The sequence below is a fragment of the Anomaloglossus baeobatrachus genome, chromosome 6, assembly GCF_048569485.1.
Source record: "Anomaloglossus baeobatrachus isolate aAnoBae1 chromosome 6, aAnoBae1.hap1, whole genome shotgun sequence".
Taxonomy (NCBI): Eukaryota; Metazoa; Chordata; class Amphibia; order Anura; family Aromobatidae; genus Anomaloglossus; species Anomaloglossus baeobatrachus.
The window spans coordinates 140,606,224-140,886,923 of NC_134358.1; the positions used below are offsets into that span (position 1 = coordinate 140,606,224).

The 280,700-nt window shown below is 44.1% G+C and overlaps 1 protein-coding gene across 2 annotated transcripts; it reads left to right on the forward strand.

Moving 5' to 3' along the window:
• Positions 1-56,446: 56,446 nt before the first annotated feature.
• On the forward strand, positions 56,447-233,692 carry ALKAL1 (ALK and LTK ligand 1). Of its 2 annotated transcripts, XM_075316352.1 has the most exons (7): positions 56,447-56,513; positions 58,565-58,860; positions 203,958-204,011; positions 204,288-204,353; positions 223,035-223,118; positions 226,403-226,482; positions 233,453-233,692. In XM_075316352.1, exons 2-6 carry the CDS (start codon positions 58,581-58,583, stop codon positions 226,468-226,470), a joined length of 552 nt encoding a protein of 183 aa, XP_075172467.1. In that variant the 5' UTR covers positions 56,447-56,513; positions 58,565-58,580; the 3' UTR covers positions 226,471-226,482; positions 233,453-233,692. The 2 variants fall into 2 exon arrangements, with proteins under 2 accessions (XP_075172467.1, XP_075172468.1); XM_075316353.1 differs by lacking the exons at positions 56,447-56,513; positions 204,288-204,353 and having other exon boundaries at positions 58,332-58,860.
• Positions 233,693-280,700: the final 47,008 nt, after the last annotated feature.

The following is a 280,700-nucleotide window of genomic DNA, read 5'->3' on the forward strand; positions in this document are numbered from 1 at the left end:
TTCAGTGGCAGCACTTGTGCCCTAGTTGCAAACAGCATGTTTTGATTTGCATCAAGCACAATCCAAATCCACAAGCATTTACTCTCCCCAGGATGACACAGGGGTAGTAAATTCCTTGTGGATCCATGACTTGTTCATTTTGATGAACGTTAGTCTGTCCACATTGTCACTGGACAGACGCGTGCGCTTATCTGTCAGCACACACCCAGCAGCACTGAAGACACGTTCAGAGACAACGCTGGCAGCTGGACACGACAAAATCTCCAAGGCGTAACTGGAGAGCTCTGGCCATTTTTCAAGATTTGAAGCCCAAAATGAGCAAGGCTCCATTTGCAAAGTTATGGCATCGATATTCATTTGGAGATACTCCTGTATCATCCTCTCCAGCCGTTGACTATGTGTGAGATTTGTTGTCTCTGGTGGCCTTGCAAAGGAGGGTCTAAAAAAATTATGAAAAGATTCAATAAAATTGCTGTTAACAGCACCAGATACGGTGCTACTGGTACGGGTAGACTGTTGGAGATGACGAGACCGTCCCATGTTTGTCAAGTTACAACTGGGAGATTCACTCCCTGCACCTGCACGGTAGTTTGGTGGAAAAGCCGAGCTAAGATCGAGTAACAGCTTCTGCTGATACTCCTGCATACATGCGTCCCTTTCTATGGCTGGAATTATGTCACAAAATTTGGACTCATACCGGGGTCTAATAGTGTGGCAAGCCAGTAGTCATCATCACTTCTAATTTTGACAATACGAGGGTCATGTTGGAGGTAGTGCAGCAAGAAGGCGCTCATGTGTCTTGTGCAGCCATGCGGACCAAGTCCACGCTGTGTTTGTGGCATAGAGGTGCTAACCGTTCTTTCTTCCTCTGACATCTCCCCCCAACCTCTTTCAACTGAAATTTGACCAAGGTCTCCCTCATCCGCTGAGTCTTCCATGTCCATGGACAGTTCGTCCTCCATTTCTTCATGTTCTCCTGCACCTTCCTCAACATTTCGCCTGCTACCATGCGCCCATGTTGATCCCTGTCCCCCATGGTCCCATGCCTGCCGCCTTGGTGATGATGAACGTCTGGACCTTGGTGATGTTGTTGTGTTTTGCGCATATGAATCCTCCTGTAGTTCCTCCCCTTCCTGTTGTCCCACCCCCTGACTCAGAATAGTGTTTAGCGTGTGCTCAAGCATGTAAATGACTGGAATTGTCATGCTGATAATGGCATTGTCAGCGCTAAACATATTCGTCGCCATGTCGAAACTGTGCAGAAGGGTGCATAGGTCCTTGATCTGAGACCACTCCATCAGGGTGATCTGCCCCACCTCTGCATCTCGTTGGCCCAGGTTATACGTCATGACGTATTGCACCAGGGCTCGGCGGTGCTGCCACAGTTGCTGTAACATGTGGAGAGTTGAATTCCAGCGTGTCGCCACATCACATTTCAGGCGATGAACCGGCAGGCCGAAAGACTTCTGGAGTGATGCAAGTCGCTCAGCTGCGGCGGTTGAACGGCGAAAGTGAGCAGACAGTTTTCGTGCCCTGGTCAGAAGGCCATCTAGGCCGGGATAGTGTGTTAAAAATTGCTGGACAACAAGGTTCAACACGTGAGCCATATAAGGCACGTGTGTCACCTTGCCCAGGCGAAGGGCCGCACCCAGGTTTGCAGCATTGTCGCACGCAGCCATACCAGGCTGCAGGTTGAGTGGAGACAACCATTTATTAAACTCAGTCTCCAGAGCTGCCCACAGCTCAGTCGCTGTGTGACTCCTATTTCCAAGACATGTCAAGCTAAAGACCGCCTGATGCCGTTGCGCTCTGCTGCCAGCATAGTAATAAGGGGTGTGTGCTTACTTCTGCGCAGTGAGAATGCTGGTGGCCTGACCAGCCAGGCTTGGGGCGGAGGTGGAGGACACAGATGAGGTGGAGGAGGTAGAAGCAGTGGCGGAACTTGGACAGACAGAGGATTGACACACAAGTCGTGGGGACGGCAAGACTTGTGCAGCAGACCCTTCACCATCTATCACCATAGTTACCCAGTGCCCAGTCAGCGACATGTAACGTCCCTGTCCATGCTTACTGGTCCAAGTATCGGTGGTTAAATGCACCTGTTCAAACTCAGAGTTTCTCAAGGAAGCGGTGATGTTGTGTGCAACATGCTAGTGTAGCGCGGGCACACCTTTCTTAGAGAAGTAGTGGTGACTGGGCATCTGGTACTGGGGCACAGCGACAGACATAAGGTCTCTAAAATCCTGTGTGTCCACCAGGCGGAAAGGCAACAAGAGCTTACAGAGGGATAAAGTCAACCTCTTAGCTTTGTCATGGGTCACAGGAAATGGCCTTTTATTTGTCCACATCTGAGGGACAGAGATCTGGCTGCTGTGTGTAGACGGTGTTGAGTAGGGTGTCCCTGGAAAAATGCAGATTTGTGAGGAAAGTGCAGGCGGAGACATGATGTTGCCTTCATCCAACGTTGGTGCTATCGATGTCTGAGAGAGCTGTACACACGCACTTGTTTCCCCTTCCAAACCAACTGACGACCTACCAAGCAAACTGCCTGTTGTGGTTACAGAGGTGGAAGTTGTGCGTGGAAAACCAGTTGTGACAGCTGTCCCCACAGTCCTAGAAAATGAAGAGCGCGCGGATGCACTGGAAGGGGCAGGCGGTGGATGGTTCACTCCGCTAGGCCGCATTGCAGCACGGTGAGCTTCCACTGGGACATATGATATTTATTCATGTGACGATTCATGGAAGAAGTTGTCAAACTGCTGAGGTTTTGCCCTCTACTAACATAATCACGACAAATTTTACAGATCACATAATTTGGCCGATCTTTTGCTATGTCAAAAAAGGACCAGGCTAGGCAAGGCTTAGAGGGTATGCGACCTGCTGAGCCCCCCCAACTAGTGCTCAGAGGCAGAATGGTGGCTGAGGATGCAGTTGTAGACGTGCTACCAGTGCTCCGACTCTGTCCAGGAAGGCGCAAGGTAACTTCGTCGTCGGTTGCATCCTCCTCCACCGCCTCTGTTGACCTCCTCGAGTGCCTGACTGTGGGTTGACAGTAGGTGGGATCTAGAACTTCCTCATCAATTGTTGGGTTTGCACTCCCCTCACCCTCAGACCGAGCCTCTTCTTGCCCTGACCGAATATTTAAGTTGTCATCCCAATCTGGTATCTGCGTCTCATCGTCATCAGTATGTTCCTCATTGTCTATAACAACAGGTGTTACAGTTTGTGAAAAAGGGTCAACATTATGCTCAGAAACTTGGTCCTCACGGCCTGAATCAGAGTCACAAAGGTTCTGGGCATCACTGCATACCATTTCCTGGTCTGTACTCACTGTAGCTTTGGAGCAGACCTCTGATTCCCACGCTATAGTGTGACTGAACAGCTCTGCAGATTCACCCATCTCAGTTCCACCATACTGTGCAGGGCGGATGGAGAGCTGGGAGAAAGCAAGTTTGATTGGGATGACAACTCAGAGGACTGGTGTTTTTTGGTTGCGGTAGTTGAGGTGGCGGAGAGGGCACTTGTTGGACCACTTGAGATCCATTCAAGCATTTTCCTTTTTTGGCCATCATCTACCTTTGTTCCAGTTGTTCGTGTCCGTAAAAAAGGGAGCACATCGGATTGTCCACAGTAAGTAGTAGACATCTTACTTAGACTGCTGGAAGATGGTCTATCTTCAGCATATGTTAATGGAGCTTTGCCACCTTCCCCACGGACAAACCCTTTTTTTCCTTTTCCAACTCGCCTCTTCCCCTTTCCACCAGCATCTGTCATTTTGCCACTCATGTTGATTGCGACAAGATTGTGCACTTAGAATGTGGTAGTAAAAATTGAGAGGTGGTATAGATTTCAGCGGTGGTCTAGCTTTATTTTAACAGCAGAATAATAAAGAATAAATATCCCTGACAATGCAACTACGGCCCTTAAACTGGCAGCATAAATTGCTAGTATAATAGCTTTGTAACAATGAGCTTGGATGTTCAATGCAGACGTGCTGCAAATATCTTTGCACTAGTGGGACAATACAGAAGTCCAACAGCCACGTTTAGGATGCCACTAAGTTTACTCAGTGTTTGCTAGTATAATGGCTTAGTAACAATGAGTTTGAGTGTGCAATGCAGGCAGACGTGCTGCAAATATCTTTGCACTAGTGGGACAATACAGAAGTCCAAAAGCCACGTTTAGGATGCCACTAAGTTCACTCAGTGTTTGCTAGTATAATGGCTTAGTAACAATGAGTTTGAGTGTGCAATGCAGGCAGACGTGCTGCAAATATCTTTGCACTAGTGGGACAATACAGAAGTCCAACAGCCACGTTTAGGATGCCACTAAGTTCACTCAGTGTTTGCTAGTATAATGGCTTAGTAACAATGAGTTTGAGTGTGCAATGCAGGCAGACGTGCTGCAAATATCTTTGCACTAGTGGGACAATACAGAAGTCCAACAGCCACTTTTAGGATGCCACTAAGTTCACTCAGTGTTTGCTAGTATAATAGCTTAGTAACAATGAGTTTGAGTGTGCAATGCAGGCAGACGTGCTGCAAATATCTTTGCACTAGTGGGACAATACAGAAGTCCAACAGCCACGTTTAGGATGCCACTAAGTTCACTCAGTGTTTTCTAGTATAATGGCTTAGTAACAATGAGTTTGAGTGTGCAATGCAGGCAGACGTGCTGCAAATATCTTTGCACTAGTGGGACAATACAGAAGTCCAACAGCCACGTTTAGGATGCCACTAAGTTCACTCAGTGTTTGCTAGTATAATGGCTTAGTAACAATGAGTTTGAGTGTGCAATGCAGGCAGACGTGCTTCAAATATCTTTGCACTAGTGGGACAATACAGAAGTCCAACAGCCACGTTTAGGATGCCACTAAGTTTACTCAGTGTTTGCTAGTATAATGGCTTAGTAACAATGAGTTTGAGTGTGCAATGCAGGCAGACGTGCTTCAAATATCTTTGCACTAGTGGGACAATACAGAAGTCCAACAGCCACGTTTAGGATGCCACTAAGTTTACTCAGTGTTTGCTAGTATAATGGCTTAGTAATAATGAGTTTGAGTGTGCAAAGGGCAGGAGGGTACAGTGGCAGGGTTGTGGGTCTGGGTACAGGAAAGGAAGCCTCCCTTTCTATCCCTCCTAATGGGGAAATGCAGCGAGGAAATCCCTGACCTTAGCTACACAGACGCTGTCATCTTATGTAGCTGTTAAATTCTGTTTTCACTGCCCTGACTGTCACCTATGGCTCTGACCCTGCCGGTATTAGCCCTTAAAAGGACTAATAGAAATTTCTATCCCTATTCTGTACAGCGCTGTGTATAGAGCGTACACAGCAGTATCGGAGACAGGAGCTACGCCAGCGGTGACTGACACCAAGACGCAGAAGAGATAATGACGTCCGGACAGGCAGATAATCGTTTTTATAATGCAGGGACATGTGACATGGACATCCTATTACACATGCCATTGCTTCTCTGGCTAAAAGTCCACTTAGCTGTGTGTGTGTCTGGGATTGGCTGACATGCTGGCCCGCCCCACTACACCCGCGCGCTTAGGGAAGAAAGACAAGGAAAAAAAAAAAAATGGCGATCGCCATTATCCATACAGCAGTGATCTGAATGCGCTGTTCCCGCACACTATACGCTGAAATTTCATAACAGTGTGAGTCACAGAGTGACTTACACTATTACAGCGGAAAGCCAGCTAGTAATTAGCTGGTCTTTTTGCTGCTAGAACCGTTCTCGAACATATCTAGAACTATCGAGCTTTAGCAAAAAGCTCGAGTTCTAGTTCGATCTAGAACAGCCCCCAAAATCACTCGAGCCGCGAACTGGAGAACCTCGAACCGCGAACCGCGCTCAACTCTATCCATTAGTGCCCCACTGGTGCAAATCTATGTGCAGCACCTCTGCATGACACCCTCCTGCTCTGTTTTTAATAAGCTATAATGATAGCAAAAATGCTGCCATTTAGTGGCATACAAGAACTGGCTGTTGTACTCCATTAGTGCCCCACTGGTGCAAATCTATGTGCAGCACCTCTGCATGACATGACATTTCCAGGAGGGATTTTCCGGTCGTTGATTCCTATATTATTCCCAAATTACCCTTACCCGGTATCAATAATACACGGACACTGCTTGCGACTTGGTAAAATATGGCCACAGCAGCCCTTTATTGCCTATTGTTTACACACTAACACAAGGGGGCGCCGTCCAACGGGCGTCCCCAACATTTAACAATAGGTAATACCATAATAATAATAATAATACAGTACGTAATACAATACGTAACCCTGGGTAGGCCCGGTCCAGAAACCACCTTCCACCACCAAAACATGATCCCTGGCCGCAACACACACCGGGCCGGAGATGAGGTATGAATCACCTACGGATCAATACCCCCCACCTTGCAGGACCCATGCCTGCAAGATCCTTGTAACCGGAGCCACTATATCCTACAAGTGACTCTCCAATCAAACAACATTATCCGTTAAACCGCCTCTGGACCAGACCTACCCCCGCCATAAGTCCGGTCCAGAAGCCATACTCCACCACCAGAACACAATCCCTGGCCGCAACACACCGACCCAGAGATACGAGGCATTAATCACCTACGGATCAATACCCCAACCTTGCAGGACCCCATGCCTACAAGATCCCTGTAACCAAAGCCACAGTATTCCGCAAGTGACTCTTCAATCACACAAACCGTCAGAAAACACGATCCCTGGCCGCAACACACCGACCCAGAAATACGAGGCATTAATCACCTACGGATCAATACCCCAACCTTGCAGGACCCCATGCCTGCAAGATCCCTGTAACCAAAGCCACTATATCCTACAAGTGACCCTTCAATCACACAACCGTCAGAAACACGATCCCTGGCCGCAACACACCGACCCAGAGATGGGGGCATTAATCACCTACGGATTAAAACTCCCCCAAGAAGCATCAAGCATCAACCGTGTCTCAAAACCTTACATTCCTCTTTACCTCCAACTCAATATTATCCCCGGCTGCAACCTCCAGCCCAGAGATATGAGGCATCAATCACCTACGGATCAATCCCCCATGTGCATGACAGTAACTGTGACCTCAAAAACCTTAAAGCCCGTTAGCGACTTTAATCCAACAACATCCCCGGCTGCAACTAGCCCAGAGATAAGAGGTATTAATCACCTACGGATCAAAACCCCTATGCCTTGCAGAACCACGTGCTTGCACTGCACTTGGATCCAGAACCATGACCCCAACCAGTGACTCCTCCTGCGATTACCATTTCACCAAAATGGATCACTGACCATAACAATGGTCTCATATTTAAATGAGGTAAAAGTCACCAAAGGAGTAATACCCTTACCCAAACCAAAAACACCCGTACTTTCAATTACCTATCACCTGGGACACTATAGCCACCTGTGACTCCCTGGCAACCATCAACTCCTTAATATATAATCCTTGGCAACAACCCTGACCCATATATAATGCATATAAGGTATTGATCACCAACGGAGCAATACCTCCTCCCTGCAGACAACCTTGTACCTGCAGGTCACCAGTAACTGGAGCCACGGTACCTTCCCCAGTGGCTCTCCATCCAAACACCAGTAACAATTAGAGCTCCTCTGGACCAGACCTACCCCCGCTGCTGTGACAAAGGACATAATCCCCATTATTTATGCTGATCATACACATATACATCATACACATCATAAACATATACATATATTCCCACATTACCCCCATCTTATTCACCCACTTACAAGAATCCCAAATGACACTATACATCACAATCCACAAAGAAATCTCTTTTCTTTCGTTTTTGTTTTTTTTTTTGTTTTTTTTTTTATAAACGACACTTTCTCCAATCCTTTCTTTTCTCATTTTTTTTTTTTTGTTGTAATGGCTCTTAAAATTGAATAATTATCCATGCATATAAACACACCAATAATAACAATACACAATAGAAGGGAGGGTGGGTGGGAAGCTGTCATCCAGAAAGTGCAAAAGGAGGTAATTGACTCCCACCTCCTATTATATACACCATAAAGCTCCCTCCTTTCCTTCCACCACACTCCACCCCCTAACCAATCACCTTCTTTTCCTCATTCCTAAACCCCATCAACTCCCTACCCTCCGGGCTGTCATGTCGCCCCTACACCCTATGGGTTCCATGGCTTTCTTGACATTTCCAGGAGGGATTTTCCGGTCGTTGATTCCTATATTATTCCCAAATTACCCTTACCCGGTATCAATAATACACGGACACTGCTTGCGACTTGGTAAAATATGGCCACAGCAGCCCTTTATTGCCTATTGTTTACACACTAACACAAGGGGGCGCCGTCCAACGGGCGTCCCCAACATTTAACAATAGGTAATACCATAATAATAATAATAATACAGTACGTAATACAATACGTAACCCTGGGTAGGCCCGGTCCAGAAACCACCTTCCACCACCAAAACATGATCCCTGGCTGCAACACACACCGGGCCGGAGATGAGGTATGAATCACCTACGGATCAATACCCCCCACCTTGCAGGACCCATGCCTGCAAGATCCTTGTAACCGGAGCCACTATATCCTACAAGTGACTCTCCAATCAAACAACATTATCCGTTAAACCGCCTCTGGACCAGACCTACCCCCGCCACAGAACAGGCCCCACACACCCAACGCTTGCTCCCCCAACTTGCAAGCCAAACCAACCATTAAAACCTTTCCATCCATCACTTAAACTTTACCTTACTGCACCGCACTCCCCGCAATCCTTAGTGGCAGGAGTCCCTCTGAGGGCCACTCAGGCCCACCATGCCACAAGCTCCCAAACTATACCAGAATCCACACCATGCCGCGCTGGCCTTATTATAACCAATTAAATGCAGTACCGACTGTACCATCGTCCTCCCCAGTACCGACCAAAGAACCACTGTACAGTCACCCTGTACAGTCAGTCCTCCTCCTGTCTCCAGCTGAATTAAACCACCACTGGGGTTGAGATACAACAACAGGATGACACTCACACTGCTTATGCTACTGGGTCACCGCTGTAAAACGACTGCAATCCAAAGCCTTGAAATTTCCCCTACAGCTGACCTTGCAGCTTTCCCAGAGCCAAATATCACTACCAGTCTCCCCTGACCAATTTATTCCGCCATCACACCCTCTGACAACAACAGAGGCTCGAGCTGTCTTCCCCAGAAAATCCCAAAATCTTCCCACATACTCAACTACCACACTAATGGACCTTCTTCATCCGAAATCAGGCCCACTTAATTTCAACAAGGCCCACACGGCCTAACGGAACTATGCTCTACCCCAAAATTAATACGGCCTCAAAAAACAAAACAACCGCAATCATCGCCCTGTACCCCTTACTGAGGCGAAGATATTGAAGCATTACCTTCGATCCCAAGGTCCCCAACAACACCTCCAACCATAATGCATAGTCCGCTTGCCTCCGCAAACCGGACCACGACAAGCTCCCTGTACTACAATGCCCACCGGAAAATTGCAGCCACACCACTGGCCCGATTGACTCCATATGCAACTATGGGCATCAGGAGACACAACTTTACCAAACATCATGTCCGGGCCTTTCGATCTCAAGGAAAAACCTTGTGACACGCAACCCCCTTTGAGCTCTCATATTACACCACAAGATAAATTAAAACCTTGGCCACACCATAGTATCCGCTCAAAGCCGACCACCGAGGGGCGTACCACTATTTTCCCGTAACGCACAACTGCACCTTCAAACCAAATACCTTCGTGCCGTGAGACCAGAGCACCACGACTCCCTAAGCAAACCCTTACCCAGATGCCCATACCTACCACCGGGCCAAGAATTCCTTTTTTTTTTTTTTTTTTTAAATTGTATATGAATATAAAATAGACTCCACCAGCCCACAGATGCCAGGAGTCCACCCATGCAAAACACCCAATAATACCAGATGGCCCCAAGCTATCCGACTTACACTTTATGCACCACAAGTACCCAATCCTCTAGTCCAAACCATAACTCGCATAGTCCCCACCCGTAATCACGGCTGTCCGAAGAACTCTATTATTCCGTCCACAGCCCACCATTGCTGATTAACCGAGTTCACCCACAGCAGCCCAAAGCTGCCCAGCACCTACATTAACACCAATTCAGTCACGCTGGACTCAACATTCCTCCCAGCACCAACCTCCACAATGGGATAACATGCTGACTAGCCACAAATTAACCCCATGTTACCATTGATGCGGTTGCAAACCTACAAACCCATTACAGCAACCAACACCTCACCTTCTCCTACATTTCCGCTCACCTTTATTCCCTTATCCACAGCAACCCTCGCGCTATACCGGGGCCCCGCACCTACACATCACTCACAAAAACCCCCTGAAAACTCCTCGCACACACCGTACCGCGGGACCCCTCGCCCCTTTACCTTACCCACCATAATTCATCCAATAAGAACCACCATGCATCAGAAGATTAATAATGAAAAACCCCAGCAAACCTTCAATAACTGCGCCGCCTCACCCGTTCACATGTGCCGCAATCATCAGCACCCTTAACCAAGTCTTACAAGACCTAAACTGCGGCAAACGCCAAACCTCGCCATCCCCAACCTGAAACTGTAACCACCGGACCTGACGCCACCTGCACCCTCACGGCCCCGCTGCCATGAGACCACCCCGTCCGTAACTCTGCCCCTGGCCTCCAGAACATGAACCCACACCCCCCAGGGACCACGGCACTAACCGAACTATGAACTAACCACATGCTCCAAACCCCCCCAGCTGCTACCCATATCTCCAGACACTACTCCACTATAGCGACTGTCCCCCCACCACTACAAAAAGGCTGAAACTTAAATTGATTACCGCTCCAGGCTGCCTCCAGAGGACGCCCTCAGATCAGCCGTCACCATCCTTTTCGCCAGTCGTCCGTCGCTGATCCCGGGACAGTCCCTCAAGCTGCAGCCACCGAATGCCCGCCGGGTTCGCCCCCTGACGCCAGGAGCACCGTGTCCACATGCCCTGTTTGGGCCGATTGTCGCCTCCACAATGCTGGGCACTCCCCTCCTGGGGGAAGCCGCTACTGAAGAGAGCTGCACCCTTGTCCCAATGCCTGCTCCAGTATAGACAGCAGGCCTCTGTCTCCTCCTCGTCGCCACCTGGTGCACCCAGTCCTCCAGTCCCGATGATCCAGCCACACAGGCGAGGTGACCCTGCAGGCGCCTCCTGTCTCCTCCTCGCCGCCGCCTGCTGCGCCCAGTCCTCCGGTCCCGATAATCCAGCCACACAGGTGAGGTGACCCTGCAGGCAGCCGTCCTCCGGCCCCCCCGCGGAGGGAGGGGGGGGGTGTTGTCCATCCACCGCCGCTGGGCGCGCTCCCGGCCGGGAGCGGCCGCATCGCTCAAAAATCCAGGCTGAGGCCTCTCACCGGAAGTAGGACCCCGGGCTGGACACGCCCCCTTTTCGGCCGTCGCGGCCCTGCAGGAGATTCCTCCCGACAGCCAGAGCGGGCGCAGCAAGCTACCGCCGCCAGCCCAGCTGCGGAGGGTCCCCACTGGAGTGGGGGCTCTCACGTTGTCCTCCTCACCCCCACCTTCCCCAAAAGACCCCAGCGAGTCCTGAAACTGCCAGCACTGCAGCAAAGAGGGGGGGGAGGGGAAGGGGCCGAGGAGACACCCAGGCAGCCTGGGTGTGGGACTGCACTGCCTGGGCGCCCTGCACCGCCATGCTGACCAGATCCGAGGATTCCTCAGGACATCATGATGGAGGTTCCCCAGCCCGTCCAAGCTGCAGATCTGCGATGTTCGGATCCATCAGGCTGGATGTCATGATGGAGGTTCCCCAGCCCGTCCAAGCTGTCATCCAGGAAGTGCAAAAGGAGGTAATTGACTCCCACCTCCTATTATATACACCATAAAGCTCCTTCCTTTCCTTCCACCACACTCCACCCCCTAACCAATCACCTTCTTTTCCTCATTCCTAAACGAACCAACACTGTTTAACCCCATCAACTCCCTACCCTCCGGGCTGTCATGTCGCCCCTACACCCTATGGGTTCCATGGCTTTCTCCCTCCTGCTCTGTTTTTAATAAGCTATCATGATAGCAAAAAATGCTGCCATTTAGTGGCATACTAGAACTGGCTGTTGTACTCCATTAGTGCCCCACTGGTGCAAATCTATGTGCAGCACCTCTGCATGACACCCTCATGCACATTTTGTTACGCTAATTTTATAGCAAACTCAGGGAATTCCTTGCTGCATTTGATCATTCGGAGAGATAGAAAGTGAGGATTCCTTTACTGTCCTGGTACCCACAGAACACTGCCTCTGTACCCACCTGTCCACTTTTGACACGCTATTTAATTTGCCCAAAGAGCTGACTCTTTTTCTGCCTTCCTAAAATTGTCTGTAATACTAAGTTAGTGTTCCTTTGCTGCCAAGCAAGGTACAACACATGTGCATTCTACATTCCTTTCCATTTCTGGAATGCAATTATTAAATGCAGGTAGTCCAGCCAACCTGTGACGAAGGTGCAGGTGTGGATATACTGTAGCCTGCATCCAATGTTGGTTTTCTCGATGTCTGACAGCTCAACAATACCATCTGTTTCCACTTCCAAAACAAGTGATGACCTGCCAATCACACTCCCTGTTGCGTGTAAAGGGGTGGAAGTTCAGTGTGAAAAACCATGTGAGACTGCTGTCCCCACAGTCACAGAGAATGAAGAGCACGCAGATGCACTTGATGGGGCAGGCGGTGGTTGTGTGTCGCCCTGGGCAAGCCAGGGGACACAGGTCAAACACCACCACACCCCACACTCCAGGTAGGCACATCACAGCTAACCACAAATCCTTGTTGCCTTCCTCCAGAGGTTGATGATGCACACCAGGGGGTGGGCCAGGCGGTTGGCTCCGCCCACCGAGGAGCTCACAACTCTGGAGGCAGGAAGTAACCAGGCAGATTAGCCCAGGCAGGGCAAGTGTGAGGAGCTAAAGTAAACAACTAAGTGAAAGTGAAGGAAGGAAAGTAGTAAAGGAGGAAAGCAAGTAAAGTAACAGAAGAGGAAGACAGCCTGAAGGGTCCAGCTTTGTGAGGGCCAGAACAGCAAGGTCAGCAACGGCGGTGACTATCTGGAGGGGGACCGTTTGGAAGTTCCTGGAAGGACCCCGTTGGCTGTGTGCCCGGTGGTCTGGAGCAGTGTTCCGAAGGACAGTCAGCACCAGGGCAGGGGCCTCTCGGACCCCGGCAAGGCTAGGAGTCGCCAGATTTGCCAAATCCGTCAGTGACGGGGACGCAGCTCCCCCAACAACCAAGTCCCGATTGAAGGCAACAGCCCAACCCGTATTGGAGAGACACCGCCACCGCCACGGCACAAGTTTCTCAGGGCCAGCGCCTGCGGGCAAAGTGTAGAGCTCCTCCGGCCCAGATTGCAGCCGGGGAGCGGGTAACCGGAGGGAATCCACCGCTACCATCAGTCAACACAGGTGCAAGGAAGAGAGACATCACCGTCACCTACCGGGAGTGCAGGTGCAGCCGTCTGTGGGACCGTCCTACCAGCCGTTGGTTTACCGTACAAACTGTGTCCGTGTGTCAGGCTGAGTGAGTACCATAGTGCCGCAAGGCACAGCGCTGCCCCCGCGTCCCTGCGCCCTCCAGGCCCTACACTTTACATCTCATCACCGGGCCCCGGGATCACCAACCCCTACCCACGGAGGGGCAACACAACACCTGGCTGCTCCGCATCACCATCCCCGGGACCCCCACACTGAGCAGCGGTGGTGCAATCACCACAACCGCGGGTGGCGTCACGAACTATAACAATCCCCACACCCAACAAACACCCCCTTTCACTCACGGGCGAGGAGTGTCGCTCGAGAAACCCCGGGATCCGGCCCACCGCTCGAGCCACCACTGAGCAGCTGCCGGACCCGAGCAGAAGGGGTGAGCGCGGTGTGCCGACACCCTCCTCCCCGCCCGCGACAACTTGGCGTCACGAACAGGATCTTACCGCTCTGCCGTCAGGTAGAGGTGCGCCTTGTTACCGCCGGAGGCATCCGGCAGAAAAATTTCAGAAGCCGCCATCTTTGGCGCGAAAAGTTCCCTCTCGAGCGTCTTCTCGAGCAGTAGAGGCGCGAAGGCCAAAACTCCGCCCCGGGAGAGGAGGGGCCGGAAAGAGCTAAGGGGGACGCGATGGCGGCTGGACGCATGTAGTTGCAGCTCTAGAAGCAGAGACGCCAGGACTCTGCAGGAATACTGGGTTCCTGGAAAGCACGACTGCCGAGATGTCCGCCCCACCTAGTTCTGCGGAGACTACCGAGCCGGTGTCTGGAACAGCCGCATGGTTGAGGGCCCGGGCGGCGGGGATCTGCCGTCGCTACCAGAGTCAGATCGGCGGGCTGATGGCGCAGTGGTCCGCGGAGGTAGAGGCCCTAGTTGCTGTGGCGCGAGTGTATGGAGTGGAGGCCGTGATGGAGGAGCTGGAAAATGACCCACGCCCCTGTGTCCCCGAGGGACCGGTCGCTGCGGCTGAGGGACCCGGTCTACCCCTGGCTCCTGTGTTACCTCCGTCCTACGCACTCGCGTGCTGCACCGCACCCGGCCCGTCTGGTGTGCCTCCCTCTGTGACTGCGGCGGGGGAAGAAGATAGCGACCCCGGGCCTGACACCGAGCCTGTGTCGGAAGAAGAGGAGGAGGTCGTTGCCCTGCCTGGCATGGAGGCCACTTATATTCCCCGAACCGGAGGCAACGGGTACCGGGCAGCCCTTCCACGTCGTGCTTGTTATGCACTGGAGGGGCTAGTGCCCGTGTCCTTCCACCCCGAACCGGGTGAGGAGGACGAAGACACCCCGTAGGGCAGCGGATGTCCGCAGCAGCAGTCCCCGTTGGGACCATCACTGAAGTTGTTTGTTTTGAGAAAAGTTTGAAAGTTTGAAATGATGATAAGAAATGATTATACCGAGTTTGTCACCTGATTTGCTTTGTGATTTGTAACCGGCTGGAGCCGGCACCGTTGTCCCCGTGGGGACCGTTTAAAGTTTAATTGGCATGGGAACTATCCATGGACAAGCCCGTGAACTTGCAGGGCACCACAAACGTTAAGTGGCTTGTAAATATGTTGGTTACCGTTACCGTTTCCGCTATGCCGCCTCCGGAGAGGCAGGTTGGAGGGAGGGCCCTGAGCAGAGCAGGCCAGGGCCCAGCCACCAAAGGAACCGGTGGCCATCCTCTGGAGGGGAAGGACAGATCCCGCTCGGGTAACTTGTGCTGGACAGTGGGTCAAGGGGTGCTGCCTGGGTTTTAGGGGCAGCATCAGGGCCAGGTTGCTTGGGTGGGAGAGAGCGGAAACCGTGACCGTACACCGTTGCAACGTTTAAGTAAATGTGCCTCCCGTCTTGGGAAGAGTTATTAAAAATGTTATTTATGTTTTGCTTAACCCTGTTATCCCCTTTTTACAGAAAAATAAAACCGGTGTAGGACGGCAGCCCGCGGACGGTCTGCATTTTGCTAAGGGGGAATGTGTCGCCCTGGGCAAGCCAGGGGACACAGGTCAAACACCACCACACCCCACACTCCAGGTAGGCACATCACAGCTAACCACAAATCCTTGTTGCCTTCCTCCAGAGGTTGATGATGCACACCAGGGGGTGGGCCAGGCGGTTGGCTCCGCCCACCGAGGAGCTCACAACTCTGGAGGCAGGAAGTAACCAGGCAGATTAGCCCAGGCAGGGCAAGTGTGAGGAGCTAAAGTAAACAACTAAGTGAAAGTGAAGGAAGGAAAGTAGTAAAGGAGGAAAGCAAGTAAAGTAACAGAAGAGGAAGACAGCCTGAAGGGTCCAGCTTTGTGAGGGCCAGAACAGCAAGGTCAGCAACGGCGGTGACTGTCTGGAGGGGGACCGTTTGGAAGTTCCTGGAAGGACCCCGTTGGCTGTGTGCCCGGTGGTCTGGAGCAGTGTTCCGAAGGACAGTCAGCACCAGGGCAGGGGCCTCTCGGACCCCGGCAAGGCTAGGAGTCGCCAGATTTGCCAAATCCGTCAGTGACGGGGACGCAGCTCCCCCAACAACCAAGTCCCGATTGAAGGCAACAGCCCAACCCGTATTGGAGAGACACCGCCACCGCCACGGCACAAGTTTCTCAGGGCCAGCGCCTGCGGGCAAAGTGTAGAGCTCCTCCGGCCCAGATTGCAGCCGGGGAGCGGGTAACCGGAGGGAATCCACCGCTACCATCAGTCAACACAGGTGCAAGGAAGAGAGACATCACCGTCACCTACCGGGAGTGCAGGTGCAGCCGTCTGTGGGACCGTCCTACCAGCCGTTGGTTTACCGTACAAACTGTGTCCGTGTGTCAGGCTGAGTGAGTACCATAGTGCCGCAAGGCACAGCGCTGCCCCCGCGTCCCTGCGCCCTCCAGGCCCTACACTTTACATCTCATCACCGGGCCCCGGGATCACCAACCCCTACCCACGGAGGGGCAACACAACACCTGGCTGCTCCGCATCACCATCCCCTGGACCCCCACACTGAGCAGCGGTGGTGCAATCACCACAACCGTGGGTGGCGTCACGAACTATAACAATCCCCACACCCAACAAACACCCCCTTTCACTCACGGGCGAGGAGTGTCGCTCGAGAAACCCCGGGATCCGGCCCACCGCTCGAGCCACCACTGAGCAGCTGCCGGACCCGAGCAGAAGGGGTGAGCGCGGTGTGCCGACACCCTCCTCCCCGCCCGCGACAGTTGCACAGGCACGCTAGGCCGCATTGTAGCACAGTGAAATTCACATTGCGACTTATGCTTCATTTTAAGTCGTGTACAGGGTGGGCTCCCCAGTATGCAGCAAAACCAGGCAACAGGAAAAGGACTCTAGTCAGTTGGGTTGATAAATGATTGTTTAACTTTACCAAAACAAACAATAAGAGCCATGCATACAATTTAAATAATTGAACAATCTATTCTGTTGCCTACTACCTGCTAATCCCTCTGCGTAGCAGTAATTGTGTGTTTGTGCGTGTGTGTGTGTGTGTGTGCGAACACGACTTACCAGTGGCGCATCACAAGACCTTCCCAGTTATCTACGTAAACATAGACAAAACACATTACCCCCCCTGAATACCCTTGCTAGCTGAAGCCTCACAGATAAGGCAGATGATAACAGTGTGAATGCAAACCACACAGCTCTGCAACACAGTCATGGAAATCTTGAAAATCAACAGTCAATGCAAACGTGTCGCTGACCCTCTATGATTTAAACTGTGCGTGACAATTTGACAGTTTAGAGGCAGCAAGTCTTATTGTCTATAAATAGTCGGCCTACCCAGAACAGATATGTGTTTTGCTAATAAAATAAAGTGTTGCGTGCTCGCATTATTGTCTGGGCACAGCCTACCGTACCCGGGTACTGTGATGTCCAGTTGCCAGAAATACAGACTTTACGCTCCTCTCACGGTAAGCAGTATAGACAGCACCTTAAGAATGTTGGTCTGTGGCACAGGATGCTGCTCACTGGCGTTACGATACTCCTCACCAAACTCCAAAATGACTCCCCTCACAATTGAACGAAGTGTTTCCGCGGTGGCTCCTTGCTGTAAACACACCTTTAGCTTTTCCTTCTGTTCATAGACAGCATCTCCAAGTCCACACCCGAAGAGCAATTTCTCCTCCACGTCTAAGTGTGGAGGCAGCTAGTGCGCATGCGTGTGCCGATTTACCCCAGCCGCAGCCTAACTACAGTGTTTCGCCTAGTGAGTATGCTCAGCCTGACTGTGCCATTGCTGAGGCTAAGTCTTCATTTCGGGATACAGCGCATGCTCCCACACTTAGTGCGAAAAGCCTCTTTGCACAGGTACTTGCACTCCGTGCTGGGTCTAAGTCCTGTTTTGTGCCTAGACACCATGCCAAAGCTGATAGTCTTTTTTCAGAGACTGTATTTCATGCTACTGAGCATGCTCAGGCACTTACTGCATCAGAGACTAGGTCCGGTAATGAACTCTTTGGCCCTGCCCCTGATGTGGGGGGCCCATATAGACCACAGGGCATCAGGTGTCCTGACGATGTGGCCAGGCCACTCCCAAATGGCTTGCAGAGGCCCGTCCCTATGACTTGTCACCTCATTATTGATGGTCAGACGATGAATGGTGAGGTGTTTGTGTCGTGGCAGCCATGAGGTCATTATTGAAGTTGCGGTTCCAAATAGGGCGCTAGTTATGCCACTCATGACGTGTCACTCTGCTTTTGTCTCCAGGAGGTGCATTGTGGTCCACCCTGGTTTGGGGCGGACCCAGGTTATAAAACAGGCTGGAGCCAACAAGGAGGTGCGCAGTCTTCTATTATGCTACGAAAGAGCACACCTCCTTGTGTTGAACCCATTGCGGCTTTAGGCCAGAGGTAAGCAGGGATAGGGTGTCGATGCAGGCCGTCACCACAGTTGGTAACACAGAACGGTTAAGACCAGCTCCTGTCCTACCAGTACTGCTTGTGCAGCTCAGGCCTGCTGCTGCTGATGCGCCTGCTGTCCACAGGTGTGGCCCCAATGCACACGGTCAGTGTACTCAATGGCCCCTGTGATGCTAACAGGGAGTTCCTGGGCTGGGTGGGCGTGTGGACCCTGTGACGCTAACAGGGCTCCCAGTCTCCAGATCCGAGTGGCGTCTAACTCGGTTCAGGCTACTATTAGTTTCATAACCACACAGCTCTGTATCCTCCACCTAACCTTCCAGTTGCCAATCTCTCCTTTTCCATCTGGGAGCACGGTGGACACTGACTGCTGATGGGGATATATACCTTTCTCTTTCTTTTCTTATTAATTTTCGTTATATAGCGGTAACATAGTATATACCACCTTATCCAAATCTGCCAATCCCACCGTAACAGATGGTGTTTCTTCAGCAAATGTTACTTTTGCTTAACCACCAAACCCACGGACAAAAACTTTTTTCCCCTTTCCAACACACCTGTTCCCCTTTCCACCAGCATCTGTCCTTTTTCAACTCATTTTGTATATGACCAAAAGTGCAACTCTGCAGGGACACCGTACTCAATGCCATCTCAGCACAGCAGCCAGCGCTTGGTCCCTCAGATGTGGACAAGTAAAAGACCATTTCCTCCTATCCATGACAAAGCGTTGAGATTCACTCTGTGCAGCACTGGTGTTTAGTGGAAAAGCAGATCTAAGATTGTGTACCACCTTCTGCAGATACTCCTGTATACGTGAGTCCCTTTCTATGGCAGGAATTATTTTGCCAAATTTTGTCTTGTACCAAGGATCTAACAGTGTCGCAACCCAGTAGTTAGCATTACTTCGAATTCGTACAATCCGAGGGTCATGTTGTAGGTAGTGCAGCAAGAAGGCGCTCATGTGTCTTGTGCATCCTGGAGGACCAAGTCCTTGGTGTGTTGGTGGCAGAGAGGTGAGAATCGTGCCTCCTTCCTCTGTCCTCTCCCCCCAACCTCGCACAACCGAAATGTGAGCAAGCTCTCACTCATCTGCTGAGTCTTCCATGCCCATCGCCAGTTTGTCCTCCATTTCTTCATGGGCTCCTGCACCTTCCTCAACACTTTTTGCTGATACTATGCGCCCTTGTTAATCCCTCTCCCCCACCATGACTGCCGCCTAGGTGCCGCTGACCATCTGGACCTCGTAGATCTTGTTATCCCTTCCGCATATGACTCCTCCTGTACTTCCTCCCCTTCCTCTTGTCCCAACACCTGACTCCGAATAATGCTTACAGTGTGCTCCATCATGTACATGACCAGAATTGTCACGCTGAGAATGGCATTGCCAGTGCTAAACATCTTCGTCGACATTTGTAAACTGTGTAGAAGGGTGCATAGGTCCTTGATCTGACACCACTCCAGCAGCGTGATCTGCACCACCTCTGGATCAAGCTAGGCCAGGCTATATGTCATAACGTATTGCAGCAGGGTTCGGCGGTGCTGCCACAAACGCTGCAACATGTGCAGATTCAAATTCCTGCGTGTCGGCACATCGCATTTTAGGCGTTTAACCACCAGACCTAAAGACTTCTGGAGTGACGAAAGTTGTTGAGCTGCTGTGTGCGAACGATGGAAGTGAGCACATAGCTAGCGTGCCCGCTGCACAAGGCCATGTAGGCCGGGATGGTGTTTTAAAAATTGCTGGAGAATTAGATTCAACACGGGAGCCACACAAGGCACGTGTGTCACAGCGAAGGGCTGCACCCATGTTTGCATCATTGTCACACCCGGCCTTCCCTGTCTGCTGGTTGAGTGGAGACAACCATTGATGAAACTTGGTCTCCAGAGCTAACCGTCCACAACTTCTCAGCGGTGTGACTCACATTTCCCCTACATTTGAAAGTAAACATTTGACCGCCTGATGGCCTTGAGCTCTGCTGCCAGCATAGTAAGGAGGTGTGTTCGATTCCTTGGGCACAGTTACAAGGAAGGGTGGCCTGACCACAAAGGGTTTGGGCTGAGGTGCAGGAACAACACGAGGTTGATGAGGCAGAAGCAGTGGAGGAACTTGTACATACAGAGGAAGGATTAAAACACACAACTCGTGGGGACGGAAAGACTTGTACAGCAGACCCTTCTCCATCTCTCACCATAGTTTCCCAGTGCCCAGTCAGCAACATGTAACTCCCCTGTCCATGCTTACTGGTCCAAGTATCTGTGGTGAAATGCACCCTGTCACACACAGAGTTTCTCGAGGAATCGGAGATGTTGTGTGCGACCTGCTGTGGTAGTGCGGGCACGCCTTTCTTGGAGAAGGAGTGGCGAATGGCCATCGGCTCTTGGGGCACTGCAATGGGCATAAGGTCTCGAAAATCCTCGGTCGAAAAAGGGTGTAAAGGCAGCCTTTCTGTAGCCAACAAGTTGCAGATGCTGAAACTCAACCTCTTAGGCATGTAATGCCCTTCGAAAAGCATGTAAAACACAGCGAGGGGACTCCAACCACAGTCTCCCTCGTTGCCACTAATTGGGCCACACACACCCCACTTGACTGGCATCAGTTGACCCCCATTTTCAAGATGAAAAAGATGCTTTGCATGAAGCACTCTCAAAAATACGCGTGCCTTTCAGCTCCCCTGGCTGAGCCAGGGGAAGAAAAGTCCTCTGAGAGCCATGACTTGTTCATCTTGGTTCTTTTTTCAAAAGCGAGGGGACTCCAACCACAGTCTCCCTCGTTTCCACTAATTGGGCCACACACACCCCACTTGACTGGCATCAGTTGACCCCCATTTTCAAGATGAAAAAGATGCTTTACATGAAGCACTCTCAAAAATACGCGTGCCTTTCAGCTCCCCTGGCTGAGCCAGGGGAAGAAAAGTCCTCTGAGAGCCATGACTTGTTCATCTTGGTTCTTTTTTCAAAAGCGAGGGGACTCCAACCACAGTCTCCCTCGTTTCCACTAATTGGGCCACACACACCCCACTTGACTGGCATCAGTTGACCCCCCTTTTGAAAAAGAAAAAGATGCTTTGCATGAAGCACTCTCAAAAATACGCGTGCCTTTGGCCTCCCCTGGCTGACCCAGGGGAAGAAAAGTCCTCTGAGAGCCATGTCCACATTGTCAGTGGACAGACACGTGTGCTTATCTGCCAGCAGACCTCCAGCAGCACTGAAGACAGGTTCCGAGAGAACGCTGGCTGCAGGACACGACAAGATCCCCGAGGCGTACGTGGTGAGCTCAGGCAATTTATCCAGATTGGAAGCCTAAAATGAGCAGGGCTCAAGTTGCACAGTAATGGCATCGATGTTTCCTTGCATATACTCATATATCTGTGTCTCCTCCTCTTTTTCCTTGTCCAGCTCTTTTGTTTTCGCATGAGTATATGTCCTTGTCACTTTCCCATGTGTTTGTGTTGTGTTTTGAGTTGTTTGTCACCTTTTGGACACCTTTGAGGGTGTTTTCTAGGTGTTTTTATGTGTTTGTGATTGCCTGCCATTGTTTCCTATGCGGTTCGAGTTCGGTTCGTCGAACGTTCGCCGAACTTAACTCGAATGAGACCTCCGTTCGATGAACCGAACTCGAGCCGAACCACGGCCGGTTCGCTCATCTCTATAAATAACCCCATCAGATCACCCACACACAGGTTCGAACCAAGTGCACATCTACAGTAAGGCACATGCTTATACTTTGAAACAATGTCACACAGATGCTGCTGGACCCACTCCAATGTAAATGACAATGCTTGGACCAACTGGACCAATTGGTCCTCCCCAGGTACCTATGATGATTGTCCCTCCAGAAACATACAGAACTGGGGATGCCGACCAATCCTGAGGGACAAGAGTGAGATGACCTTGAGGGTTCACAGGTGGCACAGTCAGACACATAGGATACCACATCCTTCTGAATTCTGGGCCACCACTAGCGATGCAATAAAATCCAGAGTACCTTTAACCCCTGGGTGACCAGCCAGAACAAAATCATAATGTTTTACCAAAACCCTAAGACAAAGATTAAGGGGAACAAATGTCTTATTCACTGGAACCAGAGATGGTGCCACATCTTGAGCCTTAGCAATTTCAGATTCCACATCAGTACTGAGCGCTGACACCACCACTCCCTTCTGAAGTATGGGACAGGTTCCTCACAGGGTTCTTCCCCTGAAAAACTCCTGAACAAAGCATTGGCGTTAATGTTTTTAGAACCAGGGTGATAAGTACAAAAATTAAACCTATTGAAAAGCAATGACCACTGAGCTTGTTTTGTAAGACGCTTATCTGACTCAAGGTAAAGCTGGGGTCACACTAAACGACAGCGACAACGACGTCGCTGTTACGTCACCATTTTCTGTGACGTAGCAGCGACCTTGTAAGTCGCTGTTATGATCGCTGCTTAGCTGTCAAACACAGCAGCCGAAGCAGCGATCATAACGACAGTGCTGCAACATGTGCAGAGAGCAGGGAGCCGCACACACTGAGGGCTGGCTCCTTGCTCTCCTAGCTACAGTACACATCGGGTTAATTAACCCGATGTGTACTGCAGCTACATGTCACAGTGCAGAGAGCAGGGAGCCGCGCACACTGCTTAGCGCTGGCTCCTTGCTCTCTTAGCTACAGTACACATCGGGTTAATTAACCCGATGTGTACTGCAGCTACATGTGCACAGAGCAGGAGCCGGCACTAGCAGCAAGAGCGGCGGAGGCTGGTAACGAAGGTAAATGTCGGGTAACCAGGGAAAGGTCTTCCCTTGGTTACCCGATCTTTACAGTGGTTACAGCTTTCCGCAGCTGCCAGACGCCGGCTCCTGCTCCCTGCTCGCTTCATTTCGTCGCTCTCTCGCTGTAACACACAGCGATGTGTGCGTCACAGCGGGAGAGCGACGACCAAAAAATGAAGCAGGACATTCAGCAACGAGCAACGACCTCACAGCAGGTGGCAGCTCGTTGCTGGATGTCACACACAGCGACAGCGACGGGACGTCGCTGCAACGTCACAGAAAATGGTGACGTAGCAGCGACGTCGTTGTCGTCGTCGCTGTGTGTGACACCACCTTAAGGAAGGTTTTATGGTTGGTAATTACTGTAACCAGATTAATAGATCACTCCAGAAAGTGTCGCCATTCCTCAAATGCTATCTTGATCGCTAGTAATTTTAGATTTCTAATATCGTAATTATATTCTGCCGAAAAAAATTCTTAGAAAAGAAGGTGCATAGACGCACTTCACCAAGAGATGGACCTTGAGACAATACAGCCCTCACCCCTACTTCTGACACATCTACCTCCACTATAAAAGGTTGAGACACATCAGGTTGCATCTGTACAGGTGCACACGAGAAGTACTTTTTAAGGCAGTTGAACGTATTTAAAGCACCTTGAGTCCATTTAGAGAAGTCCATATCCTTCTTAGTCATGTCAGTAAGTGGCCTTGCTATGACAGAAATTCTTAATAACCTTCCTGTAATAAATAACAAACTCTAAAAAATATTGCAGAGCTTTAAGGTTCTTGGGACTGTCCCATTTCTAAATAGCCTGTAATTTAGTGAGATCCATCTGAAAACCTGCAGCAGAAATAATATAACCCAAAAAACAGAAGTTCCTGAATGGCGACCACACATTTTTGTATCTTAGCGTATAATTTATTCTCTCTGAGGATTTGCACTACTTGTCTCACATGTTCCATATAATACCCAAAATCCCATAAATATATGAGAATACAATCAAGGTAAATAATTACAAATTTCCTTAACAGATGAGAACACATCATTAACAAAATGCTGGAAAATCATTGGCGCTTTGGTTAGACAGATTGGCATCACTAAATTTTCGAAGTGCCCCTATGGCGTATTGAACGCTGTCTTTCACTCATTCCCTGGTCTGACCCAGATCAGATTATAAGCCCCCCCTAAGATCAAGTTTCGAGAACCATTTAGCACAGGCAATCTGATTAAATAGGTCAGTAATGAGTGGCATGGGATGCATATGACAAACCGTTAACTGGTTGAGCTCATAGAAGACCAGGCACGGTCGTAGTCCACCATCCTTCTTTTTAACAAAGAAGAAAAGAAGAAACCAGTAGCCACAGGAGACAAGGATAGCCTAATGTGTCTGTTAGCCAGCACTTAGGAAATTTTGACTCTGACATCAACTTTATGGTGCAGTCATAAGGTCTATGCAGTAACAACTCCTGTCAACCCTTCTCAGAGAACACATCACTAGGGCTGGACGGTCCCGGACGGAAAAAGTTTGGATCCGCGTGGTTTCAAAGTTGCCCAGGTGCCAGACTAGGGCCGGGATTCCGGGTGTTTGATATAGGCCCAGCACTCAAGAAAATAAAAAAATAAAATAAAAATAAAGAAAATAACAATGAAGCGAGCGCTTCATACTTACCCAGGCTCTATCCTGGCTGTACGCTGCTACCACACTGCTGTATGCTGCTCCTGCTGCCTCCCTGTGCCGCTCATTTCATATGCATGGCTTTCCCTGCCCACCAGCCGGCCTGGCATCTGTGATTGTTAACAGTCAGACACGACCCCAGCTTGTTTGATGCGTCTCCCTGCATCCAGTCACCGCTCACCGCGGTTCATTCATTCTGCACTCACAGCGGGCAGCCATGCTGCTCTATGGCCGCTCGCTGTGATATTCAGATGTAGCAGAGCTGAATCGTCATGCAACCTCATGTGGAATACTTCGGACCTGCAGGGTGTGTTGGGGTTAATAAAGTGGTGACAGAGGGAGGGTTTTTGTATTTTATTCCACATAAAGGATTTTTTTCGGTGTTTGTGTCTGTTTACTTTCATTTACCGATTAATGATTCAGTGTCATAGACACCTGGCATCATTAATCTAGGGTTTAATAACAGCTGTGCGCTGTTATTAACCCCTTATTACCCCGAGTGCCACTGCACCAGGGCATTCGGGAAGAGGCGGTAAAGCGCTGGGCTTGTCACATCTAATGGATGCGGCAATTCCGGGAGGCTGGAGGCTAATATTTTTAGGCTGGGTCACTCCAGCCTGAGAATACAGCCCCAGCTGTCAGCCTTATCTTAGCTGGGTATGAAAATTGCAATGACCGCACGTCGTTTATTTTAATTATTTATTATTATTTATTAACGCATGCGGTTCCTGTTAGGCTGGAGTCACACTTGCGAGGGAATTGCACGAGTCTCACATTGTATTACCCAGCATGGCTGCAGACTCTCCTGACAGGAGCGGTGCAGCTGCATGCTTGTGTCTGGAGAGCGTCAGGCTGTGGCGGTTGATGCAATGCGAGACTTGCGCAAGTGTGACTCCGGCCTTACGGTGAGCACACAAGAACCATAAGACTTGCACGAGTCTCGCATCCCATCACCTGGCAGCCGCGCTGTCTCCGGACACGAGCATGCAGCTGCATAGAACTACAGGCAGATGCACACTTCTGTCAGGAGAGTGTGCGGCTGCTGGGTAATGTGATGCAAAACTCATGCCTTATGGTGCGCTCACACGAGTCTCGCATCGCATCACCTGGCAGCCACACACTCTCCGGACATAAGCGTGCAACTGCAAAGAAATACATGCAGAAGCACGCTCCTGTCAGGAGAGTGTGCGGCTGCTGGGTGATACGATGAGAGACTCGTGCAAGTGGGCTTTATCTATGCTGGTATCAGAATACAGTTACCATGCACCAATTGTTTTACTTACTCATTTATTTTTATACCACGATTCTTACCCACAGACAGCTGCACTGCTTTCTCCACCCACTGGCCGTCCTGGCACCTGTGATTGTTTGCAGTCAGCTGACATGCTGCCTCTCAGGGTGGGGGCGTGTCTAACTTCAACCAATTACACACGCCATTGAGTGGGGAAAGCAGTGAATATTCAATGACGGTTAATTGTAGGTTCCGGAAAGGAAAGCGTGACCTGGAAGTAGCTTGCCGCCATGACAAAGGTTCAGTGAGTACACCGCGTGTGCTCCTATAACCATATAACTTCTACCAACATTTTTAACCTCTGGATTCTGGTTCCCATAGACTTATATGGGTATCAGATTCCGGACCGGAGTTGGCTTTTTTTAAACATTCAGCAGGGACTCGCCGGTCCACGTTTTGCGCTAGTTCGACCAGCTCTACACATCACCAAAATGTAATAGAGGATGCAGAAGACTACTGGTTATCGCCGAAATACAGGTTACTAGCCAGTGTTCCTGACAATATGCGCTCCATTTAAAGAGAACCAACCAGCAGGATTTTCATGTCTAAAATAAAACCAGTGCTATACTGGCACTAGGATGATGAATCTAGGCATACCTTCAGTTCTGAGATTGGATGTTTTATAACAGTATTATTTGCATGTAAACTTACAGAAATGCACTGTTATTTGATTGACAGGTGTAACAGGGGTGGGAATATGGGGCTCGGGTCTTGCTATCTTTTCCCGCCCCTATCTGCCTGCCTTACCTTCCTCCCCCTGTCGCTATCATAGACTTAATTCCGGCGCCTACTCATTAGCATTTATCACTATTGCAGCAAAATCTTCACTAAGATGGCATCAGACTCTGCGCCTGCGCATAGCGCTATCTCCGGCACCCTATTAGTGTTTTTGCTGTCCAAGAGGTACAATTTTTGGGGTACCTATGGTCTTCAGGTTTTAGGATGGATCCTGAGAAGATCCGTGCTGTACTTGGCTCAATTTGTCTGGTAAACCTGAAAGCGTTACAGCGGTTTCTAGGATTTACCAACTTTTATTGGAAATTTATTCAGAACTATTCGGTATTTGTAAAGCCTCTCACTGGCAAGACAAAAAACATATTTCTCTAAATGATCAGACTCTGCTCAGCAGGCTTTTTTCTCTTTAAAAGATGTTTTTCCACAGCACCTGAACTCTGTCAGCCTGATGTTTGCTGCCTTTTATCATGGAGGTCGATGCATCTGAGGTGGGGGTTGGAGCTGTGCTGTCACAAAGTCTGCCTCCTGGTATATGGCGTCCTTGTGCTTTCTTTTCCATGAAATTGCCTCAGCCAAGAAAAACTGATGTTGGTAACAGAGAGCTCTTGGCAATTAAGCAAGCTATAAAAAAAATGGTGCCATTGGCTGGAGGGGGCAGCTCATTCAATTACGGTAGTCACAGATCATAAAAACTATGATATCTCGAGTTTGACAAATGTCTTAATCTCAGGCTAGCTAGATAGTAAAATTAAACCTGGTAAAAAACAAAAACTATCACTTACCATCCAGGTATTAAAAACATCAAAGCAGATTCATTATCTTGGAGCTTCCCTGGTGGTAGTGATCATGTGAACCCAGAATCCATTTTGCAGAAGGAGGTGGTCATCTCGGCCTTGTGCCCAGGCCTGGAGGGGAGATGTTGGAGGTTCAGAGGGATGTCCCGGCCTCTTGACCTTCAGGGAAGTTGTTTGCGCCACCCAATTTGTGCCGTAAACTAATTGGGGAACATCACAATTCTGTACTTCCAGGTCATCCAGGTAATAAAGCAACCTCTGACCTCCTGTTTCATCGTTTTTGGTGTCCGAGGTTGCATCAGGAATTGCTTATCTATGTATTTGCTTGTAGGAGTTGCTCACATTCCAAGGTAAGGCATACCCATCCATCGGGATTTCTCCTGCCATTGACTATCCCGAATGGACTATAGACGCATTTAACCAAGGATTTCATTACTGACCCACCTTTGTCTTTGGGAAAGACTGTGGTTTTGGTGGTTGTGGAGAGGTTCAGTAAGATGAAGCATTTGATTGCATTACCAGGACTTCCGTATGCTAAGACTCTGGCTCAGGTGTTCATCAATGAGATTGTGAAGCTTCACGGGGTTCCTTCTGATGTGGTCTTGTGAGAATACAAAATATTTTTCTATATGCTTTTCTACTGTGAGAGTACAATATATATCTTTATTTCTATATGCTTTTTATATAACCACCATATACTTTTCTATAACCAAGATTTATTTTGTATAGGAGGAGCAAGATGGAGTTTTAAAGCCTGCAGCTGATGTCGGATATATATTTCAGTCTGCTTTCTGGTTACTGCAACATATCAGGAAAACAATGTGTACGTCAAGGTCACTAGCTGGACTGATACAAAGCAATGGAATGCAGATGTGGTAAGAAAGACTGGCTATCTGGTGCAAGTACAAATTTTTGGTCTATGTGAACCACGTGACAACGGCGCCATGAGCAATGCAAGGGACGGAGAAGAGGAAGTTCCCAAATATGGATATACACCTCATATGCTTTTGCATGTGCTTCTAGTTTTACCAATGGCACACCTAGGAATTTTACTAAAAGATTAACCCCATAACTGCTCTATAAAAGGCTGGTAAAAAAATAAACCACTGCTCTTGTGCACCTGCTCTTACTGAGTAGGGTTTATACCAGCTATGTGTTTGGTCTGAATTCTTTTGCTAGCACTCAGTGCTTTCCAATCTGAGATTTCAGCAGACATCTGCCGTTAGGAAGGAGGTTTCTGAAACTATGGGATTTCTCATTGACAGTCTCAGATCAGGAAACCCAGTATGTTTTCAAATTTTGCAAAGCATTTTGTGCTCTACTGGGGGTGCAGTTGTCTTTCTCTTCTGCCTTACATCCCCAGTTGAATGGGCAGATAGAGCTCATAAATCAAAAATTGGAAACTTCACTTAGGTGCTTTGTCTCCGAGAACCAGGTGGATTTGGCATCTTATTTACCATTGGCCGAATTTGCTTTAAATAATTGTCACCAGGAGTCTACTGGCAAGTCACCATTTTTTTGGTGCATACGGTTTTCATTGGCAATTTGGTACCTTTAGTGGTAGGGGTGCTTTGGGAGTTCCTGAGGGGGAGCGTTTTGCCTCATTGGTTTCTTCAGTATGACAAGGGGTTCAGTGTAATTTGAAGCTCATAGGAGACAGATACAAACGTATGGCTGACAAAACACGCTTGCTTGGTCCGGAAGTGTGAATGACTGTGTGGTTGTCTACCAGAAACATAACGTTGAAAAATGCTTCCTGGAAGCTGGGACCTAGGTTTATTGGTCCCTAAAAAATAACCGCCACCATTATCCCAGTAGCATTTCGCCCCGAGTTACCTCAGGCTCTTAAGAACCACAATGTGATCCACAGGGCACTGCTCAAAAAGTATGTGGAACCGTCTCTTACCACCGGCCCAACCATAGTTGATGATAATTTGGAGTTCCAAATAGCTAAAATTGTGGACTCTCATTTTCTATGTCGTTCCCTTCAATACTTGGTGCACTGGAGGGGTTACGGACCAGAGTAAAGGATGTGGGTCCGAGCATTGGATGTGAATGGCATAAGACTAGTTCATTCATTTAATGCTACCCATAGAAGTTAGGCCTGATCCTGAGTGTCCGGAGACCATTCGTAGAAGCGATGTACTGTCACGGATGTGTCACGGGTGACAGACAGTTCTGTGGTTTCTGGCCATGGAAGGTCATAGCGTTTGGCTACGCAAAATATTTCCGGACAATCCATTGTTCCTGCTGTCAATATTCATTGGTATAGGTAGCTTTCCTGCGGGATTCATCTCTCTCCCTTTTGGGCCCAGCAGGAGCTTGCCTTCTACTCAGTTGCTGATCATTAGTATTCTCTTGGTGCTTAAATACCCCTTTCTTGGACTGGTACTGGTGAAATTATTCAGTTAATTTAAGCCTTAGTTGCAAGTAGGTGGCTTGTGCTCCTCTATTGTACCTGAGTTCTACCTGAGTCATCTGTAGATAAGTAGTTAATGCATTTTCCCCCCTGTGCATCCTCCTTGTGTCTTCTATTTTGTTTAGTGGGGTTGATGATCAGCTCATCCCATCTGCTCGCTATTTAGGGCCCAACAATAGGGATACCTTGGGTCAGGTATCTGTCTCGGCGCATAGGTGCGAAACCTATCTAGAGTGGTGAGGGACCCCAGGGACCAGCAGTAGGTCCCTTTCCCTTCCCTAGACACAGGGTTTCCCTTCCCTTTTGCTTGGTACTTCCTCATACCTAAGGTGCCACCTGACGAGACAAGGCCTGCAACTTCCTTGATAAGACAACAACTGGGTCCATGCTGGAAATTTAAGTATAATCAGCTATAATGTCACCAAAACTACTGGATAGTGGGGAACCAGGGTTCCTAAGCTGTCCGTCATGCTAGAGGGCCATATGCTACCCCTAACCTAGGGGATACTCCTAATGATAGTGAGGCCTGAGTCTCTTTCTTGGCACTGCTCCTGACCAACCCTGATCTTTTTCCCTCTCCCTCTTCCCCAGGGAGGGATGGAACAGGAGCGTGTTGAAAACCACAGAAACAGATAGGGGAAACCAAAACTCTAACTCAGCACACACACAGAGGTATACAACAATAAGAGAATAGGAAGAAAACAAGAGCAGTAACAAAGTAAAAAACAACAGGGATACACTCCAGAACTGCACCAAGCAAAAGCAACACTTTCATCAGAATGTCTGGGACACCAAGGCTCACTGACTAACACATGATAACATATAGCTGGCATGGGTAAAAAATTTCATCCAACATAAAGAGGAGGTTAGCAGATGTGGTAGGATTCCCTACCACATGTGATCACAGGAGCCTAACAAGCAAACTAGCAGAGATTAATTTTTGCTAACCTGACTATGAATCAGCTCACAGTAGGCCAATGCCCATGTCTGCCTGTGTTGATCCAAGTCACCAGAGAAACCATCGGGTTGACGGTCAGAATCTGCAATGTTAACAGAGCCTGACTCATCATGATAGACAGCGAAGTTTGTGCAAAACTCTGTGTGATGTTGATTTTGACAAAATGTATCTAAAGTGGAAAGTAGAAGATAGGAAACAGGTGATTGGAGCAATGAGACAAAAGTCAATAGACCAGGCTTTGATGGGTGCAAATGGGTCTGGATGAAACAAAGGAAAAAGAGGCTATCGGATTGAGAAATTGAAGAAACTGTGAAGTTTGCTGGAGGATGCCTGACAATATGGGGGTGTTTCATAGGCAAAGGCATGGGATACTTGACCAGGATCAATAGTGGTCTCAATGCTGAGCTATATGTGAGTATCCTACAAGACAAGTTACTTTGTACACTTAAGTACTATGGGTATGAAAAGGACAACATAGTGTCCCAGCATGACAACAACCCGAAGCATGTCAAAATTGACAAAGAAATGATAAAGAAGTGGAAGTGATGGATTGGCCCCCACAGTCCCCAGATCTCAATCTAATAGAACACTTGTGGGTAGAGTTGAAGAAAAAGCTTTATACATACCCAAGTGAGTCATCCAGTATGCACCAACATTGGGAGCATGTAGAAGGGACCTGGGGTCAGATTTCAGTCGAGATATGCTTGAAACTGATCAAGAGCATGCCAAGAAGGATTCAGCAGTGTTGAAAGCCAAAGGTAGATTTCCAAAATACTAACAAAATAATAAAAATGCAAATTTTGAATTTTAGGAGCAAAACAGTAACAATGCAGTGACTTGACAAGTTGACATTAATCTGTATAACTAACCATAAGATGATTGTCTATAAAATGAAGATAGTCTCATGCTCAAAACTCTAGTGGATGGTGAGATATGGAGCCTGAAAGTCAAAAGTTCAAAACATTTTTAGCCTTTTTCTTGTCACTGTATTTAGGGATTAACAGAGGCTATCAGGGCCAGACTACGAGGAGCGGGGGTGCCATCTCTTGAGCTGCCAATTAAGATGCCAATAACAGAGAGCAAAAGAGAAGGGTGTTTGATACTGCGCCAAAGGATCACAGGAACAGATGTTTAGATTAATGCATCTTTATTTCATCCAGGTCTACGCGTTTCCGGAGCCACTGCCCCCTTCCTCAGGACCGTCAGGAAAGACAAAACATCAAACCTGTCCTGGTGGACACCAGCATGCAGATAAATAGACAAGATAACATCATGACACCACCCCTTCTTGAAAAAAAAAAAAAAAAAAAAAAAGGGGCGGGAGGAAACAGTAAAAAAAATGTCCATGCTGATGTACTAAATGTATCTTTACAAATAAAATTAAACCATGACTGGTATCACATAATCGCAAATGTCAGTCAGGATACACATATTGGGTCAAGAAAAATAATAAATTATGAAAAACCAAAAAACCTGTGTTTGTTCAGTGAAATGTACAAAAATATATATGAATTTATATATTCCATAGTGTATATATGTCAACATGTGTGTTTTATACATATGAATCTGTAATCAACAGAAGAGAGTCAAGAACCCACTCCTGTCGGGCGTTCAAATGATCACCATACATAAGAGAGTGGAGGCATAAACCAGTGCAGCCACCCCTGTGTGACACATTAAACAGGAAACGAAAAGACACAATCACTTAAATAGTGACAGTGAAGGATCAAGTGAAAGACAAGGATAACATGGAATTTAGAAATGAAAAAACCTCCAGATGGGCTCCAGACTATGAGAATCTACAGGCAGTTCACCAAAGTTCATAAACGTGGTTTATTCTAAGAAATATTTTTTTTACATTCCAAGACACTGTATATCACCAATGCTGCGGAGTTGCCATGGGATCGAAGGCAGCACCCACTTTCGCCAATCTGGTTATGGGGCTCTTTGAAATTCAGTACATATATTCCTCTGGGCTTTTTAAACATGTGATTTCTTACAAAAGGTTCATTATTTATGACAATGTTGAAAATAATTATTTGGGGTTTTTAGAAAATATAGAGAGCAATACCTGGGGTTTAACTTTTTCGCCCACGGTAGAGAAAGATGCCATTAATTTCCTTGATCTGACCATTTTCCATACCGGTGACTCTATCCACACAAAAACCTTTTTTAAGAGAGTGGACAGTAATGGTTACATCAACTTCACCAGCAACCACTATGACAAATGGTTGCTGAATGTTCCAAAAAAACCAATATCAGAGGATTAGGAGGAATTGCACCTCAGATGTGGACTTCAGAGATCAAGCTTTGGTCCTGCAGGAGAGATTTTTAGAGAAAAAATATCCCCCGATTGTTGTAAAAAAAGCCTATCAAATAAACAGAAACCTAAAACAAAGAGATCTGATCATGAAGGTTAGTTCCTCTGACAAAAAGTCTGCCAATGAAAAATGTACCTCTAATTTCCTCACCACCTATAGTTGTGATGGGGATGTCATTAAGGGCATCCTCAAGAAACATTGGACCATTTTACACAATGACCCATACCTGAAAGAGGTGTTACCTACCCATCCAGGGGTCACATTTCGTAGAGCATCCACTTTAAAGAACCAACTTGCGCCTAGCAGATTGAAAAATCATTGTAATCCTACTACTAATAATGTACTCATGGTTCTTATAAATGCTATATGAAAAACTGCCTATGTTGCAGATCCATCCAACACGGGAGGATCAATTTCGGTCAGACCATAGAGGGCACAGAATTTAGGATACAAGGACATTTGACATGTCTATCCGACTTTGTTATTTATTTAATTGAGTGTGACTGTAATAAAAGGTATATAGGCAGAACAATACAAGCTCTACATAACAGAATAAACTCACACAGACATAATATAAAGGTGGGATTCATGCTCCATGGACTTTCTCGTCATACCACTCTATTTCAGAATAAAAAAATCCAGTTGAAGGTTACCCCTATAGAACAGATACCCCCATATGTTCCCGATAGGATGGGACTTCTAAATAAAAAAGAAACCTACTGGATTTATAAGCTGAATACTTTAAAACCCCAAGGTCTAAATGAAATCACGGATTTATTCCACTAAAATCAAGTCTAGCATTGATCTGTTTCTCCGGATGGTTTTATTATGATTTTAATTGAGTTTTATGGCATACTTTTTTGTTTTTATAAGTTTTTTTTATATATATCACACCTATATCAGTGTGATTTTATTGTTATATTTTATGGTTGTTTTATGGTCCAGTACCATCAGGTCTATCGCTGTTTTTATTAATCATTATCATTGTATTTATATTTATATAATATTTTTATAGCGTAGTTTTAATGTAATTGATATAATATATATGATATGGGTATTACACTCTTATAATGGTTGTTTCAGAATGCATATTTTCCACTAATTTATTTATTTATTCACTTACTTATTTATTGATGGAGATGAACACATGGGTATACATACATATACACTAGTTTTAGTGACATATACATTCCTCCTTTTATGATTGTATACCAGCACACTATTAGTTTCAGGGTGATCTCTTCCTTGATCTTGGTGTCTTTTCACTCTTTTGCGCCTCGAAAATAGGGTGCGTTATACCTCTATTTTAGTTTTATGAACCCACGGCATAGTTTATATAAAAATTGTTTTTCCCCTATTTATTGTTTATTTCTTTTTCTTCTAGTGTCTCTGTTCCTTTTTTCACTTTAATCTCCTCTTATCTCTCAGTGTTCCCAGCACTCATCAACTGCTAGCGCTGTTTTTCTAGCGATCACTGCACGGATACTAATATGTAGGACTTGCTACTTGTAAGCTTACTACGAGTCGGGAATCACGCAGGCGTGGTAGGTTGGTTCCCACGGGCCTGAACTCCTTTGACCTGCGAGCTCTTGATGCAGACCTTGCACGCAGGCGCAGTCACTCATTTTTCCACGTTTATGAACTTTGGTGAACTGCCTGTAGATTCTCATAGTCTGGAGCCCATCTGGAGGTTTTTTCATTTCTAAATTCCATGTTATCCTTGTCTTTCACTTGATCCTTCACTGTCACTATTTAAGTGATTGTGTCTTTTCGTTTCCTGTTTAATGTGTCACACAGGGGTGGCTGCACTGGTTTATGCCTCCACTCTCTTATGTATGGTGATCATTTGAACGCCCGACAGGAGTGGGTTCTTGACTCTCTTCCGTTGATTACAGATTCATATGTGTAAAACACACATGTTGACATATATACACTATGGAATATATAAATTCATATATATTTTTGTACATTTCACTGAACAAACACAGGTTTTTTGGTTTTTCATAATTTATTACTTTTCTTGACCCAATATGTGTATCCTGACGGACATTTGCGATTATGTGATACCAGTCATGGTTTAATTTTATTTGTAAAGATACATTTAGTACATCAGCATGGACATTTTTTTTACTGTTTCCTCCCGCCCCTTTTTTTTTTTTTTTTTTTTTTTTTTCAAGAAGGGGTGGTGTCATGATGTTATCTTGTCTATTTATCTGCATGCTGGTGTCCACCAGGACAGATTTGATGTTTTGTCTTTCCTGACGGTCCTGAGGAAGGGGGCAGTGGCTCCGGAAACGCGTAGACCTGGATGAAATAAAGATGCATTAATCTAAACATCTGTTCCTGTGATCCTTTGGCGCAGTATCAAACACCCTTCTCTTTTGCTCTCTGTTATCTGCCAATTGGGTGGCTGCAGCCTTGGATCAGATTCTACATGCGAATACAGTTGTTGTGACTCTCACAACGACATCTGGTGAGTAGTTTCACCCTCCTCCCACCCCTTATATACTGGGGTAAGACCCTATATGCGCTTTTCTCTCCACAGATTTCTTGTCTGAATTAAGATGCCAAGGCAGGTGCAGTTGTAGGGCCACTTAGGGATCTCTCAACAGAATGGTAGCCTTGTTTCCCTTGGTTATCTCTGCTGACTACCTTTCCTTGATCGTAGGTAAAAAAAAAATGTTTGGTGTTTTTAATGCATACCCATTAAAATATTTGATGATTTTATTATTCATATAAAGGGAATTTTTCTTGTTTTAGTTTGCCCCATTGAATCCCCTTAAGAATCACAATTTGGGTTAGCTTGTTAGCACTAAATATGGGTTGCAATTTTGCACATCAATTATTTTCCCCATTGGGGGTCAATTTCTAAAATAACACATTCTTTTTTTCCATGATTTTTCTATGTCTAATTCTCGCCTTGGCTGTGAAAGCTCAGGATAAAAATGTGCCTTGCAAATATTAAGTATGGTTGTAGTTATCATGCAGTTATTAGAGACCAAATGTTAAAGCTTGCACCAAAATAGCACATACAGCTGTCTATTAAATATTTCTAGCCATAATAATTTATAGTATGCATAAATATGTTCCCGACATATCGCAGTGTCAATGAAAAACTTCCAAACATATAGCACTACCCTTAGACTACAGACAGAGCAGTGAGTTTGGAAACGGGGTACTAGCTAAGACGCAATCAAAAAGTACCAACAATCAAAAAATAGCACCCATTCTGAATTGGAAGCCTTAAGGGTGCTTTACACGCTGTGACATCGCTAGCGATTGCTAGTGATGTCGAGCGTAATAGCACCCGCCCCCGTCGTTCGTGCGACATTTGGTGATCGCTGCCGTAGTGAACATTACCGCTACAGCAGCGTCACATGCACATACCTGTGCAGCGACGTCGCTGTGACCGCTGAACAATCCCTCCTTCAAGGGTGAGGTGCGTTCGGCGTCACAGTGACATCACCGCGACGCCACTAAGCGGCCGTCCAATAGAAGCGGAGGGGCGGAGATGAGCGGGACGTAACATCCTGCCCACCTCCTTCCTTCCTTTTCCGGTGGACGCAGGTAAGGAGATATTTGTCCTTCCTGCGATGTCACACATAGCGATGTGTGCTGCCGCAGGAACGACAAACAACATCGTACCTGCAGCAGCAACAATATTAAGGAAAGGAGCAACGTGTCAACGATCACCGTTTTTGGACGATTTTGCGATCGTTGATCGTCGCTCCTTGGTGTCACATGCTGCGATGTCGCTACCGGCGCCGGATGTGCATCACTAACGACGTGACCCCAACGATATATCGGTAGTGATGTCGTAGCGTGAAAAGCACCCTTTAGGGCCATTTCACGCATCGGCATTTCGCCGGATTGCCGGATCCGGCACACTCCAGTACAATGTAATACAGTGCAATGGCATCGCGGCAACCTCCAGTCACATGCTGTCATGTGACCAGAGCATGTGACCAGTGCTTGCCACAATGCCATTGTGCATTATTAACACTGTACTAGATTGTGACGGATCCAGCGATCCAGCGATCCAGCGAAATGCTGCATGTGTGAAATGGCCCTTAGAAGTTCTCATTGCAAAAAATACAGATGTAAGAAAATAGTTGCATGGAAATTGTTATATCAAAAACTTACAGCTTTACTCCTTATTTGATGGGAAGAGACAAAGAAGGCATGACATTTTCATATCTGGGTACTAGACGTGTGCTTGAAAGTTCTACAAGTAGATCAAGAGAACCAAATCAAAGATGAGTTAAAAATAAGGTAAGTCTGGTGTTTTCAATCAAAAGGATGGCAATAAGGTGTAGTGTGGGACCTGTTTCATTTCAAGACCAGGGATCTATCACAATTTCATCTTCACAACACATTTGTGGAAGTATTTATTGATACAAAAAAAAATGATTTCTGATTATCTCAAAAAAAGAGTTGTTGTTGCTCATCAAGCTGGAAAAAGTTACAAAACTTTCTCTAAAGAGTTTAGACTCCATCAATTCACAGTGAGACAGATTGTTTACAAATGGAGGAAATTGAAGACTATTATTAACTTATCCAGAAGCAATCATTAAACAATCATTAAACAAAGATCCTTCTAACAGCAAAGCATAATAACAGTTCATAAGTCGATAAAGGAACCAAAGGTAACCTCTAAGCCACTAAAGGCCTCTCTCAGGTGTCTATGAGTCCAGCATCAGGAGGGCACTGAACAGTATTGGTGAGCATGGTAGCATTGCAGGGAAAAAGCCATGGTTCCGCTCCAAAAATTGCTGCCTGTCTAAAGTTAGTTAAACATCACATAGACAAGCCAAAATGCTTTGGGACTATGTTCTATAGATAAGGCTAACATAGCTATTGAGGTTAGATGAAAAGTGTTATGATAAGAGTTAGTAAAACACTGCATTACATAAAAACTTCATACCATCTGTAAAACAAGGTCGTTCTGCTATTATGTTTTGGGCCTGTTTTGCTGCAATGGGGTCAAGATGGCTTACTGTCATTGATGGCAAAGTGAATTCTGAATTATACCAGCAAATTCTAGATGGAGATGTCAGGACTTTTGTCCATAAGCTGAATCTATGTGAGTCAAGCAGCTAGACAATGACCCACTGCACACAAGTCACTCTAAAAACAATTTTGGATTAACCAAGTTAAAGTCCTGACCTTATTCATATAAAAATGTTATTGGAGATTCTTACATGAGCAGCTCAATGGGAGAAAGGCGGGCAATATATCAGAGTTGTTTTTCAGTAGGAATTGTCAAAAAACCCTCGAAGCCGATGTGCAGGACAAATCTATAATTAATGGAAACATTTAGATACAGTAATGAATGCAAAAGGCAGTCACACAGGATACTGAAATCAAATGTTCGCCATATGGATAATTAAAACTTTTGAAATTGAAGTTGGTCAGGTTAGGTGAATGCTTCCCAAAAATTTAATTTACGGTGAATAAATCTGCGCAAATCGCAGGCACAACAAATGCCCTACAAAGATGTGTATAATACTATGAGGTCTTCTCGAACTGTATCCACAGCATGCTCGATTTGTATCTGGAAAATGGGTAGGAGAAAAAAAATCCGGTGCCACAGTATGGCATCTGAATTTACAGATACATTGCAATTCTATGACATAGCGAACTGTGAAGAATTAATCGCTACTGCTGTAAAAAAAACATTGAAAAAAACCCAGTGCTGGGTGTGGTAAAGTATGGCACGTGACTTTCTACTGACATTTCTGATGCTTGTAGACGAAAACCCGTAGGACCACAAGAGCACCAACGCTGAATTGCTGTAGGAAAAAGTGGGTCATTTTTATTTTATTTTACAAAGTTTTTACTATTTTATATTAAATATGATAGAGCCGTATACATAGATTGAAACAAGTAAGAATCACGTCTCCAAAGAAACTTTCTTTAATCTTTTATAACATATTTCTTGTACCCTCTAGAAAGAAAAATAAAACAATCACAATGGAAAATGGTGGCTTTAATGTTAAAATATGTTGATTGAGTATATTTTAATTGATTAAAACAAATTTTGAACTTTATTTCTGACAGGAAAAATTAGAAAATATCAAACTGGTAGACGAGCTAATAAAGAATGAGTCTTCTACCCTGACATTTGCAATTCGCAATACTCTGATGCTATTATTGGGGAGCGGTGTTATTCTTCTAGGATGGTATATAGAAAGTAGTAACTGAATGGACCGATGCTGTGATGACAAGGGGATGAAAAATACACTTTGTACAACCCGCTGAGAGACATCAGGTCTTCAATCCTTTCTTTTCTAGCAAAAGGTCTATCACTGGTGGTACGCGGACCTCTCATTCTGTAAATGTGCGTGGGAGTTTTCTAAGGCTTTCTCCGAGATGTTGTTCTGAGATGTCTATTGTTTCGGTGTGTAGGTGGAAGAGCAATAAATACACTCAGAGGGTTTAGGTGATGGAGATGGTGAAAAGAAAGTATTAAAGATTTTCTTCTTAATGATCCACTCGGAAAAGATGAGAAGAGACAGTTGTACGAGTAGGAGAAATGTTCTATGTGAGAACTGTACAGAGGAGGAAAGCTGATAATTAATTGGGGTCAAAGTAAAAAAGAAAGTAAATAAAAAGAGGAATTATTAGGGTCCATAACACATAACTGCCTAGAAAAGTAATGATTTTATTAAGATATGACCAGACACAATAATGATACCAAGACATTAAAGAAAGACTACAGATTATTAAACTTTGATGGCTAATAATAATGATATATTTGTGCAATGCATGTATCAAACTGTTACTTACAATTCAATATCGGGCTACGAATGTACTGGTCATTGGTATTTAATATTGCAAACCTAGTACAGATGTGTTCTCACCACTGTAATGGGGGGCAAAAATGTAATCTGCTGTTTTGGATTTCTTTCAGCGGTTGTTGGGTGTTGTAATTGAAAAGTCATTTCATGCCAAAGGACAGATCTGCATCCCATTAATGGAAAAGCCAGACATATGTCGCCATGTAGCCCTAGCTTTATAGTACAAGGGATGGGAGGGGTTCAATTGTCTTAAAGTGACTGACTGCAATAAGAATTGGATGAGAAATGGAATTGGAAGCAGGATTCAAAGCATTATTACCAGCAGTTAACGTTATCGGCTAACCACTAGATAGACAATCACTTACTGATCATGTAAATGTTATCTATATATATAATTGCCTTATTCTGTCTGTCTGTCTGTCTGTCATGCTTCAAAATTGTGTCCTTCCGGTGACATTGTGTCCTTACGGTGACACAAAGCTGATTGGCCGCTGGGCTCGCCATGGCCCCGCCCCCCCACAGATTGGCCTCTCGCCCCGGCACCCTGCAGGCATTGGCAACTCGGCCACGCAACGCCCCGCCCCCCTCACGCAATGGACATTAGCTCTGCCCCCCCCCGCGCATTCCCCGAACTGACACGGTCACGGCTCCCAGGTGAGTACTGTACAACCCCCCCCAACGGGAGCCCACATCAGCGTATGCCGCCAACCCAGCCGACACTTACCCTCGCATTGCTGGCCTTGCCGCCGTATGCTGGTGTGGGCTCCCGTGCGAGTGGGGGACGTGATGCGCTGGTAACCATGGTAGCATAGTTACCAGCACATCAAGGTCCTGCAGCGGCGGAAGATCCACACGCACACACATAACAGCACACACACACACACATACACACACATCAGATCACACTCACTCTCACAAACACCTCACACACACATCGCATCCACACACTCACAGCATCCGGCGATATCGCTTGCTTCTCGGCCTCGATACTGTGCTTTTGTGACCTTCCAGGACCTGCCGGAGGATCACATGGCCAGAAGCATGTGGTATCTCCGGATGTTGTGAGTATGAGCGCGTATGTGCAATATAGTCAATGTGTGTGTGTGAGTGTATGCGATCGGGTGTGTGTCGGCGTGTGTGAGTGTATGCGATCGGGTGTGTGTCGGTGTGTGTGAGTGTATGCGATCGGGTGTGTGTCAGTGTGTGTGAGTGTATGCGATCGGGTGTGTGAGTGTCGGCAGAGGAGCATGGCGTGCTGGAGGAGGCTGGGAGGAGAGAGGCTGATCCTGGGGAAGGCTGGGATGGGGAGGCTGATGCTGGGGACAGAGAGGCTGATGCTGGGATGAGAGAGGCTGATGCTGGGATGAGAGAGGCTGATGCTGGGGACAGAGAGGCTGATGCTGGGGACAGAGAGGCTGTTGCTGGGGACAGAGAGGCTGTTGCTGGGGACAGAGAGGCTGATGCTGGGGACAGAGAGGCTGATGCTGGAGACAGAGAGGCTGATGCTGGGATGAGAGAGGCTGATCCTGGGGAAGGCTGGGATGGAGAGCCTGATGCTGGGGACAGAGAGGCTGATGCTGGGGACAGAGAGGCTGATGCTGGGGACAGAGAGGCTGATGCTGGGGACAGAGAGGCTGATGCTGGGAACAGAGAGGCTGATGCTGAGGACAGAGAGGCTGATGCTGGGGACAGAGAGGCTGATGCTGGGGACAGAGAGGCTGATGCTGGGGACAGAGAGGCTGATGCTGGGGACAGAGAGGCTGATGCTGGGGACAGAGAGGCTGATGCTGGGATGAGAGAGGCTGATCCTGGGGAAGGCTGGGATGGAGAGGCTGATGCTGGGGACAGAGAGGCTGATGCTGGGGACAGAGAGGCTGATGCTGGGGACAGAGAGGCTGATGCTGGGGACAGAGAGGCTGATGCTGAGGACAGAGAGGCTGATGCTGGGGACGGAGAGGCTGATGCTGGGGACAGAGAGGCTGATGCTGGGGACAGAGAGGCTGATGCTGGGGACAGAGAGGCTGATGCTGGGGACAGAGTGGCTGATGCTGCGGGGAGAGAGGCTGATGCTGGGAGGAGAGAGGCTGATGCTGCGGGTAGAGAGGCTGATGCTGGCGCAGCATGGTGGATGGAGCACGTTTCAGAGTGCGCAGCATGGCGGATGGAGCACGTTTGGGAGTGCGCAGCATGGCGGATGGAGCACGTTTGGGAGTGCGCAGCATGGCGGATGGAGCACGTTTGGGAGTGCGCAGCATGGCGGATGGAGCATGTTTGGGAGTGCGCAGCATGGCGGATGGAGCACGTTTGGGAGTGCGCAGCATGGCGGATGGAGCACGTTTGGGAGTGCGCAGCATGGCGGATGGAGCACGTTTGGGAGTGCGCAGCATGGCGGATGGAGCACGTTTGGGAGTGCGCAGCATGGCGGATGGAGCACGTTTGGGAGTGCGCAGCATGGCGGATGGACCACGTTTGGGAGTGCGCAGGATTGGAGATGGAGCACGATGGGGGGTGCGCAGCATAGGGGATGCAGCACGATGGGGAGTGCGGAGTATGGCGGATGGAGCATGTTTGGGAGTGCGCAGCATGGCGGATGGAGCACGTTTGAGAGTGCGCAGCATGGCGGATGGAGCACGTTTGGGAGTGCGCAGCATGGGAGATGGAGCACGATGGGGAGTGCGCAGCATGGCGGATGGAGCACGTTTGGGAGTGCGCAGCATGGGGGATGGACCACGTTTGGGAGTGCGCAGGATTGGAGATGGAGCACGATGGGGAGTGCGCTGCATGGGGGATGGAGCACGATAGGGAGTGCGGAGTATGGCGGATGGAGCACGTTTGGGAGTGCGCAGCATGGCGGATGGAGCACGTTTGAGAGTGCGCAGCATGGCGGATGGAGCACGTTTGGGAGTGCGCAGCATGGGGGATGGAGCACGATGGGGAGTGTGCTGCATGGCGGATGGAGCACGATGGGGAGTGCGGAGTATGGCGGATGGAGCATGTTTGGGAGTGCGCAGCATGGCGGATGGAGCACGTTTGGGAGTGCGCAGCATGGCGGATGGAGCACGTTTGGGAGTGCGCAGCATGGGGGATGGAGCACGATGGGGAGTGCGCAGCATGGCGGATGGAGCACGTTTGGGAGTGCGCAGCATGGGGGATGGAGCACGATGGGGAGTGCGCTGCATGGCGGATGGAGCACGTTTACGAGTGCGCAGGATGGGAGATGGAGCACGATGGGGGGTGCGCAGCATGGCGGATGGAGCACGTTTACGAGTGCGCAGGATGGGAGATGGAGCACGATGGGGAGTGCGCTGCATGGCGGATGGAGCACGTTTACGAGTGCGCAGGATTGGAGATGGAGCACGATGGGGAGTGCGCTGCATGGCGGATGGAGCACGTTTACGAGTGCGCAGGACGGGAGATGGAGCACGATGGGGGGTGCGCAGCATAGGGGATGGAGCACGATGGTGAGTGCGTTGCATGGGGGATGGAGCACGATGGGAAGTGCACACCTCCCCCCAACACACACACGCGCGCGCACTGCACAACACACCACACACACACACTGGGAACCACAAACAACTGTCCTACACAGACACCCACACACAGACAACGCTGCACACACAAATATACGCACATACCGCACAACACACACATTGCACAAAACATACCTCCCCCCAAAACACACCACACACACACAAACCGCGCAACACACACAACGCTACAGACACACAGCGCTCCACAAACAACGCAACACACATACAACACCGCTCTCACCCCCCGCCACACCCAGACAACACCCAGAACATGTACAGCGCCCTACACAAACACTTGGTAACCACACACAACAACATCTATATATATATATATATATATATATATAACAAAAATCATACATGAACTACACAATACGTAAATTCTAGAATACCCGATGCGTAGAATCGGGCCACCTTCTAGTAAATGATAATTACATACATAATCATACTTATACAGTACCTTGAAAAACTATTCCTACCGCATCAAATTTCAACTCTTTTTCATGTTTCACCCACAAAGTTAAATCTATTTTATTAGGATTTTATGTGATATACCAACACTATGGAAGTTTTATGTAAGGCTAGGTTCACACTGCCTTTGTTTTGCATCAGTCACAAGCCATCGCCTTGAGTAATTATGGTATCCTGCAAAATATTTTGCAGGAATCCAGTTTTTCCCCATAGACTTCTATTAGTGATGGATTGCGACTGATGATGCTGCGTTGCATCTGCTGCGTCGCGGTCAGTCGTTTTTTAACTGACCGCCGGGCGGGAGCAACGCAGCCTGTAGTGTTTTTTGAGCAGCGCAATCCGTAGGATTTTGCTGCGCATGCTCTCTCTGGCTTCCTGCACACATAACCAGGATACACATCGGGCAACCAAGCAATGCGCTTTGGTTAGTTACCCGATATTTACAGTGGTTACGTGTGCAGGGAGCCAGCGCTAAGCGGTGTACGCTTGTATCCAAGATAAATATCGGGTATCCAAGCAAAAAGTGCTTTGCTTTTAGTTACCCGATATTTACCCTGGATACGTGTGCAAGGAGGCCGACACTTCCCCACTTGGCTCCGCCCCCTCCTGCAATCAGCATGTGTACACACTCACACACACTCACACACACACTCACACACACACTCACTTGTCCCCAGCCCTGCAGTCCCCACGTCACTGACGTCCTCAGCGCCACGGCCACGCTCGGCTCCGCTCCCTCGCGCTCCACCCCCTTCCCGCTCCACCTCCCGCACACAATGGAGTCCGACAATGATTTCTGTTCTTTTTCATCCGTTGTACAACGCATCAGTCACATGCGTCAAGCAACACATGTGACTGATGCAAAACAACGGAAATGTGAACCTAGCCTAAAGTGTTAAGGAAAAGATACATGGTTTTCTAAGTATTTTAAAAATAAACACTACAGTTCAAAAGTTTAGGGTCACTTAGATGTTTCCTTATTTTTTAAAGAAAAGCGCATTTTTTTTCAATGAAGCTAACATTAAATTAAACAGAAGTATACCTTATATCTTGTTAATTTGGGAAATGACTATTCTAGCTTCAAACATCTGGTTTTAATGCAATTGTGGCGCCCTGGACAAGCCAGGGGCCACAGAGAAAAACACTAACACACCCCACACTCCCAGCAGGCACATTAGAGTCAGACACAAAACCCTTGTTGCCTTCCTCCAGGGGCTGATGTCCACACCAGGGGGTGGGCCAGGCGGTTGGTCCCGCCCACCGAGGAGTTCACAGTCCTGGAGGCAGGAAACTGAAGGCAGTTTAGCTCAGGCAGATAGAGTTTGGAAGTGAAAGTGGAAGGAGGGAAAGTAGTAAGAGAGCAGCCTGAAGTTGGTCCAGGTGTGTGGCCTGGACAGATCAGCAAGTTTGGCAGATGGTGGTGACCGTCTGCAGGAGTGGCCGATTGGAGTCTACCGTATAGACCGTGGCTGGGCGGTGGCCCGGCGGTACCGGACCGGTGCGCAAAGACAAGCCAGCACCATCTGGCAGGGGCTTACGGACCCCGGCAAGGCTAGGAGTCGCCGTGAATTTGCCAAATTCAATAGTGAAGGGAACCTCCTGGGTTTCCCAACAGCCAAGTCCCGACAGAAGGCAACAGTCCAACAAAGAAAGGGAGACACCGACTCCGCCAAGGCAACCGTTTCTCAGGGCCAGAGCCTGCGGGCAAAAGGGGCTCCCCCGGCTCATATCCAAGCTGGGGAGCAGGTTACCGGTGGGAACCCATTGGAACCATCTACCGTATCTAGGTGCAGGGAAAGGCAGTCACCATCAACCTGCCGGCAGAAAACAACACCGCAGCCATCTGTGGGACCCGTCCATCCAGCCGTGTATTTTACCGAGAACTGTGTCCTTATCATTGGCTGAGTGAGTACCACCGTTCCGTGCGGCACAGCGCTGCCCCCACGACCCTGCACCTCACCAGGCCCCGTAACCTGCCTGCCATCCATCCCTACCCCATCACCGGGCCCCGGGACAACCAACCCCCTACCCACGGAGGGGAGAAATAACAAACCAAGCTGCTCCCTGTCACCGCTCCCGGGATCCCCGTCCAGAGCAGCGGTGGTGTCACCAATATCACCACAACCGTGGGTGGCGTCACGGACAATAATCAAAACCCCCACAATCAAAGTCCCCTTTTCACTCACGGGCGAGGAGCGCCGCTCGAGTCCCCGGGATCCGGCCCACCGCTCGAGCCACCACCGAGCAGCCGCAGCAGCAGCAGCGGCCGGACCCGAGCAGTGGGAGAGCGCAGCGTCCCCTCCTCCGCCCGCGACAACTTGGCGTCACGAACAGGATCTTACCGTTCTACCGACTGGTGGAAGTGCACCTTGTGTGACCGCCGGAGGTGTCCAGCCGGAAAATTTGAAAGGCGCCATTTTGTGCCCGAAAAGTTCCCGCTCGAGCGTCTTCCCTGAGCAGGGAAGGCGCGAAGCGAAGCCCCGCCCCCAAGGAACGGAAGTGGTAGAAAGAACCAAGGGGGGGGCGGGTGAAGGTCTGTCTGATGTAGACCGCGGCTATAAAGTCAGGGACGCCAGGACCCTGCGGCCATCTTGTGGTTCCTGGAAGAGGCTGCCGCAGCAATGCACCGACCCGTTACCCCTGTTACCGGTAGCGGAGCCCGCAGCGTCTGTGGGGGAGGGCCCAGACCTGGGGTCCCCAGGCCTCACCTTTGTCACCGCCCTGCCACCGGCCCCGGCAGTCCGCCCGGCTGCAACGGAGATGACGACGGCTCCAGCAGTCCACCCGGCCGCAACGGCAGCAAAGTACCGGTCCCGTTAACCAATCTGGGCCCATTCCTGGACTGGGGTCAAGGGCTGCTGCCCGTTTCTTAGGGGCAGCACCAAGGCTAGGTTTGTTTGGGCGGGTGACTGAAGGACACGTTCCATTGTTATTATTAAAAGCGTTTTAATGTTTGATATGCCTCCCGTTGTGGGAAGTTTGAAAAGTAATGCTTGTGTTTAATGTTTTAATCTTTTACAGTTAAAAGAGAAAAATAAAACCGGTGATGGACGGGCAGCCCGCGGAAGGTCTGCATTTTACCAAGGGGGAATGTGGCACCCTGGACAAGCCAGGGGCCACAGGTAACAACACACACACACACCAACCCCCAGCAGTTTCACAGCAGACATCCCCAGTGAGACTTGATTTCTTCCTCGGGTTCAGACAGACACACCAGGTGGGCGGAGTCAGGAGATGGAGATGCCCACCCAGGAGTTTAGCTGGCCTGGGGCAGGAAACAAGCCCAGACAGAGGAAGAGAGAGGAGGTCTGCAGTGAGGCAGACGCAGACAGGGGCCTAGGTTGGAGCTTAGGTCCCTCGTGTAGAGAGTGAGGCAGACGGTAGTGGCCGTCTGCAGGGAGCCGGGCAGACAGTTGGTGGAACCGTAGGTAGCCGGGACTGGGCGGTGGCCCACCGGTACCGAACCGGGGAGCCAGCTGGAAACCGGAGCGCAGGAGGAGCTTGCACGAAGGTGAAAGAAAGGACTTACACTACCAACCAGGGTCAGGGGAAAAACTACCGCAGCCGTCTGTGGGACCCGTCCATCCAGCCGTGTGTTTTACCGAGAACTGTGTCCTCATCTTTGGCTGAGTGAGTACCACCATGCCGTGCGGCACAGCGCTGCCCCCGCGACCCTGCACCTCACCAGGCCCCGTAACCTGCCTGCCATCCATCCCTACCCCATCACCGGGCCCCGGGACAACCAACCCCCTACCCACGGAGGGGAGAACTAACAACCAAGCTGCTCCCTGTCACCGCTCCCGGGATCCACGTCCAGAGCAGCGGTGGTGTCACCAATATCACCACAACCGTGGGTGGCGTCACGGACAATAGTCAAAAACCTCCACAATCAAAATCCCCTTTTCACTCACGGGCGAGGAGCGCCGCTCGAGTCCCCGGGATCCGGCCCACCGCTCGAGCCACCACCGAACAGCAGCAGCCGCAGCAGCAGCGGCAGCCGGACCCGAGCAGTGGGAGAGCGCAGCGTCCCCTCCTCCGCCCGCGACAACTTGGACCACACAATATCTATATAGGTATAAAGAGGCCCATTTCCAACAAGCACCACTCCAGTGTTCTAATGGTACATTGTGTTTGCAAACTGTGTTAGAAGGCTAATGGATGCTTAGAAATTCCTTGAAAACCCTTCTGCAAGTTTGTTAGCACAGCTGAAAACAGTTTTGCTGATAAAAGAAGCTATAAAACTGACCTTCCTTTGAGCTAATTGAGAATCTGGAGCATTACATTTGTTGAAATAGACGAATAAAAAAAAAATTCCAGCGCAATCCTTAGGTTATAATAAAAGTCCAAAGGTTTATTTGAAGATTTCCATTAAAAATATAGCGGTTTAGCAGGTAAGTAAAGTTGGTATGTACCCCATTCAACTACGCGTTTCGACACATAGTCTTAGTCTGACTAAGAAACTACGAAACGCGTAGTTGAATAGGGTACATACCAACTTTACTTACCTGCTAAACCGCTATATTTTTAATGGAAATCTTCAAAGAAGAACATTTGTGAGATGCAGAACAACTGAAAAGATGCTGGAAGAGTGGCTGACACCATGTGTCAAGCATGGTGGAGGTAATGTGATAGTCTGTGTTTGCTTTGGTGCTGGTAAAGTGGGAGATTTGTACAAGGTACAAGGGATTTTGAATAAGGAAAGGTATCACTCCATTTTGCAACACCATGCCATACCCTGTGGACAGCGCTTAATTGGAGCCAATTTCATCCTACAAAAGGATAATGACCCAATGTACACACCCAAATTATGCATGAACTATTCTATCTGTAATGGAGTGACCAGCCCAGTCACCAGATCTCAACCCTATTGAGCTGTTGTGGGAGCAGCTTGACCGTATGGTGCGCAAAAAGTGCCCATCAAGCCAATCAAACTTGTGGGAGGGGCTTCCAGAAGCATGGGGTGAAATATCTACAGATTACCTCATCAAATTAACAGCTAGAATGCCAAATGTCTGCACAGTTGTAATTGCTGCAAAGGGTGCATTCTGCGACGAAAGCAAAGTGTGAAGAGAAAATTATTATTTCAAGTAAAAATCATTATTTCTAACCTAGTCAATGTCTGAACTATATTTTCTATTCATTATGCATCTCATTTGATAAATAAAAGTATGATTTTTCTTGGAAAAGACAAAATTGTCTGGGTGACCCGAAATTTTTGAACTGTAATGTAAATCTGAAAATTGTTATGTGCATTTGTATTCAGACTCCCTGAGTCAATACTATATAGGACCACTTTTTGCTGCAATTACTGCTGCAAGTCTTTTGGGGGTCTGTCTGTACCAGCTTTGCACAGCTAGAGACTGAATATTTTGCCTTTCTTCTTTGCTCTAGCCCAGTGAGATTGGATGGAGGCGTCTTACCACAGATTCTCAATGGGACTAAAGACCCCGTCACACACAGGGAGATCACTAGCGAGATCGCTGAAACAAAACAGGTTTTGTGACGTATCAGTGACCTCGCTAGCGATATCGCTGTGTGTGAAAAGAAGCTGTGAGTGGGCCCCTGCTGCGAGGTCGCTGATCGTGACAAAACGATCAGGACCATTTTTTACTCATTGGTCTCCCGCTGTGCAGCACACAGCGGTGTGTTTGACGGCGGGAGACCAATGAGCGCTCATTCTGAGTAAGCAGGGAGCCATCGTTACACAGGTCGCTAGCTGCTGGTGGCTGATCTCTGATCGCTGTGGAGATCTGCCTGATTGAAAGCTCACCAGCGACCATGTAGCAATGCTCCAGCGATCCCTGCCAGGTCGGATCGCTGGAGTGTCGCTACGTGTAACGGGACCCTTAGGTCTGGATTTTGACTGGGCCATTCACACACAGCTCTGGCAGCATGTTTAGGGTCCTTTTCCTGCAGGAAGGTGAACTTATGCCCCAGTCTCAAGTTTTTTGCAGCCACTAACAGGTTTTCCTCCAGAATTACCCTGTATTTAGCTCCATCCATCTTCCCATCAAATGTGACCTGCTTCCCTATGACTGGAAGCCAAACACTGTTCGGGGGAATAATGTTCATTTTCTCCTGACACTGAGGCTCTAAGCGCAGGCATAGGGCAGGTTCAGAATGCTTTGACCCTGCAGATTAACCCCATATCTGCAGGTTAATAGCGTTTCTTTGCATGACAAGTTCCCGTTAAAAAGTTACACCTATTATATGATTATTGATTGTCTGTTTTTGTTATTAAAACTAATAAAAAGGTTAAAAAAAAAAAAGTTACACCTACCAATGTATTATTGCAAAGCCTCAAAATTGTAAGCAAATTGAGATAAACAATTTAAAAATAAATGTATAACATTCAATGTAATTTAGTACACTGCCTAAGTGATGCCCAAAAAGACATCCTTGTTTTTAGTAGTTTCTCAAAAAATGTTTCCATGATTGTACAATTCTCCAGGTTAAACAATGAATACTGAATATTCTAAAAGAAAAAAGGGAAGTGTGCGTGTGTGTGTGCGCGCGTATGTGTGTGCGTGCGTGTGTGTGTGCTTGTGTGTGTGCACGCGCGTGTGTGCTTGTGTGTGTGTGTGTGCGTGTGTGTGTGCGTGTGCGTGGGTGTGTGTGTGTGTATGTGTGCGTGTGCTTGTGTGTGTGAGTGGGGTGGGGTCCCCAATGGCAGTGGCATCAGGCACCAAATTCTATGGTTGTGCAAGATTTTAACTCCTCTCAGCACCTATCAAAATAATTCAAGAATACCGACCCTGGAGTAGCACACCAGCACAGTTAGTGCCTGTCTGTGCCTGGCTGGTGATCTAGATGACTAAATCAGCTGCAGGCTACTTTGTAGATTTGATATATTTGTATATTTATGTTCTTTTTTCTGTATTTGTATAGTTTTGTATATTTATATTTTTCTTTTTTCTGTATTTGTTTATTTTAGTGTCTGATGATGACCCAAATATAGGGGTTGAAATGTTATGTTTATGTTTTACTGTGCTCTGCATAGGAAGAAACTGAAATGACTTCCAGTAACTCTGAATATAATGAAGTATGCATTGTCACCTCTGCAGAGTTCATCTCATTGCGACTGCTCCACCTTGCATAGGCAGCGACCTAGATGACAGTGACTGAGCAAAATAGAATGATAGGGCTAGGGTAGTGCTAGAGTGAGGGATATGGTGAGGGATATGGTTAAATTTATGGCTAGAGTAATAAAATAGATGGCAAAAAGACTTTAACCCCTTCAGCCCCAAGCCTATTTTGACACTAAAGACCAGGCCATTTTTTGCAATTCTGACCAGTGTCACTTTATGAGGTTATAACTCTGGAACGCTTCAGCGGATCCCGGTGATTCTGAGATTGTTTTTTTGTGACATATTGGGCTTAATGTTAGTGGTAAATTTAGGCCGATACTTTTTGCATTTCTTTGTGAAAAAAACGGAGATTTCGCATACATTTTGAAAATTTTGTAATTTTCAAACTTTGAATTTTTATGCTCTAAAACCAACGAGACATATGACACAAAATAATTAATAAATAACATTTCCCACATGTCTACTTGACATCAGAACAATTTTGGGAAAAAAAAAAAAATTTAAGGAAGTTATAGGGGTTCAAAGTTTATGAGCAATTTCTCATTTTTACAACAAAATTTACAAAGCCACTTTTTTTAGGGACCACATCACATTTGAAGCGATTTTGAAAGGTCTACATGACACAAAACACCCAAAAGTGACACCATTCCAAAAACGGCACCCCTCAGGCTACTCAAAACCACATTCAAGAAGGTTATTAACCCTTCAGGTGCTTCACAGTAACTAAAGCAATGTGGAAGGAAAAAAATGAACATTTTACTTTTTGCAACAAAAATGTTAATTTAGCCTCAAATATTGCATATTCACAAGGGTAGCAGGATTAAATGAATCCCCAAAATTTGTTGGGCAATTTCTACTGAACACGCAGATACCTCATATGTGGCGAAAAATCACTGTTTGGGCGCACGGCAGGACTCGGAAGGGAAGGAGCGCCATTTGACTTTTTTGAACAGAAAATTAGCTGGAATCGTTAGCCGCACCATGTTGCGTTTGGAGACCCCCTGAGGTGCCAAAACAGTGGAGCTCCCCCACATGTGACCCCATTTTAGAAACTAGACCCCTCATGGAATTTATCTAGATGTTTATTGAGCACTTTGAGCCTCTGGGGGCTTCACAAAAGTTAATAGAGTTGAGCCATGAAAATAAAAAAAATTTTTTTTACCACAAAATTGTTACTTCAACCAGGTAGCTTTTTTTTCACAAGGATATCAGGAAAAATTGCACCATAAAATGTATTATGCAATTTCTCCTGAGTACGCAGATACCTCATATGTGGTGGAAATCAAATGTTTGGGCGCACAACAGGGCTCGGAAGGCAAGGAGCGTCATTTGACGTTTCAAACGCAAAATTGTCTGGGATAATTAGCGTATTCCATGCTGTTTGGAGACCCCCTGAGGTGCCGAAACAGTGGAGCTCCCCCCCATGTGATCCCATTTTGGAAACTATACCCCCATGGCATAGAAAAAAAAAACAGCGGCAGATGGGGGGGGAGGGCGGCGGCAGCAGATGGGGGGGCAGCGGGATATAAAGGGAGCATCTGTGATTGTGAGACGGCGGCTGGGATAGGGTGGGGGCGGATAGGGGAGGGCGCAGTAAATTCAGGAGCAGCAGTGGATGCAGGAGCGGCAGAGGATGGGGGGAGGGGAGAATGGGGGGGATGGGTGGGAAGGGGAGTGGGAGGTGAGATTGGGGATAGTTACCCTACAGGATGGATCTAGGCAGCTGGATCACAGGAGATGAAGGAGGCAGCAGATCGGGGAGGGTGAGAGGTGGGGGAGGGAGCGCAGTGCAGATCACGGAGGAGACAGGTGAGCAGAGCACAGATCACGGGGGTGACAGGTGAGGGAGCACAGATCACGGGGTGACAGGTGAGGGAGCACAGATCACGGGGTGACAGGTGAGGGAGCGCACATCACGGGGGTGACAGGGGAGGGAGCGCACATCACGGCGGTAACAGGGGAGGGAGCGCACATCACGGCGGTGACAGGGGAGGGAGCGCACATCCCGGCGGTGACAGGGGAGGGAGCGCACATCACGGCGGTGACAGGGGAGGGAGCGCACATCACGGCGGTGACAGGGGAGGGAGCGCACATCACGGCGGTGACAGGGGAGGGAGCGCACATCTCAGCGGTGACAGGGGAGGGAGCGCACATCACGGCGGTGACAGGGGAGGGAGCGCACATCACGGCGGTGACAGGGGAGGGAGCGCACATCACGGCGGTGACAGGGGAGGGAGCGCACATCACGGCGGTGACAGGGGAGGGAGCGCACATCACGGCGGTGACAGGGGAGGGAGCGCACATCACGGCGGTGACAGGGGAGGGAGAGCACATCACGGCGGTGACAGGGGAGGGAGCGCACATCACGGCGGTGACAGGGGAGGGAGCGCACATCACGGCGGTGACAGGGGAGGGAGCGCACATCACGGCGGTGACAGGAGAGGTAGCGCACATCACGCCGGTGACAGGGGAGGGAGCGCACATCACGGCGGTGACAGGGGAGGGAGAGCACATCACGGCGGTGACAGGGGAGGGAGCGCACATCACGGCGGTGAGGGGACGAGCAGCCGATCACAAGGGAAAGGGGCCGGGCAGCAGATCGGGGGGGACCGGTGGCACTGTGGCAGATGGAGGGCGGCGGCGGCGGATCGGGAGGTGTGGGGGTGAGGGTGCGGGCAGCAGATACGAGGGGTGGGGGTGCGGGTGGCAGATCGCAGCGGAGGGCAGCGGCGGATCGGGAGGTGTGGGGGTGAGTGTGCGGGCAGCAGATACGAGGGGTGGGGGTGCGGGTGGCAGATAGCAGTGGAGGGCAGCAGCGGCGGTGGATCGGGAGGTGTGGGGGGTGAGGGTGCGGGCAGCAGATACGAGGGGTGGGGATGCGGGTGGCAGATCGCGGCGGAGGGCAGCGGCGGATGGGGAGGTGTGGGGGTGAGTGTGCGGGCAGCAGATACGAGGGGTGGGGGTGCGGGTGGCAGATCGCGGCGGAGGGCAGCAGCGGCGGCGGATCGGGAGGTGTGGGGGTGAGGGTGCGGGCAGCAGATACGAGGGGTGGGGGTGCGGGTGGCAGATCACGGCGGATCGGGAGGCCGGTTTCATACAGTGCAATGGCAGCGCGGCAACTTCCGGGTCCCATGCTCCGGTCTCATAACAGCATGGGACCGGAGCTTGTCGCCCTGCCATTGCACTGTGTACACTCACTGTGCTGGCGTGCTGCAGGGACGATGACCGGGGCGGTCACCGGCAACAGGTCCACTGTGATTGGAGAAATCGGTCACAAGGCCGATCTCTCCAATCAGAGCTACTGGAGCTGGGGGAGGGTGATCCAGTGAGGTCACCCAGCTCCAGCCAATGGCCAGTGCTATAGCTGCACTGGCCAGGGCTGGATTTCAATGTTTCAGTCACTTTAAGTGGCTGGAACATTACAGTGGCTGTGATTGGTTGAGCGACGTTCGTCAGCCAATCACAGCCTCCGTAGGTCCGGGGAGGAGGCACCACCCCTCCTGAGGTCAGGTACAGGTCCCCTCCTCCCCGAATCTGCGGTTTATCCTAACTTTTCGCAGTCACCGGAGGCTCCGGTGCCGCGATTACGCCATGACGGAAAGATCCGTCCTTGGTTGTTAAGGCCCAGGGCACCATGACGGATCTTTCCGTCCATGGTCGTGAAGGGGTTAAAGGGAAGCAATCACCAGGATTTTCGTATATAAGCTAAAGCCAGTGCTATACTGGCACTATCAGGCTGATTCTATACATACCTGTAATGGTCAGCTCAGATGTTTAGGTTTTGAAATCCAAAAAAGTAAAGTTTATAAAATTAGCAGCTTGTTGAGTGACAGCAGCTGAGGAGCAGCTAATATATTCATAGTTATCCCCTCCCTCTGTTAGAATTAGCATAAGCATTATACAAAAGATTCACTTTGTCTAGCAGGACCTGTGTGAGGTCATACCCATGTGACCTGGTATCCAGATTTGTTGGCTGAGGCCCCGCTCTTTCTGGTCACATGGGTATGACCTCACACAGGTCCTGCTAGACAAAGTGAATCGTTTGTATAATACTTATGCTAATTCTAACAGGGGGAGGGGATAACTATGAATATATTATCTGCTCCAGTGCAACTGTCACTCAACAAGCTGCTAATTTTATAAAGTTTACTTTTTTGGATTTCAAAACCTAAACATCTGAGCTGACCACTACAGGTATGTAGAGAATCAGCCTGATAACCTTTAGGTTATATATGAAAATCCTGGTGATTGGTGCGCTTTAAGTGCCTTGGGGCACTTCAACGCACATAGAAGAAGTAGCACAAATGCATTGCCATGCCCAGAGTGCCCTTTCAGCCATATTTCTATGCTCGATTTCTCATGACTGCCTCATTGGATCACTAAAAAAAAGATCATTCTTATTTGGGTACAAGCGCCTACACAGTCATACCACAAGTGCCATAATTATAAATAGTCTGACAGGTTCCCTTTAAATTACTTGCTTGGTAATGTTAAAGCAGATCTTGTCTGTAGACCATTCTTTATCAATTCAGACAATCCATTTAAGGAGTTATAATTAAATAATATTAACAATTATATATATATCCTTACCAGCAATGATTACCACTAGTGGATCATTTTTGCTGTTAGATCACGCTTTTCAATTACATTTTGTTTATAAAATCATAAATCAATAATTGCAATTAAGCTTCCACTAAATTAATAATGGCTTAATCTAAGGCGTAGATGTAACCTAACACAACATTAGTCAGCTCGTCTCGTTATCAGCGGGGAGGTATATTGTCTTGGGTCTTTTTGTTTAAATGGGAATAGGTAGAACTTGTCTGCATTTTTCAAAAAGTCTCAGGGGAAGGATACATTTTCTTTCCTCTTGTGTTGTCATTCTCAGTGAATCCCCATAAGTCCTTAATTCTGTCTGATGCTGTCAGCTTTATTAACAGGCACTTCCTGATCTAAAGGGAGAATCTAATTCACAAATATATCTGAGTCAGTCTAATAAATGGCTCTCAATTGCTATCCATGGGGAGGGGGTGGTGATACTGTATGCCAGGAAGAGCCATGGTGACTCAAAGAATGAATTACCAAAGATGTTTTCATTACCTGCCACCCACCTAAAGTCAATACTATTAGCTTGAGCAGCCACCTAGAGAAAGTATATATAAGACAGGTGTATGGATTTCCAAACATGCTCTTATTGTAACCTGTCTGCACTTGGCCGACCTGCACATCTTCCATCAGTGTTGGGAATAAGTCCAGTTTACCAAGGGTAAGTCACTGGAATATCTGCTATCTTCATACATGACTTTTCTTTCTTCTTTTCCTAGTACTATACTGTTTAGTATGTACAGCTTTAATGTTATGTCTTATGTAACATATACAACACAATGTACTGTCTACATGTTAGATTATATACAGCTATAAATTATGCTGAATATGTTTATACTCTAATGATGCACATAAATTATATAATCCAGTCTTCACTCTTCTTTGATTAGTTTACAGACACGAGCTATTGTATGTGTTATGTACACATGGAATATACAGTATGTGTAAGTGCATTGGGAAAGTTCAGTCATGGTGGAACTTATAGTACCCCACTCTATATGCACATATGACCTACCCCTGGTTTAAGACATCTAACTTCATGCTAGCTCCTATCTTCAATCCTGAAACAATCTATCTATCTATTTATCTATTATCTATCTATCTATTTATCTATCCATCTTTCTATCTATCTATCTATCTATCTATCCCTCTATCTATCCATTATCTATCTATCCCTCTATCTATCTATCTATCCATCTATCTATCTATCCATTATCTATCTATCCCTCTATCTATCTATCTATCTATCCATCTATCTATCCATTATCCATCTATCTATTTATCTATCTATCCCTCTATCTATCTATCTATCCATTATCTATCTATCCCTCTATCTATCTATCTTCCATCTATCTATCCATTATCTATCTATCCCTCTATCTATCTATCCATCTATCTATCTATCTATCCATTATCCATCTATCTATTTATCTATCTATCCCTCTATCTATCTATCAATCTATCTATCAATTATCGATCTATCTATTTATCTATCTATCCCTCTATCTATCTATCTATCCATTATCTATCTATCCATTATCTATCTATCTATCTATCTATCTATATATCTATCATCTATCCATCTATCTATACTACACACATAACTTCAATCCTGAAGCAAAGAAAATGTGTAATATATATATATATATATATATATATATATATATATAAATAAAGTCCCTCTATGTAACTTCAGCCCAGAAACAAAAAGAATGTGTATGTATATAAAGAGATACAGATATCTATATCTATCTATCTATCTATCTATCTATCTATATATATATGTGGATATATATATATATATATATATATATATATATATATATATATATATATATATATATATATATATATATATACCTTTGAGCTAAAGCACATTGCAAACCTGATACACACACACACACACACACACACACACACGTACATATATATACATGTGTGTGTGATATGTGTGTGTGTGTGTGTGTGTGTGTGTATCAGGTTTGCAATGTGCTTTGGCTCTAATGTATGTGTATGTATATATATATATATATATATATATATATATATATCTCATGTGTTTCGGGATTGTAAGGTGCTTTGCCTGTAGTGACTATGTATTGTGCTCCTCCTTACAGTGCAGCAGGTATACATTGTGTATACACATCTGGGTATGTCACATCCAGCTGTTTTTTGGATTGGGTCTCTTGCAGACTTTGTGACTTGCAGTTTTGTCTTGATAAACCCAGCAATAATGACAGAAGAAAACGAAGTAAATCCCAAACAAAGCCAGGATTGTATCATCTGTGCTGCATTGTTAATACCTTTTCTAATCCGAAGCTATAAATGTGCCCTGGAAGATGTGGGATGAGAGGCAGCCTGGAGGGTGGGGAGTCTGGCCACTCAATTAGGGAGGCTAGTCAGTGACATGCTGCTATTAGTTGCTGTGCCCTGTGAGGAGGAGTGTGTGCTCGGCTGCTGATTATAACAGTTGGGGAAAGAGATGAGTCCAGATTGTGGGATCATTAATGGGAAGTTAGCAGTAGTTATCAGCAGCAGCTCCTGAGCCTCCTGCGCTTTGCCTTTTGCATTTCTTCAGCACCCTTGTAGAAGTTCTTCCCAGGATCTTCCAGGAGTCCTGTGCTGGCCAAGATAACCATGTGCAGCCCGAAGATGAGAGAGGGCAGCAGCTAGCATGTGTAACTCTTGTCTCCCTCCCTCTCTCTTCCCCAGGATCGCAAAGGGAGAGATGCAGAGGGCGAGGAAATGGCAGGCAGTACTGGCCATCTCCTTACTGCTGGTCACCTCGACTGTTCATGGCATCAGTGAAGCGCAGGCAAGAGAGAGAAGAACTCTTCTAGATCTGATTGTGCAGGTCATTGGGGACAGTAGCACTAGCAGAGAGAGTGGCAAAGTCATTACAAGGCGGTACAGCGAGGGGACTGCTTACTCTGCAGAGCATGGTGGCCACCACAGGCTGTCCTCTAGGGAGAGGACTTCTCCAAAGACAAGCAGCAAGAGACCTTCAGGTAGGTGACCGTCCCTGAGGGTCCTGATCTCTGCCCCTTCCATTCATACCCAGGATAATCACCAAGTGTATGCAGTATAATCCATCCAGTAGTTTTATCTCCCTCCTGTAATCGCTTTAGAGGGGATTTCATGCTGATATCAGGTTGGGTTCATCTCTGCTCTATCTTCACACTGCAGAGTGTCCTGATAATTACAGTGAGGGCATATTCCCAGGGAAAGACCCCATTCTGTCATCTGCCCATAAGAGAAATAGGACAATTCCAGGTTATTGCATAGTACAGGAGTTCTCATGTCTCTGGTGCAGGAGTGATTGTGTCTTTCAGGTATTATGGTTCATCTTGTCACAGTAAATGTGGAAATGTTTACCTCCTGGAATAAGTCAGGAAACAATGAAGTTCTCACAGTTCTGAAGGGACATTATAGAGCAAATGATCAAAACTAGGAGGTTATTTCCCAACAATTCTTTTGAAGTTCTTCCAGCAGGATGTTATCAAACAAGTCTTATGATATTTCAATAAGTATTGATGCAACATTACAATTCACACTTGTTTGTCGCATCGCAACATGAATAAACAAAGGCATAAATCTGCATAAAAGGGACATAATAGTGTCATCTCTTCCAGGAATCCTGTGAATCTGACACTTTCTGAAATGCTCCATATAAAAGCATCATTTTTTAAGTTGCTCATATCAGTTTGGCAATGGTTTTCTGCATGAAATCCATTCGTCATGTCTATTAACACTTTACGTCAGGACCGGTACATTTTTTTTTTAAAGTTTAGAAAATTCAGCAATGAAATGTTGTCAGTGAGTGAATGGAAATGCAAATCTCTATGTACACCATGCATTTTAACTGATGGATTTGTGCTTTTTATGGCATTTTTGTATGGTGTGGTTTTTTTGTGAAACTTAAGGGGCATCGTTTTCATGGAATTTGTTGACCTCAATCAAAAACAAATCAGTGTGTCTTGTATTGGATTTTTTTCCATTTTAAGGCTGAACAAAGTGTTTGGTCAGGTCTTCAGGTTGTTAGTGATGTTTTTTTGTTTTTTTTTTTTTAAAGATTTGTTAAAAATAGAGTATGAAGTCCCTTTTTAAAGGCAATTGCTCTGGTTTTCTGCAAATTTTAGAAGTATAGATGACGACTTTATATTCACATGTAGAGCAATGGACTTAAAAGATTAAACTGGCACCTTTCTGCTGTTGTAGTAAGCTATGACAGGTCCTTAAAGGGGTTCTCCAGGATAAAAAAAATATGGTAGCTTTCATTCAGGGACATTGGCACCCCTGACGATAAATAGGTCAGCATGGTTTTATAGCTCTTCTACAATCACTCCAATAAAGCTGAGTGGCAATATCAGACACAGTTCATAGTCAGGGGTAGCACTGCTTCTGAACGGAGGCAGTCATGTTTTACCAGTCATGGACAATCCCTTTAAATTTTTCTGTCCTACCATAGTTGTGCCATATTCAGCAATATGGTATAGGTTCTCCTGATGAAAATTTGCACATGGCATAGAATATACAAATAAATTATCTGGTTGGTATTAAGAAAAATAATATTTTGTTCTTAACCTGCATCATTTTTTCCAAAATATAACATGGTCCGGATTAATCCAAAGACTGCACCCAATGTGTTGTGTTTTTGGAGCAGTTTCTAAGACATGCTTAGTACATTTCTAAATACACCAAAACCATGTGTGATGGACGCCTAAAGGCATACGAGAAAAAAATGTGTGAACAAGCCCTTAATGCACGCAAGACACTAAATAGCATTCTAAACTTGATTTTGTACAAAAGGGGATTTCTTATTAAAATTTTGCATCAGAAAATAATTATATATTAGGAAGATTTTGTGTTATGTGATATATCTTTTCCAAGCTTTGACATCAGTTTGTAAAGCCACACTTTCTACCCGTACATATATTGCTTCCCAGATTTTCAGTGATGACTGTTTTTTATGGATCAGGTTTCTGTTTTGTCTTTGGACCATCCAGGGGAAAATAATGATATTGCATAGTGAGGAAGCATTTGGGCTTGACGTAATGAGCAATTTACACCAGATTTCTAGCGTAGAAGAGCTGGAAATTTTGCAATTTTTTGTCCAACTTATACTAAAAAATACTGCAGGTTTTTGTTTTTTTTATGCCAGCTTTTCCAACTTTTTGAAAAGTGAAGTAAACTTCTTATGCTAATGCCTGTCAGCTAACAGCAAATCCACTAAGAAGGTCACATTTGTTAATGAATTTGGCGCACCATACTCTAATGAGACTGGTGGGCAACATAGCGGATTTGATGAATTGGAGCCTTTGTGCTAAAATTACATCCCCCCTCGAGTCAGTAGATTTGAATCAAAATCCAATAACGCGGGTCTAGTTTTTGCTTCACTTGGTAAAATCCCAATTTAGCGCTTAAGAGCGCCAAATCAATTACCAAGCCCTTTTCCTCAGCTAACATTTGCTCACACTGTTTGCAAAGGCCACCACAAGAGCCATCTTCTGCCCATAACTATACGTTCAGTTGTTCTTTGGTAGTAATGTCTAGTTTTCTTTTTCTACTTAACTTGTTTAGTTATGCTAGTGAAAGAAACCAGTTACTAAGGCAAACACACACCAGGTTTGGACCAGTAAAAAAAAAAAAATCTCATGTAACTATACGGTTGGATTGATTTGCTGTCCAAACTGGATAACTTCCTCCCCCCCCAAAAAACAGAATTGTCAAAAACTTGTGTAAGATTAGCCTAAGGCAGCTACTCCATGTATAAAGTGCAGACCAAAATTTTTCAAGGTCAGTGTGATGCAAGCGGTCAAAATGTACGTCCGGCATTATAAATCCATGCAGTTGACTTTACTTAAGCTTGTGTATGTCTAAGCTGTAAAGCATGGAAGCACATCGTGCTATCATACTAATAAGCATAGCAAATGACATATCATGCTTCATGAAAAGTTTACTACCCTAATCTCAGAATGTGAGACATGGAGAATTGGGAATGAACATAGTGCTACCAGCTGTACTTAATCTATGTCAAGAGTCTGGAATTGTTGGTTTCCAGGAAGAAAATTAGTGAATTAGCCAATTTCAGTAGCTACATCCAATGTTAATTTACTTTACAGATAATATCTACTGATTTCCCATTGCAATATTTACATCAGTATTTTTAAGCCAAAACCAGGAGTGAATCATAGAGAAAGCTACAATGTAAGCATTTCAGACTCTCCTGTATTTTGCAATCAATCCCAATTCTGTTTTTCTAGTGATGCAAAATTCTCTTGTTTAAAAGTTGTTTAAAGGACCACTCCAACTTTTTTTTTTCATTTCAGTGCTGGAGTGATACTTTAAAGGGGTTGTCCCCTACTTTTAAATTGATGGCTTATCCTTACGATAGGTCATCAGTGTCTGATTGGCTGGGGTCCAACACCCGCACCACCGCCGATCAGCTGTTCCAGAAATACTCACTTCCGGCACTGCTCAGTCTTCTGAAAGTTGCAACATCCAGGTACTGCACGTCCGCTTCCCTTTCTAATTCATAGGAGGTAGATGTGCAGTACCCGGCCACTATCAGACGATGGAGCAGCTCTGGAACTGAGCATTTTCAGCTGCATATTGCCACCGCTAGCACCGAGAATAGTTGATTGGGGGTGGTTTGGGGACCCCGGCCGATCAGACATTGATGACCTATCCTAAGGATAGACTATCAGTGTAAAAGTAATGGACAACCCCTATAAATCTAAGTCCCCTGTGCCCGGTCTCATGCTCATCCTCCATCATCTTCACTTTCTATCACCGCCGCTACAGTTGGTCTCTGACGATATGTGACCTATCAGCAACTCCAGTGTTTCATAAAGCACACTAGAGGTCACAACTCAATACAAAGTCTATAAGCACCTCATTCTTTCTTTCTTCTGGCTTTCATAGAGTTGTATTGTGTGCTTGTGAAGTAACTTCTGACTTCTAGTCAAATTTTACCATCAGGAAGGAAAAAGACAAACTCTAGTTCCATTTATTGGAAGTAGCAATCATAAAAGTCAAAAGTGGCCCTTTAATGAGCCTTTTCATATGACCTATGATTTGTGCCAGATCAGAACCTCAATTTGCAGACACGATGTTTCGGAATGATTGTCCCTCGACTTGTAGCCAGTCAAAAATTAAGGTCACAAGATGATTCTGTGGGACCAGTGTGACACTAAAACAAGGTGTAGCCACTGGAAGGTGAGTATAAGATAAGGGGGCAGTGGACTTACATTTAAAGCACCACTCCAGCACTGAAATAATACAAAAAAAAAAATGCTGGAGTGGTACTTTAGGCTGTGTACATACAATGTGTTTTTATTGCATTATGGATGCGGTTTTGCAATTCCTTATGCCAGCAAAGTAAATGAGAATTCTGAAGTGTTGTGTACATGTTTTTTTCCTTGCAGATTTGCAGTAGAAAATAATCTGCAGCATGTTAATTTTTTCAGAGTTTTTGCCAATATTTCACAACCCCAAATGCATAAAAAAATGTATGGAAGCAACGCATAGAAAACAAGTAGCAAAAACACAGCATTTTTCCTGCCAAGAGATGCAGATTTGGGGCAGCAATTTCAGTAACCAAATACACAGCGTGGGCACAGAGCCTTAAGGCTCATTTCCTACATCTGTGAAACAAGGACAAGCCTCACATCGGGAGCCCTGGCAGTTCCTTACCTGAGCTAACTACAACATATCTACTTATAATGCAGATAGGTCAGGTAGGGAGAACCTAGCGAATAGGTTGGGTTTTGCAATTCAAGAATAGTTTGTGTTTGACAGATGTGTGAAACAGGCGTAAGCATATGCAAAAATCATCCATTTTTGTTCCTGAAAAAGCTTTTTTTACATCTACATAACTAGTTGTATGTGTAAAAGTTGCAAGTCAAGTTTATGTATGAGATAGCCAAGATGATTGCCTATAAAATGAAGGTAGTCTCATGCTCAAAGCTGTAGCAGATAGTGAGATATGGAGCCTAAAAGTCCAAAGTTCAAAACATTGTTACCCTTTTGCTCGCCTATGTATCTTCACTAAATTCTATGTTCAATTTTAAAGTATGTATTTATGAAATATTTTCAATAGATATGTTTGAGTGTTTTAAAAGATGCTTAATCGTAGAATGCGCAACCATAGAAATCTACCATAGAAAACAAGTAGCCTAGCAGGCCTGCAAGGTCCCAGGTATGCGTTCTAGGGTTAATGGGTTGTCCCATCTGGCACTTTTTTGCCCGATTGGCTGCACTTCCTTAGGATGTAGTTGAGCCTTGTTCTTGAGATAACTACAGGGCTGAGAGGTGCATCCACATATATTGATCATTTATTGCATAACCTTTGTGTACGCTATAAATGTCCACGATGGGATAATCACCTGAACGTGAAAATCCATCATTGAATATTTTTTTTAATCCAAAGATGTAAAAAATTATGTAATACTTAAATTCCTTAGAAAATTGTTATCTCAATATTCCCCTAAATAAGTTTCGAGTCAAATTATACAATATTAGCTGCCTATGGTCCTCACTGGAGAAATTGCATACAATTTATACATTACAGAGAACATGTTGTCAGGTTTTTAGACCCAAACTAAAGTCATGTATGTGAAGTCTCTGTAATGTTGATTACGTCCAGACCTTAGTTTTATAAGTCTGTGGTTCTGTTTTAGAGAAATCCATTGGTAAATTTTTATACAAATGAGATGCAAGTGCAGGTGATTTGGCCATGCACGTACAGCTCTCCAGCCTATCTTGTTCTTTCCCCATCCACCAACAGCCTTCTTTGACTGTCAGGTCACTCTTCTTCACAACTTTCTTACATGCTTGAGATCTTTTAGATTTTTTGAAATTTTTTTTTTAGATCTTTTTACATCAGGATCACTAGTCCAGCTTTCATAAAATTATGACTTTACTTCACCTGCACCACACCCGGGAATGATGGCTATTGCACAAAGGTATGGATGTATTCAACACTATGAGGACTTTACATAGATGGGATTAGTTTGGGTTCTAAAAATATGCACAACCGAGATGCACAAAGTTTTTGATGTTAATGAAAAATATTGTGATTGTACCACAAAGGGTCATATAAAATATGATGGAGAATTGGAATTCAATAATACTATATATGTGATTGTTCCGTTCTCCCTACATGGGCCCTGGGGCATATGAAATTGACAGGCAGCTAAATTTTTATCCACTATAGCAATAAGGAGACTGCTGCTTGAAGGAAGTCTGTATTTATTGAACATTAGTAGATGTTTGTTAGGTGGAACTGGAATAATAAGATATGTACAGTCAGTACATGTATAATATAACAGGGTACTTATATACAGATCCTGACAATATACATACAGATGTAAGGTAGCTTGAACCTAACTTAATACATGCAGCTATCTAATATGGTGAGAGTTCACAGCTACAGATGGCAACAAAAAACTTATATTTTCTTACCAATGATGCTATCACACAGGGGATAAAATGGAGAATGTCCTCTGTTTGTGAGTCATCAGGAAATGGAGGCTTCCTACCCAAAATGCACTGCAAGGGGGAGGAGGAAGGAAGCATGAAATACAAAGCTGGTGCTAATAAATTTTGGTCACTAGAGGAAGCTAAAGTACACCCTGGTAAAGGAAACATTAGTGTAAAGCAAAGCAAACAATGAAAAACATGGATTGAATGCAGAAGGCAGAACAGTGATGTTCTTTAATAAGTGGGGGCTTTCATTTCTAGTTCTCCCACTATTATAGACAAGGGTGGTCTTCTGTTTAGAACTCCCGAAATAAAGGAGTCAAGATGACCACACAATGAGTACAGTTATCCACATAGTTTCTCAGAACTCTGGAAAACAAAGGTGTCAGCGTTGGCAGGGGACGGCACAGAATGGCATCGCAGACTGCATGTCGTGCACACCTGCTGTACAGTATGCATACACTTACTTCCAGACATACCCTTTGCTGCCAAATGAATGGTTAAAAATAATGAATGTTGCCTTGATTGTTAAATATTAAGATGCTCACTTAATGATTTGGTTTGAAACAAAAGCCACATATTCTGGTGTAAAAAAGCATAAATGGAGACAAATATTTCTTGTAATAACATCCCTTTCCCAATTAACCTTTGTGTAAACAGTAGATCTAGTAAATACACTTCACAGCTAATATCTGCCCGTCTTGTTTCTGCTAACCTTTGCATGGCTTGTGATATAAAGATCACTTGGTCAATAGTACATCAGCCTTAGACCTCATACACTTAGCAGAGCAGTGTGAATTTAGCACAGGCCAAGCACCAAGCCATGAATTTAGATTGTGAGCCCCAATGGGGCTGTAAAGTGCTGCGGAATATGATGGTGCTACTTAATTAATACAATCTATAGTCATGCAGTGCGCTCCAATGTGGTGTCTGCATGGCATCATCCAGTGGAGGAAATCTTGGCACTACAGTATCTGTTGGAGCCCAGCATCTGGAGACAACTATTGAAATCACATGTTGTGTGTCAGTAAGAAAATAAGACAAATGCATGCAATTGACCTCAACTATGCATGCTGTTCATTGAATTGTACGAGCCATGGAAGTAAATAATGGTATCATTCTAACAAGCATAAAAGGCATAACACCTCATAAAAACTTCACTTCCCGAATCTCAGAATCTGACACATGACAAGATAGTGATGGACAGAAAACGAATCCTTCACTAAGATTACAACATTTAGAATTTTAAGATCATGTTCTAATGTGTGAAAACGCTGTCTTTACCAATTAAGGGTTTGTTTTGTACATTTTCCACAGCAAAATTTACAGTAGCAGTCTGTTCTGTTTATTATGCTTTTGTTGCCTTTTTTGTTTTATACTCCATGGACTTAAAAATGCATTTGTGATTCTTCATTCATTCTTTTCTTCATTGAGGTGTCAATACATCAGGACAGTTACATGTCGCATGAAATTATCCTCCTAGGCTATCCTTGTATCAGTAATTTTTACAATACTTACCCTTTAAATGGAATCTGTCAGCGGGTTTTTGGTATGTAAGCTGAAGCCAGCATGTTGTAAGTGTTTACACAGAAAATTCAGAGAGGCCTGTCTTGTCACAGTATGATCTTTTCTTTATTTGTTATGTTTGTAAAAGCAGCAGGACCCTTATTATTACAACAGTCTGACATGCATTCTGCTGTGATTATCACCTCACTGTCAATGTACAATCTCAATAGACAGGTGGGACAGCTTCCCGGACTCAGCTTCATGTCTGAAGCTAAAAATTCAGATTGTGTCAGAATGGCAGCACCCATTAATCTAAGTGATGCAACTTTAGATTCAGAATCTCCTTGCCTACATCATGCTGCTCTCAGATGAGCAAGTAAAAACCTGCTGACAGATTCCCTTTAATAAGAGAAAAACTGCTTTGTCTAGTGCACCCCACACACTGTATTTTCTTGGAATTGTGTTTAATTATCTTTAAATAACAATTCATAGAAAGTATTTAAACTGTGGAGGCTAAAGGCCGCTTTACATGCTGCGATCTCGCTAGCGAGATCGCTAACGTGCATACCTGCCCCCATCAGTTGTGCGTCACGGGCAAATCGCTGCCCATGGCGCACAACATTGCTCGGACCCGTCACACTACTTACCTGCCTAGCAACGTCGCTGTGACCGGCGAACCGCCTCCTTTCTAAGGGGGCGGTTCGTTCAGCGTCACAGTGTCGTCACTAAGCGGCCACCCAATCAAAGCGGAGGGGCGGAGATGAGCGGGATGAACATCCCGCCCACCCCCTTCCTTCCTCATTGCGGGTGACCGCAGGTAAAGTGAGGTTCCTCCTTCCTGCGGTGTCACATATAGCGATGTGTGCTGCTGCAGGAACGACAAACAACATCATACCTGTAGCAGCAACGATATTTGGGAACTGGACAGCGTGTCAACGAGCAACGATAAGGTGAGTGTTTTTGCTCATTAGCGGTCGCTCGTATGTTTCACAAGCAACAACATCGCTAGCGAGGACGGATGTGCTTCACGAATTCCGTGACCCCAACGACATCGCTTTAGCGATGTCACTGCGTGTAAAGTGGCCTTTAGTTAAGAGAACAACTATATTCCCTAATATGCAGAAATATTTTCGGTATTAACTGGATCCTTGGATAATTGGACTGTGGGTGAACCAGGCACTGATAAAGAGCTGTAAAAAGTGCTGTGTATGGTAATCACAGCCGCTGGAGACAGGTTACCAGTGTTTTAAAATATTTGATGACTAAAGCAAATTTTTACTTTTCTATTCAGCATTGTTATCATTTGTTACTTCATCATCTCTCAATTTTATTTTTACATTTTTTCATGACACTTCCTGACCCAGCCAGAAACCATCTTTATCAAACGGTTGTGACTGAAGAAGAGCAGTCATTTGAGCAGAATTGAATTCCCCTTGAATTAAAAAAAAATTGTATTCCCCAGTATACAGATTTCAGTAGTCTACAAATTTAGCACAATGGAGACCAGCAGCAGCCTCCATTTTCCTAATCCATATAAGCCCAAAAGATAAAAAAAAATTGAATAAAAGAAATAATACCTCACCACTCACCTTTATCCCTACTACTGCAGCCCCATCTGGATCTCCGCGCCTCTTCTTTTCTTCTTCTTTTGCCTCCTTATCCTCTTTGTTCGCTTCACTCTATGCTGTGGCTTCCACAACACTGCAGCGCTTGTCGTGACATCACAACGTTACGTTACGAGGCCTGTTGCCTAGTCAGAGCAGTCATGTCACAGGCTTAGTCCAAAAAGGAAGCCACAACATGGAGGGAAGGGACTGAAGAAAATGGGGGCAGGGGAACAGAAGAGGCCTGGAAGCCCAAACGGAAGGCTGGGACGCTGGTGAGATAGGTCAGCAGTGAGGTTATTCATTTTTTTTACATAGAAAGACCTATAGATAGATCCATGAGCTTATCAAGGAACATTCAGTTTGTATCCAATAACTCGCTGTGAACAAAATTTTCCTGTGAATTCCACCCCCCTGAGATTTTCCATTTTTTCGTTTTTGTTTTTTGCTCCCATTCTTCCAAAAGCCATAACTTTTTTTTTTTTCTGTTAATATTGCCATATCAGGGTTTGTTTTTTGCAGAGCGAGTTGTACTTTTAAATGAAACCATGAGTTTTACCATAGAGTGTACTAGAAAGCAACAAAAAAATTCCAAGTGCGCCAAAATTGCAAAAAAAAGTGCGATTGCACAATTGTTTTGGGGTTATTCTATTCACCGTGTTCACTGTATGGTAAAACTGATGTATGGGTGTGATGCCTCAGGTCAGTAAAAGTTCGTAGACACCAAATATGTATAGGTTTACTTTTATATAAGGGGTTAAAAAATTCAGAAGTTTGTCCAAAAAAAGTGATGCACTTTTTGCCTTGTAGCGTTCTCATTTTTCGTGTCCTCGGGCTCAGTGATGGCTTGTTTTTTGCATCTTGAGCTGTAGCTTTTAATGGTAGCATTTTTGTGCAGATGCTATGTTTTGTTCGCCTATTATTGCATTTTGCGACGACCAAAAAAATGTAATTTTGGCGTTTGGAATATTTTTGCTGCTACGCCGTTTACTGATCAGATTAATTGATTTTATATTTTGATAGATCAGGTATTTTTGAATGCGGTGATCCCAAATATGTGAATATTTTTTATTTTTTTAACCCTTTAATTTTCACTGGAACAAATGTGGGTGGTTTGAACTTTTAGTTTTTTTTATTTTTTTAAAACTTTTTTTTACTTTTTTTTATTTATTTTACTAGTCCCCCTAGGGGGGCTATAAGGATCAGCAATCTGAACACTTGTTAATTTCTCCTGATCAAAGCTGCACATCTTAGATCAGCTGAAATGCTGCTCTCCTCTTACAACTACTCTTTCTGACAGCTGTAACAGAAAGGGAGTCATGACAGTGACAGGAGTCATCACATGACTCTGTGCTACCATGGCAACTATCGGCTCCCCATGATCGGCGTCCTTAGATCGCGCTGTCAAAATGTGATAAGGAGTTAACTGGTGCGGGTTTATTGCAGATCCACCTGCACCTGTGAGGTACACATGTCTGCTGTTTAAGTCAGCAGACATGTGGGAGGATCACCACCGTCTCACTGCAGCAGCCGGTGATGATTATATCGACATGAGCTAGAACATACTCAGTACGTCCAATGTCGGTAAGAGATTAATCTTCGTAGATTCAATGATTGTTAATCGTGCCATTTTTTAAGCAATTTACAACTCTTTTCACTTTTCATTGGGGGCATGATGTGACCTATTTTGGTTGTGTCTTGTTAGTCAAAGCTGTGTAATTTTTATAGAAATTTAGAGTTTTTTTCATATAAAAAAAATCCTATAAACTTTGAAGCACATGTACAACAGGTCATATATAGCTCTTGTCTGTTTTGGAGTTATTTTTATGAACTGTCTAAACATGTCACAGATATTGTTAAAATTAATAAGGTTGTCTAAACACCACCAAATCTTTCCACCTAAATATACATCTGCCACAATATGTCTGTGTTTTGAATTTGATGGTATATACGCATCTACTGTATATGCTAACATACACAAAAACTGTGCTATTTGACCACTAGACAAGCAGTCTAGTCACATCTCTCACTTGACAGGGCAATGCACTCCAGCCTGGATAGTCAAATGAGCTATTCACATGACTTGTCTTCTGGGTCTACTCATCCAGACACGTGAATATAACATGCCTAACACTCTAAAGCTTGAAGTCATTTATGAATCATTTGTAAAATACAGTATATGTCATATGGATTAGACTTCAGTAGTGCAAACAAAATGTGCTCATTTATCAAAGCCATATGATTTATTCCTGTTAAATACTTAAGAATAACTGCAGATCATAAATTAAAGAAAGATTTAGACATCCCAAGGCTCTAATGCACTTGTGATGCTATAAATACCAAAATGGTTCACCAAAAAGAATACCGTAACACATTGTGAGAAGTTGGTTTTTAGTTATTTTACTATCTAGATACAAAAAGTGAAAAAAAAGAAGCCTCTACAAAAATAGTAGCATAGTACATGTGGTCTACTAATAATAACAGGTTCTATACAGTGTTCATCAGCTTCACTATATGCTTTTGTAGCGTGAAGTAGGGCGGCAGTCATGGGCGAGGGATTAGCTCCAGATGCTACATGAAAGATATGGTTCTGGTTGGGTGTGTGGACTTGTGTCACGTGGGCTATACACTCGTATATGCCGTATGTTACTGGTGGTTTCGGCTGGTAAGGATGAGATGACGACTCGCTTCCACAAGGAGACCAAGGAGACTTCCAGTTCAGTTTCAACAAAATCTCTTTACTTACCGGTTCTTGCATAACAACTTTACTCACGAGGTAGCAGACACACAACATATCCTCAGAAACATTCCCAGCTCCATCTTGGTAGTTCTCGATCTTTCTGGTCCTGTGAGTCCCAGTGTAAGATCGCGTGGAGAGGTAGCTGTTGCGGGCGGAGGAGGGGACGCCGCGCTCTCCCACTGCTGCTCGGGTCCGGCTGCCGCGGCTGCTGCAGCCTGCCGCTGCTCGGTGGCTCGAGCGATTGGCCGGATCCCGGGGACTCGAGCGGCGCTCCTCGCCCGCGAGTGAAAGGGGGTTTTGGGTGTGGGGGATTGGTTATTGGCCGTGATGCCACCCATGGTTGTGGTGATTTGTTGACACCACCGCTGCTCTGTATGGGGATCCCGGGAAGGATGGTATGGAGCAGCCAGTTGTTGTGTTGCCCCTCCGTGGGTAGGGGTTGGTGATCCCGGGGCCCAGTGATTAGGTGGGTGATGCAGGGCTTGGAGGGGTGCAGGGACGCGGGGGCAGCGCTGTGCCTTGCGGCACTGTGGAACTCACTCAGCCTGAGACGTTGACAAAGTTTTCGGTAAAACACACGGCTGGAAAGACGGTTCCCACGGACGGCTGCACTTGCTTTCCCCAGTAGGTGACGGTCCCTCTGTCCTGCACCTAAGTTGATGATGGTTGCGATGGGTTCCCACCGGTAACCCGCTCCCCGGCTTGGATATGGGCCAGAGGAGCCCTACTTTGCCCGCAGGCGCTGGCCCTGAGAAACTGGTGCCCTGGCGGTGGCGGTGTCTCTCCGTAGCGGTCGGACTGTTGCCTTCAATCGGGACTTGGTTGTTTGGAGACAGACATCCCCTTCACTGACGGATTTGGCAAATTATGGCGACTCCTAGCCTTGCCGGGATCCGAAAGGCCCCTGCCCTGGTGCTGACTGTTCCTCGTATACTGCTCCAGACCGCCGGGCCACTACCTGTCCGCGGTCCTTCCAGCAACCTCCGAGCAGTCACCCCTGCAGACTATCACCGCCGTCTGCTGACCTTGCTGTCACAGTCCGGGGCACACACCCGGACCAACTTCAGGCTTCACTACTGTCACTTTTCTGTCACTTCAGCTTTTCTCCTTAGCTCCACTACTACTTCCTTCTACTTTCACTTCCTAAACTGAACTCTACTGTTTACTCCTTCACCTCCCTAACTGAACTGCCTGGTTCTTCTCGCCTCCAGGGCTGTGAACTCCTCGGTGGGCGGAGCCAACCGCCTGGCCCACCCCCTGGTGTGAACATCAGCCCCTGGAGGAAGGCAACAAGGATTTTGGTAGCTTGGGTGTTCCTAACTGGGGTGTAGGGTGTGGTGGTGTGATGACCTGTGACCCCTGGCTTGCCCAGGGCGTCACATAGCCATGGGCAAATGCTGGATTTTCTGCATGCTACAGACAATTGGGGTTGCTGGGTGTGTTTGTGTGGTGTGGTTACTACCATGCCACACTCTTTATGGCATTCAACCCCCTTATCCCCAGGATGAAGAAGCCAGACAAGTGTGTAAAAACAAAGTTCTCTTTCCTCTCACCTAGTTGTATGCAAACATTATAATACCTTACCAACACTGCTATGCTTTACACCTCAGCCTAATACATTACATTTATCAATACTGCTACATCTTATTCATTACTATGCCTTATATTATACATCCCTATAACGCTGCTATTCATAATGCTATTGCCACATACTTTATACAGCACAGAGTACATTTCACATGGCAATGCACAACATTATGCAGGCAAACATTAACTCTACAATGTCCAGCAAACCCATTTAAACACAACAAATCACAATTCACATTACTTTAAATCAATGCATTTGGTGTCTTTAGGGGGTAACATGACAGCCCATCTACCCCCTTACACCAGCGCAACAAAGCCCAGCGCAACAGTCTAATCCGTGACAATCACCTTCCTTGTTCATGGCTTTACATCTATTTTCTCGATAAGAGAGTTTGTACAGGGGTTTTGATCACTAAGGACAGAGTAGAACCTTATGCCTCCAGATGCTTGCCAGTAGTGTCAGAGAGGATCCTTGCGCTCTCAGACACTTGGGGAGACTCTGCCCGGGAAAATTGACTTTATTTATGTACCAATCCGTCCTGACCTGTTAGCTTTTAGGCTTGGGTCCTTGCCATTAAACTGAGACACCGGACTCTTCTGTTGTGGTCACTCAGTTAGAAAATCTGTCTCTAGACCCAACGTTGTCTTGTATGATGTGTCTCGGTCAATGCTTCAGGAGCATGCTATCCCAATTTGGTCTCCTCTCTACTTTTTGCTGCGGTAGGTCACCCACTTCATGCAGCCTTGACAAACTACAGACTATAGGTTTGTTTTTGTCACACACTGAGACTTCACCACATTCTTCAAGGTAACCATCTCTCTCCCTGTGAAGTAACCCCTCAACACTTAACTACTTCCTGCCCTACTGTCTGGCAACTATATATAGAAGTGTTGTATGATATACATGACAACATTGTAACACATTACATTTCTACATTACATTAAAATTCACATATTGTATCATTTACAAATACGCAGGACACAATTCACATGATATCACAATAATGCAATTGATGTATTCAGGAAAAATAAAGCAACAGCAACCAGTCCACCTCCCTACAGTTTCTATAGTTAACTGGGAGGGGATACAGATTGGTATGTATTTTTGACTTCTTCCTCTTTCCATTTCTCTGCCCACACTAAACATAGTGTACAGTATATGTTTTGGCCTTCCCTCCATGTGTCATCGTCATTGGCAGACCCAGTATGCAAATTAAATAGTCATTAATTTGAATGGTCAGAATTTAATATTACATGTCTGGCCAAAATCTGTGTCTAGATAAGAATTCTTTGGCCACATAGCTAATCACTGGAGGTGAAAGAAACTCAACTCAGGGTTATTTTAAGGTTGGGGTCACAGAGAGTATAAAAAATTGAACCTATTTTCATACAGGATACTAGGACAAGTGAAATCCATTAAACATTCCATATTTCATGCTAGTTGTCATGGTTATGATTTGCGGTGCATCTTTTGTGCTGTGACGTTCTGTTATGTTCTCCTGTGGAGTCGGTGTTCTTCTGTTTCTCAGCGCAGAGCACTTGCCTTAATGTTGTGCTGTCTTGCACTCCTGTGGACTAATTGCTTCCCTACACCGGGTCCTACGCTGGTGCTGGGAGGGGCTTGCTCACATACTCCTCATTCTAGGTGATTGCTCTGCTTTATTAGAGAGCGTGCTCAGCTGGAATGATGCCAGTCATATTTCTTGTTCTGCAGTAAGTGATTGGCTTCTGTTGTGTCTTGTTATTTGATCTCGGATACTCGAACCTGGACTGTATTGACATTCCTCTGCCTGCTCCCCTGGACCTTGTTATTACCTTTTGGCTTCTGACCTTGGACCTCCTCCTAACCATGTCCCCGCCTGCTCCTTGCATACCATAGTACTCTCCTGGTTGCCTGACACTCAGCCTGTATCTTGACCTTATTTCTGCCTACTCCCTGTTTTCTGATGTGTCCTCTTGGTTACTGATCCCGGCTAGTCTGACTCTCCCTCTGCTTCTCAGTGCACTAGTGCTTCCAGCACAATCTAGTTACTAACTTCATCCTATATCACATAGTGTTCAGCTTCTCATCCAGCACCACCTAGTGAGTAGCATCTCACTACTCGGTAGTGCCAAGCATTACACTAGTGCTATGCGAGTCTGCGATTTTTGCTCATTTAGCATCCATATGCCAGCCGTATGACTTGCGTATGCCATCTATATGCAATATGTCTTTTCTCTCAGCAACTATTATTCTACAATTATTTACGGGATCATTTACAGTGTCCTATGCCACAAAATGGTGATGTATTCATAAAAATTAGACAGGTACAGATAGTCCATGTGCTGTAGCTTTTTTGTGTTGCACTTGCAATCCATTGGTAAGTCTCTTCCGGTTTATGCATCCACCCACTGCATGCTGCAATTTTTTTTGTCATGTCGAATACAGGTGAGAGAAAAATCTCGGATCTGCTCTGCCTCATGGAATAACATTGGTCTGAGTGCAATGCGATAATTTCCCTACTTTTCCGATTTATACATTTATGTGAGTGAGCGCTAAAAAGTAGTTTTCTCGTGAGGCAATCCATTAACAAATGAATCATCTCCCATTATGCCAACCTTTAAGATTTAATTAATGCTTAGGCTATGTGCGCACGTTGCGTACAGTTCACTGCAGAAATTTCTGCAACGATCTGAAGAGCACATGTGCGCTTTAAATTGCTGCAGAAATGTCCGTAGTGAAGCCGATTCCATGCACTCTGCCTGCAGCTCCTGCCATAGACAGAGCAGGAGCTGCCGGCAAAGCGCAGGAAAGAAGTGACATGTCACTTCTTTTTACGCAGTGCTTCGGCAGTAGCCGAAGCGATGCGCTCTAAAACGCCACGTGCGCACGGCCCCTGCACAATCTCCATAGACTGTGCAGGGGACGCAGGACGCATGCAGTTACGCTGCGCTACAAAGCGCAGCGTAACTGCATGTATTTACGCAACGTGCGCACATAGCCTTAGACAGATAAACTAATTAGGGAAAATAAAACAGGTATACCATTGATCTAATGTAAGTGACACTGTGAATATATACTATAATACTGAATATGGGCATATCACCTATATAAAGAAACAACAAGAATAAAGAGGCATAGCCTAAAATGATAGCATTAGGAATGATCACTACAGAGTCCCATTACCAAATGACATACCATACATACTCGAGTATACGCTGACCCGAGTATAGCCAAGACCCCTAATTTTACCACAAATATATGGGAAGACTTATTGACTCAAGTATAAGCATAGGGTGGGAAGTGCACCAGCTACTGGTAAATTTCAAAAATAAAAATAGATTCCAATAAAATGTAATGTGCCCATCCTTGTGCCTCCTTGTAGTAATATGCCCATCCTATAGTAATGTGCCTATCCTTGTGCCCCCTTGTAGTAATGAGCCCATCCTTGTGCTCCCTTGTGGTCATATTCCCATCCTATAGTAATGTGCTCATCTTTGTGCCCCCTTCTAGTAATGTGCCCATCCTTGTGCCCTGTAGTAATATTCCCCATCCTTGTGCCTCATCCTGTAGTAATGTGCCCCATCCTTGTGCCCCATCCAGGAATAAAATGCCCCATCCTTTTGCCTCATCCTGTAGTAATGTGCCCATCATTGTGCCCCCTTGTTCATTATCCTCCCTTGTAGTAATATGCTCACCCTTGTCCCCCCCTTGTAGTAATGTGCCCATCCTTGTGCCCCATCCTGTAGTAATGTGCCCATGCTTGTGCCCTGTAGTAATGTGCCCATCCTTTAGTAATGTCCTCATTCCGGTCCCCTTATTGTTCTCTATTATACTATTTTTCACATACACACAAAAAACATATCCTCACCTGTCCTCCGTTCCTGCGGTGTCCTCTTACTTGCTTCTTATGGACCACAGGCACATAGACCCCCTCAGTGATTGCGGCCAGTGCATGGGGCCGATGCTGTTGTCGTCAGTTCTTTACTGCACTTGAATGATTTGGTGCTCCGCCTTCCTCTTAGGTTCTTTATAGATCATTCTGGAGATACCTTGTGATTTTTATAGAGTGGTTCTTTTTGGGGATTTAATATGCCCACCTTGAAGTAATGTGCCCATACTTGTGCCCTGTGGTAATGTGCCCCATCCTTGTGCCACATCCTGGAGTAATGTGCCCAATGCCTTGCATTTCAGATTATTTGAAAAAAGTCATAGATTTACAAACATAAGCAAATATGCTATGAATATTTTTGAGAGGGCTCTTGGTACTGTTTGTGCCATACCATCGCATGCCTGAGTATTCTCTGACTCACATAGCACTTCCACCCCTGGGAAGTTTTGCAATATATCATACAAGCCACAAACAATTGTGGCTGTGTTGTGGTCACAGTAAAAGGAAATGACTGTAAGACCACAGTAATTATTTTATGTGGTAATATCAACAAAAAAAAAATAGTACATCAAATCTTAATATCATTTGTAAGTGTTGGAAAAAAAAAATCAATATTTTGTATTAGCATGTGTCTACTGTAGAAAATGGCTTCTTTTCATAGTGGAAATATGTCCAAAAATAGCACAAACTGCTTTATGTCTTAAGTTTTCGTGCCTGAATATCTTTCTAATTCACACTATTATTTAGAGGAAAAGATCAGTGAGAACATTGGCATTTTCCTCATTTACTAATGTTACCGTTCCTGTCCAGGTGGCAGACTATGTTATTCTGTATATGCTGTGGCAGATTAAATGTTCAACCTAATCTACAACAAGAATGTGGAGTGATGGCTAAACTATTCTGAGAAATGTTTTGAGGACTATATTGAGTCCTGAGTAAGCTGAAGTGAAAGAAATGCTTTCCACTTAGAGGTAGTTCTTAAGTGTAGAGATGAGCGGACCCGTGGAAGTTCGGGTTAGCCAAGTTCAGCGGGACTTTAGATAAAGTTCAGTTCAGGACCCGGACTTGACTTGAACTTGATCCCGGAGCCGAACCCCATTGGAAGTCAATGTTTGGGCAGTTTAGCACTCTGCCCACATATAGCTAGCCATAGCATTCCGAGGGGAGGGAAATACTACATCCAAAAATGTTTGCTGGATAAAACCCCCTCAGATAAGAGTTGAAAAAAAGTGGTGCTTATCTGAGTGTAGCAATAGGTAATAAATAGGGATGATCGAATACCTCAATTATTCGGCTTTGCGAATATCCGACGAATAGTACACCACTATGCGAATATTCGATGTGCAATGTAAGTCTATAGGAAGCCTGAATAGTTCCGAATAGTTATTATTCGGGATTCCCATAGACTTACATTGCGCATCGAATATTCGTAAATAGTCGAATAGCGGCAACCTATTCGGAAAATATTCGCGAAGGCGAATATTTGAGATATTCAGTCATCCCTAGTAATAAACGATGGGTGAGAGGTTGGTTTTGCACTTACCAATTAGTTGGAATATAAGAATATATTGTGGTATTGTTGCACACACGCTGAGAACCAGTGACTGCAGTCCGGTGACCTGTAGGAATCCTCCAGTGGGTTTTGAGTAGAGAATAGGGAGAAAGCAATCCCCGGTAGCTGGCATCTGCTGTATTCGTAGTGTGAATGGGTGGATTATCTGGTGGAGAAACACATGATATCTCGCAGATCAGATAAAATAATTTTAGTAATATTATAAAAATTGTACAATGTTTTTCAGAGCCTTATCATACCTGAAGAAGGCCTCACAGCTGAAAACCATTGTGCAGTTTTTATAATATCATTAAAATTTTATTTTATCTGATCTGCGGGATATCATGTGTTTCCCAGTTGGATAGGCAAGCACCAACCACTGGGGATTGCTCTCTCCCTAAAAAAAGTTTGGCAATGTTTTTTTTTTCACATTACAATCTTTATTAAAAATAAAAATGTTAAATTTAAAATAGAAACCTTATCATGTGTCCTGAAGCATCTAAAGAGGTCACTGTGAAGGGAGGGGAGCCGGATCAGCTGTAACATCACTTATTGGGATTGGAAGATCAGCTGTGTATAGGGTGTTACTTGTCATTTTAATCCTGTCTCTGAAAAGGAGTCTTCTGGAAGGACAGGAAGTATGACCGTAAAAAAACAATCCTAGTGATCAGTGTGAAAATTGCAAGAATACAAATTTTGTTTTTAATAAAGACAGAGAACAGAGAAGAGTGAATTTTTTCGTTATTGAATTTTCTTTGAATTCTACAGAAATTGCATTCTCCAGAATGCAGATATTTTTCAAATCAGCAAAATAGTGGCCATCTGACCTCCATTTTGCTGAATTTAACAATGAAATTGTGACGCACAATGTAACATCGTGTCAACGATCAACGATAAGGTGAGTATTTTTGATCGTTAACACTCACTCGGAGGTGTTACACACATCGACGTCGCTAACAACGCCGGATGTGCATCACGGAATCTGTGACCCCAGCGATAGATACGTTGTTGCGTGTAACGGGGCCTTTAGACTATGCCAGAAAAAGGGTCTAAGACACTTGTGTCAGTATAAAACTGGTAGGAATAATTCTATAACTGTTACTTGTTTGTATATGATCCTCCTGAATTGTAAAGCGCTGTGGAATATGTTGGTGCTATAGAAATAAAGATTATTATTATTAACATCACAACATGCCTCTAGGTAGGACTTGGGCAACATCCATTGCAACGTCATGACATCAAGACATGCGCCATGATAGCACTGTGTACAGGGATTATCAGGGGCCTAATTGACCAGATGTATGTGAATGAAAAAACCCCATTGCTAAAGAGTGACCCTGAAACAGATAGATGGACACCACCAACTCTGTTAGGTAGAGTAAGTTATGCTAGCAGTTGCTTTGATCACTGTTATTGGAATTTGGGCTTTACAAATATCAAGAAATGTATTTTTATACAAATAAGAGGCATTTGATGTGTTTGAGAGACTTCCATTTTTATCCCTATAGTTGAATTGTGCCCCATTAGAAAACCACAAAGTATTGTGTCCACTAGCATGTGACTGCTTAACCCCTTCACGATCTTTGAAGCAGGTTTTCGTCATGGTCAGATAGGGTTTCAGAACCTATGACATAAGCTTACTTCATGGCAATCACATGACCACAGGACTGTGCATGCATGATCACCACTGGGAGCTCGGTGTAAGTTATAGCCTTGTGATCGCAGCATTTAAGGGCTAGCAGAGGGAGAGCGCTCCCTCCCCAATGCGATTGGAAACTCCTGCAAGGTGATCATGGGGGCACAATCATTGCCATGGCAATCCAAGGTTGTCATCTCCAGGTCAGCCAGCTACGGCAAGTGTCTTATGACCGCTTTACACGCAGCGACATCGCTAGCGATGTCGCTGGTAAAAACACCAGTCCCCGTCGGTTGTGCGTCACGGGCAAATCGCTGCCCGTGGCGCACAACATCGTTAGGACCCGTCACACTATGCTTACCTTCCTAGCGACGTCGCTGTTGTCGGCGAACCGCCTCCTTTCTAAGGGGGCGGTTCGTGCGGCGTAACAGCGGCGTCACTAAGCGGCCGCCCAATAGAAGCGGAGGGGCGGAGATGAGCGGGCCAAACATCCTGCCCACCTCCTCTCTTCCTCATTGTGGGCAGCCGCAGGTACAGTGATGTTCCTCGTTCCTGCGGTGTCACACATAGCGATGTGTGCTGCCGCAGGAACGACGAACAACCAGCGTCCTGCAACAGCAATGATTTTATGAAAATGAATGACGTGACAACGATCAACGATAAGGTGAGTATTTTTGATCGTTAACACTCGCTCGGAGGTGTTACACACATCGACGTCGCTAACGACGCCGGATATGCGTCACGGAATCCGTAACCCCGGCGATATATCGTTATATACGTTGTTGCGTGTAACGGGGCCTTTAGACTATGCCAGAAAAAGGGTCTAAGACACTTGTGTCAGTATAAAACTGCCAAGAATAATGTATTACAATGCTTCTGCATTGCATTACATTATTCCAGCGACCAGAACAATAAAAGATAATTTACCATAAAGGACTAAGTAAAAAAGTGGAAAAAAAAAGTGGAAAAATATTTAAACAAAATCAGAAATTAAAGAACAAAAAAAATATATATTATACCAATAAATATGTATAGTTGTGCAAAAACAAAAATTTACAAAGTACACACATTTGGTATCGCCGCATACGGAACAAACTGATCTATAAAACTGTCATACTATTTAACATCTTCAGTGAACACTGTAAGAAAAAAAGTACCAAAAACTGTCTTGTTATCATACAGTTGAAAAAAAAGTGTAATAAAATGTGATCAAAAAGTCATATGTAAATAAAAATGTCATCTTGCCCCACAAAAAAACGAAGCACTATACAGCTACATCACCAGAAAAATAAAAAAAAGCTATAGCCCTCAGAATACAGCAATGCAAATATTTTTTTTTAAATAGTTTTTATGGTGTAAAAGTGGCAGAACATAAAAAACAAAAAATAAAAAAAAACTATAGCCTTAAAAATTTAGTGATGCATAAAACTTTGTGTGTTAAAAAACATTTTTTAGTGTGATAGTAAGTAACCTAAAAAACTATATAAATGTGGTATTGCTGTAATCGTACTGACTTGAGAAATAAAGCCGCCCTATCACTTATGCTGCAAGGTGAACAGCATAAAAATAATAATAAAGCCATCTCCTCAAATGCTGTTGATTTGTTCTTTTTGCCTCTCAAACATCGCAATAATTTGGGCTCACAGTTATCCTGTGCACTACGCTGAGTGCTTACAGCAGTGATTAAGTGTAAATCTCTGAAAAACATAATGTAGACCAAATTTCCAATGAAAATTTAATTTTAATGAGCCAGATGGAGTCACTTTGACCTCCCATCTGGTCTGTGGTCTTACGATGTCCATCTTTCATTTCATCTTTTTAGGTGTGCACAAAAGTGCGGTCAACAGCAGTTTTGTTCATTTGTTAAAACATGGACACCGCTGAACAAAGCCCAAATGGAGTCCGGAGTAACTGCTGCCTCATTAGTGAGAGGAACTGTCAGAAGTTTCTCCGGAATCACGTATTTCAGAGAGGTCGATGGTATCTTTAATGTACAAGTAGTATTCAACCCTCTGCAGATTTAGCAGGTTTGATAAGATGCAAATAAGTTAGAGCCTGCAAACTTCAAACAAGAGCAGGATTTATTAACAGATGCATAAATCTTACAAACCAACAAGTTATGTTGCTCAGTTAAATTTTAATACATTTTCAACATAAAAGTGTGGGTCAATTATTATTCAACCCCTAGGTTTAATATTTTGTGGAATAACCCTTGTTTGCAATTACAGCTAATAATCGTCTTTTATAAGACCTGATCAAGCCGCCACAGGTCTCTGGAGTTATCTTGGCCCACTCCTCCATGCAGATCTTCTCCAAGTTATCTAGGTTCTTTGGGTGTCTCATGTGGACTTTAATCTTGAGCTCCTTCCACAAGTTTTCAATTGGGTTAAGGTCAGGTGACTGACTAGGCCACTGCAACACCTTGACTTTTTCCCTCTTGAACCAGGCCTTGGTTTTCTTGGCTGTGTGATTTGGGTCGTTGTCTTGTTGGAAGATGAAATGACGACCCATCTTAAGATCCTTGATGGAGGAGCAGAGGTTCTTGGCCAAAATCTCCAGGTAGGCCGTGCTATCCATCTTCCCATGGATGCGGACCAGATGGCCAGGCCCCTTGGCTAAGAAACAGCCCCACAGCATGATGCTGCCACCACCATGATTGACTGTAGGGATGGTATTCTTGGGGTCGTATGCAGTGCCATCCAGTCTCCAAACGTCACGTGTGTGGTTGGCACCAAAGATCTCGATCTTGGTCTCATCAGACCAGAGAACCTTTAACCAGTCTGTCTCAGAGTCCTCCAAGTGATCATGAGCAAACTGTAGACGAGCCTTGACATGACGCTTTGAAAGTAAAGGTACCTTACGGGCTCGTCTGGAACGGAGACCATTGCGGTGGAGTACGTTACTTATGGTATTGACTGAAACCAATGTCCCCACTGCCATGAGATCTTCCCGGAGCTCCTTCCTTGTTGTCCTTCGGTTAGCCTTGACTCTTCGGACAAGCCTGGCCTCGGCACGGGTGGAAACTTTCAAAGGCTGTCCAGGCCGTGGAAGGCTAACAGTAGTTCCATAAGCCTTCCACTTCCGGATGATGCTCCCAACAGTGGAGACAGGTAGGCCCAACTCCTTGGAAAGGGTTTTGTACCCCTTGCCAGCCTTGTGACCCTCCACGATCTTGTCTCTGATGGCCTTGGAATGCTCCTTTGTCTTTCCCATGTTGACCAAGTATGAGTGCTGTTCACAAGTTTGGGGAGGGTCTTAATTAGTCAGAAAAGGCTGGAAAAAGAGATAATTAATCCAAACATGTGAAGCTCATTGTTCTTTGTGCCTGAAATACTTCTTAATACTTTAGGGGAACCAAACAGAATTCTGGTGGATTGAGGGGTTGAATAATAAATGACCCTCTGAATAAACTTTTCACAATTTAAAAAAAAAAATAAAAAAAAAAATAACATTCTTTTTTGCTGCAGTGCATTTCACACTTCCAGGCTGATCTACAGTCCAAATGTCACAATGCAAAGTTAATTCCGAATGTGTAAACCTGCTAAATCTGCAGGGGGTTGAATACTACTTGTAGGCACTGTATGTGCTTAGTATAGAGCACAGCATAAATGTGAACTGATTCAATATGTTTTGTACCCCAGATTTCCATGAAAAAGCATTCAACTCAACCCACAAAAATACAATTTCTCACTCAGGTCAGTAATTTTTTAACAGAAATATAGGGTGCTTCCATATTACTGGTAGCACAAAGGCTCTGGAAAATCACTTTCCTTTCACCCACAAAAAGAAATCCAGCAAAATCTGCACTCTCAAGTACAAATGCCCCCCTTGACATATTTCCTTCTCAATATATGAGATGTGTATCCCCAGAAGTATGAGCTGGGCACAATCTATGGGTACTACAACATACTGGGCACTACAATCTACTTAGCACTGCAAGGCAGATTTGCAATTTTCACTCAGTAACATCCATTGCTGCTTATTTTAGGGAAACACAAATTGAATCAGTCATCATTACACCTGTAGATAAATACCTAGAGGTGTGTAATTGTAAATATGGGGTCACTTGAGGGGGAACCTGCTCTTCTGGTCCTTAAGGGCTCTATATGTGGAGTCTGCAAACTACTAATATTTGAACTCCAAAAGTTAAAGCTCCTTCACTCCTGTGTGTGAGTCTTGCTGTGTGGCTACACAGTACCGTATAGCCACATATGAGGTATTCCCACATTCAGCAGAAAATTTGTGACAAATTTTGGTGCGTTCATTACCCATTTGTGTGGTAAAAATCTCATTATTTTTTCTTCAGGACCAATGGTCAAAAATTCTGTGATGCATCTGTGGTGTCAATATGATCACTGGACCACTAGATGAAATTATCGAGAGGTGTAGCTTGTAAAATAGGGTCAATTATGGAAGGTTCTGCTATTCTGGCACCTTAAGGACTCTGCCAATGTGAAATGGCACCCACAAACTAAAACAGAAAAATCTGCACTATAATATACTTACTCAACCCAATGTTGTACAATCTTGTGAATCACCTACGGGTTAAAAATGCTCACAAATCCCCTGGATGAATTCAGTGAGAGGTGTAGTTTTGAAAATGGGGTTAATTGTGGGGGTGTCTACTGTTTTGGTAGGTCAGGAGCTATTCACATGTGACATGGCGTCCGTAATCTATTCCAGCCCAAATGGCACTTTATCCTTTCTGAACCGTGCCGTGATCTCCCCCTGAAGGAGTAATGCTGTCAGCTTTGCGAAACGTGCATTGGGGCTCTCCTTGATGTCTGGCAGTTGTGTGTGCATGCACTTTTTATGGGTGAGACTTGCTTTATCTTTCTCACTCTGTCTTTCTCTCTCTCTATGTATATATATATATATATATATATATATATATATATATATATATATATACACATAAATATCTGGCAAAAATTAAGCAACCACTGCATATTGTCAGTTTTTCTGATTTTTCTCTTTATAGGTATATTTTCACTAAAATGTAAATTTGTAAATTGCTTTTTTATTCTATAAACTACTGACAACATGTCTCCGAATTTCCAAGCAATAAATGTTGAATTTATTTTCTGAAAATAAGAAATGGTCAAAATAACAAAAAATGCATTGCTTTCAGACCTCAAATAATGCAAAGAAAACAAGTGCATAATCATTTGCATACAATACTAATAAGTTTTAACTCAGGAAGAGTTCAGAAATCAATATTTTGTGGAATAACCATGATTTTTAATCACAGCTTTCATGTGCTTTGGCATGCTTTCCACCAGTCTTTCACACTTGTTTTGCATGACCTTATGCCACTCCTCTTGATTACATTCCAGAGGTTTTCATTGGGGTTCAGGTCTGGAGATTGGGCTGGCCATGACAGGGTTTTGATGTGGTGGTCCTTCATCCACACATTGATTGAACTAGCTGTGTGGCATGGTGCATTGTCCTGCTGGAAAAACTAGTCCTCAGAGTTGGGGAACATTGGCTGAGCAGAAGGAAGCAACTATTTTTCCAAGATAACCTTGTATGCGGCTTGAGTCATACGTCCTTTCCAAAGTTTAATTTGCCCAATTCCAGCCTTGCTGAAGCATCCCCAGATCATCACTGATCCTAAATCACATTTCACAGTGGGTGCAAAACACTATGGCTTGTACACCTCTCCAGGTCTCTGTCTAACCATTAGATGACCAGGTGTTGGACAAAGCTGAAAATTAAACTCATCAGAGAAGATTACCTTACTCTAAAAATTGGGCAGATTAAACTTTGCGAAGGACATATGAATCCAAGCCACATACAAGGTTATCGCATTACAGTCAGCTCGCTCTCGCAGCAAATCAGAAGCCAAGATACATTAGCATTTCACATGCGATGCTCTCACATCAGATGCCATGTGCTAATGTGACCCAGCCTAAATCCTGGGCTTGCAGGAGTAAGACGCACTTAATTTAAAAGGCACATGCCACTTTGTGAATTAGTCAAATTAGTCATTGTCATGTACCTCAGAAGAAATGCTACAGCAGTCAGGTAATAAAGTACATTTCTGATATATGTTATGCCACTTGGCATTACTTTTGCAGAATGTGCTGGAAACTCTTCACCATGCACCGTGTTGCTCATCCTTTGCCAACATTGTTGATCTGGTCTGGACTGGTGTGAAAACGATACAAATAGAAAAAAAATTTGCACAACAATGAGACTTTTCATAGTGTTTAATGTCAGAATTCAGACAAAAACAAAAAGCTTTGATGAATCGGGGCCATTCACTACTAAGAATATGACTATAACTGCAACACTTTTTTCAAATATGAAGGGTTAATGAAGCACTGCAGATTTTTGGAACAATCTAAATTGCTGTATATCATTTCATCTTTTCCTGGTTAGAGATGAGAACTTGGCATAAAATAGTTTGTGGTCACTTTTTTCTTCAAATTAATTATTTACAGCTCTGGCTATGAAATGTAACTGACCTCTGGTGTGTCTCTTTCATGGCTGTTTGGGTGGCGGGATATTACAGAGCAGTATGTTCAAAGAAAATCGTAGAAATACTAAAAAGTGTCAACTAAAGTTACCAAAAGGAATGGCTTAATATCAAGTGAAAAAACTGTGGGTTACCTTCTTACACAACATCAAAATATACACTAGACAGATATTTCTTTAAAGTCAGTAGTAGAGATGAGCCACCCCCCCTAGAGTTCGAGTTCGGTTCGTCGAACGGAGGCTCCGTTCGACGAACGTTCGACGAACCGTTCGACGAACCACTCGAACCCCATTGAAAACAATGGGAGGCAAACACAAACACATAAAAACACATGATACATGTACACAGACAGTTAATAAACATTGCCAACAAAACACTTACAGGTCCCCGCGACGCGTCTTGCACTCTGTCTCCCGCCGCTTTTCCTTCCGATAATCGCTGCGTCCTCCCGGTAACCAGCACTGATGATAGGACCTATTGTGACATCAAAATAGCTTGTGACCAGTCAGGTGTCTATTATCTCATTAGCTACATACTGGTCACATGGTAGACGTCATGCTAGGTCCTGTAAGTGCATCTCTCCGGTACATGGTGATCATTCCAGCATCTCAGTGTACCGGCAAAATGCTCTGGCACATGGCAGCTTCCCCGTTCCTGCATGTGGGCGCTCTTTACAGAGTCAGCCACGTGCAACGACTGGCTGCCACAGCTAGTGAATTGCGGCACCGGGAATCATGTGATCGGAGCGCTGTTGCTATGGTAACCCGCCTGTCAGCGATGACGTCACTGCTTACAGCCCGCAGCTTCTGCTTCTTTTTTTCACGGATGCATCCGTGTGGCATCCGTTTCCGTTCCATATATGGTCCGTATGTCATCCGTTTGTCCTCCATGTGCCTTCCGTTTTTTTGCGTACTGCAAAAAAACTGAAGGAGGGAAAATACATAAATTTACCCAGGATCCATAGCTTCAACCTACATGAGACGGTCACATGTTCCCTCCAGTGCCATTTTCTACTGCTTTTCACAGCGTAGAGCGCTCTGGTGATTTTCCTGTGCTTGTACACTTCATACCAGTCTTTTCTGTCATTATAATGGCAGAAAGACACATAATGTCCCACTCTCCTGCATTTTGTAATTTTGCACCCTTTGGTGCCTTTCATGTGGCATTAAGGGGTGCTTAGCCTTTTATTTAGCCCAAAAAATAAATAAATATAAAAAAAATGACATGGGTTTCCCCCTATTTTTGACAGCTAGCTAGGGTAAAGCAGACGGCTGCAGCCTGCAGACCACAGCTGGCAGCTTCACCTTGGCTGGTAATCCAAAACTGAGGGCACCCCACGCTGTTATTTTAAATTAAATAAATAATTAAAAAAAAACACATGGGGGTCCCCCCAAAATTGGATCACCAGCCAAGGTAATGCGGACAGCTGGGGTCTGATATTCTCAGACTAGGGAGGTCCATGGTTATTGGACTCTCCCCATCCTAAAAATAGCAAGCCGCCGCCGCCCCAGAAGTGGTGCATCCATTAGATGCGCCAATTCTGGTGCTTCGCTCCAGCTCATCCCTTTGCCCTGGTGCGGTGGCAAATGGGGTAATATATGGGGTTAATACCAGATGTGTAATGTCCCCTGGCATCAAGCCTTGGGGTTCATGATGTCAGGCGTCTATCACATACCCGACATCACCAACCCAGTCAGTAATTAAAAAAAATAGACGACAAACACATTTTTATTTAAAAAAACACTCCCCAAAACATTCTCTCTTTCACCAATTTATTAGAAAGAAAAACAAATCCAGGTCTGGTGTAATCCAAGGGGGTCCCATGTTGATCCATACCCTAGTCAATGTCCCAGTCAATGAAGAACAGAATGTTCCATATTGGCAGGGAGAGCAATGCAGTGACCTGAGCTAACATCAATAGGTCAGCCCAGGTCACTGCAGGGCATGACAAGTGCTGCTGTCAGGAGGATAGCAGATACATTACCTGCGGTGATCGCATCTTGATAGCAGAGCTGTCACTGAGTTCAATGACTGCCGCCTTCACAACCAAGTATCGCGGGTGCCTGTGACATCACCGCTAGTGGCAGTCTCGGGTCGGCAGCGAGAGGAGATGTGACAAGTGGCGGCCATGGAGGACAGTGACAGCGCTGATGTCAGGAGGGCAGGACTTCATCACCACAGGTAAGGAACTTCACTAACCTCCTGACGGCAGCACTTGTCATCCCCACGGCTGCTGTCACTGCAGTGTGGGCAGCTGCGGACACCATACAGTGCCGGCAGCTTCGGACACTGCAGTGTGGGCAGCTGCGGACACCGTACAGTGTGGGCAGCTGCAGACGCTGCTGAGCGGGCAGCTGCGGACACCGTACAGTGCGGGCAGCTGCAGACACTGCAGTGTGGGCAGCTGCGGACACCACCGTACAGTGCGGGCAGCTGCGGACACTGCAGTGTGGGCAGCTGCGGACACCGTACAGTTCGGGCAGCTGCGGACACACTACATTGCGGGCATATGCTGACACTGCAGTGTGGGAAGCTGTGGACACTGCTGAGTGGGCAGGAGCTGGAGCAGGACACAGACTACAGCGGCATCCGACGGAAGTCACACGGAAATGCTTCTGTGTGGCTTTCAGGGATTTTTGCACATGTAGCCAGGGTATACATCAGGTTACTAAGCAAAGCGCTTTGCTTAGATATCCGATATTTACCCTGGTTATCAGCTTACCGCAGGCTGCCAGCGATGGCTCCCTGCACACGTAGCTGTAAAAAGCCACACTTTTGGCGTTCGAACCATTCTCGAACGTAACTCGAACTGCCGAATTTTTAGCAAATCGTTCGAGTTCGTCGAACGACTCAAACACCCCCCCAAAATCACTCGAACATGAAATTGACGAACCTTGAACATCGCTCATCTCTATTCAGTAGTGTAATATTAAACACAATACATGCAATGTGTTTTTTGAGGGAGCAATTTTTCTTACTTCACTTGCAAGTTTTGTGTTTCTGGTTTAGTTTTTTTCTGTAATATACAGAGGGTGAAATAGGTATTGAACATGTCAGCAATTTTTTAAATATATTTCTAAAGGTGCTATTGACAGAATTTTGTCACCAGATGTCAGTAAAAACCCATCTAATCTATATAGGCAAAGAAATCAAACCATAAATGTCTATAAATTTAGTGATGTGTAATAGTTAGAAAACAGCGAACCTATACGGTAAAATTCAGGGTTTCTACCTGATATAGGTTGTTCAGATTTTGGTTACTGTTCGCGTGCTAATAAAGTTTGTTGAAAGGCTTCAGTGCAGCCAATCAACAAGCTTTATGTTACGCTGTTGTGGACAATAAAGAATAGAAAAAATTACTCCTGACCCCTGATGCCAACATGAACACTGTTGAAAACAGCCAAAGACTGCCGAGTGACGAGCAGTGCAGTGAATACCCATGGAAGTTAATGATTGGACCCGGAAGCAGAAGCGGTAAGTATAATGACAATATTTATTATTAACTATATTTTTTATTTTACACAAGTCTGTTTACGCAATTTAAAAAAAACAGAGTGTGCATAAGATTTCTATCAACTCCACTTTTCTGGAACACCAATAAGCTGCTTTTTTGTGTAGTGAAAATACGCCACAAGAAAAATACTCCATTGAGGAACTTAGCCTAAAGCTATGCGCACATGTTGCAGATTTGTCACGTTTGATGTGTTTTTTGGTGCAGATTTGACACAAAACCTGAGGGGTTTCCTGATGTCAGCAAAGTGAATGAGAACCCTGAAGTCTCATGCACACATTGAGTGTTTTTTCTTGCAGATTTGGTGATGAAGATTTAAATCTGCAATAGGTAAATTCTTTCAGCAAAAACTAATGTATGGGAAAAATCTGCACCAAAAAGAAGTAGCAAAAATGGGAGATTTTGTTGCTGCATTTTTCCTGCTAACAGGTGTTTAATTTTTACCATGGTCTAAATAGATTATGTTTTCTAAAATGTATAAAGATTTGACTCCTAATGGACTTCTGCTACTCTAAGAACAATTAAAAGTCTCCCTTTGTTCTTGCAGATCCTTTATGAAGGTAAAATGATCCTATTTCACCAACCAAAAAAGTGATGTATGTCCAGTGTTATTGGGGATATACATATTGATGACCTCTCAGTTGAACAGGCCATCGATATAAGATTGGTGGGGGTCTGACACATAGCACTGCCATTGATTAGATGTTATCTGCTCTGGTCAAGGAGCGGACATACCACTGGTGCAATCTAGGGGCCCAGGAGGTAAGGTGACCCATTAATACCTCCAAAGCAGGTGTAATTTTGTATTTTTATAACCTCATTGGCTGCAAAGGGCCCATAAATTCTTCTTGCTCAGGGGCCTTTTTCTTTCTGTGTCTGCCAGGGGCTAATGACTGCTGTGAAGCACTGCAACCTTATCTCTTATTCAGAACACAAGTATAATTTTCGCTACTAATAGCTACATTGCGTTTTATCCCTCTTCTTCTATATCTGACTTTTTGCCTTTTTTACTACCAGTGGAATCATTTTGTAAATCCTATATATATATATATATACATACAGTGCCATGCGAAAGTATTTGGCCCCCTTGATTTTTTTCAACCTTTACCCTCATTTCAGGCTTCAAACATAAAGATAAAAATTTAAAATTTTATGGTGAAGAATCAACAACAAGTGGGACACAATTGTGAAGTTGAACAAAAGGTATTGCTTATTTTAAACTTTTTTAAAATATAAAAAGCTAAAAATTGGGTTGTGCAATATTATTCGGCCCCGTTAAGTTAATACTTTGTGGCACCACCTTTTGCTGCGATTACAGCTGCAAGTCGCTTGGGGTATGTGTATATCAGTTTTGCACATCGAGAGACTGAAATTCTTGCCCATTCTTCCTTTGCAAATAGCTGGAGCTGAGTGAGGTTGGATGAAGAGCGTTTGTGAATAGCAGTTTTCAGCTCTTTCCACAGATTCTCGATTGGATTCAGATCTGGATTTTGACTTGGCCATTCTAACACCTGGATATGTTTATTTGTGAACCATTCCATTGCAGATTTTGCTTTATGTTTGGGATCATTGTCTTGTTGGAAGACAAATCTACGTCCCAGTCTCAGGTCTTTTGGTTTTAGTTACAGGTTTTCTTCAAGAATGGTCCTGTATTTGGCTCTATCCATCTTCCCATCAATTTTAACCATCTTCCCTGTCCCTGCTGAAGGAAAGGAAGCCCAAACCATGATGCTGCCATCACAATGTTTGACAGTGGGGATGGTGTGTTCAGGGTGATGAGCTGTGTTGCTTTTACGCCAAACATATCGTTTGGCATTGGGCCCAAAAAGTTCGATTTTGTTTCATCTCACCAGAGCACCTTCTTCCACGTTTGGTGTGTCTCCCAGGTGGCTTGTGGCAAACTTTAAACAACATTTTTTATGGATATCTTTGAGAAATGGCTTTCTTCTTGCCACTCTTCCATAAAGACCAGATTTGTGCAGTGTACAATTAATTGATTGTTGTCTTATGGACACACTCTCCCACCTCAGCTGTAGATCTCTGCAGTTCATCCAGAGTGATCATGGGCCTCTTGGCTGCATCTCTGATCAGTCTTCTCCTTATTTGAGATGAAAGTTTGGATGGATGTCCGGGTCTTGGTAGATTTGCAGTGGTATGATATTCCTTCCATTTCAATATAATCGCTTGCACAGTGCTCCTCGGGATGTTTAAAGTTTTGAAATTTTTTTGTAACCAAATCCGCCTTTAAACTTCTCCACAACAGTATCACGAACCCACCTGTTGTGTTCCTTGGTCTTCATGATGCTATCTGTGCTTTAAATAAAACACTGAGACTATCACAGAGCAGGTGCATTTATACGGAGACTTGATTACACACAGGGGATTATATTTATCATCATCAGTCATTTAGGACAACATTGGATCATTCAGAGATCCTCAATGAATTTCTGGAGTGAGTTTGCTGCACTGAAGGGGCTCATTAATATGGCACGACCCACTTTTCGAGCTATTAATTTTTTAAAAAAGTTTAAAATAAGCAATACATTTCATTCAATTTTACAATTGTGTCCAACTTGTTGTTTCTTCATCAAAACAATAACATTTTGATCTTTATGTTTGAAGACTGAAATGTGGGAAGAGGTTGAAAAATTCAAGGGGGCCGAATACTTTTGCAAGGCACTGTATATATACTGTATACATATACATATATATATATATATATATATATATATATATATATACAGTCATGGCCAGAAATATTTGGACAGTGACACAAGTTTTGTTATTTTAGCTGTTTACAAAAACATGTTCAGAAATACAATTATATATATATAATATGGGCTGAAGTTGCACACTCCCAGCTGCAATATGAGAGTTTTCACATCCAAATCGGAGAAAGGGTTTAGGAATCATAGCTCTGTAATGCATAGCCTCCTCTTTTTCAAGGGACCAAAAGTAATTGGACAAGGGACTCTAAGGGCTGTAATTAACTCTGAAGGCGTCTCCCTCGTTAAACTGTAATCAATGAAGTAGTTAAAATGTCTGGGGTTGATTACAGGTGTGTGGTTTTGCATTTGGAAGCTGTTGCTGTGACCAGACAACATGCAGTCTAAGGAACTCTCAATTGAGGTGAAGCAGAACATCCTGAGGCTGAAAAAAAAGAAAAAATCCATCAGAGAGATAGCAGACATGCTTGGAGTAGCAAAATCAACAGTCGGGTACATTCTGAGAAAAAAAGAATTGACTGGTGAGCTTGGGAACTCAAAAAGGCCTGGGCATCCACGGATGACAACAGTGGTGGATGATCGCCGCATACTTTCTTTGGTGAAGAAGAACCCGTTCACAACATCAACTGAAGTCCAGAACACTCTCAGTGAAGTAGGTGTATCTGTCTCTAAGTCAACAGTAAAGAGAAGACTCCATGAAAGTAAATACAAAGGGTTCACATCTAGATGCAAACCATTCATCAATTCCAAAAATCGACAGGCCAGAGTTAAATTTGCTGAAAAACACCTAATGAAGCCAGCTCAGTTCTGGAAAAGTATTCTATGGACAGATGAGACAAAGATCAACCTGTACCAGAATGATGGGAAGAAAATAGTTTGGAGAAGAAAGGGAACGGCACATGATCCAAGGCACACCACATCCTCTGTAAAACATGGTGGAGGCAACGTGATGGCATGGCATGCATGGCTTTCAATGGCACTGGGTCACTTGTGTTTATTGATGACATAACAGCAGACAAGAGTAGCCGGATGAATTCTGAAGTGTACCGGGATATACTTTCAGCCCAGATTCAGCCAAATGCCGCAAAGTTGATCGGACGGCGCTTCATAGTACAGATGGACAATGACCCCAAGCATACAGCCAAAGCTACCCAGGAGTTCATGAGTGCAAAAAAGTGGAACATTCTGCAATGGCCAAGTCAATCACCAGATCTTAACCCAATTGAGCATGCATTTCACTTGCTCAAATTCAGACTTAAGACGGAAAGACCCACAAACAAGCAAGACCTGAAGGCTGCGGCTGTAAAGGTCTGGCAAAGCATTAAGAAGGAGGAAACCCAGCGTTTGGTGATGTCCATGGGTTCCAGACTTAAGGCAGTGATTGCCTCCAAAGGATTCGCAACAAAATATTGAAAATAAAAATATTTTGTTTGGGTTTGGTTTATTTGTCCAATTACTTTTGACCTCCTAAAATGTGGAGTGTTTGTAAAGAAATGTGTACAATTCCTACAATTTCTATCAGATATTTTTGTTCAAACCTTCAAATTAAACGTTACAATCTGCACTTGAATTCTGTTGTAGAGGTTTCATTTCAAATCCAATGTGGTGGCATGCAGAGCCCAACTCGCGAAAATTGTGTCACTGTCCAAATATTTCTGGACCTAACTGTATATATATATATATAAAAAACTATTGTGACTTTTGAAGTCTTGTCCAAAGGTCCAGTCACACTAAGCAACTTACCAGCGATCCCAACAACGATAGGGATCGCTGGTAAGTTGCTAGGAGGTTGCTGGTGAGATGTCACACTGCGACGCTCCAGCGATCCCACCAGCAACCTGACCTGGCAGAGATCGCTGGAGCGTCGCTACACGAGTTGCTGGTGAGCTCACCAGCAACCAGTGACCAGCCCCCAGCGCCGCGTGGAAGATGCTGCGCTTGGTAACTAAGGTAAATATCGGGTAACCAACCCGATATTTACCTTGGTTACCAGTGCACGGAGCTACACGTGCAGAGAACAGGGAGCAGCGCACACTGAGCGCTGGCTCCCTGCTCTCCTAGTTACAGCACACATCGGGTTAATTACCCGATGTGTGCTGCAGCTACATGTGCACAGAGCAGGGAGCAGCGCACAATGCTTAGCGCTGGCTCCCTGCTCTCCTAGTTACAGCACACATCGGGTTAATTACCCGATGTGTGCTGCAGCTAAATGTGCACAGAGCAGGGAGCAGCGCACAATGCTTAGCGCTGGCTCCCTGCTCTCCTAGTTACAGCACACATCGGGTTAATTACCCGATGTGTGCTGCAGCTAAATGTGCACAGAGCAGGGAGCAGCGCACAATGCTTAGCGCTGGCTCCCTGCTCTCCTAGTTACAGCACACATCGGGTTAATTAACCCGATGTGTCCTGCAGCTACATGTGCACAGAGCAGGAGCCGGCACTGACAGTGAGAGCGGCGGAGGCTGGTAACAAAGGTAAATATCGGGTAACCAAGGACAGGGCTTCTTGGTTACCCGATGTTTACATTGGTTACCAGCCTCCGCAGAAGCCGGCTCCTGCTGCCTGTACATTTAGTTGTTGCTGTCTCGCTGTCACACACAGCGATCTGTGCTTCACAGCAGGACAGCAACAACTAGAAAATGGCCCAGGACATTCAGCAACAACCAACGACCTCACAGCAGGGGCCAGGTTGTTGCTGGATGTCACACACAGCAACATCGCTAGCAACGTCACAAAAGTTGTTCGTTAGCAGCGATGTTGCTACCGATGTTGCTTAGTGTGACGGGGCCTTAATGCTATTGGATTTGTGGTTATGAAGACTGAAGCTTTGATTGTCTTTTTTATACACAATGATTTATTGTTGCATGTTGCAAATATGTGATCACTTATACAACTGCCATTAATTTTGTTTTTTAAAAAATCAATCAGATTCTTTGTGTCTATACATGTGGCAATTAGAAACACTTCTGCAATGTTTGCGGTTAACAGCAGGGAAGTGACAATCAAAGTAAAACTTTGAGCTTATATTCTTTTGTTTACCATTCGTTAATGAATAAAAACAACATCACATCACACAATGTCATGCTTTCATTGGGACTTTACCAGTACAGATGCTGTGCTCTTAATAAGTAATACATATGTCCTTCCCAATTTCACATATGTTGGGTCATAAATCACTTTGAACAACCGCCCACTTGACCTGTTAATCATCTTATGACCTTGGACATTCGCGTTTTCTCAGATCCTACACAAGATGCGCTCAGCATAATTATTTCATTCTACTATGATATATCCAGCTGTGAATTGCTTCATACCCTCTTGTGTGTGAAAAATTAATACTCTCAAATGAAAACAAATACTATTTTTATAAAGCAAACAACAACCGCAAAATCGTACATGTGGAAACTGTGTAGTGATTTTATATAAAGTCATGAGAAATGGTCGGAAAAACCTTTCACAATTTGGAGCGGGGCAGACAGATCAAAAGACTCCCAAGATATTTTTGCATGAAATAATGCAAGAAAAAGACACAAGAGCCTTGTGCTTTCGCCATTTTTCTGGCATAAAACACTTTGAAAAGTCATAAAGTTTTTGTGCAATGTGAAGTTGTGCAAAAATATAGCAATTTTGGCATTTTGGCCAGCTTCGACAAAATGGACAGTACCATTACCAGATAGGGCATATTTTGTCCACTCATCAAATTAATTCAAATCAATAATAATGTATTTATTCACTTATTCAGCACCATTAATTCCACAGTGCTTTAAAATGGCAGTGTATCTTACACCATAAGGCTTGAGTCACACGCGCGTATGACTTGCACGAGTGCAATGCAAGAAAATCTCACATTGTACTCAAGTAAATGTAAGAAAATGCTGCAGCTCAGATCTATGAGTTTTTTCTCAGCCCTAATTGGACTGAGGAAAATCACAGCATGCTGTGATTGTCTGTGAGTCTCGGATCACTCGCACCCATACAAGTCTATGGGTTCGTGTGAAACTGCAGTCGGATTTCATCCAAGTGCAGTGCAATATACCTACAGGTTGACAATGGAGGAGATTGAGAGATTAATCTCTCCTTCTCAGCAGTGATCCAATCGCAAGTTCGGATAACAAAAGAATAACAATTGGCTCATGCTCTTGCATCGGATAGCCATACACTAATGTGACTCCATCCTTAATGTTACTTAACTCCCTGACTGCTATGGCATTTTTAGCATGGCGCTCAGAGGCACCCGTCACTAAGCAGATGTTTCAAATTCATTTAGTGGCGCGGCCTCATAATGACCTCATAAAACATCACTCTTAAGGTCACTTTACACACAACGACATCGCTAACGAGATGTCGTTGGGGTCACGGAATTCATGACGCACATCCGGCCTTGTTAGCGACGTTGTTGCGTGTGAAATGCAGGAACGACCATTAACGATCAAAAGTACTCACCATATCGTTGATCGTTGACACGTCGTTCTAATCTCAAATATCGTTGCTGCTTTTGGACTCAGGTTGTTCGTCATTCCTGCAGCAGCACACATCGCTATGTGTGACACCGCAGGAATGAGGAACAACATCATACCTGCAGCTGCCGGCAATAAGGAAGGAAGGAGGTGGGCGGAATGTTACGCCCGCTCATCTACGCTCCTCTGCGTCTATTGGGCGGTCGCTTAGTGACGCCGCTGTGACGCCGCAAGAATCGCCCCCTTAGAAAGGAGGCAGTACGCCGGACACAGCGGCGTAGCTAGGATGTTAAGTATGTGTGACAGGTGTTAGCGATGTTGTGCGCCACGGGCAGCGATTTGCCCGTGATGCACAATCAACGGGGGCGGGTGCTTTCACCAGTCACATCGCTAACGATGTCGCTGTGTATAAAGTGGCCTTTACACTTACATGCCTATCATTAACGCCTGTTAACCATGTTAACCATGATTAAGGCATGCCCACTAGCACTGCTGAAACGCATCAGTTTTTAGGGGGTCACCCCAACACCTTGGCTGTTATTTTTTATGTCATTGTCTGTATTTTTGTTTTTTACTTGGATTCAGTGAAGCTGACAAAACTTACGTCTATCTCACTGGATTTCCTGAATTGCTTGATGTCCTTGTTTTATAAAATTTGTACATCCAGCTTGGACCGAAGACTTTTCAGTGCAGATATAGGAATCCTACAATGAAGGTGGAAGGGTGAGCTGATTTCTTGTCTGTGTTCACATTATCATTAACAATGGGGTGCACCATGCAGTCTTAATGAATAGGCCACAAAGACTGACATGAAGGAAAAAACAAAATGGGTAATGAGCTTGTGTGAGATGCCAAAGGATTGGTATTTTATGCAGACGACATGATAAGTAAATGCATTTCAGTAATATAAGTGCACAATGGTAGAAAAGGTGAAGAACCATTGCAGTAATTGTTACAACATTGCCGTTGTTATAAGGTTATGTGACAGCTGTAAAAAAAAGACATGGAAAGCAATCCAAAAATCATCAGTTGATCTAGTGACGGTATGCAAAAATTATAGAATAGAACATAACATTCTAATTGGACTGTATGAAGCCAACTACCACGTCATGGTGAACCTCGCAGTGGGTCCCTAACTGAATAGTTTTAAAGGTGCAGCACTATTTGCCATCCACGGGCTCAGTGATAGTGCACCAGCTGGGCAGGTGACTTGGTGCCCAACATCACCTATGCTACGAGTCCCATGACTCCAGGCCGCACTGTTAAGATCTCTCTATAGCTGTTCAATGGAATTTAGATCCAAACTCACTGCAGGCCTCTACAGAACTCTCCAGCGCTTTGTTTCAACCTATTTCTGGGCACTTCTTGAAGTATGTTTTGGGGTTTTTGTCCTGCTGGAAGACTCTTGACCTAGAACGTAAACCCAGCTACATTGTGACCCAAAATCCTTTGGTAATCTTCAGATTTCATGATGCTTTGCACATTGTCAAGGCATTCAGTGCCAGAGGCAGCAAAACAACCCCAGAACATCTTTAAACCTCCACCATATTTTACTGTAGATACTGTGGTTTTTTTTTGGAGGCCTCATTCCATTTTCGATGAACAGTTGAATGATGGGCTTTACCAAAAAGCTTTATCTTGGTCTAATATGCCCACAAGATGCTTTCCCAGAAGGATATTGGCTTACTCATGTACATTTCTGCAAGCTACTGTATAGTCTAGCTTTTTTATGTCTTTGTGTCAGCAGTGGTGTCCTCCTGGGTCTGTTTTATTTCACTCAGCTGTTGAGAATAGTTTGCACTGAAACTGATTCACTTTGAGCTTTCAGGACAGTGGCAAAGCTGTGGGTTGTAAATAGGAATGAGCGAACTTGTGGATATTTGGGTGCACTGGGTCTGGCCAAACTTTAGTTAAAAGTTCAGGTTGGTAACTGGACTTAACCCGAACTTGCCTCCAGACCATGAACCCCATATAAGCCAATGGAGACCCAAACTATTGGGATGTAAGCAAAATGGAGGTAACAACAGAACAATTACAGACTCTCTACACTTATCAATATCCCCTATCTCGTCACTTTCCTGTCCTAATCTGTCTGTAAAGCACTACAATGACACACTCAGAAGCACCCTGGACCAAGTAGCACCCCTCACCCTCAGAACCTCCAAACACCGAGTAAAACAGCCTTGGCTCACATCACAAACTCGATTTCTCCAGCGATGCTCTAGGAGTGCCGAACACCTATGGAGGAAATCCTGCACACCAGAAAACTTCATCCACTACAAGTTCATGTTAAGGACCTACAACTCTTCCCTTCACCTCGTTAAACAAACCTACTTCACCACCTTTATCTCCTCACTATCATACAATCCAAAAAAGCTCTTTGACACCTTTCACTCCCTCCTCAGTCCCAAAGCACAGACCCCTATCACAGACCTTCATGCTGATGACCTGGCCTCGTATTTCACAGAGAAAATAGAAAACATCTGCCAAGAGATCAGCTGCCAGCCACCAAGCTTTGTGAATCCCATCCCTCCCCATATCCCATCAAGCTCACTTTCAACATTTGACCCAGTCACAGAGGAAGAAGTCTCCAGGCTCCTCTCTTCTTCTCGTCCTACCACTTGCCCTACTGATCCCTTCCCCTCACACCTTCTCCAGTCCCTCTCTCCGGTTGTCACTACTCACCTAACTAAAATCTTCAATCTCTGTCTCTCTTCTGGTATCCTCCCTTCCTCCCTCAAACACTCTATCATTACTCCATTATTAAAAAACCTTCCCTTGATCTGTCCTGCACAAGCAACTACAGACCAGTCTCCAATCTCTCCTTCATCTCTAAACTCTTGGAGCGCCTGGTCTACTCTCGCCTCACCCGCTACCTCTCCTCTCACTCTCTTCTAGATCCTTTACAGTCTGGCTTCCGCCCTTTACACTCAACAGAAACTGCCCTTGTCAAAGTGACCAATGACCTATTGACAGCAAAACGTAACGGTGACCACTCTCTGCTTATTCTTCTTGACCTTTCTGCCGCCTTCGACACTGTTGACCACCATCTCCTTCTCTCTATGCTCCATTCTATCGCCTAAAGGACACTGTTCTTTCCTGGTTCTCTTCCTATCTTTCTGGACACTCATTCAGCATATAATTTGCTAACTCCACATCTTCTCCTCTTCCTCTCACTGTTGGGGTCCCTCAAGGTTCAGTCCTTGGCCCTCTTCTTTTCTCCCTGTACACTGCCCCAATTGGAATGACCATCAGCAGATTTTGCTTCCAGTACCATCTTTATGCTGATGACACACAGCTATACACCTCATCCTCTGAGGTCACCCCCGCTGTACTACAGAACACAAGTGACTGCCTGACTGCAGTTTGCAACATCATGTCTGCTCTCTATCTGAAACTTAACCTTTCCAAAACTGAACTGCTTTTCCCTCCATCTCCAAACCTTCCTAAACCTGACATCTCCCTCTCTGTGTGTGGCACAACGATAAGTCCTAGGCAGCAAGCCTGCTGCCTGGGGGTTATACTTGACACTGATCTCTCCTTCACCTCCCACATACAATCTCTTGCCCGCTCCTGCCGCTTGCACCTCAATAACATCTCTAGAATCCGCCCCTTTCTCACAATGGAAACGACAAAAACCCTCACCGTGGCTCTGATCCACTCTCGCCTTGACTACTGTAACTCTCTAATAATTGGTCTCCCCCTAACTAGAATCTCTCCTCTACAGTCCATCCTTAATGCAGCAGCCAGGGTCACCTATCTGGCTAACCGCTACTCGGATGCCTCTGCTCTGTGCCAGTCATTGCACTGGCTGCCCATATATCACAGGATCCAATTCAAACTGCTTGTTCTCACCCACAAAGCTCTCCACAGTGCAGCAACCCCCTACATCTCCACCCTCCTCTCTGTCTATCATCCCACCCGTTCTCTACGCTCTGCAAATGACTTTCGACTAACATCCACACTAATTTGAACCTCCCACTCCCGAATCCAAGACTTCTTCCGAGCTACACCAAACCTCTGGAACGCGCTACCCCAAGAAGTTAGGACAAATCACAACTTACTCAGCTTCAGACGCTCCCTAAAAACGCATCTTTTTAGGGCGGCCTATCACACTCCCTAGCCAAACTAAATTCACCTAATCCCTCTACAACTTCTCAGAACATAACCCCATGTCAAACTCCATGGCACCCAAATGCATCTCAAGGCTCTGGCCAACTGGTCCAGGAAGCCATTATCTATCCCCCATTTCCTTGAGATGGCTGGATTGTCATTGTAAATAAGCACTTGTACCTTGCCCCTCCCCCCATCTCATTGTAGATTGTAAGCTCTCACGAGCAGGGTTGCCTTTTTTTTCCCTTTAAATATTGTATCTTCTATAATTGTTACTTGTTTGTATATGTTTATGTATATGATATGTATATGTGGCTCCTGAATTGTAAAGCGCTGCGGAATATGTTGGCGCTATAGAAATAAAGATTATTAAGATTATTATTAACAATTGTCTTGCAAATAAATGTGGATGGGGAATAAATGAAGGATGTAAAAAAATATGGTGCCCCCAATTTTTGATTACCAGCCAAAGTAATGCAGACAGCTGGGGCTGCTATTATCAGGCTAGGAAGGCCCATGGTTATTTGGCCCTTCTCAGCCTAAAAATAGCAGCCCGTAGCCTCCCCAGAGGTGGTGCATCCATTAGATGCGCCAAGTAGCAATAGCAGTAGCAATCAGGGTAATATTGTTAGGGTTAATATCAGCTGTGAATTGACATCTGGCATCCAGCCCTGGGGTTAGTAATTGATAGTCGTCTATCAGACACTCTCATTACTAACCTAGTAAGTGAAAAGTAAAAAACACACATACAGGAAACAAATTGTTTTATTTTAATAAAGTCTCCCCCTCATTTCCTTGTTAACCAATGTATTAATTTAAAAACATCCTTGAAGTTCCCACCTAATCCAATGGTGAATAAAGACTCCGCCACACTTTCTTTATTCAGTAATTTATTAATTTTAAAAAAATCCATAATGTTCTCATGAAATACAATGGTGTAATGTCCCACAACGTCAATCAAATCCTATGGAGCCTAGTTCTCAGAATCAGGCTCTTTAGGTCAATCACGATCTGTGGCAGGCATGGAATATCTCACTTCTTGTTTACATTGTGCACTGCAAACAAAAGGAACATCAAGATCTCTGGAAATGAAATTGTAACTTTGAGATTGTTAATATTTCTCATCAACTTGGATTCTCAAATCCTCAGCAAGATCTTTTCTCTTTTTTATGTTTTTCATGCCTAGTGTGGTGCACATAGACACAAAATGCAAAGATGAGTAAACTCCTACCCTTTTTATCTGGTTTCAGGTGTGATTTTCATATTGTCCACACGTGATATAAAGAAAACTAACATATGTAAAACAAAAAATGTGTGACTTCAAAAATTTTCTGGGAGAAATACGGAACTAATTTTTTGGAACAATTTCAAGGGTTCCAACATTTTCAGCCATTAACATATAGCTTGTAATAATACATCTTCCAAAAAAGCCTTCATGCTCCTCTTTCAATAAATTACTATGGCATCTTTGTGAGGTAGTTCCATAGTCTCATTGCTGTTGCAGTAAATAATCCCTTTCTATGTTAGTGTGGAAACTCATTTTCCTCCGGATGCAGGGGATGACCACTTGTTATCGTTACTGTCCTGAATACAAGGAGATCACTAGACAGATATCTCTATTTATAGCTGTTTTCTCCTAGACTTTGATCTTGAATAAAATAAGTGACTATCCTAAGAAGAGTTTGCGTTGCTAGCCTTCAGGGTTCATATTAGTTATCATGTGGTATTTCTTTCTTACAGTACCCTGCCTATGTGCACTATTCCATTCAGGCGCAGAAAAAACATCTCCTAACATAATAGATAGCAAAAATACTATGGCGTACAGCACACAATACTGAAATGTGCGTATTGCAATTTAGTGTGTAGTATATTTAGCTAGTGCACATTGTAGTGTAGACAGTGTCAGACTGGAGTACCAGGAGCACACCAATAACATTTACGCTGGGTACCCACTGTTCAACTACGTGTAAATATTACGTGACCCTCATTCACAAATATATCTATTCTGCAATATAATAAACTTGATAGTTGGTTAATTGAATAATGAGATGCTTACTGTGGTGATCTCCCATTAGATGTCACTAGATGCAACTAGTGGAGCGGTAGTCAAACAAACTAGAGGTCAGAGCCAGAAAGTCACGTATGGTACATAGGGAAGAAAGCGGAGCTGAGATCAGGTTACGAGCCGGATGTCAGAAGTCAAGAAATCACATATGGTACACAAGGAAGAAAGTTGAGTCGAGGTCAGGATACCTGCCGGAGGTCAGAAGTCAGGAAGTAAAGTCAGAGTCAGGGGCACGGGTGGAGAAGGGTCACAAAGGTTCGAGGTAGCAGGACAAGATCAGAACAAAGCAATTACGGGAGCCAGAGCACTCACTGTAGAGCATGAACTATGACTGGCGGCGTTCTGGGCGAGATCGCTCCCTAATGAAGCAGAGCAATCACCTGGACCAAGGCGCCTGAAGACAGGTTTCTTCCAACACCAGCGCAGGACCTGAGGCCAGAAAAAACCCATCCACCAGAGCACAATACAAAACAGAGCATCAGCTCTGCAGGAGAGCAGAGCACTTCGGATCAGAACCATGACACTTACCTTGTCTGCACATAATGAAAAATGAAAATGTAAATTGTGCCAGCTACCGTTCATATAGGTGGAGTGGTGGGCTCTTTACTGCACAGGAGTCCCTCAGGGAATTCACTTGTTCTGCTTTGGGCCAGTCCAAGTCTGACTGCAAAGTGCAAACTTTAATACACAGTCCATGAAACTTATGGTTTCAATCAAATTTAAACATTTTGAGATTTGATTTGCAAAGAAAAAACAAGCAGTGCATTATTTCCCACATTGTTGAAGCATCAGAGATCAGGTTAACATCATTTTTGTATTTTGTGGGCCTTCCCATAAAATCCTGCAGCTATGACATCTTATGGATTATTACACCTTGTACAGTGGTGGTCAGTACTTGGTCCATCACAAATCAGCGGTTCCTAAAGCAGCACAGTTAATATGGCAGAGTCATTTTCTATCTCCATAGTCACTGGGTAAGTCTCTCTCCTTGGTGGGGTATTCTCTCTCTCTTGTCTATTTTAAGCTCTTATGACTAGCAGGGGCTTCTTTCTCTTTCACCTGTAAAGCGTAAGCTCCTATGGTGACTGGGGTCCTCTCTTTTTCTCCTCACCCCCATCTGTACTTTTCAATCAATTACAATCTTTCTAATATTGAGATTAAAATAAATGGCTTACCATGAATCATATAATGGGGTAAATTCGGCACAGGCCTCCGACGCACATCCGTTAAAATCACGCACGTGTAAAACTGGCCGTTTTTCAGTTCCGTGATCCGTTTTTATGTCCATTTTTATGGTACGTGTGGTATCCGTGTGAACAGCGTATGCTAGCCATGTGTGCGTGTGCAATGTCCGTGTGTGCGTGAGATACATAACTGACATGTGAGTGTGTTTTGTCCGTGTGAAATGGTACGTGTGTGATGTAAAATGTCGTTGATGCATACCCGCTGACAGCAGACAGTGTCGCACGTAGAGAATGAACTCAGGTGACCTTCACCCGACTTCATTGTCATACTGCGGCTCTGTCTGTGTGTCGCATACTGATTAGCGGTCTCCCGTGAAGGAATCACCGGTGACCGCTAATCCCCAGAGTAACTGAAGTGAGCAGCGCGATTTTCACTACTGTCACTCAGGTTACCCGTGGCCTGCTGGAGTCACCCACCCGAGACCGCAACTCACCTGTGACTTCATCGCTTTCACCCGGGCGACTTGTTGTCACAGTTGCAGGATCCAGCGGTTCCCGCGAGTTACCTGAGTGACGTCATCGCTGATCGTGATACTTACATCAGTTGCTGCATGGTGCTGCCAGGAGCGGTGGTGTTCTTCTGCAGTTCCTGTCACCTTCATGTAGCAGAGCTGGAAGTGACACGGGACCTCCGTGGATTACGCCGGACATGGATGGATTTTTGGGGGATAATAAAGTGGTGAACAAGGGTATTTGTTAGTGTTTATTATTGCAAATAAAGGATTTTTCGTTGTGTGTGTTTATTAACTTAAAATTACAGGTAAATCATTGGAGGAGTCTCATAGACGCCTTAAATGATTAATCTAGGACTTATTGGCAGCTATGGGCTGCTGCCATTAACTCCGTATTACCCTGATTGCAAACGCACCAGGGCAATTCGGTAAGAGCCGGGTAGAGTCCCAGAACTGTTGCATCTAATGGATGCGGCATTTCTGGGCGGCTGCTGGCTGATATTGTTAGGCTGGGGAGCTCCCCATAACGTGGAGCTCCCCATCCTGAAAATACCAGCCTTCAGCCGTGTGACTATACCCTGGCTGGTATCAAAATGGGGGGGCGGACCGCACGTTGTTTTTTTTAAATAATTATTTATTTTTTTTACTGCACATTATAGACCCACCCACTGGCGGCTGTGATTGGTTGCAGTGAGACAGCTGTCACTCAGCGCGTGGGCGTGTTTAACTGCAACCAATCATAGGCGCCGGTGGGCGTAGAAAGCAGGGAATACTAGATTGAATAATGAGCGGCTGGCTTTTTCAAAATAGTAAAAGCCGCCGGAGCAGTGTGAACGCCGTGCAGCGCCGCGCCGGTGATCGGGGATCGGTAAGTATGAGAGAGGGGGGAGACTGACCGACAGACAGAGAGAGAGAGGGACAGACAAGACAGAGAGAGAGAGACAGACAGACAGAGAGAGACCGACCGACGGACTGAGGGAGATTGACCAACATACACAGGAAAAGAAAGAATGACCTACATCGCTAGAAACAAGCACAAAACGTACACGGAGCATACGGAGATGCATCCGTGTCACGTACTTGTGCACACCAAACCATTGACTTTCATGGTGTCCGTGTGTGCGTGTTCCGTGCAGGAAATGGACATGCTGCCATGAAAAACAGAAACACATAGGGATCACGGACACGGACACACGGACATGATGAAAAATGCAAGTTTGACCACAAACATAGATTAACATTGGTGCATGTTTGTCCGTGTCTCCGGTATATACGGAAACGGACAAAACACGCACGTTTTTAACGGATGTGTGTCGGAGGCCTTAGTAACATCCTGAACCTGCCAGGAGACATTAAACTTTAAAATAAGCTTTACACCCCCTGGCAGCGTTCTGGTTTCAGTCACTGGAGCTGCGCCGGTGTGAGTTCAGTCACTGCTCTGTGTATGGAGAGCGGCATCTGTAACCACCTCCCGCACTGACTGACAGGTGGTTCTAATGCTGATTGGCTGTTAGGCAGTGAGAGGTGGGGTTACAGCTGCCGCTTTCCATACATAGTGCGGTCACTAAACTCATGCTGGCACCTCCATCGTGACTGGAACCAGAACGCTGCCAGGAGGATTAAGGTTTAATGTACAGGCATCGGGCAGGTTTAGAATGCTATTACCTGCAGACCAACCCCATTTCTATAGCCCCTACAGCATCATAATTTGGGAGCAGAGTCCTTAATTACAGTGATGTGTCACTTACTAGGCTGTGTTTTGCTCATTCAATGCAATTAGTGTTTTATCAGCAGGAGATTATCACTACAGGGAAACTAGCCTAGTGCACTTTTGTGGAACCCCACCCCCAGCACTGATTAGCAGCTCTCTATCACTCTACAATGCATACAAAAACCTGTGCCGTTGGTGGGGTTATAACCTGAGCTCTGCTAGATCTGTATCAAATAAAACTGTCACTCTATCATAACTGCTGTACCCAGTAAAGTGATACATCTCTGGAATTATTGTCTGTGTCCCTAAATCATGCTGCTGTCAGATTACACAGCAAAAACATGCTGACAGATTCCCTATAAAAAAAATGCAAATAACTGCTACAAAATATTGTAAATATTTGACAAACACCTAGAAAAGTAACAATTTATTGAATAGATTTGTATGATATTTTGCTCCTTAAGTATGGCATTGGTCACCACACTTTGAATTGTGCAGAAATTTTAAAATATACAGTTTTATAAAATGAATATTAGTTGCTCCAAAAAAATTGCAAGAAATATATCATAAATCTTTTTAAGTTAATTTTGCAGAAAGCTGCACTGCCCAAATTTATAAAATTGCCACCCATATTTAATGATTTTTTGCAAAACTTTAAATACAATTCAATTTAGAGCTATTTCTCCTATTTTAATACACCTGGAGTACGAATTGTGTCTCTTTGGCATTCTCTCATGTGGCCCAGAATGACTGTTAATGCAGCCTCAAGACAGATTTCCAGTGTTCCGCAGTGCTTATTTGTATGGCAGACTGAGGAAAATGATGCGCATACATGCAGTGTTCTGAACTGTCTCCTAAGTGATGTATATATAGCAGTCTCAGTTTCCCCTATGTGATATATATATATATATATATATCAGTCTCAGTGCCCCCTATTTGAGATATACAACAATCTCAGTGTCTCACATGTGATGTATTTACAGCAGTCTGAGTGTGTCACATGTGATGTATACAGCAGTCTCAGTGTATCCTATGTGATATATACAGCAGACTGTAAAGGCCCCGTTACACGCAACGACATCGCTAACGAGATGTCGTTGGGGGTCACTGAATTTGTGACGCACATCTGGCCTCATTAGCGACATCCTTGCGTGTGACACGTACCAGTGACCGCTAACGATCAAAAATACTCACCTTATCATTGATCGTTGACACGTTGTTCATTTCCATAAAATCGTTGCTGGTTCAGAACGCAGGTTGTTCATCGTTCCTTAGACAGCACACAACGCTACGTGTGACACTCCGGGAATGACGAACAGCAACGTACCTGTGTCCTGCCGGCAACAAGGTGGGCGTGTCTTTCATGCGGTTGCTCTCCGCCCCTCCGCTTTTATTGGACGCCTGCTGTGTGATGTTGCTGTGATGCCGCACGAACTGCCCCCTTAGAAAAAAGGCTGTTCGCCACCCACAGCGACGTCGCTTGGAAGATAAGTAGTGTGATGGGTACTAGCGATATTGTGCACCACAGGTAACGATTTGCCCGTGACGCACAAACGACGGGGGTGGGTGCTTTCACGAGTGACATCGCTAGCGATGTTGCAGCGTGTAAAGCCCGCTTAAGTGTTCCATATGTGATGTATACAGCAAGTTCAGTGTATCCTATGTGATGTATACAGCAGAGTGTAAGTGTACCATATGTACGTATACAGCAGTCTCAGTGTATCCTATGTGATGTATACAGCAGAGTGTAAGTGTACATATGTGATGTATACAGAAGTCTCAGTGTATCCTATGTGATGTATACAGCAGAGTGTAAGTGTACATATGTGATGTATACAGCAGTCTCAGTGTATCTTATGTGATGTATACAGCAGACTGTAAGTGTTCCATATGTGATGTATACAGCAGTCTCAGTGTATCCTATATGATGTATATATAGCAAGGTGACGCATATATCACAGTCCCAGTGTATACTTTGTGATGTATACACCAGCCTTAGTGTTGTGTTTAATTCTACAATTTCTATATTGATGATTACAATATTGGGACTTGCTCGACTATTGTAAAACACTCTTTGAATCGGCCTCTGCACAGTAAGGATTATTATGTCAGAACTATTTTTGCTTATCTGGGCTGGCAGGAATCATGAAAATCATGCACTGACCATTTTTGCTTTGCTCATCAACGTTCGTTAGTGTTTGTGTATTTTATGTGTGGCCCAAGACAACTATTCTTCTTCCAATGAGGCCCAGATATACCAAAAGGTTGGCTGCTCTATATCAAGTACTACTACTACCTAAACTACAATGGATTAAAGTGGTACCCCATTTTCTGATTATATAGAGAAACATGCTAAAGAATAATGTGGAGGCATTTGTGTATGCCTTGTGCATCCCTGTTTTACTTGATATGGCTATTATGGATTGTCTGCTGTGTTCATTTCCTCTTCTTCACTGATTTAGTTATCCTAATGTAAATAAACAAGGAGACATTTCTGGATTAGCAGAAGGAGCCGAGTCTCTCTCCACGTATTCTGGATCGAGTTCTGTTAAAGGCCAGCTATGACTATCAGTTACATATTAAGGTATGTTCACATGGTGTTTTTAGATTCTGAGGTACCTGATGGGTTTTCCATGGTGAATATGTTTAAGGAAAACATCGGCGATGTTTTCCTTGAAACGTCTTTTTTTTTACTTCTTTTTGAACTTGTGAGGTGGCTTTGTCGTCAGTGCCTTTTTTCTGTATTCTATATAAAACAAATCCTGGTGGCTTCCAAGTGGACGCTGCCAGAATAATGCATGGGTTACTTTGTTTTAGCTGCTTCATGGTTTTGAATTCTTAAACTGTTAAAAGAAGTAATGAAACATGGGACATATACACAGCAAATCATTTTGATATTACTGTGTTTTATGTTCATTCTTTGTTGCAGTTTTTTTAGCATTTTTTTAAACAGGTCCATATGAAATGGGAGTGAAAAAGATGCTGTGTGAGTGGGTTTGTTACACAAATATTCTGAGAAGGAAACACAGGGCACTGCTCAGCATCAAATGTATCTATAGAAGCAGTCATTCACATTTAACATATAGCTGTGGTTTTTCAACCATCCAAATGATTAGGCAGGGTCTTGCTGCTGCACCCCATGGTGCTCATTCTTAGATAAAGAACCATCCAAAAATAATATGTAGGAGACACGAAGGCACTCACCGGTTCTTGCTGTGCAGAAAAACTTTTATTCACAGGTGGAGGTTACATGCTGTGGCAGCGGGGAGGAGAAAGACAGAACAGCACGTCAGACGACGGCCGTTTCGCACTCTTTCTCAGACCCGTCGAAGCTCTGAGAAAGAGTGTGAAATGGCCGTTGTCTGACGTGTTGTTCTGTCTTTCCCCTCCCCGCTGCCTCAGCATGTAACCTCCACCTGTGAATAAAAGTTTTTCTGCACAGCAAGAACCGGTGAGTGCCTTTGTTTCACCTATGTCTTATTTTTGAGTGGGTTTGTTAGGTATCAGGCCAGGGAATGGCCACCACTCAGGTCACACTGCATGTTCAACACCTGGATTCGACCCAGAAGGTCACTCCAAATTAAAGTTATTGGGGTTTTCCTCCACCACGTCTCTCACAGATGCAGTCTGTTCCTCTCCTTCAGGGACTCTCCGCACACTAAGGCCCCTTTCACATTGCATTTCACTGGCTCCGTCAGGGCACACGTCCGAAATCCCGCCCCTCCCCCCACAAAACATCTTTCGGACGTATGCGCCGACAGGGCCATTGAGTATAATTGAGCAAACAGAGCAAGCGTATGCTCTGTATTGCACCATTTTCAGTTCTATATGCTTTCTACAGGTGGATGCCCAGACGTAGCAGATTACATTCGGGTATCCACCTGCAAAGAGCGTATGCACTCGAAAATGGTGCAAGACAGAGCATACGCTTGCACTGTCTGCTCCATTATACTCAATCGCCCTGTCAGCGCATACATCCGAAACACGTTTTGTGGGGGGAGGGGCGGGATTTCGGACATATGCCCCGACGCAGCCACTGAAACGCAATGTGAAAGGGCCTAACTGACTTGTTAACCGTTATTTTTCAAACTAAGCCCCTCCCCTTTACTAATTCCCCCTTAGCCCAGGAGAACCAGGGAAGCAGCTTACACATTGTGGCCACTTAGTGGCTGTTTAAACACATTACACCATAACATAAACTTAAAAATTGCATTTCATATACAGTGGATTTGCAGTCCTGGGGCAGCCGAGCCTTAAGGGTGCTTTACACACTGCGACATCGCTAACGATATATCGTCGGGGTCACGTCGCTAGTGACGCACATCCGGCGCCGTTAGCGACATCATAGCGTGTGACACCAAGGAGCGACGATCAGTGATCGCATAAACGTCAAAAATCGTTGATTTTTGACAAGTCCCTCCTTTTCATAATATCGTTGGTGGTGCATGCCGCAGGTTGTTCGTCGTTCCTGCGGCGTCACACATCGCTATGTGTGACGCCGCAGGAACGACGAACATCTCCTTACCTGCGTCCACCGGCAATGAGAAAGGAAGGAGGTGGGCAGCATGTTCCGGCCGCTCATCTCCGCCCCTCCTCTGCTTTAGTGACGCCGCAGTGACGTCGCTGTGACGCCGATTGCACCTCCCCCTTTAAGGAGGGATTGTTCTGTGGTCACAGCGAGGTCGCTGAAAAGGTATGTGTGTGTGACGCTGCCGTAGCAATAATGTTCGCTATGGCAGCGATCACCAAATGTCGCACGAATGACGGGGGCGGGTGCTATCGCGCACAACATCGCTAGCTAGCGCTGGCGATGTTGTAGCATGTAAAGCACCCTTTACACCTCCTTACAGACACTTCAGGAAAATGCTGGGAGGGTTTTTCCTGAAGTATCTGTTGTTACATCTTTGTTGATGTCTTTTGCGGCAGCATTGGTGCCCGTGACATTTTTCTACTTTCTATATATAATATAGCGGTGGATTCCAAGAAGACGCAGAGAGAACAATGGACAACTTAATTCTCTTAGTTGCTTCATGGCTTTCGAAGATGGAAGCAGTTAAACACAGCAATGGAAGATGTAACATATGATCAGTAAGATATAGCAAACCTGATTATAACTTAACCTTTATTTGAACCCATAAAAAAAAATGTGAATATTGTGCAAATAACTGAATCAGTGATTTAAAATCACACATACTATGTGAAACACACAATATAGTGATATTTCCGCACTGATACTCAGACAGGAACATCAACAATTACAAACATGCTGAACATATCACGTGAATGTGATCCTATGATATATGATCAGAAAGCAGATACGCCATTTGTCACTACTCCAGCGGAGTCTGTGTGTCGCCCTGGACAAGCCAGGGGACACGGGTCACACACCACCACACCCTACATCCCAGGTAGGAACATCTAAGCTAACCAAAAATCCTTGTTGCCTTCCTCCAGAGGCTGATGATTCACACCAGGGGGTGGGCCAGGCGGTTGGCTCCGCCCACCGAGGAGTTCACAGCTCTGGAGGCGGGAAAACCAGGCAGTCAGCTCAGGGACGAGCTTGAGTAAACAAGTAGTGAAAGTAGAAAAGTGGTAAAGGAGGAAAGCAAGTGAGGTGACAGGAAAGAAAGAAAGCCTGAAGGGTCCAGCTGTGTGTAGGACCAGGTCAGCAAGGTCAGCAACGGCGGTGACTGTCTGGAGGGGGACCGTTTGGAAGTTCCTGGAAGGACCCCGTTGGCTGTGTGCCCGGCGGTCTGGAGCAGTGTTCCGAAGGACAGTCAGCACCAGGGCAGGGGCCTCTCGGACCCCGGCAAGGCTAGGAGTCGCCAAATTTGCCGAATCCATCAGTGAAGGGGACGTAGATCCCCCAACAACCAAGTCCCGATTGAAGGCAACAGCCCAGCCAGTATAGAAGAGACACCGCCACCGCCAAGGCACCAGTTTCTTAGGGCCAGCGCCTGCGGGCAAAGAGCAGAGCTCCCCCGGTCCAGCTTGAAGCCGGGGAGCGGGTTACCGGTGGGGACCCATCGCAACCAACAAGTACACCAAGGTGCTAGGAAAAGGGACATCACTGTCACCTACCGGGAGAGCAAGTGCAGCCGTCCGTGGGACCGTCTTACCAGCCGTTTGGTTTACCGTAAAAACTGTGTCAACGTCTCAGGCTGAGTGAGTACCACAGTGCCGCAAGGCACAGCGCTGCCCCCGCGTCCCTGCGCCCACCAGGCCCTGCACCTCCTAAACCATCACCGGGCCCCGGGATCACCAACCCCTACCCACGGAGGGGCAACACAACACCTGGCTGCTCCGCAACTCCATCCCCGGGAGCCCCATACCGAGCAGCGGTGGTGCAATCACCACAACCGTGGGTGGCGTCACGGACAATAATCATCCCCACACCCAACAAATCCCCTTTCACTCACGGGCGAGGAGTGCCGCTCGAGAAACCCCCGGGATCCGGCCCACCGCTCGAGCCACCACTGAGCAGCAGCCGCTGGACCCGAGCAGAAGGGGTGAGCATAGTGTGCTGACACCCTCCTCCCCGCCCGCGACAACTTGGCGTCACGAACAGGATCTTACCGCTCTGCCGTCTGGTAGAGGTGCGCCTTGTTACCGCCGGAGGTATCCGGCAGAAAAATTTCAGAAGCCGCCATTTTTGGCGCGAAAAGTTCCCGCTCGAGCGTCTTCTCGAGCAGTAGAGGCGCGAAGGCCAAAACCCCGCCCCGAGAGAGGAGGGGCCGGAAAGAGCTAAGGGGGACGCGATGGCGGCTGGACGCATGTAGCTGCGGCTATAAAAGCAGGGACACCAGGACTCTGCAAACATACCGTTCCTGGAAGCCAAAAGAAGAAGCCATCATGTGGATGCCGTCCCGCGACACCGTAGCCCCCGCGCCTGGAACCGCGGCGTGGGTGGAGATCCGAACCGCGCAGCTCTACCAAAGGCTGCAGGTCAGGATGCAGCTCCTCATGGAGGAGTGGGAGGCCGACATGGCGGACGTTGTAGCCACCGTGCGGAGACGCGAGGAGGAAGCGGAGAAAGGGGGGGTGAGTGACCCACATCCCGATGCCCTTGAAGGGCCGGTCATCGCGGCTGTGGGGCCCGGTCCAAGCCCTCTCCCCCCGCTGCCTCCCTCGCCACCCGTCCCGGAGGCCGTGACCCTGCCACTAGGCCTGCTACCACCGCAACCGGTAGCAGTACCCAGCGTCCCCGCCCAAGCGGGCCGACCTGTAGCCGGAGCCCGCGGCACCCCGGAGGTGTTACCGTGGAAGACTCCGAAAGTGGAACCGGAGGCATCCCCCGAGAAGTTCCCCGAGCCGGAGCCGATGACTCGCTCCGAGCCGAAGGCCCAGCAGCGGAAAGCCCCTATGCCCATCCCCCAGACCTCGGCTGAGGTAGCGCCGGGTTGTTGCTGCAAGGCAGCGCCCAAGGCCAAGACACCGCGGGACATGCCGCCCAGAGTCCTGACAGTGGGCAACGTCCTGGATGTCCCGCGGGGCCCGACCCGTGCGCCGGCGCTGGCGGCAGCACCGTATTGGGATAGGGAGCCGGTACCGCTGGGCCTGGAGATCGCCGAGAGAGAACGAAAGAAGGCCGAACTGGTGGCCCGAGCGATCCGGGAGAAAGAGCACCTCCAGCAAGCAACCTCCCGTGTCCGGGGACCGTTGTACGAGGGGCAGGTGAGGCAGTTTGATGTCCGTCGGGGCTACGGGTTTATCTACGAACCGGGCCTGGAGGCCGAAGTGTTTATAGCCCGGCGGGATGTGAATGCCCACCTGCCCGAGGAGCATCCCGGCCGCAATCTGATGCCGGGTGACATCGTGCAATGCACCCAGTTCTTTGGGGAGCGGGGGTGGTTCGCGCTGGACGCTAAACTGAGGGGCAGCCCAGAGGCCCGAGCGAGCGCCGCGCCCCCTCCCTGGGAAGGAGCACCTGAAAATCCGGAGTAGGGCCGCAGATGCCCGTTGCACCGTCCCCGTTAGGACCACCATTTTGTTGTTTGAAAAGTTGAAAGTTCTGAGAATGATGAAAAATGATTACCGAACAGTAACCAGATTGTCTTTGTGATTTGCAACCGGCTGGAGCCGGCACCGTTGTCCCCGAGGGGACCGTTTAAAAAGTTATGCATGGAGGACTATCCATGGACAAGCCCGTGAACTTGCAGGGCAACCACAAACGTTAAGTGGCTTGTAAATATGTTGGTTACCGTTACCGTTTTCCGCAGTGCCGCCTCCGGAGAGGCAGGTTGGAGGGAGGGCCCTGAGCAGAGCAGGCTAGGGCCCAGCCACCAAAGAAACCGGTGGCCACCCTCTGGAGGGAAGGACAAATCCCGCTCGGGTACCGTGTGCTGGACTGTGGGTCAAGGGGTGCTGCCTGGGCTTTAGGGGCAGCATCAGGGCCAGGATGCTTGGGTGGGAGAGAGCGGAAACCGTAACCGTAAACCGTTTGCAACGTTAAAGAAAATGTGCCTCCCGTCTTGGGAAGAGTTATTATTAAAAATGTAAATATGTTATATTTCTATGTTATCTTTTACAGAAAAATAAAACCGGTGTTGGACGGCAGCCCGCGGACGGTCTGCATTTTGCTAAGGGGGAATGTGTCGCTCTGGACAAGCCAGGGGACACGGGTCACACACCACCACACCCTACATCCCAGGTAGGAACATCTAAGCTAACCAAAAATCCTTGTTGCCTTCCTCCAGAGGCTGATGATTCACACCAGGGGTGGGCCAGGCGGTTGGCTCCGCCCACTGAGGAGTTCACAGCTCTGGAGGCGGGAAAACCAGGCAGTCAGCTCAGGGACGAGCTTGAGTAAACAAGTAGTGAAAGTAGAAAAGTGGTAAAGGAGGAAAGCAAGTGAGGTGACAGGAAAGAAAGAAAGCCTGAAGGGTCCAGCTGTGTGTAGGACCAGGTCAGCAAGGTCAGCAACGGCGGTGACTGTCTGGAGGGGGACCGTTTGGAAGTTCCTGGAAGGACCCCGTTGGCTGTGTGCCCGGCGGTCTGGAGCAGTGTTCCGAAGGACAGTCAGCACCAGGGCAGGGGCCTCTCGGACTCCGGCAAGGCTAGGAGTCGCCAAATTTGCCGAATCCGTCAGTGAAGGGGATGTAGATTCCCCAACAACCAAGTCCCGATTGAAGGCAACAGCCCAGCCAGTATAGAAGAGACACCGCCACCGCCAAGGCACCAGTTTCTTAGGGCCAGCGCCTGCGGGCAAAGAGCAGAGCTCCCCCGGTCCAGCTTGAAGCCGGGGAGCGGGTTACCGGTGGGGACCCATCGCAACCAACAAGTACACCAAGGTGCTAGGAAAAGGGACATCACCGTCACCTACCGGGAGAGCAAGTGCAGCCCTCCGTGGGACCGTCTTACCAGCCGTTTGGTTTACCGTAAAAACTGTGTCAACGTCTCAGGCTGAGTGAGTACCACAGTGCCGCAAGGCACAGCGCTGCCCCCGCGTCCCTGCGCCCACCAGGCCCTGCACCTCCCAAACCATCACCGGGCCCCGGGATCACCAACCCCTACCCACGGAGGGGCAACACAACACCTGGCTGCTCCGCAACTCCATCCCCGGGAGCCCCATACCGAGCAGCGGTGGTGCAATCACCACAACCGTGGGTGGCGTCACGGACAATAATCATCCCCACACCCAACAAATCCCCTTTCACTCACGGGCGAGGAGTGCCGCTCGAGAAACCCCCGGGATCCGGCCCACCGCTCGAGCCACCACTGAGCAGCAGCCGCCGGACCCGAGCAGAAGAGGTGAGCGTAGTGTGCTGACACCCTCCTCCCCGCCCGCGACATCTGCAGCTGTGATTTCTTCTCCGGCCACCAGGCACCACCAGATTCCCATGGTGGGCAGTGGCAGTGATAGAGGCGGAGTCAGTACTGGTAGCTCTGGTGAGCGCAGTCTCCACCCATCCACCAAGCTTGGTAAGGCTACTTTCACACATCCGGCTTGAGCTCTGCGGCTCAATCCGGCTGTGCAAGCTATGCAACGGATGCGGTGAAAACACCGCATCCTTTGCATTAGTTTTTCCTTTGCGGCCAGTCCGGTTTTTGCCGCTTGCGGCATGCTACTGAGCATGCGCAGTGGCAAAAAACGCATGCGGCGGTTATTGCCGCATTGCGCCGCATCCGGCGGCCATAGGCATGCATTGAAAAATGCGCCGCATCGGCCGAATGCGGCGCGATGCGGTTTTTTTTGCCGCACGAAAAAACGTGCCAGGCAACGTTCCATCCGGCTGCCGCATCGGCTAAATCTGCCGCATGCGGCAAAAACCGGACGGAACGCAAGGCCATTCGGCACAATGCGGCACTAATTAAAGTCTATGCAGGAAAATCGCAACCGGCAGCAAAAAAAAACGGTTGCGATTTTCCTGCAAAGTGCCGGATTGTGCCGCATAGCAAAAACCGGAGGTGTGAAAGCAGCCTAAGCCTGGGACTTTCAGTGCCACTGGCTGACTGTGGTGGTGTGTACCTTCCAGGTGAATTTATCAGCTTCCAGCTCCAGCCTATTGGAAGGCACCACACCCTTCTTATAACTTCAGTGGTCTGCTGCTCCTTGCAAGATATAGTCTACTTATACTGCTTTTCTCTGGTTCACACCCTGATCTGTATATTTAATCTCTGCGTTTTGACCACTGCTTGCTCTCTCACGGCTCTCCTACCTGACGTGTTTGTACTTCCCTGCATCTCCAGTTTGACCTCAGCTTGATTTCCTGACTACGCTCATGTCTGTTGATTTTGTCCCTTTTCTGTACCTCCTGGTTTGACCCTGCCTGACAACTACTCTTCTTGGGATTGCAGCCTTCCTTAGGGTATGTGCGCACGTTGCTTTTTACCTGCTTTTTACCTGCTTTTTTGCTGCTTTTTCTTCTGCGCTGTTTAATGCCAAAATGGATGTGTTCTTCTATTCAAGCAAAGTCTATGGGAATTTGGGTTTCTTGTTCACACTATGTTGTTCAAAATGCTGCCTTTTTGTGGCAGAACTTTGGTCAAAAACTCAGCTTTTCAAAGAAGCAACATGTCAATTGTTTTTGCCATTTGGGTTTTGCACTGCAAAGCTGAGTTTTTGACCAAAGTTCTGCCACAAAAAGGCAGCATTTTGAACAACATAGTGTGAACAAGAAACCCAAATTCCCATAGACTTTGCTTGAATAGAAGAACACATCCATTTTGGCATTAAACAGCGCAGAAGAAAAAGCAGCTAAAAAGCAGGTAAAAAGCAACGTGCGCACATACCCTAAAGGCCCCGTCACACTAAGCAACATCGCTAGCAACATCGCTGCTAACGAACAACTTTTGTGACGTTGCTAGCGATGTTGCTGTGTGTGACATCCAGCAACAACCTGGCCCCTGCTGTGAGGTCATTGGTTGTTGCTGAATGTCCTGGGCCATTTTTTTAGTTGTTGCTGTCCTGCTGTGAAGCACAGATCGCTGTGTGTGACAGCGAGACAGCAACAACTAAATGTGCAGGCAGCAGGAGCCGGCTTCTGCAGAGGCTGGTAACCAATGTAAACATCGGGTAACCAAGAAGCCCTGTCCTTGGTTACCCGATATTTACCTTTGTTACCAGCCTCCGCCGCTCTCACTGTCAGTGCCAGCTCCTGCTCTGTGCACATGTAGCTGCAGGACACATCGGGTTAATTAACCCGATGTGTGCTGTAACTAGGAGAGCAGGGAGCCAGCGCTCAGTGTGCGCTGCTCCCTGTTCTCTGCACGTGTAGCTCCGTGCACTGGTAACCAAGGTAAATATCGGGTTGGTTACCCGATATTTACCTTAGTTACCAAGCGCAGCATCTTCCACGCGGCGCTGGGGGCTGGTCACTGGTTGCTGGTGAGCTCACCAGCAACTCGTGTAGCGACGCTCCAGCGATCCCTGCCAGGTCAGGTTGCTGGTGGGATCGCTGGAGCGTCGCAGTGTGACATCTCACCAGCAACCTCCTAGCAACTTACCAGCGATCCCTATCGTTGTTGGGATCGCTGGTAAGTTGCTTAGTGTGACTGGACCTTTAGGCAGCGACCTCCTGGGCCACGTTGTAATTCCAGATCCCTGAACAGGTGTTAAAGGGTTTTGGAGTTCTCCAGATCCTGCTTAGTGGGCGGATAGCCTCTAGTCTGTCTGTGATAGCCATCCTGAGACTGTGGTCCTGGGCAGACGTTACAGGCAGATTCTAAGAAAGATCTATGTTCAACCCATAGATCTTAGTTAATTTAAGTATTAAAAAGTGTACTTCCCTGGAGTAAGACATGAAATCACAGACCACAAGTCAAGTTAGGTGTCAAGCTTCACTTTTCTACACCAGTATATCTTGCTACATCATGGCAAGATGATAGGATTAAAGGGTGTCAAACAGATATATACTACTGTATATGATCACATTGATAAATTCAAAACTTGAAAATTTAAAGGGGTATACCAATAAACGTGTATCACCATTCCACAGGACATGTAAATAATTTTTAATCATTGAAAGTCTGATTACCATGAACCAAATTCAATCACAGGAACGGGAGTCCTAACGTGCTGGATTGAATGGGGTGGAAGTGCAATTGTGGGACCAAACTTGTCTCCTGTGTGACGGATGAAGAAAGTTGAGTCATCAATCCCATAAAAGTGAATGGAGCAGTGGTCAACCAGTCCATTTAGTGATTATGTATTTAGCACTTATTGTCTGGATGGGCGATAAACATTGTCTATGGTAAACCCATTTAAGTGCAATTATAATGTTTCTTATGCAATTCTCTATTCTCTGCAATACATAAACTCAGTTTCTGAAATACAGTAACATCTGGGTTTGGCACTGACAGTTGACAGCAGAAGTAAAATTCATGAGAAACTTGAGTCACAATGCAAGTAAGCAATCAATCATAATTATTTCTGATCAACCAAATTTTAACAGTTGTTTTTAGAATCATTAAATTAGCACACATCACATTATCACCATTCATATTAGGTTTTTTTCAGTTTTTCATGTGTTTACTATCATATGAACTGCATGTTTTCAATTTAAAGGGATATTCCCATCACTAAGGCGGGCTTTGCACACTACAACATCGCAGGTGCGATGTCGGTGGGGTCAAATTGAAAATGACGTACTTCCGACATCGCATGCGACATCGTAGTGTGTAAAGGTTTGATGATACGATTAACGAGCGCAAAAGCGTCGTAATCGTATCATCGGTGCAGCGTCGGCGTAATCCATAATTACGCTGACGCGACGGTCCGATGTTGTTCCTCGTTCCTGCGGCAGCACACATCGCTGTGTGTGAAGCCGCAGGAGCGAGGAACATCTCCTTACCTGCCGCCGGCGGCTATACGGAAGGAAGGAGGTGGGCGGGATGTTTACATCCTGCTCATCTCCGCCCCTCCGCTCCTATTGGCCGCTTGCCGTGTGACGTCGCAGTGACGCCACACGACCCACCCCCTTAATAAGGAGGCGGGTCGCCGGCCAGAGCGACGGTCGCAGGGCAGGTGAGTGCATGTGAAGCTGGCGTAGCGATAATTATCGCTACGCCAGCTATCACAAGATATCGCACCTGTGACAGGGGCGGGGACTATCGCGTGCGACATCGCAGCATCGGCTTGCGATGTCGCAACGTGCAAAGCCCGCCTAAGATGCTATCCCCAATATATGGTAGCAATAATAATAATAATAATAATAATAATAATAGCAAATACCTCCAATAAGGAATGTAGTATGGTTCTCCTGATAAAACCATGTCTCTTACCTCATGTGCAGGGCATTGCACTTTAGATTACTCCAGACTACACCTTTTTCTGTGTTTAACATTCATGTGTATGCAGTCTTTCTGTTGTGCTGATAAGATAGCAGCCCCTAGTGGTCGAATACCAGCAAAACTGTATGACAATTACTACAGAAGATGAAATTAACATACCACTAGCACAGTATTACATTTATATGGACACAGCAAAGCATATCTGTATCCCACTGGTGAGCAAGTACATACAGTGGCATGCAAAAGTTTGGGCACCCCTGGTCAAAATTACTGCTATTGTGGACAGTTAAGCAAAATGAAAATTAAATGATCTTTAAAATGCATATTGTTAAAGATGACACATTTCCTTTGTATTTTAGGCAAAAAAAAACATTCATTTAATCTTTTACATTTAGTTACATAGTTACTTAGGTTGAAAAAAGACCTGGGTTCATCTAGTTCAACCTTCCTCCACCAGTTCTACATTTGGTCACTAAGTGATTTATAACCAACAATGTTGTGTGTACTGAGGAAATCATCCAGCCCTTTTTTTAAAAGCTGTTATAGTATCTGCCATTACTACCTCTTGTGGTAGGGCATTCCACAGTCTGACTGCTCTAACTGTAAAGAACCCTTTCCTATCCTAGCTGTCGGAATCGCTTTTCTTCCACTTGCAGTGTATGCCCCCTGGTCCTTAGTATTGTCTTTGGAAGAAATACGTCATGTGCCAGTCCTTTATATTGACCACACATGTATTTATACATATAAATGAGATCTCATCTGAAACGTCTTTTTTCTAAGCTAAACATTTCTAACTTTTTCAACCTGTCATCATATGGGAGGCCTTCCATTCCTTGTAATAGTCTAGTTGCCCGCCTTTGAACTGACTCTAACTTCTGAATGTCCTTTTTAAAATGTGGAGCCCAAAACTGGATCCCGTATTCCAGATGTGGCCTTACAAGTGATTTATAGAGGGGTAACAATACGTTGGGATCACGGGATCTAATCTCTCTTTTTATACACCCTATAAAGGGAGCATTCTTTTACCCTGTATGGTATATCAGAAGTAAAGCTGTCAATGCAAGTATGAGCCTTTAACTTACCAGCTTGAAGAAAATCTTGACTTCCTGCATAAATGTGAAGGAGTTTAATTTGTCTTTACAACCCTTGCCAAATATTCATTTCCACGCTAAGATTAGGAACCATTTTATTATTAAGGCTGTAAGGCTACTTTCACACATCAGTTTTTTGCCATCAGGTTCAATCCGGAAAAAAACGGGTAAAACGGATCCGGTACCGCATCCGTTTTTTCCCCATAGACTTGCATTGGTACCGGATTGTACCGGATGGCTTTGCGTTGCATCCGTTTTTTTCCGGATGCGGCAAAATTAGTTAAAGCGGCGGCCGGAGGCAACGTAGCTTGCAACGTTTTTTTGTCCGGCAAAAAAAACGCATCGCGCCGGATCCGGCGCGATACGGCGTGTTTTACAATAGAAGCCTATGGACGCCGGATCCGGCGTAATGCGGTAAAAAACGGATGCGGCCGCCGGATCCGTTTTTCTAAACTGAGCATGCTCCAATGTAATTAACAAAACGGATCCAGCCAAAAAACGGACGAAAAGGATGCAAAAACGGATGCAAACCGTATCCACCGGATCCGTTTTTTAACGGATCCGGCATAACGGATCCGTTAAAAAACGGATCCGGTGGATACGGTTTTCACTTTTTTTTCAGGATCCGTTGGATCAGGAAAAAAAAGGACTGTGCCTGAATACAGAAAACTGATGTGTGAAAGTAGCCTAAGCTACAAGTGTACAAGTTAGTAGTATATATAATATCTGATTATGACTGCAATGAATTAGTGCAATTTCACATTACAAAAATGAAAATATATTTCTAATTATTTCCATTGATGTGTTGATGAGTCTGCCATTGATTTATCAATTACAATATAAATTGGAAAACTGAAAAAAAATGGGCCGTCACACTTGTTGGTATAAGTGCAATATACAGGTGCACATACACACTGTGGCTGTTAGCATACAAAACCTAGAATAAAAACCATGAGAAAATACCCTCCAGTAATGACACAATGTGCCTGCCGGATAGTGAGAGACATGGGGTTTCTATACTGTCCCTTACTGTAGGGAAGACTAGGCAATCTCTAACCTCAGGGACCCCTAATGGTGTAGGTGCCTGAGTCCCATGCCTGGCTATTCTCCTGACCAGAGCTAATCTGTCCATCCTTCAGGGAAGGAAGGGGCAGGAGTATGATGGGAACAGAGATGTAGATGTGACGCCCTGGGCAAGCCAGGGGTCACAGGTCATGACACCACACGCACCCCACATTCCCTGCAGGAACACCAAGGTCAGAACACAAATCCTTGCTGCCTTCCTCCAGGGGCTGATGTTCACACCAGGGGGTGGGCCAGGTGGTTGGCTCCGCCCACCGAGGAGTTCACAGTCCTGGAGGCGGGAAAAACCAGCAGTCAAGCTAGGGAAGTGAAGGAGTAAACAGGGAAGTTGAGAGTTGAGTAGAGAGTAGAAGTGAAGTGGCAGTGGAGCTAGTGACAAGAGTGGAAGTGAGAGAAGAAAAGTGACAGTTTGAAAGCCTGAAGTTGGTCCGGGTGTGTGTCCCGGACTGAGACAGCAAGGTTGACAGACGGCGGTGACCGTCTGCAGGAGAGGCTGATCGGAGGTTGCCGAAAGGACCGTGGACGGGTGGTGGCCCGGCGGTACCGGAGCGGTATACAAAGAGAAGCCAGCACCATTGGCAGGGGCCTTTCGGATCCCGGCAAGGCTAGGAGTCGCCATAATTTGCTAAATTCGTCAGTGAAGGGGACCTCCGGGTCTCCCAGCAGCAAAGTCCCGATTGAAGGCAACAGTCCGACCGTGAAGGGGAGACACCGCCACCGCCAAGGCACCAGTTTCCCAGGGCCAGCGCCTGCGGGCAAGAGAGGGGCTCCTCTGGCTCATATCCAAGCTGGGGAGCGGGTTACCGGTGGGAATCCATCGCTACCAAAGAACCGTACTTAGGTGCAGGGAAGTGACCGTCACCGCTAACTGCAGGGAACATCAGCACCGTAGCCATCCAAGGGACCCGTCCAACCAGCCGTTTGTTTACCGTGAACTGTGTCATCATCCTTGGGCTGAGTGAGTACCTTCGTGCCGTGCGGCACAGCGCTGCCCCTGCGTCCCTGCACCTCCACAGGCCCCATAACCCGCCTGTCCACCATCCTGACCTCCCCATCATCGAGCCCCGGGACTACCAAAACCCCTACCCACGGAGGGGTAAACCAACATCTAGCTGCTCCATATCACCACTCCCGGGATCCCCAGACAGAGCAGCGGTGGTGTCCACACAATCACCACAACCGTGGGTGGCGTCACGGACATTAATCAAATTCCCCACCAACAAATCAACCCCCCTTTTACTCACGGGCGAGGAGCGCCGCTCGAGTCCCCGGGATCCGGCCCATCGCTCGAGCCACCGAGCAGCAGCCGCGGAGCAGCGGCGGCCGGACCCGAGCAGTGGGAGAGTGCAGCGTGACACCCTCCTCCCCGCCCGCGACATAGACAGACAAGGAAAAACAAACATTAAGATACACTACAAACTCCCAGGAAAAAACAGTAAGAAACTGAGGAGAAAAGCAAGAGAAGAAAGGCAGCAATAAATGGACAACAAGGGTTAAGACCACAACTGATCACTGATAAACTATAAGCTGACACTAATGGAAGTGTCCAGGCAGCATATATAGGAGGGGAGCGAATGTGAATGGCTCTCCCACAGCATGTGACCAAAAGAGATTAACAAGCAGTCTAGCAGACTTCTTTTTACAGTGAAGTCTTATAGAGGCTCATGCTGACACTCCATTGACTTACATTGTAAAAGCCCCTTCCAGGTCATGCAGATGGCAGCATGACCCAGAAAGCCAGCAGATGGTTGACATTAAAGGCAAGTGGAGCAGAACAACGCTGGATATCAGAGAAATCAGCGCTAGGTGAGAAATTTAATATACTCACACATTACATGCACATAACTTCACCTTTAATAAAAAAACACAATACTGCTTTGATGCATTTTTTTTGTCAGGAGGTGCAGATTTGGTGCAGGTAATTGTTGTATAAATTCCATCGCCAAATCTGTATCTCTTGTTAAAAAAAATTCGGTTTTGATGCCATTTTGGTGCGGTTTTCTGCCAGGTGATGCAAATTTGGCACATAAATCTGGTGAAAACAGTTTAGCACGAAATTTGCATCTCCTGGCAGAAAACCGCACTGAAACGACAGTTCTTTTTTGCCTGGAGATGCAGATTTGGGGCCGAAATTTACACAACTAATACATCCACCAAATCTGTGTCTCCTGGCCAAAAAAATGCATCAAAACCACATTGCGTTTTGTTGCTGTTTTTTTTTTTTTTACAGCGCATGCAATATTAGTGCAGTAATTTGATTTATAAATTTCAGCATCAAATCTGCATTTCCTGGCAAAAAAACGCAGCTTGGGTGCAGTTTTCTGCCAGGGGATGCAAATTTGGTGCTGAAATGTCTGCACCAGATTTCTGCACCAAATTTCCATCTTCTGGAAGAAAACCACACCCTGCTTCATTTTTTTAATTCATTAATTTATTTTTACACCACTATAGGGATGCAGACAGTGTGTGGGATTCCAAACAAGCACAAACACTGTCACAGAGGGTAGTGGCATGGTTTGACTGCAAGCAATCACAGATTCGGGGACTAACAGTGGGTGTAGGAAGCAGTAGATATGTTTGAGAGCTAATTATTGGACCCGGAAACAGTGTTACAGCCACAGGGAAGTTTGGTAAGTATACAGTGGGTACGGAAAGTATTGAGACCCCTTTAAATGTTTCACTCTTTGTTTCATTGCAGCCATTTGGTAAATTCAAAAAAGTTCATTTTTTTTCTCATTAATGTACAGTCTGTACCCCATCTTGACAGAAGATAACCCAAAAAATGTAGAAATTTTTGCAAACTTATTAAACAAGAAAAACTGAAATATCACAAGGTGATGAGTATTCAGACCCTTTGCTCAGTATTGAGTAGAAGCACCTTTTTGAGCTAGTACAGCCATGAGTTTTCTTGGGAATGATGCAACAAGTTTTTTACACTTGGATTTGGGGATCCTCTGCTATTCTTCCTTGGAGATCCTCTCCAGTTCCGTCAGATTGGATGGTGATCGTCAGTTGACAGCCATTTTCACATCTCTCCAGATATGCTCAACTGGGTTTAGGTCAGGGCTCTGGCTGGGCCAGTCAAAAATGGTCCAGAGTTATTCTGAAGCCACGCCTTTGTTATTTTAGCTGTGTACTTAAGGTCATTGTCTTGGAAGGGGAACTTTTTGCCAAGTGTCAGGTCCACAGCACTCTGGAAGAGGTTTTCTTCCAGGATATCTGTGTACTTGGCCGCATTCATCTGTCCTTATATTGCAGCCAGTCGTCTTGTCCCTGCAGCTGGAAAACACCCCAATAGCATGATGCAGCCACCACCATGTTTCACTTTTGGGATTGTATTGGGCAGGTGATGAGCAGTGCCTTGTTTTCTCCACACACTCTGCTTAGAATTATCACCAAAAAGTTCTATCTTTGTCTCATCAGACCAGAGAATCTTATTTCTCATAGTCTTGAGTCCTTCGTGTGCTTTATTGCAAACGTTCATGTTTTGCACTGAGGAGAGGCTTTTGTCAGACCATTCTGCCATAAAGGTCCGACTGGTGGAGGACTGCAGTAATAGGTGACTTTGTGGAACTTTCTCCCATCTCCCTACTGCATCTCTGGAACTCAGCCACAGTGATCTTGGGGTTCTTCTTTACCTCTCTCATCAAGGCTCTTCTCCCATGATTACTCAATTTGGCTGGATGGCCAGGTCTAGGAAGAGTTCTGCTGGTCTCAAACTTCTTCCATTTAAGGATTATGGAGGCCACTGTGCTCTTAGGAACCTTGAGTACTGCAGAAATTCCTTTGTAACCTTGGCCAGATCAGTGCCTTGCTACAATTATGTCTCTGAGCTCCTTGGACAGTTCCTTTGACCTCATGATTCTCATTTGGTCTGACATGCACTGTGAGCTGTGAGATCTTATATAGACAGGTGTGTGCTTTTCCAAATCAAGTTCTATCAGTTTAATAAAACACAGATGGACTCCAATAAAGGAGTAGAACTATCTCAAGGATCACAAGGAAATGGACAGCATGTGACTTAAATATGAGTTTCTGAGAAAAGGGTCTGAATACTTATGACCATGTGATATTTCAGTTTTTCTTGTTTAATAAATTTGCAAAAATTTCTACATGTATTTTTTTCTGTCAAGATGGGGTGCAGAGTGTACATTAATGAGAAAAAAATGAACTTTTTTGAATTTACCAAATGGCTGCAATGAAACAAACAGTGAAAATTTTAAAGGGGTCTGAATATTTTCCGGACCCACTGTAATTGTCCTGCTTTATTCCTTGTCTGTTTTTTGTATCCCCCTCGCCCTTACTAACAATATTTTATAACACATACGTTCGGGTCTCTTAGTCTTATATGGGATTTGGTGTCCGTGGCAAAGTTTGGCTGCAGAGCCTGATTTTGTTTTTAGTCCGTGCCTTTCGCCGAACCCAAATATATGCTCATTACTAATTAAAAGAAGTGACATATTTGTTTTTTTTGTGAGGAACCTGACTGCTCTGTTGACTTGACAATGTAACGTAGATATGAATAGATTGATTTGCAGAGGATTGGGTTTGAGTAAAATTTAGTGAAATTTGTGATATCACAAGAAATAAAACATATTAAAATTAAATTTATGGTTTGCATATAAAAATAAATCTTGTCTGGCATTATTTCCCACACTGCTGGAGCATTAAAGAGCGAGCTAACATAATTTTGCTCTGCCATGCGGGCCTCCCCATAATACCTACAGGTATGACAGCTAGCACATATCATACCTTGTATAGTAGTGGTCAGTACCGTGACCATCACAGATCATCAGTTACCAGTGGAGCACAGTTTGCATTATAAAGTTGTTTTCCATCTTCAGAGTTACTGTATAAGGCTGGTTTCAGACGTCCGTGTTTCAGGTACATGTGACATCCGTTTTTAACACGTAAGTGATTCTGGTACATATGTGCTAGTTTTTATACGTACCAGAATCACGGACATATGCAGACCCATTAAAATCAAAGGGTCTGCGCACAAAACAGTGATTTTTCACTGACCATGTCTCCATGTGGCGTACACATGTGTCCGTGATTTCCGCACAGAGACATGTCCATTTTTTTCTGGCATCACTGATGTCCCACGGATCACACTATGGTGTGGTCCATGAAACACATACCAAAAAAACCCAGACATTGAAAATAAAAAGCATTTTATACTCTCCTTCTCCAGCGAAACTGTGTTCTACATCTGCTCTTTGCAGCTTCCTGCTCTGCCAATTAGTGAGGACAAGTGAGTTTATCTCCATGTTCAATCACATATCATGGCGCATAGATCACGGATTTCACATGGACAATACACATGTGCCTTGAATCATGGCACATGGAGAGACATATGCGTTCTTTACACGTCAGTGAAAAACATCTGTGTTTTTCACTGAGATGTGAAACAGGCCTAAAACAGCTTCACCTCTGTCATGTTGGTGCATTTTCTCAGATAAACTGCTTGCATCTGGCCCTTCCACATCATTTCTGAAGGATTAAGGTCAAGAGTCTGACTTGGACATAACAAAAGTTTAAATTTATTTGTGTTTGGGTAATTATTATCTTGTTGCATTGTCGCGGGCGGGGAGGAGGGTGTCAGCACACCGCGCTCACCCCTTCTGCTCGGGTCCGGCAGCTGCTCCTGGTGGCTCGAGCTGTGGGCCAGATCCCGGGGTTTCTCGAGCGACACTCCTCGCCCATGAGTGAAAGGGGGTGTTTGTTGGGTGTGGGGATTGTTATAGTTCGTGACGCCACCCACGGTTGTGGTGATTGCACCACCGCTGCTCAGTGTGGGGGTCCCGGGGATGGTGATGCGGAGCAGCCAGGTGTTGTGTTGCCCCTCCGTGGGTAGGGGTTGGTGATCCCGGGGCCCGGTGATGAGATGTAAAGTGTAGGGCCTGGAGGGCGCAGGGACGCGGGGGCAGCGCTGTGCCTTGCGGCACTGTGGTACTCACTCAGCCTGACACACGGACACAGTTTGTACGGTAAACCAACGGCTGGTAGGACGGTCCCACAGACGGCTGCACCTGCACTCCCGGTAGGTGACGGTGATGTCTCTCTTCCTTGCACCTATGTTGACTGATGGTAGCGGTGGATTCCCTCCGGTTACCCGCTCCCCGACTGCAATCTGGGCCGGAGGAGCTCTACACTTTGCCCGCAGGCGCTGGCCCTGGGGAAACTGGTGCCCTGGCGGTGGCGGTGTCTCCCCGGTAATGGTCGGGCTGTTGCCGTCAATCGGGACTTGGTTGTTGGGGGATCTACGTCCCCTTCACTGACGGATTTGGCAAATTTGGCGACTCCTAGCCTTGCCGGGGTCCGAGAGGCCCCTGCCCTGGTGCTGACTGTCCTTCGGAACACTGCTCCAGACCACCGGGCACACAGCCAACGGGGTCCTTCCAGGAACTTCCAAACGGTCCCCCTCCAGACAGTCACCGCCGTTGCTGACCTTGCTGTTCTGGCCCTCACAAAGCTGGACCCTTCAGGCTGTCTTTCTCTTCTGTCACTTCACTTGCTTTCCTCCTTTACTACTTTCACTTTCACTTTCTTAACTCCTCCACTTTAGCTCCTCACACTTGCCCTGCCTGGGCTATCTGCTGTTACTCCTTCCACTTCCTCCTCCTAGACTCATCTGCCTGGTTTCTTCCTGCCTCCAGAGTTGTGAGCTCCTCGGTGGGCGGAGCCAACCGCCTGGCCCACCCCCTGGTGTGCATCATCAGACTCCTGGAGGAAGGCAACAAGGATTTGTAGGTTAGCTGTGATGTGCCTACCTGGAGTGTGGGGTGTGGTGGTGTTGTGACCTGTGTCCCCTGGCTTGCCCAGGGCGACACATTCCCCCTTAGCAAAATGCAGACCGTCCGCGGGCTGCCGTCCTACACCGGTTTTATTTTTCTGTAAAAAGGGGGTAACAGGGTTAAGAAAACATAAATAACATTTTTAATCAAAACTCTTCCCAAGACGGGAGGCACATTTACTTAAACGTTGCAACGGTATACGGACACGGTTTCCGCTCTCTCCCACCCAAGCAACCTGACCCTGATGCTGCCCCTAAAACCCAGGCAGCACCCCTTGACCCACAGTCCAGCACAAGTTACCCGAGCGGGATCTGTCCTTCCCTCCAGAGGGTGGCCACCGGTTCCTTTGGTGGCTGGGCCCTAGCCTGCTCTGCTCAGGGCCCTCCCTCCAACCTGCCTCTCCGGAGGCGGTATTGCGGAAACGGTAACGGTACCCAACATATTTGCAAGCCACTTAACGTTTGTGGTGCCCTGCAAGTTCACGGGCTTGTCCATGGATAGTTCCCATGCAAATCTTTTAACGGTCCCCACGGGGACAACGGTGCCGGCTCCTGCCGGTTCAATCACATCAGCAAATTAGGTTAAACTTCGGGCATTTTCATTTTCCTTATCATTTTTCAAAACTTTTAAACAAACAAAGTGGTGGTCCCAACGGGGACGGTGCAACGGACATCCGCTGCCCTACTCCGGATATTCAGCTAACGCAGCTCCATCCCCCTCCATCAGCATATCCAACATGCACTGACATGCCTGCGGTGACAGGGGCACCCGGTACCCATTTCCACCGGTACACGGGGCATGGACGACCACTGGGGCTCCTACATAGTGGGAACGCTCACTTGCTCCTTCAACCGCAACAGGGACCCGGAGCTGGGGCAGGAGTCGTCATCTCTTGTTTCTGCGTCAGGCGGGTTGCCGCCAGCTGTCGCAGCCTCCTGGCCTCCAACATCCAGAACTTCAGCCCCTTCTGCGGTAGCACGGAGCAACAGATTAGGCGAGCTGACATTAAGGCGCCCCATAAGTAACGGCAAGGGTGATGCATAGGCCGAGACTAGGCCGGGCCCCTCAGCCGCAGCGGCCGGTCCTGGTAGGACATAGGGACGTGGGTCACCAGTCGGCTCTGCTACATCCATTCCCCCTCCGTACCTCGGGGCAGTTGTAAGCAGCTCCTCCACCTCGTTGGTCCACTGCTCCATCATCTGGAAGATCTGATCCTGTTGACGCTGGTGGAACTGCATCACCCGGGCCTTCATCCAGGCCACGGTCTCGGGCTCAGGGTCTGGCACAGTCTCTACTGGGACTTCCGGCACCATGTTGTTAAGGGGTCGCGGTTCCAGCGGTTCCCCTTGGTACACTTCAGGACCGTCTTGGACGTCTGCAGCCGGCTGGTCCGCCGAAGCGGCTGGGCAGGGTATCGCTACCGGTTGGGCAGGTAGCGGGTCTAATGGTGGGGCGGCAGCAGCTATTACGGGTAGCAGGGAGAGAGGCAGGGTGAGCGGAAGCCGGCCGGGCCCCTCAGCTCCAACGGCCGATCCCTCAGGAATACAGGGGTGTGGGTCGCTTACCCGCTCCTCCAAATCCTCTTCTGCCTCGCGTCTCCACATAGCAGCCACCACGTCTGCCATGTCGGTCTCCCACTCCTCCAGGAGGAGTTGCATATGAGCCTGCAGACGGTTACTCAGCGGGACGGTCCGGTCCCTCAACCACGTCGCCGTGCCAGGCGCGGGGGCTTCCTCGTTGTGAGCAGGGTTTTGCATCTTGATAACGAGGTCTTCCAGGAACCCAATATCGCTGCAGAGTCCTGGCGTCCCTGCTTTTATAGCCGCAGCTACATGCGTCCAGCCGCCATCGCGTCCCCCTTAGCTCTTTCCGGCCCCTCCTCTCTCGGGGCGGAGTTTTGGCCTTCGCGCCTCTACTGCTCGAGAAGACGCTCGAGCGGGAACTTTTCGCGCCAAAGATGGCGGCTTCTGAAATTTTCCTGCCGGATGCCTCCGGCGGTAACAAGGCGCACCTCTACCTGACGGCAGAGCGGTAAGATCCTGTTCGTGACGCCAAGTTGTCGCGGGCGGGGAGGAGGGTGTCAGCACACCGCGCTCACCCCTTCTGCTCGGGTCCGGCAGCTGCTCCTGGTGGCTCGAGCTGTGGGCCGGATCCCAGGGTTTCTCGAGCGACACTCCTCGCCCGTGAGTGAAAGGGGGTGTTTGTTGGGTGTGGGGATTGTTATAGTTCGTGACGCCACCCACGGTTGTGGTGATTGCACCACCGCTGCTCAGTGTGGGGGTCCCGGGGATGGTGATGCGGAGCAGCCAGGTGTTGTGTTGCCCCTCCGTGGGTAGGGGTTGGTGATCCCAGGGCCCGGTGATGAGATGTAAAGTGTAGGGCCTGGAGGGCGCAGGGACGCGGGGGCAGCGCTGTGCCTTGCGGCACTGTGGTACTCACTCAGCCTGACACACGGACACAGTTTGTACGGTAAACTAACGGTTGGTAGGACGGTCCCACAGACGGCTGCACCTGCACTCCCGGTATGTGACGGTGATGTCTCTCTTCCTTGCACCTATGTTGACTGATGGTAGCGGTGGATTCCCTCCGGTTACCCGCTCCCCGACTGCAATCTGGGCCGGAGGAGCTCTACACTTTGCCCGCAGGCGCTGGCCCTGGGGAAACTGGTGCCCTGGCGGTGGCGGTGTCTCCCCGGTAATGGTCGGGCTGTTGCCGTCAATCGGGACTTGGTTGTCGGGGGATCTACGTCCCCTTCACTGACGGATTTGGCAAATTTGGCGACTCCTAGCCTTGCCGGGGTCCGAGAGGCCCCTGCCCTGGTGCTGACTGTCCTTCGGAACACTGCTCCAGACCACCGGGCACACAGCTAACGGGGTCCTTCCAGGAACTTCCAAACGGTCCCCCTCCAGACAGTCACCGCCGTTGCTGACCTTGCTGTTCTGGCCCTCACAAAGCTGGACCCTTCAGGCTGTCTTTCTCTTCTGTCACTTCACTTGCTTTCCTCCTTTACTACTTTCACTTTCACTTTCTTAACTCCTCCACTTTAGCTCCTCACACTTGCCCTGCCTGGGCTATCTGCTGTTACTCATTCCACTTCCTCCTCCTAGACTCATCTGCCTGGTTTCTTCCTGCCTCCAGAGTTGTGAGCTCCTCGGTGGGCGGAGCCAACCGCCTGGCCCACCCCCTGGTGTGCATCATCAGACTCCTGGAGGAAGGCAACAAGGATTTGTAGGTTAGCTGTGATGTGCCTACCTGGAGTGTGGGGTGTGGTGGTGTTGTGACCTGTGTCCCCTGGCTTGCCCAGGGCGACACAGCATAACCCCTATTCTCTTCAGATTCAGCTCAGGAACAGATGTCCTTATATTTTTCTTTAGAATTTGCTGGTATTCAAAATTAATTTTTCCATCATTTATGGAAAATCATCATGGCCCAACTGCAGTTAAACTGACCTAAACCATGATACTCCCACCACTGTGTATTCCAAATGGTTTACTTTTTTGCTGTAATGCTGTGTCTTTCTTTCACCAAATGTAACACTTCTCATTAAAATCAAAAAGCTTTATTTTGGTCTCATCTGTCCATAGAATATTTTTCCAGTGGTCTTGTGGCTTGTCCATGTGATCTTTAACAAACTGCAGATAGGAAACAATGCTCTTGGAGAGAATAGAGAGTGTGCCGCCCCTCCAGCCGTCGAACCGCTCGGATCCGGGGGTTGCTGTGGCTTGAGGGTATCCAGACCCGGGGGCTCGCGGCCACTTCAAATGTAAAGGGGGTATTTACAGGGGATAAGAGTTTGTGATGCCACCCGTGGTTTGCGGTAAGGGTGAGATGGAGTGAGGCAGCCAGATGACGTTCCCTCCACGGATAGGGGATTCCCTGGGACTCTGCATGGTGGAGGAGGTGTAGGGGAGCGTGGTGCAGATTGGAAGCAGGGGAAGACAGTGTACTCACCCAGGCAGTGTTGGTAGTGATGTGACCACAAAGCAGACTCTGACACAGAAGTAAACCAAGTCTCTGGGTGCCGCTGCCACTTCACGGGAGCTCATCTGGGATTCAGCTCCCGTTGGTATTGCTGATGGTCTGTACCTCGCCTCCATGCACTGTATTTTAGATGTTCTGAGTCACCCCTCTGCTTGAAGCTTCCGGGGTCCCGCTCCCCACTGTTAAGTAGGGAAGCTGTGCTTGGGATTTCAGTGGGCCGCATAAACTGGAAAGCCCTATCCCCCTCTTTGTGTTGATGCCTTCGATCTCTGAGCTCTTGGGGAAAATTCATAAAGATACTATCCTCTGCAGGTTAATTATCAGGTTGTGTGAAGCTACTCCCTGATTTAGGGTCCAGTACGTGCTCAGTACCGGTTCGGTTACTAGGTACTCCGGTTCCAACCGTTCCCCAAAACTAAGCCTGGCACCTTTCTCCAATACCCTGCGACCGGGTCTCTGACTCCTTTGGTCCCAGACCACCGTCCACGACCTAGCCAAAAGTCCCCAGGAAGCTCCAACTCCCAGACCCTCACTCTTTGGGAGCTACTACTGCACTGCCTAAGCTTTGCTCTCCACTTCCTCTTTCTGACTTCCTCTCTCCCACCAGTCTGCCTGACCCCTAGGAAAGTGGCCCTATTCCAGCTAGACCACCCACTGGTGTGCCTGATAGGGTGTGGTCTGAGTTGTGACTAGGATTTGCATGCTGATGGAGCAATACCAAAGGTTAGGATCCCAGAAACGTGGGGGGGTTGAGTCCTGCACCAGAAGAAAAGGGGTGCAGTACCCTGTGACACCCTGACTAGTTCAGGGGCGTCACAAGAGCAGTGACTTTTTTCTTACAATCCTACCATGCACATTATTGTTGTCTTCCGGATGATGGACTCATAAACATTAGAAATAACGAATGTGAAACAGGCCTTTAGTTAAATAGAGGTTGCCTTAAAGAAGTTGTCCAGCCACCAAAACTGATTTTTATTTTCTCCTAAATCTTGCTATTATGTGCCTTTCCACACATCTGTTATGTTATTCCAGCAATATTACCTTTTATAGTGCTCTAGCAGCACTTCCTCATTGCTTGCTCCAGCTCTGATGGGGTTAATCTCTCTCCTGACATTCTGGGTTCAGTTCCTATAACTCCCATAATCCTTTGCAGTGGCACCCTGGACTCTGATCATCCTCCCACCCCCATCCCCTCATGCGATAACATACTCACCCGACAGACATGACTCCTCATCTCCTCTCGCTCCTGCTGCCGGCCCCACATACAGCTACAGAATGGTAAGTAAACCCTCCTTTCTTTCTCCTCATGCTGGGCTGTGACATGCGGTGATCACCGCTCACAGCCCAGTCACTAAGGATCAGAGTCTGCTTCTGATGTAATGTCAACTTTCAGAGCCCGAAAGTTGACGTGACATCAGCGGATCCCAGAGGCCACAGCACCCGGGGGTCATGTGACCGGCACTGAGCTAGAAGAATAGCGCCGCTCAGTGCGAGAACTGGAAACAAGGCAATTAAGAAGAAAACTGAAATGATAAGTTACACTGATATAAAGATTAAAAAAAATGGGTGAACCACCCCTTTAACTCCCTGCATTTAGAGAGTGAGAAATTCAATTCCTTCCAGAGACTGGCAGTTACCTATGGAGCCTTGTTCTGAGTACGATCTCAGCAAGAAGCTGAATAGGAATTAATAGGCATCATAGGACATTACTCCATAGGATTTAGTCAGAACTTCCAGGATTATGGGGGAGTGTGGAGGAGTGTTCATTCACCATTGGATTACGTTGGAACAGTGAGGATTTTTTTAATTCAATATCTTTTTGAACAAGGGCATGTGGGGGAGTGTTTATTCAAATAAACATTTTTTCCCTGTGTGTAGTTTTTTATTTCAGTTTGTTTTCATCCATCCAAACTGTATACATGCGCATGTAGCTCTTTCTAAGACAATTTCAGCAATGGCTTTTATATTGCTATTTTCTTTACCTCAGTCACTGACAATTTGAATTGATATGCAAATTAGGTGGTAGATCTGAAGCCTGTCACTTCAGTTCTATTCCTTACCATCGCTGCCACCGTCTGCTTGTGTTGCGGGCAGGGGAAAGACCGTGGCAAAGGGGAAGGGGCTGCTCAGGACACTCAGATCTGGGGTCGTTGCGGTGGCTCGCGGGGGGAATCGGATCCGGGGCCTGAGCACCCGTCTGTCGCCCACAAGTGAAAAGGGGTTATTTACAGGGGAGAGATTGTCAGTGACTCAACCCTTGAGTTGCGGTGATGGTTGGTGACACCGCCGCTGCCTTGGTATGGGGTGCCCGGGGCTGGTGGAGCGGGGCAGCAGAATGGTATCCCCTCCACGAGTAAGGGAGGTGTTGTCCCGGGGCCCAGGTGTAGATGGGATAGGGTGCTGGGGGTCAGTCTGCAGGGCTGGACCAGATGGTACCGGTGTACTCACTGTTTGAATAAAGTCACACAGAGTCCAGATAGTAAACCAAGTATCACTAAGGTTGACAAATCTCCGGGCCCGGATGGCATACACCCCAGAGTACTACAGGAATTGAGTTCTGTGATAGATAGACCATTATTTTTAATCTTCTCAGATTCCTTAATAACAGGGTCGGTACCGCAGGACTGGCGCATAGCAAATGTGGTGCCAATATTCAAAAAGGGGACAAAAACTGAGCCGGGAAATTATAGGCCGGCAAGTTTAACCTCTACGGTTGGTAAAATCCTTGAGGGTTTCTTGAGAGATGCTATACTGGAGTATCTCAAGAAAAATAACCTTATGACAGAGTATCAACATGGGTTTATGAGGGATCGATCCTGTCAAACTAATTTGATCAGCTTCTATGAAGAGGTAAGTTCAAGCCTGGACCAGGGAAATGCAGTGGATGTTGTGTATATGGACTTTTCAAAAGCTTTTGATACGGTGCCACACAAAAGGTTGGTACATAAAATGAGAATAATGGGGATAGGGGAAAATATGTGTAACTGGGTTAAAAACTGGCTCAGTGATAGGAAACAAAGGGTGGTTATTAATGGTACGTACTCGGACTGGGTCTCAGTTCATAGTGGGGTACCACAGGGGTCAGTATTGGGCCCGCTTCTTTTCAACATATTTATAAATGACCTTGTTGGGGGCATGCGGAGTAGAATTTCAATATTTGCAGATGATACTAAACTCTGCAGGGTAATCAATACAGAGGAGGATAATTTTATATTACAGGGAGATTTATGTAAATTGGAGGATTGGGCTGAGAAGTGGCAATTGAAATTTAATGTAGATAAATGTAAGGTCATGCACTTGGGTAGAGGAAATAACATTTATGATTATGTACTTAATTGTAGAACACTGGGTAAAACAGACACAGAAAAAGACTTGGGTGTATGGGTGGATGGTAAACTTCACTTTAGTGGACAGTGTCAGGCAGCTGCTGCCAGGGCTAATAAAATAATGGGATGTATTAAAAGAGGTATAAGTGTTCATGAAAAAAATATAGTTCTACCTCTGTACAAGTCACTAGTGCGACCGCACGTAGAATACTGTGTACAATTCTGGTCACCGATATATAAGAAGGACATAGCTGAACTGGAGAGGGTGCAAAGAAGAGCGACCAAGATTATTAGAGGAATGGGGGGGCTGCAATACGAAGACAGGTTATTAAACTTGGGGTTATTTAGTCTGGAAAAACGAAGGCTTAGGGGAGATCTAATCACAATGTATAAATATATGAGGGGACAGTACAGAGACCTTTCCAAAGATCTATTTACACCTAGGCCTGCGACTGGAACACGGGGGCATCCGCTACGTCTTGAGGAAAGAAGGTTTAATCATAATCACAGACGAGGATTCTTTACTGTACGAGCAGTGAGACTATGGAATTCTCTGCCGCATGATGTTGTAATGAGTGATTCACTACTAACATTTAAGCAGAGCCTGGATGCCTTTCTTGAAAAATTTAATATAACCAGTTATGTATATTAGATTTTATGACAGGGTATTGATCCAGGGAACTAGTCTGATTGCCGGATGTGGAGTCAGGAAGGAAATTTTTTCCCCATTGGAACTTGTTTGCCACATTGGGGTTTTTGCCTTCCTCTGGATCAACATGTTAGGCTACGGGTTGAACTAGATGGACTTAGAGTCTCCCTTCAACCTTAAAACTATGATACTATGATACTATGATACTATGATACCGGATACCGGTAGCCTTCAGAGGGATGTGCTCGGGTCCCACACACCGGTAGACAGGACAGGGACCCTTCCTCCTGCACTTCTGTGTTGTTTTGTGTGTTGACTAGTCCACATAAAATGGGAAAAGTCCTGTCGCAGGCGGCGGGGCGCGGCGCTCGCCAACGCTCGGGTTCGGCGCTGCTGCTGCTCGGTGGCTCGAGCGGTGGGCCGGATCCGGGGACTCGAGCGGCGCTCCTCGCCCGTGAGTAAAAAGGGGGTTGTTTGTTTGGGGATTTAGTCCGTGATGCCACCTACGGGTTGTGGTGAAGATGGGCAATACCGCTGCTGGTGACGTGGATCCCGGAAGCGATGGTGGGGAGCAGCTGGGATGTTGTTTTCCCCCTCCGTGGGTAGACGTTGGTGGTCCCGGGGCCCGGTGGTGTGACGGGGAGGCAGGGTTGGTGAGGTGCAGGGTTGCAGGGACAGCGTGGCGCGGTGCCGGATGGCACTGGTGTACTCACTCAGCAACAGATGCACACAGTCTCCGGTAAACCAAACGGCTGGATGGATGGGTCTCTCCCCGGACAGGTGATGGCGGCTGTCTTTCCCTGCACCTTAGTACTATGTTGGATCCGATGGCTTCCCAACGGTAGCCCTCTCCCCAGCGTATGGGTGCCAGAGGAGCCCGTTTTGCCCGCAGGCACTGGCCCTTGGATCTCTAGCTTGTGGTGGTAGCTGTATATCCTCACGGTGCGGACGGTTGCCTTCTAACGGGTCTTTGGTTGTTAGGAAACCCCTGGGGTTCTGGTCACTATCGGATTAGACCTTTGTCGGCGGCTCCAAGCCTGGTCGGGGTCCGAAGGCCCTGCCTATGTGTGCTGGCTTCACTTCGCTCCCCGGTTCGGTACCGGCGGGCCACCGCCCGACCCCGGTCCTACGGTTCCGCATTGATCCACCACTCCTGCAGACGGCCACCACCGTCTGCCAACCTTGCTGTCAGTGCCTGGGCCACAAACCCAGACACGGTCAGTTTACGTCTTTACACCTTCACTTCCTAACTGAACTGCCTTCTGTTCCTGCCTCCAGGACTGTGAACTCCTCAGTGGGTGGGGCCAACCACCTGGCTCCACTCCACCTGGTGTGGACATCAGCCACTGGAGGGAGGCAACAAGGATTTTGTGTCTGACTAGTGTTACTGTCTGGGGTTGGGGGTGTGTGAGTGTCTTACCTGTGACGACCTGGCTAGTCCAGGGCACCACAGTCCACTCCCGGTATCTTTGCTGTGGGAACTGTGGCCCGCAAGATCTGACCCTTGGGATCTTTACAGGCACTTGCAGATGCCCTATCCCCCGTGTTGGGCTTCCGTCTCGCTCTATCTGGGCTGCTGGTGGGACAAGACTTGGAATCTTGTCCCCTGCTGGTCAATTGGAAAGGTGCATGAAGCGGTCCTCCCCCTAGGGTCCAGGTACCCTGACTGTACACGACCTCCAGACCGGATCCCCGCTGTTGGTACCGGTGGGATACAACCCTACCCCGGTCCATGTAAGGTCTCCCGCGACCGGATCTCCGTCGCCTGTGGCCCTGCTCTGCCATCTGCCACCTAGTCAGCTCAACTAGTCTGGTAGTCTGGGAGCTACAACCCCCGACTACCACTTCACTCCTCTCACTTCCACTGTCCAAACTACACTAAACTGTCTCTGTTCCCTCCCCTGAGACCTCAGAACCCCTAGGTGGGCGTCACCATCTGCCTGGCCCCACCCACTGGTGTGTCCCTATTGTCCTTGGGGGGTGACTAGGCTTTTGTGGCTGGTGTTGTGTACCTGTGTGTGGGTTGTGATGGAGGGCCAAGGAGGAGGAATCCTGCATCTGGAAGATGGATGCAGTCTCCTGTGACAACCTGATTTTGTCAGGGCATCACACTTGACTGACAGCCTCTATGCAGTGTGAATTCAGCCAAAGCAATCCAGCATGGGCAGGTGGCACTGGATCTAGAGTAAAGCTAGAGTGACAAAAGCTTCAGATCTAGTAATAGATCTTCAGCCTTATGGCATATTGATTCAGACAATGAACAGACTGGCTTTATAAAAGTATTGATAAACCTATCTGTGAAAAAGCTACATTCACATATAAATAGTTTGTGTTGTAAAATTATGCAGAGAGGCTCATTTTAATGCTTAATTTGGCAATATAATGGCTCTTACAGTTTTCATTAATTTAAATATGTGAGGCTCTATTTTTGCAGGGTAGTGTGAATATTTTTTTTTACATTTTGAATAAATATTTAATTGTGTTTTTATATGAGCTTTTTTGATGGGGTGAGACATTTTTCAAAATGAAAACACCAGGCTGCATGCTGAGAGCAGCATAATGTAGGCAAAGATTTCCTGAATCCAACAATGTATCATCTGATTTACTGGGTGCAGCTGTTCTGACACATTGAGATTTACATTAGATTTAACCATGTAGCAAAGCGGAGAGAGCTGACCCCGCCCACATTAGGCTTTCCATAGAGCTTGTACAATGACAGTGAGGTATCAATCAGAGGTGGGGCATGCCAGACTGCCATGTGCATGACATTGTAGTCCGAGCAATGAGAAGTGTTGCTATTTAAATAGACATAGCAACTAAACAACCAATTGGACTGTGACAAGACAGACTTCCCTGAATTCTGTATTTTAACCCTTGCAGCATGCAGTTTTCAGATTACATAGCAAAAACATGTTGACTGATTCCCTTTAATAACCTCATTGACAGCATGCCAAGTCCGTATTTCCGTATTTCTGTATATGGGGCTCATATTCAATAGTGAATAAATTGAAATATGAAAATTTTGTTTCCATTTTTTCACAATTGGCAGATCACTAAAATGTCTATTGATGAGAATTTTGTTCTTAGGTTTTGTTGAAATAAACTCTACAATTTTTTTAAATATCCTCTTTATTTGTTGGACTTTAGTAATTGATATTATTGGGTTATTACAAATAGATATGTTTTTCTTAATCATAATTTTGTGATAATTTTGTGATATTTTAGTATTAGCAGTCTTCTGGCCCCTAGGTGTCTCTCTACTTTGTAACTTGCTGTCTACTGCCTTTTGCCAAGTGCAATCTTCCCCTAGCAGCAAAGACACCAAGAAACAGGCTCAGACTGGCCCACAGGAGAGACGGAGAATCCTCCGGTGGGCCCCTTTGCTGCAGTATTTCACTTACTACTTACATTTGTTTCACTATGTACGCACAAAGGAAGAATCTCATCATGAATTTTACAAACTATACCCAGTCTATTACTATAAAGAATCATAGGGAAATATGTGAATGTAATATTTGCATGTAGTTGATCAGTGGCCCCTGCTGCCCCAGTCTGACACTCCACCAAGAAACAACACAAAGTGGCAGTGGGCTTTTATCTCTCTGTTTATTTTCTACTCTAATGCATACTGTAAAGTGATGGAAAAGGAAGTTTCAGAACATATAGTGCTGGTATAATGCTGTCTAAGCACAGCCCTCACAAAAGTTTATGGCAAATTACAGGAATTACAGCAGGGACTAAAACTTAACTTTTACTAGTACATAGATAAAATCAGTAATAACAATAATAAGGTGCTTGTGCATAAATTGTGCAAACAACAGCAAAGTGCCACATGGCAGCGCATAGGCTTGATCTCACCCAAGCTTCATCCATGGGCTGGACTGCACATCGGTCCCAAGGTGAAAGGTCACAGGCCGGAAGGATCAGGTAGACAGGTATATTACAAACCCTGTTGTGCCCCGTGAATGAACTTCCGCCCTGACAAGGGCAGCACCCAAGTAGAATGTCTGCCCCACAACCAAAAAACAAACAATTCCTCCCGACGCGTTTCCCTCTCAGTAATGAGAGTTCCTCAGGGGAGACGGAGGAAAAAATTGGGAGAGATCAACCTGCAGTGGCAGGGATCAACACAGGCCAACAAGGTGATGGACCTATGTGTGCTAGGCAAATGGTGGCGCTCAGTCTCTGATAGAACTAATGCCTTTATACACCCTTAAACCATGTAAATCCCCACATCTGTGCAAAAAGCTATACTTACTGTGGGCATGATGGAAACCGATAATCAGCACCATGCCGGCGTCTGAGATCACAGTCAGAGCGACAGGTACCGCCCCCTTGCGTTCCAGGTTGGAGCGCATCGCGCCCAGATTACACGCAGTCACAGACTGCATACCACAGTGCCAAACGCATATTACCGCGCTCCACACTGGGGCGCAGAAGAACCAATAGGAACCCTGCATGCGAGCCCTCCCACAATCAGATACCATTCTGGGAGATCCGGACCTGAAGTCAGCGCAGATCCATCAACTGACGGCTAAATTCACCAATCAGAGATGAGCATTGGAATAGGTCATTTCCGGTTATACTGACAGGAGCATCCCCAGTGATATGTAAATACGTCACAGTGGGCAAAATCCGGACATAGCCACTCAGTGTGCATCCTAAACGCAGGCATGATTAACCCCATAAGGATCGATCATGCACAAAAATATGAGGCACTTCTTGCAGTGGTCGCCAACGGTAACCAGCGACCAGAAGGCACAGTGGTGCATGATTAACCCCATAAAGGGCGATCATGCACAAACGTATAGACACTAATTGCAATGGTCGCCAATGGTAACCAGCGACCAGAAGGCACATTGGTGCCCATGGAAATCATGTAAAAAGGACGCACAGTAAGCATGCCTGCCATATATTAGACAGACAGATGGGGGGGGGGGGAAAGGGGAGAAAGGAGGAGACTGCCACAACATTTATGAATGGAAACATGCAGGTGAAACACAAATATAAACAACATGGTAAAACAACATAATAAGAGGGAGAGCAAATAAGGAGAGATTTCTACCCTTATTATATCCATAACTGGACCTAATCACAATAAAGAGAAGCCCAGCTAAAATACAGGCTCCCTAAGGGCCCCTGTCACCTTATAATAAAGAAGGGACAAAATAGAGGGCTGGAAAATTGTTTTTGGTTAGAAAGCAAGGCTAAACCTTCCACACGAGCGGAACGGCCAAGCAGCCAAACGGAGACCTGTCAGATAAAGCAGCCATAGTTGATTTGATCATTGAGGCCATCAGGATGACAGGTCTTAAGGCGAAAAATCATCCTGGCCTCTTTTTGTAGTAAGACACGATCCAGATTACCGCCTCTGGAGGACATTTTGACTTTGAGAATACCCATAAATTCAATGGCTTCCTTGTTGGAACCGTGACGTGTATTCATGTGCCTGGCAATAGGGGTGTCACGATCATTTCTGATGTCCCCCATGTGTTCGCCAATACGTCTGCGGAATTCCCGCACAGTTTTGCCCACGTATTGTAAGTCACAATGACACGTGGCAAGGTACACCACCCCTTTCGTTTTGCAGTTGATGAATTCCCTAATGGTCAGGGACTCACCCGTAGAGGTACTGGCGTATTCTTTACCTATCCTGACGTTTTTACAGGCAACACATGACCCACACTTAAAACAACCAGACGGTTTACCTGGAAGCCAAGTGGTTGCCGCATGGGGGACATCAGAAATGATCGTGACACCCCTATTGCCAGGCACATGAATACACGTCACGGTTCCAACAAGGAAGCCATTGAATTTATGGGTATTCTCAAAGTCAAAATGTCCTCCAGAGGCGGTAATCTGGATCGTGTCTTACTACAAAAAGAGGCCAGGATGATTTTTCGCCTTAAGACCTGTCATCCTGATGGCCTCAATGATCAAATCAACTATGGCTGCTTTATCTGACAGGTCTCCGTTTGGCTGCTTGGCCGTTCCGCTCGTGTGGAAGTTTTAGCCTTGCTTTCTAACCAAAAACAATTTTCCAGCCCTCTATTTTGTCCCTTCTTTATTATAAGGTGACAGGGGCCCTTAGGGAGCCTGTATTTTAGCTGGGCTTCTCTTTATTGTGATTAGGTCCAGTTATGGATATAATAAGGGTAGAAATCTCTCCTTATTTGCTCTCCCTCTTATTATGGTGTTTTACCATGTTGTTTATATTTGTGTTTCACCTGCATGTTTCCATTCATAAATGTTGTGGCAGTCTCCTCCTTTCTCCCCTTCCCCCCCCCCCCCATCTGTCTGTCTAATATATGGCAGGCATGCTTACTGTGCGTCCTTTTTACATGATTTCCATGGGCACCAATGTGCCTTCTGGTCGCTGGTTACCATTGGCGACCATTGCAATTAGTGTCTATACGTTTGTGCATGATCGCCCTTTATGGGGTTAATCATGCACCACTGTGCCTTCTGGTCGCTGGTTACCGTTGGCGACCACTGCAAGAAGTGCCTCATATTTTTGTGCATGATCGACCCTTATGGGGTTAATCATGCCTGCGTTTAGGATGCACACTGAGCGGCTATGTCCGGATTTTGCCCACTGTGACGTATTTACATATCACTGGGGACGCTCCTGTCAGTATAACCGGAAATGACCTATTCCAATGCTCATCTCTGATTGGTGAATTTAGCCGTCAGTTGATGGATCTGCGCTGACTTCCGGTCCGGATCTCCCAGAATGGTATCTGATTGTGGGAGGGCTCGCATGCAGGGTTCCTATTGGTTCTTCTGCGCCCCAGTGTGGAGCGCGGTAATATGCGTTTGGCACTGTGGTATGCAGTCTGTGACTGCGTGTAATCTGGGCGCGATGCGCTCCAACCTGGAACGCAAGGGGGCGGTACCTGTCGCTCTGACTGTGATCTCAGACGCCGGCATGGTGCTGATTATCGGTTTCCATCATGCTCACAGTAAGTATAGCTTTTTGCACAGATGTGGGGATTTACATGGTTTAAGGGTGTATAAAGGCATTAGTTCTATCAGAGACTGAGCGCCACCATTTGCCTAGCACACATAGGTCCATCACCTTGTTGGCCTGTGTTGATCCCTGCCACTGCAGGTTGATCTCTCCCAATTTTTTCCTCCGTCTCCCCTGAGGAACTCTCATTACTGAGAGGGAAACGCGTCGGGAGGAATTGTTTGTTTTTTGGTTGTGGGGCAGACATTCTACTTGGGTGCTGCCCTTGTCAGGGCGGAAGTTCATTCACGGGGCACAACAGGGTTTGTAATATACCTGTCTACCTGATCCTTCCGGCCTGTGACCTTTCACCTTGGGACCGATGTGCAGTCCAGCCCATGGATGAAGCTTGGGTGAGATCAAGCCTATGCGCTGCCATGTGGCACTTTGCTGTTGTTTGCACAATTTATGCACAAGCACCTTATTATTGTTATTACTGATTTTATCTATGTACTAGTAAAAGTTAAGTTTTAGTCCCTGCTGTAATTCCTGTTACTTTTTGGACTATAGGGCATCACTTTTTCTGCTTAGCAGATTTGCTGTTGTATTTTTTGGCAAATTACAGGCCATGATAATTTTGGACAGATTAGACTAGTATGAACACCAAAATGGTGTTACACAAAATGTTTTTGTTATGGTGGGGATGAAGGGTGGCAAGACTGTACTTTTACTATGGTTTTGTTTGAAATGACAGGTATGCTTTAAACATTAGACTTTAGTGTATTATCACAATATAGAATTCGTAACTGAGCACAGCTCTTCACATTCTTCATCATTATATGGAATTTAGACATGAAAGGAATCGCCTACCACATTCAGACTGAAGATTAAATGTGCTTCCATATTAAATCCATTTAAATCAACTCAGCATAATGTGTAGCCACTCATAAGAACATGAAGAGAACAAGGAAAGTGCAAGAAAACACAAAACTTTGACCTGCAGGTATTCTCGAGAAGCCAATCATATTAGGAAAAAAAAAGGAAGCATCAATCTCCAACACTGGGAGGTATGTTGGATTGATAAAAGATTTCAGATTTTTCACCAATAAAAACTTGTTTTTAAGTACCATATTTTTCATTTTATAAGACACACCCCAAATTTAGAGAAAAATGGGGGTCCGACTTATAATATAGTCGTGTATTATAATCCAGTGGGGAGTGGGGCAGCAGCGCCGGTGGAGCAGGTGTCCCAGATGCTCGCAACGCTATGAGGCAGAAAAAATATCCAGGAAGTGTTGGCAGTGCGGGCGTCAAAGAAATGGCGCCCGGAGTTGGCGTGTGCGCTAATTGGGCTCTCGACTAGTGCTGAGCGGGCCCAGACTGTAAATGTCCGGATCAGCGCGGTTTCAGCACTATTTCCAGGCCTGACCCGGGCGCAGGATTCCGGCTGCACGATCCGGAACCGGCAATTAATAAAAATGATAAAAAACAATAAATAAATGATACAAGTAAAATATATCTTTGTACCGTGTTAGCCAGTAGAGATAAAAAAATTGTTTAAAAGAACAGAGAGTCCTCAGTGGTTGATACCTTTTAATGGCTAACTGAAAAGATGGTAATAATTGCAAGCTTTCGAGACTACTCAGGTCTCTTCATCAGGCATGGTATAACACAAAATCTGAAGAGTCACGTATTTATACACAACAGGACTTAGAATAGTGCAGTAAAAAAAAAAAAAAAAAAAAAAAAAAAAAAAAAAAAAAGAACAAGTTATATGAAACAGAACTATCTCTATCTTAGAGATAGTTCTGTTTCATATAACTTGTTCTTTTTTTTTTTTTTTTTTTTTTTTACTGCACTATTCTAAGTCCTGTTGTGTATAAATACGTGACTCTTCAGATTTTGTGTTATACCATGCCTGATGAAGAGACCTGAGTAGTCTCGAAAGCTTGCAATTATTACCATCTTTTCAGTTAGCCATTAAAAGGTATCAACCACTGAGGACTCTCTGTTCTTTTAAACAATTTTTTTAATAAATAAATGAGCATTTCATACTTACTGAGACTCTGTCATGGTGGCACACTGCTTCCGGGTCGCGTTTTCACTTTCTGTGCTGTGCACGCAATCACACAGCTTTCCGTGTTTTCCCCGCCCACCGGCCGTCCTCTCAGCTGTGATTGGTTCCTGGCTGACGCGCCCCCAGCCTGTGACAGCTCTGCCGTGCAGTCATTGCTTATCGCGGTCAGTACTACGCTGCACTCAGAGCGGGCAGCCGTGCTCTATGGCTGCTCACTCTGACATGTAGCAGAGCTGGATTTGTCTTTGCTGGATCTCGTGTGGATTACGCCGGAGCTGGAGGGCTGTGTTGGGGTAATAAAGTGTTGAAGGAGGAGGCTGCATTTGTATTTTATTCCTAATAAAGGATTTCTCTCTGTGTCTTATTTATTTACGTCATTTACAGGTTTGTGATGCGGGTGTCTCACAGACGCCCGTGCGATCACAAACTTGGGGTTTAGTAAAAGCCATGCTCTGTTATTAACCCCTGCTATTACCTTGATTGCCACCAGGGCAATCAAGATGAGCCGATAATGCCCCGGAATGGCCACATCTAATAGTTGCAGCTATACCTGGCGGCTGCGGGCTGAGGATATACCAGCCCCCAACCGGCGTTATCATGGCTGCGGATGAAAATTGGGGGGGACAGCACGTCGTTTTTTTAAAATTATTTGTTTAAATTTAAAAAAAAAACGCATGCGGTTTATCTTAGGCAGCAGTCATAGCGAGGGACTCCCACAAGTCTGACATCGCAGCACAGCCGCACACACATCTGACAGGAACGTGCATGTGTTTCTAGGTACATGCACTTTCATGTTCACACAGTGGCAGGCTGTGCCGTGTGATGTCATGTCAGACCCGCACACATCTGACAGGAGCGTGCATGTGTTTCTAGGTACATGCACTTTCATGTTCACACAGTGGCAGGCTGTGCCGTGTGATGTCATGTCAGACCCGCACACATCTGACAGGAGCGTGCATGTGTTTCTAGGTACATGCACACTCATGTTCAGACAGGGGCAGGCTATACGGTATAATGTCATGTCAGACCCGCACGAGTCTGACATCGCAGCACAGCTGCACACATCTGACAGAGGCGTGCATGTGTTTCTAGGTACATGCACGCTCATGTTCAGACAGTGGCAAGCGGTGCCGTGTGATGTCAGACCCGCACGAGTCTGACATTGCAGCACAGCCGCACACACTTCTGAAAGGAGCATGCATGTGTTTCTACGTACATGCACTCTCATGTTCAGACAGTGGCAGCCTGTGCTGTGTGATGTCAGACCCGCACGAATCTGATATTGCATCACCCGCACACGTCTGAGGGCTCTTGTACACTTGCGTACTGCTTTCGATGCGACAGCATCGGAAGCAATATGCAAATGACCCTCTGCTGCGGGTGTCAGCCGAGGGTCATGCGACTGTGATGCGATCTTGCAATCGCATCACAGGAGCGGAGAAGATAGAGGGAGCACTTTCTCCCCATCTCCTCCGCTGTCTGTCTCCGCGTGCACCGGTGCGATTTTACACTGGTGCGATCCCATCGCATGACACACGGCTCACGCTGGCAGTACAGCAGAGCCGAGTGTCATGCGAGTGTCCCTGCTAGAGGTCAGTGAGAGCGGATCTCTGCTGTGGCGAGGGGGGCGGCACTGAGGAGGGGTGGGGCTGGAGCTGCGGAGGAGACAATGTCACAGCCCAGCCTGTCACAGCCGCTCAGTCAGTGTCTACACTCAGAGCGGGCAGCCATGCTTTACGGCTGCTAGCTGGGACATGTAGCAGAGCCGGATGTGTTGCCGTGGGACGTGTGGCTTACGCCAGAGCTGCAGGGTGTTGGGTAATAAAGTGGTGAACGAGGCTGCAATTGTACTTTATTGTAAATAAAGGATTTTTCTCTGTGTGTTTATTTACATTCATTTGCAGGTTTGTGATGCGGGTATCTCACAGACGCCCGTGCGATCACAAACCTATTACCCCAACTGGCACCGCATCACGCCTCTAGGAAGAGCCGGTAATGTACCGGTATAGTCGCATGTAATACATGCGGCAATACCGGGCGGCTGCGGGCTGAAATACCAGCCCCCAGCCGGCATTACCATGGCTGGGGATGAAAATTAGGGGGGACTGCACGTCGGATTTTTTAATTATTTATTTAATTAATATAAAAAAAAAAAAAGCCGGAGTCACAGTTGCGACGGACACACTGCTTTCCCCGCCCACCGGCCGTCCTGCCGCCTCTGATTGGTTGCAGTTAGCTCACACCCTGACACTCAGGGTGGGGGCGTGTCTAGCTGCAACCAACACGTGCCGGTGGGCGGGGAAAACAATGAATATTGAATTGTCAGCTCCGGAAGGTAACAGCATGACCCGGGAGGAGTGTGCCGCCATGACAGCGCCTCGGTGAGTATGCCGCGCTCGCTCCTAGCCCCCTAGCCCCTCCACAAACGTTTTTAACCTCCGGATTCCGGTCCCCATTGACTTATATGGGCACCGGATTCCGGAGCGGATCGGACTTATTTTTAAGTCTGTTAATGATCCGCCAAACCTGGATTATTGGCATCCCGCTCAACTCTACTCTCGACTAAATGACAAGCTGAGATCTCATCTGCGCACAAGCCACCTATGGGCACCATTTTCCTTAAGTCTGCTGCTGGGACATCAATGGGCCGGAGGCGGCACATGCGCAGATGAGATCTTGAGCTGAGATCTGACTCCAGGTGCTATTATTTGAAGCCTGCACAGAGCAGCTCACAGCTCGCAGCATTGCCCCTGTCTCCTGCGACCCCTCTCCACAACATTTGCATTATAAGATGCACCCCTCATTTATCTCCCAAATGTTTGGGAGGAAAAGTCTGTCTTATAATCTGAAAAATACGGTACTGAAAGTTTATTAAACACAATGATAAATCATGAAGATTTATTGAAATCCCCTTCATATTGTATTTGGTCGGTATGCTCAATTTGTCTCATAAGTAAATATTCCCTCTTTATCAAATTGTCAAATACTTCCCCCAGTAATAAATGTAATTATGAGTGCAGGATTGCAGTTGTACGTACTTCATGGGGGCGGGCTGCCTGATGTACGTTGCTGTCCTGCTGCCGATTTACGCCGCCCCCGAACGCTGAATTTCAAACCTCAGGACGCCGCCCCTGGGCGCCCGTGGTCCCGCGCATGCGCTGTGCTACTGTAGCGGTGCCATGCACTGTGTGCACGTGTGACCGCTAGTGACACTTTGCGCGGGCACGAGGTTATGGGCGGCGCTGTGAGTGTCATCAGCAAGTGCCGCCCATAACATCGTGACCGCACTTTCCCCTCTTCCTCCAGCATTCTGCGCAAGCGCTCGCTGGCCAGATGATCGGACGTCACCTCCTTCCCATCCTGCTCAGCAGCAGGAAATAGATGGGAGGAGCGGACGGAGCAGTCGGTGCCCGCGCAAAAGCGTCACCAGCGGTCACACGTGCACGCAGTGCACGGCACCGCTACAGTAGCACAGCGCATGCACGGGACCACGGGCGCCCAGGGGCGGCGTCCTGAGGTTTGAAATTCAGCATTCGTGGGCGGCGTAAATCGGCAGCAGGCAGCAACATACATCAGGCAGCCCGCCCCCATGGAAGATTTAAGAAATTTGCATACGAAAAGGTACAAGTTTGTAAAGTATTTATTTTGGAATAAAAGGGGCCACAAAAACTATAGGAAGCTTCCTAGAATGCAGCCCAGGAGCTGCAGAGGGGGAAACTTTTAGCTTTATAGCTAAATTTCTGATGACAGGTTCACTTTAAATAGTTTAGGACCACAATTATATTTACCAGAAACCCCATTATAGGTCATGCAGTATGGATCATCATTATGATCTGTGGCTGGCATTATGTGCATATTCTATAGATACAACTTCATTAAAAAGAAACGTAACACTGCAAGAGAAAAAAAAGTGCAAACTATTTGGCATGATATAGCATTTGAATTATTTATTTTTTTACTGTAAAAATACATTTTATATCTGCAGACACTAAGTCTGGAAGTCTGGACAGTGGCATATATATATATATATATATATATATATATATATATATATATATATATGCAAAAGACTTTCAGTAAGGTAAACTAAATGTAATAAAGGTTGATGGCTGTACTTCCATTATTTTTCAAATTGCTAGCATTTCAATGAATGAAAAGGTCAGACTGGCCATAACAAGTTTAAGTAAACAGGAGAATGATAATGTCCTATATACTATGTCTCCTTGTTGCTAAAAATGTGTCTGCTGTTTTTTAACTTTCAGAATTTTGTAGGGAAAGACAGAACTAAATAAAAATATATGTCTCAAACTAAGGTAAACTAACCACTTGATTATTTTTTTTACCAAAGATCTACAGAAATGGAAATCAGAGAAGTGAAAGTTTTTTGTCTGTGCTACATCTCTTCCATGTGACACAACATCTGAGTGTAGAACTTCTGGATCACTGAACACATAATATCTAGTAAAAATTGCGTAATCCTGGTGGGTAGAGTCAAGTAGAAAACTTCTCATCTATTTAGTTTGTGTGGTGGACACCATAACCAATTGAAACAGAGCATTGCCTTAGGAGATGCTCTGCTACACTTTCCTGAGTTAGTGAGCTATCTGCAAGTTTGACAGTGCAAGATTCCGTGTTGGTGCTGATCTCTCATGTCTTCAACCTTCCTACTAATTGCCCAGGCTTCTTTACTGAGCATGCTTGCCCAGAAAGAACCTTGCCAGTTGTATTCTTTGGTTCTGTAGTTGTGCTGTTGGCTTGTGTCTTAGTGTTCTGATCTTGGTTTTTTGACCCCGGACTGTTATTTGACTTCTCTCGGCCTGCTTCCTGTTCCTGTCGTGACCTCCTGCCTTCTGACCTCGGACTGTTTCTTGACCATGTCTTTGTTTTTTCCTGAACCTATTACGTGCTCTCCTGGATTTCTGACCCTTGGATCCTTGGACCTGACTACGCCTTTGTTTATTACTTGTGCTCATACATGTCCTCCCATTACCAGACCCCAGCTTTCCTGACTACTCTTCCATCCATACTACCCGTAAGTAGTGACTAGCATCACACCAATGCATTCTTGCGATGTAAATATTTAGATACAGGCACATTCATGAAGGGTCCTCAGTGGTGTGAAGATGGCCCTCAGTGATGCAAACAAATGCATGTACAACAAGTATCATGCCACTTTTGTAGGTTGTGGTGCTCATGTCGGATCCTATCCCGTAATCTACTAAATCAAAACTTGGCACTCAAAATGTTAGTGAAATGGAAATATATTTTATGAGGTGCTCACAATCCAGACAATAGACATTTCGGTCCACCCCGGAACTTTATCAGAACTGATTGCTAAGGGAATGCTGTGGCAGTGAGGTATAGCTGTACGACATCCTCCTCTGACAGAGAGTTGCCGTCTCTTTGTCAGCGATCAATGTTGCACAGTTGCATCGTACTGTAGCAGAGAGGTGCAGCTGTGAATTTTAAGCAGCTGCAGGCTGCTAATTTTAGGCTGGGGGGCCAAATAACCATGGGCCTCTTCAGCCTGAGAATACAAGCCCACATTTTATGTTCTCCAGGTGAGCAGAGATTTTAGTGAACCTACTGAGCCACAGCATACAGGAAACTCAGAGGGGCTTAACTATGAACTTACACCTGGTTTTCTCCAAAGACCCTGATGGTGAGGGTGTTACATTGCAGGTGTCAGTCTGGGTGACATTCGTGAAGACTGGTGCTGCAGTGACTGGCCCCAGTGGTACAAGAAAACAAGCAGTCTCTGGTATAGACTACAGCAGCATCCAGTGTAGAGGTTCTGTCCGGGATGGAGGGATGCAGCAGCACCATTACAGCAGCATTACAGTCTTGTCTTTACTTTACATTGTAACATCATGCTGACAAGTTTTCTTTAACCTTTGTACTTTTTATTATGTCAAGACATTTCCCGTCTCTCTGAAGAGTGAGAGATTTAGAAGTTACACTCCTTAGCCTTGAAAATCCAGACTGAAATTTTAACATGTTTTTGACTATGCTTTTGAATATATCACATAATGGAGAGCAGAGGGCACAGTTATTGAACTGCATACTCTCACAGAACATTTACTCAAACATAGCGGAATTAGTTTTATTATGCGCATGTCTTACACAACCACACTTCTTTTACCTTGTTCTGTCTAGGAAGAAGTGATTGAATACTGATATGATGCAATAAGAGCATGCTGCTAACCTGAGGCTGACCTGTTAAGTCTCAGGTATATTTGTAGAGAAATGTCCTTCAAACAAGCCACTGAGTAGGTCTAACAACAGACGAAGTGGAGGAAAGCATGACACGCCCAATGGAATAGGTCACCACACATCCATGGAGTGCAACGACCCTAAAGGGTCTTCTGAATATGGATGGACTTTTTTAATACTTTGTGAAAATAAAGAAAGAATTATTTTACGTTGGATGTGCCGATATTTTTTCCTCTTACTGAGTAGGTCTAATTGATCCAATTGGGACCATATATATTTTTAAATGTCAGCATTTAATAACTCTAAGTAGCAAATTAGATTCCAGCTTAAGTATAAGGAGAATTTTACATTTAAATTAACAACTTACGGTATTTGTATAAGATGTTCTTTAAATGTATATAGCATATAGCAAACTGGCATTGCCATCTCTATTCTATATGATATAGTGCCATCTACTATTTGTAATAGTATAAATTGTTTCATTATCTAATTAGTAAAATCGGTATTGACAAAATAAATCCTGTAAAATAGTTTAAATGCACATTCATGAGGAAAAAACCCCTCAAAACACTATAGTAAAAAGTCATGAAGAGCTTACTTCAAAGAGCAGGCCTGTAAAAGTCACAAGTCACACGATGACCTTTGCCTCTCAGCCATGTCCCAGGAATGTCACAGTCACCTATTTGTGACCTTTCGTTAAAATAACAGAGGAATGTCACAATGCAAAGCAGGATCTATAATTATTTTATGAAAGTATGTACTAAACCAGAGGGGCAAGGAGAGTTAAGAAAACTTTTTTAAAATCAAAATTGCTTAAACCCCCAACAAAAACCTACTAGGAAGTCAATAAGGGACCTTATTTTTAAGAGCCATGTTACATAGCGCACTAGAATAGATTTCCACCGATGTTTTGATGTCTAATGTGTCTAACAGCCGGGATCTGAGTTTCTTCTGATCCCAGATTTTTACCTTTAAAGCGAACTAATCACCAGGATTTTCCTATATAAACTAAAGCCAGTGCAATGTGTAGCGCCCCGCGGACTCGGCTGCGACCGCCGAGCCGCTCGGATCCGTGATCGTACTGCGGGTGGTGGCTTGAGATTTTCACGGACCCGGGGGTCACGTTGCTCTGCAAGGGAGTTGGCGCTACACGCGGGGACTTGGGTCAGGAGTTCCATAGCCGGGGCCGCGGTGGTTTGGTTTGGATTGTAAGTTCATGACGCCACCAACGGGTTGTGGTGAATGGATGGATACCACCGCTGCCATTAACTAGGCCTCTCGGGGATGGTGATGCGCAGCTTGGTGTTGACCCCTCCGTTGGTAGGGGAGCAATGGTCCCGAGGGCCCGAGGGAGGTGCTGAGGTGGGGGAGCGGGTTGGACGCTGGTGCAATGCAGCGCGGTGCGCAGCCTGAAGGCAGTGGTGTACTCACTCTGACACAATACACTCAAGTCTCTGGTAAACCAAACGGAGTGATGAATGGAGCCCGCAGCTGGCTGCAGCTTCTCCCGGTATAGGTTGGTGGTTTTCGCCTTTCTTCTGCACCTCTGTGTGTAAATGTTTGACTCCTATGCCTAGACACTGGTAGTCCGCTCCCCGACTTGTATATGCCGTAGGAGCCCATTTGCCCACAGACGCTGGCCCTTTGGGTGTCTATGCCTTGGCGGTGGCTTTACCCTGTATGGTTGGGCTGTTGTCTTCTAACAGGTCTTGTGTGGGACAGGTCCTAAAGTCCAGTCAACAATCACTTGATTTGACTCGGCCCTGTCAGTTTGGGGCTTCGTCTGGGTATGAGTACCCCTCCTGGTGCTCCGGTTTCCAATCGGTTCCCCGGTTCGGTACCGGCGGGCCACCGCCTGACCCCGGTCCCTACTGTTCCACAGGTTGTAATTCCAGCTCCTGCAAGCGGCCACCACCATCTGCCTCCTTGCCGAAGGTGACTGGGCTCCGACCCAGCCACCGGAATAGTCTATGGCAGGCCTGGGCTCAGGTCTGCCCTTGGACCCAACCTTCCTCCTTCACCGTCAAAACTACTCTCCATTGTCAACTTGAACTTGTGTCTGTGTTTTCCCGCCTCCAGGCCTGTGAACTCCTCGGTGGGCGGAGCCAACTGCCTGGCTCTGCCCCCCTGGTGTGGACATCAAACCTGGAGGGTGGTGACAAGATTTTTAGTTTGACTGATGTCACTTACTCGGGAGGGGGTGTGGTGTTGTGTACGGCTACCTGGACGACCTGACTAGTCCAGGGCATCACATTATACTGGCTCTATCATGCTAATTCTATACATACCTGTAGTGGTCAGATTGGATGTATAGGTTTTGAAATATAGGCAATTAAAGTTACAGAAATGTACAGCTTTCTGATTGACAGCAGCTGATGAATAGCTAATATATGGGTGGGGTTTTGCTATCTATTCTCACCCCTGTCTGCTGCCTGGCCTCTGCAGATGCCAGACTGTATGGACTGCATTTCTAACACACCCCTGAAATGACTCATACCTGGAAGGAATCCATATAGTCTAGCATCTACAGAGGCAGCAGAACTGAATTTTTATTTCAGAAAGTACACATACAAATAGGAAACTTTGTAATATATCTTTTCAGACAAATTTGCTTATTTATCTTCCAGAATTGATCAGTCATTATAAATATTCTCAATTCTGAGGTAAAATCTGTATTCAGTGATGACTTTCCCATTACTGAGATAGGAGATGACAGCTGATGCTGATGAGATTCTATGTAGATAGAGAAGGAGAGGGTGGGACTCTGCCTCTATCTCCTGCCTCTGCCTCTAGCTCCTGCCTCTGTCTCTAGCTCCTCCCACTGCCTCTAGCGCCTGCCTCTGCCTCTAGCTCCTCCCTCCGACTCTAGGTCCTGCCTCTGCCTCTAGTTCCTCCCTCTGTCTCTAGCTCCTCCCTCTGCCTCTAGCGCCTGCCTCTGCCTCTAGCTCCTGCCTCTGACTCTAGCTCCTCCCTCTGAATCTAGCTCCTCCCTCTGCCTCTAATTCCTCTTGTAACCAAAGAATCTCATCAGTAACAGCCGCCATCTCCATTCTCAGTAATGGGAAAGTCTTCACTGAATACAAATTTACATCAGAATTTAGAATTTTGATAATGACTGATCAATTCTGGCAGAGAAAGAAGCAAATTTCTCTGATAAGATTAATTACAAAGTTGCTTATTTAAATGTGCACTATTGATTTATGAAATTAGAATTAAAATGACGTTTATGCCTTACCACAAATGCAGCCTGTGTAATAGTGAAACAGGGCATAATGTATTAACAATACAGACATACAAAAATATTAAGCTGTCAAGAATCAAATAAAATAGCAAACCATTAATCAGATAAAAAGAGCACTTAAATGAAATAATATGTCTAAAAAAAATTGTTATAAAATATTTTTTCTTTCTCATACATTACATGAAAAAATGCTCAAAACACTGCACATACTGACATACATGGCCCAAATAGCACTACGTTATAAAATGTAGAAGGGGATGAGAGAAGTAAGTATCAATGAGGACAAGATACTGTTATTGTTAGACTAGCAAGATGTGAATTTGCCGGATGAATTAGTCCCAAGGATATGCTTACGATTAGAGATCAGCGAACCCTTGGAAGTTCGCTTCGGCAGGTACAATCAAACATTAAAAAAAATAGTTTTTTGACGTCCACTTGATCCGAACCTCAACGCAAGTGTTTAATTGGGTAGTTCCTGGCTCCACCCACATTCAGCCAGCCATAAGCAGAACACTTCCCAGTGAGGGTGGGTGGAATTTAAATTTATTTTTTTTTGCGTGAGCACACTACATCTGATCAATCTGATTTTATCCCCTGTGTGAGCCAATCAAACACTGCAAGTGGCTCACACAGGGCTGAGCATCACTCATACCCAAGTACAGCACTGCTCACTTGAGAGGTTTGCATTTGTAACTTCAAACCCAGAATTTGTTTTTTTGGTAGTCAGTTTCAGAACCCAAACTCCGATTATTGAACCTTAGGTTCACTCATTTCTACTTTCCATAAAAGCAGAACATGTGGCTGTGACAAGTATTAGTAAATAGGATAGTGCATCCATGGTTGACCAGGTGCATAACTATAAGAGCTGCAGTTGCACTAAAGTCCTGGAGATAGGTTCAATTGGTCCCTTTTTCCCATACTATTGGACTAATATTATTACGGTACAGTGATATTAGTTTCGACTCTAAGCTTAACTCGTTTGCCATTGGGTGGAAGTATCTATTTAGGACTCTCCTCTAATGTGTCAGATATGTTATATACTTACTCACCAAACAGGTATCCTGAGGTTGACCCAATTAAAACTTTCAATCACATGATATATAATTTAAGTCATTAGGAACATCCAAATGGGTAAAATCACAAGGAAACTAAACCTAGTGACATTTTGGGGGATTGGAAATGCTAAATTAAAAATTCTGCTCACAGTACTGTCATGCTTTATTCATAAGTGAACCATAACTTCTATTTCAGACCTGTTTGCCAGTGCTTACAAATGGATTGTAATGGACCTTACTGATGTTCATTGGAGTTTATTTGGTTTTAGTTACTTATTGCTTAAGTACCAATTCTACTACTGCAGCTAAAACCAGTTTTCTATACTTTTATTGAAAACAAGTGATATCATAAAAAAATATTTGAATGAAAGTTAAACATTATGGGTCGATTTCAGCCATTTTTCTAAACAATCTCTGGGGATTGATACAATGCTTTAGTGATTAACTACAAAGTTGTGCTGACAATTTAATCTGCTGCACTAGCCATCAATGACCTACTGCCACAAGGGGAATTTGGTGTTATGAACTCCCCTAATTAGGAGCAGATGTATTACTCAAAGACTCAGACTCTTTGATCATTATGCTACTTATCAGCTTAAAGTCCACAACTATGATAGACATAAGTGACGAGCTTCAGATATTTCTCAATTACTTTTGCATAACTAGTCATTCACAACTAGTAAAGTTCTGTATGTCATGCATGGTAGATTAGATAATGTAGTCATGAAAATCTTCGATTATTCTATTTTCCCAAAACAAAATCACATTTAGATAGTTACCATAAAAAATACCCATTCCCCAAAATGAAAGAAGATTGCATCTGGCACAAAAGTGTTACATGAGCTTGGGCACAGTGGGTTTATTTTTTTCGAAATGCCACTTTCAGCTATAAAATCAGAAGAAGGAAATGCAGGAGGAATTTTTGGTGAATCTGGATAATGAGAAGATGTCACGGCTCACAGCTTAGCCATCGAGTTAGAAAGAGAAAGCTATTAAACACTGAGCAACTTATCCAGATATTGTGCATGATAAAAGTGAAGAAAATTGTGTGAGAAAAAGAGAATCATCCAAATTGTATTTGTGCCACCCAAAAGGCGTCTGATGTCACGGTGGTGGCTCCAAGTGGTGATGTGGCCATACTGGGCGCAAGTGACAGGCTTTTTTTGTAATGGGGAGTAAAAAATAATATTTTAAAAGGGGAGAAAGAAAAAAAAAAATAAGGAGTTTGTGGTGCCAGTTGGGATGTTTGGCTGTGGTATGGCCGGGCACTACTGGTGGGCCCCAGGAGTCAGGAGGTGAAAGGCAGTGCCAGACGGTTGTCCTCTTGCCCCCCCCCCCCAACTAGGGCTCGGTCCCTGGGAATGTGTTGAGATAGGGATGGTGCAGCAGTGAATAAATCAGCCAGAGACAGACGGGGAGCTTTTACCTTTTGCTGAATCTCTGCATAACAGTCCTGGACACTCTTTACAGTCTTCACAATGATGATGGTTTTCTCTGCCCCAATGGGAGAATGGGTTCTATGCTGTGTGGTAGTAGCATACTCTTGATGCCACTATTTCCCTACCTGGGAATAGGTATCTTGGTATCCTTGGATTTCCAAGACAAGAACAATCTGGACTTTTGATCCCTTCTGGTGAGCAGGTGACTGGAATCCTGTAGGAAAACTCTCTACTTCTTCTAGAAGTTTCCTGACTCACATGTGCTACTGTGCTCCTAGGCAAATGTCACTGCCCCTTATAAAAAGGCTGCAGTGTCTCAGTTTTGTTACCAACCTTGAAGGCACCAATGACCTGGGGGCTGATACCCTGACAAATGTAGCTGGCCCCTCCAGAGGTTTCTAGAAATCACCTCAGGACAGGACTTCTCCTCAGTACACTCCTCACTTCAACTCACACATCGACTAACTGCTCCTCATTGAAATTTACCTCACAGCTAAGCTCCTCCCCTTTTTCTTTTAGGGCTCATCACTCAAGAGTTGGTTTTCTCTCAAGTGACAGCCTCACTAAGGGAGTGTATGAAAATGTGTTGTGAGCAGCAGAGATAGCCAAATCCTCATTAAGGCTCTGTGCGCACTGGGAAATGAAATTTCCTTGCGTAAATTCCGCATGCTCTCAAAGATTACCGCACCCGCGGTAAAAAACCGCGGGAAACCGCACCCGAAAACCGCATGGCATTGTTCGCGGTATTGCCGCGGTTTTGCCGCGTGCGGGTTGGGATGTGCTTTATTGCATTCAATGCAATAAAGCACATTGAAAAAAAAAAAAATACATTTAATTCTGATAGTGGATAGACAGAAGAATAGATAGAGGGATAGATAGATAGACAGACAGATAGATAGAGGGATAGATAGAGAGATAGATGACAGATCGCTGCATTTCCCACAGTCGGCAGTGAGTTCACATTACCGGCCGTGGGAAATGACCGGTAATTACCTCTGCTGTCTGCTGCATTCAGCGCTGTGTCTGTGACAGTCGCGGCTGGATGTCAGCAGTGCAGGACGTCGGAGCCGGAGCTGTGGACTACGCCGGAGCTTTGTTTGGGAGGGGTTAATAAAATGGTGAACGAGGCTTGTTGGTTTTATTTAAAATAAAGGATTTTTCTGTGTGTGCTTTATTCACTTTACTTACGGGTTGATCATGTCAGCTGTCACATAGACGCTGCCATGATCAAGCCTGGGGTTAATGGCGGTGGTCCCCCATCACCATTAACCCCTTGTATTACCTTGCCACCACTGCTACACGGTGGCAAGAAGAGCCGAGGACACGCCGGTATTGTCGCATAATGCATGCGACAGTGCCGGGGCAGCTGCGGCTGATATTCTCGGCTGCGGGAGGGGGAGTGAGGCGGGGGACATTAACCCTGCCCCTCTCCCTCCCCAGCCTGAGAATACCGGGCCGCCGCTGTGTGCTTACCTTGGCTGGAAGGTAAATATGCAGCGGAGCCCACGTTCTTTGTTTTCTATATTTCCGTTTTCTTTCTATGTGTGTTCTATGTGTCTGTGTCTATGTGTTCTGTGTCTGTGATGTGTTCTATGTGTCTGTGATGTGTTCTATGTGTGTGTGATGTCTATCTGTGTCTGTGATCTGTGTGTTTGTGTTTACTCTGCACTGCTTCCTCTTCCTGTAATGACATCACTTCCCTGCAAACCGCAGACAGGCGATGCACATTACCGGAGGTAAACCGCGAAATACCACAGGGAATAACGCAGGAAAACGCAGTGAACCGCACAGAATTTGCTGCCTGCGTTATTCCCTGCGGGATTTCATGATTAACATTGAGTCAATGGAGTGAAATCCCGCAGCGATGTGCGGAAAAGAAGTGACATGCACTTGTTTTTGCTGCGGGATTCCCGCAGCAAAACATGCAGCTGTCAAATTCCGCCCAGTGCGCACAGGATTTTTTTTCTCCATAGGATTTGCTGGTGATTCACTGCAGAGATGTTATGAACATTTTCTGCAGCGAAACATGCAGCAAATCCGCGGAAAATCCGCGGCAAAATCCGGTAAGTGCGCACATAGCCTTAGGCTTACAATACATGTTATACAGATGGCAATATACATGTAGTTATCTGTGGCGACTAGCCACAGGGCAACACTTATAGATTGTGAAAGAGACAGGAGAATCTACATTTTAAAAAGGAAATTCAGAATTAGAGCCAGTTCAGAAGCGGGCAACTAGATTATTTCAAGGGATGAGAGGTTGGAAAAGTTGGGCTTGTTTTGCTTAGAAAAAAGACATTTCAGAGGAGATGTCATTTATTTGTATAAATACATGTGTGGTCAATACAGAGGACTGGAACATGAATTATTCCTTACAAAGAAAAAAACTAAGGACTTGGAGCAGTCACTGTGGGTGGAAGAAAAGTGATTCCGGTAGTTAAATAGAAAAGGATTCTTTACAGTTAGAGCAGTCAGATTATGGAATGCCCTAGCACAAGAGGTAGTAATGGCAGACAGTATAACAGCTATGATTTCCTCAGTAGACCTAACATTGTTGAATATAGCTGATTTAGTGACAAAAATGTACAATTCATGGAGAAAAGTTGAACTTGTTGGACCTAGGTCTATTTTCAACCCGTGTAACTAGGTAACCTGTTACCATCCGATCACCCATATCTATATATGTCAAGGTCACTTTGCTATTAATAAGGCCTGCAACACACAGTCATGCCTCCGGTACGTGTTTGGTATATTTTTGCATGTACCGGAGACACGGAGACACGTTGACCAATGTTACCCTATGGTAGATGGCACACACATATAAAATCACACGGAACGTGTGTCCGTGTGGTAATTACGTGTGTGCGTTTTCCCACATGGCCAACATGTCCATTTTTGGTGGTCAGCACGCAGGCACAGACCCGCCAAAGTCAATGGGTCCATGCCTGCACGGACGGCACATGTAGCATGTCCGTGTTCAGCACGTACCGTCCGTGTGCGTTTTTAAACAAACGATGTTGGTTTTTTTTTTGTTAAATGTCAGTCTACTTACCATTTTTTCTGCTGTTCTCAGTCATCATCCCTTTGGCGCTCAGTCTGTATCTTCCTCTGTCGCATACTCACCGATCCCCGATCATCAGTGCAGCGAAGAACAGCTCTTCCAAAGATACGCGGCTTCAATTAATTTGAAAATGCCGGCCGCTCATTAATCAATCTACTATTCCCTGCTTCCCCCGCCCACAGACGCCTATGATTGGTTGCAGTTAGACACGCCCACATGCTGAGTGACAGCTGTCTCACTGCAACCAATCACAGCCGCTGGTGGGCGGGTATATACTGTGCAGTAAAATAAATTAATGGATTAAAAAAAAACGACGTGCGGTCCCCCCCAATTTTGATACCAGCCAGGGTAAAGCCAGCAGCTGCCCAGAATTGCCGCATCTATTAGATGCGATAGTTCTGGAACTCTACCCGGCTCTCCCCGATTTACCCTGGTTTGTTGGCAATAAGGAGTTAATGGCAGCAACCCATAGCTGCCACTAAGTCCTAGATTGATCATTGCAGGCATCTATGAGACACCCCCAATGATTAACCTGTAATTTAAAGGTAATAAACACACACAACGAAAATTCCTTTATTTGCAATAAAAAACACTAACAAATACCCTCATTCACCACTTTATTAAGCCCAAAAAACCCATTCATGTCCGGCGTAATCCACGGAGGTCCCACGTCGCTTCCAGCTCTGCTACATGAAGGTGACAGGAGCTGCAGAAGAACACCGCCGCTCATGTCAGCTCCACGCAGCAACTGAGGTGAGTAGCGCGATCAGCGATGATGTCACTCAGGTAATTCGCAGCCACCGCTGGATCCTCTAACTGTGAAAGCAAGTCGCCCAAGTGACAGCGATGAAGTCACAGGTGAGTTGCGGTCTCGGGGGGAAGAATACCAGCTGGCTGCGGGTAGCCTGAGTGATGGCAGCGCAAATCGCGCTGCTCACTTCAGTCACTCAGGGGATTAGCGGTCACCGGTGAGTCCTTCACGGGTGACTGCTAATCAGTACGCGACACCCAGACAGAGCCGCGGTATGACAATGAAGTCGGGTGAAGTTCACCTGAGTTCATTCTCATCGCGCAACTCTGTCTGCTGTTAGCCGACATGTATCAACGACATTGAGCATCACACACGGATCATTTCACACGGACATTACACATACGCATACACAGCTATTCCACACGCACACACGGCTAGCATACGCCATCCCACGGATGTCATATGTACCGGAGAAACTACCATAAAAAACGGAACACGGACCCAAAAAACGGAACGTGTCACACGTACGTTTTTTATGCGGAAGTGTGTTTTAGGCCTAATGCTGTGTTTGCATTAAAGAGCTTTAACAATGTTGGATATAGTCCTCTGATAAGAGTGTCATACACATCTTTTTAGGGCAATTAGAGATTTTTCAGTGCTTTCGAGTTTCCGTGAATCAAATTTTACTCATTGCATTGTTGAGTTGATTTAATTTGTATTTACATGCATTAAGGGTATGTTGAAGTCACTTAATGAGTCCCAGATTAATCTAATTTACAGTATCAAATGACGAATGTATTTTTGGAATTTTTCATCTTCACATTCAGCTTGAGCCCAAATAACATTGGAATCTATATAAGTTTATACAGTTTCCAAATCCCACAACTTTACAACATCATAGCAAGAAAAAGGCACTGGTCATTTAAGGCAGTAAATCACTATATCTCTGGGCATCCCAGACTTGGCCCTATCTTGGATATCCTCATACCTAACCGACCGAACTTTCAGCGTCTCCCATTCTCACACCACTTCCTCATCTCGCCCCCTATCTGTCGGTGTCCCCCAAGGCTCAGTTCTTGGACCCCTGCTGTTCTCCATCTACACCTTCAGGCTGGGACAGCTCATAGAGTCCCACAGCTTTCAGTATCATCTCTATGCCGATGACACACAGATCTACCTCTGTGGACCTGACATTACCTCTCTACTAACCAAAATTCCACAATGTCTGTCTGCTATTTCATCCTTCTCTGCGCGATTCCTAAAGCTTAACATGAACAAAACAGAATTCATTGTCTTTCCTCCTCTTCACTCATCTCCTCCAACAAGCCTTTCCATCAAACTTGATGGTTGCTCACTCTGCCCAGTCTCACAAGCTCGTTGCCTTGGAGTAAAGCCTGCTTTACACGCTGCAATGTATCTTACAATGTGTCGGTAGGGTCACGTCGAAAGTGACACACATCCGGCATCGTAAGGTACATTGCAGTGTGTGACAGGTACGTGCGATTGCGATTGAACGGTAAAACGTTCATCGCATACACATCGTACCTTTCTCTACAATTGCACGTCAGATTGTTCATCGTACCCGGGGTAGCACACATCGCAGCGTGTGACACCCCGGGAACGATGAACAGATCTTACCAGCGTCCTGCGGCTCCCGGCCCACAATGCGGAATGAAGGAGGTGGGCGGGATGTTTACGGCCTGCTCAGCTCCGCCCCTTAGCTTCTATTGGCCGGCTGCCACGTGACGTCGATGTGATGCCGAACGTCCCTCCCACTCCAGGAAGTGGACGTTCACCACCCACATCGAGGTCGTATGGACGGGTAAGTACGTGTGACGGGGGTTAATCGTTTGTGCGGCACGTTCAATAAATTGAATGTGCCACACATACGAAGGGGGCGTTGCAAATCGCATACGATATCGTATGCAAAATTGTAACGTGTAAAGCAGGCTTAACCCTCAACTCTGCTCTATCCTTCAAGCCACACATCCAAGCCCTCTTCACCTCATGCATACTACAACTCAAAAATATCTCCCGGATCCGTGCTTTCCTTAACCAAGAATCAGCAAAAACATTAGTGCATACCCTCATCATCTCCCTCCTCGACTACTGCAACCTCCTGCTCTCTGGCCTCCCTTCCAACACTCTTGCACCCCTCCAATCTATTTTAAACTCTGTGGCCTGCTTAATCCACCTCTCCCCCCACTATTCCCCAGCCTCACCACTCTGCCAATCCCTTCACTGGCTTCCCATCGCCCAACGACTCCAGTTCAAAACATTAACCATGACATGCAAAGTCATCCACAACCTGTCTCCTCCTTACATCTGTGACCTAGTCTCCCGGTACCTACCTGCACGCAACCTCAGATCCTCACATGATCTCCTTCTCTACTCCTCTCTTATCTCCTCTTTCCACAATCGTGTACAAGATTTCTCCCGTGCCTCCCCCATATTCTGGAACGCTCTACCTCAGCATATCAGACTCTCCCCTACCATGGAAAGCTTCAAGAGAAACCTCAAGACCCACCTCTTCCAACAAGCCTACACCCTACAATAGCCCTCAGTCCAGTAGACCACTGCGCGACCAGCTCTGTCCTCACCTATTGTACCATCACCCATTCCCTGTAGACTGTGAGCCCTCGCGGGCAGGGGCCTCTCTCCTCCTATACCAGTCTGTTTTGTACTGTTAATGATTGTTGTATGTATACCCTCTTTCACTTGTAAAGTGCCATGGAATAAATGGCGCTATAATATTAAATAATAATAATAAATAATAATAATAACTTTAAAATGGAAAAAACACCATTTCAAACAGTAATACTTTGTAATAATATTTGTAGTTTTTTGATATAGACACCTCTAAAAAGGACCAATCACTTGTTAAAAAAAATTAAATATTTTTTAAAAATCCCTGAGTTCCCCTAATTCTATTGTTTTTTTCTTTTTTTTGCTGCATCTCTACATTGCAGATATATTTACAGTTATTCCATTTTGCAGTGCAGCATATGAAATCTTTGCTTAAAGCGTAACTAAACTGGGCATTTCTTCATAATCTTGGGCAGACGTAACTGCCAGTGTCTGAGAGAGAGGAGTGAAGCGCCCCCCCCCCCCCGCTAGACTGCCAGCCTGTGATTGACAGGGTCTGAGAGGAAGGTGTCAAAGCCCATACTACAAGAGAAATTTTATGGGCCCAGTTGCACTACAAGCAGAGATTTCATATACTGCTCTCTAAAGCCAAATATATGTTAATAATAATGAGAGAGCACTACCATACTTGGGTGCTCGATATTTGTTAGGAGCAGTTGGATGCTTGGATGGACACTACTCGAACAATCGAATATAATAGAAGTCAATAGAGGACTAGGGCATTTTGATTTGCTGGAAAAATGCTCAAGTCCCCATTGACTTCTATTATATAGGGTACTCGAGTTGCACCCATTTGAGCATCCAACTGCTCTTAATGAGTACCGAGCACTATGGCATGGAACTGCTCCCTCATCACTAATGAATATCTTTGGAACAAAATGACAAATAACAAAATGGAAAAAAGGCAGACACCATCTGCAAGGAGTTTGTATGTTCTCCCCGTGTTTGCGTGGGTTTCCTCCGGGTTCTCCGGTTTCCTCCCACACTCCAAAGACATACAGATAGGGACTCTAGATTGTGAGCCCCAATGGGGACAGTGTTGCCAATGTATGTAAAGCGCTGTGGAATTAATAGCGCTATATAAATGAATAAAATTATTAATTATTATTATTAATTAGGTTTCTGACTCAATTTATTGATGAAGGGACAGGTGCTCTTTTATCCTTGCAGATTTTTAAAAATTGGCTACAAAAATGCAAGACAATTTCATATATTCTACCTTTCAAAAACATTAGGTTAGATATTTATCAGAACACTTACCATATAAGAACTTATTCACCTGTTCCTTTTGCAGGCAACTGTCATACTACTGATGTATTCTCTAGAACAGGCCAAAATATGTATGAGAAAATACAGCCGTAGCACAGATAGTTAAACCTTCCCTTTATAATGCTAGTGCTTCCTGTGTAGTAGTGTGCAATTTAAAATTCTGTTGTATTTGACCTCATTATGTACTAAGGTCTATCCAAACCCCACAACATTATAAATGTAAAAAACATATAAAAATTATACTCTCCCAGTTTCATCCAGCAGTGCATCTACTCTCTTCTCCAGTCTTGTCACGAATGTGACAAAAAGGGGGTGACTGAAAGGGAGCCCGTGCAATACCCCTCAGAGTAAGCATATCCTCCTAGGTTTTGGCTCAGCTCACGGATACGCTTGAAGGTAGCGAGGTCTGAGCCACCAGCATCTCCCTATCTCCTGTCCTTGGCCCTGATGGTAAGACCCTCTCTACAACCCACCACCCATGGGGAGGTCAAGGACAGAAGACAAAACCCCCACCGACAAATACAGACAGACAGGGGTAACAACAAAACACACACACCTTTAACCAACATCAGGGAGTGACAAAAGGTGTAAAGGGAGGGGTAACAAGGAAAGGATAAAGTAACTAAATGGACTACTTTTCATGCACCAAAGCAGCAGACAGCAGCAGCAGCAGCAGTAACCACCTCCTCACAGTTCCAAGCCAAGCTCCAGACTGAACTGAATAACCAGCAACCTCCGTAGAGAGCTTTTTATCCAGGCCAGAAGTCTTCAGCAGAGAAAACACCTGGGCAGGGTTAATGAGCTTGTTGCTGGAAAAGAAAATTGACATTAACCCTGGGACTGCCAAAATAATGTGTATGGCATCACAATATAAAAGAGACTCCAAATTTGAGCCTGTCACAAATCTCAGAAAGCGATGACCGTGACAAGTCTTCAGGGGTTTGTCTGACCATTTCCCCATATTTTCTGGCCGGACATTAACTGGGCCTCAAAATCTGCCCAGTGACATCATTGGAATCACCCTAATACCTGCCATCGCATGAGACCTAGTTCCTGATCACTTTTCCAGCCTCTAAGAACTCAGCAAAAGAGTGGCAAACCACTAAAGCAAATTCCCTAAAAATTCAAACTCGATTGAATAAACTAGGTTTTGGAAATTTGAAATGAATTTAATTAGATTAGCATCAATTTGTTTATGTCTATTGTCAATAGATATTTTAAATAATCATGAAGTTTAATGTTGTGTGCTGCTGTATAATACCTGTGCAGAGTAATGGTGCTCAGTGGTACAACAATCATGTTCCCATTGAAATCACTGTGTCATTTCCAGATGCCCATTTTTTTGCCTTAATAATGTATCTCTGGTTAAAAATGTAAGTTTCACATTGCTGTATAATACAATGTGTTGTGTGTGAAATAGTTTTTTCAAACTGTCATTGTTTTCCTTTGAAGTCCTTCATAATCAAGAAGTTTGTGAGAAATGTTATATAATGATGCTGTAGTCTGGTCTCCTGATCTGCTAAACACATTATAAAACTAGTGATATTTTTCATTTCACAATCTAGAAAAATAAAAAATGAAATCTGATAGTTGTGTTTGAAGTGGTTATTGTCTAGCTTCTTGGCATGCTTGCCACCAACTCTGATTTAACCTGTCACTGTTGGGAAAGTGGTCTCCCTTCGTTCTGGAAGCTTGTTCTGCACAATATATTTTCTTTCAACTGGCAAATTGCTGAAGCTAGTCAGAGAAATATGAGCAGGTCAGCTCGCTAAACAGCTCAAGTCCGTCTATTGTTGATACCTGCTGGTCACCACTGATCTGCCGGTTATTGCACTGTAATATTTGGTCATGGTGCATTTCATTGACCTACCATTTTGCTGCATAGCCCATTGGTTAGCTTATTGAATTTTACCAGGACTGTGTGATGAGTTCAGTAATTGACCACAGCTAACTCTCTGGCTATGTCTCTGGTCTCTGATTCCTCATGGCCCTTGTAGTGATCAGTCTTGTTGACCTTCCCTACCATGATCTACCATTTTACTGCATAACCCATTGGTTAGGTTATTAAATTTGACCATGACTGTTTGATGAGTTCAGTAATTGACCATAGCTAACTCTCTGGCTATGTCTCTGGTCTCTGATTCCACATGGTCCTGGTAGTGATCAGTCTTGTTGACAATTTCTACCTTGCTTTACGAGTCAACAGCTAGTCTGAGGACACAACCCAAACTTCTTTTCAATGAAGACAAAATCCATGTAAACTGCAATCTCTGAGTCCCCGATGAAGTAAAGATGGAGAGCTACAACCCATCCGCCCAATCATATTAAAAAAATGTAACAACAATATACTGTATAATCTGAAAATGCAAACAGATCAGAAAAAATATTATTATTAACTATCTGATTTTAATTAGTAAAAAAAAGTTATCTTCTTAAAAAAGCTAAAACTGGTTTTGACTGATTTGCTTAATAACAATCAGCATCTGAGAATCCAGGCTGCCTGGCCATGAATTGAGTCATTTAGAAAACAAGGATACAATACGAAGATTATATTTTTACTACCCCTACAGAACAAGTCTTATATAATTTCATGAGATTTGGAAAAAACTGCTTTGTGCAAGTCTTTTTCAGTTTTAACCCTTTAGTGACGGAGCTAATTTTCACCTTAATGACCAGACCAAATTTTGCAATTCTGACCAGTGTCACTTCATGAGGATATAACTCTGGAACGCTTCAACGGATCCCGGTGATTCTGAGATTGTTTTTTCGTCACATATTGGACTTTATGTTAGTGCCAAATTTAGGACAATATTTTTTGCGTTTATTTATGAAAAAAATTGAATATTGGCAAAAATTTTGAAAATTTAGCAATTTTCAACTTTTGAATTTTTATACCGTTACACTAGAGATTTCAGTGACACAAAATAGTTAATAAATAACATTTCCCACATGTCTACTTTACATCAGCACAATTTTGGAAACAAATTTTTTTTTTGTTAGGAAGTTAGAGGGGTTCAAAGTTTATCAGCGATTTCTCATTTTTACATCAAAATTTACAAAACCATTTTTTTAGGGACCACATCACATTTGAAGTGACTTCAATAGGCCTAGATGACAGAAAATACCCAAAAGTGACACCATTCTAAAAACTGCACCCCCCAAAGTACTCAAAACCACATTCAAGAAGTTTATTAACCCTTCAGGTGCTTCACATGAACAAAACCAATGTGAAATGAAAAAAAGCAAAAATTAAATTTTACCTAAAAATGTTGCTCTAACCCAAATTTATTCACTTTTAGAAGAAATAACACAACAAAATGGACCCCAAAACTTGTTCCCCACTTTCTTATGAGTGCGCCGATACCCCACATGTGGTCAGAAACCTCTGTTTGGACAAATGGGAGGGCTCGGAACAGAAGGAGCAATATTTGAATTTTGGAAAGCAAATTTGGCTGAAATAGATTGCGGGCACCATGTTGCATTTACAGGTCCGCTAAGGTACCTAAACAGAAGAAATCCCTCACAAGTGACACCATTTTGGAAACTAGACCCCTCAAGGCTTCTATCTAGGGGTATAGTGAGCATTTTAGATCCACAGGTACTTCAAAGATTTTGTTAACGTTACGTTGTCATATTGAAAATTTTAATAATTTTCTCAAAAATGTTGCTTTAGCATCAATTTTCTCACTTTTTGAAGAGGTAATTCCAAAAATTTGACCTCAAGGTTTGTTAACCACTTTTTTATGAGCGCGGTGATACCTCACATGTGGTCTGAAACCTTTGTTTGGACAAATGGGAGGGCTTGGAACGAAAGGAGCAATATTTGAATTTTGGAAAGGAAATTTGGCTGAAAAAGATTGCGGGCACCATGACACATTTGGAGGACCCCTAAGGTACCTAAACAGCAGAAACCCCGCACAAGTGACCCCATTTTGGAAACTAGGCCCCTCAAGGAATTTATCTAGATGTTTGGTGAGTACCCTGAACCCCCAGATGCTTCACAGAATTTTATAACGTTGAGCCATGAAAAAAAAATAAATAAAATTTTACCACAAAATTGTTATTTCAACCAGGTAGCTTTTTTTTTTACAAGAGTAAAAGGAAAAAATTCAGCATAACATTTATTGTGCAATTTCTCCTGAGTTTGGCGATACCTTATATGTGGTGGAAATCAACTGTTTGGGCGCATGGCAGGGCTCGGAAGGGAAGGAGTGCCATTTGACTGCAAAATTGGCTCGAATCAATAGCGGACGCCAGGTTGCATTTGGAGAGCCCCCGAGGTGCCTAAACAGTGGCGGTCCCCCACAAGTGACTCCATTCTGGAAACAAGACACCTCAAGGCTTTTATCTAGGTGTATAGTGAGCAGTTTGAATCCACGAATACTTCACAGAATTTGATAAGCTTAGGTTGCCATATTGAAAATTTTCATTTTTTTCACAAAAATGTTGCTTCAGCATCAAATTTCTCACTTTTTCAAGAGACAACAACAAACTGTGGACCCAACAGGTTGTTATCCAATGTCTTATGAGCACAGGGATACCCCACATGTGGCCAAAAACCTCTGTTTGGATAAATGGGAGGGCTTGGAATGGAAGGAGCACCATTTGAATTCTGGAAAAGTTGAAATAAATTGCGGGCACCATGTCACATTTGCAGGGCCCCTTGGGTACCTATACATTAGAAACCCCCCACAAGTGACCCCATTTTGGAAACTGGATTTTATTCAGGAGTATAGTAAGCATTTTGAATCCACAGGTACTTCACAAAAATGTTGCTGTAGCAACAAATGTCTCACTTTTAGGCTATGTGGCCATGATCCAGCGACACGGCGTCTAGTACACAGTGTCAGCCTCCTGCAGAGATGTGAGTGTTGTCCACGGGAGAACGCAGCTGCCCATGCCCACTATTTGGGTTCAGGCCGCTGTGGAGCTCTATGCTACCTGCAGAGAACACTCATCTCCGCAGCATAAATTGACATGCTGAGGCTCGGGAAGCTGCGCCACACGTCAGTGTATGCTGCGGAGAAAAGAAGCACAGTGGGCATGGGATTTCTAAAAATCCTTCCACTGTGCTTCTACTGCACAATGCAGCGTTATGGACGCAGGGAAAACACTCTACGCCCAAAACGCTGCAAACCCCGATTGTGGGCACATAGCCTAAAATGCTACAGTGGATGAATGGATAGATGTCAAACATATATAACGTCCCACCCCCTGCATATTCTAAGCTGGCGCCCTTTAGTGCCTTTCATGTGGCACTAAAGGGTGCCTAGCCTTGTATTTAGCCCCCCAAAAAATTAATAATTAAAATAAACGACGTGGGGTCCCCCCTATTTTTGATAGCCAGCTAGGGTAAAGCAGACAGCTGTAGCCTGCAAACCACAGCTGACAGCTTCACCTTGTCTGGTGATCAATTTGGAGGGCTCCCCAGGCATTTTTTTTTAAAAAAAAAATTGTGGGGTCCCCCCAAATTAGATCACCAGCCAAGGTGAAGCGGACAGCTGGGGTCTGGTATTCTCAGGGTGGGAAGAGCCATGGTTATTGGACTCTTCCCAGCCTAAAAATAGCAGGCCGCAGCCACCCCAGAAGTGGCGCATCCATTAGATGCGCCAATCCTGGCGCTTCGCCCCAGCTCATCCCGCGCCCTGGTACGGTGGCAGACGGGGTAATATATGGGGTTGATACCAGCTGTAATGTCACCTGGCATCAAGCCCTGGGGTTAGTGATGTCACGGCATCTGAACAGATACCCGACATCACTAACCCAGTCAGTAATAGAAAAAAATAAAGACAAAAAAAAATTTATATAAAAAAACACTACCCGAAACATTCCTCTTTCCCCAATTTATTGAAAATAAAGAAATTCCGGTCGCTGTAATCCGGAGGAGGGGTCAGGGGGAGGACATTTCCCTCCGATCTGAAATGTTTGATCATTTCAGATCGGAGGGAAATGAATGCAGAGCCGGCGGCGGCTGCAGTTTTCTGTGCGCTTCGGCGCCATTTTGAGTGCTCCGGAGGGGGGGTAGGGGTGGTGGGGGGACTCTCTGGTACCGGGGGCTTTGGGGGCACTAGAGGTTTAGATTTCTTTCTCATCTGACATGTTTGATCATGTCAGATGAAAAAGAAATCAGTTTTACCGGCAATTTCTTTTTTTTTTCATGTGTTCGTCGGTATACAGTGTATACCGCCGATCACATGATCGGGGTAAAAAAAAAACACCCCGATTCATAATCTGGGGGGTCTCAGCTACCCCCGGTAGCTGAAACTCCCGAGATTTTCGGTCGCTGGGGGGCGCTACAGGGTTTTTTCGGGCCGCCGCTTTAAAGCGGCGGAACAGAATAAGTACCCTGTTTTGCCGCCGCTTTAAGTCGTACGGCCGTCGTTATGAGGTTAAGAAATTATTAGCTGCAGGAAATAATTTGCTGCTTACGTCAGTAGCATTCAACTTTCATATTTTGCCCCAACATTCCTCTGAAATGCAAGTACGAGAGATGAAAAATAAGTCCTCCACTCTCTAAAATACCCTCTTAAAAAATTAGAGTGTTGTCCACCAATGATGATATTTTTCAACTTTCCCAGATCTAACGGTGTGTAATGCATACACTAGGATTCAGTTTCTCTTGCCAGTTCCTGTGGTTGCCACATGACCATAATAATGTGATTTGAATAGTTGCGATCACTTGCCGATTAGAGTATTTGAAGTTTTTAGCGACGCTTTTTGGACAAATGTAGCTGAGATGCTAGCCGGCACTTGACTGCAAATCCTGTAGTTGTGGTCAAGTGACAGATCTGAATCCTAATGGAGTGTGCAGTTCACACCATTAAGATTTGGCAAGCTGCAGCACTTGCTGATGATTTTACCAGGGGTGGACAAGCCCTTTAAGGAATGATATCACATAAACACTACTGTTATGTTTTGAACTGTCCAGGACTGTGATGTCCTTTGTTGGTGACTACAAGTTACCATTGCACATATTGTGTTGAAATATCACCTGATTGCTATGGAAATGCCTTTCTATTGCCAATAATCTGCTATTATGCTAAAATCAGTGTATGTTTTAGCATGCTTGCTGCGAATGACTACCTAGGATTGTTGCTAGGTAGTATTATAATCTCTTACACATGTGAAACACTATTATCTTATAGTTTAGGTTTGCTATTTCATAATGAATGTAACATAACAGATTTGTGACAGATGTGCATCTTATAAACATAATGTGCTGCGTTAGTAGTGTAAGTGAAAAATGATGTCATATCTGGTAATTATAGGGGAGATATATCCTGAAGCCTCCACTCCTGTCATAGTTGTTTATATTAATGTTGATGGAGTTCAATTTGGTGGTTCCCCTTTTGAAAATAGAAGTCTGTGTGTACTTGTTGTTGAGGAAACACTCTGGGCCACGGAAGAACAGATTTAGATCAAGGCTTGGGCCTCTCAGTCTTCCAGATGGTTCTCGATTACATACAACACTCTGAAGAGTGAGATGTGAGACACAGACATAACATGTTATACAAACTTACGCTATCATATTTGTGATGTGTACAAGATTTTAGACTTTTTTGGAGGCATACAAAAGCATCCAATAGAATCATTCTGAGAATAATGTATCAGGGCATAGAGTTGATTGACCAATGATCTGTAATCTAAAAAGACCAATAGAAATGTAAGGCTCATAGTACAGAAAAAGTTCTTGGTATTTTTGGTTTACCAGAAATACTAGTTCTCGTCAACACCCTTGTAAAAGCTTACTGCCCAATCTTAGGCAGCGGCGTGATGGGCTATCAGTATTGTGAGTGAGAGCTCAGCTACCCAATCTGGTCAGGTCTGCTAGGTTTCCTCTGGGTGTCACCCGATCACGATAAATATTTGGATATTTATTTGGTTGACTATTGAAAGACCTTTATCACTCAAAGCATTTATTAGTGGAGTGTGTGCCTCTGATTTAGCTGTTCGGATGCATTCCTGCCTGACCTCAAACCTTATCTTTTAACAAAAGCCTTTGTCTCCGTACATACTTTTTGTATTTGACCACGAACTATGACTTGACTACTCTTTTGCCTTACCCCTTTGCATTTATGTGCTCTCCTGGTAATTGCCTCCTTGACTCCCCTGTCAACATGGTGTGTCGTGAAGGTGACTCAGCATCACATGATCATTTATTCTCATAGTTTTTAATTGATAGGCAAAATCTGTATTCAGTGAAGACAAGTTATTAGATTACTGAGATAGAAGATGATAATTGCCACTGATTAGTAGGGAGGCGAAGTAGGGAAGAGCTCTGCCTCTAGCTCTCATCATTTTTTCCCTTCTCTACTACATAGACTCTTATTAGTAGCAACTTTTATTTCAGTAATGTAATAATCTGTGTTCACTAAAAACATACTTTCCCTATGAATTGAGAATCCTGAAAATGAATGATCAATCCTGCATGAGAAAGAAGCAGATTTCTCCTATTAGATTTATTTCAAAGTTGCTTATTTCCATGTGTACTACTGATTTTTAAATAAAAAAGTGAGGATTACTCTATAAGCTGTTGACGCGCCCATGGGGTCGGGGGGTGTACTCATCACCGGGCCGCGGTTCTTCTCCTGGTACGCCGTGGTGGCATTGCCTGGTTCCCTGATCAGCATCAAAAAAGCAGGGGATGGTGATGATGGGGGTAGTTGTTCGTGACGCCACCTGTGGTGCGCGGCCAATATTAGCTGCCGCTGCGGGAAGTCTCTCTGCTGGGGCGGATGGTAATGCAGCTCAGGTGTTGCAGCTCTCCACAGGCAGAGCTATGTCCCAGGGAGGATGATGGTGATAGTAGTAGTCGTCTATGGCGCAAGGGTGCAATGCTGGAAGCGCTGGCAGTAATGGGATGACACAGATGGTGCAGTTCAAGGTCTTTTACTCACTGGTCACACACTGCCGTTGGAGTGCAAGGCTAAGCTGTGATGGGCCTCAGCCAATCCCGGACACTTCGGAGGTCAAGGCCGGTGCTTCCTTCTGTGCGTCACCTTTCGACAGTTTCCCTCCACCCCAGCTCCTGGACCGTGAAACGAGTCAGTGGTGCCTTCCGCACTCCCTGTGAAACCTGGGATCCCCCTTCTTTCCCTCTGCGCCCGGGTCGAGCCTCCAGCTCCAGTCAATGGCCCTGAACTATTCGCGTCCTTGCTTGTTGGTCCAGCTGCTTTCTGTGCATCCTGACGCTTGCTGCGCCCGGAGCCAACTCTCTAATTTTCTGTGTGATGGCTCTTAACACCTCTGTTGGTGTCCCGCTCCCGGGTTCCTGAACTAGTGGGCATAAGGTCCCATACCTCATGATGGCCAGGCCTGCTCATACCCTAGCTGGGTCCCAGTGATAGACAGTGATAGTCAACCAGTTATGTGTTGGTTGAGTGTGGTTGTGGTTGTTACCAGCGACGGCCTCCTTCGCATCCGAGATGAATACTGTATCTCGGTTGAGGTGCAGTACCCTGTGGCGCCTCGAGCCGCAGGGGCGCCACACTGTTTCAAATTGATTTTAACGTATAATATTGATTCATGAGATAAAAATTTAAATGATGGTTACGTTTTAAGCTGTTCCAAACTGATAAAGTGATAAAAGGCACAGATTGACGTGTTGTATAAAAAAAATGGGAAATGAGATTAAAGAAATTGACCAGACTACTCTTAATTTAAATGTTATATTGTTGGGAGGATAGGGTTCATAAAGAGGTGTAACTTACTCTTTACTGTCTCTTACTTTTTCTCTCACCAGAATAAAAACATGTCTACTTTCCTCACCCATTTTCTTGTTTTCTTGTTTATTTAGCGGATATTTAATTGTTTTTTTAACCTGTTTACTTTATGTATTATTGCATCTTTTACTTATGTGTAATCTTCTTTTTGTACATATACTATCATGTAATTTTAAAAACATTACATAATATATATTTTGTCATTAACCTTCTAAGCCCAAGGGAAAAAAAAAGCCTTCAGCCATGTTTTCTCTGAAGTTTCCTCCCCTAGAGGATTTTTTTTCCGCTCTTGAGTACTATAGGATTACTTTGTGAGTTGGGGGTTTGGTGCTTTTTATAGATGCTTACCTGATTGTATTTTGATATTTAGATTTTAGACCATTAATCAACATAAATCAAAAGGAGAGTCAAATCATCAATTAATCAATTAATTCAGACTAACCCTGCTGTTCTGTTCGGGTTTACTATACACTTATAATGTTCTAGTTATTTTTAAAAAAAGTAAACAAAAACAAATGCCAAAACATAGTAAGAACCCCTCAAATGAGGAAAAGTCAATTAACCACAAGTTTCAGAACCGCATAATGAATATTTAAAAAAAAAAAAATTTAAACTCAGTCATTTATGACTGAGCAGAACAGCTGGGTTATATCAACTTAGTTTATTATTGTCACATCTATGATATATGGCGGTTGTAGAGTAGCGTGATGTTTGCTTCAAGCTATGTTGGACTCATTTTAATTAAAAGAAGTAGTTAAACAATTGTCATGTGCTAATGAATGAAGGTCCAGAGGGCTCAATAGCTATGCCTTAGGCGAGGTGTCAATGGGAAGCTGAGTAGATGTCTGAGGAACTTCTAGAAGAAGCAAGGGTTTTACATTATTTTTTAAGTTAATGTCCACTGAGTTGCTGATGATATGATTGTGGATTTACCTGAATGAAATTATGGGGAGGGTTTGAGAGAACTAATTCATGTACACAGAAAAGAGTGTACTTCATAATGCGTCACAATTCAAAAGCATGATTGATCCACCCTCATTTTTAATTATTGGCGAGATGTTCTTTTCCTAAAATTCTGGGTCCTTTCTTCTCCACCCATACATTTGATCATTGTGGCCAAAAAAGTACTATTTTAACCTCATTAGCCTACAGGACTTGTTTCTAAAATGCTTCTTTTTTGTTTAGATGTTCTTTTGCATACTTTTGACACTGAATTGTATCATAAGGATGCAGGAGGGGTTTTCTTCTGATGATTCTTCCATGAAGGCATTATTTGTTTAGGTATCTCTGTACAGTAGAACAATGTACCACCAAAGTCTTTTGCAGTCAAGTGAGGATTCTGATTTGCCTCTCTAACAATCTTACGAGCAGCTTTTACAGATATTTTGCTTGCTCTTCCAGACCCTATCTTGACCTCTACTGTTCCTGTTAACTGCCATTTCTTAATTACATTTCAAACTGAGGAAAGGGCAACTTGAAAACTCGTTATCTTTCTCTAGCCTTCTCCTACTTTGTGGGCCTCCACCATTATCATTTTCAGAGTGCTATGAAGCTGCTTAGAAGAACCCATGGATGCTGTTTTTTGGCAGAAAGTTAGAGGAGATTGGGTTTTTATAAAGCCATGAAATTTGCATCATTTGGCCTCTCCTAATGATGATAGTCAACAAACCATAACCTTAAATAGGCTAATTAAGGTCTGAAGCCTTGGTCAAAGTTTTGTGGGTTTTTTCAACAAAATGACATTTACACTTTCACAATGATTCTGTGAAAACTCTTAGGGGCACTTTGCACACAACGAAATCGCAAGCCGATGCTTGCGATGCCGAGCACAATAGTCCCCGCTCCCGTCGCAGCAGCGATATCTTGTGATAGCAGCCGTAGTGAACATTATCGCTATGGCAGCTTCACATGGACTCACCTGCCTTGTGACGTTGATCTGGCCGGCGACCGCCTCCTTATTAAGGGGGTGGGTCGTGCGGCGTCATAGCGATGTCACACGGCAGGCGGCCAATAGAAGCGGAGGGGCGGAGATGAGCGGGATGTAAACATCCCACCCACCTCTGTCCTTCCGCATAGCCGGCGTGAGCTGCAGGACGCAGGTAGGAGATGTTCCTCACTCCTGCGGTTTCACACACAGTGATGTGTGCTGCCGCAGGAACGAGGAACAACATCGTACCTGTCGCAGTCGCGTAATTATGGAATTCCCAGACACTACACCGATGATACGATTACGACGATTTTGCGCTTGTTAATCGTATCATCTAGGATTTACACACTACAATGTCGATTGCGATGCCGAAAGTGCGTCACTTTCGACATGACCCCTCCGACATCGCACCTGCGATGTCGTAGTGTGCAAAATGCCCCTTACTGTCGCTCTTATTCTTTCTCGTCTGGACTATTGCAACTCTCTACTAATTGGTCTTCCTCTTATTAAACTCTCCCCTCTCCAATTCACCCTGTATGCAGCAGTCAGGGCTATATTCCTCTGCAACCGCTGCACTGATGCTTCTATGCTGTGCCAGTTATTACACTGGTTGCCTGTCCACTACAGAGTACAATATAAACTTATCACTTTAACTTACAAAGCTTTCAACTGTTCTGCACAGGCCTTCATCTCCTCCCTCATCTCTGTCAATCATTCTACCCACGCCCTCCGTTCTGATAATGATCTAACACTGACATTCTGTAGAATCCGAACCTCCCACTCCCGTCTCCAAGACTCTTGCGAGCTACACCAATTCTCTGGATTGCACTACTAAGAACAATTTGCTTAGTTCACAATACCCACAGTTTTAAATGCACCCTATAACCCAATTTCTTTAGATTAGCCTATTACCTCACTTATTTAACTATTCCCATTTTACCCTTACAACATTTTCTTCCAAATCTTGTCCTTTTTATCATCTGTTTACACTCCTTTCATGCACTTAATAGCTCTGTATCTGTACACATACTGGTTGGTGACCAGTTCATGCAGCGTTATTTCAATCCCCTATTTATTATATTAATGGCTGGACCAGACAACACAAGCACTTTTTACCATGTATCTTTTGTTTCTCCCCTATTTCCCCATAGCTTGTGAGCATGGCTCTCACTCCACTTGGTATATGTTGAATTATGTTACTCTGTAATGTCTTACATTGTCTTTACATATCCCTTCTGAATTGAAAAGTGCTGGGAAATATGTTGGCGCTATATAAATAAAAATCAATGTTATTATTATTATTATAATCTAAGTTTATGTAGAATTTCATGATCCTTTGTTCCCTGAAACTTAGTTTATGGAGGTTGCATGGTTGTTGAAATTATAGGGTAATTTTCTACCTAATCAGTGTGAAGTATTTAATGGTTAATAGAGACACGGTTTATTTACGAGTCAAGTGGAGACCTGTAAAAGGGATCCAAGTAAGTTTAGTTACAGGCAGCACTTTAAAAAGGAACCATCATAAAGATCATCTTTCCCTAATCATAGAGCAGCATTTTTGAGAAATCATACTTTTCAATATTGGTTTCCTATGCCACTATTCATATTGTGTCTCATACCAAGGGCAGCTTGATGCAGGACAGCAAAATATGTCACCACATTGCAATGGCCTGAACTGTGATTTCAGCTAAGTTCTTGAATGTTTTCTCCTCCAAGCTCTTGACTTACCTGGGTAACACAGCACACAGCCAAGGCAGAAGAGTTCTGAAAAAAAAAAGAGAGTGCAGGACTAGGAAGATACCATCGAAAAGAGACGTTCAAGGTTGAGTGACAAGGACAGAGGGCAAGGTTCTTCTATTCTTATAGGATCTGACATAATGCTGAAGCTGTGTCTCAGGAAAAGTTGGGAGTAATCTATTATGAGACAGCAGTTTGCCCACCCACCATCTATTATTGTGTGGTGGATTTAGATTTATGGACTTTCTTATCCTTTAGGTCACAAAATTAAAGCAGAAATTCTGAGGTTAAATAGCTAAACTGTTACATACTAAAAAGACACACAGTGATTTAATGAATATCACATTGGTCTTTTTCACAGGAGAATTTTGGTTTTGGACAAACCATAGGGCCTGTTATTAATAATATTTTTGTGTATTGTACCAAAATGCCAATACTCATATAATCAGACATATCTCAAACACGTTTTGGGCTGTAGTCGTTAATGGATGTCAGCACAAGACACTTCTAGAATTCTGCGAAGGTGCCATCCTATTGTGGTCATGTAACATGACCATGAATCAGTTTCATATGTTGCATAATTATGGAAGAATATTGTCTATCACAGCAATAAAGCATCACTCCCTTTCTTACAATGTTCATTGTACAGTTTATAAATAAATGTCTACATGACCACCACTGGCAAACCTAGTTGGCTTCTACAAGGTGCATAATAGAAACAAGAAACCTACCGTATTTTTCGGTTTATCAGATGCACCCCAAATTTAGAGGCCAAAAATAGGAAAAACTAATTTTTAATGTTAAAATGAGGGTCTGTCTTATAATCGTAGTGCATCTTAATACTAATGCTCAGCATGTAGTAGAGCAGCTGAGGAAGGTCCCAGGAGGCAGTGTCAGTGATGCTGCAGGGTCAGAGGTAGGGGTGTTGTGGCTCAGGAGGGTCAGCAATACTGTGGGCTCGGGGGTGTCACAGTGGCGGTGGGCACCCTTGATCTGCCAGTGGGCTGTAGGGGTATTGCGGCGGTGGCAGGCGCCATTGATCTGCTGGCGGGCTGCAGGTTTGTCACTGCAGTGGAGCGACTCAGGAGGGTCACAGCATCGATGGGGTGTCTTGGCAGCAAGTGCCATTGATCTGACTTCGGGGTCCGTTGAATTGCCTGCAGTTAACGAGATGGACTTCAAGAAAATGGCCACAGAGGCAGCGCATGCGCAGATAGGACTCCACGGCCATTTTCTTGAAGTCCATCGCGTGACCCATGGGCGATTCAATGGAGCCTGCAGTCAGATCAATGCACCCACCACCGAGACACCCCATCCTGTGACCCTCCTGAGCCGCTCCACTACTCATCCGAGCCCTCAGTATCGCCGTCCCTGCCTCCTATGACCCCGCTCCACCACCGCCACCCCGGTAAGCCATATGTGGATTGTAAGACACACCCTTTTACCCGTAGTTTTGTAGGAGAAAAAGTGCTTCTTATAATCCGTAAAATACGGTACTTCCAAAAATTGGTTTCTGTTGTAGATGCCTTAATCTGAGCTACTTGTGAGTATTATAGAAGGGGTAAGTCTCTTGTACTGACACTTTTGTCATACATTTGCTGCATACAGCATGTCTGCTATTAAAATTCCCTGCTCAAAAGGATTTCAAGAACTGGAATGTATTTGAAGGTTACACGTGGGCTAGAATTTATGATAAAAAGGCATTCCTGGAACTATGTTCCTTGATTTAGTGAACTTTGGAGCTGAATTTTCATTCTGTGTATAATTTCAGCTATCACCTTGTACCATAATGTTCAAATCATTCATAGCATATTTGTATGACGTTTGCAGTGTACTTTTATTTTTAACTACCTTGGCATTGCTTAATATTAATAGATTATGTGAACCTTACCTACAGTACTGCAGAATCGCTCAGGTATAGACTTTAAGCTATGGTTAGCTAAATTCCTTGAGTATTTATATTGTTAAATTGAAATGAAGTGAACTGGACAGTGGAAAAACTGCAATAGTTACATAGCTGATAGTGCTGAAAAAATAACACAGGTCCATCAAGTCAAACCTATTATTCTACCTTGCTGATCTCTGGGAAAGAAAAAAAAATACAAGCTGATGCCAAATCCCCCATTTGAGGGAAGAATTCTCTCACCGCTCCAAATATAGGAATCTCAATAAATCCCTGACTCTACATCCAATCCCCCCAAATCTAGTACTCATAAATAACTCGTGATATTATTACGTTTAAGAAAGGCATCCACGCTCTCAACCATCTCGAGATTTTGTAGCACAGAAGTCTCTTCTTGACATGATAACAGTGTAAAGTTAGAGAATATACAGTTGAAAAATGCACAAAAAGTATCATAATGAATGATAGCATTTGAGCATCTTTACACTTTTGTCAAACTTTACAATATATTTTGTTTGTCTTAATTTATGCCCATACTTTACACTAAATAATTGAGAAACATCAGATTTAAAAAGTCACAAACCTTTCCCACCAAGTCAATTTTTTTTTTTAAATAATATGGTGCAAGGCAGTAATTTGTATAGAGGCAAAACAATACTCTTCCATGAATATCTAAGCCTATTTTGACTGATGCTATTACTTTATTTTCCCAAGAAGCAGCAGCTCAGCACAAATTAATAAAGCTGTATATCAGTGTCAGGTATTTTTTTATGTTACCTTATAACGAAATCATAACCATACATTTGCACACATTCAATTTAATTGTTTACTGCTCTACTCAAGCTTTCACCTTCCCCACATTCCTCTTCAATATTAGATTACCCTATTATATTGTGATTACTTTTCAAAACTTAGTATCATCTACAAAAAAAATAAAATTCTGCTCTTAAAGTCCTCAGCAAGGTTATTATTAAACTTATGAAAAAGAGGATGGCCCAATACTGACCCCTGTAATACATTACTGGTGATGGGGCCCGATCTGTGGATGTACCATTATTTACCACGTTATATTTTGTCTACAGTTCAATGACCTCAAACATTAAAGTCAGACAAACCCTTCAATTTCAACAGGACAGGCCAACTACTGTGTGTAATTCCTTTCTCAATGAGGTCAGGGGAGACAATGATAAAGCGATTTGAAATAAATTGCCCAATCCTTTTGTTGTTCTGGAAGATAAGACACTGCCAGAGCAGAGCAGCTGTCTTGCAGCTGCTTACTCCCTTATTCCCACTAAAAACAAACACCAGAAGAAAAAATTGTTGGCCAACAAACAACTATCTAAGGTGAATAGGTAGGTTTAGAACTTTTAGCTTTAAAGAAGGTTTTAAAAAAAAAAATGCTCTTGGGGACATCATTTATTCTTTGACCTTAGGCTAAATTGATCTAAATTTTATTATGACTGATGCAAAACTACATGAATTTTTGTTGCTCTGTTTTCTTAACAATACACATATGTGACCAGGTCAAAAATAATCACATAAGTCACAACTATTTCAAATTTAGAATTATACTAATTAATGCATCAGAAACCGTTTTCTGTTTGGCATCTGAACACTAGACTGTGGCTTTTTAGCTTTATCAGATTTGATATTGGCTGAGCAATCCTGCTGTAAATCTAACACATAATAATAGCCTACAAATGGTTTGTCAGACAAAATAAATAAATGAGGCGCGTGGTCTATAAAATGGGACTCCAGAGATATGTCGCTAACAGATACAAGGAAATGTATAACAAATTGTTTCCTGGTGAGGAAAGAAACATTCTTTCGCTTTGAAATGATGAAATATTTAAGTGACTATATAAAGTGAAGAATACGATACTTGGAAAATTACAATTCAAATTAGATAAGTAAAAAGTGATATTGATTCAGCAAAACTTGCAAAATGATTGCATTTCTATACACAGACATAGATCACTTGCAGCTATCTGCCTAATATTGTGACTTCCTCAATATTGCTAAAACAGGTGTGACCCATGGAGGAATGGACTGTCTCCTGTGATATCTGACTCCAAGGCAGCAGGTCTATAAGTTGTGTGATAGGGCCATCATGGATCGGACATTTTTAACCTCTTCCCAAAGATGCAATTTAGAGGCCAAGTCAACACCTTAAGCTTTTTCCACATTCTTAAAATCATTCTTGAATTATTTTTGAAATAGTATTGATGGTATTTATCAAAGCGAGTTCCACATCTATAGTAAATATTCCCTATTTCAAATACATTAAAGGAAACCATGAAAATGCCATCCAATCTGCTGGTACCATGCTATAGAGCAGGGGGAGCTGAATTTTGTGAGAAAACATTCAGTATAATATATGTTTTAATCATTTAATCCTTTGATGTTTCTGGGATTTTTGGTCCAGTGGGTGGTCCTATCAGTGATTGACAGCTGTATCTCTATGCACACTTATACAAAGAAGGGTGCCAGTCACTGGCAGAGCTGCCCACTGGAACGAAAATCCAAGAAAGAATTTAGGATTAAGTGATGAAAATACAAGTTATTTTAAGAGGGCTACCATGACAGAGTGGCCTCTCCTATTCTAGGAGTCAGAGGAGAGTGGTGGCGTGTGGCTACATTTACACCTGTACTGGTGAGAGCTGTTTTACTTTCATGTTAGTGGTGTAGACTGTCATTGTCCTGGTGCTGCAATGGCAAGGGTTAAAACTGTCTCCTAAGGCTTTCTGTACTGGGCTATATCAACTGTTCTGTTTTCTCCACTCCCTTCTGTATAAGTACTCATCTCTTAGGTTGGGTAATTGACTGTGATACCCTGCAATACCTTGATATTGATGTGGAGGTGGGAGTCATGGAAAGAAAAGTCACTGTTTACTCGTTTCTGAAGATAGCTGCCTGAAATGTTCTTTTACTCTTGTCTGTTTTTATCTCTTTGTGTCCTTGTCGTAGAGCAGAGACTAGTACTCCTGCTGCCCTGCACACTAGTCAGGGCTGAGTTTAGGGTAATAAAGGAGTAGGGACGTGATCTAAACCTATCTAGGGAACTCAGGGTTACCTACAGCAAGTGTAAAGGGTTGCCCTTCCTGTCCATTACTAGTGGCAGTATTTCCTTTCTCTTCTGTCTCACAGTGCACCGTTTGGCTCTCTTGTGGAGCTTGACAGCTATACTGAATCTTTACTTTTATATATATATATATATATATATATATATATAAATATATATATATATATATATATATATATATATATATATATATATATATATACAGTAAAGACCAAGAGTTTGGACACACCTTCTTTTTCAAAGAGTTTTCTTTATTTTCATGGCTCTGAAAATTTGTAGATTCACATTGAAGGCATCATAACTATGAATTAACACATGTGGAATGAAATGCTTAACAAAAAAATGTGAAACAACTAAAAATATGTCTTATATTCTAGGTTCTTCAAAGTAGCCACCTTTTGCTTTGATTACTGCTTTGCACACTCTTGACTTTCTCTTGATGAGCTTCAAGAGGTAGTCACCGGAAATGGTTTTCACTTCACAGGTGTGCCATGTCAGGTTTATTAAGTGGGATTTCTTGCCTTATAAATGAGGTTGGGACCATCAGTTGTGTTGTGCAGAAGTATGGTGGATACACAGCTGATAGTCCTACTGAATAGACTGTTATAATTTGTATTATGGTAAGAAAAAAGCAGCTAAGTAAAGAAAAACGAGTGGAAAAGAAAAAAGGAGTGATTTACTTTAAGAAATGAAGGTCAGTCAGTCCGAAAAATTGGGAAAACTTTGAAAGTGTCCCCAAGTGCAGTGGCAAAAACCATCAAACGCTACAAACAAACTGTCTCACATGAGGACTGCCCCAGGAAAGGAAGACCAAGAGTCACCTCTGCTGCTGCGGATAAGTTTATCCGAGTCACCAGCCTCAGAAATCGCAGATTAACAACAGCTCAGATTAGAGACCAGGTCAATGCTACACAAAGTTCTAGCAGCAGACACATCTCTAGAACAACTGTTAAGAGCAGACTTTGTGCAGCAGGCCTTCATGGTAAAATAGCTGCTAGGAAACCACTGCTAAGGACAGGCAACAAGCAGAAAAGACTTGTTTCGGCTAAAGAACACAAAGTGGACATTAGACCAGTGGAAATCTTTGCTTTGGTCTGATGAGTCCAAATTTGAGATCTTTGGATCCAACCACCGTGTCTTTGTGTGACACAGAAAAGGTGAACGGATGGATTCTAAATGCCTTATTCCCACTGTGAAGCATGGAGGAGGAGATGTGATGGTGTGGGGGCTACTTTCCTGATGACATTGTTGGGGATTTATTCAAAATTGAAGGCATCCTGAACCAGCATGGCTACCACAGTATCCTGCAGCGGCATGCTATTCCATCTGGTTTGCGTTTAGTTGGACCATCATTTATTTTTCAACTGGACAATGACCCCAAACACACCTCCAGGCAGTGTAAGGGCTATTTGACTAAGAAGGAGGGTAATGGGGTGCTATGCCAGATGACCTGGCCTCCACAGTCACCAGACCTGAACCCAATCGAGATGGTTTGGGGGTGAGCTGGACCGCAGAGTGAAGGCAAAAGGGCCAACAAGTACTAAGCATCTCTGGGAACTCCTTCAAGACTGTTGGAAGACCATTTCTGGTGACTACCTCTTGAAGCTCATCAAGAGAATGCCAAGAGTGTGCAAAGCAGTCATCAAAGCAAAAGGTGGCTACTTTTGGCTACTTTGAAGAACCTAGAATAGAAGACATATTTTCGTTTGTTTCCCACTTTTTTAAGTATTTAAGGTTGCACCAGTGATTGGCTGGAATCACAAATGCTGTCTGTTTCCTTATACTGATGATAAATAAATAAAAATGTTGTAGGGTCTCCACTGTATTAATACCAGCACAGAAAAAGCCACAGCTACACAATGGGTAACAAGTGAAAATTGGGCACTGCTTACCGCTCCTGTAGTCCGATCAGAAATCTCCCATTGAGTTAGAGAGCCACGCCGGTACACTCTGCAATCTCCGGCTGTGTATATACTCCCAGTCTTCCACCACTACTAGGAGTAAAGCAACTCAGTGGTGCTCATCCAAGTAAAAAGATCCAGAAAATTCCTCAACACTAGAAGGCTGGAGGCACTCACTAAGTGAATTTTCGTTGCTTTATTCAGGTGTTAACTAATAGCCATCAGGAGGAGGGCAGGGAAAGGAAGCATTCCACAGCTACAGGTTGCAGAACCCAGGCTATCTTGGCTGTATATCAAAATAAGAGGAACCTCTTGCTGCTTTTTTTAAAAAACGTAAATAAATAATTTTAAAAAATGCCGTGCGGTCCCCCCTAATTTTGATACCCAAACAGGATAAAGATTGACAGCTGGGTGCTGGTATTCTCAAGCTGGGGACACCCATGCTTAATATGCCACCTCAGGTGAAAAATAGCAGCCTGCAGCCACCCAGGACTCCACATCCATTAATGGCAGCTCACAGCTGCTACTAAGCCCTGGAATAGTAATGGGAGGCATCTATGAGACCCCCCCATTACTACTCTGTAAGTGAAAAGAAATAAACACTAACACATTTTACGATCTTTGCCGATCAGGATCGCTCATCTCTAGTGCAGAGGTAGTGGTCACATCATATTCTGGTGCCTTACAGGGCTCATTGATGCTCGCTGCCATGTTGAAAGACAAAATATCATAAATGGCACATGGTCAATCTGGACTAAAAGTAGACAAAGTATAAAATCTGTGAAAAAAAGGTTGTTCGGGAACTTCTCTAGTTTGATGCCAGAGTTCACATGTTCAAAATAATTCTGTATTCCTAAAAATGTATTATACAGTATATGCTCTTTCAATGCGGTAACACATATGCATTTTACAAGAAGTGATCATTTGCAGCATGAACATAGAAAAGGCAAATATGGTCATTGAGACAAATCCTGTATAGCCAAGCAGGTAGGAGGCCGACCTGGCCTTTACACCAATGTCCTGAAAATGTTTTTGCCCAACTCTACTCACAATATAAAAAGTAAACTATACAAATAATTAAAAAAATATGTAAAAAAAAAGAATGAATGATATGTGTGTCGCGGATGTTGTTCTTCCCCTCCGTGGGTAGGGGTTTGGTTGTCCCGGGGCCCGGTGAGGGAGGAATGGCAGGTGGGTTACGGGGCCTAGTGAGGTGCAAGGTCGCGGGGGCAGCGCGGTGTCGCACGGCACGGTGGTACTCACTCAGCCAATGATGAATGCAAAGTCTCCGGTAAAACAAACGGCTGGATGGACGGGTCCCACAGACGGCTGCGGTGGTTCTTCTCCCGGTAGGTTGGCGGTGACTGCCTTTCCCTGCACCTGTGTTATGTTCTGGTGGCTTCCCACCGGTAACCCGCTCCCCAGCTTGGATGGATGCTGAGGGAGCCCCTTTTGCCCGCAGGCTCTGGCCCTGGGAACTGTAGCCTTGGTGGTGACTGTATTTCCCTTCACGGTTTGAACGGTTGCCTTAAATCAGGTCTTGACTGCTGGGAAACCCCAGAGGTTCCCTTCGCTAATGGATTTGACCAGTTTTACAGCGACTCCAAGCCTGGTCGGGGTCCGTAGGCCCTGCCTAATGGTGCTGGCTTCTCTTTGCTCCCCGATCCGGTACCGGCGGGCCACCGCTCGTCCCCGATCCTTACGGTTCACGTCAATCAGCCCCTCCTGCAGACGGTCACCACCATCTGCCAACCTTGCTGTATGTGCCCGGGCCACGCACCCGGACACGGTCAGTCTGCTCCACTACCACTTCACTCTTCAACTCTAAAACTGAACTGCTCTACTCTCTCTTCCTTTTCCCGCCTCCAGGGCTGTGAACTCCTCGGTGGGTGGGGCCAACCGCCTGACTCCACCCCCTGGTGTGGATATCAGCCCCTGGAGGGAGGCAACAAGGATTTTTGTCTGACTTTGATGTGCCTAGCCGGGGTGTGGGGTGTGTTGTTGCAGTACCTGTGACGTCCTGGCTTGTCAAGGGCGCCACATGTGCATTTCTGATGATAAAATAAATGCTGTGAGTGTACCTGTCACATCAGTCGCACGACACAGCAATCCTAAATGAAGAACAGGCACACATACACATATGTATTATATATAAAAATGGAAACAGATCTGTCTGTCTTAAGCCTTTTTTTCAGGATTAAAACTAGGTCAAATCAGGATTAACATAATGAAAAAAAAAATATTTCAAGCAAACACTACCGATACTATTCATTGTAAGACCACACAGTGTTATGTGGGTCTATTTAATGCATTAAAAGTCCAACAATTTGCATTCAATAGTCATCTTCAATTTAATAGATACTCTTCAATTATAGTTTTCTAATGCAAGGTATATCACATAATGTATACTATAGAAAAATACCTGCTGGTTTCTTAAAATGTTACAAACAAAAAAACAACAAATAAACACCCTTGTACAATTAATGCATTACATTTATTATAAATGTAGACACTTTTGGTGCTTGTCAGAGTGTGGTCTTAAAGGGAACCTTTCAGTATATTCGTGCTGCCCAATTTCCAGGTAGCCTACAGTAAATCAGAGCCTGGTGGAATTAATTAAGGTTTGTTTTTCTCTAAAAAGTTTAATATGGATTGACTGATCTGTCTTATGTGTGTACATAGGAAGAAACTTGGCAATCCACTAATCTGGTGCAGGAGAAGCTGGACTGGGGCGTCGTCATATGAGTCTAATCTGTTCCTACGGTCTTAGGACAGCTCTTTAACCCCCTCACGACCAGCCGATTTTGCGGTTTCCGGTTTTTTTTTTTCGCCTTCCTTCTTCCGAGAGCAGTAACCTTTTCATTTTTAAGTCAATCTGGTCATGTGAGGGCTTGTTTTCTGCAGAACGAGCTGCTCTTTTAAATGATATATTTTACCATACAGTGTACTTGAAAACAACAAAAAAATTCCAAAAGTGATGCCTGAGGTCGGTGTGAGTTCTTAGACACCAAACATGAATAGGTTTATTTTTATCTAAGGGGTTAAAAAAATCAGAAGTTTGTACAAAAAAAGTGGTGTACGTTTTGCTCCAATTTCCGCGACCCATAGTGGTCTCATTTTTCAGGATATGGAGCTTAGTGATGGCTCATGTTTTGCATCTCGGGCTGACATTTACCCCCTTAACGACCGCGGGCTGTAAAATTACGTCCTTGCGGTCATAACGTTACTGCCCGCGGTCTGCCGGCAGCATCATGCTGCAATCGGCACACATCTCAGCTGATTTTCACAGCTGAGATGTGTGCCTGCTAGGCATGAGCAGAATCGTTATCTGCTCGTGCCATTTAACCCCTTATATGGCGCTGTCAATATGTGACAGCACCATTTTAAGCACGATAGTGGTAAAGTTTTACTTACCGCCCGATACCGGAAGTCACGTGACGCGATCACGTGACTTTTGATAGTTGTCATGGTAGCACAGGGTCATGTGATGACTCCTGTACTACACCTAACTTGCTTTCACTTTCGCTGTGCCAACGCCAGACAGTCCCTGTATAGGGGTTCGCTCCTGGTGGTCTCCCTGGGGGAGTCCGGTGTGCGGCCCCGGGAATTCCCCTTTGCTCCAAACCTGGCAGGTATTTACTGTGTTTATGTTCTACTGTGTTTATGTTCTGTTCTGTGTACATATTGTTGGTTGCATATTATAAACGTCTTTGCACCAAGAACCCGTCTCTGGTTGTCATTGCCCTAACGCAATCGAAATCCTCAGTTCATACAATAGTATTACACAGATACTGCAGAGCGATCGGATTGCTGATCGCAATAGCCCCCTAGGGGGACTAGTAAAATAAAAAAAAAAAAGTTAAAAAGAAAAGTTTTAAAAAAAATTAAAAAAAAACCTAAGTTCAAATCACCCCCCATTCGCCCCATTGAAAATTAAAGGGTTAAAAAAATAAAAAATATACACACATTTGGTATCGCCGCGTTCAGAAATGCCCGATCTATCAAAATATAAAATCAATTAATCTGATCAGTATATGGCGTAGCGGCAAAAAAATTCCAAACGCCAAAACGACGGTTTTTTGTCGCCACAACTTTTGCGCAAAATGCAATAAGAGGCGATCAAAACGTAGCATCTGCGCAAAAATGGTATCGTTAAAAACGTCAGCTCGAGACGCAAAGAATAAGCCGTCACTGAGCCATAGATCCCGAAAAATGAGACCGCTACGGGTCACGGAATATGGCGTAAAACGTGCGCCATTTTTTTCGGACAAACTTCCGTTTTTTGTTTTTTTTTTTACCCCTTATATAAACGTAAACCTATACATGTTTGGTGTCTACGAACTCACACTGACCTGAGGCATCACACCCACATATCAGTTTTACCATATAGTGAACACAGTGAATAAAATATCTCAAAAACCATAGTGCTATCGCACTTTTTTTGCAATTTTTCTGCATTTGGAATTTTTTTGCCGTTTTATATACACTATATGGTACACTATATGGTAAACCTGATGGTTTCATTTAAAAGTACAGCTCGTTCCGCAAAAAATGAGCCCTCACATGACCATATTGACTGAAAAATAAAAAAGTTACGTCTCAGAAAAATGGTGAAAAAAAAAAAACGGAAAGCGAAAAATCGGCCGGTCGTGAAGGGGTTAATGGTACCATTTTTGTGCCGATGCTACTTTTTGATTGCCAGTTATTGCATTTTCCGCTAAATCTGTGGCAACAAAAAAACATAATTTTTGTGTTTGGAATTTTTTTGCCACTACACAGTTTACTGATCAGATTAATAGATTTTGTATTTTGATCCGGCATTTTTAAACTCAATGCTACCAAATGTGTGTATATTTTTATTTTTTTAACCCTTTAATTTTCAATTGGGCGAATGGAAGGTGATTTTAATATTTAGGTTTTTTATTTTTTTTTTTTACTTTTTCAAAACTTTTTAAATTTATTTTACTAGTTTCCCTAGGGGACTATAAGGATCAGCTGTCTAATTAATTTCTTCCAATCAGAGCATCATTGCTCAGACTGAGAGAAATGAAAATTTCTTATAACCTGCAGTACTCGGCTGCTTCTTACAGGACCTGAGTCATGTGAGCTACAGGAGTCATCACATGATCCTGTGCTACCATGACAACCATCGGATCCACATGACTTCTGGTGGCAGCCTGTGAGTATGCAATGACCGCGATCGCCTTAAAATGGCGCAATCACATCTTGACAGCGTCATATAAGGGGTTAACAGGAACGGGTGGATAGCGATTCCACTTGTACCTGTGAGCCAGAAATGTCAGCTGTACATATCAGCTGATATGCATGGATCCTCGCCTGCAGCCCGCGGCAGCAGGTGGGGATTAACACTATGAACTCAGGGACGTCATATTACTACACGCGGTCGTTAAGGGGTTAAATCATGTTTATTCTCAAAAACATCCGAATTTTTCAGAGAAAAACATGCTTGCCTGCAATCGTTCAGCCAGGCTCTGAGTCATACTGCCCATGGTTTGGGCTCCAACTCTAGAGGAAATCTGTTAGTAGGTTTTGCTATATAATCTGAGGACAGCATGATGTAGAGGTTAAAATACTGATTTCATAAATGTGTGACTTATTTGGCTTAGGGCCGTTGTTTAGTTAAAATGATTGCTTTATCACTAGGAGATTATCACTGCCAAGACTACAGGGCTATTGAACAGTTGTCCACACCTCTCCCTTCTCTGATAAGCAGCTTACTGTTTGTAGACAATGTACACAGAGTGCCTGGTGTGGGTGGGGTTAGCTTCCTGAGCTCTGCATGCTACATTGAAGAACTCTGATTATATTACAACTGTTGCAGCCAGTAATCTAAGTAATACATTGTTGGATTCAGGAACTGCTTTCCTACATTATGCTGCTCTCGGATGTGGTAGCAAAAACCCGATGACAAATACTCTTTAAAAAAAACTTGTTATTTTTTTATTTCCTAAACCTGTGTAAATTTTAGTGTAGTTTTAGTGTGTTAATCTACTCACTGATCAGCATCTTCTACAGTTTCAAGCAGCGTTCCAGGATTTTTCTGAGTCTCGGGATGATTTTTCAGACTTTTGCTGGCTCACATATTGATCTCAGTGTGGCTGTTACAATGAAAAGCTATGGATCTACAGAACGAAGCTCCATACAGTTGCATTGTAACAGTGACTTATAGCATACAAATAGCACCCAGTGCGATCTTGCTAGTCAAAATTGCCATCAGTTAACTCATATGAGGACCAGAGACGTGCTGGACACTAGAGAAGACATTGATCGGTGTGTGTGTGTGTTAGCATACGTTTAGCCTAGACTACACCAACGTTTACACAGCATCCCATTTAAAGTAGCACTCCAGTAATCCTTTTTCTCTAAACCTCTGTTTGAAAATTTCAGTCTAAGGCTATGTGCACACGTCTGCTTTCTGCCTTGACAAATATTCTGCAGCGTTTTGTCACTGCATGTGCATTTCAAAACGCTACATTTTAGATGCATTTTGAATGCATTTTGAATGCAGAATGGATGATTCTGGATGCTTGCTCTGCCATAGACAGAGTAGGAAAAGCATCCAAAACGCACAAAAGAAGTGACATGTTGCTTTTTAGAACACATCGATTTTGTAAAAAATTTGGCATCCAAACCGTTGCGTTTCAAAACACAACGTGCGCATGGAATTTGCTGACTTCTCATAGACTTTGCTGGGGAAGCAGAATGCATACATATACGCTGCAGTTTAAAACACTGCGTAAACGCATGAAAAAACGCAACGTGCGCACACAGCCTGAATGCAGGATGGGTACGTTCTACATTCTTGCTCTACCATAGGCCCCCTTCACACATCCGTGAAAAAACACGCACGTGTGTTACGTCCGTTTTTCGGGTCTATTTTCCGTTTTTGTGTCCTTTTTTTGTGTCCGTGTGCCATCTGTGTGAATGTCATATGCTAGCCGTGTGTGCGTGTTGATTGTCCGTTTATGCGTGAGAGAAATAACGGACATGTGTATGTGTTGTCCGTGTGAATTTATGCGTGTTTGTGATGCACAATGTCGTAGATACATACCTGCTGACAGCAGACAGAGTAGCACGTAGAGAATGAACTGGGGTGAACTTCACCCGACTTCATTGTCATACCGCGGCTCTGTCTGTGTCGCGTCCTGATTAGCGGTCACCCGTGAAGGACTCACCGGTGACCGCTAATCACCAGAGTGACTGAATGGAGTACCCCTCTCTCATACTTACCGTTCCCCAATCTCTGGCGCGGCACTGCACTGCTGTTATAAAAGCTCCAGCAGCTTTTCCTCTTTTGAAAAAGCCGGCCGCTCATTAATCAATCTCGTATTCCCTGCTTTCCACGCCCACCGGCAAATATGATTGGTTGCAGTGAGACACGCCCACACGCTGAGTGACAGCTGTATAACTGCAACCAGCTGTATAACTGCAACCAATCACAGCCGCCGGTGGGCGTGTCACTATGGAGCAGAGAAATAAATAAATAAATAATTAAAAAAAAACGGCGTGCGGTCCCCCCAATTTTAATACCAGCCATACGGCTGCAAGCTGGTATTCTCAGGATGGGGAGCCCCACGTTATGGGGAGCCCCCCAGCCTAACAATATCAGCCAGCAGACTCCCAGAATTGCCGCATACATTATATGCGACAGTTCTGGGACTGTACCCGGCTCTTCCCAATTTGCCCTGGTGCGTTGGCAAATCGGGGTAATAAGGAGTTAATGGCAGCCCATAGCTGCCACTAAATCCTAGATTAATCATGTCAGGCGTCTCCCCGAGATACCTTCCATGATTAATCTGTAAGTTACAGTAAATAAATACACACACACACACACCTGAAGAAATCCTTTATTTGCAATAAAAACCACTAACACATACCCTCATTCACCACTTTATGCAGCCCGATAAAGCCCTCCATGTCCAGCGTAATCCACGGAGTTCCAGCGTCGCTTCCAGCTCTGCTACATGGAGGTGATAGGAGCTGCAGAATACACCGCCGCTCCTGTCAGCTCCACACACCTCCAAATGAGGTGAGTAGCGCGATCAGCTGAGCTGTCACTGAGGTTACCCGCGGCCACCGCTGGATCCAGTTACCTGACTCACAGCAGCTGATCGCACTAGACTTTGCTGGGGAAGAAGAATGCATGCGTTTACGCTGCAGTTTAAAACACTACGTAAACGCATGAAAAAAACGCAACGTGTGCGCACAGCCTCAACAAGCTCCAGATCTACGAAACAATCAGCTGCTTTGATAAATTTTATTGTACTTTAGGACTGGCTAGTCTTAGTTTACATTGTCTAAAAATTAGGCAGATTTAGTAAGTGCCCAGTATATCTAATAATGTCATTCTATGTAGCATACAGTGCCTTGAAAAAGTATTCACACTCCATTAACTTTTCCATGTTTTTAAATGTTACATTCACAAACAAATGTATTTTAAGATTTATGTGATATACCAACACAAAGTAGAAAGTATTTGTGAAATGATACAGGGTTTTCTAAATATTTAAATTTGAAAATTGTAATATGCGTTTGTATTCAGCCCCCTGTAGCCTGACATCCCTCAATAATCCCTGAGTGACCACTTGCCACCAGAAGTCATTAAATTAGTAAATGGAGTCCACCTGTGTGTAATTTATTCCCAGTATAACTACAGCTGTTCTGTGAAGACCTCAGAGGTTTGTTAGAGGCCATTAAGGAACAAATAGCATCATCGGAAAAGTATTCACAGGGTATGAATACTTTTTAATAGCACTGTATATTTTTGGCTGCTTTCTTCAACTTTCCTATCCATAGTCTACAGTATGTCTTGTTATGCAACAAAGCTCCAGTAAAATGGATGAGTATGGCCGGTCATTCTCCTTCTAACTCGGAGACCGGGTCAACAGTATTTTTTTATGAAGTTGCTAACTGCTGTTTGGTCTGATAACTGATCTTGGGTTGGGTAAAAGCACATTGAATGTTATATTATTGTGTTGTGATATTACTATGTGCATTAATATTGTACAATTATAAACCCCTTCACCACCCGGTGATTTTTGTATTTTTCCATCAATATAGCCATATGAGGCCTTGATTGTGGGACGAGTTGCACCTTTGAATGATACCATTCATTCTGCCATATATTGTGCTTGAAAATGGGAAAAAAATCCAACTGTGGGGAAATTGCAAAAAAAAGTGCAATTCCACAATTGTCTTTGATTTCTTTTTTATTTACCGTGTTCACTATATGGTAAAACTAACCTGACTGTGATTCCCCAGGTCAGTATGAGTTTGTAGATACCAAAAATTTTGAGGTTTTTTTTTTAATGTGGTATAAAAAAATTCCGAAACAATTGCCCTTTTGTGGCCATTTTCCGAGACCTGTAACTTCCTCATTTTTGCAGCTGGGTGACGGCTTACTTTTTGTGGACTGAGCTGACTTTTTTAATTATACCTTTTCTAGGTAGATGCAATGTTTGGATCTCCTTTTATTTCAATGTAGCTAGTTACATAGTTACATAGTTACTTAGGTTGAAAAAAGACCTAGGTCCATCTAGTTCAACCTTCCTCCAGCGGCAACCATATAAATGTAATTCGGGCACTTCAATTAATTTATTTCATAGTTTGATAGATTGAACATTTCTGAAAGCGGCGATACCAAATATGTGTATTTTTTATTGCTTTATTTTCAATTGGTCAAATGGGCAGTGTTTGAACTTTTGTGGTTTTTTTTAAATGTTTTCATATTTTTAAAAACTTTTTTACACTTTTTTATTGTTTTCACTAGAAGCTGTGATCTTATGATTGCTTTTACTGTACAGAGCACAAATGTTGTCTTCCTATGAATGCCAGGATTCAGCCAGCGTTCACAGGAAATATGTCATTACAGTGACAGGGGTCATCAGCTGACCTCCAGCTGTCAAGACAACCTATTGGCCTCCCTGTGAACACATCATCTGGATGCTGATGGGTGCAGGGAAATATGCTCTTCCCGACAGCACACGTTATTTCTCTTTGCAGAGATTGACAGTGAGATTTAACTAGTTAACATGCTCTAGTGGATCTCAGATCCACCCACACCTGTTAGAGGCACATATCGGCTGTGTGGGGAACCATGTGGGGTCATTGCGCAGGCCTGCATTAAAGGTAGTGACATGGCCTTGGACTTACCGGTATGTCCAAGGTCGTGTATGGTTTAAAGGGCACCTGTCAGGCAATTCATGCTGTCCTCAGCCAGCTCTTCTCAGGATTACTGCAGGTGATTGACAGGTCTCTGCCTCATGTGAACAAAGGGTGAGTCCTGACAATCATCTGCAGCAGCCCTGGGTAGACCAGCATTTTGGTCAGAGCTGGACTAGTTTGACCTCCTGCTATGGTGCCTGGCTAATTGTTTAAAGTGTATTTTATCTAAAATGCCAAAGAAAATAATATACCTAGCTGCAATCATGCAGACAGACGATAGTTCGGGTAGCATAAGCTGTATGACAGGTTCCCTTGAAGTGCATTTTTAGCTCCATGGTAACAAAATGTGCAGTATTATTGTGAAATAACTGTATTTTTTTGTGCTGTGTGTTTTTGCCATTAGCTTAGTGTGTCTAATTACTTTTTGCATAATTCATTTGCTATGTCTTTGCTCAGTAGATTTTCCTTGTGCCAACACACAGCACATTACCTCTGGCATTACTGTGTACATTATCACATTACTGTGACATCACTGTAAACTGGATTCCTGTGCTATAAGTTCATCCCTTTACTGTAACACTACTATATATATTATATCAATGCTTGGAACATTATAGTAGACTTTATTAAAAGAAAGACTCAAAGCAAAGACCAAAATGTGTATAAGGCATTAAAGAGGATCCTTCATCAGATTTAGCAAGTTAAACAAGCCACATTATAGCATAGTGTCTGCAGAGCTAAAAAAAATGTAATTTTTATTTTTTAATTTCTTCTCTCCATTACAAAGATATTATCTTGTAAAGTTTAAATAATCATTTTTGTTGTCCACCCCCTTCTCATTCCCCATGGTTGCCCATGTTTGGCCCCATTAAAAGAAAAAAAATAATATTTATCTCTGCTGCCAGTGCAGTTCTAGGGGTGTTGGTGCTCATGTGCTCAGGGCTCATATGAGGTTGTGATATCATCACCGCCGGCTTCTGTCTCCTCGCCTTCAGGTGTAGAAATAATCAAAAGGAAGTGAGAGCTGTGACTAGCCACTCACTTCCTGTTGATTGTTATATGTCCAAAGGCAGGGAGAGAGAAGTTGTCAGTGATCTCGTGCAGGACTTGCATGATGTCAGAAAATCAGGTGAGCCCCAGAATATGAGCACCGACACCGCTGGTATGGAAATATAGCTGAATATTGTTTTTTTTATTTTTATGGGGCCAAACATGATAAATGAGAAGGGGTTGGCCTAGTAGTGGGCAATCCTGAGGGGAATTACTAAGGATTTTTTACTTTGGGTATATATTTTTCCCCTTTTTGACATAGACCAATCAAAAGCTTGCAGGAACATACAGGGGAAAAAAGAATACACCCCACAATACATGAGAAAAGTGATCTCCTGTGTGAGACATGTAATAACAGGCAACTCTACTCTCCTCACTTGTGTCACTGCAGAGTAATTACAAGTATCAAACACCTCCGCAGTTGCAACTCTTCTTTCACAGTTCTGTGAGCTCAGCTGTCTCACATTCCACCACATTGACTGCTGTGAGAAGAAAGCGAAAAGCTCATATTGAGCTGCAGTGAGACCAGTGAGGAGAGTAAGGATTACGGTTGTTGCATACCTCCCACAAGAGAAAAATTGTCATAAACTACTGTGGCAGAATGTTCCTACCATGTTAAAAATAACATACCAAGAGAAATAATTTCCAAACTTTTTTACCTTTAATGACAACAGAAATTATTTTTGGGGGGAGAAAACACAAAATAACAAAACTAAAATAATGTGGTTGTATATGTTTGAACATCCTCTTATAATTGGGGATGTGGTTGGTTGTCTCTCCATAATTGATGAAAAGACAAAAAGAAAATTGGAAGCTGCCAAGAGACCTACACCAACATTAAAGGAGCTGTGGACATTTCTGGCAAGTGTTGGTTGTGTACTGCTTGTTACAACAATCTCCTGTATTCTTCATACTCCCAGGTTCTGCAATAAATGGGGTGAATAGTAGCATTTTCTTACAAAGAAAAAAAAACCAAGACAAACTATTTTTTGACAAAGCTACATCAAGTACTCTTAAATTATTTTGTTGCTAAACTTGTTATTGTATGATGAGATTATGGTAAAACATTTTAGACTTAATGAAAAAAAATGTATGTTTGTTGCAAAGCCAGCACTGCATATCACTTACATAGTACTATACCCACAGTTGAGCATGGTGGAGGTACAACAAGAATACAGCACAAGAACCACAATCAGTACATGAATACAGCACTAGAACCACTATCAGTACATTAAAACAGTATCAAAACAATCATCAATACAAGAATATTACTCCAGAACTATCATCACTACATGAACATAGAACCAATCTTAGTATACTGATCAATTGCAATTGCGATAGTCAATTAATCAATTTGATAATGATTCATTAACTAAGGGCGCATATCACAATAAATACATAGAACTTGCATCCCTGATATCATGACGTTTTAACAATATTACAATAATAAAATAATGTTTTTAAAGGGATTTGCCTGATCCAGTATATTTTTGCTTTCATCCCATGGTCCGGGCTTCTGGCTGGAGTCCCTAAATAATATGAATCCGGTCAGTATCCATAACTTACACGGTGAGGCTCTTTTTTCAAAATTCATTTAAATCAATTGTCAAGTCAGCTTGCGACATTTATTAATTTATTTATTTTACCAACTTAAATAGTGCTATTAATTCCACAGTGCTTCACAGACATTATATCATTACTGTCCCCATTGAGGATTGCAATCTAAATTCTCTATCATAATGTCTTTGGAGTGTGGGAGGAAACTGGAGTACCTGGAGGAAACCCAAGCAAACACGGGAAAATCATAAACGCTTTTATCACCAGATCTACCATTAAGTACAAGAATACAGCACTAAAACCACTATCAGTACAAGAATAAACATCAGATTTACTTTCAGTGCATGAATACTGCACAAGAATCACCATCAATACATGAATACAACACCACAACTACCTTCAGTATATGAATAGAACACCAGATCCACTATGAGTAGATGAATACAACATCCAAACCACCATCAGTACATAAATACAAAACCAAAACCACCATAAGTACATGAAAATAGCACCAGAAACATCATTAGTACATGAATGAAGCATAAGAACAATTATCAATACAAGAATACTACACCAGAACTATCATGAGAACATGAAATAAAATCAGTCTTAGTACAGTAATCAACTAAAATGGAAATGATCAATTGTTAGGTCAACAGCCACCAAACACATTTGTGTTACATGAACCTAAAACTACCTGTATGTCCTTGACAAGGAGATGGTGGGAGTTGTTGATATCTGCCCTACACAGAATGTAGACTATACAGTAGCCACAGCATTGATTACATGCATTCAGTATTACAAAAAACATTTACATTCAGGTATCTTACTGGTAAGTTATGTCTTCTTTAACTTCTTCTTTAATGAGAAGTTATTCTCATTAAATCCTTTTACTTCTTGTCTTGAAACCATCTCTTTAGACTTCCATCTTCCCCTGTCTTCTTGAGACATCCAAATACAATGCTCTAAAAATAACAGTATCATTATAATATTCCCAGTATAAAAATATCTGCACATGTTGTGTATTTGAACAGATAACTGCCCCGCACTGTACTTCCTGGACAAAATATGACCCCCAAAATGTCTCTCTTTTGGTACATTACCTCCACACTTTCCATCTTATGGTACTTTGGCCCTTAACTGGTTTTTCCTATAAAATATTGCCTGCACACGTCAAAATGAAATATAACTATAACACTGTCTTCTTTTATGAAGTCAAACTTCAGTTAACAGGACCTCCAATGACGTCATAGTCATGTGACCAGTCTGAAAGCCAATGTCTGTACAACATTCACACCAGACTGGTCACATGGCTATGACGTTATGGAAGGTCCCTTTGGCAGTGGTACTTACTGGGGCAATGATTTGACGCGGAAGCAGAAGCGGCTGGAAGATGAAGTCTGCAGGATGCGTCACGGGACCTGTAAGTATAAACATAATGCTTTTAATAATGTGCTTTTTTTTTTACAGCCCCTGAACCCGAACTGGACCTGATCTGTAACACGAGCTTCCCAGGAAAGCTTGTATATTGGGATCATGTACTCGATCACTATGTGATCGGTACGATCGCTGAACTTTACAGTTTGGGATCGCCCATCACTAGTAACCACCATATGCCAGTCTGCCATCTGTCCTGTACAGTGAAAACCAAGATTCATCCATGAAGAGAAAACCTCTTGAATGTGCCAGATGCCATTGAATGTGAGCATCTGCCCACTCAACTCGGTTACGACAATGAACTGCAGTCAGGTGGAGACCCCAATGAGGACCACAAGCATGCAGATAAGCTTCACTGACATGGTTTCTGATAGTGTGGTTGGATGTACTGCCAAATTCTCTAAAACACCCTTGGAGACGGCTTATGGTAACGAAATGTCATACGGAGTTTTGCACAAACTTTGCCGACTGTTATAGCAGTGTTGGGCGCTGTTCAAATTGCATATTCTGACTCTCTCCCTGATGTTTTCTCTGGTTTCTGGGATTAGCATAAGCAGACGGGCATTTACCTGCTTTGTGTGCTTATTTATAGGCAGGCTAGCAAGAGCTAATCTCTGCTGGTCTGCTTTTTCCTTTAGCCACATGTCGTGGGAAGGCCTATCACATCTGCCCCCTTCCTATTTATGGTGGTTGAAAACTTCCACCCATGCCAGCAGTGGTTTATTCTATATTAGTCTAAGGGGTACTTTGCACACTACGACATCGCATGCCGTGCTGATAGTCCCCGCCCCCGTCACAGCAGCGATATCTTGTGATAGCTGCCGTAGCGAACATTATCGCTATGGCAGCTTCACATGGACTTACATGCCCTGCGACGTCGCTCTGGCCGGCAACCCACCTCCTTCCTAAGGGGGCGGGTCGTTTGGCATCATAGCGATGTCACACGGCAGCCGGCCAATAGAATCGGAGGGGCGGAGATGAGCGGGACGTAAACATCCCGCCCACCTCCGTCCTTCCGCATAGCTGGCGTGAGCTGATGTTCCTCGCTCCTGCGGCTTCTCACACAGGGATGTGTGCTGCCGCCGGAACGAGGAACAACATCGTACCGTCGCTCCAGTGAAATTATGAAAACATCGGACACTACACCGATGATACGATTACGACGCTTTTGCGCTCGTTAATCGTTTCAAAAAGGATTTACACACTACGATATCGACAGCGAGGCCGGATGTACGTCACTTTCGATTTGACCCAACCGACATCGCAGCTGCGATGTCGTAGTGTGCAAAGTACCCCTAAGAGGTGTGGTGTCCCAGACTTACTGGTGAAAGTTGAGCTCTTTGCTTGGTACAGTTATGGAGTTTACCCTTGTTGTTTTCTAGCTTTAGTCCAGCTCTTGCTTTTCCTCCTGAACCTCTTATTGTCTTTACCTTTTTGTGTGCTGTGTGAGAGTTTTGTTTTTCCCTCATCTGTGTTTATCTGTGAGTTTTATCACACTCCTTGCCCATTCCTCTTAGGAAGGAGGGGGAATCAGACCAGGACTGGTCAGGAGCTGGGCCAGGAAGGGGACTTAAGCCTCCCCACTATCAGGAGTAACCCTAAGATGAGGGACAGCTGAGGAGCCCCAGTTCCCTGCTATCCAAATGTCATCATGACAAGAAAGTAACATTCAATTCATAGGGAACAGCTCTGTTGGACATCCTGCAGTTAGCATGCCAATTGCATGCGCCGTCAAAACTTGCAACTTCTGTGATATTGTGCTGTGTGATAAAACTGCACATATTAGAGTGACCCTTTATTGTGGCCAGCCTAAGGCACACCTGTACAATATTCATGCTGTCTAATTAACATCTTGATATGCATCACTTGTGAAGTGGATGGATTATCTCGGAAACGTGCTCCTTACCACAGATTTAGACAAATTTGTGAACAGTATTTGAAAGAAAAAGGCCTTTCATGTACATAAAAAGTCTTAGATCTTTGTGTTCAGCTCATGAAAAATGGGAACAAAATCAAAAGTGTTGTATTTATATTTTTGTTCAATATATTAAAATATGCAGTAATAATTGAGCACAATATGGGCAATAAATCTTGGAACTTCAAGCAATTATCTTATTTTAAAATGTCACTATGATGCTTTAGGGTTTAATGAATGATATGCATAATTGCAAGATGATGACTTTGCAAAGTCATAAGATTTATTTTTAAAAATATCTGGAAGCTGTAAAAAAAACAAATACATACCATTCTAGATAATCAGTATGCTGATTATGATTCCTATTAATCTAATGTATTTTCAATACATCATAATTTTCCATTAATCCACAACTAACTTCTCTTTAGATGTTATAGGGTCATCTTTGGTGAACTTCAAGTTTTATGTAAGGTAATTATGCAACCGGAACAACTCCCTTTTTAGTGCAATTGTTGCTACTTCCAGCCCTGTGTCATGAGTGCATTACAGCCTGATGTGATCTTGGGGGATTAGGAATCAGAAAGTCACAGAGTATAGTTGATTGCAGATCCTTATTAGTGCCGACTCATTGTTTACTCTGAGTTGGAGCTTATATAATTCCATTCTGGGGTGAAGGAGTTATGATTCCTTTCATGCCTGCTGTGATATATCAGGTAGTTGTAATCTCAGCTGCAGCCACTCCCTTCTGCTATAAATATCGACTCCTCACTCTTCCTTTGGTTGGATATAGTTCATACTATACTGTCCACTATGAAGGAGCATGTCTCTGGAAAAGCTTAGCTGTTTGTTTCTATTGCAGCTGAGAAGTTTCCTGTTGGAGAGGCTGTGAAGTTCTATTTGTTGTGTTTTTACCATTCTGTTTGTCTTACCTACCTCATGTTGTCATGTTCAGTGGTCAGACTAGCATCTTGCACACTAGGCAGGATGAGTTCAGGGCCAGCGAAGGCCTAGGCATGTGATGACGCATGGGGGAAGGACCCATTTAGGGATGTTAGGGAGTGCAGGGATCAGCCTCAGGTGAGTATTAGAAGATTATCCCGGTTCCCTCTCCCTAGCGCCAGGACCTTCTGTTTTATTGCTTACATGGTTTTCCCTCTGTTTTGCGTCTCTCGTCGGGAGTCCTCTCACATCTGACGTGACATCAGCAGTCACATTGTGACACCCTGCAAATCCACCAGCAAGACTAAATCTAATGACCACCTCTCGCTTCAGCCTGTCTCCAGATGTGGTTACCTTACTTGGTTTGAGTACTCACATTTAATTTTTTAAGATTTGGGTTCTCAGTGACGTGTTACTACTAACTATCAAAATCTATTATATAGCCTATAAAAAAAAACCTTCATTCTAGCTATTTTAAATAGTTTCGTACATGAAAGCCAGAAATAGTTTTTCAAAAATTTAAGTAAAATACAGATATTGATATTGAATAAGAATTAAGTTAAAATCAATTGGCATTTGTACATCTAACTTTATGATTAAAACATGTAAAAAGTCTCTGTTTAAGTTCATTTCTTTCTTCTTTTTTTCCAGAAATATTTTCCAGAGATTCCACTCTTAAAGAAAAGTTCATAAATCATTTTGCAGGTAAGGATTATTGTGATAATAATCGTGCCAATTGTTTGGAATTTGAGCTAATAGATATACAGTTGTTAATCGATTACCAATGCAACTTCATGTAGAGATGGGATAACCTGCTTTAGGGGGTTAATTGGATCGGGGATAACTAATTGATCGCTGGAGGTCTGACCTCTAGGATTATTAGTTATCCATAGATCAAGACTTTAGAACCCTAAGAACATCCCGAATATAGCGGAGATGAGCATGTATAATCTCTTCTCCATTTATTGTCCATGTGACTAGCCAAGCATCATGCCAGAAGTCAGTCCCCCAGTGATCAGCAAGATATCCCCAATACTATGGATAGGGGTAAGTTGTTATTTTGATAATAACTCTTTCACTATTTAGAAAAAGCATTAGCTATGAGATTTATATATTACCTAAGCATTGTTTCTTTAACTACTCGGGCGGACAAATTTTATACACAGTTTGAGTATCCCAAGCAGGAAAAATCTGATTCAGTCTCTTCATTAGTATTTAGGCTATGTCCGCACTTTCTGTTTTTACCTGCTTTTCAGCTGTTTTTTAGGTCCATTTTGAACTGCAGCGTTTTCATGCCGAAAGGCATGCTTTTTGATTTTACAGCAAAGTCTATGGAAAATGGGGATTTCTTGTCCGCACTTTACGTTTCCCAAACGCTGCGTTTAATTTGCATATTTTGTGGCAAAAATCATGCGTTCAAAGAAGCAGCATGTCAATTGTTTTTGCCATTTTGGCTGCGTTCTACAGCCATTGAAATCAATGAATTGTAGAAAATCGCTGCCAAAATTTGAAGCGGTGCGCTTGCATTGCATTATTATTGCAATCAACATGTTTTTTTTAACATAACAAAGGCAGGTCTCTCAGTCTCTCACTCTCTGTCGGTTGGTCTGTTGGTCGGTCTCTCTCTCTATGTCTCTATCTCTCTGTCTGTTCATGTCAGTCTCTCCCTCCCACCCCCTTTCTCATACTCACCGATCCACGATCACCGGTGCTGAAAATGCTGGCCGCTCATTAATCCATCACGTATTCCCTGCTTCCCTGTTTTTTTTTTGCCTTCCTCTGGATCAACATGTTAGGCTACGGGTTGAGCTAGATGGACTTAGAGTCTCCCTTCAACCTTAAAAATTATGACACTATGATAACAAAGGCAGGTCTTTCGTCTTTCTCTCTCTGTCGGTCTGTCGGTTGGTCTCTCTCTCTCTATGTCTTTATCTCTCTCTCTCCCTCCCACCCCCTCTCTCATACTCACCGATCCACGATTACCGGCGCTGCGCAGCACGGCGTTCTCACTGTGGCGGCTTCTTCTCTTTTGAAAATGCTAGCCGCTCATTAATCCATCACGTATTCCCTGCTTCCCCCGCCCACCGGGGCCTATGATTGGTGGCAGTCAGACACGCCCCCACGCTGAGTTACAGCTATCTCACTGCAACCAATCACAGCCGCCGGTGAGCATGTCTATATCGAGCAGTAAAATAAATAAATAAATGAAAAAAAAATGACGTGCGGTCCCCCCCCATTTGGATACCAGCCAGGGTAAAGCCACACGGCTGAAGGCTGGTATTCTCAGGATGGGAAGCTCCACATTATGGGGTGCTCCCCAGCCCGTAATAAGGAGTTAATGGCAGCAGCCCATAGCTGCCACTAAGTCCTAGGTTAATCATGGCAGGCTTCTCCCCGAGATACCTTCCATAATGAACCTGTAAGTTAAAGTAAAGAAACACACACATCCAAAAAATCATTTATTTGTAATGAAGGACAAAAAAACACCCTCTTTCACCACTTTATTAACCCCTCAAAAACACCTCCAGGTCCGACGTAATCCACGCAAGGTCCCACGACGCTTCCAGCTCTGCTACATTGGAAGCTGACAGGAGCGGCACTAGAACACCGCCGCTCCTGTGAGCTCCATGCAGCAACTGAAGTGAGTCGTGCGATCAGCTGTGCTATCACTGTCGTTACTCGCGGTCACCGCTCTCAGGTGGAGGACTGCAGCTGTGGCCATGGTGGTATAAATTGATTTTGAAAGTCAGGATAGGGATTTGGTCTTGAAATACTCTGTGTTTGAGAATGTGACTCCATAATTTCTTAGGTGGGATTTTTTTTTTTCTAAAAAAGATCGTTCTAAAATATTTAAAATCTCACCACCAGATGGATATGGACCCTCCTCTTCATAGCAGCTCATCATTCCACATATTGCAGTCATGCAAGTGGTTTTTTTTGCAATCTTGAATTTTCCTCAAACGTCCTGCTATGCTCATTGCAAAATTATCATATTCATCATCCTCAGTGGCTGTTTTGAGAATATTTAATGTTTGATTACTTATTTCATCTTCTTCTAATTTTTTTTTTTTTTAATTTTTTTTTTTTTTTTTGGTTTTGTGTAGGATGATCTCAAATTTGGTGGTTGAACCAAAGTAGTTGCACTGGTTTCTCCAATTAATGAAGTCTGTTCACACTCCTCATTTCCTAATGATTGTTGAAGGCTGGTGGTCTTCTCTACATCATCATCTTGGCTAACTTGTGTTTCAAGTACTTGTCCTTCAACAGGTGTATCTTCAACAGGAGGAATATTGCCTGAAGTTCTACAATATGGAACACTCTATTAATACATATAATGTAGTTTTGTATAAAATATGTGTTAATTTAAAAATTACAAATTTAAATTAAAATATAATTTAAAAAAAAAAATAACCAAATAATTACTGACGGAATTGTCGGCTTGTACTTAAAAAACGCAGATCATCATAGTAAATAAAATTTGGCTTTTTAGGTGAAGACCCACTTTTAAATCCTTCAGTTCTTATTTTATTATACCTGTCTTTTACAGACCTCCAGCGCTTTCTAACATCTTGTTCTATAATTTAAATGAGAGTAATTTTAAAATGTTATTTTGTATTGAAATATAATATTAATCAATATTTTGTTAATAAAAATTGATAATTTAATTTATATATTAAAAAAAATACCAATGTTATGTTGCATTGCTTGATCAACCTTATGCCATTGAGGAAATAATTCGGTACAAATGATTCCCCAACAGTCTGTCCTTTTTAATTTCAGCATATATTCAGGTGAAGCTGGGTCCCACAAGCATGGCATTGATTCTACCTTTATTAACCAAAGCCAAAAATAATAGATTTTAGAAATAAATAGTATTTCTAGCTTAAACAAAAATAATTTTATTCTAAACTGAAATCTGGAATAAAATAATAAAAGAAAACCCAAAATAAAATGTATAACTTACCAGACTGATCAATTTAGGGACATCAATTTTTAGACGTTGATACCAAGCCATTGGATATCTATTATTTCTTCCAAAAATAAGGACTGTTGTGCTAAGCTTACTGAGGCACAATAATCTATCCACTTGCCTCCTTTTTATTTCCAAACGGATGTGATGTTGATGATGACGTTTTTGATATCATTTACATCATCCATTACCTGCGTTTTTAGCGCTCAAAACGCAGTGAAAAAGCAGGGAAAATGCATTTGAAGCGCATATTTCTTATGAAACCATGATTTTTGACAATTCTCATAGGAACCTATGTTAGCAAAACGCTGCAGAAATGGCAAAAACAACTGGCATGCTGTTTCTTTGAACGCATGGTTTTTGCCACAAAATATGCAAATTAAACGCAGCGTTTTAAAACGCAAAGTGGGGTCTGGAAATCATCTTTTTTATAGAATATAATGGAAACGCAAAACGCAGGCCATTTGGCATGAAAACGCTGCAGCTCAAAACGCTGCAGAAACGCAGTTAAAAACGCAAAAGTGCATTCTTAGCCTAAAGGTTGTTCCTCCTGAATTAGAACTTTACCAGGATGGACACAGCCATTAAGGTTAGATAAGCTGTAACGTTTAACATTGTGAATTTCATTTTTATATATAGATATTTAAGTACATTTGTTAGAATAAAGGTACACTGGTCATCCCCTTAATTTAATTTGTGTGTGATCTATAGCTAACAAGCAGCACTGGAATGTATGAGGGTCCCATTAGACTTAACTGTCTTCACATCAAGCCATGTGAACTGCATTTTTTTGCTCTTTCAACACTTCCAAGTTGTTATGCAAGGATAACATTGAAGTATGTGTTCATTTTCTGAATTGCTAGGGTTTTTTTTTAGTTCTTTTCCTGAAAGGAATTAATCAGGATGTACAAAAAGAAAAATGAAGGTTTATGCAGTCCAGTGGTTTTATGATCCCAACATTACATGAATCACAACAGGCAGTTCTACTGTGCATTGTCTTATCTTGATTAAGCAAGTCTTTGTTATGAGACCAACCAGGCTCAGATTTGCAATACTACCCACCAGGCAGATTCCCGGTGGGCCGACTGTACTTCGGTATGATAGGGCCACAAAGTTCTGAATAATCATTAATCTTGTGCGGAGCTCAATGCTACCTTCAGCACTGGCTCCTCCTCGGTCTTCTCTTCCCCTTTGGCCAATAAGCACAACAGTGACAGAAGCCGACAAGAAGAGACCAGAGCTGGAAAAAGTCAGTAACTTTGTCTCCTATTTGGGAGAAGTCATAATTACTGTTGCCAATAGGTGACATAGTCTCAATTTCATGAAGCCTCCTTCTGGCTCTGGAACAAAGGCTGCTGAATGGGCTGAAGGAGGGACTCCAGCCCCCACCATTACTGAGGAAATAGCTGCTGCTACCGTTGCTTCTGTACACAATGTCCTCTATGACTCCTTCTGCCACAGCACCTATCATAGCACTCAGGAGGCAGTCGGTCTGAGAAGAAGGGGAGAGGTCGACAGTGCCTGGAAAGCCTGAAAGAGGGGGCAGCACCTCTCAATCTCCTCCTGTGCTGGGGCCTGTACTGACCTTTGACCTCTGAACTCTGACCTGTTGTCTCCTGTCCTGAGATGGGGGAAGTGGTGAAGGCCCCCGTTGCAGCATAGTATGTAACATACTATAGTGTGCAGTATACAGTTGAAAACAGAAGTTTACATACACTATCTAAAAAGACACATATGCATGTTTTTCTCACTATCTGACATGAAATCGGAATAAACCTTTCCCATTGTCAATTAGAATCACCAAAATTATTTATATTTGCTAAATGCCAGAATAATGAGAGAGAATGTTTTAAGATGTTTTTATTACTTTCTGCCAAAGTCAAAAGTTTCCATACACTAAGAGTACTATGCCTGTAAACAATATGGGACAGCCCATATGATGATGTCATGTCTTTGGAAGCTTCTAATAGGTTTATTAAGTTAATTAGAGACACACCTGTGGATGTATTTTAATGCACACTTGAGGCACACTGTAGCATCATGGGAAAGTTAAAAAAAATCAGCCAAGATCTCAGGAAGAGGAGTGTGGACTTGCACAAGACTGGTTCATCCTTGCATGCAATTTCCAGTTATCTGAAGGTGCCTCGTTCATTTGTACATGCAATTATATGCAAGTACAAATAAGATGGGAAAGTCCAATCATCATACCACTCAGGAAAGAGACGAGTTCTAAGTACCAAAGATGAAAGTGCTTTTGTCAGACATGTGCATAGCAATCCAAGAACAAAAGCAAAACACCTTGTGAAGATGCTGACGGAAGCTGGTAAGATTGTGTCATTATCCACAGGTAAACGAGTACTATATAGGCTATAAAGGCTATATAGGCTGAAAGGCCACTCTGCCAGGAACAAGCTGTTACTCAAAAAGAAACATAAAAAGACAGATTAATGGTTTCAAATGCACACAGGAACAAAGACCTTCATTTTGGAGACATGTCCTGTGGTCTGACGAAACTAAAATTGAACTGTTTGGCCATAATGACCATCGTTATGTTAGATGGAAAAAGGGAGACACTTTGAAGCCTAAGAGCACCATCCCAACTGTGAAACACGGGGGTGGCAGCATCATGTTCTAGGGTTGTTTTGCTGCAGCAGGGACTGGTGCACTTCACAAAATAGATGGCATCATAAGCAAAGAAGATTATGTAGCAATACCGATGGACAATGAACCAAAGCATACTGCCAAACTGGTTACAAAGTCCTGATCTCAATCCTACTGAAAATTGTTGGGCAGAGCTGAGAAGACAGGTGCAAGCAACGTGATTTCCAAAAATGGGTCAGTTACAGCAGTTCTGTCAGGAGGAATGGGCCCAAATTCCTACCAATTATTGTGAGAAGCTTGTAGAAGGAGATCCAAAATGTTTGACCCAAGGTATACAGTGTAAGGGCAATGGTACCAAACACTGAAGAAATGGATAGAAACTGTTGACTTTGCAGAAAGTAATAAAAATGCCTTACAACATCTCTCTCTCATTACTCTAGCATATGGCAAATATAAATAATTTTGGTTCCTAAGTGACCTAAAACGGGAAAGGTTTGTTCTGATTTCATGTCAGATAATGATAAAAACATGCATATGTGTCTTTTTAGATAGTGTATGTAAACCTCTGGTTTCAATTACATATGTTTAGCTGTTTAAAAATGAGTGTATCTAGATATACTGCCTATGACTCCTGTGTGTGTGATCATCCCTGAACTCACAATTGTCCATGCCTGGCAGATTCCCACATAGACCCCAGATTAATAATCCCTTCAATATATCCAGCACAGTGTGATATGTAATCCCCTTGAGTACTCGGGGTCCTGTCCAGTGCACATGTTGAAATCCTGTGATGTGTTAATGGTGTCGGTAAGGTGTAGGCATATGTGGTGCTTTCAGTGTGTAAGAGGGTGGACTATGGTCCTTCCCTGAAGACACCGATCGTGTTGTATTATAGTAATGAGAACTCTGTCCATGTATCTATTGTATATGTAATGTGTTCATGCATAGAGTATGTGTGGCTATCTAGTGGTCAGTTTTAAGTAGTTCTCCTAGGTGTAAAGATTAGACTGCCTAGCAATAGTAGGAGTATAGGCAGGAAACAGTTAATCTCTTTGGGTAGCCCACAGGAGGAGAAGCAAGCCACAAGAAACAGGCTGTATCGATCTTTGTTCAGTCATTGAAGAGAAAGCTGTTCTAGTGGGTAGTATAGATGCGCCGCCCCCGCAACAGCCGTCGGGCTGCTCGGACCTGGATCCACAGTGGCTCGAGGGGTTTCCGGATCCGAGGCGGGGTTGGGCGGCTACCTGGAAAAAGGGGGGATATTTTGGGTGGTGAATGGGATAATGTTCGTGACGCCACTCACGGTGTGTGCTAACGTGAGGGACCACCACTGCTGTTTGGGGGTGAGCCCAGGGACAATGGCGTGGCAGCTAGAGATGTTAACCCCTCCATGGGCAGGGGGAGTGGTGTCCCGGGACTCGGTGATGGATGGAGTGGGGAACCCATCGGGGTTAAAGTGATATCGGGTACTCACACAGACTAAAGTCACTGACGCTGACACCAGGCAAACCAAACTCTTGAATGCTCCATCTCCGTTGGTTGAGCACGCTGGGTCCATGCCCCTTTGGTGTTGCTGGTTGGTCTGAAGCCTTGTCCCTTGGCACTGTGTGTCCTTCGTGTGGATCCCTTTCGCCTAAAACTACTCGGGTCCCGCTTACCTGCGTGGCTAGCAGGGTGAGCTTGCTCTCAGGGTTCACACTTGGGATTTTCTGGACGGTTGTGGGAAGTCCTATCCCCCTCGTTGCGCTAGTACCCCAATTCTGGAGTGGGTGGGGAATGGTTCCGGAAGACTCCATTCCCATCGGGTAAATTACTGGGCTGCGTGAAGCTTCTTCCCAGCCTAGGGTCCGTGTACCCCGTTGTGCCCTGGCCCCTGCCCGGTTGTAGCACAAGCCAGCTGGCCTGCTCTTTGTAGCAGCACCGTGGCCCCTGTCACTACTCTCTGCGACAGGGGTTCCAGCTCCTTCTGGCCAGGCCAACATCTGGCACCTGGGACGGGTACAAGAGCCCAGCTCCACAGCATGACCTGTCCTGTCACCGCTGTCTCACTGCTCAACTACTACTCCACTGACATCTCTGCCCTCCCTCTTTCATACCTCCATCTGGGTGGCCCTATTCCCCTCAGGCTGCCCAATGGGTGTCTGGTGGGTTTGGTGCAGAGTGTTCCTCAGGATTTAGGTATACCTGTTGGTAGCAACACCAAATTGATGGGACCCTTAACCAAGGAGGAGCGGGTACCATGCAGAAGGGCAGATTGCACGGCACCCTTGTGACGACCTGATAGGCCAGGGCGTCACATAGCGAGTAGGAGAAGAGTGCAAGCCAGATAGACACCTTAGACCTTAGTAAGTGGGTATTTGTGGCATCAGTTACCTGAACTTCAGTTTATAGCAGGAACAGAGTGCTCAGGAAGGTCTCAAGTCAGGCATGAGTAGAGGTTTACCTCCGTCCTGTAGTTGCGAGTTCCAGGAGAAAACTCTACCAAGGTTCTCGGTTCCCTTCGTAAAGACCTGGGACAACAGGTCAGCACAGAAACCTATGTTAGACGAGGCAAGTCTGACAGTGCTCAACACCATTATAGAGAACGGGTCAATGTGGGTAGAACGAGACCCTGGCCAGGTATGACTATATGACTTTAACGTGCAGGACTGTGGTGCTAAACAGTAAGGAGGAGGACATACGAACAACGGCTGTAGTACCAGGAATGATGGAGCAGTCTAAAGTAAAATTACACCTTAAAGCTGAACATGCCATGAAGAACTTATTTGTGTGTTCATGGTCATGTGCAACATGTTAAGTAAAAGACTGTGCAGAAAGAAATCAGTATCTGTATCTGTAATTCCCCAGTGGAAGAATCCTTGCTTGCACAATTACCTAATCACAGGTTTGGCTTGCGCACACCAAGTCCACATACCCAGCAAGAATCATCACAAACAGTCTCTTCCCCCTTGCTCTGTGGAGTTGGCTATAATAATAATAATAATAATCTTTATTTCTATAGCGCCAACATATTCCGTAGCGCTTTACAATTCAGGAGGATCATATACAAACAAGTAACAGTTATAGAAATACAATATTTAGAGGGGAAAAAAATACAACCCTGCTCGTGAGAGCTTACAATCTACAATGAGATGGGGGGAGAGGCAAGGTTCAAGTGCTTATTTACAATGACAATCCAACCATCTCACGGAAATGGGGCTGGATAATGGTTTCCTGGACCAGTGGGCCCGAGCCTTGAGATGCCTTTGGGTGCCATGGAGTTTGATGTGGAGCTATGTTGTGAGAGGTTGTAGAGGGACTATGTGAATCGAATCTGATTAGGGAGTGTGATAGGCCGCCCTAAAAAGATGCGTCTTTAGGGTGCGTCTGAAGCTGAGTAAGTTGTGATTTGTCCTAACTTCTTGGGGTAGAGCGTTCCAGAGGGTTGGTGCAGCTCGGAAGAAGTCTTGGATCCGGGAGTGGGAGGTTCGAATTAGTGTGGATGTTAGTCGAAAGTCGCTTGCAGAGCGTAGAGAACGGGTGGACTGATAGACAGAGAGGAGGGTGGAGATGTAGGGGGGTGCTGCACTGTGGAGAGCTTTGTGGGCGAGAACAAGCAGTTTGAATTGGATCCTATGATATATGGGCAGCCAGTGCAATGACTGGCACAGAGCAGAGGCATCCGAGTAGCGGTTAGCCAGATAGGTGACCCTGGCTGCTGCATTAAGGATTGACTGTAGAGGAGAGAGTCTAGTTAGGGGGAGACCAATTAATAGAGAGTTACAGTAGTCAGCTATGTCATGGACCACCGAAGGACTAAGCCCTTTGCCCATGATTACCGTCTCGGACCACCCCCCACTAGTGCAGAATGAACCAACCAGCTATGTCTGCAGATGAGCACTGTGATCCCATGCCTTTATGTTCAACAGGTATAACCCTCTGAGCCTCATATTATCATTTCTTTTCCATAAAGTTCCTGTCACACTCCATCTTTGTACGTCAGACCCCTGTGTAAAGATATGTACAGATATGTGAGTTGGTATATGTAACCTGCTTTCACTTCTATGATTTTCATAAGGGCCTGTTTATGTGGGTGGAGTGGGGCAGTAGTTGGGGTACCTTGGCAGTCCTATTTCTTTGGTCCGCGCCCTGGACACCTCGACAGTGCAAGGGGAATGGATAAGTCACAGTGACCCTGAATGGGTGTATGGTCTTTGTGTGTGCAAGCTATACTTGTGTTTAGGCCCTTGTGCAGACCAGAGCTCTTCCACTGGGGAGTCACAGACACAGATACTGATTTCTTTTTCAACAGTTTTTTGTTCAACATTATGCATGGTACCAACACATCGTCACTGTGGGCACAATACTTGAACAAGTCTTTTACAGTATAATAGACTTTAAAGCATAGTTTTACTTTAGGCAGCTCCATCATTCCTGATACCATTGCTGCTATTTGTCTTTCCTTCTCCATACTGCCTGGCATTCCAGTTTCACACAGTCATAGAGTCCCACATGGCTCTAGTCTCGTCCCACCCATAGGGACCTCTTCTATACAACAGTTTCAACCGCTGTTGGACAAAGTTTGTCTACTGCATTCTCTGTACCGGACTGTTCTCCCAGGTCTATTCCTTCATTTGAGGACTCGTACCATTGGAGTCAATACACTTACTGGGAAACTTTTCTTGAGTTCGAACCTGGTACTCACATCTTGGGAACAGAGGTGACCCTATGGACGTCCCCAACTGGAGTCCTTCCCGCTTGCTCTGCTCCCTGCTTGACCCTGAAGGTCAGGTCTCAAATACCACAAACATCCACTTTCTTTGGGCTAAGGTATCTGATGGGCTTGCACACTTCCTCTTCTCGCTATACCACCCACTAGTACAGTTTTCTAGCTACTTCTCCTTGTCTGACTAGACTAAAGCCTGCTTTACACCTTACAATTAAGCATATGATATCGTATGCGATGTGACACGCCCCCATCGTATGTGCGACACGTTCAATTTGTTGACCGTGTCGCACAAACGATTAATTGCCGTCACACGTACTTACCCTTCCATACGACCTCGATTTGGGCGGCGAACATCCACTTCCTGGAGTGGGAGGGACGTTCGTCGTCACAGCGACGTCACACGGCAGTTGGCCAATAGAAGCAGAGGGGTGGAGATGAGCGGGACGTAAAAATCCCGCCCAACTCCTTCCTTCGGCATAGCCAGCGGGACGCAGGTAAGATGTGTTCATCGTTCCCGGGGTGTCACACACTGCGATGTGTGCTGCCTCGGGAACATTGAACAACCCGACGTTCAATTTTTAGCAAATGAACAACGTGTATGCGATGAACGGTTTTACGTTCAATCGCAATCGCACGTAGCTGTCACACGCTACACACCACTAACGATGCCGGATGAGCGTCACTTACGACGTGACCCCGCCGACACATCGTTAGATATGTTGTAGCGTGTAAAGCCCGCTTAATATGGAGTCAGGCTGTATCCTGCAGCTGACTCCACCCCTGTTGGTGACCTATAGAACTTAACTTTTTCCTGTCTAAGTCCTATCATTAGGCAGAACCTAATACCTTTACCAGGGAGCGGTACCTAACCCAACCACTAGCTGGCCAAATTTATACTTTATGTATAACCGCATTTCATACATAAACACAATTCACACCATTATAATTCACTGACGATTAGTGTCTTCAGGGCAGTAGCACATGGGCATTGTCACCCACTCTCTTACAGCTTCACACAAACCCTTCTTTTTTTAAGTTAATGTGTTTTTTTAGGCCTCATTCCAATGTGTCTGTCTTACATACTGTACACATTCTACAGAACATATGCACATTACAGTCTGCTCACATCTATATTTTTTTCAGGCTATTTGAGGCAAACATTAGAGCTATGTCTGGTTTTATCTGTCACAGATCCATATTAGACCGAGGTCACAATGCTGTATGGCATCAGATGTGAGAGAATCAGTGGGATATGTGCGATAATTACACTCGGCTCAGACACGGTCTCATGCGTGAGCTGAATGTCATTCACTGTGATGTGATTCTCCCACATGCAGAAGCACAGATGAGGAGGAGATGGAGAGATTAATTTCTCTATCTTCTCCATTGTCTGTCTCTACCTAAATCGGACTGCACTTGGATATCATCCGAGTGAAGTCCAATGTTTTCACACGCGCCCCTAGACTTGTATGTGTGTGCGTGAACCGAGATACGCTGCCAATCACAGCATGCTGAGATTTTTTTCCTCAGCCCGAATTCAGACCCTGAAAAAATAGCAAATCTGCACTGCCCCATTGATTGGCACATGACTAAGACCATGTAATACGGTCGAAAGGTGTCGCTAGTCATTCTTTCCCCTGCCTAGGGGCTGTCTGTACCTACCTTCACATGTGTGCAAATGAAAAAAACCATATGCAAATTTATATTGAAGAGTGCCTTCCTTTCTGCTCTGGATCTCTTCTTACATGCTTGCAGCTGCCCAGCGATTGTCCGTGCTGCAGAGAGAAGGCCTGGAGACTTGGAGTGGGTGAGCTGAATTCCTTTGTCATTCATTGATTGGCATTGGTGCCCGGGCAATGCGATTTTTCTTAACCTGATGTTACGCACCGCATTTTATCACAAGTGGGAGCAAGGCCTTAAGGCTGCTTTACACGGTACGACCGATTGTGCAATTGCAGAATCGATCGTACTCGCCCCCGTCCTTTTTGCATCACGGGCAAATCGCTGCCCGTGGCGCATAAAGTCGGTAACCCCCCGTCACACGTACTTACCTCCCGTCCGACCTCACTTCCTGGAGTGGGAGGGGCGTTCGGCGTCACAGCGACGTCACATGGCCGCCGGCCAATAGAAGTGGAGGGGCGGAGATTAGCGGGACGTAAACATCCCGCCCACCTCCTTCCTTCCACATAGCCGGCAAGAGCCGCGGGTCGCAGGTAAGCGATGTTCATCATTCCCGGGGTGCCACACGGAGCAGCGTGTGCTACCCCGGGATTGATGAACAATTAAATTAAACGATATTATGAAACCTAACGAACAGTACACGACTCACGATTTGTGAGCGATACTGCGTCGCTAGGACGTGTCACACAGGCCGGCATCGCAAGCGATGCCAGATGTGCGTCACAAAAACCGTGACCCCGACGATCTATCGCACGATAGATCTTCTGGTGTAAAGCAGCCTTTACCCATACAAGTCTACGGGTCTCTGACAATCAGGAACAGCGTACTTCGCCTTCCATATACTTTTTAACATTGTAATGGATTGCAGAAGTTTTACTATATTTTTTTAAGCAAATGAAAAAAACAACTGATGAAACACTGATGGTAAAAAACAGACACATTGACTAAACACTGATGGAAATCTGATCCAGGACACAGATGAAAATTGGTCTCTTTTAACGTACAAAGAAAAAAAAAATCAGATCTCATAATGAAGTCTTATAGGAATTTTTTTAAATATTTAAAAAAACAACCCAGCAAGGAGTTAGCTGGGAAAATCTGCAATGTAAATTTGATGTGGATAGAAAATCTATACTTCAGGTCAGTTTAGGAAGATTTTTTTGTTATATAGCACGTGGATGATTTTTTGGTAAAATCACTAATGCTAATGAACTAATGGTCCTATAAAATACAGCTAAAATATCTCCAACAAATCTGCCATGTAGTTACTATGTGGGAACATACCCTTTAACGCTTTAATGACCACAGGCAGTAAAATTACGTCCTTAGCGGTCATAGTGTAATCCCTGCCGGCTGCTGCCGGCAGCCGGCCAGGATCCGCTCACATGTCAGCTGATTTGTACAGCTGACATGTGTGCCTTGCAGGCATGAGTGGATAGATGTTCCACCCATGCCTGGTAACCCTTTAAATGGCATTGTTAAAATGTGACAGCGCCATGAAAATGCAGATCGCGGTAAATCTTTACTCACCTGGCTCCATCGGCGGCGCAGTGACATGATTGTGCCGCCCCTGCAATGATTGAACCGCTCGTATTCGGGGGTGCTGCTACTGTGGCTCGAGTGTCTCCGGACCCTGGGGTTGGCGACCACTCTCAAATGTAAAAGGGGCTATTTACAGGGGAGAATAGTTTGTGATGCCAGCCATGGTGTGCGGTAATAGGGAGTACTGCCGCTGCCTTTGGGAGTACCCGGGGTGATGGAGTGGGGCAGCTAGATGACGTTACCCTGCATGGGTAGGGAAAGGCCCCGGGACCATGGATGGTGGTATTGAGTGCAGGGGGAGCGCAGGCTCGCTGGTTGCAGGGGTTAATCAGGTACTCACTCAGCAAGAAAGCAGACGCTGACAATGTAGTAAACCAAGTCTCTGGGTGCTGCTGCCCTCTTAGGGAGCTCGTCCGGGTCCCGTCCCCTGCAGTACTGCCTGGTGGTCTGTAGTCTGCCTTCTGGCACTGTATTTTAGAGTATTCAGTTGGCCTGTCAGAGGAGTTTGCTCTCAGGAGCTCATGCTTGGGATTTCAGTGGGCTGCTAGTGCCCCCAATCTCTGACCTTCGTGGGAACAGTCCATATAGGCCCTGTCCTCCGCAAGTAAATTGCTGGGTTGCTTGAAGCTTCTCCCCGACCTAAGGTCCATGTACCCTGACGTGCCTTTGGTCCCAGCCCTGCTATTGAACTGCAGCTGCTGGCTATCCTCCAAGACTAGCCAAGCACCAAGTCTCAATCTACCGCGACCGGGTCTCCGATTCCTCCTGGTTCAGACCACCGTCTGCGACCTAGTCTGCTTCTCCCCTGGGAGCTCCAACTCCCAGCTTCCTCTGAGCTCCTCACAGCTCGAGGGCTACCACTCAACTATTTGCTCCCCTGGAGCTGACTGCTCTCTTCGCTCCCCTGGAGCTAACTAACTTGTCACCTCCCACCTCCCTGCCTGACCCCTAGGTGGGGGGCCTTATTCCAGATTTGCAGCCCACTTGTGTGCCTGACAGGGTGGTGTGCGAAGTGTAACTAAGATTTGTGAATGCTGATGGAGGCAGTACTGCAAGATGGGGACCCAGATCCATGGGGGGTTGAGTCCTGCACTGGGAGAGAAAGATTGTGCAGAACCCTGTGACGACCTGACTAGTCCAGGGTGTCACATGATCACTGTGAGCCAATGGTTGCCATGGTAGCACAGGGTCATTTGATGACTCATGTAGCTAGCATTAGTCACTTCCTGTTTCACTTGGCTGAGTACAGCCAGTGCTTAAAAGTGAGTATTTTTAGTGATCACAGCTGTGCAGCTCTGATCAAGAGAAATGCACAAGCGATCAGACTACTGATCCTTATAGTCCCCTATGGGGACTAGTAAAATAAAAAAAAGTAAAGAAAAAAGTTTTAAAAATTAAAAAATAAATAAAAATAAACGTTCAAATCACACCCCATTCGCCCTATTGAAAATTAAAGGGTTAAAAAAATAAATATACACATATTTGGTATCGCCGCATTCAAAAATGCCCGATCTATCGAAATATAAACCAAATAATCTGGTAAACGCTGTTTTGGTCGCCACAAATTTTGGGCAAAATGCAATAACAGGCGATCAAAATGTAGCATCTGTGCAAAAATGATACCATTAAAAATGTTAGCTTGACACGCAAAAAAATAAGCCATCACTGAGTCATAGATCCCAAAAAATGAGAACGTTACGGGTTTCGGAAAATGGCAAAAAGGGAGCCAGTTTTTTTTGACAAACTCCAGATTTTTTTTAACCTCTTATAAAAGTAAACCTGTACATGTTTGCTGTATACGAACTCGTACTGACCTGAGGCATCACTCCGACACATCAGTTTTACCGTATAATGAACACAATGAATAAAATATCTCAAAAACAATCATGCAATCACGCTTATTTGCAATTTTTCCGCACTTGGAATTTTTTGGCCATTTTACAGTACATTATATTGTAGTACTGAAGGTTTTGGGGGGGCAGGGTGGTTCAGTGGTTAGCACTGCAGTCTTGTAGCGCTGAGGTCCTAGGCTCGAATCCCACCAAGACAACATCTGCAATGAGTTTGTATGTTCTCCCCATGTTTGCGTGGGTTTCCTCTGGGCACCCCGGCTTCCCCCCACACCTCAAAAAACATACAGATAGGGAATTTAGATTGTGAGCCCCAATGGGGACAGTGTTCCTGATGTATGTAAAGCGCTGCGGAATATGTTAGCGCTATATAAAAATAATATTTATTTTATTTATTGTTTTTTTTAAAGTACAACTCGTCCCGCAAAAAACAAGCCCTCATATGACAAGATTAGCTGAAAAATAAAAAAGTTATGGCTCTTGGAAGCAAAAAAACAAACACAAAACTGAAAATCGGCTGGGGAGAAGGGGTTGATTTTATTTTATCAAGCCATATTATGCTGTAAGCATAGCGTTTTTTTCATGTGTTTTTATTGTTTTCTTCAAAGTGTTTGTTTTAATAAAAGCAAAAACAAAACAGAACAGTGTCAGAAGGAATCTTGGTCACACATAGCACTTTTACTGTATTTTTTATGATTTTTTTTTTTGCATGGAAAAAATAAGATTTTACAGTAGTAGCAAAATAAAATATTTATAAAGTCATATTTACAGTGTTCATTTCCTTCCTTTTATTTATTTATTTATTTTTTAACTACCGTAATTGGCATTATTTTTAAAACCACAGCATGTCAATTCTTTTAGCATTTTTGCTGAATTTTTTTCTCCATTCAAATGAATGTATTTCCAGATAATGTCCGAACTCCTGAAGGCACGGGCGTGATTAGCTCTGGATTCACATATTTATTGTTATGGATATTATATAATGGATCTAATATACCGTGCAGTCAAGCCCGTGGTTATTTCACCATATATAAGTTTAGTGATGAGTTAGTAAAGTCTATGAGATTCAGAAATCTCTCTCACACACACACACACTTGCTTTTTTTTCCTGACTGAAATGGCAACCTGATTGATTTTTGCTGCATTTTTGAAAAAAGCAGCATGATAATTCTTTCAGCGTTTTTGCAGCATTTTTTCACCTATACAAAGCAATGAGAAAGTGCAAAATCGTAGCAAAAAGGGCCAGAAAAACTGCACCAAAATAGCAGGTTATTCCCTGCCAAATTATGAGGTTTTGTTACAGTATTACTCCAGAAAAAAATACTGCAAAAACACCCTATGTGAACATAGTATTACAGGCAAGACGTGTAGGTCGATATCATTGAGTTTTCTGTTGACAATATGTATTGCTGACATTTTTATTTTCAGAGTGCTAGGCAGCTGCTTAGAAAAACCTACAGCTGCTGTTTTTTGGTACAACGTTAGAGGAGGCTGGGTTTTAATAAAGCTATGAAATATACATCCCCTAACCTTTCATAAAGATGATAGTGAACAAGGAATAACCCTAACAGAATAATTAAGGTCTGAGCCCAAAATCTCCCAGGGTGTCCAAGCTTTTGCATTGATCTATTTTTCTTTTTTGTAATTTTAAAAATGTAAAAGATGAAAATATTGTATTATTTTTTTTACCTAAAAACAATGGACATGTGTCATCTTTAACGTTATGCTTTTTAGAGATCATGTCATCTTCAACTTGCATAACTGTTCACAATAACAGTAATTGTGACCAAGGGTGCCCAAACTTTTGCATGTCACTGTATAACCAAGCAAAGAGCCTCATGGTTAAACCTTATGGTCTCAGTGGGGTCATGCTGGTAAAGGGTACAGTTTAACCCACCAGGATGTCCCAGAGACTGCACACTCCAAGATACTAATATACAAACACGAAGGAGGGAGTAAATATGTGCAATTAATAGATAATTTTAATATATAAATAGTTACAAAAATGTACATGACATAAAGAAGCATCAGTCAGGGAAAAGATGCATACATGAAGTCCCCGTAAAACATCCTAAATGCTGGTATGTATATAAAAAGAGGATAACTGAGGTATATAAAGTAGTATAGCAAAAAACTGCCGCTAAATAGGGTGTAAGGCAAGTAAAGACAATTGCTGGGGGGCTATGTCAAGAAAAAGTTATAGATGGAATGATTGAGTCATAGCAAACACCCTTAGTACCGCCAGGAATAAATGCTGCATGGGTGAAAATATCCAGCCATAAAAGGCAAAAGGGTATAGCGCAAGTGCATAAGTTAAATAGCATGGAGTCAAAACCCATTCAGTAAAAACCAGCAGACTGGGCCAGCAAACATTTGCTTACCAGTGGAGGAAGGTTCAGGGGGACAACAGAGGGGGTCTCCGACGGCCGTTTCGCGGTGCAAGGACCGCTTCTTCCAGGAGGAAAGTAGTGTATGAAAGAAGAAGAAGTGGTCCTTGCACCATGAAATGGCCGTCGGAGGCCCCCTCTGTTGTCCCCCTGAACCTTCCTCCACTGGAAAGCAAATGTCTGCTGGCCCGGTCTGCTTGTTTTTACTGTATGGGTTTTGACTCCATGCTATTTAACTTATGCACTTGCGCTATACCCTTTTGCCTTTTATGGCTGGATATTTTCACCCATGCAGCATTTATTCCTGGCGGTACTAAGGGTGGTTGCTATGACTCAATCATTCCATCTATAACTTTTTCTTGACATAGCTCCCCCAGTAATTGTCTTTACTTGCCTTGCACCCTATTTAGCGGCAGTTTTTTGCTATACCACTTTATATACCTCAGTTATCTTCTTTTTATATACATACCAGCATTTAGGATGTTTTACGGGGACTTTATGTATGTATCTTTTCCCTGACTGATGCTTCTTTATGTCATGTGCATTTTTGTAACTATTTATATATTAAAATTATCTATTAATTGCACGTATTTACTCCCTCCTTCGTTTTTGTATATTTATGTCCCTTTTTAAGACTGCACCAAAATCTCCTCATTTGCATTTGAAGTGAATGTGAGGGAGGGGTGAAATAGGGTATGTGGGCGGGAGGGGTAAGTGTGAAACGGCTGAATTTTAGTCCCAGTCCATCTCTGGGACCAACTAAATATTCTGAAAATTAAAATGGAATTAAAAAAGAAAAGTAGACGGTAAATGCATCAGGTGAATAAATCCCATGCAGCATTAGTTAGTTGATGGTAATTGTAATTAAGGTGTGGTACATTTTGTGGGTAGTCTAAATTTACTCTACAATTTCTCTGCTTTAATATTACAATAGCTATGCCATATTAGGAAAACATATAGCTAATAATGATTTTCATGTGATCCTTACAGCAGGTCCAGTAGTAGTCTCAGCAGAATGCAGCCATCAATTCTATCGACTTTACCACAACATGAAAGACTGTTCCACACCAAATAGTAAGTAGCCTGATATATTAAATGTATGCAATAATAAATTCTACTTTGGATAACTACTAATCACTACAAATCTGTAACAACAACATAAATTGTGCATATAATTGCCTTTTTTCAGAGGTTACCGCTTGGGCATGCCTGAGTCAATGGGTTTTCCATTCACTGTCCTTTTGTACTCCATGCATTAGCCAAATCAATTATATAAAATGTTTTTATTTTTTTAGGTAAATCTTAGTTTCCAGATTAGCAAGGTTCCTTTTGTTCAGTAAAAGTGTGGCATTTACATGAGAAACTTTTTTTTTCCACTTCCTTATCACTGCAGGACTAGCTGTCTGTGTGATTCCTGGCACAGCCACACCCCAGCACTGATTAGCAGCTTACTATTAATATACAATATACACAGGAAACTGCTAATCTGGGGTATGGAGGGGTTAGCTTACTGAGCCCTGAAATAAGCTACAGTTAGGTCCAGAAATATTTGGACAGTGACAAAATTTTCGCGAGTTGGGCTCTGCATGCCACCACATTGGATTTGAAATGAAATCTCGACAACAGAATTCAAGTGCAGATTGTAACGTTTAATTTGAAGGTTTGAACAAAAATATCTGATAGAAATTGTAGGAATTGTACACATTTCTTTACAAACACTCCACATTTTAGGAGGTCAAAAGTAATTGGACAAATAAACCAAACCCAAACAAAATATTTTTATTTTCAATATTTTGTTGCGAATCCTTTGGACGCAATCACTGCCTTAAGTCTGGAACCCATGGACATCACCAAACGCTGGCTTTCCTCCTTCTTAATGCTTTGCCAGGCCTTTACAGCCGCAGCCTTCAGGTCTTGCTTGTTTGTGGGTCTTTCCGTCTTAAGTCTGGATTTGAGCAAGTGAAATGCATGCTCAATTGGGTTAAGATCTGGTGATTGACTTGGCCATTGCAGAAGGTTCCACTTTTTTGCACTCATGAACTCCTGGGTAGCTATGGCTGTATGCTTGGGGTCATTGTCCATCTGTACTATGAAGCGCCGTCTGATCAAATTTGCGGCATTTGGCTGAATCTAGGCTGAAAGTATATCCCGGTACACTTCAGAATTCATCTGGCTACTCTTGTCTGCTGTTATGTCATCAATAAACACAAGTGACCCAGTGCCATTGAAAGCCATGCATGCCCATGCCATCACATTTCCTCCACCATGTTTTACAGAGGATGTGGTGTGCCTTGGATCATGTGCCGTTCCCTTTCTTCTCCAAACTTTTTTCTTCCCATCATTCTGGTACAGGTTGATCTTTGTCTCATCTGTCCATAGAATACTTTTCTAGAACTGAGCTGGCTTCATGAGGTGTTTTTCAGCAAATTTAACTCTGGCCTGTCTATTTTTGGAATTGATGAATGGTTTGCATCTAGATGTGAACCCTTTGTATTTACTTTCATGGAGTCTTCTCTTTACTGTTGACTTAGAGACAGATACACCTACTTCACTGAGAGTGTTCTGGACTTCAGTTAATGTTGTGAACGAGTTCTTCTTCACCAAAGAAAGTATGCGGCGATCATCCACCACTGTTGTCATCCGTGGACACCCAGGCCTTTTTGAGTTCCCAAGCTCACCAGTCAATTCCTTTTTTCTCAGAATGTACCCAACTGTTGATTTTGCTACTCCAAGCATGTCTGCTATCTCTCTGATGGATTTTTTCTTTTTTTTCAGTCTCAGGATGTTCTGATTCACCTCAATTGAGAGTTCCTTAGACCGCATGTTGTCTGGTCACAGCAACAGCTTCCAAATGCAAAACCACACACCTGTAATCAACCCCAGACCTTTTAACTACTTCATTGATTACAGGTTAACGAGGGAGACGCCTGCAGAGTTAATTGCAGCCCTTAGAGTCCCTTGTCCAATTACTTTTGGTCCCTTGAAAAAGAGGAGGCTATGCATTACAGAGCTATGATTCCTAAACCCTTTCTCCGATTTGGATGTGAAAACTCTCATATTGCAGCTGGGAGTGTGCACTTTCAGCCCATATTATATATATAATTGTATTTCTGAACATGTTTTTGTAAACAGCTAAAATAACAAAACTTGTGTCACTGTCCAAATATTTCTGGACCTAACTGTATATCTACAAACGCTGATTGTGTCACATCCATTGCAGCCAGTAAACTAAGTGATACATCATTGGAATCAGGGCCTCTTTCCCTACATTATGCTGCTCTCAAAAGAGTTAGGAAAAACTTGTTGACAGATTTACTTTAAAGTAGTTTTGCCAGAGCTGCAAGTACAGAAGTTTCCACAACCTATGGAAAGCTGTGAAAAAATTGTTTGAAGGAAGCAGCCATGTTTTTACAACCTTGGACTACTTCTTTAAGACTGGACTCACACAAGCGTATGGCATCTGATGCGAGAGCATCGGATGCGATATGCTAATGACTCCCGGCTCTGGCTCTGCTGCGAGCGTGAGCCAAGTGTCATGCGACTGTAAACCGATCTTGCCATCGGGTCACAGCTGTGAAGCTGAGGGCGGGTGCTGCGGAGGAGAGGGAGGGGTTAATCCTCCAATCTCCTCCATTGTCAGCCTGTGCGTATATCGTACTGCACTGGGATAACATCCGAGTGCAGTCCGATGTATCTCTCGCATCCATTCACTTGAATGGGTGCGAGAGATACGGCTGTAGCAGAAAATCGCAGCATGCTGCCGCTTTTCTTGCATTCAGAATCTGGATGCGATAAAAGCTGCCCAACTGCTGTCCCTCATTGCCTAACATTGGTTAGAGTGCAATGCGAGATTCCGATTTTCACGCTCGTGTGAGCGTACCCTAAAAGTGAGTGTTTGCTGACTTCATAGACTGGAGTCACTTAGAATCATAGAATGGTAGCATTGGAAGGGACCTCAAGGACCATCGGGTCCAACCCCCTGCAAGTGCAGGCTCTCCTAAATCATCCCAGCTATATGTTTATCCAGATTCCGCTTGAAGATTTCCATTGATGGAGAACTCACTACCTCCCGTGTTAGCCTGTTCCACTCTCTGACTGCCCTCACTGTGAGAAAGTTCACTTCCATGTGCTAATGAGAATAGGATGGAAACCCTACCATTGCTTAAGCCTAAAACTGTGTCAAATTTGGCTATTGGCCCAACAGGTTAGTTGGTTGTCTGTTAATGTTGCCCCTGGCAATGGCAGCTTTCTCCAGGGCCTGATACATGAAAGATGATTTTATATATCTATAGTTAATATGATTTCAAAAGAAAAGCCTATTTCTTATGTCTCTTTTTGTTGTTTTTATCTTTATAAAGTGTACAAAAGATGTGCAAGGCTGCTATCACGGTTGGCTAAGAACCCGTTGTGTGCAAAACAACTCTAAAACGTTAATGTTGTAAGTAAATGTACATTTAATTTTTTTTTTGTCTGTACCATGATATGATGTGATATTAAAATAGAATCTTATGTTATAAAAGTAGATGGTTTAACACAATTTTTTTTTTATAAAATGGGACACAGCAGTTTGAATCTAAGCCATGAGTGGATTCAATGGGAAACATGAAAAAATGAATTACATTTCTTCTAGCTGGAGCCACTTCAATTTGATTCAAAAACCTGCAGGGGTGTTTCATTACCCCACCAAAAAAACATCCCAAGGCCAGATTCACACAACTGTACAAAAAGTTGTCAGAATTTCATCCAGAAAAACTTGGATAATTTTTTTCTCCCTCGTAATCCATGTGCAATAGTTTCTTTTTTCTTGTAGAGCAGCAACTCTTAATAATTTACACAACCACTTATACAGTAGCACCCCATGTAAAAGAACTGCAATGCCTCCATAAAAATCAGATGCTATACTGTGGCTCTGTATGGTATCCAGTTTTTTCACATACCTATAGACTTCAGTTGGCGAGTCTCATCTGATTTAGGCTATGTGCGCACTTTGCAGTTCAATTCTGCAGCGTGTAAGTCATTGCGTGTGCGCCTCAGAACGCAGACAAAAAAGCTGCGTTTTGAGACGCATTCGGCAGAACGCAAAGTGCGGACATTCCTGGAGAGAATTCATGCATTCTGGATGCTTTCTCTGCCATAGACAGAGTGGGAAAAGCATCCAGAACGCACATTTTTCACAGTACGCACCCACTCGGCTCTGCAGCATCCCCATAGACTTGCAGCAGAGCCGAGTGGGACCGCACTATCACTGTCATGGCTGGCTGCGGGACAGTGCTGCGAGATCAGAATGAACTCGGATTAACTTCACCCGACTTCATTGTGATCACGCGGCTATGTGCGTGTGCCGCAGCTTGATTTGCGGTCACACGTGAAGGACTCACCTGTGATCGCAAATCCCCTGAGTGACTGTAGTGAGCCACACAATCAGCTGTGCTTTCACTCAGGTTACTCGCGGTCACAGCTGCAGTCCTCCACCTGAAAGCGGTGGCCGCGAGTAACCTCAGTGACAGCACAGCTGATCGCGTGACTCACTTCAGTTGCTGCATGGAGCTCACAGGAGCGGCGGTGTTCTAGTGCCGCTCCTGTCAGCTTCCGATGTAGCAGAGCTGGAAGCGTCGTGGGACCTTGCGTGGATTACGTCGGACCTGGAGGTGTTTTTGAGGGATTAATAAAGTGGTGACATAGGGTGGTTTTTTTGTCTTTCATTACAAATAAATGTTTTTTTGGATGTGTGTGTTTATTTACTTTAACTTACAGGTTAATCATGGAAGGTATCTCGGGGAGATGCCTGCCATGATTAACCTAGGACTTAGTGGCAGCTATGGGCTGCTGCCATTAACTCCTTATTACCCCGTTTGCCACCGCACCAGGGCAATTCGGGATGAGTCGGTAAAGTCCCGGGACTGTCGCATCTAATGGATGTGGCAATTCCGGGCGGCTGCTGGCTGATATTGTTAGGCTGGGGAGCTCCCCATAACGTGGAGCTCCCCATCCTGAGAATACCAGCCTTCAGCCGTGTGGCTTTACCCTGGCTGGTATGCAAATGGGGGGGACCGCACATCGTTTTTTTTTCATTTATTTATTTATTTTTTTTACTGCTCGATATAGACACGCCCACCGGCGGCTGTGATTGGTTGCAGTGAGACAGCTGTCACTCAGCGTGGGGGCGTGTCTGACTGCAATCAATCATAGGCGCCGATGGGCGGGAGAAGCAGGGAATACATGATGGATTAATGAGCAGCCGGCATTTTCAACAGAGAAGAAGCCGCCACAGAGTGAGCACCGTGCTGCGCAGCGCCGCTGATCGTGGATCGGTAAGTATGAGAGAGGGGGTGGGAGTGAGAGACCGACATGGACAGAAAGAGAGCTAGAGACATAGAGAGAGAGAGAGAGACCAACCGACAGACCGACAGAGAGAGCAAGATGAAAGACCTGCCTTTGTTATGTTAAATAGAAACATGTGGATCGCAATAATAATGCAATGCAAGCGCACTGCTTAACATTTTGGCAGCGATTTACTACAACTCATTGATTTCAATGGGTGTAGAACGCAGCCAAAATGGCAAAAACAATTGAAATGCTGCTTCTTTGAATGCATGTTTTTTGCCCAAAATTATGCAAATTAAACACAGCGTTTGGAAACGCAAAGTGCGGATAAGAAATTCACATTTTCCAGAGACTTTGCTGGAAAATCAAAACGTATGCCTTTTGGCATGAAAACGTTGCAGTTCAAAACGGACCTAAAAAGAGGCTGGAAAGCAGGTGGAAATGAAAAATGCGGACATAGACTTACTGAGGAAACTAGTGCATGCTGCAATTTTTTAAGTTTCTATGATGAGTATTTGGTGAGGTTTTTTTCCACTGAATATGGGATCTCTTTAAAATCCTCAGCGGTTGATATTTTTTAATGGTAAACTGAAAAGATAGTAACAAATATCAAGATTTCGTGATTTTTCCAAATCTCATACCCACTGTGCTTTTTAAACTCAGCGTAAACTGACCTGTGGTAAGTTTTTTAAACATGTCTGCAACATGTCAATTCCCCTTGTTTTAAATATGCATTTTATTTGCAAATCTTTTCCCATATATTTGAATGAGAAGGGGAAAATCCACACGCATAAAAAGAAAATGTTTGTAGTGCCTTTTGTCAGCAAAAACACATTAAAAATACTTGTGATCCTCACATAACTGTATGAATAAAGTTTTATGATCTGGAACAGCAAAGTAGTTTCATTTAAATATGATATACCAAAAGGAGACTAAAAAAGTTGAAAAATACATGTAAAAAACTGAACTCAAAAATGCAAGTTACATAATTTACCGTACATTCTAGATTGTAAGATTCACTTCCCCCCCCCCAAACTGGGGTAAAATAGGGATGGGTCTTACAAAATGGATATTGCATACCAGGGCGGCAGTAGTGGAGAGGGGTCATAGGAGCCAGCATTACAGGACGGGCTCGGAGGTGCCATGGCAGGTGCCATTGATCTGCGGGTGGGCTGCAGGGGTATCACTGTAGTGTAGTAAAACAGGAGGGTCACAGGACTGGGTGTCTTGGCGATGGGTGCATTGAGCGCCGTTGAATTGACGCGATGGACTTAAAAAAAATGGCTATGGAGGCGGCGCGTGCGCAGATTGATGAGATGGACTTCAAGAAAGCAGCCTTGGAGTCCTATCTGCGCATGCGCCGCCTCTGTGACCATTTCTTGAAGTCTGCAGGGGATTCAATTGAGCTCGCAGTCAGATCAATGGCACCCGCTGCCAAGACATCCCGTCCTGTGACCCTCCATCCTGTGAGCCTCCTAAGTCGATCTACTGCAGTGTCACCCCCACAGCCCGATGGCAGATTAATGGTACCTGCTGCCGCGACACCCCAAAGCCTGCAGTATCGCTGATCCTCCTGAGCCGCAACACCCCCTCCCCTGAGCCCACAGTTTCGCCCTGCCTCCTGTGATCTTCCTGAGCCACTCCACCACCGCCGCTTCCCCCTGGTGCACATTAAGTCGCACCAGGACTATAAGACGGACTCACATTTTAACATTAAAAATAATTTTTTCCTATTTACATCCTCTGCATCATCAAGAATGCTCCAAAAGTCATTGTGGTAACTTAGCCTAAGGATATGTACAGTACACACGATGTCTGTTTCAGCCGGATTTTCCCCGAAATCTCCCTGAAAAAAAATCACTTAAAAAAAGAGTCAACAAAATGCACTGCAAAGTCAATGTTTAGGCTATGTGTGCACGTTGCAGATATGGTGCATGAAATCTACACCTTCTGGCAGAAAAAAGCACCAAAAATGCATCAAAACACATGCGTTTTTGTGCCGTGCATTTTTTTTTTAAATATCATCAGTGAGTAGAAGGACTAAAAAAACGCAGTAAAAAACGCACCAATTAACATGCTGCAGATTATTTTCTGCACCAAATCTGCAAGTAAAAAATAAGCATAGCACTTCAGAATTAACATTGACTTTTCTTACATTGCAGGCATGAAGATAGACATGCAGATTTGGGCCACAATTTGCACCAAATATGCATAAAAAAAGGGACTGTATGTACAAGGCCTAAAACAACTTGCTGTACAAATGTTCAGTGTTTTTTATCTTCTTTTAGCCACTTTAGACTTTGAAATTCGTGAAGCTAAGACGAGTGACCTGAACATTTTTTCAGACTCACTAGTTTCTACGTGCAGTTAAAAAAAAGACAAAAAAAAAACCAGACTCTGGAGTCAAGTCCGCTACAAAAGTGATCAATTAGGTGCCAAAGAAGACGCCTCTGGAAAAACACCGCTGACATTTTCCTTAAATGTCTTACTCCTGAAATAATCAAGAGATACATATCTAAAAGATCTTGTGCACATACCCTAGGAGGGTGTCAATAATAAAATATGTTTGCATTCTTGAGATTTTTGGAGTTTTACGCTTTCTTATAATTTTACAGTTCACAGCGAATGACGATAATTTGCTTACTCATCGGTATTTTAGGCCTTAAACATAAATCACTTACCAACTTTATGATTTAATATGGTTTTCAAACTTGTCCAGCAGATGCATAACAGCTGCAAAATTATATATCTACTATGTCATTATTGTCATTCGACAAATTAGTAAATCAGAGATGGGTACCATGCAACTATATTTCAATATTTAATTTGCAAATCATGATTTCACTATTTAAAATTCTGCTCTGATTAATTTAACTAATTACAGTCATATGTAACATGCTTAACCAATCAAGACAATAAAGACAACTTTTTAGCAGGATCAACACCTATTAACTAATTAGATGGCTGAATTTGACTATTACCGTTTGTTTAGTTTTAAAAGACGCACTGGATTATAAGACACACCCCAAATTTAGAGGAGGAAAATAGGAAAAAATAATTTTTAATGTTAAAATGAGCATCTGTCTTATAATCCTAGTGCGTCTTATAATGTCTCACCAGGGGGGAGCGGTGGTGGTGGAGCCACACAGGAAGGTCAGTGGGCGGAGGGTCGATGATACTGCGGGCTTGGAAAAGAGAATTTCGCGTCTCAGGAGGATCAGTGGATGGAGGGTCAGCGATACTGCATGCTTGGGAGTGTCAAGGCGGCAGGCGTTATTGATCTGCTGGCAAACTGCGGGCTCCATTGAATTGCCTGCGGTTGACGAGATTTACTTCAAGAAAATGTCTGCGGAGTCAGCACGTGTGCAGATAGGACTCTGCAACCCTTTTCTTGAAGCTCATCGCGTCAACCTCCGTACAGGCCACCTCCTTGGCCATTTTCTTGAAGACCATTCCATCAAGTGCAGGAGATTCAATGGAACCTGCAGTTCGCTGTCAGATCAATGGCGCCCACCGCATCGCCGACCCTCCATTCTGTGACCCTTTTGAGCCGCACCACTGCAGTAACACGCCTTCCTCTGAGCCCTTAGTATCGCTGACCCTGTCTCCTGTGATCCTGCTCCACCACCCCCGCTCCGGTAAGCCATATCCATATTATAAGACGCACTCCCATTTTACCCCCAGTTTTTTTTTTTGGGAAAAAGTGCATCTTGTTTTTTCTCTTAATAGTCCAAAGTGCATGCACTATTTCCTTGCCTCCCAATATTATGTCCACTGAGGTGTAATGAAGGTTCCCGATCTGCCTTCACTCTCTCCTTATGGAATTATAAATCTTGCAGATGCTAGTGACAACAGCAGCTTCGGACAAGCACAGTTAACTCATTCCTACATGCCAGAACATTGCGGTTACACTGTGCTTGTACAAAGTCCCAGAGTATCTGCAGGACTTAGGAAGCCAAAAAAGAAATCAAAATGAGCATATTCTACAGTAAGGAAATAGTAGTAATACATGTAAATAACATAGGGTACTTAGTTATCACTATTTTGATTAAAACAACTTAAAAACCATCCTACTGCAACAAGGTGTACTCAATCGGGATGGACCCTTCTCTAGAAATAAAACCTTGCCATGTGTCAACCAATGTCAATGTGAATAAGGGCAGAGCAGGACAGGAGTCTGACTAGTTTAGTTACCTGTTGTGTGCGTTTCACACACATTTAAGGTATGCACAGTGTGACTAAATGCCTAGGCATGGGTTCATTGCAGATGAATGGGATTTAGAATTCAAGGAGGAGAGTGTAATAAGCATCGATCCTGCCGTCAGGTTCCCCTTAGAGTATTCTTAAGGGGGCTTTACACGCTACGACATCGCTAGCAAGATGTCGTTGGGGTCACGGAATTCGTGACGTACATCTGGCCTTGTTAGCAATGCCATTGCGTGTGAAACGTACAAACGACCGCTAACGATCAAATTACTCACCTAATCGTTGATTGTTGACACGTCGTTCTAATCCCAAATGTCATTGCTGTTGCAGGACGCAGGTTATTCGTTGTTCCTGAGGCAGCACACATCGCTACGTGTGACACCCCAGGAATGAGGAACAACACCTTACCTGCGTCTTCCGGCAACAAGGTGTGCGTCACTTTCTTTCGGCTGCTTCTCCGCTTCTATTGGACGGCTGCCGTGTGCGGTCGCTGTGACGCCATATGAACTGCCCCCTTAGAAAGGAGGCGGTTCGCCGGCCACAGCGACGCCGCTAAGCAGGTAAGTCTGTGTGACGGGTCCTAGCGATGTTGTGCGCCACGGGCAGCGATTTGCCATGATGCACAACCAACGGGGGCAGGTGCTTTCACCAGCGACATCGCTAGCGATGTTGCTGCGTGTAAAACACCCTTTAGCCTTAAAAAGTAGGGTAGGTATAGTGTATGTAACCATTTCATTTGTATTTGTGAAAACTTATTGCTACAAAAATTAAACAAAAAAACAAGTATTTGGCATGTGTAATAATTCATGTAACTACCCATACATATCTGTATATGAAGTTGTGTTAATAATTATATTATTTTGTATTTTTCATCGTAGATCTGACCTTCTAAAACAGAACTCTGATTTGCCAAGAATGTGCCTTGAAATCGGACGTCTATACCAGGATGATCTGAGTTACTGTTTTCTCATAAAAGCATCCTTTTCTTTCAGTTGAACATTCCATAGTCATGTGAATAAAACATTTTTTATCGCACTGCCCAAGGCCGAAAAGAAATTTAGCTATTTATTTAAATACTTTGTATATAATATTTACTAATGATATACTAAATATATATATTATAACCACTTGCAGAGTCCGTTTTTTTTCTTATTCATTTGCTATTTAATATATTTCATTGCTGTTAAATATGTATCTCAGGCTCAAATAATTTTTTTTATTTGCAGTAACTTCAAATGAAAGCACACATAATAAATTGCTTTGCAGCACTGGAGTCCTGGATTCAAATCCCACCAAAGACAACCTCTACAAGGAGTATTTATGTTCTCCCCGTGTTTGCGTGGGTTTCCTCCAGGTTCTCCGATTTCCTCCCAGACACTAAAGACAGACTGATAGGGAATTTAGATTGTGAGTCTCAATGGTGACAGTGATGTTCATATCTATAAAACACTAAGGAATTAATGGCTCTATATAATTACCGTATTTTTCCGGATTGTAAAATGCACTTTCTTTTCCCCCATTGGCTTACCGGGGTGGCGGTGGTGGAGTGGGGTCATAGGAGGCAGGGTCGGCGATACTGAGGGTGTCACTGCAGTGTCGTGGCAGGTGCATTGAGCTGACTGCGGGCGCTATTGAATCGCCTGTGGTTTACACGATGAACTTCAAAAAATAGCTGCAGAGGTGGCGCGTGCGCACATTGATGGAATTGACTTCAAGAAAATGGCCGCAAAGACCTTTCTGTGCATATGCCGCCTCCATCACGAATTTCTTGGAATCCATATCGTCAATCGGGGACAATTCAATGGAGTCCGCAGTCAGATCAAGCACCCACCACTACAGCAACACCCCAACACCCCGTCCTGTGACCCTCCTGAGTCCTCCACTGCAGTGACACCTCCACAGCATGACGGCAGATTAATGCTGCTCATAGCCGCGACACCGCAGTATCACTGACTCTCTGTCCACTGACCCTCCTGAGATGCAACACTCCCTCCTCTGAGCGTGCAGCATCACTGACCCTGCCTCCTGTGATCTTCCTGAGCCGCTCCACCACCGCTGCTCCTGGTAAGCATTAGGATTAAGACACACTAGGATTATAAAACGGACCATCATTTTAACATTAAAAATTACTTTTTCCTATTTTCCTACTCTAAGTTTGGGGTGCATCTTATAATCTGGGGCATCTTTTAAAATAGAGTACATATACTGTATATATATATATATATATTACAGTTAGGTCCAGAAATATTTGGACAGTGACACAAGTTTTGTTATTTTAGCTGTTTACAAAAACATGATCAGAAATACAATTATATATATAATATGGGCTGAAAGTGCACACTCCCAGCTGCAATATGAGAGTTTTCACATCCAAATCGGAGAAAGGGTTTAGGAATCATAGCTCTGTAATGCATAGCCTCCTCTTTTTCAAGGGACCAAAAGTAATTGGACAAGGGACTCTAAGGGCTGCAATTAACTCTGAAGGCGTCTCCCTCGTTAACCTGTAATCAATAAAGTAGTTAAAAGGTCTGGGGTTGATTACAGGTGTGTGGTTTTGCATTTGGAAGTTGTTGCTGTGACCAGACAACATGCGGTCTAAGGAACTCTCAATTGAGGTGAAGCAGAACATCCTGAGGCTGAAAAAAAAGAAAAAATCCATCAGAGAGATAGCAGACATGCTTGGAGTAGCAAAATCAACAGTCGGGTACATTCTGAGAAAAAAGGAATTCACTGGTGAGCTTGGGAACTCAAAAAGGCCTGGGCATCCACGGATGACAACAGTGGTGGATGATCGCCGCATACTTTCTTTGGTGAAGAAGAACCCGTTCACAACATCAACTGAAGTCCAGAACAGTCTCAGTGAAGTAGGTGTATCTGTCTCTAAGTCAACAGTAAAGAAAAGACTCCATGAAAGTAAATACAAAGGGTTCACATCTAGATGCAAACCATTCATCAATTTCAAAAATAGACAGGTCAGAGTTAAATTTGCTGAGAAACACCTCATGAAGCCAGCTCAGTTTTGGAAAAGTATTCTATGGACAGATGAGACAAAGATCAACCTGTACCAGAATGATGGGAAGAAAAAAGTTTGGAGAAGAAAGGGAACAGCACATGATCCAAGGCACACCACATCCTCTGTAAAACATGGTGGAGGCAACGTGATGGCATGGGCATGCATGGCTTTCAATGGCACTGGGTCACTTGTGTTTATTGATGACATAACAGCAGACAAGAGTAGCCGGATAAATTCTGAAGTGTACCGGGATATACTTTCAGCCCAGATTCAGCCAAATTCCGCAAAGTTGATCGGACGGCGCTTCATAGTACAGATGAACAATGACCCCAAGCATACAGCCAAAGCTACCCAGGAGTTCATGAGTGCAAAAAAGTGGAACATTCTGCAATGGCCAAGTCAATCACCAGATCTTAACCCAATTGAGCATGCATTTCACTTGCTCAAATCCAGACTTAAGACGGAAAGACCCACAAACAAGCAAGACCTGAAGGCTGCGGCCGTAAAAGCCTGGCAAAGCATTAAGAAGGAGGAAACCCAGCGTTTGGTGATGTCCATGGGTTCCAGACTTAAGGCAGTGATTGCCTCCAAAGGATTCGCAACAAAATATTGAAAATAAAAATATTTTGTTTGGGTTTGGTTTATTTGTCCAATTACTTTTGACCTCCTAAAATGTGGAGTGTTTGTAAAGAAATGTGTACAATTCCTACAATTTCTATCAGATATTTTTGTTCAAACCTTCAAATTAAACGTTACAATCTGCACTTGAATTCTGTTATAGAGATTTCATTTCAAATCCAATGTGGTGGCATGCAGAGCCCAACTCGCGAAAATTGTGTCACTGTCCAAATATTTCTGGACCTAACTGTATACAGTTAGGTCCAGAAATATTCAGACAATGAAACAAGTTTTAGCATTTTAGCTGTCTACCAAAATATATTCAAGATACAGTTATATAATCAATATGGGCTTGAAGTGCAGACTGTCAGCTTTAATTTGAGGGTATTCACATTGTAATTGTAAGTAAGGGTTTAGGAATAACAGCTCTTTAATATGTAGCAGACTCTTTTTTAAGAGGCAAAGGTATATGGACAGTTATTTCAAAAGTTGTTTAATGGGCCTCAAGGGCTATTCCCTTGTTAATCCATTGTCAATAAGCAGGTAAAAGGTCTGGAGTTGATTCTGGGTGTGACATTTGCATTTTGAAGCTGTTGCTGTGAACCCACAATATGAGGGCAAAGCAGCTCTCAATGGTAACAGAACATTATAAAGCTGAATAAAGGAAGAAATTCATCAGAGAGATAGCATAAATAGTGGCCATATCAACAGTTTGGTAAATTTTTTCAAAAAAAGAGTGCACTGGTGAGCTTGGGAACTCAAAAACGCCTGAATGTCCATGGAAGAAAACAGTGGTGAATAATTGCAGAATGCTTTCCATAATGAAGAAAAACCCCATCACAACATCTACCCAAGTGAAGAATTCTCTCCTGGAAGTAGGTGTTTCAGTATCTAAGTCCACCATAAAAAGAAGACTTCATGAGGGCAAATATAGAGGTTTTATCACAAGGTGCAAACCATTAATCAGCCTTAAAAATAGAAAGGGCAGATTAGATTTTGTCAAAAAACATCTAAAGTATCCTGCCCAGTTCTTGAAAAGCACTCTTTGAAACTGTGATACCAAAATTAACCTGCACCACCAGAATGATGGGAAGAAGAAAGTATGGCATATGCTTGAAATGGTTAATGATCCAATTCACATCATATCCTCTATAGAACAAGATATAGGCAGTGTGATGGTCGGGCATGCATGATTTCTAATGGCCCTTGGTCACTAGTATTTATTGATGGGGTGACTGAAGACAGAAGCATCGGATTGAATTCTGAAGAGTACAGAGCTATAATTTCTGCTGAGATTCAACCACATGCAGCAAGGTTGAATGGGCGGAACATCACAGTACAGATGGATAATGACCCAAAACATACTTCAAAAGCGACCAAGGAGTTTTTTTAAGGCAATATTCTTCAATGGGGAAGTCAATCGCCAAATCTCAACTGCATTGAGCATGCATTTCACATGCATATCACAAAACTTAACCCCTTAACGACCCATGACGTACTAGATACGTCATGGATCGTGTGCCGGTAAGCCCCGCCCCTGCCGCCGGCAGGCGGCGGCGATCGGTGCACATATCAGCTGTTATCAACAGCTGATATGTGTGCCTGCTAGCCGCGGGTGGAATCGCTTCCACCCGCGGCCATTAACCCCTTACATTTCGCTGCCAAAGTCTTGGCAGCGATATGTATATGGGCGCCGCCATGACAGTGACTTACCCCGCCCCCACCGGAAGTCACGTGACATGATCACGTGACTTTCGGCGGTTGCCATGGTAGCACAGGGTCATGTGATGACGCCTGTAGCTAACATGAGTCACTTCCTCTCAATGCCGGAATACAGCCGGCATTGAAAGTGAAGCAGCAAATCTGCAGTTCTCAGCTCTGTAGCTGAGATCTGCAGATAGTGCAAAGCGATCGGATTGCTGATCGCAATAGCCCCCTAGGGGGACTAGTAAAATAAAAAAAAAGTAAAAAAAAAAGTTTTAAAAAATTAAAAAAAAATAAAAAAACTAAAAGTTCAAATCACCCCCCTTTCACCCCATTGATAATTAAAGGGTTAAAAAAATAAAAAATACACACATATTTGGTATCGCCACGTTCAGAAATGCCCGATCTATCAAAATATAAAATCAATGAATCTGATCATTAAACGGCGTAGCGGCAAAAAAATTCCAAACGCCAAAATTACGTTTTTTGGTCACCGCAAATTTTGCGCAAAATGCAATAACAGGCGATCAAAGCGTAGCATCTGCGCAAAAATGGTACCGTTAAGAACATCAGGTCGAGACGCAAAAAATAAGCCATCACTGAGCCTCAGATCCTGAAAAATGAGAACGCTACGGGTTTTGGAAAATGGCGCAAAACGTGCACCACGTTTTTTGGACAAGCTTGTGAATTTTTTTTAACCCCTTAGATACAAGTAAACCTATACATGTTTGGTGTCTACAAACTCGCACCGACCTGAGGCATCATACCCACACATCAGTTTTACCATATAGTGAACACGGTGAATAAAATATCCCAAAAACTATTGTACAATCCCACTTATTTTGCAATTTTTCCGCACTTGGAATTTTGTTGCCGTTTTCCAGTACACTATATGGTAAAACTTATGGTTTCTTTTAAAAGTACAACTCGTCCCGCAAGAAACAAGTCCTCATATGGCAAGATTGATGGAAAAATAAAAAAGTTACGCCTCTCGGAAGAAGGGGAGCAAAAAACAAAAACGCAAAAACGGAAAGTGCCCGGGGGCTGAAAGGGTTAAGTCAGAAAGACTTACAAAAAATCAACAACTGAAGTCAGATAAAACACAAGAGAAGAACACAAAATAAGCATATACCCTTTAATAAAGTAAATAAGTAAATAATAGTAGTACATTTAACCCCTTCCCGACATTGGACATACCAATACAGTCTATATTGCAGTGCATTCACAAAAATGGACAAACTGGTAGTTCCTGGCGATTGTATGGTCACAGGAGCTGCACCCCCATGATTTCCAAGACCCAGCTGTCAAAGCAAGAAACAGTGCCCGCACCACCCCTGGGTCTTTAACCCCCTAATTGCTGGGATCAATAGGGATTTTAGCATTTAGAAGACATGATAAAATGACAACTTATGGGTTACCTGGCTATATGGGTTACCTGGCTACAGTGGCCTGTTAGACCATCTCAAAGAAATGGGCTAACAGGCATTCTGTCAGTATCACACTAACAGCTGTAATCCATTGCCAAGAACACGCATAACACCAGTTATCCGACTAATAAAAAAGTTAATGTCCGATAGGAGGACTAAGCAAAAAAGTTTAAAAAAAAAGTTAAAAAAAATTGTAAAAATAAAAAAAATCCCCAAATAAATGGCAAAAAAACATGAAAAAAAACAAATTATACCAATTATCACGTATATTTATGCTAAAACAAAAACAAGCAAAAAAGTCCACTTATTTGGTATCGCTACATCCAGAATGACCCAAACTAGAAGTTAAAAAGTGAAAAATTAGGCTCTTTCATCCAACACCTGGAAAAAAAAAAAATAAAATGGGATAAAAAAGTCATATATAAATAAGTATGGTATCACAGAAAAAAACATCTTGTCATGCAAAAAAAAATCCACTACACAGATGTGTCAGCAGAAAAATAAAAAAGCTGTAGCTATCAGAATATAGTAATGCAATTTTTTTTTATCTAAAATTGTTTTTATTGCATGAAGGAAGCAAAACATTAAAAAGCATATAATTATGGTATTACTGTAATGATACTGACTAGAGGAATAAAGGCATGTTATAACTTTTACCAAACAGTGAACTCCATTAAAAAAAATTTTGAGTTGCTTATTTTTTTACTCATTTTGCATTCCAAAAATCGGAACAAAAAGCTCTCAAAAAATCTTTTGTGCCCAAAAATAGTACTAATAAAAATGTCACCTTATCCAGCACAAAACAAGCCCTCTGTTGAAAAATGAAAAAATAATAGCTCTCGAAATATGGTTCCACAAATCCTTTTTAAAGTCTTGGTTTAGTGTGTAATAATAGCTAAACATAAAAACCCTGATATAAACCTGGTATTGCTGTAATTGCACTGACATGAATAAAACAGTCTTATCATTGAAACCACAGTGAATAGCATAACAAAATAAAAATCCTGACCTGCTGTTGATTTGTTTATTCCGCCTCTCAAAGATTGCAGCAACGCTGGGCTTAAATGTATCCTGCACTTACACCGGGGTTTCTATGTAAATCTCAGAAATGCATGATTTAGATGGAACCTCATATGGAACATTTCCTATAATAAGACAGATGGAGACCCCACTGGCGGACACAAATGGAAGAGAGCCCTGTGCAAGAACAGTAATTGGGACCTTTGCAGTGCAATAGGTCATCATAATGCACAATTATACCTATGTTAGAGGAGGATATGGGTCCCCTTATCTCATGGGCCCTTGTGCGGCTGCACAGGTTGCACCAATGCTATGTCCGCCCCAGGGAGACACTATGGACTGTCTCTGGGCTATAACCCAGAGGTGTCAGTCTTTTAACTCCTTTACCCCTAGGCATGGTTTTCACCTTCATGACCGGGCCATTTTTTGCAATTCTGACCAATGTCACTTTGACAGGTTATAACTCTAGAATGCTTGAACTGATCCTGGTGATTCTGACATGGTTTCTTTCCTGACATATTGTACTTCATAATAGTTGTAAATTTAAGACAATATGTTTTGCGTTTATATGTGAAAATATCTAAAGTTTGGTGAATTTTTTTTTAAATTTGCAATTTCTAAACTTTACTTTTTTCTGCCATTAAATCTAAGGGTTATGCCACACAAAAAGTTACTAAATAAAATGTCTTATTTGTCTACTTTACATGAGCGCAACATTTGAAACATAATTTTTTTTTGTTAGGAAGTTAGAATGGTTCAAAGTTTATCAGCAATTTCTCATTTTTCCAACAAAATTTACAAAACCAGTTTTTAGAGACCACATCAATTTTGAAGTGACTTTGAATGGCTTAGATGAAAGAAAATGGCTAAAGTGACACCATTCTAAAAACTGCACCCCTCACACTGCTCAAAACCACATCCGAGAAGTTTATTAGCCCTTCAGGTGCTTCACAGGAATTAAAAATGAAAGTTGTACTTTCCCACAAAAATGTTACTTTAGACCCAAATTTTGCAGTTTCACAAAGGTAACAAGAGAAAATGCACAATAAAATTTGTTCTGCAATTTCTCCTGAGTACACAGATACCCCATATGTGGTGGACACCTACTTTATTGGCACACAACAGGGCTCTGAAGGAAAGGAGCACCATTTGACTTTTTGAATACAAAATTAGCTGGAAGCTTTACCAGACACCATGTCGCATTTGGAGACCCCCTGAGGTACCTAAACAGTGGAGCATCCCCACAAATGACCCCATTTTGTAAACTAGACCCCTCAAGGAATTTATCTAGATGTTTAGTGAACACCTTGAACCCCCAGGTGCTTCACAGAATTTTGCAATGTTGAGCCCTGAAAATGAAAAAAAAAAATTACCACAAATTTGTTACTTCAACCAGATAGTTTTTGGTTTTTTTTTTACAAGGGTAGCAGTAGAAAATGCACCTCATACTTTCTTGAGCAATTTCTCCTGAGTATGCTGATACAACACATGCGGTGGACTTCCACTGTTTCGGCGCACGGCAGGATTCGGAAGGGAATGAGCGCCATTTGAATTGTTGAATGCAAAATTAGCTGGAATCATTAGCGAATGCCATGTTGCGTTTGGAGAGCCCCTGAAGTACCTAAGCAGTAGAATTCCCCCACAAATGACCCCATTGTGGAAACTAGACCCTTCAGGGAATATATCTAGATGGTTGGTGAGAACCTTGAACCCCTAGGTACTTCACAGAATTTCATAACGATGAGCCGTGAAAATGAAAAAATACATTTTTAACCACAATAATGTTGCTTTAACCCCAAATTTTTCATTTTAAAATGGGAAAGATGACAATTTGGACCATTAAATTAGTTGTGCAATTTCTCCTGATAGTGATTATACCTCATATGTGATCAAAAACTACTTTTGAGGCACAATGCAAAGTGAAGAAGCAAAGGAGTGCCATATTTGAATTCAGATTTAGTTGGAATAGTTTGCGGGTTTCTTGTCACATTGGAGAGCCCCTGAGGTGTCAGAACAGCAGAAATCCCCCACAAGTGACCCCATTTTACAAGTCGCACCCCTCATTGAATTCATCCAGAGGTGCAGTGAGAATATTGACACCAGAAGTGTGTCACAAAATGTTATACTATTGGGCAGTGAAGAAAAAATAATTACATTTTTACCACTAAAATGTTGTTTTAACTCCAAATTTTCACAAGAGGAATAAGTAAAAAATAAAAATACCCCGTAATGTGTTACAGAATTTCTCCTGAATGTGGCAATACTCTACATGTTACTGTGTAGTACTGTTTGGCCGTATCTCAGTGTTCAAGTGGGAAAGGAGTGCCATTTGATTTTTGGAGCAAAGATTTTCTTAGAATAGTTCGTGGACACCATTTGTAGAGCCCCTAAGTGCCAGAGCAACAGAAACCCCCTCAAGTGACGAAATTTGGCAAGTTACACCCCTCTGGGAATTCATCTATGGGTGTAAGTGACAATTTAGTCTCTGGAAAACACCCATGGTGTCAAACACAGTGAATGTTGCAGAATTAAAAATTTCAAATAAGTCCTTGTTGTGTCTAGTACATTGTAGTGCCCATATATTGTGCCCAGCTCATGCTTCTGTAAACCTGCATACCATAAATTAAGTGAGCTCTCATCTCTACAATAATAGCAAAAATATTTTCAGCCTCAAAAGTTGGATGCTGTGCCTTCCATTCCAAGTCCTGCCAAACAGTAGTTTTCCACTACATATGAGGTGTTAGTGTACCCAGGAGAAATTGCATAACAAATTGTTTGGTCTATTTTCTTCTGTTCCTCCTATATAACTCTGTGAAGCTCCTGTTAATTCAAGGTGCTCACTACACAGCTAAATACATTTCTTGAGAGCTATAGTTTCTAAAATGGGGTCAATTGTGCGGGATTTCCATGGTTTAGGCACATCTGGGGCTCTTCAAAGGCTATATATCTTCTGCTTTCTATTTCAGCCAATTTTGCGTTACAAAAGTTGAATGGTGCTCCTTCCTTTCTTAACCCTACTGTGCCCCCAAAGATGCACCCATTGGGACAGTCCTAAAACCTGAACCTGCCATTGAAAGCTATCTAGATGAAGTGTCTAGCTCAGAGGAGGAACCACACCTCCAATTCTACAAAAAACAATACAGAATACAAAAAAAGACAGAAGAAAAAGCAAAAAAATGAGCCAGACCATAAGCTGATATACACCCAATATGTGCACTTTCACACACACATTAATTTTGGCTGTGTAATGGCCACGGTGGGAGTGAGCTCTTAATGCACGTATACCAACTTATGCTATGGCTCATTTTTTGTTTTACCTGAATCCAGATGCATTAAAGGCCTGGCAAATCCTTACAAAGGAGGAAACCCAGTGTTTGGTGATGTCCATGGCTTCCAGATTTCAGGCATTGTCCATTTACTTTTGAGACCTTGAATTGAGGAGTCTTTGTAGGAAAATAGTTCCAATTCCTAAAGGTTTCCCAGGATATTTTTGTTCAGCCTCTTCAAATAAATGATTATTGAAAGTCTAAACTTTAATTACATCTAAGTTGTTTCATTTTCAATCCAAAATAGTGCCATGCAGAGCCCAAATCACGAAGATTCTGTCATTGTCCAAATATTTCTGAACTTAACTGTATGTGTATAGATAGATAGAGAGACAGTACATCACAAAAGTGTGTCTGTCCACATCTCATAATTTTGTAAATACTTTATTGTATCTTTTCATGGCACAACATTGATACAATGTAAAGCATTCCGTGTACAGCTTGTATAACAGTGTAAATTTGGCGTGACCACTAAATAACTCAACACACAGCCATTAATGTCTACACCATTGGCAATAAAAGTGGGTGCACCCTTAAGTGAAAACGGCCAAGTTGTGCCCAATTAGTCATTTTCCCTCCCTGATGTCATGTGACTCATTAGTGTTACAAAGTCTCAGGTGTGAATGGGGAGCAGGTGTGATAAATTTGGTGTTATCGCTCACACACTCTCTTAAATTCATCAATGGAAGTTCAGTATGGCACCTCATGGCAAAGAATTCTTTGGGGATCTGAAAAAAAAAGGAATTGTTGCTCTACATGAAGATGGAATAAGTTGTAAGGTTATAAGAAGATAGCCAACACCCTGAAACTTTACTGCAGCATGGTGGCTAAGACCATACACTAGTTTAACAGGACAGGTTCCACTCAGAACAGGCTTTGACATGGTTGAAAAAGAAGTTGAGTGCACGTACCCAGCATCATATTCAGATCTTGTCTTTTCAAATTAGATGTATGAGTGCTGTCAGCATTGCTGCAAAGGTTACACGGGTGGGGTTTCTGCCTGCCAGTGCTCAGAATGTAAGCCATACACTGTATAAAACAGGACTGCATGGCTGTCGTGTGTCAATGGAAGTTACTTCTAAAGATGATGCACAAGAATGCCCGCAGTTTGCTGAAGAGAAGTAGATAAAGGACATGGATTACTGGAGCAATGTCCTGTGGTCCAATGAGGCCAAGATAACCTTATTTGGTTAAGATGGTGTCATTCAAGTAAGGAGTAAAAATACAAGTGTGTCTTGTGTACAGTCAAGCATGGTAGCAGGAGTGTCATGGTTTGGGTCTGCAGGAGTGTTGCCAGCTGTGGGGAGCTACAGTTCATTGAGGGAACTATGAAGGTTATCATATCCTGTGGCATACTGAAGCACAGTATGAACCCCTCTCTTCAGAAACTGGGCCACAGGGCAGTATTACATCATGATAATGACCTCAAAGACACCTCCAAGACGACCACTGCTTTGCTAAAAAACTGAGGGTAAAGGTGCTGGACTGACCAAGCATGTCTCCAGATCTAAACCAAATTGAGCATATTTAAGGCATCCTCAAAGGTGGAGAAGCACAAGGTCTTTAACATTCACCAGCTCCATGATGTCAACATGTTTACACATATCAACTCTAAATTGCAACACCAAGTAGAACAAGTCATGGAATTTTAGAAATCACCTGATCGATTGACATGTTTTTCATCATGACAACACCAGGCTGCATGTTGCTCGTGCTAATGTGGAAGTCTATATTGCCTAAATTGCTACCATGTGATGCACCTTCTTTGAACTTCTATCTCATTGAACATATTTGGGATGTCATTGATCGACAATTGCAAAGGGAGCTGCCATCAGTGGATCTTGTTGATTTGCTTGCCAAGTGCAGTCAGTGTTGCAGAACATTCCTTAGACATCCATTAATAACCCCATTGACAGCATGCCAAAGCATGTAACTATTGGGATTTTTGTATGTGGTGCTCATACTCAATACTAAATATATCAAGATGTTTTGAAAATGTTTATATTTCTCTTAATTTGTATACAGTGCCTACAAGTAGTATTCAACCCCCTGCAGATTAAGCAGGTTTACACATTCGGAATTAACTTGGCAGTGTGACATTTGGACTGTAGACCAGCCTGGAAGTGTGAAATGCACTGCAGCAAAAAAGAATGTTATTTCTTTTTTTTTTTTTTTTTAAATTGTGAAAAGTTTATTCAGAGGGTCATTTATTATTCAACCCCTCAAACCACCAGAATTCTGTTTGGTTCCCCTAAAGTATTAAGAAGTATTTCAGGCACAAAGAATAATGAGTTTCACATGTTTGGATTAATTATCTCTTTTTCCAGCCTTTTCTGACTAATTAAGACCCTCCCCAAACTTGTGAACAACACTCATACTTGGTCAACATGGGAAAGACAAAGGAGCATTCCAAGGCCATCAGAGACAAGATCGTGGAGGGTCACAAGGCTGGCAAGGGGTACAAAACCCTTTCCAAGGAGTTGGGCCTACCTGTCTCCACTGTTGGGAGCATCATCCGGAAGTGGAAGGCTTATGGAACTACTGTTGGCCTTCCACGGCCTGGATAGCCTTTGAAAGTTTCCACCCGTGCTGAGGCCAGGCTTGTCCGAAGAGTCAAGGCTAACCCAAGGACAACAAGGAAGGAGCTCCGGGAAGATCTCATGGCAGTGGGGACATTGGTTTCAGTCAATACCATAAGTAACGTACTCCACCGCAATGGTCTCCGTTCCAGACGAGCCCGTAAGGTACCTTTACTTTCAAAGCGTCATGTCAAGGCTCGTCTAGTTTGCTCATGATCACTTGGAGGACTCTGAGACAGACTGGTTCAAGGTTCTCTGGTCTGATGAGACCAAGATCGAGATCTTTGGTGCCAACCACACACGTGACGTTTGGAGACTGGATGGCACTGCATACGACCCCAAGAATACCATCCCTACAGTCAAGCATGGTGGTGGCAGCATCATCATGCTGTGGGGTTGTTTGTCAGTCAAGGGGCCTGGCCATCTGGTCCGCATCCATGGGAAGATGGATAGCACGGCCTACCTGGAGATTTTGGCCAAGAACCTCCGCTCCTCCATCAAGGATCTTAAGATGGGTCGTCATTTCATCTTCCAACAAGACAACGACCCAAAGCACACAGCCAAGAAAACCAAGGCTTGTTTCAAGAGGGAAAAAATCAAGGTGTTGTAGTGGCCTAGTCAGTCTCCTGACCTTAACCCAATTGAAAACCTGTGGAAGGAGCTCAAGATTAAAGTCCACATGAGACACCCAAAGAACCTAGATAACTTGGAGAAGATCTGCATGGAGGAGTGGGCCAAGATAACTCCAGAGACCTGTGCCGGCCTGATCAGGTCTTATAAAAGACGATTATTAGCTGTAATTGCAAACAAAGGTTATTCCACAAAATATTAAACCTAGGGGTTGAATAATAATTGACCCACACTTTTATGTTGAAAATTTATTAAAATTTAACTGAGCAACATAACTTGTTGGTTTGTAAGATTTATGCATCTGTTAATAAATCCTGCTCTTGTTTGAAGTTTGCAGGCTCTAACTTATTTGCATCTTATCAAACCTGCTAAATCTCCAGGGGGTTGAATACTACTTGTAGGCACTGTATAATCAGCATGTTTATCATTTGTGTGATTTGTGTGATTCCTTGATTTTTCCTTCTAGTTAGAGATGAGCAAATATATTTTGGTGGGGTAGAATTCCACTCGAATTTAATAACAATCCGCTTTCACCAAAATGAAGATTTTTTTAAAATTGCTTCCATGCTGGCTGCCATTTTTTCTAAGCCATAAAGGGCCAGAAAGGTTGAAAAAAAAAACAAAACAAAATCCTAATACTCAACTCACTGCTTATCACACCAGACAGGTAAGAGATGAAGTTGAAGAGAAGAGTAAATCAGGATTACATTATAGAAAAATAGCCCAAGCTCTGAACATCTCACAGAGGAGTGTTCAATCCATCATCCAAAAATTGCATGAGTATGGGCACAACTGTAAACCTACCAAGACATGGTGCAACCATATGGTGCAAACAAACAAGGATTTTCTCCTATGAAATATAGGACTCATTGGAGTGCGTATGTGTTTTAACATGGCAGACACATGGCTTTCAGTAGGTTTATATTTGCCAAGGTAACTGATTGGCACCTTCTGATTGCATAGTGTGGGGGAAAGAGGGGTCATTTTTATGTAATACACTTAGGCCCCTTGCTGTAACATGCAGTCTGAAGTCCTGAGCTCACTTTAAATAGATATGGCATGTGGGGTTGTTATCCAAAGGGTTTAAAATAAAGGGGCAACGTTTATTGCGTTTGCAACGTTTGAAAAGTGAAAAATTGCATCAAAATTGCACTTTATAAATGTACAAATGAACATTAAATGTACAAACAAATCACATTCACAGATGTAAATGGAATATGCATACACTGATATGGGAAATATTACCATTAAAGATTATTATTATTTGAATGGAAGTGAATTATACTTCAGTATTACACAAAAATTATATTCTCTAAAATAGGCTGTGGCTGCTATTTTATTTTACTGTAGAAAGTGGGCAAAAAGTGAAAACAAACCCCAAATATAACATCACTCATCACTCTTATCACTGCTTACCTGTACTGTCACCCCGCGCACCCTCTGGTGCCCAATTCCAACTGTCTGGTCATCAGGGCTTTTTCTATACATAAGTTGTATGCTGATTTTTCACTGTAGAACAGGATTTCTGAATGTGACCAGGGCTCAGGTTATATCATGTCCTAACGTACCCTGAGTGGGGCCTGGTTACAGCCAGAAGTCTTGTTTAGAGATGAGCAAACCGGTTGCGGTTCGGCTCGAGGTCGGTTCGCCGAACGGAGGTCCCGTTCGAGTTCGGTTCGTCGAACGTTCGACGAACCGAACTCGAACCAATAGGCTATAATGGGAGGCAATCACAAACACATAAAAATGCATGATAAATGTACACAAACAGTTAATAAACATTGCCATAACACTTACCGGTCCCCGCGATCCCTCCTGCACTCTGTCTCCTGCCGCTATTCCATCCGATGATCGCTGAATCCTCCCGGTGACCAGCACTGCCAGCAGCAATGCAGGACCTATCGTGACGTCAAAATAGTCATGTGACCAGTCACGTGGCTAATATCTCATTGGCTACAGACTGGTCACATGACTATGACGCGTCATGTAGGACCTGCGAGTGCATCTCTCCGGTACACGGTGCACATTTGTGTATCGCCGTGTACCGGTGACATGCTCTAGCCCACGGTCGACTCCCCATTCCGTTAGGGACCGGCTGACACAGCCGGTCATTAACGGAGATCACCGTTGCCATAGCAACGCAGTTAGCGGTGACGTCACCGCTAACCGTGGCTCCGGGAGCACCGTTGCTATGGTAACGCGTCTGTCAGCGCTACCGCTGTTACCGCTAGCAGCACTGATCACTCACGGAGTGAAGGCTGCACGGGAAGCAGCGTCTTCCCCCATTCAGCAGTGATGTAGCAGAGCTGCATTTGTTGAACGAGAAAGACAGAAGAGCAGGATCGTGGAGGGCTGACAGGGGGTAATAAAGATGGAGTCTCTAATGTGTCTGTGTATTTATTTCTATTAAAGTATTTTTTCTCTGTGTGGTGTCTTTTTCTTTAACCCTTTATTGGAGATTCTTAATGGCCGGGTCAAACGTGCCTGACATTAAGAATCTCTGGCTTAATACTAGCTAGTAAAACAAAGCCAGTATTAACTCATGATTACCCAACAAGCCACCCGGCTCCAGGGCTGTTGGAAGAGTTGCATACAGCGCCAGATGATGGCGCTTCTATGAGAGCGCCATTTTCTGGGACGGCTGCGGACTGAAATTCGCAGCAGAGGCGCCCAGAAACATCGGGCTAACCTGTGCTGTGGATTCCAATCCCCAGCTGCCTAGTTGTACCTGGCTGGACACAAAAATGGGGCGAAGCCCACGTCATTTGTTTTTTAATTATTTCATGAAATAAGTGAAGAAATTAAAAAAACGGGCTTCCCTATATTTTTGGTTCCCAGCCGGGTACAAATAGGCAACTGGGGGTTGGAGGCAGCCCGTGGCTGCCTGCTGTACCTGGCTAGCATACAAAAATATGGCGAAGCCCACGTCATTTTTTTGGTGGGCAAAAAACTTCTGCATACAGTCCTGGATGGAGTATGCTGAGCCTTGTAGTTCTGCAGCTGCTGTCTGCTCTTCTCCATACAGACTGTATGCAGAAGTTTTTTGCCCCCTGAAAAAATTATGTGCTCAGAGGTAATAATAGATAAAATTAGTAAGTAACCTCGGCACTCTAAATCTCCCAGACTAAGTCAGTAAGTCACAACGGATAGTAATGCAAAATCACTCTTTATTGGTCCGTATTAAGAAATTTTTTTTTTTCATAAGCATATATGTTTTTGTCCAAAACAAGTTACAAATGACGTTTCGGCCTGAGCCTTCGTCAGATTGGACTTATCTGCATGTAATCATGAAAAATGACAATAATCAGTATCACATAAGAGTGAGAGAACAATAACATAAACTCGAACAATGTAGAGGTACAATTGGGATGCAGCAAAAAAATTGCAACACAGCAAGAAATGAAACACATGATACAAATGTCATAATACAGTACAATGACAATATAGTAATGACAAATATGGGGTCAGAGTAGGCTTAGACAGCTCTGGTACGAAAGAGATGTCAATCATAAAGTAACATGTGCAGTAGGTGTAGAGCTACACTATGCATGGCAGAGCTAATGGGTAGACCGACCATAGAAAAACAACGGAGAAAAAGTGGAGAAAAAGTGGAGAAAAAGTGGAGAAAAAGTGGAGAAAAAATGGAGAAAAAGTGGAGAAAAAGTGGAGAAAAAGTGGAGAAAAAATGGAGAAAAAGTGGAGAAAAAGTGGAGAAAAAGTGGAGAAAAAGTGGAGAAAAAGTGGAGAAAAAATGGAGAAAAGGTGGAGAAAAAGTGGAGAAGAAGTGGAGAAAAAGTGGAGAAAAAGTGGAGAAAAAGTGGAGAAAAAGTGGAGAAAAAGTGGAGAAAAAATGGAGAAAAAGTGGAGAAGAAGTGGAGAAGAAGTGGAGCAGAAGTGTTTGTTCATGCCAGATGGGAGATAAATAATTTTTTACCGGCGCTGTCATTTACTGTAACGTGATCATCGGTGTACGGTGTATACCTGTGATCACGTGAGCGGGGACCGGAAAAACCGTCCTGAATCATGATCTCCAGGGTCTCAGCTAGCCCTGAAGCCCCGGAGATTTTCTGACACTGGGCGGCGTTATTCACTTATTTCTGCCTGCTGTTTATAAACGGCAGATCAGAATAAGGCTACATTAACACGACCGATCCATTTTTGCGGTCTGCAAAAAACAGTCCGTTTTTTTTCACGGGTGCATCCGTGTGGCATCCGTTTCCGTTCCGTAGACGGTCCGTATATCATCTGTTTGTCATCCGTGTGCCTTCCGTTTTTTTGTGTACTGCAAAAAAACTGAAGGAGGGTAAATGCATAAATTTACCCAGGATCCATAGCTTCATCCCACATGAGGCGGTCACATGTTCACTCCAGTGCCATTTTCTACTGCTTTTCACAGCGTAGAGCGCTCTGGTGATTTTCTTGTGCTTGTGCACTTCATATCAGTCTTTTCTGTCATTATAATGGCAGAAAGACACATAATGTCCCACTCTCCTGCATTTTGTAATTTTGCACCCTTTGGTGCCTTTCATGTGGCACTAAGGGGTGCTTAGCTTTGTATTTAGCCAAAAAAATGAAAAAAAAAATGACGTAGGGTTCCCCCTAGTTTTGTAGCCAGCTAGGGTAAAGCAGACGGCTGCAGCCTGCAGACCACTGCTGGCAACCTCACCTTGGCTGGTAATCCAAAACTGAGGGCACCCCACGCTGTTTAATTTTAATTTAAATTAAATAAATAATTAAAAAAAAAAAACACGAAGGGGTCCCCCCAAAATTGGATCACCAGCCAAGGTAAAGCAGACAGCTGTGGTCTGATATTCTCAGACTAGGGAGGTCCATGGTTATTGGACTCTCCCCAGCCTAAAAATAGCAGGCCGCAGCCGCCCCAGAAGTGGCGCATCCATTAGATGCGCCAATCCTGGTGCTTCGCCCCAGCTCATCCCGTGCCCTGGTGCGGTGGCAAACGGGGTAATATATGGGGTTAATACCAGATGTGTAATGTCACCTGGCATCAAGCCCTGGAGTTGGTGAGGTCAGGCGTCTATCAGATACCCGACATCACCAACCCAGTCAGTAATAAAAAAAAATAGACGACAAACACATTTTTATTTGAAAAAACACTCCCCAACACATTCCCTCTTTAACCAATTTATTAGAAAGAAAAACAAATCCAGGTCTGGTGTAATCCAAGGGGTTGCCATGACGATCCACACTGTCCCAGTCAATGAAGAGCAGAATGTTCCCCATTGGCTGGGAGAGCAATGCAGTGACCTGAGCTAACATCAATGGGTCAGCCCAGGTCACTGCAGGGGATGACAAGTGCTGCTGTCAGCGAGGTACATTACCTGCGCTGATCTCCAGCACACTGACAGCACCTGTCACTGAGTTCAATGACCGCCGCCTTCACAGCCAAGTATCGCGAGAGGCACGTGACGTCACCGCTAGTCAGTCTCGGGTCGGAAGCGAGAGAAAGTGATGTGACAAGCGGCGGCCATGGAGGACAGTGACAGCGCTGAGGTCGGGACTTCATCACCGCAGGTAAGCCGAGCGGGACCATGTGTGCAGAGTGTGTGTGTGTGTGTGTGTATACACGTGTGTACATGCCGCGGGCAGGAGGGGGCGGAGCGAGCTGAGCGGGGAAGTGTCGGCTTCCTGCACGTAACTAGGATAAACATCGGGTTACTAATCAAAGCGCTTTGGTTGGATACCCGATGTTTATCTTGGTTACCAGCTTGTGGCAGGCTGCCAGCGATGGCTCCTGCACACTGTAGCTGTAAAAAGCCCTGCTTTTTGCTGCTAGAACCGTTCTCGAACGTAGCTAGAACTATCGAGCTTTAGCAAAAAGCTCGAGTTCTAGTTCGATCTAGAACAGCCCCCAAAATCACTCGAGCCGCGAACTGGAGAACCTCGAACCGCGCTCAACTCTAGTCTTGTTCTAGAGTGAAAATGCCAGTACACATATGTAGAAAGAAGTGCTGAGGACCAGACATGTGGGTAAAAGACATTGTGAATAATGGGAATGTCATTGCAAGTGATGTGAGTATTTTTTTTTAAGTTACATTTATTATGCTCTGGAGCCCAGAGCATAATAATATTCACTTTGTGAGAAATAATTTAGCTGCGAATTGTACTTCCCGGTAAAAACCACATCATTCTACGAATTTGAAACTCCCCAGATCTGCTCATCTCTAATTGCTACCAGATATGATGACCAGTTAATGGGTTCCAAACATAAAATTCTATTCATTCAAGTTAGACAATAACCAATGCTTCACAGGTTATGTCTACTGGTCTACGACACCTGAAATATGCTCCACTAACTTGTAATGACTCTCTACATGCAAAAAGATTATTAGTGGTATCACAAAAAAAGAACTAGCTTACTGCATAAGTAAACAAGTAAATAAATAAGTCTATAAGAGCATAACAAAAGATAACTGACCCTGCCCACAAAATTGTGCTTAAACACTCCTACGTCTTTCAATGTTGCTTCTTCCAGGCTTTCTCTTTGTAGGCTGTTTTTCCAGTGGAGCTACATATAGACTTGTTTAGTAACTTGTTAATTTATTTATCTTGTGCCACTGCTGCCAATCATATAACAAGTTCAGAGTCATTACAAGTTTGTGATGCACATGTGACAAGTCTTGTAAACCTCAAGACATACTTTTGATGTATTGCTTATTAGCTGACTTTTATGTACAGTTGCAATCAAAATTAGTCATCCCCCACTGAATAAAGTCTATGTCCAAACAAGCTTTAATAGGAGGAATTAGGTTCTTTTAAATAATAAAAATATTTTTAAATAGAGTTTTAAGTTCATACTTTATTTGGTTTTTAATTTGAGCCTTTTTATAAGTTAAAATAAGTTTTGTTTCTCTTTTTTATTGTTTGATAATGTGGACATGGTTTCCCTTATGTTTTAACCAAATTCAACTGTGAAGATCCGAGGTTGTGGATTGTTTTAATCACCTAGGCAGGTTAACAATGCAATTACCGTATTTTTCGGACTATAAGATGCACTTTTCCTCCCAAAAATTTAGGAGGAATATGAGGGGTGCATCTTAAAATTAAATCTGAATATAGTTTACCAGGAGGTGGAGAATTGTCGCAGGCGGCTGTCTGTGCGGGCGTCTGTCTGTGCGGGCGGCTGTCTGTGCTGGCGGCTGTCTGTGCGGGCGGCTGTCTGTGTGGGCGGCTGTCTGTGCGGGCGGCTGTCTGTGTGGGCGGCTGTTTGTGCTGGTGGCTTTCTGTTTGGGCGGCTGTCTCTGAGGGCGGCTGTCTGTGAGGGCGGCTGTCTGTGCTGTTGGCTGTTTATAAGGGCGGCTGTCTGTAAAGGTGGCTGTCTTTGCGGGCAGCTCTCTGTGAATAGACGGCTGCCTCTCTGTGGGGGCAGGCGGGCAGCTGCCTTTCTGTTCGGGAGTATATAGTGTGCACTGCTGTACAAAGAAACTCCAAAAAATAAAAGCAATGTTGATGGTTTATGCTACGTGTTTCAAAGAGATATCCCCTCTTCTTCCTCAGGAAAATCCACCGATCGGTGCCTCAATGGTCCTCTGGAGCTGTGGCTGGAGGTATGGTCCTCTGGAGCTACAGCCGTAGCTCGAGAGGACTGGCAGAGACACAAAGCAGAATGACCCAGTCATCATTTATAAATTCCTTTCTTACTGGATTTTGTGTTCCCAGCTCCTATTTTGGACACAGGACACACTATTAGTATCCAGGTGATCAAACAAAAGGAACCAGCAGGAATCCAATCTTGGATCCTGTCTTCACTAGTAAATGCCAACTAGCGATTTATCGTGACCAAGGTCCAAGAGGACTGAAACATCAATTCCAATTGTCGCTATTCTATCCTGAATAAGCTTCACCTTAATTTGCATTTGACAAAATGTTGTCTCCTTATGCTTATAAAGAGTGTACAGTGTTATACCTATACATGCCTCTCTGTGCGGGTAGGCGGCAGGCTGCCTCTCTGTGCAGGTAAGCAGCCGGTGGGCTGCGGTGGCTGTATGGAGCAGGCCGCAGCGGCAGGTGTCACAGATGCTCTGGGTTCAAATGATGGTGCCTGGAATTAACTGAGAGCTCTCAACGGAGAGCTCCATCTGCGCACGTGCTGCTCTGAGTGCCATTTCTTTGAAGGCAGGACCGATGACAAAGCATTTGGGACACCTGCCACACAGGCCTGCTCCACACAGCCACAGCTTCTGCTGCCAACACAGACCCCACTGCTGCCAGGACAGACCCCACCACTGCCAGGAGATACCCCACCAGCACTGTCCCTGCCTCCTTTGACTCCACCACCGCTGCCAACCCCCTCTGATAAAACAACACCGGAGTATAAGATGGACCCCATTTTTTTTACCTTTTCTATCTCTAAATTTGGGTGCGTCTTATAATCTGGTGCTTTTAAAACGAAAAATACGATATTTGTATTTCTTGGTTCATGTTTTTACAGCAAGTTCAGGAAGATGGCAAAAATGAGATGTCCTCAGTCTACGAGATCCCAAACCAGGACCGATAGTGCCACTGCCCCCGTACCAGGCAATACTCATTGTCTCCTAACTTTTGATTGGCCCACAGCATTTTTATCTCCTGCTGGTGTAGTCTGTAACTGTGATGCCCTGGACTAGCCAGGTAGTCACAAATAGAGCCCCGCACAATACCAGTGCCTCACTAGGTAACACCAGCCAACCACATAAAACCCTAGTCACCTCGCTCAGTGCTTGATGGACACACCAGGGGGTGGAGCCAGGCAGTTGGCCACGCCCACTGAGGAGTTCAGAGAGCCTGAGGCAGGAAAAACACTAGTCAGTTCAGAGAGAGCAGTTTGAGAGTGAAGTGGAGGAGGTAAGGCCTGTAGGACAGGCCTGTGACAGAATGACATGTGCCGGGGTTGGAGCCCGGGCACCTTTAGCTAGGAGGCAAGCAGTGGCCTCAGCCTGCAGGAGCCAGGAAGACGGCTTGGTGGAACCGTGGTGGACCGGGACAGGGAAGTGGCCCGCCGGTACTGACCCGGGGAACTGACTCGGAAACCGGAGCACAAAGGGGATTACTCAGACCCTGAAACGAGGTCCAGAAGCCACTGGACCAAGTTAATTGACTGATTGCGGTCTGGACTATAGGTCCTTTCCCACCCAAAGTCCCGACTGAAGACAACAGCCCAACGAGGGGGATAGAAAGCACAGGCAGAGAGATCCCACGGGCCAGCGTCTGTGGGCAAAAGGGCTCTCCCGACATTCACAAAGCCGGGGAGTGGACTCCCGTCTCTGAAGCGCAGGCAGTCCACAGATACACAACACGGTGCAGGAGAAAGGCAGAGACCACAAACCGGGTGGGGGACCAGACGCAGCCGGCTGCGGGCACCGACCACCATCAACTTGGTTTACCAGAGACTTGTGTGTGTTTCTAATCGTGAGTACAACAGTGCACTCCGGCCGCGCACCTCCTTGCACCGCCCAACCAAACAACTCCCAGCGGGTCCCGGGGCCACCATCCCTGCCCACGGAGGGGTCAACAACTTGCTGCATCACCATCTGCCCCGGGTGCCCCGTAACTGCAGCGGTGGTTTCCATCTTCACCACATCCCGTGGGTGGCGTCATGAACTTAACCACGGCTCCAGCCGTAAACCTACGTCCCCTAAACCACCAGCCACCCTTTCAGATCAGAGTGGACCACGGGGCCCCCGGGTCCGGAGACGCTCGAGCCACCAACCAGCGAGCCCGGATCCGAGCGGCTCGGTTGCAGCCGAGCACGGGGCGATACATAATCACTGCCTATGCTCCACCAGATGATGGATACCTAGGCCATAGCATGTATATCCAGGTCCAGCTAGCAACAATCCCCCCATCAACCTTGTCAATGTCCATTTTATTTATTTATTTATTTAAGTACCCCAAGCCATTTCCCAGGAAACACCAATTAAAAGCTAATTGTGTATTGGTGGAGGTATGGGACTGCATGTGAGATCTTTGCTGACAGCTCTTCTGGGTCTACAATCCCCATCCACATAATCGGAAAAGTGGCTGGGAGAATAATGGCTTAATTGAGGCCCCTGAAACAAAGTGTAATGGAATGATTGCTTTATTACAATTATCAATCTCATACATCGCAACATTTTGTAATAAAAAAAAGCTCAAAATGGTAAAAGACAAGAAAAAAAGAACACCTTTGATTTTCTGCAAAATTCTTCACTTTGTAAACCATTTTAAGAATTTGGCACAAAAATGGCTACGAATATTACAATGGAATATAGGGGTCATAACTTTCAGTAGTGCTGCACAAGTATACCATAGTTCTGAAATGGAGATTAAGGCTATGTGCGCACATTGCGGAATTTCATACGTTTACACTGCATATTGCACTGCAACGTAAACGCATGCATCCTGCGTCCCCAGCACAATCTATGAAAATTCGGCAATAGAAAAAAAGTTTTTTCCAGGGTCACGTCAAAGAAATGAGGTTAAAAACCAATTTTATTCAATAAGGTTAAAACCAGCACTAGGTTGGATGTACATCCACGAAGTATAAAACAATGACTTACGCATTTCAAACCTAAAAGAAGTTCTTAGTCTTAGACATATCTTGCTAGATTTGCACATGGAATAAAATTGTTTTTTAACCTTATTTCTTGGACCTGATGCTGGAAACAACTTTTTGCTATTGCCGGACTTTGCCTCTTTGAACACAGAGCTGACCTCCTTGCACCATCCCCCAGAGAAAGAGCCCAGGTGATGCATTTACCGGGGGAGCTGAGATCCTCCTCTGCATACTAACCTGCAACCTTCCACAATCCCACCATCACTCTTGGAAAATCTCCAATTCTGCAAACAGTCATAACCAATCAAACATTAACTGCTAGTAGTCATTTTGACAGCCCGAAAAAAGCTGCATGCACTGCTTTTCGGGTCATCAAAATGATGAGCCCCAGACAGAATCGTCAGCCATATGCGTATATCTAATATATAAAGCTGACTGTGTATGTGTGTGTGTGTGTATGTGTGTCTGTGTGTATGTATGTGTGTGTGTTTATGTATGTATGTATGTATGTATGAATAAATCTGTACCGTCACATTTACAATCATAATATTTTACACAGAATCCTCATGTGATTCAAGGGACATCATAGACTACGTTTTGAGGGGAGAATTTAACCCCACACTTTACAGTTATTTGCCATAAAACCTTCTTACATTAAAGTCAATGAAGCTGGAAGGTACAGGTCATTAAAAGGAGCTGTGATTGGTTGCTATAGGCAACAAAGAACATTCTTAGTACAAGAAGCTTATGTGTGAGGCAATATGATATCGGTGGAGAGATGGACAGAGAGAAAGAGAGATAGACATAGGCACAGACAGACAGGGAAAGAGACAGCCAGGGAAAGAGACAGAGACAGCCAGCCAGGGAAAGAAACAGAGACAGCCAGCTAGAGAGAAAGATAGAGATAGAGACAGCCAAGGAAAGATACAGAGACAGCCAAGGAAAAGATAGAGACAGAGACAGACAGCCAGGGAAAGAGATAGCCAAGGATAGAGACAGAGACAGCGAAGGAAAGAGACAGAGACAGGCAGCCAGGGAAAGAGACAGAGACAGGCAGCCAGGGAAAGAGACAGCCAAGGAAAGAGACAGCCAGCCAGTGAAAGAGACAGAGACAGCCATGGAAAGAGACAGAGACATCCAGGGAAAGAGACAGAGACAGCTAGGGAAAGAGACAGAGTCAGAAACAGCCAGGGAAAGACACAGATAAAATAAGGGAAAGAGACAGAGACAGTCAGGGAAAGAGACAGAGACAGCCAGCCAGGGAAAGAGACAGAGACAGCCAGCCAGGGAGAGTGACAGAGACAGCCAGCCAGGGAGAGTGACAGAGACAGCCAGCCAGGGAAAGAGACAGAGACAGCCAGCCAGGGAAAGAGACAGAAAATCACAAAAAGCTCCGGCACACCACAAAGAAACAAGAAAAAGACCTTGGATGGTGCTAAACGTTGTTTTATTGAAATGAAAAATAGTCTGTCCCCAACGTTTCAGTCCGAATAGGACCTTTTTCAAGGATTATATCAGACTAGTGACAGAAAAGAAAAAATATACAGTGTTACAAAAAGGAAAAGGAAAAAATATTCAATATCAAAACATACCATGATAAATTAAATCATAGTTCATAAACATGGTTCTGAAGAATAACACCTACACATGTAAAATACAAACATTTACATAAACATCCATGTATAGTGGTCTAGAAATCTCCTAAGCTATGAGAACTTGGTAGAAACATGTATATTTCATTATAAAATGGAGGTGACGAAAATGTATATGATGCGTGAACATACCTAGATGTCAGAACAAATGGTCAAGTCGCACCAAAAGGAACTGTGTAATGACGTCTTAGACAGGAAAAGACTATACATATAGTCTAAATGGAAAACATGAAATAGCTGTTGAAGAATCATGTAAAAATGTAACTGTCAATATAATGTGATACGGGGTTATGGCGTATGTTGAACACCTGCATGTTTATAACAGAACGCCCAAGGTGAGGTCACCACTGCATGGCCATACAGCATTGTGATGTCCATCAGGATAATATGGTCTGTAATGTTAAAGCACATATATGTGCTTGTGTCAAAAATAGAACATATGTGTATAAATAAGCATACTCAGGTTAATACCTGTAGATATGAGGCAAAAATGCAAAATAGTACTGCTTGGTGTCACAGTATAGAACATTCACCAGAGGAACACATGTCTGATGCATTAAATGGAAATGGAACCTTTAGTCAAAGGGGTACAAAAGAAAAACAATGTAAGTACAAAGTGGGTATATAATGACTCATTGAAGAAAAGAGAGATATATACTACCCTCTGACCCGGTATCACATCATGTTTCAAGGCATGTTTATGCAATCTATAATACTCCCTAGGAGATCTCTGTGTGAAATAAAGTAAAGACTATTAGATGCATAATGAAGAGGTAAGATCAGAGGTAGTATGAGGAGAACAAAATACCTTCTAGTGAAGTGGTCATAAACCAGTGTGAGTCAATGTACGATACCTGTAACCATGAGGGATATAACTATAAGTGAACGAGTCCATATGCTGGTTATGCAGTAAGCAGTTACCATGTGTGAAGCCATGTGGCAGATTAGAACATACCCGCGTCGGTGAGTGGGGAGAGGATCCTGGCTGGCAAGTGTACCATGCTGTGGTAGCCGTGGATTATATAGGAGGGGGCGCTGAACGTATGCGTGCACTTTCTGGTTTGAAAGTGGAACGCAGCATGAGTACAATGACATGCACGCCCGCGCATGTGCAGAAGGAATCTGGTTCGTGCATGCGTATAGCGTGGGGGCGCGGTGAACATTGCCTGATTACAGGGAATGTGATGGAGGATGGTGGTAACACAGTGCTAGTCAGCGCATGCACAGTGGGATAATTGTGTGGTGATTAGATTAGAAGGGAGGAATCTGAAGGGTTGTGTTCGCATACTGACCTATATGGTGCAGGATATAGGTGAAGTAAAGGTGCTGGTCATGTGACCTCTTTAGAAGAAGGTGAACCTGTGAATATTCTGTGCAGGACAGGGGGATCACATGACGAGAGGAGCCTAGAAAAACGGATAAAAGAATTAATGAATGCATCCAAGTACAAGAGAGCAAATATAATCACATTAAGTATCATTAAACACCATGACATATATTATATGACAGTTACATTAGAAAAGTTACATTAAAATAGTTACATTCAAATACTGGGGAATCGAGTAAATGCGGGGAAACCTGGTGTGTATATAAGATTAAAAATGAACCTCATATTCACGATTTAACCCTTTGGGTTCCAGAGTGCCTAATGTGTAAATCCAAAAGGCTTCTCTCTTTTAGTTTATTCTGTCACCCCCTCTATGCATATATGGGATATGCTCAATTATCTGGAACCTCAATTGTGCCACTGTATGATTGGCTGTGTCAAAGTGATGTAGAGTTGGAAGTAGGGTCTGCTTGCACCGAATAGTCGATTTACGTTTGCTTATACAGTCTCGGATATGTTGGGTGGTCTCCCCGACATACCCGAGACCGCATGGACACTTGATGAGATTCACCACAGAGGAGGATTCACATGTGTAAACATTTTTGATGGAGAAAATCCTACCGGTGTGAGGGTGTGTAAACGTGTTTCCTTTAGTGAGATTGTTGCATTGAAGACAGTGCAAGCAGGGAAAATTGACCACTTTGGGAGTCCCCAGAAAAGTCTGATGCGATTGAGTCACAGCCGACCCTACGTCTGCTCTGATTAAATTATCCCTGAGGTTCCTTGGTCTCTTGTGGCAGAATAGGGGTGGTGTGGAAAACTCGGTAATTGAGGGGTACACCTTTTGGAGAAACGGACAGTGTTTGGCGATAATGCCCTTAAAAATAGGTGAAAAAGGGTGGTAAGTCTGGACACATGTAATGCGGGGTTTGATAGTCCCGTGTTCATGGACTCGGAAGGACCGGTTATGTGTGACCGTGGCAGGGTAGCCTCTTGAAATTAATTTTTCACCCATTTCTCGAAACCATGATGTTTGCTGTTGGGGGTCCGAAACTATCCTCTCAATCCTCCTATGCTGCGAGATAGGTAGCACCTTTTTGGTATGTAGAAGATAACAGCTTGAATAGAGCAATAAACTGTTCTTGTCAGTAGGTTTGACATAAAGGTCCATACTGATATAGCCCTCAGGTGATAATATGACCATGGTGTCTAAAAAGTTGATCTGAATAGGGTCGCTATGTATGGTAAACATTAGGCCAGGTCTATAGGAGCAAATGTTGTGATGAAAAATTTTAAGGGCATCAGTGCCATATGACAAAAATATCACCTATATACCTTTTCCAAGTGACAGCATGTTGTGTCCATAGGGGATGGTTGTAGATATATGTGTCTTCAAAAGGTGCCATGTAGATATTAGCATATGGAGGTGCCATATTAGACCCCATGGCTGTACCCCGCTGTTGAATGTAAAATTGGTCATCGAAGAGGAAAAAATTATGTCCCAACACTAATTGGAGTAAGTCCATGCAAAAGGTGTGTTGAGCTGGGGAAAAGGTTCTGTGTTGTTCTAGAAACCAGTCAACCGCTTGAATACCGTCACTATGCTCGATGCTAGTGTAAAGACTATTGACATCAAAGGTGACAAGTAGGCAATCAGGTGGTATGGAAGTTAGACTCCTGATCTGTGTGAGAAAGTCCGAAGTGTCCTTCAGGTAAGAAGGTATCAGGGGAATTAAAGGTGTCAAAATTTTATCTATGGTAATAGCCAAAGGAGAGAGGGTGGATTCTGTCGAAGCCACTATAGGACGCCCAGTGGGTCTCTGAAGATTTTTATGAATTTTTGGTAGAATGTAGAATACTGGTGTCACTGGATTTGTCTTAATGAGGAATTCTGCCAACTTGTTATCAATAGTGCCCTGTAGGAGATGGTAGTCAACCTTATCTTTGATGAGATTGCGGATACGTGTGGTGGAGTCTCGTGGGACAGGTAGGTATGTAGACGTGTCACTTAGTTGTCTGTATATTTCTGATAGATAATATGTTTTATCTAGTACCACAATGGAGCCCCCTTTGTCGGCTGGTTTAATCACAATGTCTTTATTATTCTTAAGACCTTGAATCGCCATACCTTCATCAAGTGTGATGTTATTCTTAACCTTATAGTCACCTTTTTCAATGTCCCTAAGTGTGGTGTCGATATCATTGGAAACCAATGATATATAGGCTTCTATCAGATTGCATGATTTGGGGGGATTAAAGGTGCTAGAAAGCCTTAGATTGAGATTACGAAGATAGAAGGTATTAAGGCTTTGGGTGGCACTGTCAGGTATTGTATCCTCATTAGAGGATGAAAAATGGGCTTTCAGCCGCAGGGTTCTAAAGAAACACCTCATCTCCTGATCCAGTTGAAAAGAATTAAACTTGGGGGTGGGGCAAAATGATAAACCTTTTTGTAAGACCTAGGATTCAATATGCGTTAGATTATGTGATGACATGTTATACACTAGGTTATTCCTACCTGGGATCAGGTCTGTACATGGTTCGACGGGCCTGGTTTTCCTCTTGCCCCTCCTCGTCTTTCTCCTAGGGGTTGGCGTGTTTCTAAAACACGGGAGGAGTGGGTGGAGTAGGAATCACTATTGGAATCGGAGGAAGCAGAATATCTATAGTAGTTGTTGCGGCGTGGAGGATTAGTGTCCATAAAACGCCATTTATACAACCGGTTCTTGACGTAGTCCTCTTGGTCCCTGATAAACTTGAGTCTCTTCCGTTCCTGCAATGTCTTCTGAAATCCCTCAATGGCTTCTTTTGACTTTTGTTTCAGTTTCTCCCATTCGGCACTTGATAAGGTGTTGGAAAATTGGTCCTCTATGGACTTAATCTTGGGTCCCAATTCACCAATTTCTTTTGGAAGGTATTCAATAGTCAAAACTATAATTTCCATAGAGCACTTGTTTAAAATGCTCTCATACTTAGTACAATACTAAGGGTTATCCGAGAATAGTGTAGGTCGCAGGGACACCCTCAATCCTTGCGGGATTCTCTGCACTATATAGTACTCCGCCAAGGTGGCACAATGTAGATCTAAGGCTGTGTGCTTCCTCAACTCCTTCTTGTAGTCACGAGTGCGCAGTTCCTCTGATGGTACTGACAAAAAAGAACGAGGTGTAGTAACTCTAGAAAGACTGTTCGTCACTTCATCCTTGTCGTATGAAAAGGTAGTGAAAGACATATGTGTAAAAAATGGGTTATAGGAGCACAGGAAAAAATAGTCAGACAGTAGAGTAAAACCTGGCTCAACTATATAGTTGGGTGCTCTGGAGAAAATAAGTCCAGCAAATCACAAAAAGCTCCGGCACACCACAAAGCTTTTTGTCATTTGCTGGACTTATTTTCTCCAGAGCACCCAACTATATAGTTGAGCAAGGTTTTACTCTACTGAGGGAAAGAGACAGAGACAGCAGGGAAAGAATCAGAGACAGCCAGCCAGGGAAAGAGACAGAGACAGCCAGCCAGGGAAAGAGACAGAGACAGCCAGCCAGGAAAACAGACAGAAGGACAGGGAAAGAAGCAGACAGACTACATGAACAGATACACACACAGCCCTACACCAAGCACATTTACTTACACACACTATACATTACCCCATCTTGCAGTTCCTGATAGATGCAGAGCAGGGGAAGAGCCACTGGGACCTGCACGGAGGCTGCAACAGCTGAACAGCAACAGGACCTTCCAGTTCACCGGTCATGTGATCAGGCAAGGTTCTTCACCTTCTGAGCCTCCATTCTGATCCAGTACATTTCCTGTCTTGACCCAGGCCCCTTCATTGCTATGGGGCCTGGTGAGTAGAGGAATGAAAGAGGAGGGGCCCGGGCAGTCAGTGCCCAGGCTCCCCTCCTGACTTCTGCTCATGGGGCCCCTTACAGGAGTCACAGTTCTAATGCCCTGATCCTGCCGACGTGCTGCAGGGCAGGTGGCAAGCCAAGCGGACGACCCAGCATCTTTTAAATGTTTCATGCGGATTATAATGGGGGCAATTTCCTTTTGGAGTATGGGCCCCCTGCAGCCCCGGGCGGTAGCCCAGATTGCCCTCATTATAATCCACCTCTGGTGACAAGGTGCAGTTTTGGATGCAGTTTGGGTGCAGTTTTGGTTGCAGTTTGGGTGCAGTTAAAACTGCAGTGTGCGCAAACTCTTACCACCGTAGCTTGTTTTCACCTTCCTGACAGAGAAATTTTATAATTCTGACCAGTGTAATTGTCGCGGACGGAGTGGCCGCGATCGCTACGCTCGGGTCCGTGGCTGCTGCTGCTGCTCGGTGGCCCGAGCGATGAGCCAGACCTGGGGACTCGAGCAGTGCTCCTCGCCCACAAGTGAAAAGGGGGTGGTTTGTTTTGGGAGATAGTTCGTGACGCCACCCACGGGTCGTGATGATGATGGGCACCACCGCTGCTGGTGACGGGGATCCCGGGAGTGATGGTAGGGAGCAGCTAGGATGTTGTCCCCTCCGTGGGTAGGGGTTGGTGATCCCGGGGCCCGGTTGTGGAACAGGGAGGCTGGATGGCTGGGGTGCAGGGTTGCAGGGGCAGCGTGGCATGGTGCCGGATGGCACTGTGGTACTCACTCAGGTACAAATTCACAGAGTCTCTGGTAAACCAAACGGCTGGATGGACGGGTCCCACAGCCGGCTGCAGTGTCTTTGCTCTCCCCGGACAGGTTGATGGTAGCTGTCTTTCCCTGCACACACAGACATACGTCTGTGTAGCCCGCTCCCTGGCGTATAGGTACCGAAGGAGCCCGTTTTGCCCGCAGGCGCTGGCCCTTGGATCTCTAGCCTATGGCGGTGGCTGTGTATCCTCACGGTGTGGACTGTTGCCTTCTGTCGGGTCTTGGGTGTTAGGAAATCCCTGGGGTTCCGGTCACTTTCAGATTTGACCGTTGTCGGCCGCTCCAAGCCTAGTCGGGGTCCGATGGCCCTGCCTTTGTGTTTAGCTTCACTCCATTCCCCGGTTCGGTACCGGCGGGCCACTGCCCAACCCCGGTCCTATGGTTCTGCAGAGATCCACTAACTCCTGCAGACGGCCACCACCGTCTGCCAACCTTGCTGACAGTGCCTGGGCTCCTACCCAGACACTAACAGGTTCTGTCCTCTCACTTTCACCTCCAAACTTAATCTGTCTCTTTTCCCGCCTCCAGGCCTGTGAACTCCTCGGTAAGTGGGGCCAACTGCCTGGCTCCGCCCCACCTGGTGTTGACATCAGACCCTGGAGGGAGGCAACAAGGGTTTTTGTCTGACTGGTGTGAACTATCCAGGGGAGGGGTGTGTGTGTGTTATGTTTGTAACTACCTGGCAAGTCCAGGGCGCCACATAATTTTTTGAAGTTATAATTTTGGATCACTTCAACAGATCCCGCTGATCCTGACCATGTTTTTTCATGACTCATGGTACTTCATGATAATTGTAGATATAGGCTGATATTTTTTGCATTTATTTTTTTGAAAAAATCAGAAATTTTGCAAAATTTTGAAAATTGTATGTGTATAAATCCAAAAGTTATGTCACACAAAATAGTTAATCAATAACATTTTCCACATGTCTACTTTACAGCAGAGCAATTTTTATAACATCTTTTTTTTTCTGCTAGGAAGTTAGAATGATTCAAAGTCATCAGCAATTTCTCATTTTTCCAACAAAATTTACAAAACCATTTTTTTTAGAGAACACATCACATTTGAAGTGACTGTGAGAGGTCTAACTGTCAGAAATACCCAAAAGTGTCCAGACGTGAGCTCAAAGTGACTCTCTTTGCCTCATTACAGTGATTTTTCTATTGGGAATTTTGCTAAATCACGTTTTTCAGAGATTTAGGGTACGTGCTCACCGTCCGAAAACGCTGCGTCCTTAACAATTGTTCTCTGCAGAATACCGCAGTTGCCTGTGCCCATAATCAGGGTATGGGGCACTGTGGACTTTCTCTGTTTTCTCAGCTTAGGACAGTTGCGTCTTCGCAGCACAAATTGACATGCTGCAGCTAGAGAAGCTGCACCACATGTCAGTTTATGCTGCAGAGAAAAGAAGCACAATGGGCATGGGATTTTTATATATCCTATCCACTGTGCTTGTACTGTACAACACAGTGGTTTGGATGCTGCTAAAACACTCTGAGTCCAAGATGCTGCTATTCCTGATTGTCGGCATGCAGCCTTACATATAATCTTTATGCAAGCACTCAGTGTAGAGCGTAGAGAGCAGGATAAATAGGAGCCACATCATACTGTGCTCTTTAGAGGCAGAATGAACAAGTTAATAGCGCTTGAAGAATTAGCTTTATTTATTACGCCATTCACGTTGTGGTATAAGAGATTCAGAGGTTTTATTCTTCGGGTCATTACGATTGCAGTGATACCAGATTGATATAGTTTTTTTTAGGTTTGGCGACTATCACACTAAAAACGCTTTTTACAAAATAAAGGTATTTTTTATTACCGAATTTTGAAGGCTATAGTTGTTTTTTTTATGCTGACAGAATCATGTGAGAGCTTGTTTTTTGTAGGATGAGTTGGAGTTTTTACTGGTAGCATCTTTGGCCACGTAATACTTTTTGATCACCTTCTATTCCACTTTTTGTTAGGCAGAAAGTAAACAGCAGCTCAGTAATAGTTTTTTTTTCCTAACGTCATTCACCATGTTGTAAAAGTGATAAGATAGCTTTATTCTTCAGGTCAGTACGATTACCATATTTAAACAAATTTTTTATGTTTTGCCACTTTTACACCATAAAAGCTATTGTATAGGAAAAATACCTGTCTTTGCATTGTTTTATTCTGAGAGCTATAACTTTTTTATTTTTCCGCTGATGGAGCTGTATGGTGGCTTGTTTTTTACCAGACAAGATTGTGTTTTTACCAGTACCATTTTTATCGATATAAGACTTTTTGATCGCGTTTTATTCCACTTTTTTTGTCAGCAATGAGATGATGAAAAGACAGTTGTTGCAACATTTTTTTTTACCGTGTTCACTGTCTCTAGCATCACAGTCGGGTTGTTACGGATGCAGTAATACAAAATACATGTAGTCTTTGTTTTATTTTTTTTCTTACATAAATATACGTATTTATTGGAATTGTTGTTTATGTTTATTTATTGTCCCTGAAAATTTTTTAAATATTTTTAACATTTTTTAAAACTTTTTTTTATTTTTTTACTTAGTCCCTTTTGGAACACTAACTTTCAGTGATGTGATCACTAATATAATCCACTGCAGATCTTGATCACTGCAGGGGATTTTAAGTGCCAGAGGTACAGCAGCAGATGTGACACTTCGCCTCACACACCATGGTCTGTGAGGCGATTTGTAGCGGAATGACACGGGGTTGTCGAGGTCACAATCTAGGGTTGGCATGGCAGCGATCATGTCCCTGTAATCGCATTATAGGGATCTGATCACCAGGGAGAGGTAAGTGATTCCTCGATCTCTGCCTCGTGAATGCTGAAATCGTATTGATTACAGCATTTAAGGAGTTAAACTGTCGGAAGTGAGTGCTGGGTCTCAGCTGTAAGATAAGCCAGAGACCCGGTGGCGATCGTGCTGGTACAGTGCAGGAACCGCTGTGATCGTCTCTTTGCTTCACACACCATGCATCAGGCATGGTCTGGGAGGCAATTTATAGCTTGGTGACCTGGGGTCATCATGGTGAAGTGGCTTTGAGCTGCCTATATGACAGAAAATTCCCATAAGTAACACAATTTTAAAAACTGCAATTTTAAACTGCTCAAAAAACATTCAATAAGTTTATTAACCCTTTGGGTGCTCCACAGGAATTAAAGAAATAAGGAAGAAAAAAAATAAAACTTTGCTTTTTCCCCAAAAAATATTGCTTTAGCCAAATTTTTGCATTTTCTCAAGCCTAACTGGAAAAAGTGGACCATACAATTTGTTGTGCAGTTGTTTCTGAGTACACTGACACCGTGGGCTTAGAAGGGAGGAAGCACCATTTGGCTTTAGGAACTCCAAATTGGCTGGAAGATCTGACAGAAAGATCGAATGCACTCTGGCAGGGGTCGCGCTGCTCGCTTCCACCATTGACGGCCCATTACATGATCACAGGGCACCAATAACAGCTTGGGCTCAGCTGATGACCCCTGTCATTGTCAGGACTCACTTCCTTTGAATACTGACAGAGCACCAGCATTAACAGCATTTTTACTGATCAGAGTGATGCTGAAGCATCACTCTGATCAGCAAAAGCAATCGGATAGTGCAGGCATAAAGTCCCATAACGGGACTAGTAAACATTGTAAAAACAAGGTTTATGAAAAAAACTTAAAAGTTTAAGTCATACCCTTCTTGCCCCACTGAAAATAAAACTGTCACGCTTGCCAAGTGTGATAAGCGTGGCAGATGAATTCAGACCTATAGGCATCTGAAGCACAACAAAAACCACAACAAACAAAGGGGATACCGAGGACACGATAACAACGGTGGGCTCTGGAACTAGTGAGGTGGGTAAATTGGACACATTCTGCTTTTATCTGCAGCTGTCCCAACTCTTCTAGCCAGTCCCTACACAGTTTCCTCAACTGTCACTGAGCAAGAACCTGTGACCTTGAGACAAACCCTGTTGACACCCTGGCTAGTGAGGGGGCAGGTGAGGGATGCCAGCCCCACCATTGCACTAATAAGACACAAGGAAATGTAAGACAAGCAGGGAAAACAGCAACAACAAAGGATAAAGCCCAATTGCAGGACAACTCCTCAGTATGACCTTCCAGCAAGGCAACCAGAGAACAATGAATTTGTGTGTTCCGCAAGGATTGCTGGGAAACACCACTACTTAAACCTGAAGGGGCATGGCTACAAAGCAGCTGTAGCTGAAACACTCAGGAACTGCTGGCAATAAAACTGACATTAACTTATAAGGAACTGAAAAAAGGAAACCACGTTTAAATGTACAATCCCAGAAGGAAATAAGAGATTCCAAGTCTGAATCCATCACGTCTCCAAAAAATAGATAGAAGACGTGACAAAAACAATAAAATAATACACATATTTGGTATCACCGAGTTCAGAACATCACATCTACCCATAAATGGTGTGACTAAAAATGTCAGCTCAAGTAGCAAAAAATAATCCATCACTAAGCGCCAGATCCAAAAAAATGACAATGCTACGGGTCTCAGAAAATAGCAACAAAAGCACAATTCTTTTTTTTTTTTACAAACTTCTGAATTTTTCTTTACCATTTAGATAAAAGTAAAACCATACATGGTATCTACAAACTCGTAGTGACCTGGTGAAACATATTAGCAGGTCAGTTTTACCATTTAGTGAAATTGGTAAATTTAAAAAAAACAAACAAATAAAAAACCTTTGTGGAATTGCATTTTTTTGTGATTTCACTGCACTTGGAATTTTTTTCTCCATTTTCCAGTTCAATATGGAGAAGAATGAATGGTGTCATTCAAAAAGTACAACTCGTCCCACAAAAACAATCCCTCATAAGGCTATATTGACAGAAAAAGTAAAAATGTTACAGCTCTTGGATGAAGGGGAGGAAAAAACGAAAATGGAAAATCACCCGGTAGTAAAGTTGTTAGTTAGCATGAAAACGAGCAAGTTTGCAATTGCCTATAACCCCTGGCAAAAATTATAGAATCACCTGGCTCTGAGGCTGTTCATTCAGTTGCTTACTTTTGTTTAAAAAAAGCAGATCACAGACATGGCACAAAACTAAAGTCATTTCAAATGGCAACTTTCTGGCTTTAAGAAACACTAAAAAAAAATCATGAAAACATATTGTGCTAGCCTGTAACAGTTACTTTTCAAGACAAAACAGGGGGAAAAAATTATAGAATCACTCAATTATGAGGAAGAAATTATGGAATCATGAAAAACAAACAAAAGAACACTCCAATACATCAGTAGTATTTTGGTGCACCACCTCTGACTTTTATAACAGCTTGCAGTCTCTGAGGCATAGACGTATTGAGTGACAAACAGTACTCTTCATCAATCTGGCTCCAACGTTCTCTGATTGCTGTTGCCAGATCAGCTTTGCAGGTTGGAGCCTTGTCATGGACCATTTTCTTCAACTTCCACAAAAGATTTTCAATTGGATTGAGATTGAGATCATTGACCTTATGTGTCTTCTTTCAAGGAATGTTTTCACAGCTTTTGCTCTATGGCAGGATGCATTATCATCTTGATAAATGATTTCATTATCCCCAAACATCCTTTCAATTGATGGGATAAGAAAAGTGTCCAAAATTTCATATTAAACTTGGGCATTTATTGGAGATGTAATGACAGCCATCTCCTCAGTGCCTTTAACTGACATGCAGCCCGTTAGTGAGTAACCTCGGCACTCTAAATCTCCCAGACTAAGTCAGTAAGTCCCAATGGATAGTAATGCAAAATCACTCTTTATTGGTCCGTATTAAGAACATTTTTTTTTTCATAAGCATATATGTTTTTGTCCAAAACAAGTTACAATTGACGTTTCGGCCTGAGCCTTCGTCAGATTGGACTTATCTGCATGTAATCATGAAAAATGACAATAATCAGTATCACATAAGAGTGAGAGAACAATAACATAAACTCGAACAATGTAGAGGTACAATTGGGATGCAGCAAAAAAACTGCAACACAGCAAGAAATGAAACACATGATACAAATGTCATAATACAGTACAAGGACAATATAGTAATGACAAATATGGGGTCAGAGTAGACTTAGACAGCTCTGGTACGAAAGAGATGTCAATCATAAAGTAACATGTGTAGTAGGTGTAGAGCTACAGTATGCATGGCAGAGCTAATGGGTAGACCGACCATAGAAAAAGAACGGAGAAAAAGTGGAGAAAAAAATGGAGAAAAAGTGGAGAAAAAGTGGAGAAAAAAATGGAGAAAAAGTGGAGAAAAAGTGGAGAATAAATGGAGAAAAAGTGGAGAAAAAGTGGAGAATAAGTGGAGAAAAAGTGGAGAAAAAAATGGAGAAAAAAATGGAGGAAAAAGTGGAGAAAAAGTGGAGAATAAGTGGAGAAAAAGTGGAGAATAAGTGGAGAAAAAGTGGAGAAAAAGTGGAGAAAAAGTGGAGAAAAAAATGGAGAAAAAGTGGAGAAAAAGTGGAGAAAAAGTGGAGAATAAATGGAGAAAAAGTGGAGAATAAGTGGAGAAAAAGTGGAGAAAAAGTGGAGAAAAAAATGGAGAAAAAGTGGAGAAAAAGTGGAGAATAAATGGAGAAAAAGTGGAGAAAAAGTGGAGAAAAAGTGGAGAAAAAAATGGAGAAAAAGTGGAGAAAAAGTGGAGAATAAATGGAGAAAAAGTGGAGAAAAAGTGGAGAAAAAGTGGAGAAAAAGTGGAGAAAAAGTGGAGAATAAGTGGAGAAAAAGTGGAGAAAAAGTGGAGAAAAAGTGGAGAAAAAAATGGAGAAAAAGTGGAGAAAAAGTGGAGAATAAATGGAGAAAAAGTGGAGAATAAGTGGAGAAAAAGTGGAGAAAAAGTGGAGAAAAAAGTGAAGAAAAAGTGGAGAAAAAGTGGAGAATAAATGGAGAAAAAGTGGAGAAAAAGTGGAGAAAAAAATGGAGAAAAAGTGGAGAAAAAGTGGAGAATAAGTGGAGAAAAAGTGGAGAAAAAGTGGAGAAAAAGTGGAGAAAAAAATGGAGAAAAAGTGGAGAAAAAGTGGAGAATAAATGGAGAAAAAGTGGAGAAAAAGTGGAGAAAAAGTGGAGAAAAAGTGGAGAATAAGTGGAGAAAAAGTGGAGAAAAAAATGGAGAAAAAGTGGAGAAAAAAATGGAGAAAAAGTGGAGAAAAAGTGGAGAAAAAGTGGAGAATAAGTGGAGAAAAAGTGGAGAAAAAATGGAGAAAAAAATGGAGAAAAAGTGGAGAAAAAGTGGAGAATAAATGGAGAAAAAGTGGAGAAAAAGTGGAGAAAAAGTGGAGAAAAAGTGGAGAAAAAAATGGAGAAAAAGTGGAGAAAAAGTGGAGAATAAATGGAGAAAAAGTGGAGAAAAAGTGGAGAAAAAAATGGAGAAAAAGTGGAGAAAAAGTGGAGAATAAGTGGAGAAAAAGTGGAGAAAAAGTGGAGAAAAAGTGGAGAAAAAAATGGAGTAAAAGTGGAGAAAAAGTGGAGAATAAATGGAGAAAAAGTGGAGAAAAAGTGGAGAAAAAGTGGAGAAAAAGTGGAGAAAAAGTGGAGAATAAGTGGAGAAAAAGTGGAGAAAAAGTGGAGAAAAAAATGGAGAAAAAGTGGAGAAAAAAATGGAGAAAAAGTGGAGAAAAAGTAGAGAAAAAGTGGAGAAAAAGTGGAGAATAAGTGGAGAAAAAGTGGAGAAAAAATGGAGAAAAAGTGGAGAAAAAGTGGAGAAAAAGTGGAGAAAAAGTGGAGAATAAATGGAGAAAAAGTGGAGAATAAGTGGAGAAAAAGTGGAGAAAAAGTGGAGAAAAAGTGGAGAAAAAAATGGAGAAAAAGTGGAGAAAAAGTGGAGAAAAAGTGGAGAAAAAGTGGAGAATAAATGGAGAAAAAGTGGAGAATAAGTGGAGGATAAGTGGAGAAAAAGTGGAGAAAAAAATGGAGAAAAAGTGGAGAAAAAGTGGAGAAAAAAATGGAGAAAAAGTGGAGAAAAAGTGGAGAAAAAAATGGAGAAAAAGTGGAGGAAAAAGTGGAGAATAAGTGGAGAAAAAGTGGAGAAAAAAATGGAGAAAAAGTGGAGAAAAAGTGGAGAATAAATGGGGAAAAAGTGGAGAAAAAGTGGAGAAAAAAATGGAGAAAAAGTGGAGAAAAAGTGGAGAATAAGTGGAGAAAAAGTGGAGAAAAAGTGGAGAAAAAAATGGAGAAAAAGTGGAGAAAAAGTGGAGAATAAATGGAGAAAAAGTGGAGAAAAAGTGGAGAAAAAGTGGAGAAAAAGTGGAGAAAAAGTGGAGAATAAGTGGAGAAAAAGTGGAGAAAAAAATGGAGAAAAAGTGGAGAAATAAATGGAGAAAAAGTGGAGAAAAAGTAGAGAAAAAGTGGAGAAAAAGTGGAGAATAAGTGGAGAAAAAGTGGAGAAAAAATGGAGAAAAAGTGGAGAAAAAGTGGAGAAAAAGTGGAGAATAAATGGAGAAAAAGTGGAGAATAAGTGGGGAAAAAGTGGAGAAAAAAGTGGAGAAAAAGTGGAGAAAAAAATGGAGAAAAAGTGGAGAAAAAGTGGAGAAAAAGTGGAGAATAAATGGAGAAAAAGTGGAGAATAAGTGGAGGATAAGTGGAGAAAAAGTGGAGAAAAAATGGAGAAAAAGTGGAGAAAAAGTGGAGAAAAAAATGGAGAAAAAGTGAAGAAAAAGTGGAGAAAAAAATAGAGAAAAAGTGGAGGAAAAAGTGGAGAATAAGTGGAGAAAAAGTGGAGAAAAAGAGGAGAAAAAGTGGAGAAAAAAATGGAGAAAAAGTGGAGAATAAATGGAGAAAAAGTGGAGAAAAAGTGGAGAAAAAGTGGAGAATAAGTGGAGAAAAAGTGGAGAAAAAAATGGAGAAAAAGTGGAGAAAAAGTGGAGAAAAAAATGGAGAAAAAGTGGAGAAAAAGTGGAGAAAAAAATAAAGAAAAAGTGGAGAAAAAGTGGAGAAAAAGTGGAGAAAAAGTGGAGAATAAGTGGAGAAAAAGTGGAGAAAAAAATGGAGAAAAAGTGGAGAAAAAGTGGAGAAAAAAATGGAGAAAAAGTGGAGAAAAAGTGGAGAATAAATGGAGAAAAAGTGGAGAAAAAGTGGAGAAAAAGTGGAGAAAAAGTGGAGAAAAAAATGGAGAAAAAGTGGAGAAAAAGTGGAGAATAAATGGAGAAAAAGTGGAGAAAAAGTGGAGAAAAAAATGGAGAAAAAGTGGAGAAAAAGTGGAGAATAAGTGGAGAAAAAGTGGAGAAAAAGTGGAGAAAAAGTGGAGAAAAAGTAGAGAATAAATGGAGAAAAAGTGGAGAAAAAGTGGAGAAAAAGTGGAGAAAAAAATGGAGAAAAAGTGGAGAAAAAGTGGAGAATAAATGGAGAAAAAGTGGAGAAAAAGTGGAGAATAAATGGGGAAAAAGTGGAGAAAAAGTGGAGAAAAAATGGAGAAAAAGTGGAGAAAAAGTGGAGAATAAGTGGAGAAAAAGTGGAGAAAAAGTGGAGAAAAAATGGAGAAAAAGTGGAGAAAAAGTGGAGAATAAATGGAGAAAAAGTGGAGAATAAGTGGAGAAAAAGTGGAGAAAAAGTGGAGAAAAAAATGGAGAAAAAGTGGAGAAAAAGTGGAGAATAAATGGAGAAAAAGTGGAGAAAAATTGAAGAAAAAGTGGAGAAAAAGTGGAGAAAAAAATGGAGAAAAATTGGAGAAAAAGTGGAGAATAAATGGGGAAAAAGTGGAGAAAAAGTGGAGAAAAAAATGGAGAAAAAGTGGAGAAAAAGTGGAGAATAAGTGGAGAAAAAGTGGAGAAAAAGTGGAGAAAAAAATGGAGAAAAAGTGGAGAAAAAGTGGAGAATAAATGGAGAAAAAGTGGAGAAAAAGTGGAGAAAAAGTGGAGAAAAAGTGGAGAAAAAGTGGAGAATAAGTGGAGAAAAAGTGGAGAAAAAAATGGAGAAAAAGTGGAGAAATAAATGGAGAAAAAGTGGAGAAAAAGTAGAGAAAAAGTGGAGAAAAAGTGGAGAATAAGTGGAGAAAAAGTGGAGAAAAAATGGAGAAAAAGTGGAGAAAAAGTGGAGAAAAAGTGGAGAATAAATGGAGAAAAAGTGGAGAATAAGTGGGGAAAAAGTGGAGAAAAAAGTGGAGAAAAAGTGGAGAAAAAAATGGAGAAAAAGTGGAGAAAAAGTGGAGAAAAAGTGGAGAATAAATGGAGAAAAAGTGGAGAATAAGTGGAGGATAAGTGGAGAAAAAGTGGAGAAAAAATGGAGAAAAAGTGGAGAAAAAGTGGAGAAAAAAATGGAGAAAAAGTGAAGAAAAAGTGGAGAAAAAAATAGAGAAAAAGTGGAGGAAAAAGTGGAGAATAAGTGGAGAAAAAGTGGAGAAAAAGAGGAGAAAAAGTGGAGAAAAAAATGGAGAAAAAGTGGAGAATAAATGGAGAAAAAGTGGAGAAAAAGTGGAGAAAAAGTGGAGAATAAGTGGAGAAAAAGTGGAGAAAAAAATGGAGAAAAAGTGGAGAAAAGTGGAGAAAAAAATGGAGAAAAAGTGGAGAAAAAGTGGAGAAAAAAATAAAGAAAAAGTGGAGAAAAAGTGGAGAAAAAGTGGAGAAAAAGTGGAGAATAAGTGGAGAAAAAGTGGAGAAAAAATGGAGAAAAAGTGGAGAAAAAGTGGAGAAAAAAATGGAGAAAAAGTGGAGAAAAAGTGGAGAATAAATGGAGAAAAAGTGGAGAAAAAGTGGAGAAAAAGTGGAGAAAAAGTGGAGAAAAAAATGGAGAAAAAGTGGAGAAAAAGTGGAGAATAAATGGAGAAAAAGTGGAGAAAAAGTGGAGAAAAAAATGGAGAAAAAGTGGAGAAAAAGTGGAGAATAAGTGGAGAAAAAGTGGAGAAAAAGTGGAGAAAAAGTGGAGAAAAAGTAGAGAATAAATGGAGAAAAAGTGGAGAAAAAGTGGAGAAAAAGTGGAGAAAAAAATGGAGAAAAAGTGGAGAAAAAGTGGAGAATAAATGGAGAAAAAGTGGAGAAAAAGTGGAGAATAAATGGGGAAAAAGTGGAGAAAAAGTGGAGAAAAAAATGGAGAAAAAGTGGAGAAAAAGTGGAGAATAAGTGGAGAAAAAGTGGAGAAAAAGTGGAGAAAAAAAGTGGAGAAAAAGTGGAGAATAAATGGAGAAAAAGTGGAGAAAAAGTGGAGAAAAAGTGGAGAAAAAGTGGAGAAAAAGTGGAGAATAAGTGGAGAAAAAGTGGAGAAAAAAATGGAGAAAAAGTGGAGAAAAAAATGGAGAAAAAGTGGAGAAAAAGTAGAGAAAAAGTGGAGAAAAAGTGGAGAATAAGTGGAGAAAAAGTGGAGAAAAAATGGAGAAAAAGTGGAGAAAAAGTGGAGAAAAAGTGGAGAATAAATGGAGAAAAAGTGGAGAATAAGTGGGGAAAAAGTGGAGAAAAAGTGGAGAAAAAGTGGAGAAAAAATGGAGAAAAAGTGGAGAAAAAGTGGAGAAAAAGTGGAGAATAAATGGAGAAAAAGTGGAGAATAAGTGGAGGATAAGTGGAGAAAAAGTGGAGAAAAAAATGGAGAAAAAGTGGAGAAAAAGTGGAGAAAAAAATGGAGAAAAAGTGAAGAAAAAGTGGAGAAAAAAATGGAGAAAAAGTGGAGGAAAAAGTGGAGAATAAGTGGAGAAAAAGTGGAGAAAAAGAGGAGAAAAAGTGGAGAAAAAAATGGAGAAAAAGTGGAGAATAAATGGAGAAAAAGTGGAGAAAAAGTGGAGAAAAAGTGGAGAATAAGTGGAGAAAAAGTGGAGAAAAAATGGAGAAAAAGTGGAGAAAAAGTGGAGAAAAAAATAAAGAAAAAGTGGAGAAAAAGTGGAGAAAAAGTGGAGAAAAAGTGGAGAATAAGTGGAGAAAAAGTGGAGAAAAAAATGGAGAAAAAGTGGAGAAAAAGTGGAGAAAAAAATAAAGAAAAAGTGGAGAAAAAGTGGAGAAAAAGTGGAGAAAAAGTGGAGAATAAGTGGAGAAAAAGTGGAGAAAAAAATGGAGAAAAAGTGGAGAAAAAGTGGAGAAAAAAATGGAGAAAAAGTGGAGAAAAAGTGGAGAATAAATGGAGAAAAAGTGGAGAAAAAGTGGAGAAAAAGTGGAGAAAAAAATGGAGAAAAAGTGGAGAAAAAGTGGAGAATAAATGGAGAAAAAGTGGAGAAAAAGTGGAGAAAAAAATGGAGAAAAAGTGGAGAAAAAGTGGAGAATAAGTGGAGAAAAAGTGGAGAAAAAGTGGAGAAAAAGTGGAGAAAAAGTAGAGAATAAATGGAGAAAAAGTGGAGAAAAAGTGGAGAAAAAGTGGAGAAAAAAATGGAGAAAAAGTGGAGAAAAAGTGGAGAATAAATGGAGAAAAAGTAGAGAAAAAGTGGAGAAAAAGTGGAGAAAAAGTGGAGAATAAGTGGAGAATAAGTGGAGAAAAAGTGGAGAAAAAATGGAGAAAAAGTGGAGAAAAAGTGGAGAAAAAATGGAGAAAAAGTGGAGAAAAAGTGGAGAAAAAGTGGAGAATAAGTGGAGAAAAAGTGGAGAAAAAGTGGAGAAAAAAAATGGAGAAAAAGTGGAGAAAAAATGGAGAATAAATGGAGAAAAAGTGGAGAATAAGTGGAGAAAAAGTGGAGAAAAAATGGAGAAAAAGTGGAGAATAGGTGGAGAAAAAGTGGAGAATAAGTGGAGAAAAAGTGGAGAAAAAGTGAGAAAAAAAATGGAGAAAAAGTGGAGAAAAAGTGGAGAAAAAGTGGAGAATAAATGGAGAAAAAGTGGAGAATAAGTGGAGAAAAGTGGAGAAAAAGTGGAGAAAAAATGGAGAAAAAGTGGAGAAAAAGTGGAGAATAAATGGAGAAAAAGTGGAGAAAAAGTGGAGAAAAAATGGAGAAAAAGTGGAGAAAAAGTGGAGAATAAGTGGAGAAAAAGTGGAGAAAAAGTGGAGAAAAGTGGAGAAAAAAATGGAGAAAAAGTGTAGAAAAAGTGGAGAATAAATGGAGAAAAAGTGGAGAAAAAGTGGAGAAAAAGTGGAGAAAAAGTGGAGAATAAGTGGAGAAAAAGTGGAGAAAAGTGGAGAAAAAGTGGAGAAAAAGTGGAGAAAAAAATGGAGAAAAAGTGGAGAAAAAGTGGAGAAAAAGTGGAGAATAAATGGAGAAAAAGTGGAGAATAAGTGGAGAAAAAGTGGAGAAAAAGTGGAGAAAAAAATTGGCAAAAAGTGGAGAAAAAGTGGAGAATAAATGGAGAAAAAGTGGAGAAAAAGTGGAGAAAAAAATGGAGAAAAAGTGGAGAAAAAGTGGAGAATAAGTGGAGAAAAAGTGGAGAAAAAGTGGAGAAAAAGTGGAGAAAAAATGGAGAAAAAGTGGAGAAAAAGTGGAGAATAAATGGAGAAAAAGTGGAGAAAAAGTGGAGAAAAAGTGGAGAAAAAGTGAAGAATAAGTGGAGAAAAAGTGGAGAAAAAGTGGAGAAAAAGTGGAGAAAAAGTGGAGAAAAAGTGGAGAAAAAAATGGAGAAAAAGTGGAGAATAAAATGGAGAAAAAGTGGAGAAAAAGTGGAGAAAAAGTGGAGAATAAATGGAGAAAAAGTGGAGAATAAGTGGAGAAAAAGTGGAGAAAAAGTGGAGAATAAATGGAGAAAAAGTGGAGAAAAAGTGGAGAAAAAAATGGAGAAAAAGTGGAGAAAAAGTGGAGAATAAATGGAGAAAAAGTGGAGAAAAAGTGGAGAATGAGTGGAGAAAAGTGGAGAAAAGTGGAGAAAAAAATGGAGAAAAAGTGGAGAATAAGTGGAGAAAAAGTGGAGAAAAAGTGGAGAATAAGTGGAGAAAAAGTGGAGAAAAAAATGGAGAAAAAGTGGAGAAAAAGTGGAGAAAAAAATGGAGAAAAAGTGGAGAAAAAGTGGAGAATAAGTGGAGAAAAAGTGGAGAAAAAGTGGAGAAAAAGTGGAGAAAAAGTGGAGAATAAATGGAGAAAAAGTGGAGAAAAAGTGGAGAAAAAGTGGAGAAAAAAATGGAGAAAAAGTGGAGAAAAAGTGGAGAATAAATGGAGAAAAAGTGGAGAAAAAGTGGAGAAAAAGTGGAGAAAAAGTGGAGAATAAGTGGAGAATAAGTGGAGAAAAAGTGGAGAAAAAATGGAGAAAAAGTGGAGAAAAAGTGGAGAAAAAAATGGAGAAAAAGTGGAGAAAAAGTGGAGAAAAAGTGGAGAATAAGTGGAGAAAAAGTGGAGAAAAAGTGGAGAAAAAAAATGGAGAAAAAGTGGAGAAAAAATGGAGAATAAATGGAGAAAAAGTGGAGAAAATGTGGAGAATAAGTGGAGAAAAAGTGGAGAAAAAGTGGAGAAAAAGTGGAGAAAAAGTGGAGAATAAGTGGAGAAAAGTGGAGAATAAGTGGAGAAAAAGTGGAGAAAAAGTGGAGAAAAAGTGGAGAAAAAAATGGAGAAAAAGTGGAGAAAAAGTGGAGAAAAAGTGGAGAATAAATGGAGAAAAAGTGGAGAATAAGTGGAGAAAAAGTGGAGAAAAAGTGGAGAAAAAATGGAGAAAAAGTGGAGAAAAAGTGGAGAATAAATGGAGAAAAAGTGGAGAAAAAGTGGAGAAAAAAATGGAGAAAAAGTGGAGAAAAAGTGGAGAATAAGTGGAGAAAAAGTGGAGAAAAAGTGGAGAAAAAGTGGAGAAAAAAATGGAGAAAAAGTGTAGAAAAAGTGGAGAATAAATGGAGAAAAAGTGGAGAAAAAGTGGAGAAAAAGTGGAGAAAAAGTGAGAATAGTGGAGAAAAAGTGGAGAAAAAGTGGAGAAAAAGTGGAGAAAAAGTGGAGAATAAGTGGAGAAAAAGTGGAGAAAAAAATGGAGAAAAAGTGGAGAAAAAGTGGAGAAAAAAATGGAGAAAAAGTGGAGAAAAAGTGGAGAATAAATGGAGAAAAGTGGAGAAAAAGTGGAGAAAAAGTGGAGAAAAAGTGGAGAAAAAGTGGAGAAAAAGTGGAGAAAAATGGAGAAAAAGTGGAGAAAAAGTGGAGAAAAAAATGGAGAAAAAGTGGAGAAAAAGTGGAGAATAAGTGGAGAAAAAGTGGAGAAAAAGTGGAGAAAAAGTGGAGAAAAAGTGAGAATAAAGTGGAGAAAAAGTGGAGAAAAAGTGGAGAAAAAGTGGAGAAAAAATGGAGAAAAAAGTGGAGAAAAAGTGGAGAATAAATGGAGAAAAAGTAGAGAAAAAGTGGAGAAAAAGTGGAGAAAAAGTGGAGAATAAGTGGAGAATAAGTGGAGAAAAAGTGGAGAAAAAAATGGAGAAAAAGTGGAGAAAAAGTGGAGAAAAAAATGGAGAAAAAGTGGAGAAAAAGTGGAGAAAAAGTGGAGAATAAGTGGAGAAAAAGTGGAGAAAAAGTGGAGAAAAAAATGGAGAAAAAGTGGAGAAAAAATGGAGAATAAATGGAGAAAAAGTGGAGAATAAGTGGAGAAAAAGTGGAGAAAAAAATGGAGAAAAAGTGGAGAATAGGTGGAGAAAAAGTGGAGAATAAGTGGAGAAAAAGTGGAGAAAAAGTGGAGAAAAAAAATGGAGAAAAAGTGGAGAAAAAGTGGAGAAAAAGTGGAGAATAAATGGAGAAAAAGTGGAGAATAAGTGGAGAAAAAGTGGAGAAAAAGTGGAGAAAAAAATGGAGAAAAAGTGGAGAAAAAGTGGAGAATAAATGGAGAAAAAGTGGAGAAAAAGA

Coding starts and splice junctions, on each gene's coding strand:
- ALKAL1 (XM_075316352.1), top strand. CDS start 58,581: ATGCAGAGGGCGAGGAAATGGCAGGCAGTACTGGCCATCTCCTTACTG. Junction 58,861..203,957: donor AAGCAGCAAGAGACCTTCAG/GTAGGTGACCGT, acceptor CTTTTTTTCCAG/AAATATTTTCCAGAGATTCC. Junction 204,012..204,287: donor GTTCATAAATCATTTTGCAG/GTAAGGATTATT, acceptor CCATGTGACTAG/CCAAGCATCATGCCAGAAGT.